The sequence below is a fragment of the Cervus canadensis genome, chromosome 6 (genome assembly GCF_019320065.1).
Source record: "Cervus canadensis isolate Bull #8, Minnesota chromosome 6, ASM1932006v1, whole genome shotgun sequence".
NCBI lineage: Eukaryota > Metazoa > Chordata > Mammalia > Artiodactyla > Cervidae > Cervus > Cervus canadensis.
The window spans coordinates 55,527,662-55,758,736 of record NC_057391.1 but is presented as its reverse complement, the minus strand read 5'-3'; the positions used below and the strand labels follow the sequence as shown (position 1 = coordinate 55,758,736).

Genomic DNA, 231,075 nt, shown 5'->3' with positions numbered 1-231,075 from the left:
TAAAGCCATTGAAGGATTTTAAGGAATAGTGGTGGTTTGGTCACTCAGTCATGTCCAACTCTTGTGACCCCATGGAGTGTAGCCTGCCAGGCTCCTCTGTCCATGGGATTTCCCAAGCAAGAATACTGGAGTAGGTTGCCATTTCCTTCTCCAGGGGATCTTTCCAACCCAGGGATCGAACCTGCATCTCCTGCATTGGCAGGCAGATTCTTATCACTGACCCACAATGGAGTAACATAAATAGCAGTAGAGGTAAAATGAATGTATTGAAGAGATATTTTGTAATTAGACCTAACCTATATTGCTAATGAATCAAACAGGGAAAGAAAAATCAAGAGGGATTCATAGGTTTGGGACTTGATTATCGAGTCTAGCACTGCCCAGTATAAACATAACACAAGGCAAATATGTAATTTTATAGTAGCCACATTGAAAAGGTTAAAAAAAATGATTAAAAATTAATACTTTTATTAGACTCAATATATCCAAAATAGTACTATTTCCTATGTGATCAATATTTAAAGGTACTAAATATTGTTAAATGTTTTGCATTCTTTCTGTTATCACTAAGTAAGTGTTCAAAATCTGGTATGTTTTTTACATTTATAGTATATCTCTAATTGATTTCATAAAATTTACAGTTGAAAAAGTAGATTCACATACTCAAATCATTCCAAACATTTCAAAAATTGTGCAATAATTGAATTATGTATAAGTTATTTTCATTTTAAAGATTAAAATCTTACTTCCTAAATTAGCCACATTTCAGCTGTTCCATAGCCACTTGTGGCTAGTCGCTACTACATTGGATAGGGTAGGTCTACTGGAATAAAGAATAGTAAAAAATGAGACCAAAAAAGTGTGGAACCAGCCTGGAAGGCCTTTGGTGTCATGTTGAAGGATTGGGATCTTACCCTAGAGAGAAAGGGAATAGTGGATAGTTTTAAGCTAGGAAGTAACACAGTATTTTGCTTAAGGCTAGAAAAAGGCCACTAGGTGACCAACTGATGACTCGGGGATCAAGAGCAAGCCTTCAGTAGAGTCCCCAATATTCCAAGACCTGACCTCAGTCTTTCAGAAGTCTGACTTTTGTCAGTGCACTGGAGCAGTGCTAAAAATGTGGGCCACAGGCTAGTGCCAATCGACAAACCCTTTGTTATTGATCCAAGACAAGGCATTTATAGAAATGAAGAGTAAGAATTTAGAAACTTAGAGCAATTAGTGTTACACTAACTTTACATCTGTGGTTGTAATAAAAATTGAGGATTTGTATTGTTGTATATGCCATTGTTTTCCTTTTTCCCTTTTCTAGTCACTTATTTTTGTATTTTATAAAAGTGTCTATGATCTTTCACAACAGACAAATTTTGAAGCACTGATCTAGAGACACTCAGCTGAAGGAGTCAGAATGACCAAGTAAGTTCCCAGGCAACTTATCTAAACTCAGTGACTTTTTCTTTTTTTTTTTTTTTACTTTATAGTGAGAACTATAATGGCTAAGAGGGCTCCCCAGGTAGCTCAGTGGGTAAAGAATCTGCCTGCAATGCAGGAGATGCAGGCAGATGCCAGTTTGATCCCTGGGTTGAGACGATCCCTGGAAAAGGGCATGGCATCCCACTCCAAGATTCTTGCCTGGAGAATCTTAAGGACAGAGGAGCCTGGCAGGCTGTAGTCCATAGCGTTGAAAAGAGTCGAACATGACTGAAGCAGCTGAGCATGCATGCACGCATAATGGCTAAGAGGGAAATAGATGTATGCTCAGCTGTTCCTGCCCTATCAAAATTGAAGACTACATGGAAATAACTAAATTTACAATGGCTACCATTTATTAATGATTCCTATTTACCAGCCATTGTGAAAAGCCTGTTAACATATTAATGTCTCACTTAACCTTCATAATAACTCTTAAAATAGCTATTATTAACCCCATTTTTCCAAAGAGGAAACTTAGTCTAAAATAGGTAAATAACTTGCCTAAAGTCACCAAGTTGGTAAATGTTAGAGACAGGGTTCTAATAAGATCTCTTTTCAAAGCTATTGTCTTTAATCACTTTTTTTGCCATTATAATCCAAGTATCTAGCAGATTCCCTGGCACAGATTGTTTTAGAGAGAATATGTGAAGTTGACTACATTACCTCCCAGAGAATCTTTAGTGAAATTGGGGCCAAAGTAAGGGGAGTTGCTGCTGCTGCTGCTGCTAAGCCGCTTCAGTCGTGTCCGACTCTGTGCGACCCCATAGACGGCAGCCCACCAGGCTCCCCCATCCCTGGGATTCTCCAAGCAAGAACACTGGAGTGGGGTGCCATTTCCTTCTCCAATGCGTGAAAGTGCAGTTGCTCAGTCGTGTCCGACTCTGTGTGACCCCATGAACTGCAGCCTACCAGGCTCCTCCATCCATGGGATTTTCCAGGCAAGAGTACTGGAGTGGGTTGCCATTGCCTTCTCCAGTAAGGGGAGTTAGTGGTATTCTAATAGTATCAGACAAATGCATTCATTTTTATAATACAAATATGTGTTTTGCTCCTATTCAGAATGTACTGACTCCCACAAATCAAAAAATAAAAAGACAACACAGTAGAAACTGGTAAGAGATTTAAACAGTCGCTTCACAAAAGAGGGCATCTAAATGGCCAGTAAACATATAAGGATGTTCAACTTCCATCACCAGGGAAATGCAAATTAAAATCATGAGGTACTGTTGCACACCCACAATAATGGTTAAAATGAAAAACACAGGCAATGTCAGTATGGGAACAAATGAAAATATACCTGTTGATGAGAATACATATTGGTATAGCCAATTTGGAAAATTCAAACTTCAAAAAAAAAAACACATGAAACCAAACGACATAGGGATTTAGGCTTAGGTAGTAAAATCTATAAAGAAAAGAAAGAAAATGATTAGCTTTGGGTGGGGGAGTAATGCCTGGGAGGGTATACAGGGGTGCTTCTAGGGTGCTAGCAATGTTCTGTTTCTTAACCTGAGTGAGGGTTGCAGATGTTCACTTTTTTATTGAGCTGTCTGTTTTGGGGTGAATGACTTCTCAACTACCAACCATTACCTTGCTGACTGAGTCAATCTTTCTGAGCCAAGCATTAAAATATGAAAGACAAGGTAGGTCTGATTTCTGGGGATGGCAACGGTGAAGGAGAGACAGATGCAAAAAAATACTGCAAAACATGAGGCAGTTTGAGAAGCTGAAAGAGGATGGCCATTAGAGTAAGAAGCCCCAAGTTCAGAATTTAACTGGTTTTTCAATCTAGGCTGTAAGCACTCTCTAGCTTTTGACCCGGGTATATCTCCTAACTTGCCTTAATTTCACTTTTCTCACCTGGGGCTGAAGGGAGTTTGATAAAATGGATGTTTTTGTTTTGTTTTTACCACTTTGTAAGCTATTAAAATGCCATATACAATTTTGCTAACATTTGATTCAGTGTGATCAGAAAAGGGAAGGAGTAAGGATGACTGAGATTTTGAGTCAGAGTGATGAAGGTTTTGGTGATAGCATGAACTAAATGATTTGGAAAAGATACTCTGTTTCTGTGTTTATGCCAGAACATCAAGGTGGAATTATCAAACAGATTTAGAACCTAAGTTTTGGTACTCTGAAAGAAAGGTCAGAATTGGTGAAAGAAACTAGATATTACCCACGTAAGGATAATAATTAAAGCCACAGGAGTGACTTCGTATTGTTGGAAGAGAATATAGAAAAACAGTACTGAGGACAGAAAAAGAAGTAAAGGAGGAAAGGAAATCAGCCTTTATTGAGCACCTACTGAACTGTATGCCCACTGCTCTACATTTATTATCTCATCTATTTCCCTCAAATTCCAAGATAATGAATGAAGCCTCCTTTGGCCAACTGACAGTGTAGACTCACAGTAAGGTAAAGAACCAGCATTTCAAACCAGCTTGACTCCAGCTTGTATGGTGCACTACACCACTGCTAGAGCCAAGTGTATCTCATAGAAGTCCTGGCAAAAATGTGAGTCAAGGAAGAATAAGCCCTGAGAAAAGACCATTGGATTTACATGATTTGTGACCAAGGAGTTTCTGGAACACAGAGCAGTGTCTGTACTCCATCTGTTGTGCTTCTGTGAGCATGGTTAATCCAGACAAACATTTGTGTTCTAGACCTCTGGCAATAAGAAAAAAAGTCAAGATGGTAACTGTGAAAATTAATGTAATGAAAACAAAGTCACTTATTAAAGCCTAGCTAGAGACTCTTTTGCCAAGTGCTTTAAATCATGCCGAAGCTTGAAAGAGAAATGGGAATAACTCAGACATGATTCAGTGTTGTTTGCTGCTTTGTTCATGTACTGCTGAGAACTATCTTGAATGTCACCAGTAGTATGAGTCCTTCACTTTGGAAAACACTGAGATGTTACATAATAATGTTCACTGTTTGGAGTGCACTTTCAGTCACCTGAAATTCTAAGGAAAAAGATTGAGATGGCTTTGCCAGCCAAGGACATTGTAACTTAGAATGAAAGGTAATTTTGCTGGTGATAAACACATGCCTTTTGGAAAGCAGCAATATCTCCTCAAAATTTAGAGTTAATTCACTGTATCTATGAGGAAAACTCTTCCCTACTAAGTTTATTAGAACTATTTACTCTTGGAATAGCATGTTAACATTGAAGAAAAAATAGTAAAAGAATGTTCCACCCCAATATAATTACTGGTTTCTTCCTGCATGTTTTTAGATTTGCAGATGAATAATGTGTGCATTTTTGGCAGAGACTGCTGTGGAATTTTTAATTGATTGCAGGAGCATGATGTCTTCTGTCTTTATTTACTCCCTCTTTCTGAATTCTACAGAAGACCATATATATTATTCTGCTCTTTGTACTTAAGACATCTTGGGCTTTTCCCTGAAAATGCATAAAATGCATACTCTTTTCTTAGCCCTGCAGATTATTTAACTAGTCATTATCCAATTGAAGGATGTGAGTTTCTAATTTTTCATATTCTAATTAGTGCTTGGATGAATATCTTTGTACATACATCTTTTCTTGTATACTTAAGCATGTCTCATCTCAGTTCCCAGAGTGGATTTACTCTGCATAGAGGCATCTTGGATTTTTAATTTTGATAGGTACTGATGTATTGCCTCCATGTACCAAATGTTTCTCCACAGAGCATTACCAAATTTTTGGATTTTTCCCTGTGAACTTTGGAAGGGTAGATTATTTCAAGTCCTACCTAATATTTTTCAGGGCCGATAACAGAATCATTTGGTTAAACTGGGGGAAATGAGATTTGGTTTACACAATCTGTTCAAGACACAAATTCTTTGCTGCAGCTCCTGCAGCTACACACCCACAACTAGTAGAAACATGGTTGCTTATGCAGTCAAAGCAGCCAGCAAAAACCTGGAAAAGTGCCAAGAATGACTACAAACAGCTCCACCTACACTTTTTTTTTTTTTTTTGCAAATTTGCAAGCCTAGCAGTATCTAAAAGATCCTTCAGCGTTTGGATTACAGAGAATCAACCTGATAAGAGGGAGGGAGTTATTCATTTCATGAAAAATTCCTCTAATATGATAGGAGCTGAAAATGATTTTTATTTCATTTTGCTTCAGTGCTGAAGTGGCACTGGGAGGGAGAAAGTAGAGCTATTAGGCTATAGGGTCCATCTGCACTGGGGCTTATATAAGACTGTGAAAGATTTCCAGGAATAATAAGCTCAGTTACTTAGAGCCACAGTAATTTAGGGAGGGGGAAAAAAATTCAATGTGGTGTGCTAGCTTACTGACTTTTCAAAAAAATTTTTTTTACATTTTTAAAAATTGAAGTATAGTTGATTGACAGTGTTTCAGGCATACAACAAAGTGATTCAGTTATATATGTTCTTTTTCAGATTCTTTTCCCTTATATGTTATTACAAGATATTGAATATAGTTCTCTGTCCTATATAGTAGGCCCTTATTGTTGGGACTTTTAAATATTTAACAAATTTGTAGGCTTGTTATGGACTGAATGTTTGGGCATCCTCTCCCCCTAAAATATTTGTAACTCCTAACACTTAATGTGATAGTATTTGGAGATTGTGCCTTTGTGAGATAATTGGTGTTAAATTATGTCCTGAGGGGGGCCCTTACAAAGGGATTAGCGGCCTTAGATTAATAGGAAGAAGATGTGAAAGAGCTGTTTTCCAGCTCGAGCTCAGAGACACAGAGGAAAGGCCATGTGAGGACCCAGTGAGGAGGCCATCTGCCAGCCAGGAAGAGAGGAACTGAAATGGCCAGCACCTTGATCTTGGACTTCCAGCCTCTAGAACTGTGAGGAATAAATTTGTGTTATTTAAACCACCCTGTCTGTGGTAGTTTGTTGTGGCAGCCAAAGTTGACTAAGGATTTCTTTTGTTATTCAGTAACTCATTCATGTCCGACTCTTTGTAACTCCATGGACTGCAGCATGCCAGGTTTCCCTGTCCCTCACAGTCTCCCAGAGTTTGCTCAAACTCATGTCCATTGAGTTGGTGATGCCATCCAACCATCTCAACCTCTGTTGTCCGCTTCTCCTCTTGCCTTCAGTCTTTCCCAGCATCAGGGTCTTTTCCAATCAGTTGGCTCTTTCCATCAGGTGGCCAAAATATTGGAGCTTCAGCTTTAGCATCAGTCCTTCCAATGAATATTCAGGATTGATTTCCTTTAGGATTGACAGGTTTGATCTCCTTGCAGTCCAAGGGACTCTCAAGAGTCTTCTCCAGCACCACAGTTCTGTATCTCTAGTTTTTCACAGATTCATGAAAGTCCATCCAAAAGAAAATTGTCGTAACTCTTAATAGTGTTCTGTCTTTCTTTAAATTGACTGCAAACAACACATTGTGTAGTTTTTGCAAAATTTGGAAACTGTTACGTCTTTAGGCATGACAGGTAACTATTGGGGAATTCTTCAAGTTATTTAATATACCCAAAGTTGCATCTCAGGAGTGACTTGCATCTCAGGAATGGCTTGGAATTTGGAATTGTTAGGTAGGAAGTTAGGCATGAGCAAGGAGGGGGTAGAAAAGGGTGCAAGCTGAGCTCTAAACCCCATCCCAGACATGCCCAGAAAAGCTCACAGATATGCTACAAAAATAACCACAGAGACTTTTCCAACTCCTGCACATGCACCCTAGGCACACAGTGAATACAAATTAACCATGGGGGCTTCTCGAACTCCCAACACATGCTAGCCCTAGGCACACAGTGGATACAAACTAACCACAGGGGCTTCCTCAAGTAACCTTAGGCAACTAGGGGCCCATGACTGGTTCATAAACATTGTCTACATACATACATCTGATTATAACAGACTGAATTATGGGAAGATGTAAACAACAAAGCCTGTTGTTATGTAGCTTGCAACTGTCAATGGGCCTTGAGCATATGCCCATTTGCATTCCCTTTCTTGATTTATGGCAGGTATAAGCCCTGTATTGCACAGGGCACAACCAAAAGGAGGAGACAGGAAGTAAGAAAAGGGTGATGCCAAGAGGGATCTTTGTAACTCCTTTGGGGCTGGCTTGTTCCCATGCCTTGGGAGTATCTGTTTAATAAAAGTATTGAAGTAGTATTAAAATAAAAAAAATAAAGTAACTGTCTACTTAAACTAAGTGAGCTGTAACTTCTCTGTTGGTTCAAGCCCTTTAGTCCATCATTCCCAATTTTTGTTGCAATGAACAAGGGAGAGAAATAAACCAACCTGACAACCATTCTGTCTCTCCAGTTGAAGTAAGAGGCATATAAATGCAGGTCTAAACTCATTCACTTGATGGACTGTAAGTAGTGGTACACATAGGTAATTGATTAGATATTTGATGATACCAGGAAAGCATACTACTTTTATTGAGCTTTGATGTTTTGTTATGATAATAGTAATATGTTTAAATTTTTTAAACCAGAATCTTTTAGACATACGATATCTGGGATTTGTTTCAAAATAATGTGGAGTTGCAACAGGGTGTAAATTATTGGCCATATCAAGGAAGTGATAGTGATCTAGGGAATGGTAATTGCAAAAGCTAGATGATGGATACAGGGTGTTCTTTGTATTCTTTTCTATGTCTATATATGTTGACATTTTCTGTACTAAAATATTGTTAAAATAATTTGTGATTATGTATAACTAGTGACTTATACCTGATGAAATTAACATATAAAGAATCATCTATTCAAATGTCTTCTGAAGCATGGAAATTTAAATCCTGGCCATTAGCATGAATTGAACTTCACTTACCATGCATTTATTCAGCAGCCACTAAATGCTTTCCTGTAGATTTTCCTCATTTAATTTCTGCAAAGTAGGTGTCACCCCATTTTACAAAGGAGGAAAATGCAGATTCTAGATAAGTAATACACAGGTAGAAAATAGCATAATTCGGATTTTTCCTTCATTTAGTCTGTCTCCCAAAATTCATGTTTTATTTCTGCTATACCATGCTGCTTCTCAGACATATCTGACCACCTTTTCCTCCATGCTGTTTTTCTTTTAGTAGTGAAAGCCTGGCACAACAGGTGGACAAACGTGTGGAAGATTTCTGGAGTCTTTGTCCTCTCCTTTCCTATTAAGGCAGCTGCTGCTGCTACGTCACATCAGTCGTGTCCGACTCTGTGCGACCCTACAGATGGCAGCCCACCAGGCTCCCGTCCCTGGGATTCTCCAGGCAAGAATACTGGAGTAGGTTGCCATTTCCTTCTCCAGTGCATGAAAATGAAAAGTGAAAGTGAAGTCACTCAGTTGTGTCCGACTCTTTGCGACCCCATAGACTGCAGCCTACCAGGCTCCTCCGTCCATGGGATTTCCCAGGCAAGAGTACTGGAGTGGGTGGCCATTGCCTTCTCCGTTAAGGCACCTAGAGGTCCCAAAAAAAGTGAAAGTGAAAAGTGAAAGTCGCTCAGACATGTCTGATTTTTCCAACCCCATGAACTATATAGTCCATGGAATTCTCCAGACCAGAATACTGGAATGGGTAGCCTTTCCCTTCTTCAGGAGATCTTCCCAACCCAGGAATTGAACCCAGGTCTCCTGTCTTGCAGGCGGATTCTTTACCAGCTGAGCCAGCAGGAAAGCCCTGAGTTCCAAAGCAGAAGTTACAAATTTACTGCACCTAAAGGAAACCATGAAACAATTGATAAAATTCTAGACCTAACTCACCAAACTTTTGTCCTCCAAGAGTTCATTTGACCATTATTGCATACATTTGTGTCAGTTACTGTTCAAACTGTACCCTCATCATACCAAACTGATACCCTCATCTCACTTTCAGAACATAAATTAAGAGCTCAACCTTGAGGACTTTATGCTAACTTGAGAGCATTATGCTAAGTGAAATAAGTCAGATAGAGACAAATTCTGTATGATTTCACTTAATATTTGGAATCTAAAATATCCAAACTCAGGGACTTCCCTGGTGGTCCTGTGGCTAAGACTCAACACAGGGGGCCCAGGTTCAATCCCTGATCAGGGAACTAGATCCCACATGCTGCAACTAAGACCCGGTGCAGCCAAACAAACAAATACATACATAAACACCAAACTCTTAGAAATAGAGTAGATTTGCAATTGCCAGGGGTGTACTGAGGGGCAGGGGTGTGGTGAAAGAAGAATGGGTAAAGGTGGTCAAAGTGTGCATCCTTCAGTTATAAGATAGATGAGCTCTGGGGAGCTAATGTACAGAATTGTGACTATGGTTAATTCCGTATTGTATAGTTGAAACTTACTAAGAGAATAGATTTTAAAAGTTCTCAAGGCAGGAAAAAAAATGGTAGCTGTAAGGTGATGAATGTGTTAACTAAACTTACTGTGGAAAACACTTTGCAATACAAACATATCAAATCATCATGCTGTGTGCCTTAAACTTAATGTTACACATCAGTTATATTGCAGTAAAGCTGGTGGGGGTGGACGTCTTAATCCTAACACAATTACCTCTCTCCTCCTCCCTCCCATATCCCCACTCCACCCTCAATCAGAAGCAGCACCTGCACAATTCAGGAAATGGACTGGGTACAAGATAGAAAACAGAGTAGCCTGTCCAGTCTCCCTTCGCTTTCTCCTTTCTCTTAGTAAGAACACACCAAGTTTGCAATATAAGGGAACTTGGGACAGCTCCCTAATTCCAAACCAGTTATTAACAGTGGACCTTTAAGAATACGTAATATAGAATGTGACACAGTTTAAAAGCCCCATCATAAAGTGTGTGGAGGAAAGAGACCAGATTTTATAAGCACTCCTGGTTAAAGCAAGAAAGACTTCAATCAAAGAAAGGCCTTATGTGGGATCTGGGTATTTACATTCTCTTTATTCTCCATCACCTACCCATCCTGCAAATAAAAATCACCATACTTAGGCAAATCTAGGCTTACCTATGCTTAAAATAACCCCATCTGACTAGCCTACAGAGTAGGTCATGTGGGATAGACTTTAAACTCCATGGTGTACTTTCCCTGCCCCTGGATTTCTGCAACTCTGGGCCAGAAAAACCTAAGATGACAGAGTAAGAGCACAAACTCCAGTTTTAAGAAAGCGAGGGTGGGATGTTTCGAGAGAACAGCATCGAAACATGTATATTATCTAGGGTGAAACAGATCACCAGCCCAGGCTGGATGCATGAGACAAGTGCTTGGGAAGACCCAGAGGAATCAGGTGGAGAGGGAGGTGGGAGGGGGGATCGGGATGGGGAATACATGTAAATCCATGGTTGATTCATGTCAATGTATGACAGAGAGCTGTCCTTTGACCAAGCAAGAATACTGAATCACAAGAGAAGATATAACATATTTGATTCTTAAAAAAAAAAAAAAAATAGATGCTTAAGAGTTGGAAAACTAAAAAATGAGGAATTGAGAATTTCAAGTAAGACTGAGAGAATACCTACAGATTATTTAAGGGCATAAACTCAAAAATGCCCCTGCCTAACCTATTGAAAAGGCTTTCAGTAGGATGAAAAGGTGAGAGCTGCCTTTTCCCCTGGCTAACACATCTCTCTGGCAGCAGAAAATTAATAGATGGGGTAAGGTATTATTTGGGACTTCCCAGGTAGCACTAGTGGTAAAGAACCCACCTGCCAATGCAGGAGACAGAAGAAATGTGAGTTTAATCCCTGAACTGGGAAGATCCCCTGGAGGAGGGCATGGCAATCCACTCCAATAATCTTGCCTCGAAAATCCCATGAGCAAAGGAGCCTGGCGGGCTACAGTCCACGGGGTCGCAATGAGTTGGACATGACTGAAGAGACTTAGTACACAGCACAAGATATATTTAGTAAAGAATTGAAGCCCTAGACAGCATATTAAAAAGCAGAGACATTACTTTGCCAACAAATGTCCCTCTAGTCAAGGCTATGGTTTTTCCAGTGGTCATGTATGGATGTGAGAGTTGGACTATAAAGAGGGCTGAGCGCCGAAGAATTGATGCTTTTGATGTTTTTATTTTTTTAATTTTTTTTCTTTTTTTAGAATTGATGCTTTTGAACTGTGGTGTTGGAGAAGACTCTTGAGAGTCCCTTGGACTGCAAGGAGATCCAACCAGTCCATCCTAAAGATCAATCCTGGGTGTTCATTGGAAGGACTGATGCTGAAGCTGAAACTCCAATACTTTGGCCACCTCATGCGAAGAGCTGACTCATTTGAAAAGACCCTGATGCTGGGAAGATTGAGGGCAGGAGGAGAAGAGTACAACAGAGGATGAGATGGTTGGATGGCATCACTGACTCGATGGACATGGGTTTGGGTGGACTCCGGAAGTTGGTGATGGACAGGGAGGCCTGGCGTGCTGCGGTTCATGGGGTTGCAAAGAGTCTGAACGACTGAGCGACTGAACTGAACTGAAACCCATACCTTGATTTAAATTTAGATATTTAGTTTTTCACATGTACTAAAAACTGATTTTTCCACCCTTCTGCCATCTGTACACGTGCACAAGATCTAGAAGAAAGTACTCAGGTATCCCTCTTCCCCTTGAGCTCTTCAAATGAAACTCGTTTTGCTTTTCCCCTCCCCAACTTTTTTATCTTTAGCAAGGTACCACCTTTTGTAAATAGTCCAGGCTCAAAACATTATCTTCATTTTTCTGATTTAGCTTTTATTTCATAATCCTAAACTTAATTCTGCAATCCAACTAGACTAGGAGGGAAATAAGGAAAATATAGAACCCAAAAACCTCCAGCACATGAATAGATGTTGAGTATTTTCAGATAGCACAGAGATTATAGGATGGAGTGAAGAGATGAAGTTGGTGGGATACACTCCTGAGCTATAGAAGGAATGGTACAGAAGCTAAAACACAAGTCATTTATTGAAGTTTTCTATTCGTGCATGCATGTTAAGTCACTTCAGTCATGTCTGACTCTTTGTGGCCCCATGGACTCTAGCCCGCCAGGCTCCTCTGTTCATGGGATTTTCTAGGCAAGAATACTGGAGTGGGTTGCCATGCCCTCTTCCAGGGGATATTTCCAACACAGAGATCAAACCTGTGTCTCTTACATCTCCTGCACTGGCTGGTGAGTTCTTTACGACTAGTGCCATTTGGGAAGCCCGAGTTGTCCACAGTCAGCATTAAAGAGCTTCTTGGTGGTTCTGCCATTCCTGGACCATGGCACTCCATGGCTTCCATGATATTCATGTCCTCTTCTACCTTGCCAAAGACCACAGGTTTGCCATCCAACCATTCAGTCTTGACAGTGCAGATGAAAACCCGGGAACACTTTGTGTCGGATCCAGTATTTGCCATGGACAAGATGCTAGGACCCATGTGCTTCGGTATGAGACTCTCATCATCATATTTCTCCCCACAGCTGGATTTGCCATAGTGCCATTATAATGTGTGAAGTCACCACCCTGGCACATAAAGCCCACAATCATTCACAATCATTTCACAATCTGTGAAAGCAGGAATCTTTTTAATGAAGTTCTTTCTCCCCAGTGCTCAGAGTATGAAAGTTTTCTGCTATCTTAGCAACTTTGTCTACAAACACCTTGAAAAATACATGGTCCGAGGGCTTACCATGCACAGAGCTATCAAAGAAAACAGCAGAGTTGACTGGCTGGGAGGTGGTAGTGTCTGCAAAGTCAAACTTTCTTCATTCTTTAGTGCAAACTGCTTGTCCTCTTGGAAAGGAACCTGTTTTGCATTTTTTACCTTTATCTTCACAAAGACTTCAACTCAAATGAGTCTTTACCATATTTCCTTAAGATGACTGAGTCTTGTGGCCCTCTTTGAATTTAACCTTTCCTGTCTGCCCTATCTTGCCTGACTTCCATTGTGATCTTCTTCAAATATTTTATCTTCTTCAAATATTGTTTTCATTTTGAGACTCCCCTGAGCATTACCCTACAGAGTGTCTAGGCCCTATCCAACCCTGGGTTTGAGCAGGCTTGTGGACAAGGATGATAGTGTGCGAAAATACTTAGCATCATCCCTGGCATATCGCAGGCACTGTTTACTTCTTTTTCTTTTTATCAAGTTAGTTTCTTTACTGTCCCAAAGACCACCAGTGATAGTCCAAGGCCTACCTTGAAGATATTGCAGATTTGGTTTCAGAACACCACAATAAAGTACATCACATGAGTTTTTTGGCTTTTCAGTGCCTATGAGTTATATTTACACTATCCTGTAGTCTATGAAGTGTGCAAAGCGTTGTATCTTAAAAATACATACCTTAATTTAAAAATATTTTATTACTAAAAAATTCTACCCATTGGGCTTCCCTGGTGGCTCAGTGGTAAATAATCCTCATTCCAATGCAGGAAACACAGGTTTGATCTCTGATCTGGGATGATCCCACATGCAGCAGAGCAACTAAGCCCGTGTGCCACAATTGTTGAGCCTGTGCTCTAGAGCCTGGGAACCAATACTAGCAAGCCCATGCACCACAACTACTGAAGTCCAGGCATTGTGGAGCCCATACTCCTCCACGAGAGAAGCCAACATAATGAGGAGCCCACGCACCACAATGAAGAGTAGCCCTCTGCTTGCCACAACTAGTGAAACGCCTGCACAGCAACAAAGGCCCAGTACTATATTTTAAAATGCTACCCATCATTTATGCCTTCAGTGAGTTGTATTAACATCAAAGATCACAAATAAAATGTGACCACCATAACAAATATAATGAAAGTTTGAAGTATTGCAAGGATACCAAAATGGGACACAGAGACATGAAATGAGCAAATACTGTGGCAAAAATGGCACCAGTGCACTTGTTTGATGCCACAAGCCTTCAATTTATAAAAAACGCAAGATATGTAAATTGCAGTAAAGCTCAATAAAATGAAATATATCTGTATTCTCCCTCCAAGAAGTGTATTCACTTCAACCTTCTGCCTCTCCAAATCTAGCAAATGTGAACAAATTCAAATTCTATGTTCAAACTTTAAAACTACCTTGAAGGTCACAGAAGTAGGAGCAAATGGAAAACCACAACTTGTTCTTGGCTAAGAAATTCAACATCATAAAAATAGTGTTATTTAACATGTCAAAAATACTAATAAGGTTCTAGGAGGAACAAAGGAAATGGGAGGAGGGGAGCTAGCAAGACTGATTCTAAAGCTCATATGGAAAAAATAAACAAGAGTGGCCAGAAAACTGGCAAAAAAGAGTGATAAAGGGAGATGAGCATCTGTTAGATATTAGACTATAAAGCCTCAGTAAGGGCACTAATCCATCCTCAGGACCCAAACACTTCCCAAACATACCAGCTCCAAATACAAATACATTGTGGATTAGGTTTCAACATAAGAATTTTGGGAGGACAAAAACTTCAGTCTGTAGCACCAAATGTCCATGGATAGGGAACTACAGAAGAAAAAAAAAGCAGTGATAGTATAATATAAACAATATATCATTAAGTTAAAAATTAAGGTGTAGAAAGTGTATATACTATGCTACCTTTTAATAAAAAGAGAAGCTATATAGATAAATATACATATCCACGAGGACAGCAATGCAAGTAGGACTTTTCAGTGTATACCTTTTGATACCGTTTTGTTTTTTAAACCATATCAGTTAAGTGTATTACCTTTTTTTAAAGAAGATAATGCCTTCCTAACTATAAACAGGATTTTAAAACTTAAGAGTTGGGAAGAGGTCTTCTCTGGTAGTTCAGCAATTAAGAATCTGACATCCAATGCAGGAGACGCAGGTTTGATCCTGCTCTAGGACCTGGGAGCCTCCACTACTGAGCCCACATGCTACAACTACTGAAGCCTGCACACCTAGAGCCCATGCTCTGCGATAAGAGAAGCCACCACAATGGTTGGGGAACAAAGACGCCACGTGCCACAGGGCAACTAAAGCCCTGCATCACAACTACTGAGCCCACACTCCGAAGCCCATGCTCTGCAACAGGAAAATCCATTGCAATGAGAAGCCCATGCACGGCAACAAAGAATAGCCACAGTTTGCTGCAACTAGAGGAAGTCCAGGCACAGCAGAGAAGATCCAGTGCAACCAAACATTAATTAATTAATTAAACTATTTTAAAACTACTAGGTATAAAATATCGAGGATATATTAAATAGCACAAGGGATTATATTCAATATCTTGTAATAATTTTAAATGGAGTATAATCTGTAAAAATACTAAACCACAGGTTTCCCTGGTGGCTCAGTGGTAGAGAATCCTCCCGCCAGTGCAGGGAACATGGGTTCAATCCCTGGTCTGGGAAGATATCACATGCTGCAGAGTAACTAAGCCCATGTGCCACCACTATTGAGCCTGTGCTCTATGGCTCGGGAGCTGAAACTCCTGAGCCCGTGTGCCACAGCCACTGACACCTACACACCTAGAACCCATACTCAGCAACGAGAGAAACCACCGCAATGAGAAGCCTGTGCATCACAACTGGAGGGTAGCCCCTACTCACTGCAACTAGAGAAAAGTCCATGCAGCAATGAAGACAGTGCACAGCCTAAATAAATAAAAAAATTTTTAAATGACTGAATCACTATGCTGATATCTCTGAAACTAATATAATAATGTAAATCAACTATACTTCAACAGGAACAAAAATGTTTAAGACCATGCTTTCTATGCAGGGGTCATGGGTTCAATGCCTGGTTGGGGAATTAAGATCACCACATGCCACATGCACAGCCAAATTTAGAAAAACAATTTCTTAAAAGAAAGACAGATACTATGTAATCTTTTTACATGTGGAGTCTTAAAAACTCACAGATACAGAGAACAGATTAGTGGTTGTCAGAGGCAAGCGGTGAAGGATGGGCAAAATGGATGAAGGAAGTCAAACAAACTTCCAGTTAGTTATAACATAAATAGGTAAGGGGAATGTAATGTACCGAAAGGCAAATATAGTTAATATTGTATTGCATATTGAAAGTTGTTAAGAGAGTAAATCTTAAAAACTCTTATTGCAAGGAAAAAATATTTTTAAACTATGTATGGTGATAGGTGTTAACTAGATTTATTTTAGTGATCATTTTGCAGTAAATACAAATAAAAAATCATTATGTTATCCATCTGAAACTAATATAATATTTAATGTCAATTATACCACAATTAAAAAAGATAAAACTTGGCAATTTTGTTTTTGTCCCTCAAAGATTTCCTCCATATAAAAATCTGATAAAAAGCCTGATTCTTGGTCCTGGCAGGTTATGCTCCCCTAGACTCAAGGATTTCTCCAGTGGTTTCTCTAGAAACCTTCTGAGTATATTACATGATGAAGTGGGAAAAGCTTATGCTTGATGTTCCCACATATTGTTGTTGTTCAGTTGCTGAGTCATATCCGACTCTTTGTGATCACATGGACTACATCACGAGGGCCTTCTCTTGTGGCTCAGGTGGTAAAGAATCTGCCTGCAATGCGGAAGACCTAGGTTCGATCCCTGGATTGGGAAGAGCCCCTGGAGAAGGGAAAGGCTACCGACTCCAGTATTCTGGCCTAGAGAATTCCATGGACTATATAGTTCATGGGGTCGCAAAGAGTCAAACACAACTGAGCAACTTTCACTTCACTACAGCATGTCAGTCTTCACCTTCTTCCACTATCGCCTGGAATTTGCTCAAGTTCGTGTCCATTGAGTCAGTGATGCTATCTAACCATCAGTCCCTTATACTACTGTCTTTCAAATTCTAGTTCTGTCAACAAGCAGCTCCATGATGTTGAATATTTCAAATCACTAAAGCATTCTGGTGGCTCAGACCTTAAAGAATCTGCCCACGATGCAGGAGACCCAGGTCCAATCCCTGGGTCAGGAAGATCCCCTGGAGAAGGGAATGGCTACCCACTCCAGTATCCTTGTCTGGAGAATTCCATGGACAGAGGAGCCTCGGTTTACCATCCATTGGGTCGCAAAGAGTCAGACATGACTGAGTGACTAACACTTTCTAACAAAGCACTCTGAGCCTTGTTCTCCTTATTTGTAAATTTAGAAATAATAATGTTCATCTCATAATGTTACAGTGATTTAGAGATAAGGCATGTGAAAATCCCTGGCATATGGTAACTGACCCAAACCCATCCCTCTTCTTATCCACAAGTGATTTACAAATTAATGAAGAAACAAGTGAACAGCTTCCCCAAGCACTAATATTTGCCTTATTTATAGAAACCTGTACTACCAGTTTCTAAACACAGGGGCAAACCAGGTCTTTTAGAAGTTTGCCTTGGCTTGTCTCTAGCACTTCAATTTTAGAACATTGTGCTCTTGAGGTGTGTCACACTATGTCCTGATTTTAAAGGCTAAATCTGGCTTTGTCAAGGATATTTGGTTTGTAAGGATCTCTCGTACAAGGTTCCATGAGGTCCTCAGGTATGACAAGGCAGAGTCTCTGCCCCTTACGTGATAACCATCTACAGAGAATATAAGATATTTAAATAAATAACAGTTACACAAGGCAGAAAGTAATGTATGTCTTAAGGACATAAGAGATGTACAGAGAAAATGCTATGGAGATTTAATAAGGAAAAATTACTTCCAACTGGAGATGAAAAAAAATGGGTTTCCTCAGTCTTTCATTAGACATTTGTCATAGATGTGTCTCTGCAAGGTATTAGGCTAAACACAGAATACAAAATTTAAATTATATCACACTTCTTCTGGGGGAACTAAGAACTAAGGGGGAAAGCCATAGAAAAAAACAATTGCAGTACTATGGGGTAGGGACTGTTTTATAAGAGGTATGTTCAATGTGCTTTGGAAGTAGAGATCAAGAGTGATTAACTCAGTGTACAGAGACTGAGGAAAAAATGATGTTTGAGCTGGTTCTTGATGGATAAGGAGGAGTTTACCAGAGAGAGAAGATTGGAAATGATATTTATTAAGACGTTGTCTTTTTATTTTGAAAAGTGGAAAGAATCTAAACATTCAGAAGTGGGGTAAATCCAGAATTGATCAACAAAGATCAGAAAATCAGAAGAAAGTATAAAGTGAAATAGCTTTTACTATGATATGTGAGTAGAAATTAATGAATTTGATCCAGTTACATCATGAGGAACGCTGGGCTGGAAGAAGCACAAACTGGAATCAAGATTGCCAGGAGAAATATCAATAACCTCAGATATGCAGATGACACCACCCTTATGGCAGACAGTGAAGAGGAACTAAAAAGCCTCTTGATGACAGTGAAAGAGGAGAGTGAAAAAGTTGACTTAAAGCTCAACATTCAGAAAACTAAGATCACGGCATCCAGTCCCATCACTTCATGGCAAATAGATGGGGAAACAGTGGAAACAGTGTCAGACTTTATTTTTTTGGGCTCCAAAATCACTGCAGATGGTGATTGCAGCCATGAAATTAAAAGACGCTTACTCCTTGGAAAGAAAGTTATGACCAACCTAGACAGCATATTAAAAAGCAGAGATGTTACTTTGCCAACAAAGGTCCATCTAGTCAAGGCTATGGTTTTTCCAGTGGTCATGTATGGATGTGAGAGTTGCACTGTGAAGAAAGCTGAATGCCAAAGAACTGATGCTTTTGAACTGTGGTGTTGGAGAAGACTCTTGAGAGTCCCTTGGACTGCAAGGAGACCCAACCAGTCCATCCTAAAGGAGATCAGTCCTGGGTGTTCATTGGAAGGACTGATGCTGAAGCTGAAACTCCAATACTTTGGCCACCTCATGCGAAGAGTTAACTCATTGGAAAAGACCCTGATGCTGGGAAAGATTGAGGGTGGGAGGAGAAGGGGACGACAGAGGATGAGATGGCTGGATGGCATCACCGCCTTGATGGACATGAGTTTGGGTAAACTCCAGGAGATGGTGATGGACAGGGAGGCCTGGCGCGCTGCGATTCATGGGGTCGCAAAGAGTCGGACACGACTGAGTGACTGAACTGAACTGAACTGATGATGGGATTAAAGACAGTGAGGAACACTATTAAAGATATTCAAATTGTCACAGATAAGGTTAAAACTTTGAATTAAGGATATTAAGTTTATAGTTTTATACAGGATAAGTTGGTTAAGGGTACACTAACAGCAAGGAGGGCAAGTAGGTGACTATTAAAATAGTTAGGTAAGAAGTAACAGAATCAGACTTCCCTGGTAGGCCAGCATGGGTTCACCTAAGCCAATGCAGGGGATGTGGGTTCAACCAAGCGCATGTGCCACAACTACTGAGCCCATATGCTGCAACTACTCAAGCCCGTACACCTAGATCTGTACTCCACAAAAGAAGCCATTGCAATGAAAACCCCACACACTGCAACTAAGAGTAGCCCCCATTAGTCTCAACTAGAGAAAGCCTGTGCACAGCAACAAAGACCCAGTGCAGCCAATAAATAAATAAAATATTAAAAAGTAACAATATCATGTAGAAAGTGGCAGGAGGAACAGAAGGGAGAGGCCAAATGACAGAAGTATTGCAGACATGGGGTGTAGTGATTGGCAACTTGAGTGCTTGAGAGGATGCTGTACCATTAACAGAAATAAGAAATGTTAAGGCTTGGGGGAAGTCAAAAGTGGACACACTAGTTTTGTGAATCTACAGAAGATCAGTTTCCGTAGAGCAATAGAAGCAACAGGTAAGATGGGACAAGTGGTTAAGGAGTAATTGGAAGTGAGAAAGTAGAGGCAGCAAACATGGCTACTTTATGTGAACTTTGGCAGGGAGGGAAAAGGGTGTATGAGGAGAGATATTGAGGGTTTTCATTGTATGATGCACTGGAGAGATTGAGCTTACTTGTAGATGGAAAGGGAAAATGAAAAGCAGACCAAAACTTGAAGACAAAAGAGAATGGGGTAAATGATAGAGTAAGGTCATGGTTTCAGAGGTATTAGTGAAGAAAAAGATATGAACTATTTGTGTGACAATAATTTCTAAGCATAAGAGATAAAAAATTTCAGTTTCTACTTCAGATGATCTCAGGTGATTTGCAGATAATTTTTTCCTGTATGGAAAATCTCACCCTGCTTTTTTTTCCCCCAGTCCCTTGGCAATGAAAGCAATTTCAGATTGGCCTGCAACATAGCCTACTTAGAAAGAGACACTGTTAAAGTAAAGTGGGAGTTCTGTCATTGTTTTCCCTAGTATTCCTGCTGCAGAGAACCGCTTGTTCAACCACCTCAGATTTGATATCACAATACTCTATGAATGGCTCTTTGAAAAAAGCTGTTCAATTTGGATAGATGTTGATTTTCACAACTTTACCAATTCAGACATTTTAAAAGCCTGGAGTAAAAGAATAAAGCTTCTAGAAGAAAACATAAAAGAATATTTCCATGACCTTAGAATAGGCAAAGACTTCTTAAACAGGACAAAAACACACTAACCATAAAGAAAGGGAAAATAAACTGGATACTATTTAACAATTGTTAAATTTTGTTTATCAAAAGACATCAATAAGACAAGAAAAAGACCAAAACACAGGGTGAAAGATGTCCTCAATATGTAATTAGACACATACTCAGAATACATAAATAATGTCTATAAATCAGTAAGAATAGCTAAAATGAAAACAGGAAATTTTCAAGTGTTGGATAAGGATTTGGAACAACTAGAACACTGATACATAGCTGGTTAGAGTATAAATTGGTACAACCACCTTGAAAAACAGTTTACTTGTATCTCATAAGCAAATCCAGGACCAAGCATCTACACAGCAGAAACAACTGTGTTTTACGCATATGTCCTACAGTAGAATGAATGAATAAATGTAGTATACTTATATAGTGTAATACTACTCAACAATGGGAATGAAAGAACCACAACTACACACAACAATATATATGAATTATACTACATACATCATAATGGGCTAGGAAGTCAGAGTTCATACTGTATGATTCCATTTGTATAGAGTTCAGAAACAGGCAAAGATAATCTAATTGGTTAGAAAAGAGGATAGTGGTTGTCCTGGTGTGTGTGATGGGGGAGCAATGTAGCAACTAGAAGGGGGAGCAAGAGAAATTTCTAAAGTGTGGATAACATTTTCTTTCTTGATCTGACAATAGTTATACAGGTGATTTCAACTTGTGAAATTCATTGAGATGTACAATTATGATTCATGCACTTTTCTGTGTATATGCTATACTTCAGAATTTATTTTTTAAGACAGAGGTTTCAAGTCTGTCAACCTTGTCCTCATGATAGGCTCAAATCAAGACATGATCAGGATTGTAATTTATTATTTTCTTTCCTATTTAATCTATTTATTAAAATTATGCACATTTCTCATTAGTTTCTGCCTTCCAAATCTCTAACTGGCAAGTTCTCCACATCTTGAAACCCTTTAATGATTTCCACACAAGAGACTATTACAGCAAGTTCTGTGCTTTTGTGGTCTGTGCTTTTGTGTTATAGAGAACAAAGTATCTCCCTTAAAATCCACAAATCTAATGAAATTGCTCAAAATAAACAAATGGGACCTAATTAAAATTAAAAGCTTCTGCACAACAAAAGAAACTATAAGCAAGGTGAAAAGACAGCCTTCAGAATGGGAGAAAATAATAGCAAATAAAATAACGGACAAACAATTAATCTCAAAAATATACAAGCAACTCCTGCAGCTCAATTCCAGGAAAATAAAAGACCCAATCAAAAAGTGGGCCAAAGAACTAAACAGACATTTCTCCAAAGAAGACATACAGATGGCTAACAAACACATGAAAAGATGCTCAACATCACTCATAATCAGAGAAATGCAAATCAAAACCACAATGAGGTACCACTTCACGCCAGTCAGAATGGCTGCTATCCAAAAGTCTACAAATAATAAATGCTGGAGACATTGTGGAGAAAAGGGAACCCTCTTACACTGTTGGTGGGAATGCAAACTAGTACAGCCACTATGGAGAACAGTGTGGAGATTCCTCAAAAAATTGGACATAGAACTGCCATATGACCCAGCAATCCCACTTCTGGGCATACACACTGAGGAAACCAAAATCGAAAGAGACACGTGTACCCCAGTGTTCATCGCAGCACTGTTTATAATAGCCAGGACATGGAAGCAACCTAGATGTCCATCAGCAGATGAATGGATAAGGAAGCTGTGGTACATATACACAATGAATGTTACCCAGCCATTAAAAAGAGTACATTTGAATCAGTTCTAATGAAGTGGATGAAACTGGAGCCTATTATACAGAGTGAAGTAAGCCAGAAAGAAAAATACCAATATAGTATACTAACACATATATATGGAATTTAGAAAGAAGGTAATGATAACTCTGTATGTGAGACAGCAAAAGAGACACAGATGTATTGAACAGTCTTGGGCTCTGTTGGAGAGGGGGAGGGCAGGACGATATGGGAGAATGGCACTGAAACATGTAAAATATCATATGTGAAACGAATCTCCAGTCCAGGTTTGATGCATGATACAGGGTGCTTGGGGCTGGTACAATGGGATGACCCAGAGGGATGGGATGGGGAGGGAGGTGGGCGGGGCGTTCAGGATGGGGAATACATGTACACTCATGGCAGATTCAAGTCAATGTATGGCAAAACCAATATAATATTGTAAAGTAAAATAAATAATTAATTTTAAAAAATAATGAAATTGCTCAAATAACCAAATGGGTAATAACAAACACTTAGTTTGATATTCACAACCATAAAATCCTTCCAGCACTACTACAGCTATGGTATCCTTGGTTTGGTCAGTTCTACTGATGCCTTTGTTGCCACATTCTAGTCTTCTAGTCTCCTTGAGAACATTTTGGGTGATAACACCAAGTTCAAAAAGCAATAATGATAGTGGAGGGGTGTTAAAGTCAGGAGTTCCTTGTTTATTAGTTATTCAACATTCTGAAGAGACCACTAACTATGCAAAAATACCTTCAATATGGACATCTAGGTATAGAGGAAAACAAAAAATGTTACCATGTTTGTAAAAAATAAAAACAAGCGTAATGTCATGGATTCCTGGGACTCTAAAAATACTACATTCCTGGTTCAGAGGGCATGCACATTTTGATTGGTATTGCATTTCACCAAAAATGTGATTTGGAAGAAATGACACTTTTAATAATATTCCATTTTCTAACCCAGGAACATGACGTATCTTTTCATTTATTTTCTTGTTTTTGGATGTAAAGTTTTAAAGATTTCTCATTTAGTCCCTACCCCATTTCTTACTATGTTAATTTCTAAATAAACATGAGCAATGACTTTGAAACTCCTGGGGACTCAGTGCTCCCAAGTGAGCAGAAAGGGAACCCATTTTCCTCTTTAAATTGTTTATCTCCTAGTATAATTCAGGAAGGAAAGACTTTCTACTCATAGTCTCAGATAAATCAGATAAATCTGTCTTTTTGTCTTGGCTGAGCCAAAGGGAAGAAGAGGAACACATGGTTGTGTTTCACCCTTTTTTGTTGTGGTGGTGAAAATCTGAATGTGTTATCTCTAATCAGCTAATTTTCCATTATTATTGCTCTTCTACAGAATTGCCATTAGGCCCAGGCAAAATAAATTATTAAAGAACATAGAAGTGTCTCTGACACTCAGGATGGTATAAAACCCTTAACAATCACTTGCACGATTAATTTCACTTGGTTTTCAAGGAAATATGTCACATTTGTTGCTCTGTCTCTGAAATAAAAGGCAACTATGTTTAAATGCCACAAAGCAGAGATTCTCAAATTTAACTCAAGACCCCTTTACATTCTTAAAAATTGAGGGCCCTAAAGAGCTTTTGTTTATGTGGATTAAATCTATTGACATTCACCATAATCAAAATTAAAACTGATAAAATTATCACTTAGAAATAATAATAACCCATTATGTGTTAATATAGATAACATATTTTTATGAAAAAATAACTATATTTTCCCAAACCAAAAAAATTTCATGAGAAGAGTGACACTGTTTTATGTTTTTGCAGATCTCTTCAATGCCTGGCTTAATAGAAGACAGATGGATTTTCATCTGCTTCTGCACTCAATTTGTTAGAAAATCACACATCATACAGCCTCTAGAAAATTCCATTGTACGTCTGTAAGGGAATGAAAGTGCAGATGATGTCTTAGCATTCTTAGGAAAGTAGTTTTGACTTTGTGAACCTCCCAAATGGAATTGGGAACTTCCTACAATCCCCAGACCACAATTTGAGATCCACTACCACAGAGGGTTGGCAACTTCACATGGTTCAACCTTACATAATCTTGTTCCTCAAAATATTCAGCACCCATAAGTCAGATAATTACTTACATTTCTTTAAATATGGTATGCACTGCTTCTTAATAATTTTTATACTTTTCATACTTTCAGTAATGTGTGGGTAGTATGACACATATATTCAACTTTCACCCAAATAAATTTCTGATTTCAGAAAATACGCTAGTAGAAAAGTGCTAAAGGATAAATGATACATATGAATACATGAATTTCCTGATAAATTCAGGAAAAAGAATGACTAATATAAAAACATTTTTTCATTTTATCACCACTCAAAGAAACCCAAATAAAGCAACAAACTGACAAACTCTTGGGGTTTTTTAATTGTAAAAGTATGAATTCATATCTTTCATCATCACATTTAATGTTATCAAGTTTTTTTTTTGTTTTTTGTTTTTTTTTTTTTGTTATCAAGTTTTTAAGAAAGTGCATGATAATGGGGTATGAACTAGTTCATATGAGCTCAGGGGTTCCTGATACCAAACTGTCTTTTATTGAGCTCATCTTGGGATTTGCCCTGCCCTTTGTCCCAGAAATGCCACTTCTGAAAATTATTCTAAGGAGATTTTCATGGATATATACTAATATTTATGTTACAAATCCATGAGGCTGTATATTTTTATATTCAATGCTTTTTATAATATTGTTTTGTTGTTGTTGTTTAGTCACTTAGTCATGTCCGACTCTTCGCAATCCTGTAGACTGTAGCCTGTCAGGCTCCTCTGTCCATGGGATTTCCCAGGCAAGAATAGTGGAATAGATTGCCATTTCCTTCTCCAGGAGATCTTCCTGACCCACGGATTGAATTTTGCATCTCCTGCATTGGCAGGCAAATTCTTTACCACTGAGCCACCAAGGAAGGAATAATCTAAGTGTTCAGCGGTAGAGTTAAATAAATTAGGAAGTTATTGAGTAATATTCTGCAGTCATTAAAACTGAATTTTAGAATTCAATAGTGGCAAAAAAAGTCTTCATGAAATATTAAGTGAAAAGGAGTATGACAAATCAGTGTGTATAGTATGACATAGTATTGTAAAATATATATGTACATTTGTAGAGAAAGGAGGTTAGAAGACAAGTGTGACATGTCCAAATTGCATGTTGAATTCTCCAGAGGGAACTTAGCAGGAGAGTTAGAGCAAAGGTCAGGTTCCTACTCCATTCACCTAGTGCTGCATCCTGGGCACAGGGCTGCCTACAGCCATGGCAAGGAGATACCTTTTTTCTGAATTGTTCAAAAACATCAGATGGACTATTGATAGCCTTGGGATTTCATCAATGTATAAGTATTACTTTTGTGGAAAAAAAATACAACTATTTTTTAAATATATGTTTTTACAAGCAGACAAGTGATGGTAGTTGAAGCTGGAGAATGTTCATTACACTGTTCTTTTTCTCCCCATGTTTGACATTTCCTTCAGTAAAAATATCTTTTCTGACACTCTTATGGACATAATACTTTATATAACTTGTTATTTGTTAAAATATTAATCCATAGCTCTTGTCATAACTGGAGCTTTTGGTCTCAAAATCTCTGACTTAATCCAATGCCTGAAGAGTCTCTAAAAGATTAACTTTAAAGCTTCTCAGCAAATACAAGCCACTGTTAATTTAACTTGCAATGTTTCAGCAAGATTAATAGTGACCTTTTAGACTCCCAAAAGCACTATACGTACCTCAAGTATCCACTTAAAATCTAAGCCTGTGGGGGTTTTCGATTTGAAAAAGATGAGTAGGTCTTGGTTGATAGTTCTGACCTGTGTCAGAAAAGTATTCAAAACTATACATGGGAACTCTGTCCTTTTTTCCCCTTTCTTTGAGTAAATAAAATAACCCTTAAGTTGATGAGCTGTTTACTTGACAATCATCAAAGCCTAAGTTGTCACTTGCTGAAATGTTTGCTTGAAATCTGGTCTTTCTAAGCTAATTATCCCTTGTGCTTCAATCAAAAGTCACAGGAAAGTTTTTCTCTTCTTACCAAATGTACTTATTTTGTGATCACGGTTCCATCCCTAACTGAAGTTGTTAACTTTAACTCAAATGAAAATTTTCTTTTTCACCTTGACCCTGCAAATTCAAGAGAGATCAAATCAAATTTTATCTGTAAGCCTTGGACACATATATTCAATTTCTTTAACTATCTATCTCTCTTTGGAGGTCTCTTAGTTACTTCAAATATACTTGTTGGTGGGGAGGGGGAAGGCAGGGCTGACTAAATTAAAATTTTTTATTTTTATTTTTTTGAAGTATAGTTGTTTTATAATACTATAATACCATATTAGTTTCAAGTGTACAGTAGAATGATTCAGTATTTTTACAGATTATATTAAGTGTTACTACAAGATAGCACATGTTCAAAAGTGATCCTCTTCTCCCCAGTGCAAGCCTGATTCTCTTGTAATGTTTCCCAGCTTTTTTTGGTAGGGGGAGCCTCATTGTGAGGCACAAAGGATTTTAGTTCCCTGATCAGGAATTGAACCTATGCCCTCTGCATTGGGAGTGTGGAGCCTTAACCACTGGACTGCCAGGGAAGTCACTCCTTATCTTAATAAATGGCTCCATCATCCACCCAGTGGAGGTTAGTGTCCTCAGCATCATCATTTTTTTCCCCACCTGATCTCTTCATATTTACTCTCACCTGCTTCAAACTATTCTTTCCCACTGTGGCAAATGAGATCATGTTTAAAACCCTTGAGAAGTTTTTCATGGCTTTTAGGATGAAAACAAAATCCTAAATCCAACACATGGTCTATAAGGCCCCAAATGATCTGGCCCCTTGTCTGCTCCAGCCACTCTCACATCCTATCAATTCTCCCAAAAAACCTGCACCTCCTTCCTACCTCAGGACTTCAAATATGATGTTTCCTCTATCTAGAAAGCTCTTTCTCCCTATATCCGATTGCACTTCTAATTAATTAGATGGCTAATTAGTCATCTGGAATGAACAGCGGTTAATCACGGCTAACATTTGGGGTGAGTAATTCTGTGCTAAGCACGTCTTAGGTACTAAATAATTTAACTCCCTGAGCCACCGTCTGAGGTGGGGCTCTGGGATTATAACTGAGGTGACGGTTATAATCAGGTGAAAGTTAGAGTGTTAGTCACTCAGTCATATCCCATTCTTTGTGACCCCATGGACCGTGCCTGCTGGGTTCCTTTGTCCGTGGAATTCTCCAGGCAAGAACACTGTAGTGGGTAGCCATTCCCTTCTCCAGGGCATCTTCTCAACCAGGGATTGAACCCAATTCTCCTGTACTACAGGCAGATTCTTTACCATCTGAGCCACCAAGGAATCCCTATAATCAGGGAGCGAGGGAAAGAAGGGAGGAAGAAAGAAAGAAAGGTGGAAGGGAGAAAAGGAGGGGGAAAGAAGAAAGGATTTTTTTTTTCATTTATTTTTATTAGTTGGAGGCTAATTACTTTACAATATTGTAGTGGTTTTTGTCATACATTGACATGAATCGCCATGGATTTACAAGTATTCCCCATCCCGATCCCCCCTCCCACCTCCCTCTCCACCCGATTCCCCTGGGACTTAGATCATGCATTTGTAGAGGCTAGCAAGTCCAAAATTCATAGGACAAGCTGGCAGGTAGTGATTCAGGTGAGTTATATAGCAGTTTTGAGTCTGAAGGCTGAAAACTTGGGCAGAATTTCTATGCTGAAGTTTGGAGGCAGAATTCCTTTTTTTAAAAATTGATTTATTTTAATTGGAGGCTAATTATTTTACAATATTGTAGTGGTTTTAATTTCTTTTCCAATCCTCAGACTTTTGCACTTAAGGCCTTCAACTGATGGGGTGAGGATGAGGCCCACCCATATTATGGAGTATAATCTACTTTACTTTAAATCAGCTGATTGTGTAAATGTTAATCACATCTGGACAAATCGTGACATCACTTATATGAAGAATCTAAAATAGGCAAACTCAGATTGGTTGCCAGGGGGTGGGTAGGGAAGGAAGCAAGAAGGTACAAGAGTAGCATGTACTCCTTTGATCAAAGGGTACAAAGTATTAGTTATGTAAGATAAATAAGTCCTAGAGATCTATTGTACAGCATAGACTCTATAGTTAACAATATTGTATTTTATACCTAAAAATGGACTGAGAGGGTAGACCTCATAATTGTTCTTACCACACACTTGAAAAAAACTAATAATAATAAAGAAGGCAAGAGGAACCTTTTAGATATAATGGGCATGTTTATATCACTATAGACTGTAGCAATAGTTTCACAGACATACACTTACCTACAAATTCATCAAATTATATACATTAAAAATGTACTGGTTTTGTTTTGTTGTTTTTTGTTTGTTTGGGGGTTTTGGGTTTTTTGGTTTTTTTGGCCATGTTGTGTGGCATGTGGGATCCTAGTTCCCTGACCAGGGATCCAACCCATGCCCCCTGCAATGGAAGCATGGAGTCTTAACCACTGGACTGCCACGGAAATCCCATATATGTACTGTTTTGTATTTCAATCATACCTCAATAAAGTAGTTCAAAAAATGTTCATCACATCTACAAAAATATCCATAATCTAGTTAACAAATAAAATTAAATGTCACAGTGGGGAAACATAAAAGCATAGTTGACTAGTGAGCTGTTTATGTATTTTTGTATCCAGAGACCTGTAAGGAGAACTGGGCTGAATAACTTAGAGCCAAGTAGTAGTTGAAGTTATGAAATGAATGAATGAAATTCCCTGCAGAGAGTAACAGTGAGATGGGGAGAGGGCTGAGGGTGGACCATAGGAGACATCACCATCTTAGAGGGGTGGACAGAGAAAGTGGTATCTTTGAAGGTGACTGAGAAAGAGCTACCCATGAAGCTGGAGAAGTCCCAAGAGACCATAAAGCCACAGAAATCAAGAGAGGTCAGAGTTATAATGGATGCTAGAGACAAGTCAAGGGAGGAAAGGGCTAAAATGTCTCGACTGGATCTTGCATTTAGGAAATCCCTGATGACCTTTAACAAGAAGAGTTACTCCTGAGAGAGAGGTGAAGAAAGAGAGACCCTGAACTTAAGCATTCTATTAAAAATGTGAAGGAACCTTGTATGGAAAAGGAAGGAGGGTAAGAGAGTGATGGTAAAGGAGAATACGGGATGGAAAAAGTTTGGGGGACACGTGTGTTTGAGATAGAGGAACATGTTCATGTTCAGAAAGGAAAGGCAATAAAAGAGAGAGACAGAAGTTACAAGGGTAAAAAGAGGGGGATGGTAATTCACAAAGCAGGGTTCCTGTGGAGGCATGAGGGGATGGGATGTAGAACAGACGTGGCCTAGGACTAAAAGTGGGATGAGTGGTGATATATAACAACTCTCAAGGAAGAGACAGCTCTCTGCATGTAGTAGAATAATAACAAATCCTTGAGTTGGAATGAACTTCAAAATATCTTTACCTTCAAGATGTCCCTTGTGTTTCAGTGCTGCCAATGCAGGAGGCAATGGTTCGACCTGGATTCCACATGCCGAGTGGCAACTAATCCTGTGCAGCCCAGCTACTGAGCCCACGCTCTAGAACCCACGAGCCACAGCTACTGAGCCCGTGCTCCACAACTACTGAAGCCTACGCACCTAGAGCCTGTTCTCTGCAACAAGAGCGGCCACCACAATGAGAAGTCCGTACACTAGAGCTAGAGAGTGACCCCTGCTCGCCGCAACTAAAGAAAGCCTGGTTACAGCAACCAAGACCCAGCACAGCCAATAATTAATTAATTAATTAAAAAATATGTCTTTAGCTTCAGTCAGGTAGTGCATTAATGTTTCCACTTATCTTCAGAACCACATTTTAAACATTTAGGTAATAAGATTGCTGACGTGTGCCTTCCAGAAAAAACAATACTGCCTAACACAGATCTGTGACAAAAACAGGCTATGCCTTATATTAACATTTTCCTGATTCCCTGTGAGAGAACCCACCACTGTTTGTAAGCTCCACTCTTTTGCTGTATTTAAATAAGATGCTATGAGACAAGTGCTCCGACCTGGTGCACTGGGAAGACCCAGAGGAATCGGGTGGAGAGGGAGGTGGGAGGGGGGATCGGGATGGGGAATACGTGTAACTCTATGGCTGATTCATATCAATGTATGACAAAACCCACTGAAATATTGTGAAGTAATTAGCCTCCAACTAATAAAAAAAAATAAAATAAAATAAAAATTAAAAAAAAAATAAGATGCTAGTAAAGGGGATCTGCTCTTACATTAGATATGAAGATGTTTACCTTGTTATTGATATGTATCATTTGTGAAAAATATTATTTTAATTAGAAATAATAACTCCTTTAAAACATTTTTATAGAACCATAGCTATAAACAAGGTTTCTATTTTGCCAAAAAGCTAAATCCCAGTAAAATGTCCTTAAGTCTGTTCCTGACACATAAATTCAGAGAAGTTATAAATGGAATTCAAGGTGCCCTTTAAAACTAAATGTGTACTATTGTGTGTGTACCTTCTACGTTCTAACAGGCCTTTCTAGCCTTTGAAATGCTATAGGTGGTGTGACTGCCCATCCAACTCAGCATTTTTGTAGGGATTAGAGGTTTGAGCTAGACTCTGACCCTCTCATCCTAAGACAAGGAGTTTTACCCAGCAGTTTGCAGGTTATCAGCTGTGGACTCTAATATGCTTCTAATCATGTGTAAGCAACAATTTTATAGTCTTCAAGTGAGCTTGATTGTTACCTGGCCCCCAAAGACTATAGCTTCTTGGAGTTTGTTTCCTATTTTTAGCCAGTTTCCACTGCCCCAATCTGCCTGCTAAATTATGCTTTGAATCAGACATTAGCCAGGGGTGGATGACTCTTTTAACAGAGGAAAGCTAAGCAGAGACACTTTCTTGATGCTATAAATTTTTCTGCACAAGATGCTGCTTTGGAAATAGCTGTTGTCAGCTGAGAAAACTCTGTTGTATATGTGAGACTTTGAACATCAGGGAATATGGCTAGAGCATGGGAATTACGGTAGGAGTAAAAACAGGCAAGGAAGCACTGAGGGAGAAACACAAGTTTTACCACTCTGTGGCCCACTGTTACTGGAATATTATAAAAATTTTGCACTCATGCTATTATGTGACTTACAAAGCAACAACAGCTGAGATGCATGATGACATGGGTTCCATTTCTTTAATATGTTTCCCTGACATCAATGAAATGATGTAGTGTTGAAGACATGCCTTTCAGTATGCCCAGATGGGATAAGAAAGCAGCTGTCAGTGTCTGGACATTAGCCCACCCTTGGCTCAGGGGCTCTGGCCTGGTCTGACTCTGAAACCTTGGTGCTCTGTCCTTGGACTTAGTGCTCAGTGCTGCATAACCCACTGGCTCCTGTATTAACCCAGGAATACCTCGCATGTTACTGCACATTTAGATGTGAACCTACTAAGTATAATAAACTAAGTAAATAGTTTACAAACAAAAAAATTAGGGAACTTGAGCACATGTATTTTCCCTTGTGCACTCAAGTATTCTCCTTTGTTAGGGAGGAGATCATATTTCATGGCAAACAGATGAGGAAAAAATGGAAACAGTGACAGACTTTATTTTCTTGGGCTCCAAAATAGCCTTGCACAGTGACTGCAGGCATGAAATCGAAAGACGCTTGCTCCTTGGAAGAAAAGCTTTGACAAACCTAGACAGCGTATTAAAAAGCAGTGACATCTCTTTGCCGACAAAGGTCCATCTAGTCAAAGTTTTTCCAGTAGTCCAGTATGGATGTGTGAGATGGACCATAAAGAAGGCTTAGCAGCAAAGAATTGATGTTTTCAAACTGTGGTGCTGGAGAAGACTCTTGAGAGTCCCTTGGATAGCAAGATCAAACCAGTCAACCCTAAAGGAACTCAATCTTGAATATTCATTGGAAGAACTGATGCTGAAGCTGAAGGTCCAACACTTTGGGCACCTGATGTGAAGAGTTGACTCACTAGAAAAGACCCTGCCTGATTCTGGGAAAGACTGAAAATAGGAGAAGGGGGCAATAGATGATGAGATTGTTGGATGGCATCACTGACTCAATGGACATGAGCCTGAGCAAACTCCAGGAGACAGTGAAGAACAGGGAATTATGGTATGCTATAGTCCATGGAGTCACAAAGAGTGGGATATGACTGAGCAACTGAATAGCAACATATATTCAAATTTCTCTGTAATGTCTCTAGGCTACCCAAAGCCTTCTATGAAACCTTGGTTCTCACATTACTCCCATCTTATCTTCACTTTCAAAATCCTATACAAATCTGTTTGTTCTCTGTTTAATTCTAACAGAAGGCTTCTTGATTTGTGAAACTAGTTTAATGCTAAGAAAGAAGGTTTTCTCAGAAATGCTACATTTTCATATGAAGTAATGAATAATGGTAACATTTCAGTTGCCATGATAAGTCAGAGGAGGGATTAAGAACGACCTTGTCTGGGGGACTTCCCTGGTGGTCCAGTGGTTAAGACTCTGCACTCCCAAAGGAGGGGGCATGGGTCTGATTTAGTTGGGGAAGTAAGGTCCTATATGCTACCTGGCACAGCAAAAAAGCAAGACAACAACAACAACAAAAGAAAACTTGTCTTACTATTTTAATTGTGAGAAACAATAGTGGAAAGAAAGCAACGTTATTTCAAAGGCAATACACATTGGTGAGTAGAGAACCACTGGCAGTTCCACAGCCTAATATGACCCACTGAAAGGATGCACACAGTTTGTGTATTGGGGGGTGGGTGGGGGAACTGGAATTCAGTCCTGTTGGAAGAGCAGGCCTAAAGTTCCTTTTACATGGCACTTTGCCAAAATATTGATAAAAATGTTAACTGATCCCATTAAATAATGAGGTGGGGTGTTGCTGATGGAGTTTATTGAAGGGTATTACTGCTGCTGCTGCTAAGTCGCTTCAGTTGTGTCCGACTCTGTGCAACCCCATAGACGGCAGCCCATCAGGCTCCCCCGTCCCCGGGATTCTCCAGGCAAACACTGGAGTGGATTGCCATTTCCTTCTCCAATGCATGAAAGTGAAAAGTGAAAGTGAATTCACTCAGTCGTGTCCAACTCTTAGCAACCCCATGGACTGCAGCCCAGCAGGCACCTCCGTCCATGGGATTTTCCAGGCAAGAGTACTGGAGTGGGCTGCCATTTCCTTCTCTGTGAAAGGTATTAAGCCACTCCTTAATTTTTCCTCCTAGGTGCTAGCTACCTCTACAGTCAGGTAGTATATTCATTGAGGACCAGTTATATGCCAAGCATTAGTTAAACCCTTGTTTAATATAAATATGGGATATTTTTTTCAAGTATCTGTATCCATGTGTTTATCCATTTTTCAAATATCCAGATTCCTTATGTTGATCCATGTTGAAACATAAGTTGGAACAGTGGGAATCATCTTTATAATCTGGTAATGACATTTAGCTGGAGAAGGCAATGGCAGCCCACTCCAGTTCTTGCCTGGAGAATCCCAGGGACAGTGGAGCCTGGTGGGCTGCCGTCTATGGGGTCACACAGAGTTGGACACAACTGAAACGACTTAGCAGCAGCAGCAGCAATGACATTTTGCACATTTATCCTAAACAGGATAAAAAAACATAAATCATTTGATCTTTTCCATACAGTCCAGTCATGAAGCAGTAGGAAAAAAAATCTACTTATGCATTTTTATCTTATTCCAAATCATCACACTCCTAGAAACAGATTTTTGAATAGGCTCATACAGTCACCCCATTTTTACCTATGAATATACTATACAAAGCATGCCTTCCCCATACTATACAAAAACAGGCAGAGACACTCACTCACTCTATAACATTCTGAAATATGCTCATCTCTCCATAGAGGTACTGCCTAATCACTGAGATATTTATGCCGTTCACAGCCCAATGAGACCCACTGAGAGGATGAATGTTCTGACTTTTTTTGCATATCTATATATTCATACCTCTGTAATTAAACTCTAACAGAATAACTGACATGGAAGAAAGATCAACCAGAATGGCATGCTGTTTTTACACATCTCTGCCACAAATAAGATCATTAAAAATGACTTGGGCATTGTACTTCTGCAGATTATAGAATGACATACTGATGGATTTAGAAGTCTAAAATATTGCAGAGAATAATGTATAAAGAATATCATCCTCTAGTTAACATTTTAAAAACCTTCCATAAGATTTCTCACAGACAGCTATTTCAAAAATAAATTCAGATTGAAGAGACTGTTTTCTCATTTCTTGAGGTAGACCCTGATGCTGGGAAAGACTGAAGGCAAGAGAAGGGGATGGCAGAGGATGAGATGGTTTGAAAGTATCATCAACTCAGTGGACATGAGTTTGAGCAAACTCCAGGAGATAGTGAAGCACAGGGAAGCCTGGCATGCTGCAGTCCATGGCATCACAAACAGGTGGACACGACTTGGTGACTGAACAACAACAAAGGTGGAGTTCACGACCCCCAGCATCAGCATCACTAGATATGGTGGTAGTGGTTTAGTTGCTAAATTGTGTCCAACTCTTGCAACCCCATGGACAGTGGCCTGCCAGGATCCTCTGTCCATGGGATTCTCCACTAGATATACATAGATTTTAATGTTTCAGCTAAACTGCATGGCATGTGGGATCTTAGTTCCCTGACCGGGGATTGAACCCGTGCCGTCTTCAGTGGAAGTGTCAAGTCTTAACTAGTGGACTGCCAGGGAAGTCCCTGCCGTAGATATTTTAAAATGGAAATTTGTTGTTGTTTCCTTATCTACTCAGTGTAAATGAGAAGTTGTTGCTTATGTAGCCTGCTGGATAACCTGGGTGCTCTCATTCTCTTTCTGCAGCCTAGCAACAAGCTAGCTCAGCAGGGTGTGCTGTGAGGCCTCAGACAGAAACTAGAATTGATAAGGAAAATTCCACAGGCTACTAGTCTCAAAAATCTTGTTTTTTAAGCCAATAAAATTGTAGCTGCATTAGAAAAGCTCAGTTTTCCAAATTGGCTGGGTGGTCCCTGCTCCCTCCCCACTCCTCCAAAAGTATGTGAGGAGGTAGGGAGTAGGGATTCCTCTTCTGGTACTTTTCCCAGGCCCAGGCACAACTCTCCATGGGCTGGCTAGCAGGTGGGGGACCCCAAGCATTTGGCTAACCCTGAGTCTATAAATTTTTGTTTTGGGTCTGCACTGTTATTGTGTTTATTCAAGCCATATATTGCTTGACAATACTGAAGTTTGAAAACCACTGGGCACGAATTATTTAATTATATTTACCTATAATCTGTAAGAAGTAAATACCTTTTCAAAAATCTCACCCTTACTCCCATAGACAACATTACATTATTATTTTTTCACAAACTTTAAACTTTTAATTTCGTATTGTGGTATAGCCAATTAACAATGTTGTGGTAGTTTCAGGTCTTTAGACAGTTGAGTTGTATAAATGTGAATAAATTCCAGAAAGACTTTTTGGAATTTTGGCTTAAAAAGTACCTTCTTTAAATTAAGTGTTTCCTTAAAATGTCACTATAGCTAAAGCTTAATACATTATTTTTTTTGTAAATATGTAGATAAGACTTAAGCATGTGGGTTGATTCTATGATCTCAACTAAGTACACTGATAGCTCAACCATTTCTGTGGTTATTGGATGGGATTCTCTTTCTGCCAGTTAGTATTAACATGACAAAAATGGCAGAGACAATTCTTAAGAAGTTTTATTAACTCTTTGATGACCTCAGTCAAGTAGGTGAAAATTTTTTGATAGGGTCAACAAACTGAAAACTCTATCTTGTTAGGATAAAACCATGTGTGTCACCGTTTGCAATATTGTATTCTGAGTATTCTATCTGCAAGGAAAATCTAATGGAAGCAGAAAGATACAGAAGACAACATTTCAATGGAGAAACACTGAAGAACATAATAACCAGGTTAAAATGTTTCTGTTTAGATAGAAAAACAAAGCCTGAAAGGAGAGACAACTTGTCTATAAAATCGTGAAGGGGTTAAAAAAAGGATGTATAGTTGCTCAATAAATCACGAAATCATAGAATCAGGATGTATCTCTAAAATTTTATTAAGTTTAGGCCAATTAAAGCATAACTTCACATAAAGCATAACCTCACATAAAAAAACAGAATTTGAGTCACCCTAAATGGTGACATAGTAAATTTTTTACAACTTCAGAGATGAAACAGTCTGGTAGAGTCTTAGTGAAGTGCAACAGTGGTAAAAATATGACCTTTGAAGCTGATATCTAGGAGAATAGTTAAGACTTGCCACCACTTTTCTGGTGACGCATCCCCTACAGACAAAATGTCTGATGAGCCATGCAACACCTCCAAGATGATGATCATTATGATTTTAGAAAATAAATACTATGAATAGAAAAGAATAAGAGATTAATAAAAAAAAATCACAGGACATGCATGCTTTGACTAAAAGACAATTGGGATGAACATCTGTGCATAATGTACATTTTATCATACATATGAAATCTACATTTTCTCATAAAATATTAACTTGTGGTTCACTTCTTATGTTATTTTGGGATAAGCATGTTTTATTGACCTACAAGGCCCATGTAAACCATGCTCTATTCTCTCCCCACCCCTCTGAGATCATCTCCTGTCAGGATCCAACTCACTCACTCTATTCCAGCCACACTGTCCTCCTTGCTGTCCCTCCTGCACGCTCACCTTTTCCTGCCTCACTGCCTTCACTGGTACTGCTCCCATTGCCTGGATGCTTTACCCCACAAGTATCCACTGCATGCTCCCTCTTTTCACTAAATGCTCTATGGAAATGTCACTTTGTCAGACAGCTCTTCCCTGACTATCTCATCAAAAATACCACTGTCTTTGCTGGCCCTTTACCCAATTCATTTTTCATTTTAGCACTTAACACCTAACACAGTATACATTTGACCTTTGAACAACATAGGGACCAAGAGCACCAAGCCTCTGCAGAATTGAAGAACTAAGTATAACTTATGGTCGAGCACTGAATCCCATTCCTCTGGATTTAGTTCACTTCCACAACCGCAGATTTGATCAACCTCAGATTGTGTACTACTGTAGTATTTATTACTGAAAAAAAATTCACATATAAGTGGACCTGGGCAGTTCAACCTTATGTTGTTCAAGGGTCAATTGTATGTGTATTTGCTTATCATATGTCTCACCTACCTGAATGTAAGTCAGCTCTGTGTTGAAGAGGGACTTTATAACCTAAGTCTAAAACAATCCCTGGGGCTTCTCTGGAGGTTCAGTGGTAAGGAAATCTACCTGTCAGTACAGGAGACACAGGTTCAATCTCTGATCTGGGAAGATCCCACAGGCCGCAGAGCAACTGGGCCTGTGCACAACTATTGCTTGTGCTCTAGGGCCTGGGCACCAAAACTAGTGAGCCCACATGCTGCAGCTACTGAAAACTGCATGCCCTAGAGCTTGTGCTCGGCAACAAGAGAAGCCACTGCAATGAGAAGCCTGCACATTGAAATGAGAGAAAAACTCCCACAGCAACGAAAACCCAGCACAGCCAAAAACAGAGAAACAAAAAAAGAAACACTATAAATAAAATAAAATAACCCATGGCATAGTACCTATAGTCAGTAGATAACTCTTGAATAGATGGAGGATTAGTCAGGTCCAGTACGTTTCGGACTGCTGCTTTTGCTAGATGGCCTGGGAATCAAAGCTATGGTTAAATACAGGCTATGTCTTCTAAACAGCTAGTGACAATTGTTTAGATCCTGGGCACCATAGATACTGCTGTCTGGTTTGTTACAGTACACATTTGAACAGGAGTTAGGGATTATAATTCCATTTAGTAAGCATAGTTTCATCTAGGTAACCCTGCTCCTTAGGAACTCTTGTTCCACTAACAGAAGTAAATAAATAAATAAATAAAAAGTCCAGAGCCTGTCCCCAGATTTCTTGGAGTTTCCCAGGAATGTTCTTGTTTCTTCCTGCTTTCACCAACTCAGTTCAGTTTTGGAATCATCTTGTCATCTTGTACATTGTTTCTCTCCCACTCCTGTTGACCCACATGTGGGAACTCAAGCAAATGACTTGCATTTTAGCAAACTTGACTGATGTTTTAGGGAAGTTGAGGAATTCTACCTACTGGGAGGGTGGGGTCAGGATTGGGAAGACTAAATCAGAGCAGCAAAAATAACTTTAGGTGGATGTTAAAGAGTCCTATTTTAAAAATCTTTCTGTCATCCCACCATAGGAGACTCTTTTCATTGGTTGTTTCATTCTTATGGGCATCTCCCTTTCTTCATCACCTTATATTATGAGGTCCTGTCTCCCAGATTGTCTTCAGCGAAATCCAAATTCTTCCTCTATCTTTGTTTGGTTCCTACTCCTGAACTCAACTCTGGATTATTAGCATACTCAAATTCATCAGAATGCTCAACAGATGCTCCCCCCTCCCACCCTGACCCCAAAAAACCAAACAACCAACAACCAATTTACTTTCTTAAGGTCCACTGTCAAAGGTATATGCAATTTTCTCCCTCAGTTATGAAAAATTTGCTAAGGCTTCCTAGTTAGTAGTCTCCAGTAATAAAGTATAGCTTATATTTTATCAATTTTAATCTTTTGGGAAAACAGTATATATCTTTGATATAAGAAGTACTGTATTTTTGCAGATATTTCACTGCAAAGGAAAGCAAATTAACATTAATGGAAAGACTGTGTGTTTGTGTATGCTCAGTCTTCCAGTGTCCAACTTTTTGTGATCTCATGGTCTATAGGCCACCAGGCTCCTCTGTCCATGGAATTTTCCAGGAAAGAATACTGGAGAGGGTTGCCATTTCCTCCTGCAGGGGATTTTCCTGACCAAGGCACCAAACTCAGATCTACTGCATCAACAAGCAGATTATTTACCACTGAGCCACCTGGGAAGCCCAATGGAAAGACTACTATGTGTGAAACACTATTGGACTAGTTGCTTTCATTTATTCATTACGAATTTATTGAACAACTATTTGGCACACCCTTGGTGGCTCAGAGGGTTAAAGCGTCTGCCTGCAATGCGGGAGACCTGGGTTCGATCTCTGGGTTGGGAAGATCCCCTGGAGAAGAAAATAGCAACCCACTCCAGTATTCTTGCCTGGAAAATCCCATGGACGGAGAAGCCTGGTGGGCTACAGCCCATGGTGTCGCAGAGTCGGACACGACTGAGCGACTTCACTTCACTTTACTTAACGCACTTAGTAGATAGACCTCACCTTCCAGCTTTTCCATCCATGAGACACTTGGATTGTCCCTGAGGACTTAAGTGACCATGGCCTATCACTCCATCCAAGCTACTTTATTTTACATATAACCGGAGCATTCAATCACCTATAAAGAATCACCTCACGACAAAGTTCGGATCGCTCGTTTTGTTTTTGTAAGACTGGGCTTTTTAACTGTGTATGCGCATATATAATATGCTTTAGAACCGTATCCATTCTTCTCTTACCAGAGGCGTGGCTTCGGAGAATGTTAAACTTTTGGTCAAAATTTGAGATTCACATCCCCTTTCTAGTCAGCCTTAAGCCTCCAACTTGGAGAAAAATAAGCATAGCGTTAAGGGCAGCCCTGCCTCCTCCGCTGCAAGGCCCAGGTTGAGAGTTAACACCACGGTGACAGAACTAAGTCTGAGAAATGCAGGGCGCGGGGGACTGGCGGACAAGCTCGCTCCAACTAAGCGTAGACTGAGCACTACTCAGACAGTCCAGCGAAACCGTCCTCCTCAGCCTTCCTCGGCCCTCAGGCGAAGCTCCCACAGGCAAAGATGGAACTGGGGAGGAGCAAATAGTCAAGGGCGCGCGCGCGCAACGTGACGTCAGATACGCGACGCGTCGCAACGCAGTGCAAATTGGGAATCGGGGATGAGCTGGGCTGGCTTCCGTCCGGATAGCGATTCTTCCTCGAGTTGGTGGGAGATGGGCCTTTGGCGAGGAGGCCGGCGTTAGTGAAGTGCGCCGGGCTCCAAGGTGAGTGTGGGGTTGGGTCCTGGCCTTTGATCCTTGGGAATCCGACCGCAGCGAAGCCCCTTACCTTACACCAGCTGCTGATCACCCGGGAGACAAGCTCTGTCCTCGGAGAGGGGTGGGACAGTCGGCTTTTGGAGGAAGGGCCCAACCTCGAGTCTTTCCTGCTGTCCACCTAGGGTTGCCCAGCGAGTTCCGCGTGGGCTCAGGTTTTCCGGGTTCAGAAGGTGGCCTTGACCATTCTTCCATCATCTTGGACAGTCAGACCGACTTTGACCTCCTTCCTCTTGCCTCCGTTCTCGGATTTACTTGCTGTCGAGCTTCATCCCCAGGCCTTAATACAACCTCTGAGTGTTTTTCAGTCCGTCTTCTGATCCAGTCAAACTTGCTTTTAGTGAAGTTCAAATATGCGTTTAAAGAAACTATGAGCGCATCAGATCTAAAACTGTGACTTCCCCAAATAAAAGCTTTTCTTTCCTAAAATGTGCCCTCTCTCCTGGAGTTGTGGGATAAGTTAATTTCACCTCCACTCCACCTTGGAAATTATTAGAACCCTGAGTTTATACATAAAGCTTCAGGTCACACTTCTTGGTTTATTTCTTCTCTCCAGTTCATTTTGTGACCTTGAAACAAGGCCGTTAATCACTAACAAAATATTTACCTGAAGACAGAGGTGTTGAAGAATCTAAGGAATTTAATACTTGTTAAGAGCCCTGAGGGTTTCAACTATAGGGGATGCCGAAATAAAGATTTTACTCTCTCTAAACCTGCAAGCATCCTAATTTTTGTATACTTTCTACTGCAGCCGTGATAAATGCCCAGTGGTCTTTGTTAGGGAAGTGTTCCACTTGTAGGCTTTTTCTGTGGCTTTGCTATGTAAGCAGATTTTGCATTTCAACAGATTCTGTTTAAGATTCATTGTTGAATGTCTTCCACGATGAATTTAGATCGTTTCTCATGATTCCAGAATACTGGTCTAATCTGTCTGAAAGGTTTTTGGTAGGTTGTGCTATGTTTCTAACGTTGAAATACGTATTCCATTTCTTGTGACACATTAGGTGCATCTTTTAAATTAGATAGTAAGGACACAACCTGTCACTAATGACATAAATACATACTAATTGCACATAGGTATGCATTGTAGTTTTTGAGAAAACAATGTATGAGAAAAACGAAAATACTTTAAGGATGTCTTTCTAGAATTTAATTTTTTAATATATTTACTTGAACTTTGTCAGTTGTTATGGTCTTTTATTAGTATGAACATAATAGGAAAGAACCAGGATGGTTTTTGTAAAGTGGAAGAGTCAGTACATCAGATTTTTTTCCATAAAATGTCTGGTATTTTATTATGAACATTATATTTTATTATGAACATGAAAATATTTTTATAGAGATGAAAGGGAAAAGGTGTTCATTAAATATGAGGTGCTAGTAAGTTAAACATTATTGAGTCTTTTTTGTTTTAATCTTGGTTATTGTCCCAGTTGCCTATTGCTACATAACACTTCACTCTAAAACAAAGTAGCTTAAAGCTACAGTTTATTATCTCATGTTTCTTGGGCCAACTGGATTCAGCTGGTTGCTTCCCAATGAAGGTTTCTTGTATTTGTAGTCCAATATCCAGCTAGGATTGGAGTCCTCTGAAAACTCAGCTGGGCAGAACATCCAGGATGGCTCATTCCCATGAATGGCAGTTGATGTTGGCTGAGAGTTCAGCTGAGATGTTGACTAGAGTGCCTGCAATATAGCCTCTTCATGTGTCTTGGACATAGCACAGCACAGAGGCTGAGTTCCAAGAGCAAGTGTTTGAAGGAAGTGGAAGCTTCTTTTAAAGCCTGGACCCAGAAATTGGCACAGCATTACTTCCAACATTCTCTATTCATTAGAGCAGTTAGAGTCCTCTCTCCACCAGATAATAAACTTTTGAATAAGTGCTGATAATAACTTGTGGCCATCTTTAGCGTACCATAATTTTGTTGACAAGGTTGTGTTAGACTAATATTTAGATATAATAGTAGATGCAGAGTAAGTTCCACTGCTGATTTTTTTTTTTAGCCGTCTCATGGCACATTTTAATTTTCGGAGCACTTTCTGTAAACATTTTTTCATTTGATACCCCTGAAAACTTTATAGAAGCAGATGGATTATTTCCATTTTGCAGATGAAAAGAAACTGAGCAATGGCACTGGTGGCACTGGAGGATTTAAGGAATTTGCCCAGAGTCATATGATAGTAAGTGGAAATGAAGTTAAGACTTGTAGTGCTTTCATAACACAGAATTTATTAGTAAATGATGAAATGTTATATTAAACTTATTTTGGAATTACATATTTATAACCATACTAATTCAAGTAACACAGTACTCATGTATAGTGAATAAAGTTAGTGCTGAGAGAGCTAAACTCTGTCTCTTTAACACATTACAGTTTAGTCTTTCATAATACTAAATTATCTGAAATGTACCAATAATGATGTGAACCTGCATGTCTTTTTTTAAATTGAAGTATAGTTCATTTATAATGTTTTAGGTGTGCAGTAAGTGATTCAGTCATATACGTATATATATACTTTTTCAGATTCTTTGGCATTACAGGATATTTAAAGATAGAGAGTATCTTTACTGTGTTATACAGTAGGTCCTCATTGTTTATTCATTTTACATATAGTAGTGTGTGTCTGTTAATTCCCAATTTATCCCTCCCTACTCCCTTTCCCCTTTGGTGACCATACGCTTGTTTTCTATGTCTATGAGTCTATTTCTGTTTTGTAAATAAGTTCATCTATATTATTATTTTAGATTCCACATGTAAGTGATATCATATATTTGTCCTGATGTCTTTCTAATGTCATGAAATGAAATTATTATACATTATAATATCAATTTCAAAACAAAAAGCTGTGGGTATAGGAATCCTGGAGGTTTTATTTTAGTTTTTTAATTATAAAATATTAAAAATAAAAATGATTTCTCATAATTTTTGGTAGGTTGGGAATGATATAACTTAAGATGTTGATTTCAGCTGAAAACCAATTGTCATCTTCAGACTGTTTTATTGCTTCTAGTAACATACTTATATCCATTCTTTGTGCTCATGGTTCTCTGTCTTGAGTGTATGTTAGAATTAACCTGAGGAGCTTTATAAAAATTCTTATGTTCCAATCTCACTCAGATTCTAATTGAACTATTTAGGAATGAACTCTGGGCATCAGTATTTTTTTTGAGTTCTGTGGGTGATTCTAATATACAGCTAGGGTTGCAAACCATAGCTTTTTTCCTGGTACTTACTAAGTACAGTTGGGTTCCCAGCTCATCCATTTGGCATCTGCTAAGAAAAATTGAAGAGATAAAGAGAGAGAAGAGATAAGAAATGGAGCAAGGTTACATATGTAGAAAGACACTATTTGTTGTGTAAAACAGTTACCCTTGTCTTTTTTCTAGGAATGATCCTTCTTAATAAAACCAAAAAATGTTTGGCATGGTATGTTAATGCCTATATTAGAGTACGTTGCTTTGTATTACCATTGTGTACTTATCTTTCATCTTAAGAGGTAGAAACTACATTAGGAGGTATATTCTTTGTATTCTCTCTGGCTCCCAGCCCTGCAGTTTATATTCTACATGTTTACCAAATTGAAGCCAGTTTTTAGTTACTCTTCAGAGCTAAGGCTAGTTATTTTACTGTTTTTCTTTATAGCAGTATAAAAACTTTGCAACTTTGGAATTCTCCAAGTTCAAGCCCTTCTGGTATCTTGTTAGCTGTAGAGAAACAAGATCTCATTTCCTTAGTGATTCATTCTCCTGATGTTAGTTACTAGTGTGAATGACGGTTTATGTTTTTAAAACTATTTTAGAAGTTTTAAAATATACATAAAAGTGAAGAGAATAGAATTATTTTAAACTATCCTAGATAACCTGTTATTTCAGTGTCAATACTTTGTTATCTCCCAGAACAATAGGGATTATGAAAGTTAATATTAATGCCGTAATAGTTGATTTAATATCTATTTGGTCTTTCTGTAAACTTGATATCTAATTATGAATTTACATCTCTATCAGGGCATCTTTTTTTAGATGTTATTTCTTTTTCATATACTTAACATGTTCACATTTTTTTTTGTAAATCAGTGGTTCTTATATGGGGTTAGTTTTGCCTCCCACCCCCTCATCCCGGACATTTGTCAGTCAGGAAGCATTTTCGGTTGTCACAACTGGAGAAATGTGGATAGTACCGGCATCTAGTGGGTAGAGGCCAGGGATGCTGCTACACCTCCTACAATGTGCAGGGCAGCCCCACAGCAAAGGATTATTCAGCCCAACATGTGAGTAGTGCCCAAGTTGAGAAATGCTGCTGTACACTGGTCAGTTTATATTCTTTTTTTTTGTTAATAGCACTACCATTGTTCCCACTTCTCAGGGTTTGAAAATGTGTGTGTATACACTTAAGACGGAGAAGGCAATGGCAACCCACTCCAGTACTCTTGCCTGGAAAATCCCATGGATGGAAGAGCCTGGTGGGTTGCAGTCCATGGGGTCACAAAGAGTCAGACACGACTGAGCGACTTCACTTTCACTTTTCATTTTCATGCATTGGAGAAGGAAATGGCAACCCACTCCAGTGTTCTTGCCTGGAGAATCCCAGGGACAGCGGAGCCTGGTGGGCTGCCGTCTATGGGATCGCACAGAGTCGGACACGACTGAAATAACTTAGCAGCAGCAGCAGCAGCATACACTTAAGAGAGAAAATACTGTTTCAGTCAAAGCATGTTTCTACCTTTTTAATGTTCTTTTTTCCATGGCCTGTTCTGTTTCCTTCAAATCTGTCTTACATATCCCCACTTTGACCTGCACAGAAGTACTATTTTCCTTTCAAGGAAGGTCTGGCTTCTTAGTGTGTGCTGAATTAAATATAGATAATTTTGGGTGGCTTCAAAAGTTCTCCATCATATAACTCTGTCACTTTACCTAATAGAATTTATCATTGCTAGCCAGCAGTTACTAAGGGTTGAATCTAAGGACTACTGAAATAGTTGTTAGAGATCTAGCATGTTAGAGTAATGACTTGTAAAGACGAGTAAGTGTGATCCCTTGATCTAATTGATTATTTCCTAATAATCCCTATTATATTCTTTATTTTTCTCACTACTTTCCTATACTGATTCCTCTCTTTGTGTCTTTGTTTGTGTTGATTTCCTCTCTGCATGCCCTCCTTTCTGACTCTATGCATAGCTAACTCCTATCCTTAGGGCAGGTGGCTGTCTTTCATCACAGCATCATGAGACTGCATGCTTATGAGGTATGAGTAACTTAAAGTGTATTCACACTTGTCATCTGGTCCAAATTCTGTACTGAAGGAATGATACAGATAACAAATAGTATAGGATTTAGGCCAAGAAATAAACTCCAGATCTGGGACCGTCAAGGATGGAAGAGGTGAAACTTAAGTTGTTGTGGTGGTTGTTGTTTTGGCCGCACATTGCGGCATGTGGGATCTTAGTTCCCTGAGGAGGGATCGAACTTGTGTCCCCTGCACTGGAAGTATAGAATCTTATCCACTGGACCTTCAGAGACTTCCCTTAAATTGGTTTTTGAAGGACGAAGGATCAGCACAAAAGAGTACAGTCTGGGCTGGAAGAAGCTCCCTGCTCGCCCCAAGTTACACTGAATTTTTCCCTCCTTTTTACTTCCTAGTGAATGGAGTTAATGTATTTGTGCAATTATACACACACACACACACACACACACACACACACATACATACACACATATATATATAAATGTATATTGTAGGAATTATTTCTTGGCTTATTATTTAGTGAGCGTTAGTTTGGTCTTGGTAACTAGACCAAGATGTCTTTGACCGGAAGCCCTGTGGTATTCTCTGCCCCCCTAGGGCAGTTACTCAAAGTAGCCAGTCTCTGTTGCAGGCTTGCAGCTTGTACTAGAATATAAATGAGTACACTGCTTTCCTCCTAAAGAAAGTCTTGCTACTATGAAAAATTCAGTGTGTTTAATTGGTTTACATTCTGTTATAAGCTTATTTTATCACAGACTGGTAACCAGCAATTCCTCAACCAGCACTGGTCTGTAGCCCACACTTGGAGTATAGCATTGCTCTGTAGGACTTCTTCACTTTTTCAGTTGTAACCTATAGTAAGAAATAAATACATTTCATGTTTCTACCCAGTGCTCTATAGGTGCATACACAGGTACGCATAGCCTAAGCTAAAATTTCATGAAACAATTCTTAACCTTACTATGTGTGACATGCTCTGATATTTTCTCTTTAGAATTTAGAGTTTGTTTGTTTTTTAATGATGATTGTGACCTTCTAAATTGATTTTTTAAAACACTGTGCTTGTCACTGGACACGCAGTAAATACTCAGAAAATACTATAAGTTTTGTTGTTTTTTAGCAGTGATTTAATTCTTGAAAGAGTTCAGCCCTCAAGTATTGCTTTGAAACAGATTATTTCATCAGTACTCACTTGTCTGGGCATTTTAATTGGAAGGGTGTTGAATGGATTATATGAAATTTAAGACAGTCAGATGATGTCGTGAATACTGTTGCTGTCTGAAGGCCAGAGATGGGGGAAGATGAGATGATGGATGGCCAATGAAGACAAACTTTGCTTTCCTTTCAGTCTTGCCAGCAACCTTGGCAGTAACTGGTGTGAAGCCGTGGTTCAGGTATCTTGACCAGTCTGCATGACCAGAAACCTCAGTAGTTACTTTTTTTATTTTTTAGTCTTTACTCTGTGGTTTAAGTCATCTAATCTCTAATTCTCTTTGGAAGGATCAGAAAGATGTCAAAAGGAAAGAGGGGGGTATATATGCCTTCCATTTTCTCCCTATTATCAACTCATTTTCAGTACTGCCTGGATTTCATTTTTGGAGCATTGCTGTTTGATTAAGCTGGAGTCCTTAATCTTTGTCAGGTTTACACCTCTTAAGCATTTTTTTTTTTTGTTTTAGAAGACCTTTTTTCTTACACATATTTATTTCATTTTTTTTGAAGTGTACATAGTTTTCTTGGGTTATATGTTGTATTTAGTTCTAGAGCTAAACAAGCAGATTTTAAAATTACTTGAGTTCTGTAGTTATTGAACATTCATTCCTATTGTAAGTATCAGTGGGTTTGTTTTTACTATTGCAGCCAAAGTAAGAAATTGTAAATCCATTCAGTTATTCTGGCCTTGAGTTATTTTATGTCATTCTGTTTTGAAATTTCTTTAATGGCAAAATGCAGCAGAATGACTTATCAAAAATAAAATTCATTAAAGTTTACATGCATTTAAGTTGGATTTGTATTCTTCTTTGCTTTCTCATTCAATTAGGGAAAAATACCCTTTACCTTGTGGTTTGACTTCTCCTGAAGTATATGTGATTGTAGAGGCTGAAATAGAAATTAAGGCAATGCTGGACGTGTTTTTAACACTAGGCATGTATTTGACAGTATAACTTATAACTTAATGAATGAAAATGGAAACAATTGTGATCCTCTGACATCATCAGAGAAAGTTGTTCTCTATCTCAGCTGTTCTCAAAAATCAAATAAGGACAGAAAAGATAACTTAAAAAAAGCACAACCTTTCTCCTAGAAATCCTCATTAAAAACTTTGATGACATCACAATCTTATCCCTGTACTTTGCCTCTGTGTGTCTAATCAGTTGTCAAGTTCTGTCAAGAATATGTCTCAGTCAAAGAGACACCTTTTTGGTGTCTCTGATGTTTATCTGCCTCCTCCGTCCCATCTCTGCTGCCCTAGTTCTGACCTTCATCATCTTTCCTTAGGATCATTATAATGGGTAACTAATGTCTTCCTTATCACTAGTCTTTTAAAGGCTAACCTTGGACTGTTTGGATCATGTAACTGTTCTTAGATCCTGCTTATGTCTCTCTTACCTTTAGAAAAAAAGTAAATGCTTTAATGTGACATTCACAGCCTTCCATTTATCTGTTTCTAGACTATTTTTCAAGCCTTCACTGACTAGCAAATCCTTGTTCATTCTGTATACTGTCTAGTTCCCAAAGATGTTCTTCACTTTTTTGACTTTTTCCTCATACTCTTTCTCATCTCTATCAAAAAGCCTTCTCTGCTTGATGTCTCCTAAGATCCCTCTGGTTATACTTGATCTTCTTAATTTTTTTAATTGTACATTATTTATACTTTATAGTTTGATACTTATGGTTACATGTTGTATTAACGCTGCCTACAACTTTCTCTTTCACATTAGTTTTTAAACTTTGTGAGGAAATGGATCGCATATAATTTTTGAGTTCCTGGGAGCAGTGTCTTCTGTGGTAGAATATCTGTGAATGTTTGAATTGAATTTAACTTTGAAATAGCTAGTGGTTTATTATTTTAAGTTGCCTAGGTAGCATATATAGTTTTTATATTCTTTGTCTTTCAAAGATCCAAGCTTTTAAGGTAATCATGAGAAACAGATTTGACTGAGACATATTCTCGACCTTCAACTTAGAAGGTTCAAATAAATGGCTCTCTTTCCCAACCAAGAAACTTGATTGTCAGGAATTGACAAAATAGACTACCTGACTTTTTGAATGTGTGTTCTGTGACTAGACCACTAATCCTTATGACCCAGAAATAGGACAGAGTTGGAAGAACAGATACTATCAGACTGGTGCCAAGTTACTCTGTCTGTGGCATTAAGCCTTATCTTAGGACACTTAGTGTTGCCAGTGAAAAATCATTGGGCTTTTTGGAAATTATATTTCAAGAGTTAGCCTGTATTCAGGGGAGCAAATGTTTCTTATGATTGAGGAAGCTTAAAATCCTAGCTGAGCTAGGTGGGGGCAGAAATGTCAGGATAAGTTCTGTTACCCTCAACTTTCTGTCCCCTCCTGTGCTTAGTTGCTCAGTCGTGTCCAACTCTTTGCGACTTTCTATGGACTGTCCCCCGCCAGGCTGCTCTGTCCATGGGGATTCTCCAGGCAGGAATACTAGAGTGGGTTGCCATGCCCTCCTCCAGGGGATCTTCCCAATCCAGGGATCAAATCCAGATCTCCTGTATTGCAGGCAGATTCTTTACCATCTGAGCCACCAGGGAAGCCCAAGAGTACTGGAGTGGGTAGCCTATCCCTTCTCCAGGGGGTCTTCCTGATGCAGGAATTGAACCGGAGTCTCCTACATTGCAGGCGATTCTTTACCAGCTGAGCTACCAGGGAAGCCCCTTCTGTCCTCTAGTCCTCCTGAACAGTCCAAGTGTCAGCATTCCTTGCCCTCTGTCACCTTCTGTTGTAGCATCACTAAGGCCTCATTTTTCCTTAAGCACCTTCCTGGAAACTTAGTTTCTTGGCGTTAGTGTGCTTTCCTTTAATCAAAAGTACTATTCCTCAACCATTGCTTATGTTTCAGAAGAAATTATGTTTCTGAAGCACTACTGTGTCCCATCATTTTCCTTTTCATTGACAGTTTTAAAAAGTCATCTGCTAGTCTGCTTTCACTTCTTTATTCCTTAACATCGTGCTCTTGCTCCCACTCACAACACCGTGCGGAAGCTGTGTCCAGTGATGTTACATATCAGACTCTATTCCAAATCTGTCTTATTTTTGTAATGAGTACTTACAAACATAAGTTTTACATTTGCTTCTTTAGCCCATAACTTCCTCACTTAGCTCTGTCTAGGTATTCCTTTCATATTTTAATACAGCTGGATGTTTTATTCATATTTGCATTGTTAATAGAATATTAATATAATTTCTTTCTTTACAATTTATAAATATGTTAAGTAAATTACATGTCATTTTATATGTTATAAAAGCCTGATAATAAAATAATCATCTGTACCAACTATTAGGGGCTTCCCAGGTGGCGCTAGTTGTAGAAGAACCAACCTGCCAGTTCAGGAGACATAAAAGACTCAGGTTCTATCCCTGGATTGGGAGGATCCCCTGGAGGAGGGCATGGCAACCCACTTCAGCATCCTTGCCTGGAGAATCTCATGGACAGAGGAGGCTGGTGGCTCATAGTCCATGAGGTCGCAAAGAGTCGGACTCGACTGAAGTGACTGAGCACAGCACACCAACTATTAGATGTAAAATGAGCTACAGGATGTATTATATAACACGGGAATACAGCCAATATTTTATAGTAACTATAAATGGAATATAACCTTTAAAAATTGTGAATCACTGTATTGTACACCTGTAGTATATAATATTGTAAATCAGTTGTACTTAAATAAATGCATAAGTAAAATGATCATCTGTGAGCATCTGTGAATGTACCACCCAACTTGAGAAATAAAACCTTACTTTACTGATAACCCTGAAGCTCTGTGTGTGTATTATAGTCTCTACATTTCCAGAAATAGAATTTTATGTTTATTGTTCCTACCTTTATTTATAGGTTTATCTGATTTTTATCCTTAAGCAATGTATTGCTAGTTGTTTTAAAACTTCATACAACTGTAGGAGAAGGCGAGGGTGGGATGTTCTGAGAGAATAGCATTGAAACAAGTATACTATCAAGGGTGAAACAGATCACCAGCCCAGGTTGGATGCATGAGACAAGTGCTCAAGGGCTGGTGCACTGGGAAGACCCAGAGGGATGGGATGGAGAGGGAGGTGGGAGGGGGGTTCAGGATGGGGAACACATGTAAATCCATGGCTGATTCATGTCAATGTATGGCAAAAACCACCACAATATTGTAAAGTAATTAGCCTCCAACTAATATAAATGGAAAAAAAAAAGGAACACTTGATTAAAAAAAAAAACTTCATACAAAAGGTGTCATGTTGTATGTATTCATGATTTTTCACTCAGCTTTAGGGGGATAAGCAGAGATTGAGGAGGTGTTAGTGGGTTAGGGAATGTTCTCCAGTTAAACTGTTTATCCTGGGAGGTCAGGGGCCATGTCTTATATATCCTTTGTGAATTTAACATGTAGCATTATGTTTTTTATGAGGTAAGACACTCAATGTTATCTGGAAATCCAAGGGATCCCTATCATATTCTTTATTGGATACTCTTTGCTGTTTTGGTGATGCATTGTTGATGAGTTAGATACCTAAGGAGAAGGATGTATTTAATGGTGATTAATCCATCTGGGAGTTATAGTGTGGTTCAGAGCTTTTTCTTCCCTATCACTGATAGGTTTAGACATAGAATTCACAGTGGGGGGAGGGGAGCAGAGTAGAAAATGTTTATGTATGAGATCTTTGTTTCTAAATGCATAGGTCTGAGACTACTAATTCAAGTGCTTGATTAAATCTGTGTTTGTAGATGCATAGAGATGGTATAGGTGGAAAAAAAATAAAAAATTATAACGATAATGGCTTGTAGAGAAAAAATAGCTAGGTTTGGTGAATAAGAGTGGATTAGTGGCACAGGGTTGGAAGGGATGAGTATTAAGAAATGAGAAAGCATTATTATTTAATATAAAATGTGACTAGAATTAAAGCAAATTGGGGTACTTTTGGAGTTTCACATAGGTGAGCAGAACCCTTTTCCCCCCTTAAGTTGTACCTTACTCAGCATCATAGGAGTCGGTGTTCATTGATGTCCATTCATCTAATACTAGTAAACTGATAGAATGAAGAGCATTAAGATTGTGGAAGTAAGTGATAGGAAAAAAGTTACCTCTTTTTTAATTGAAGTATAAACTGATCTACAGTTGTTGTGCCGATCTCTGCCGTACAGCCAAGTGACTCAGTTATACAGATATACTTTATACATTCTTTTTACATATTTTTCCATTATGGTTTATCACAGAATGTTGAATTTAGTTCCCTGTGCTATGCATTAGGACCTTGTTGTTTACCTATCAAAATGTAATACTTCGCACCCACCAACTCCAAACTCCTAGTCCAGCCCTCTCCCCCGACCCTCTCTACTGTGCCTTCCCCCCAACAAACGCAAGTCTGTTCTTTATGTCTGTGAGTCTGTTTCTGTTTTTTAGATAGGTTCCATTGTGCCATGTTTTAGATTCCACATATAAGTGATAGAATATGATATTTGTCTTTCTCTTTCTGACTGACTTCACTTAGTATAATAATCTCTAGTTGCATTCATGTTGCTACAAATGGCATTGTTTCATTCTTTTAATAGCTGAGTAGTATTCCATTGTATATATGTACTATATCTTCTTCATCCATTCATCTGTCGATGGATTTAGGATTATTTGTGTTCATTTTGTTTCAGGAAAGAACTCCTTTTAATGAAGTACACCATTCACTGCGGAAGTGGAAGAGTAGAGATTATTCATCATGCCTGCCGTGGCTTCAGTTCCTAAAGAACTCTACCTCAGTTCTTCACTAAAAGACCTCAATAAGAAGACAGAAGTTAAACCAGAGAAAATAAGCACTAAGAAGTATGTATACTTTGCTAGTTTGAGTCATATTTATGTATCATCCGCTATTATGAAGTGTTTGGTAAGCCAAAATGGTGTAAAGAAAGGAAACAATTACCTTTTTTCATGAAAGCAAAAATCCCCTTTGAATTTCTTTCTGTTCCTGAAAAAGAGATATTGAGTTAGGTCTTCTGTAAAAGCAAAGTGATATAAAATAACCTTATGAAACGTGGGGGATAGCTATTAACTTTTAATTCATTTCCATTTTATTAAATGAGTTAGAGAAGTTCTTAATTTTATCTTGGCAAAATATATACATATTCTGCTAATATGCATATTATCTGTTCTCTGGACAAATATATCACATCATAAGTTTAAGAGGTAAAGTCTGCAAGGATTCTGTAAACCTCATTCAGCCACAGTTAATGTCTTTGCAACAGTATAAACGTATTTAATTGAAGATCATTTTTATTCTTATATATCTCACATATAAAATATGGTTCTAGCATAGTCTTTCTTTGATTAAAAAAGAAGAAATATGTATTTTTTTATGCAGTATTCAGCACAGTATTTGTGCCAGTTTGACATGAACTTTTAACATAATGATATATTTTTTGTGTTTCTGTTTTTGAGAACATGTGATCTATGTTGAAGTCAACTCTATGTTGTAGTAGAGGCTAGAGATGATACCTTCCTGAATTTGCCCTGAGATAAAACATAGTAGAGATGGAGAAGTCTGGGTATTTTGATGTTTACTGGAAGTTATTTAGCTTAAAATGGGGTATCACTAAAATTGTAACTTATTGATAGTTTTATCTCTGGTAAAGGACAGGAGGCAGTAGAGGAACTTTTCTTCTGAATTTATTTTGACCAACAAAGGAGACAATTTGGACATATGTAACTATGTTATTACGGAGTTGAGAGAGTTTCAGAAAGAAAGGTGGGTCTTGGCAGCCTTACACCCTACACTTGAGGCAGTCAGATTTTAGAAATTGGGGGAAGACATGTGTTCTGTGACTGGAGATAAATATAAGGCTCTAAAAAATAATATATATGATTCTAAATGAACCTGTGAAGAGGCATCTTAAACCTGTGATTGCACTGGGACATCTTTATAAGTCATTTTCTAGAGGAAATAAACAAGATAGGAAGAAAATACCAATAAAACATGGATGAAGACAGAATAGTAAGAATTTTAAAGAAGGTCAGGAAAGAAAATTCTAGAATGAACTGATACTTTAAAGATTACTAAAGATAATATGGGCTTTCAAAAAGATTTTTGGGTGGGGAAGGGGTAGGAAGAATGAGAGAGTGACTGGCCTACTTCTTGAGCCAAGTTGGTGTTGATGGGGTGATAGAGAAAGTAGCTCTGTTAAACTCGCTTGGAATGATTTTCAAATAGGAAATAGTGGGAAGGATAAAACCACCTTGAAGCTTTCTTGGAGAGCTTCATCTAATCTTAAAATAGATAAATCATTTTTAGCAATGTCTGCTTTAGCTCTAGGACGACCCTGACCCCATAGGAAGTGGTATCTTGGAAAAACTTCCTAAATGTACCGCCACAACTCATATTCTTACAATGTCATAGTACCAGTCTAGCAGATGCTAGAATCCTTTTAGGATTTGTGGCTGGTTCATTGGACTCACAGAGGCATTGCAGCCATCTCAGCTGGATCTGGTACGTATGGGCTCATGAGATTTACATGCATCATAGTGAAAAGAAATTTGGAAAAACCTAAAGGCTATTGTACCCACTCCTAAACTCAGAGAATCTCCTTACTAAGCTTTGATGTGATTTACCTCTGTTCTAGGACTTCAATGCTGTCCTTGAGAGGGCATACACACTGACCGAGATGATTCTTGTGTAGGACTACCTCCGGTCTTAAAGACTGCTTCGGCCCCTGTCCCTCTCTGTGGTGTTCTAATTCCTTCACCTGACCAACTTCATCATTAATCCATGTCTCAGTCTTAGAGCATAGTTTGAAAAATATAGAAAACAGGATGCACTGCTTTGTAGAGATAAATTATTGATAAAGCATATTGTGTATAAGCATTGGTACTATAACTTGATTGGTGAAACTTTAGTCGTAAGTGAATGAATTCCTCTTGTAGAAATGTTTGTTTTATTAATTTGCTTTCTGAGGGCTGTTAAATCAGGAAAATGTCCTTAGAATGAATGCCATAGAATCCTCAAATTATTTTATTGGAGTGGAGTTTTAAGATGACATGTTTTTAGACTTTAAATCTCTTTTCCTTTTAGGCCCAGTGAATCATTCAGCTATTGTATAGAAGACTCTAAAAGATTAAACTCATGTCCCCTTTCCTGGTTCTAGTTTCTTGGGTGGGGAGAAATTTACATCATGGTTAATTAGAAAAGATTAAGGAGAATTGAATAGTATTTAACTTTAAAATACTAACTATTTTATCTCCGCTACTTCAGTATGAGTAGTGTACAGCTCTGTTCTTTAATTGTAGAGTATGACTATTATATGGATGCTGGAGGACTATTTGCCTCAGGATTACCTTTTGTAGTAAATCTTTTAAAACTAGTCTTAGATGCATTTTGAACAGTTTGGTGACATACAAACAATTTAGGAAATGTAAGTATTTAATTGTAGCATAAGGGAGATTTTCCTGTTGTATCCAAACTTATATCTAACTTTTTATCAATTCTGAAGTTGTGCAGTCTAAATTATGAAATGTATTGAGATTCTCTGTAGACTTTATACATGACTTTTTCCTCCCAGATGTCAAGTGTTTTAATTATTTTTTTCTCTAATTTTAAGTTATGTACAGAGTGCCCTGAAGATCTTCAAGACTGCAGAAGAAAGCAGATTAGATCGTGATGAGGAAAGGGCCTATGTGCTGTATATGAAATATGTGACTGTTTATAATCTTATTAAAAAAAGGCCTGATTTCAAGCAACAGCAGGTACCCTTTATTTCTAAGCTTTTATTTGCTAAGTTATTTTTACACGGTGGAGCTGTTGATCTCTAAAATTTTTAACTAACCCTGAAATTTAGCAGCAAATGCAAATTCTTCTGCAAGCAGAAAAAGCTAACTAAAGATTTACTTTAATTGTTTGCAAACTTATATGTGTGTGTGTGTGTGTGTGTGTGTGTGTATGTACATACTCACACTGTATATACATACTTCATTTGCTTTGGATTAGTACAAGTTTATAGCAACATACAGACTCATAGTTAGTTTTCTGTTGTAATTATTGCCAGGTCAAATGGAAGGATTCAGTTTATTCATGCATTAAATAAGAAAAATATGACTGTAATTGTACTTTCTCAAGAGTCAGGGTTTAGTCACTTGTTTTTATGTGATAGCTCTTACATTTAATTGACATCATAGCCATATTAAAGATCTCAGCTTGCAAAATTAATGTTGATCACTTCCATTTTTATATATTTATTTATTATTTTCAATCCTTTGAGCCAGGTGCCTTTCTTTTAATTTGCTGAAGCACCAGGAGGGATTGTGGGAGAGGTGTTAGTGGGTAAAGAGGATTTTTGCCTGGGATAAGTGTTGCTGGAGAAGGTGGTTGTGTTTTTATCACACCAGAAACAAACAAAAGAAGAAAATAGAAACTGGGTTAAAGAAATGGGAAGAATATTGTGTTGGTTCTTTTTGTGTGTGTGTGTGTGTGTGTGTGTGTTTGTGTTCATGGTTCTACCTTTACCTAGGAATGATCTTGCTACTAGAGAATAGTAGCAAAATCCTATTTATAGATTTCTTATCTGGTAGACAAGCCATTCTTGAATTAATATTGTGATTTTTTTTTTCTTTCTTTTTTATTTTCAATATTGTGATTTTTTACTTTGATTCACTTGTGGCAGAATTAGCTTGTCTCATTTAAATTGACTTACAGAAGCATAAAAAGAAAAGTTCTCTTACTCTTCAAAGTAACCTCTTTTTTTTGTCCACAGTAGTGGGACTGATAATTTCTTTTGGTTGTGGGTTATGGGATAATTTTACTATTTTCTTTAATGGTGACAAATGATTGCTGGTGTTTCTTCTTACCAGCAAAATTATGTTAGTAATCTTTACAGGGTTTTAGATCTAGCTTTGGAAAGGTAGCCCCCTGCATTTGGAGGTTCACCTTCCTGTCTACAGGTGGGTGGAATGGTCCTGCCCTTGGGCCATTCTTGGACATAATTACCTTCAGATAAAGATGGAACCCTATCTTGCACCCTCTTTGATCCTATCTTGCACCCAATTTGATGGTTTTTTACCATATCTGTTAAAAAGATACTGCTTAGAACCAGTATACAATTCATGTATTTAATACTTCCTGTCATCCCTGATGTTTTTCCTAACTCCACTGGAAGATTTCTGAAAATAACAATGATGTAGTGGACATTTTACTCAGAGGGTCTTTGAGTCATGTTGTTTCTGCTCAACGTAAAACTAAAGAAAAGCTACTCTGCTATATACATATGTATGAGTTATGAAGGACTACCACAACTAAAAGCTTTGCAGAAGCTGGATAAATAATAAAAAGAACCCAGTGCTGGAAGACCCTGGTGGCATCACAGAAACATCACAGGCTGGGTAGAACATGCCTGGGTTGGGATTGCACCCTCTCACTTTGGGCTCCTGAGCAGGTTCCTTCATCTTTGCTGAGCACCCCCAGCTCCTGTAGAGGGGAACCTCCTTGGTGGGTTGTGGCAAGAATCAGAGATAAGTCCTGTATTATTATTTCAGTCATACTGTAAGTATTCTCTAAATATGGGTGGGTGATTGAATGAATGGTGGCAGTTATTCTTATTACTATTGTAAACATGTTTTATGCATTAAAACATAAATCTGAATTCTGTCAGAAATATAAAAAAGATACTGCTTAAAAAGAAATGTAAAAGTATGTACTAAAGTAAATATTATTGAAAGATTTGAAGATTTGGAGAGCTTCGGTAGTTTTGGTGTCTGCTTTTTTGTCTTTTGTGGTAGAGCCAACTTTTTTATGTACTTACTTAACTTTTGCTTTATTTTTCTAACTTAGTGGTTACTTTTTTTTTCTTTGACAAGATTGGGAATGGTTATGTATTTACTTTTTTTTTTTTTAAAGCTTGAAGAGGTTGGAGTAAATTTTAATCAGTGAGAAATTTTTCCATTTCCACAGAGTATCTATTGCATTTCTGAAGAGGGTATCCATTAATAGTTGAAAGTGGCAGGACTTGTTCAGTTAGGAAGCTCCCTCCAAAGGCTCAAGTAACCCAAGCTTTTACTTCATATGCTGCAGATGTTCAGTTCTTGGTTTTCTGTAAACGGATTGTTTTTTTCCATTTGCTCTGTCTGGGGTACCACATCTGCTTCAGTCTTAGAACTGTTTTTTGTTTTATTTAGCTTAGCTTCTCTGGTGCAGTTTAAGTATGGGAAGTATTAATTTTAGTAACTACATATTTTCTGGTTTTCATCCTTTAAATCCAGAAGGGACAGAATGCAATGTGACTAGCCTTCTTCAGAAGCTTACATTTTTCACTGGTTTTACACAAACATTTAGAGAAAACTTGTTAATTTAGCAAGTTCACTAGTAGAAAACATGTTTATTATTTACTCATTGAAAAATATCAGTTTATGAACAATTTTTTAGGGTTATCTGAAAAAGAGGGAAGGCAGATATACTGAAAATAGTATAGCAAAGTCTAGATGCAGTTAGAATATTTTTATTCCTTTTAAATTTTTTAAAAATCTCCATGGTGATCTTGATAATTAATCCTAAATATCATTATTATTATTTTTAATCCTAAATATTATTATTGTAAACCATTTTGTTCGGGAATCATAAGAATTGCTTGAATTTGTGTGTTCAGGACTAGGTAAACCTAAGAGGCAAATGCTTTTAGTTGTATAAGTATTGGACTTTTTTTTTTTATTATTCTGCTAATTATCAATGCTATTGAAAATTGGAAAAATGTTATACTTACTTGAGCTGTGTTCCTTTAAGAGCACAGAGAGAGATAATTATTGACAAGAAACCTCATTGATAATAGAGGAATGTCTTCTGGGAGTTTGTAGCAGCCTTGCCCAAACATAATTTTTTCAGCATTTCAACAGTGTTAAGTCAGGCTTTTAAATGAGTTCATACCAAAAAATTAATAAAGCAAATCATAGTGTTTTTTTGGTTTTACTTTGTATTTTGTTTTTATCAGAAATGTTAAAATAATGATTATATTTTGTTTTCTCTTAAAGTAATACATCAATAGTCAGAACATTGTGATAATGGAAGTAATTCCACTTCTCTTCCACTACAATTTTTAGTTGATATAATATTGAATAAACTATACTTTCATTAAAATTACATAGTGAATGCCCTTTTATTTATTTAATCTAGAAGAATAAAATCAACTAAAATACAATCTACTTTTAGACTAGATAGACATATGATACTTGTTATCAACAAGTTTATCCTACTAGCTCTTCTATAACTTTTGAGTACAATACCATTTGTGGTGAATTGTGCTAGTAGGCTCTGTTTGCAAAGTCATAGTGATAAGCTGTGGTAAATTAGGTCCATTACTTAGTTAGCTGAGTCTCACTATACTACTGTCATGTCAAACCAACCATGATTTGAAAATATCTCTAATTGCAAGATCCAGTGAACGTCCCCTTAGGGAAGGGATTTTTTTTTAAACTTCATTATGCTTGTTAATAATTTATGTACTAAACCTGTGTGTGTGTGTGTGTGTGTGTTTTAACGTAGATATGTAGATTATATTATTGATGATTTATTTCCTGACATTTGATTTTTCATTATGGTTTTTCCTCAAGTGTAAAACTTGTTTTATGTCTAAAGTAATTTACCTCCAGTTGGGAGGTAGGTAGGTATAAAACATAGGTAGAAGGAAACATCTCAGTTTAAAACAAGGAAAACCCTATGCTATAGATTGGTATAGAATTTGCTTTACTGCTTCTGAGACTAAAAAAACTAGGTAACATATTTACAGTAGGAAAATACATATTGCTTCTAAAATATGTAGTTTGCTTTTTGGCACTTATTCATAAGCAATGAGAATAGTATTTACATTCCTTAAAGGTGTGTTACAAATTACTGGATTTTCCTTTAAGCATACTAATGATATGAAGAAATATTGAAACAACTGGAGAAGTCATGCACTAATGTAGGTTTAAAGTTTTAAAAAGGATTTTAGTCAGTCATAATATTTTTATCTAAACTTTTGTTTATATGCACAGCATGATTTTGTGTTTTTAGCATTAGTGCTGTGTACAGAAGCTAGTACTAACAGTATGAAGTTGTTTTCATATAATTTTAGGACTACTTTCATTCTATACTTGGACCTGCAAACATCAAAAAAGCTATTGAAGAAGCTGAAAGACTCTCTGAAAGCCTTAAACTCAGGTATGGACACTGTTATGAAATCTTTAGAAGAATGTATAGAAGATAAAAATAATGTTTAGAATTTGTTCATTTATATATGACCATGCATATAAATTCCAGTTCCTGGGGAAAAAGTCTTACTCATGTGTTACCATTAATATTCTTTACTGAAAATTTTAAATGTTTAGACTGATATATTGTTAAGATAAGCATTGGTGTATTAGATTATAACTCAAGTCCAATTTTTTCTAAGTTTCTGACAGGATTCTTAAGAAACACATAATTTTCTCATATGCTTCATGTCACAATGACATGTTGTAACACCATATGTTTCAGTTTTTAGTCATTAGTCACTCTTTAAATAACAAAATTAAAAGGGAACTATTTTTAATTCACTGTTTTTTCTCAGTGGATTTTTCAATACTTAGATCAATTAATAGGACCAACCTATTATAGTTAGACAGGTTTTCCCCTGCTATCTGAAAGTAAAGTGTTGTGTGAAAACATATCTAAGCTGAAATGGCAGAGGATGAAGAAGTAATACCTCAGGAGACGCCTTGTTACCAGATGCGCAGAACAAGTCATGGAGGCACAGCACGGATGCTCAGACACAGTGCAGGGCTGTAACAGTTTGGTGCTGAGATGCTCCTGCAGTTTGGAGCTTGGCAGTGCCAACTCTGCCCCGGGTGTACACTGCTTCTCTGACAGCTTGCTGAAAACAACTGCTAAACACTTGTTTTTCATTTTTCACCTTTTTTCTATAAGTGAAAATCATCTTCAGATTTGTTTCAGTTAGTAAAAACAGGTACTCATGTAAGTCTTTTGTAAAAGTGAAGTGGCATAAAGAAAACTTCGGAAAAGCAGGGATACTTGTATACATCATAGCCTTTACTGAGACATTATCTTTTCCAGCTAATGTGTTCCCTTGGTCCTTTCTGGAATTGCTCATCTTGGGGCTGAAATATGTTAAGGTGGATGAAATAATTTAGAATCACTATTCCCTTTCTCCTTTAGCCAGTTAATCAAACTAAGTAGAATTAGAGTTTCTTCTAATTTTGGGATTACCCATTATTGTTTACTCTTGGATTGCTTAAATTTCCCTAATCATACTATCAATAGCAATAATCATGTTCTTTATTCCTCTATCTTGGGGGCTTTAGGTTCTTTCACTTATTTATTGTATGTACTTTTGTATTTTGAGGTATTTTATAATAAGGCTTTATAGTTAGTTTTAGGATTTTAGGACTGTAAATCCTTTGAAAAGGAAATTGCAGCATATTTGAATCTTCAAGAATTGAAATTAGTGAGAGGGAAAGAGCAAAAAGAATATTAAAGAACTTCAACTTGAGAGCATAGAGTATCTTTTCAAGCTTTTAGAGCAATTTGAAATAAATCTACAGAGGGCAAATTTGTGATTTGTAACAGAGCACTGGCAGAGTTGAATTTCAGTTGAAAGAATACAGCCATAAAATAATCTCAAGGTGGGGAACTGGATATGTTTTACTTCCCACCATTATGCCAGTAAAAGACATCTTGACTTCTTTTTTCAACTAGATATGAAGAAGCTGAAGTTCGGAAAAAACTTGAAGAAAAGGACAGACAGGAGAAAGAGCAGCTGCAGAAACAGAAAAAGCAGGAAGCAGAAAGAGAGGATGATGGCACATCAGATAAAAGTTCTTTGGAAAAGGTACTGGATGCCAAAGACAAAACCCAAAAGGTATTTCAGGTTTATTCTGTGAGCTCGAAAGACTGGTTCTTTTTGTCAGATGATTTTCTTAAGAAGAATTGAAATACCACTATGTCTTTTCTTTTTAGGCAATAAGGATAATATTTAATGTGTTTTCATTAGAAATTGAATTAATTCTAGCTTTAGTTGATTCCAGATTTTTTTTTTCTGATGTTTCTACAGTAATATGTTGTGTGTATTCATTAGTTTTTAGCAGTCACTATAAACTTTACTAGAGTTGTGGAAAGGGCATTTGAACTGTGATTCAGTATATCTGAGTTCGGGTCCCATATCAAGTCTTGCTTAACTGTTCTGGGACTTAGTTTGGCCGATGGAGGTCTTAAAATAGATGATCTTTAAGTCTCTCCTTTGTAATAAATGTAATTTACATCAGGGAAAGATTTGGAACACTGTTTCTTTGGTATGAAACCTTTTTTCTATTCTTATTTTTCCCCCTTTACTTTTTTTCGTCTTTTCTCTGTCCCAGTTCCCCTTCCTCTTTGTCTCCTTCTGGTTCCATCTTGTTCAAAGATAACTTGTAGTCTTTTCAGCTGTGTCATTTGTTTGCCAGGAACCGTTAGTGATACCTGCCAGTTATCACTATAACTCCCTGCCTTTAACCTCCTCAGAACCTATTCTTTGTAAAATGTAATTCCTTAAGCACGTTTGAAATTCATGTAAAGATTTCTAATTTAATTTTTCCTAAGCGTTTTGTAGCTTTCACCTATCATTTGTATGTAGGTAATCACTGATTTCATTAAGAAGTAGTAGTTGAATTGCTTCTGACAGTGGGCTAGGCACTGTGTAAAAAGAAGTGAAGAAATCCAATCTTTTGATTTTAGGAACTGATAAGATAAATAGTACTGCTGTAGAGACATATTCATTTATAGGTCAAATGGCTAATAAAAAAAAAAAAGATTCCCAGAATTATATGAACGAACTTTTAAACTTTGATTTTGCTGCTTTTCCAACAGCAAGGCTATCTTTCGTTACTTTTACTTTTGTTTAGCCTTTTTATATTGAAAAGAGAATACAATTAAATTCTGTTAGCACAGCTTCAATAATCAACTAACGTTTGCCATGGTTTTTATCTGCCCCTCTTTCTTCAATCAAATTCTGGACGACATATCATGTTACTGCTAAATATTTTAGTATGCATCTCAAAGAAAGGAACATTTTTCTTAATAACTACTGTGCTGTTTTCCTGCCTCACAAAATTAACAATAATTCTCTGATATAAATTAAAGCCTAGTCTATATTTATATTTACCCACTTGTCTCATAATGATTTTTTAGAGTTGATCGGTTTGAATCAGGATCCAAACAAGGTCCGCTCATTGTCTTTTGGTCGCAGTGTTTCTTAAGTCTCTAAAGCATCCTGTACTTGAGTCTCCTTCTCATTTTTCATTTCTTGCATTTGGCTTTTTAATACTAGATCAGTTCTGTAAAATGAACCACATTATGGATTTATCTGATTACTTCCACCTGTGTCACATCACTTGTTCCTCTGTCTCCTGTATTTCCTGTAGGCTGGAAGTTCAACCTAAGAGCTCGATTAGATTGAGGTTCAGTTTTTTTTTTTTTTTTTGACAAGAATGCTTCATAGGTGATACTGTGTACTTTATATTATATCATATTAGGAGGCACATAATATACTTTTTTTTTTTTTTTTTTACTTTTAGTGCTGCAGAAATAGATCTATAAGTTCTTGTGGGTCCTTAGTTTTCCCATCTGCAAAATAAGTTAGTACTTTAGAGCAGGGGTCCACAGCCTCTGGGATCTAATGCCTGATGATCTGAGTGGAAGCTGACATAGTAATAATAGAAATGAAATGCACAAAGAATGTAACGCACTGGAATCATCCCAAAACCATCCACACCCTGGTCCATGGAAAGATTGTCTTCCACAAAACCAGTCCCCGGTGCCAAAAAGTTTGGGAACTACTGCCTTAGAGAATTATCCCATTTTATCTTGGTTAGGAAATACAAATTTATAAAATTTTGTATTAATTCATTTTCCTTTAAGTCTATACTGGAGGATGCTGAAGGGAATGGGATTTTTATTTCACTATAAGAAGTGCTGGCTTGTTAAGTTAAAGACTAAATTTCTCTAATAATCTGTGCTTTGAAATCATATTTTGCCTTTAACTGGAGAAGAGTTTGAGGAAATGACATATGAATGTGATATGTTACTAGTTGTTTTATCTGTTGTCAGAGTTGTCTGATAATGCCATTACTGTTTGTCTGTATTTTTATAAAATGCCAATACCCTGCACATTGCATTTCCTAGAATTTCCTTTCAGTTTCAAAGAAGTATTAAAGTTGAACTTTTTCTTTCTGTAAAAATTTTTGTTTCTATTAAAGTTGAAACTTTTTTTTCCCTGTGAAATAGATAAATGGTGAAAAGAGTGAAAAAAATGAGACTACAGAGAAAGGTAAGTGTGTTCAGAAAGAGGGAGTTTTTAGGTTATTATTGAGATCTTTTGATCTCGGATTTTACACAGTGAGATCTTAGCATTTCGTTTAATCTATACGTGAGCGTCTATCATTTTTCCTGACTTGTACAATAATACTGAAGATGCACTATAGTCTATATCTAGATATCATAGGGAATATTTTTGGTAATATGCGTTTGAAAACATCAAAATTACAGTCGGTACTTGTCATTTTTCTTTTTCCCCCAAGATGTACCTTAGCATAGTGGTTAAGAGCCTGGAGTCTCAGAAGTCAGACTTAACAGGTTTGAATACACTCTTCTGAGTTTCACTTTGAGCTTATTACTTCGCCTTTCTATTTCAGTCCCCTCCCCCCCCATACGATGGGGATAATAATTGCATCTATTTCTTAGAGTTATTGTAAGGACTGATTGAGTTAATACATGTGATACTCTTAGAACACAGTAAACTTCATATAAGTAACTGTTAGTACTTATGAGTCTAAGTGGTAGACTTAATTATTCAAAGCCTTTTTCATTCCCCTCAAAAAAAGTCTGAACCAGTAATTTGGATGTTATCCATAGGTGGTGTTGATGTGCCAGTAACAAGGGTGTGACCTAAACAATAAGACTTAGGCAGTTACCTAAGTTTTCCTCTCTCAGAAAAGATTTAACTTCAACAGTAATTGTAACACTAAAATTATCTATTTAAAATATTGCCATACAACAGTTTAGAAAGTAAAACTGAGTATAGTAAGGGACCTTCCTAAAAGCCGTTACCAATTCATTCTAAGATTAGTTTTTATCCACATGTTCTTTTGTATCTCACCCCGCTTAGATGTTACCCTTCTTGGTGGTTTGTTTTCACTCTTCAGACTGTTTTAATATCAAAGTGATCTTGGTGGTTAGAAAAGGAAGTAAGATGGTTATTAGCAACTGGGTATTTTAGCTTTGGAGGTAGCATGACTATATTCTTCACACAGGTGAAATAGTTCTGTACATATTTAAGCCTCCTGGTAGTACTTTTCAGTCTTTCACTTCAGGTGGTAGAACCTGGAAGGAAAATAGCAACATAGGGAATATTTATGTTGGCTAAATATTAAAGGGCTCAATATTAAATATTTTATGCTTGAGGAGCCCTGTGGTCCTTACATGAAAGCAGCCATAGACAATATGTAAACAAATGAGTGTAGCTGTGTTCCAGTGAAAACAGGTGACCATGGTTAACCAACCCCAGATGTGGGACACAGATAACAAACTTTTGGCTTATTATTCTAGGAAATCTACAAGGTTTTCAGATAGCCCCCAAAAGACCCTAAGGAGACTTTTAAACTAGAATATTTTCATGAGACACATATTATGAATATTTTATACAACAGCAGAGCCAACACCAGATGTAGTTGTAATATCACCAGCAAGTTTTGGTATTTAAGTCTTTATAAACAAAGCTTTGAACTAGTTTCTTGATAAATGTCAAAAGCAAATTGTGTATAAAGTTAGTTTAAAAGGTAATAAATAATGTGATACAACAGCAAGTATACAACACTTCCAGGAAAAACTATGCTTGTCATGTGGTCAGTGATATGATAGCACATGGAACTGGGTGTTTCTTGTCACTTATATTGTCTCTCTCAATTCCAAGGAGCAATCACAGCGAAGGAGCTATACACAATGATGATGGATAAAAACATCAGCTTGATTATAATGGATGCTCGAAGAATGCAGGATTATCTGGATTCCCATATTTCAGATTCTCTCAGTGTTCCCGAAGAAGCCATCAGTCCAGGGTGAGTCATTGTATGTATATTTAGATAAAATGGTAAACTGTGGACAGTAGTAAATGTTGCAACTTAGCATCCATGCTAAATGTGGCAGTCTTTTCTTTTCCTGTGGTCCTTTTCATTCTTTGTTCCTCAGTGGCACACCTTACCCTTTCTGTAGGGTAGTGTAAAAGACATTCCGGTTTGGCTATTTCTTCCTGTCTGTGGCATTAGGAGCCTTATTAGAAGAGGAATGAAACTGCTTTCATATGTCTTCTTTCCCCAGGTGTTTGTTGAGTAATTTCTCCTGTTTTTTATTTTTGAGCTTGTGAATCATATCTACAAAACTGACTAAATCATAAACTAGTTGAATTTTTTTATATTTTTAAGTTCCCCATACTATTACCTGTGGTAAGAGAGTACACAAATACTTTCTTGAAGAAGTAACAGGTTAGCTAAGTGATTAAGAAAAAAATATAGGTTCTAAAATCAGGCTGTGTTCAGACTGTATATTTCTGTCACTTACTAGCTACATTACTTCTAGCTAGTAATCTAACCTCTCTTAAGCCCATGTTTCCATCTGTGAAGCTGGGATAATAATAGTACCTATCTGAGAAGTTTTGAGAAGTTTAAATGACAGATTTTACATATGCATACATTTAGCACAGTGCCTGGCACTAGTAAGGACCTACTAATCTTTTTATTTCTTTTTTAATAAGACAGCCTTTAACCTGTAAAAGAATTTAAAGTTACTTGCATGAATATATTGTATATTAGAAACTATTATCATAATAGTGACAGAGCTAAAACTCCAGTTCCATGGCTGTTTTGATTATTATGAGTGTTAGAAAAATTATATAACTTCTCTAGCTCTTAGTTTATGAGACTGGATTAGTTAAAATCTATGGTATAACTTAAGGAATCTTAAAAAGATACATTTTTAGAGTTAGGTAATAAAATTTGCACATTGCCGAGGCTTATAATTGCTCAACCTGAAGAATAGAGTGCTTTGTAAATATGCTATTTAAAAATGAGATTAGAAAAAAAGACAAAGGGGGAAAAAAGAAAAAAAATTTTTAAGTAAAATAAGAATTTTTAAAAAAGGAAAAAAATGAGGTTAGAGTACATAGTCTAATCAAGTAGGTATGAATTTTTCCAGGATTTTAAAAGACAGAGTTATGACTAATCTTCCATGGTCCTACCTATACTAACAGAATGCTGCTGGCTTTTGTTGATTATCTGTTTCCCAAAATGCAAGAATTTGACTAATGTGAAACTCAAGGTGAGTTTAGGTTGAAGATTGAAGATCAATGAATTGCATACCAAGAAAATGATTACCTTTTAATTTCTGTTTCAGTCCTTCTGAATTAGTTAAAAGATGTTTCAGTTTGTTGCTAGCTTTCCTTTTTAGTATTTGTTAATATCCCCTTCTTGCCAGAGAGCAGGCCTCAGAGTTCTCTACAGGTAACAATATCTACAGCTATCTGATGGTGAATACCTGTATTACTAGTATTTTATATATATACAAAACCACTTTTATCCTAAGTATTTAGCCCAGTCAGTTTTCAAAAACTGAGTGCATCCATTTAGCTAGCGACCAAAAAACAGAACATTGCCATCACTCTAGGAGCCCTCCCTTACGCTACCTGTCTGTGGCTACCCATATCCCCCGTCCACCCAAGGGAGCCACCAACAGGTTTGTTTTGTAGTTTATATAAATGGAATTACACAGTCTAAAGTCTTTAATGTCTGGCTTCTTGTACTTGACCTTCTGTTCGTGAGAGTCATGTATATTATTGTGTGCGGTTGTAATTTGTTTATCCTCATTGCTGTATGGTTATCTATTATCTGAACATAGCATAATTCACTGATCTGTTTTATTTACTTTTAGGATTATCCTTTATTTATTGGACATGATGCTGTTTTTTCATGCATATAGGAACATACACTTTCCTGTTAAAAACAATTCAAGTAAAGGTTCACTTTCAATTAAATAGTTAAAACATTACATAGTAGACAAAGGAGAGCAGAGTTGCAGCAACTTGTGAAGGGGGTACGTGAAGGACTGAAGTTTGAGGAGTACTGACTTGATATTATTGCTTTCCAAACTAAAGTTCTGAAGAACACTAAGGAGTTTTTAGACGAAGTGTATTTAGGCAAATATATCCTTAGAGTCAGAAATTGTCCTTAAGAATATCATGTTTCAGTTTTCCTCCTTCTTTGTTGACCAAGCATCCTTTTAATCTCTAATCTTTGTATATCAAGTGAGACTTAACTATAAAACAGTATTTTATATTTCTTTTTTTCCCCTTATTTCCTAGAAGATATGGTAACCAACATTGTTATATAGGAACAAGTTTTTTTCCTCTTAAATTATCTAAACCATTTAGTTTTACTTAAAATACAAATTTTTGCCCAGTTTGCCAGTATCACCAGTTAAATACTGAAATGCCTAGGTGCTTTGCTAGGAATAATGTGGAATTCCTTACCTGGAGGTGCAAATCTGTATTATTCATTCCATCATTTCAGCAGATATTTACTGAGCACTCATGATGGGCTGTTACTGTGGTTCTAAGAGCTGAGGCTAAATCACTGGACAGAAATCTTTGCTTCATGGAGCTAATATTTTAACAGGGTGGTAGAATAGGTGAGACAGACAATAAACCTTAAAATGTACATCTGCCAGTGATAAGTGCTATGGAGATGATTGTGTTAAGTGTGTATGTTGGGGTGAGTATTAAACATTTTAATCCATGAAGGTTTCATGGAGAAGCTATCCCTCAGCTAACCTTGAGATAAGGGAAATGAGTGACGCAGTTACCTGAGGAAAGAGGGTTTCCAGGCAGAGGGGACAGTAGGAGCAGAGGTGCTTTAGGCAGGAGCATACGTGCCCAAACCAGGAGTTACAAGGCAGCGAAGAGTGGAATGGAGTTGAGCGGAATAAGTTAAGCAATGATAAGAATGTTCAAGTAATAGGAATAGAGGTAGGAGCCATGCCCTGGGCTCTTTAGGTAAGAATTTAAGCTTTTGTGTGAGCAAAGGAGGAAGTGCAGAACATGCTTTAGTGTAGCCTTGGTATCATTCACAGGTAATGATGTAGCAGGCAGCACAGCAGAACAGCTGAGAGTGTACACACGTGCTAGCGGCAACTGTAACCTGGATACTCAACCCCTTTGCGCCTCAGTTTCCCCATCTGTAAGGATAATAATGCCTATTTTATAGGAGTATAGTGAGGATCTAGGGAAGGTCAGTGAGAATAAAACATTTAGAATAGCACCTGGCACATAGTAAATGCTGTACGTGTTTGTTAAATAAGCATTTTGGTATTTGGTTACTTATTAATTATCTGTATAGGTATAACAACTGAAATATAAAAGTGTTACCCTTCTCCCCCATTATTTATATTTGACTGAGATGTACTCAGATGAGTTCCTATGTTTTCATTTTTTGCCCCCCACCCCTTTTTCTAATATTAAGGGTCAAGTGAGTCTGTTTCTTTCAGTCTCTAATAATTACTAAAATATATTTTAATATTATGCATTAGTGAAGCTGTTAAACATTTTAGGCTGTTCTTAACATATAGTCTGACCTTAGAAAGGAAACTGTCTTAAAGTTTGCTATGATATGGGGAGTTCCCTGGCGGTCCAGTGGTTAGGACTCTGCTCTTATTGCTAAGGGCTTTGGGTTCAGTCCCTAGTTGGGGAATTAAAATCCCAGAAGCCCCATGACATGGCCAAAAAAAAAAGAAAAACGTTTGCTATGGTATGATAAAGACTGTAGAACAAAACTCAGTGTCTTATAATAGTATATTAGGACCTCTTATCTACTTTCGCCCCAATACAAATGTTAATACATTTCAGAGTCACTGCTAGTTGGATTGAAGCAAACCTCCCAGATGATTCTAAAGACACATGGAAGAAGAGGGGGAGTGTGGATTATGTGGTCCTTCTTGACTGGTTTAGTTCTGCAAAAGATTTACAACTTGGGACAACTCTACGGAGTCTGAAAGATGCACTTTTCAAGGTTAGCAAGTTTCCTTGTTAGTTTACTGTAATTGCAAGCCTTCTCTGGTTGTTAGAAAGGTATGTGGACTAGTTGATTATCTTAAGGACATGAAGATCCATCATGCTTTGGTTGTAGACTTTTAAGAAATTCAGATTTAAAAGACTAGTTTTGCATCACCCAGTAACATTAAAATGATCTTAATAGTAGGATAATTAGAACTTTCAGAAATTAAATTATCTGGAAAATGCTGTTTTTGTTATGAAACATAAAGGAAGAAATCACTAAGGAAAAAAGACTGATAGATATGACAATAAAATAAAAACTTAGGTGTGAAAAAATGTACCGGATTTGAAGGCAGAAGGCAAAAATATTTGCAACAGATATGACACTGATTTAGAACACCTAAAATCTGAAGAGTTTTTGTAAATAAATAAGAAAATTACTTAAGATAAAATGTTGATGTAAGTAGTAGACACAGACATAAACCGAAGATATGAAAGTGACAAAAACATAAAAATATCAACATAACTAGTAATCAGAAATGCAAATTCAAACAGTTAATGTCACTGTCGTGAACAGATTAACAAAGATAAAAATAATACTCGGTTTAATATGTTAAGTTATTAAACAATTATAGCACTAAATGCTGGTGAGCATGTGGTAAGAAATAAAACTCAGTGTGCTGGTAGGAGGGTCAGTTGATGGAATGTTGTCCTCTAGGAGAGCAGTCTTAAAAGCCTTGAAACAATCATGCTTCAAAGTGGGAAATCACAGAATATACCCAGGTGTAGGCTGATATATGAAATTGCCAGTATTCACCTAGTTTTCACTAAAAAAAATGACAGTTTCATATAGGTAAGCCTAAGGTACCTGTAAGTTTAGTACATATAAAGATGATATAACAGATCAGTGAGGAAAAGATGGACTGAAATAACTGGTCTGAGGACAGCTGGATAGCCAGTAAGTAAAAGAAAGGATCTCTGCCTTATTTCTTAGACCACACTAGATTCCAAGTGGGTAAAAGGCATAAATATGTTGATTGAAACAATGAACTACCAGGAAAAACCATTGATAAATGTTTTTATTACCTTGATCCTGAACCAAAGAGGCTCATATATTTGACTGTACTGAAAATACCACAAATAAAAAGTCAGGGAAAATATTTGTAATAAGACAAAAACTTATTTTCCTTAATACTCAGAGTACATTCACTAAGAAAAATAGCAATCTGTAGAAGAATGGGCAAAAGATGAGATTAAGGTAAGGCATAAAGGGTTGATAAATGTATTGAAAGATGTTAAACTTCACATATAAGTGCTAATACAACTCATTTTATGTCCACCAGTTTGGTAAAAATTATAAGGACTTATAATGGGCATTCTCATATACTGATGGTAAATGTGTAAATTGGCATTGTCTTTAGAAGGGCAGTTTGATGGCATCTTTTAAGCTAATGGTTTTAGTAAATTATTGTACAGAAATACACAAACATAATTTTAAAAGTTCATTTCAAAGATTAGCAATATATATTAAAAGCCTTAAAATGTTCTTGGCCTACCCTCTCCACTTCTAGGAACTTTTCCTAATGGAGTCAATTAGGTATATGTATAGGATCTTTAGTAGCATTTTTTATAATTAAATAGGAAAAATAATAATTGTTGAAACAATTGATTCAGTTTTGGTGTGTGTGTGTATATATGTGTCTGTATAAAATAGAATATTATCTGGTCATTACAGATGATGATATAGCTCTTTATGGATAACAGATGATCATATAAAAGAAAAGCAGTGTAAGTTTCATTATTTTATTAAAAATGAAAAAGTATATATAGAAAACAGAATAAACTAAAATGTTGGAGTGTTATTTCTGGGTGATAAGGTTATATTATAGAAGGTTTTTATTGTATGTTAAGTTGTGTTCCTATTTTTCTTCTAAGATCATGGATTACTTGTGTGATTTTAAAAACCTGATCTAAAAAAAAAAACCTGATCTATCCATTTGTTTCATTAAATGCTGAATTTTGAATTCAGCTGTCTCTTTTTTGTAATCATTTACAAGAAATGGATCTTTTAAAAACAATTTAATATTCAGGTTTGTTGTGTTTTTAGCTGTCAAGAGACTGCTGCCATATTAATAAACATAGTATTTCCTTATTTTATAGTGGGAAAGTAAAGCTGTCCTGCACAAGGAACCTTTGGTTTTAGAAGGAGGCTATGAAAACTGGCTCCTTTGTTATCCACAGTATACAACAAATGCTAAAGTTACGCCACCCCCACGAGGCAAGAATGAAGAGGTGTCTGTCTCATGTATGTATGTGAAAATTTTTGTTTAAAATTGCTTTGGTAAAATTTAAAATTTTTTCTGTTCTCAGGCTAGTGTTCTTGGTTGTGTGTGCATTTGTCCTGTTAGATAGCAGTTTGCTTTTAGGCATAAAAAATACAAGATGTCCACAGTCTGAAAGTTAATGTTTATCAATTCATTAAGACTGTTGTGGTTGTCACTGCTTACTTTATGTTTAACTATGACATAGAACATGCATGAGACATGAAATACTGTTTGTGGGATTTGCTCTTCTTTCAAGAATATATTTATCTTTTGGGGATTTTAGTGGACTTTACTTACCCTTCACTGGAAGACTCAGTTCCTTCTAAACCTACTGCCCAGATGATACCTCCTATAGAAATCAGTGAAAATACAGAATTGATAAACAGTCAAAATGAGAGAATGGGACCACTGAATATATCAGCTCCAGTTGAACCAATTGCTGCTTCTAAATCTGATGTCTCACCCATAATTCAGCCAGTGCCTATTTTAAAGAATATTCCACAGGTAAGTGTTTGGTTTTCTTTTAACTTTATTATGTCTTTTCTTTTAATATTATATTAAGTATATAGTATAGAAATATGTATCTAGTGTATATATACCTTCAGTATTTTAGAAAGAAAAATAGTGAAAAAATCTGTATTCCTCTATTTTTGGTATATTGGTACATTTTTGCCATTAAAAGAAGCTTCATTGTAATTGTCTCACTGCCACAGCAATATCAGAACAGATAACTGAAAGGATTTTCAACCTAACTGGGTCCATTTAGTATAGGCAGTACTAATAGAAGACAGTTTAGCACAATGAACTTGAACAACACTTGCAGGTGTTTATTATAAATTTAATTCATAGTATTTTCCCAGATAGTTTGGCTTACAGATGATAGATATATGATGTCAGTATTTTGGTTTTGAAATAGTTCTTTAGTTTGATTGCCTTAGACTTTGACACATAAATAATAGGCATATTTTAACAATAATTGTTTAAAAGAGCTTACATAAAATATGTTATAATAAAAAATTATAACATCTTTCTTGTCACTAGATTTTACTTAAAGGAAGGTAAACTAATTCTTTCCTGTGCATTTTCCAGTAAGATTTTTTTTAGCATTTTAAATTTTTTTCTCAGATATTTAAATAATATTTCATATTTGAAGTAGGTAACATCTGGTTTGTGGAGCAGGCTCTGATTAGAAAATTTAGTCATTTTTTGGTGATATAAAATAAAGCCGTTCATTTCCTCATTCTTTAAGGCCTACTTTTAATATTTCTGATTAAATCTTAAGACTAATTTGAATAATTTTTTCTTAAAATGAAAATTTTAAGAAATTTTTAAAAGAGCTATGACATTGCACTTCCTTTCAATTTAATCAGCATGTTATTTAAACCATAATCCCTGTGTGACTTTCTGAGATATGTACAATTTATGAATTGTACCTTGATAAACATGTACTATTTAATACAATCAATAATATGTATCAATAAATAAGTACTGTTTAATAGTCACTGGAGCACACACACATCAAGAAGAGAAGTTCTGACTGAAAGTGGGTATCATCAGGGAGGTCTTCATGGAGGAGGTAGTATTTTTATCTGGGCTTTAGGAGTGGAGCAGGATTTAAGGGTGAAAGAAACAAGTGGAAAAATTGTATGACTAAAGGCACAAAGCATGTTCTGGGATTGGTAAGTAGTTCTGACAGGTTTGGGCACAGCTCTCGGACAGAGGTGAGTGTGATGATAGATAAGATTGGAAAAGTGGACAGAAGTCATCAAGAGAGACTTTGATCTCTCATGGAATTTTGTCCTGTAGATGAAAGAAAATCGCTAAAGAATTTTAAACTTGAAAGTAACACGGTCATAGCTATGCTTTTAAGATGAGTGGAAAATGTGGATGAAAACATTTATTTTGATCCCTGTTCACCTTTTATTGTTAACCTCATCCTCATAGTGTTTGTTCTGACTTTATTCACAAATAAATTTAGAAAAGGGTGGGGGAAAGGAAGGGTTTTTTTTTTTGAGTGAAGAGGCAAAAAGAGAAGAGCAGAGGAATGATTCCTTCTTGTGGTAGTGTTTTCTAATGGGAAAAACATACAGTTCATTTTGTAGGAACACTGTACAGGTTGTTACTGGCAGACATTCTCATTTTTATTTCCGTGAATGTCTCAAGAAATGATGTTAGGGTCATTTTTAACAATTTTGTAGGGTTAATATGTTGTTAAATTGAGGTAATTACTCAATTTTAATTAGTATCTTATCTCTTATGAAAGTTGTTCTGGAATATTTTATTCATGCTGTCTGCAACATTTTATTTACTGTCACGCACAGTCTCTACCCTCCTGGAGCTTATGTGCTAATAGAGAAGAAGATTTTAAACAATTACAGTTGTTTGATCAGAATCCCAGTACGTACTAAGAGGGAAAAGAATAGAGTATTATGAGAGCATATATCAAGAGGCTTAGCTGGTCCTCAGGGATCAGGGAAGTCTTTTCTAAGGGAGAGATATTTAAGCTAAAACTTAATGTTGTGGGCATTATCTAGCTGAACAGCTAGTATAAAGGCCTGACTTGGGAAGAAGCATGGCATCTTTGAGGAATTAAAGATAGGTGCAGGGTAAGTATGGCTGGTGTATCAAGTAGTATGAGATAAGATTGGGGAGATAGGCAGAAGGGAGACCACACAGGCATGGCAAGACTTTAGATGTAATCTAAGTACAATGAGTGGTTATTGAAAGTAAGATTTTAAGTCAGTGATCAGATTTATGTTTTAACATGATTACTCTGGTAACAGAATGGAGAAACAAATTTGAAATATCTGAAACTCTTGAGTTTTTTGATTTGAGCAACACATAGTGGGCACACCCATGTGTTTGTTGGGGGAAATCATGAATTCAGTTTTGGCCATATTAGGTTTGTGGTATATGTGAGATACTCATGTGACGACACTGAATAAGCAGTTGGGTATGTGGAAATGGAACTTCAGGGGTGCTCAGGTCTGGTTTTTTTATGTTATAGAATGAAATCTTCATACACGGAACATATCAGGGTATTGAAAGTGTGGAATCAAGAGGATGTAAGTGCTAAGTGCCTTATGAGAAATCTAGACATTAGGTCATTTACAAATAGATGTTTTGACAGATGTTGTCTCCAGAGAGTGATGGTTCTTTTTATCACAACTTGATATCAAGAACTGAGGTTATTGTGTTCCTGGATTTCAACAAAAGGATATTTTTCTCTGTATTTGTTGATACAGATTGATCGTACTAAGAAACCGGCAATCAAATTGCCTGAAGATTATAGAATAAAATCTGAAAGTACAGATCATGAGGAACAGTCTCCTCAGAGTGAAAAAGTTGTTCCTGATCGTTCCACAAAACCGGTATTTCCCCCTCCAACTGCCATGTTAACAGATGAAGAAAAAGCTCGTATTCATGCACAAACTGCTCTTCTAATGGAAAAAAACAAACAAGAAAAAGAACTTAGAGAAAGGCAGCAAGAGGAGCAAAAAGAGAGACTGAGGAGGGAAGAACAAGAACAAAAAGACAGAAAGGAACAAGAAGCTGAAGAAAATGAAATCACAGAGAAGCAACTAAAAGCAGAACAAATGGAGAGGAAAGAAAGTGAACAGGCCAGGAAAGAAGATAAAGAAACTTCAGCAAAGAGGGGCAGAGAAATAACAGGAATAAAAAGACAAAGTAAAAGTGAACATGAGACTACTGATGCCAAGAAATCTGTAGAAGATAGGGGGAAAAGGTGTCCAACCCCAGAAGTGCAGAAGAGATCAACAGGAGATGTGCCTCATGCCTCTGTGGCAGGAGATTCAAGTTCAGGCAAGGTAAGCAGAAACAGTACAAATTGCCAACTAAGTGTAAAGAAATGTACATAAAAAGTGACACCAGTAGCATTGCATAAACAGGGTAGACATTTCAACTGATTTTCTAGTAGATGATGGGTTTGTACTGATCCAATTACATTTGCTTACCTGCTCTGATTGGTTGGGACTGGAATTGCTTTTCACGCCTATGGAATGCAATATATTTTTGCTAATGGAGATAAATAGCTACAGTCTTCATTTTTATGCTTGATGTGTGATCATCAAAAGACTAGAGTGAAATATAATCTTCTGATCTCACAATGGAGGAATTAGGTGCCAAATATTTATATGATGAAGTTTGTGTCTGCTTAGAATACGGCCAGTTTATCTTTGTGTGTAATGGTTTTATTTGTCAAGTCTATGTCATTTGTTTGTTCGTTCATCTGATCAAAAATATTGGCAGTAATCCCATTAATGTTGCGTTTTCCTACCCTTGGCTGTTACTCTTCATTGATTTTCATAATTTTGGAGATTTTTTTTCTTTTCTTTTTGGCTGCCCCACACGACTTGCAGGATCTCAGTTCCCCAACCAGGGACTGAACCTGGGCTTCGGCAATGAAAGTGCCAAATCTTAACTGCTAGACACTACGGCGCTCCACTTTGTCTTTGTATTGGGATATAGCCAATTAGTAAACAGTGCTATGATGGTTTCAGTTGACTAGCAAAGGGATTCAGCCCTACCAGAAAAGATTTTTTTAACCTAATAATATCATGTGTGCTTTTCATGGACCTTTTTTTTTTTTTGGTCTATTATGCAATATGTACCTTTTCCTTTTGAACACTAAGTGTTTTGGGCTTTTTAAAATCCTACTTTGTTCTTATTTTTTTCCTTCCAGTTTTATTGAGATATAATTGACATACAGCACTATATAAGTTTAAGATGTACAATATAATGATTGTATCTTATGGAAATACAAAATTTAAAAGAGTAAAAAAATAAATTGTGGTAAGAACTCTTAGGATTTACTTTCTTAACAACTATCATATGTAACATACAGCAGCATTAATTAGTCATGTTGTACCTTATATCCCTGGTACGTACTTATAACTGGAAGTTCGTTCGACTGCCTTCCTCCAATTTCCTGTTCCTACCTTCCACCTCTGATAACCACAAGTCTGATCCTTTTTCCTATGTGTTTGTATTTTGAAGTATAAATGACTTACAATACTATGTTAGTTCCTGTTACACAACATAGCTATTTGGTGTTTCTCTACATTTCCAAATGATCACCATAGTAAGTCTAGTTATACTGTGTCATCATACAAGGATACACAGCTATTGACTATACTCCCACAATGTATATTTCATCCCTGTGACTCATTTATTTTGCAACTGAAAGTTTGTACCTCTTAATTTTCCTCATCTATTTCTTTTCCTCCCTGCCTGCCCCCCACCCCCCTTGCCTTTGGTAGTAATGACTTGTTTGTTCTCATATCTATAACTGTTTCTGTTTTGTCTTGTTCATTTGTTTTTTAGATTCTCCATATAAGTGAAATATATGACAAATATATTGACATATAAGACAAATATATATTTGTCTTTTGGGGCTGACTTTTTTCATTTAGCAGAATACCCTCTAGATCCATCCATGTTGTCACAAATGACAAAATTTCATTCTTTTTTATGGCTAATATTCCATTGTGTATAGATACTGTACATCATCTTTATCCATTCATCTATTTATGGGCATCTGGGTTACTTCCATATTTGGGGCTATTGTAAATAATGATGTAATGAACATAGGGGTACATATATCTTTTCTAATCAGTGTTTTTTGTTTCTTTGGATAAATAACCAGGAGTAGAATTGCTGGATCATATGGTAGTTCTATTTAAAATTTTTTTTTAACAATCTCCATACTGTTTTCCATAGTGACTGCACCAATTTACATTCCCATCAACAGTGTTGTACTAGGGTTCCTTTTTCTTCACATTTGCCAACACTTGTTATATGTTGTCTTTTTGATAATAGCCATTCTGATGGGTGTGAGGTGTTATCTCATTGTGGTTTTGATGCTTTTCCCTGGTGACCAGTGATGTTGACCATCTTTTCATGTGCCTGTTGGCCATCTGTCTTTAGAAAAATGTCTATTCAGATCCTGTGCCCATTTTTAAAAAATCAAATTTTTGTTTCTGTGATGCTGAGTTGTATGACTTCTTTGTATAATTTGGACATTAATCTCTTATCAGATATGTAGTTTGCAAATATCTTCTCCCATTCAGTAGGTGGCCTTTTCATTTTGTTGGTAGTTTCCTTCTCTGTGCAAAAAGCTTTTTAATTTGTGTAGTCCCATTTTTCTGTCTTTGCTTTTGTTACCTTTGCCTGAGAAGACACATGCCAAAAATTATTACTAAGACGAATGTCAGAGTGTTCCTCCATTGTTTTCTTCTAGAAGTTTTATGGTTTCAGGTTTTACATTTAAGTCTTTAACCCACTTTTAATTTATTTTTGTGTATGTATGAGAGAATAGTCTAGTTTGATTCTTTTGCATGTAGCTGTCCAGTTTTTCCAACACCATGTTTTAAAAATCTTTTTGGGTTTTTTGTTTGTTTTATATCTTCTCTCTTGGCTTTTTTGTTTTTGTTTGTTTTTGGCTGCTTCATGCAGCTTGCAGGATCTGTTTCCCGACCAGGGATTGAACCTGGGGCCATGGCAGTGAAAATGTTGAATCCTAACCACTGAACCACCAGGGAACTCCTGGTTTGTTTTTAAAATTAATAAAATGTCAGTGCTCTTTGCATGTTGAAATTTAGAATGCCTACTTATTTTGAATTATTTTGTTCAATAAAAAGAGATGTGGAAAAAATTATATGCTTGCCTGTATAGCTTAAAACTGTGATGCATCTTCAACACCATTCATTGAAGAGGTTGACTTTTCTTCATTGTATAATCCTCATTGTGTGGATATACCCCATTTGATGGACACTGGATTGCTTCTGCTTTGGGGCTATTATGATTAATAATTCTGTGAACATTTGCATCCAAGTCTTTGTGTGGAAATAAATTTTCTTATCTTTGGAGTTGACAGAAGTGAAATTGTCTTTGTGGTGGTTTTTTAGAGAAACTTTAAAAAGCCACCATCTTTATAGGCTGTGCACACACACTCCTCCCTCTTGCTGTGATAATTTTAGGACTTTAAGAAAACATGTATAGTTCTTCATCTTTTAAAAAATATTAAGGGCAGCCAACACAAGGTTTGTGGTTCTTTGCTAGGGCAAAATTTAATTTAAAAATCCTTTTCTTTTTCCTTCTCTTTTTAAAACTAGTCTCGAGAGCCTTTGACAAGAGCAAGAAGTGAAGAAATGGGGAGGGTTGTACCAGGACTGCCGTCAGGCTGGGCCAAGGTAAAACTCCAAATTAGCACAGAAAGAAATTACAAGGCGCTATTTTTTTTTTTAAACTTATGAACTTGTTTATTCTGCATCTTCTCTAATGCAGAGATGACTCTGTTTCTTCATTATAAAGGACGTAGCTCATTTCCCTAATTACAGCATGGTTAGACTTCTCGATAGCCAATTGGGTTTGCTGGCTGTAATATATGAACATCCTGGCATGTCATTTAAAAACAGTGTATCACTTTAAAACTTAAGGCTCTTTGAAAGTTTAATTATAGAAGTGATTATCACCATTTTATTCAAATTATTTTAATCCAAAAGTAAACTTAGTGGAATACTTTTGAGTTACTTGTTGTTCACTGAATGTTCATTGTTTTTTGACCTGTGCTTTTTTCCCCCCTGCTTAAGTTTCTTGATCCCATCACTGGAACTTTTCGTTATTATCATTCGCCTACCAACACTGTTCATATGTATCCACCGGAAATGGCTCCTTCATCCGCACCTCCTTCCACCCCTCCAACTCATAAAGCCAAGCCACAGATTCCTGCTGAGCGGGATAGGGAACCATCTAAACTGAAGCGCTCCTACTCCTCCCCAGATATCACCCAGGCCATTCAAGAGGAAGAGAAGAGGAGGCCAACAGTAACTCCAGCAGTTAATCGGGAAAACAAGTAAGTTTATCCTAACTTCTAGAAACAGAATCATTTGCTGTACTTGAAAACTTCTAAACATACCAATTTACTAATATCAGGGAAACATAAAATTCTGTGGATCGCTATCCCAGCCATTTTTGTTTACTATAGAGGAAAAAATAAATGGATTAAGTGTCCTTGGTTTTTCTGCCATGTGTCACAGACTAACTTAAACCTGTCAAAAAGGATTCTGTGATTTGTTCACTAATTCATACGTATTAATGTAGATATAAAAGTATGCACCTTGTTATATATTTTCAGACAGTGTGAGACTACATACATGTTTTTTACAAATTTGGTATGATCCCTAAATTTCCCTTTGAGGACTGTAATTTATAGGATTATTGAATATGTCTTCTTGTAGCTCTTAAATTCCAAACTTTAAAAAAGAAAAACTCAGTAACATGGGGGGCAAACAATATAATGTATTAAAATAATAAGCATTATAGTGTGTATCAGCTTCTAATCCTTATTCTGTTCCCTTTTCTTCATTGCATTTCTGTTCCTCTCTTCACCAGTGGTGATGAATAGCTTCATTTAGGTTTTCCCAAAACAATATCTCATTTAGATGTATTCCTGGCTTTATCTGTTATTGAATACTCTAATGCTCCTGGCTTATGATTGATAGGTTTATGATATAGTTTTCTAGTCTCTCTGTCACTTCTGATCATTAATTTTGGGGGATGTAGGGTAGATGGAGGTGAAAGTAAATAGGATTTTTTGATTTGTTAAATACACTCTCTTAATTGCTGAGGAATTCTAACTAGGCTGTCTTTTTGGCCTCTTCAGAATCATTTCCCCCAAAAGTAGTTAATATATTTTTCTCCTAAGATTCTACCCTGCCAGGTGGAAGCTTAACTGGAGGAGATTTTGTAAATTCTGTAAATCTATAGATTTCAGGGCTCACTATTAAAACTGGTAAGAATTTAATTCTTTCTTGACTCATCATTCTTATTAAAGTTTGTTAATTTGACAATTTAAAAAACTACAGCATACGTAGTTTGTATATTTTTAAATATATATTGAACAGAGTGCATACACCTGAGCCCTGTGTAAACAAAAACTGGTTGGGATATAATGTTTAATCTCTTCTCAGTATTCCTTTCAGAGGTGGAGATATACTTAGGATCAGTAATAAAGGAAAGACTTACCAGTTAGGAGTTTTCTTAATGTCCTTACAATTCTAAAAGTTACATATATAAATCAAATACAGTGCATGACAAAAGTCCTCATAGGCATTTGCTAGTTCAGTGCTGTCCAGTGGCCATGTTGGTAGACATGTTCTTTATCTGTTTTATCCAGTATGGTAGTGGCTATTTTGAATTGTGGCTAGTATAAGAGCTATAAAATTTTAAATTTATTGTGGCTAGTGGCTGCTACCATATTTGTCAGCACAGTTCTAGACTTCAGGTTATAGTCTAATAACTATAACCTCTGCCTCCTGTATGTGCTCCGCAGTTATTGGCATTCTGGTTGAATTCAACATTCGGTAATGCTAAACTTCCTGGGATCATTTAAAAACATTTCAAAGAGCCTTCTCTATCAGAACACTCTACCTGTTCATGAGAAACCAGAGAATCTACTGATATCTCAGGGTATCTGTAAGAAACATGTCTCATGTAAGAAGTTAAAGACCCTCATGGGAGGGTCACCAGTGTCACTTAGATACTAAATGTTCTCTAAGACTCAGTACCTTATGACCTAACTTAGTAACTATTTGCAGCATTACCATATACCATGGTACAGATGCTGGAGTTTGCTGCCCTTTGAGCTATGAACCTTCATGTCAGATGCCCTGCATTTTAAGATGTCATGTGCACTTTTTCTTCCTTAGGCCAACAAGCTATCCTAAAGCTGAGATCACAAGGCTTTCTGCTTCTCAAATTCGGAACCTCAATCCTGTTTTTGGAGGATCTGGACCAGCTCTCACTGGACTTCGTAATTTAGGAAATACTTGTTACATGAACTCAATACTACAGTGCCTGTGTAATACGCCACATCTGGCTGATTATTTCAACCGCAACTGTTACCAGGATGATATTAATAGGTAAAGAAATATCATACTTTTCTGCAATATCATATTAAGAGGGTGATCTAACCACACTTCCTTACCACCCAGCTCCAGAGATGTCAAATTAGGAAACAGCAATGTAGAGAACATTATTCTTAAGAAAAAGGTAAAGAAAAGGCTTCTCTGATTGGTGAAGGACAGACAGGAAAGGAACAGTGCAGGAAGGCAGAAGCTCACTGTCATAAATTGGAGCCTACTGGTAAGGAATAGGAGACCGTGGAGGGCTGGTGGCCAGAAAGAAGCAAGTTGGAGGGGTGTCATCAAAGTAAGATTCAGGTAAGTATTTGGTGATAAACCTATGAATAAGTATTTTAGTGTAGGGTCACATATTACAGTATGTGAATAGTTTAATGTTGCTATCAAGAACCTGCTATATCTTAGCTTTTTATAATGTTTTTTGTAACTTTATGTTTGCAAAGGTCAAATTTGTTGGGACATAAAGGTGAAGTGGCGGAAGAATTTGGCATAATCATGAAAGCCCTGTGGACAGGACAGTACCGGTACATCAGTCCAAAAGACTTTAAAATCACCATTGGGAAGATCAATGACCAGTTTGCAGGATACAGCCAGCAAGATTCACAAGAACTGCTTCTGTTCCTAATGGATGGTCTCCATGAAGATCTTAATAAAGTAAGAAATTGTATTTTTCTAAGTTGCGAAGGATGTTTAGGGTTGCTCAGTGTTGTACTCATTTTTATAGCAATTTAAAGTTACAGTTGTTGATTGTTCAGTGCTAATTTATTCAAATCTAGGGACTATGGCATGACACTTTAAAATTAAAATAAGTACATCTGATAGGTTTGCTATTTGAATGGAAGTATATACAATTTGTATTTACTTGTGAAAATGTTAACAGGCTGTAAATTGTGAGGAATTTATAAACATTGTAAATTTGTAAACACAGTTGTCAGAGATCCTGTGTTTGTGACCCATATGGCCAAATGATTCATGTGAAAAGTTACTATTCTTTGTATACAATGACTTCTTTTTAGCACCAAGCTCTCCCCTCTTTCAAATACTTTTGCTATCACCTTTCTTACCAGCGAACATAGACATATACATATAGACACATATATGTGTGTATGTATGTGTGTGAATATGAGTGTTGTTATGTGTCTGTATGTGTATATGTGTATGAAGATAGTGTGTATCCATCCATGAGACTAGGACCAAAAAAATGACGTCCAGTTGTAGCCCTAACTCCCAGCTGTATGTGGAATGTCTTCTCTTTTCAAAATCAGACTTTTCAGCTTTTTAAATATAAATTTATTAAGAAATTGAAACTAGTGACACCCTTTTGATAAAGTGGGTTTTGGTTTTTTGGGGAGATTCTTTTGATTAGAATTTTTTTGTAGCATCAAATTTTTTGATTAGAACTCCATTAATAGGTATTTCTAAATCTGCAAGATTTATATTGAATATACTTTCAATTTTATATTTAAATGTTGACTTTGAGATATTAATACAGAGTTTAAATCTTATTTTCAGGCTGATAATCGGAAGAGACATAAAGAAGAAAATAATGATCATCTTGATGACTTTAAAGCTGCAGAACATGCATGGCAGAAACACAAGCAGCTCAATGAATCTATCATTGTTGCACTTTTTCAGGGTCAATTCAAATCCACAGTACAGTGCCTCACCTGTCACAAAAAGTCTAGGACATTTGAGGCCTTCATGTATTTGTCTCTCCCACTAGCATCTACAAGTAAATGTACATTACAGGTAAATTAAGATTGAGAGAAAAAGATTTATTGAAGGAAAAAAATTTTTATATGCACAGAGTTGTACTTTACTTGGTAATTTATTTCTGCTCTTTATCCCTATAAACATTTTATAGGGTAAAACTCACCAAAAAAACTTTTAATTAGGCCTATGCAGATTAGAAGAAAGTGTGCGTTTTTAAAAGAAATTTTCCTTTTTAAAAAATATTTTCCTATTAAATATTCTTTTAGAATTGATCATGTTTTTCAAAGTCTGTATTGAAGTTTAATTTGGGAAACTGTATGTTGACTTTAATTCAGGTACACTTTTTATAAGAAATTGCTCTACATGAGGTATCAAATAAATATCCTGTTTTGCACACAACAGCAGTGTGATTTAGAGAGCTCGTTGACACTTTTAGTGTTAGCCTCTTGTTAGTCAGAACGTCCTGAGCCACCAGGTAGAAGCTGCCCCTTGACGCTCTCAGGACACGCGGACGTCTTCCCTGCTCCGTGGGCACAGCACCATCACCCTCCACACTTTGGCCCTATCACCTCCTCCCGTCTGCTTCCTCAGTAGATCCTAACTCTGGAGTTGGGGGGGTGGGGGTGGGGGTGGGAGAGCAGGAGCTGCTTTGTAAATAGTTTATTCCTCATGCCTGACAAAGTAACTTATTGAATAGATGCTCAGTAATAAAAAAATAAGTTAACAAGTATCTACTACTTATTTTTGCCTCCAGGATTGCCTTAGGTTATTTTCCAAAGAAGAAAAACTCACAGATAACAACAGGTTTTACTGCAGTCATTGCAGAGCTCGTCGGGATTCCCTAAAAAAGATAGAAATCTGGAAGCTGCCACCTGTGCTTTTAGTGCATCTGAAACGGTAAAAGGGACACATTTTTCTACCTGTTTAGTACTTTTTAGAGGAAAGATTTCTATGTATTTTACTTTAAACTTTATTGTGCTGTCTGCTTAGGATGTATAACAAAGAAAGATTATCAGGTTAGGGTACTTCTAGGGCAATTAGCGGAGAAGGCAGTGACACCCCACTCCAGTACTCCTGCCAGGAAAATCCCATGGACGGAGGGGCCTGGTGGGCTGCAGTCCATGGGGTCGCTAAAAGTCAGACCCAACTGAGCGACTTCACTTTCACGCATTGGAGAAGGAAATGGCAATGCACTCCAGTGTTCTTGCCTGGAGAATCCCAGGGACAGGGGAGCCTGGTGGGCTGCCGTCTATGGGATCACGCAGAGTCGAACACGACTGAATCGACTTAGCAGCAGCAGCAGCAGAGAAATTAGGCAGAAATGAAGAGGCTCTAGTTCACTTTAGTGTTTGCAATAACAGGGCAAAATGACAGCACTACTTTTTCATGTAACTCTGTCTTTAAAAATCACTGAAACTGGGGAGGGAGGGATAGATTGGGAGTTTGAGATTGACACAAACACACTGCTGTGTTTCAAACAGATAACCAACCTACTGTATAGCACAGGGAACACTGTTCAGTATTCTGTGATAACCTAAATAGGAAAAGAATTTGAAAAACAATAGCTACAAGTAAACTGAGTCACTCTGCTGTACACCTGAAACTAACACAACATTGTTAATCAATGATATTCCAAATATAAAATAAAAATCTTTCACAAATCGGTGAAACAAAATTATTTTCAAAATATTGGAGATTCTTAGCCAGTTATTTGTTAATTTCAACACTGATATATTCAGATTTCTTATGTAGATTTTCTACAAAAACTTATTACATTAGTTGTCCTTTTCTGCTTGTTGCAGATTGCAAAGGTATAGATAAACATTCTACAAATGATTACACATTTGTTAAGATTTTTAGTGCTGTGTATTATTCTTGGAGAATGTCTTAAAGTATAAATGGTTCAGAGTTCACTCTTTAAAAAATAATTTTGAAATAACCATATTACACCAACCAGTATTTTGGTGTTTAAAGAAGTAGTATGTGTTAGGATAATGGAATGCCATTATTTCAGTCACTAGGCTGTGTGCATGCAGTTTCTGGCTCTAGTTTTTTCAAGTTCAGTTCAGTTGCTCAGTTGTGTCCAACTCTTTGTGACCCCGTGAACCGCAGCACACCAGGCCTCCCTGTCCATCACCAACTCCCAGAGTTTACCCAAACTCATGTCCATCGATTCAACAATGCCATCCAACCATCTCATCCTCTGTCGTCCCCTTCTCCTCCTGTCCCCAATCCTTCCCAGCGTTAGGGTCTTTGCCAATGAGTCAGCTCTTCGCATCAGGTGGCCAAAGTACTGGAGTTTCAGCTTCAACATCAGCCCATCCAATGAACACCCAGGAATGATCTCCTTTAGGATGGACTGGTTGGATTTCAAACCAGAGTGGACTGGAGCCACTCTCTTCTGTTATTTCTCGGTACTTTGTGGTGATTAGCATTATAAATGGGGGTGTTAATAACTTAGCTTTGTCAAAGACTCATCTAATGGCTCTAGCTGGTCTAGGGATTAAGGCACCGAGGTGTGGCTCTGCCTCTATCACTCTTTTTACCTGGGGCAAGACATTTATGTGCCTCAGTTTCATTTGTAAAACAGAAATGAAACCAAGTATTTTTAGACAGGTCTCTCCACTATTAAAATTCTAAGTGTGTGTCTGAAAGAGATTTTATGTCTAAACATAAAAACTGTCTAAAACTCTGGATTGTTAATGAATTAATTGGGGTTCATTCTGATGTCTTTGGTCTGTCAGTATAACTGCTGTAATGTTTTGCTCTGCAGTTTTTCCTATGATGGCAGGTGGAAGCAAAAATTACAGACGTCTGTGGACTTTCCATTAGAAAATCTTGACTTGTCGCAGTATGTTATTGGCCCAAAGAACAATCTGAAGAAATACAACTTGTTTTCTGTTTCAGTAAGTATCTCATTGAACTACTTTTTCTTTCAAAGCAAACTAAAAAAAACAAGTTTCAGGTTGTTCCTTACCTCACAGGAAAGTAGGAATAACATTAAAGCTCTGAAATTATTGACATATTTTAAATAATTCAATTTGAATTGATTTTCTATCTTGTTTTGCACAGAATCACTACGGTGGGCTGGATGGTGGCCACTACACTGCCTATTGTAAAAATGCAGCAAGACAGCGGTGGTTTAAATTTGACGATCACGAGGTTTCTGATATTTCCATTTCTTCAGTGAAATCTTCAGCAGCTTATATCCTCTTTTATACGTCACTGGGACCACGAATAACTGATGTAGCCACATAAGGAAAAGTAGGTTTTAAGCTAGTTACCTTTTAACAGGCTGAGCAACACAACTCTTGGAATTGCTTATAAAGATTCTGGATAGGCATCGCTGACCATTTAAAGGACTTGTAGGACAATGAGAGCTGTGTTACTATACCATATACTTCTGGTCAGCGCTATTATCAAAAAACTGACCAAGAACATTTAACAAGTATTGCAGTAAGCATTCCTTACAGGTACCATTTATTTCAAAACAAGTTTTTTAGTTTGCTCCAAAGTTAAAATAATTAACTAGCTAAGCATTATTATTCTGCTGGTCTAAAAATCATTGTATCCTTTATTTTCCTATTCACTGTTATGGCCTTTTCACATTTCTAAATCCCAGCTTGATCTAATGAATACTCTAGAATGATGTAAAGCAGATAGGAATGTATGTGTATATATTTATTGCACACTTGCACATCAAATCAATGTACATAGTATAATATGTGGTCCTTTTGTGAAGTCTAGAACTCAGAGGATTGCTTCCCCGTCCCCCCCCCTTTGGCCTATTCTGAGTAACTGCAGTGCTTTCTTAGGGACATGACAGGGCAAAGCTATTTTTTGTTGGCTTTGGGCTGTATTTGTGCACTAAATCTTTATTCTAAAAAAATAAATGGAAACTTTTCTTTAATTTTTTAAATGAGAATTTTCATTTACACCTAATTAAAATCTTAATGAGAAAAACAATTAAAAACTCTGTAAGTGTTCTGTCTTTAATTTTATATTGTTAAACAAGGACAGCAGAATTATAATTTTTACACACCTTTATCCCAATACAGTGACTTACACTTACTCTGTTGTATCACTTGATTCCACTCTTCCTTCACCTTGACCATGAACTGCATATAGAAATCATGATTCTCTCAAGAATTGAAAGTCAAAGTAGGATATAAAACCTTAACACCCAGGCAGACTTACTCTATCAAGAGTAGTAGAGTTCTTAGGATTAAGGTAAAAAGATGACTGCAAAGTGAACTGAATTAAAAACCACATCTTTACAAACTGATGTATTAAAAGGGATAGAAGAGCATAGAGTTTATCATTTATCTCAGGGACTTGGTTGTTACAGGTAAAGTCAATATAAACACTCCATATAAAAATAAGATTCTAAAGGTGCTCCTGAAAGATGTCACCATTAGTGGATTCCCAGGAAGATGATGAAACAATCGGTTTTGAATTGTGAAATGGACGACTTTTCATGTTCTGCAGTTAGTCTGAGTGACATAGCTTCTTGACCAAATTATCAGAGCAATTAATATTTTCAAATCACATTCAAATCACAGAGCCACTTGAACAAAAGTTATTTTGGTTTAGCTCCATGAAGTATCTTTGGAAAATAATTTGTTGGATATATCTAATTATGAGATAATCTATGATAAAAATACACATTACTAAACACTGCATTTTGAAATATGCACACAGTACATAATCTGAGTGCTATAAAGGTCCCCATCTGTTAGTACTGCATCATTTTTTTGCTGCCTTTTTCATGGGCTGGGACCCATGTTTGTTACAGACTTACCATGTAAAAGGTTGCATAATATGCCAGAAACATTTAAAAATGTCAGTGAATGCAAGTAAGTTGCAAGAGTTTTAATGACAAAGCAAAACTTAAGTACCAGGTTCTCACTGATAGTTTTGCAATTTTCAGGAAACACCATTTTCTTAGCTCTTGCATTTTTGTCTAGGTATAGAAAAGGGCTGACAGCTGTAGAACAGGAGATATGCTGCAGCAGTTTGGACTGAAGTATCTGGAATCTCACTGACTCGTGTGTCATCAAAGCTGTACCAGGCCTGGGTCACTGAGTTCTTGCAGAAAGCAGTGTAGTGGCCACCATCCAGATCACCAAAATGGTTCTGGGGGAAAGAGGAACGTCAGACTTAGTGTTTACATTAAAATACTTAACTGTTACAGCCAAAGTAGGGCCACAAAATATTTTTAATAATTGTCCTTTATACTGGATTAAAAGGAAATGACAATTTTAAGTCAAATCATACATATATAGCCTGACTGCTCTATTTTTCATGTCACTGATATGGTTATACATTATGTTCATTGACTATTTAATAGAATATGTTATGAAACAGGATAGTATTTGACAGCAGCTAGTATTTATCAGTTAATACTGAGCACCTACCATCAGTTCAGTTCAGTTGCTCAGTCATGTCTGACTCTTGGCAACCCTGTGGACTGCAGCATGCCAGGCTTCCCTGTCCATCACCAACTCCTGGAGCTTATTCAAACTCATGTCCATTGAGTTGGTGATGCCATCCAACCATCTCATCCTCTGTCTTCCCCCTTCTCCTCCTGCCTTCAATCTTTCCTAGCATCAGGGTCTTTTCAAATCAGTTAGTTCTTTGCATCAGGTGACCAAAGTACTGGAGTTTCAGCTTCAACATCAGTCCTTCCAATGACTATTCAGGACTGATTTCCTTTAGGATGGACTGGTTGGATCTCCTTGCAGTCAAAGGGACTCTCAAGAGTCTTCTCCAACACCACAGTTCAAAAGCATCAGTTCTTTGACACTCGGCTTTCTTTATAGTCCAACTCTCACATCCATACATGACCACTGGAAAAACCATATTTTGACTAGATGAACCTTTGTTGGCAAAGTAATGTCTCTGGCTTTTTAATATGCTGTCTAGATTGGTCATAACTTTACTTTCAAGGAGCAAATGTCTTAATTTCACGGCTGCAGTCACCATCTGCAGTGATTTTGGAGCCCCCAAAAATAAAGTCTCTGTTTCCATTGTTTCCCCATCTACTTGCCATGAAGTGATGGGACTGGATGCCATGATCTTAAGTTTTCTGAACGTTGACCTTTAAGCCAATTTTTTCACTCTCCTCTTTCACTTTGAAGAGGCTCTTTAGTTCTTCACTTTCTGCCATGAGGGTGGTGTTAACTGCATACCTGTGGTTATTGATATTTCTCCCAGCAATCTTGATTCCAGCTTTCGCTTTATACAGCCCAGCATTTCATATGATGTACTCTGCATATAGGTTAAGTAAGCAGGGTGATAATATACAGCCTTGATATACTCCTTTCCCAATTTGGAACCAGTCTGTTTTTCCATGTCCAGTTCTAACTGTTGCTTCTTGACTTGCATACAGATTTCTCAGGAGGCAGGTCAGGTGGTCTGGTATTCCCATCTCTTGAAGAATTTTCCACAGTTTGTTGTGATCACACAGTCAAAGGATTTGGCGTAGTCAATAAAGCAGAAGTAAATGTTTTTCTGGAACTCTTGGTGCTTTTCAATGATCCAGTGGATGTTGGCAATTTGACCTTTGGTTCCTCTGCCTTTTCTAAATCCAGCTTGAACATGTGGAAATTCATGGTTCACATACTGTTGAAGCCTGGCTTGGATAATTTTGAGCATTACTTTGCTAGCATGTGAGGTGAGTGTAATTGTGCAGTAGTTTGAACATTCTTTGGCATTGCCTTTCTTTGGGATTGGAATGAAAGCTGACCTTTTCCAGTCCTGTGGCCAGGTTCCGGGTATCTCTTGGGAGTCAAGACTTGCCTGTTACTCCAAGAGATACCTGGTGTCAAGAGCACCTACCATACACAGACTATTTATTAAACATCAAAGGAAATTTTAAAATAATAATCTCTCCTAAATGAGTTTATAGTGTAATTTTGAAGACAGGCATTAGACGTGAAAAAAGACATTTAACATGGCAACAAGACATAAAAGGACTGCATACTGTGACCACACAATTTGAGGGAGGTGCACAGCAACAGCTCCCTCAGTCATCCAAGGCCCAAAGAAGAACCTGTTCCATTCGTCTTTCCAATCCCAGTAGAGGAATGTTTGAAACAAACGCACTGGAGAACCTCATTTCTCAGAAGTAGTATGGCATACAGCAGGAGTCAACAAACCATATTTGGCCACGGGTCGGAGCCAGCCCACTGCCTGTTTCTGTATGGCTCGTCAATTAAGAATGCATTTTGTATTTTTACATGGTTGAAAAAAGTAAAAAAAAAAAAAAAAACTATTTTGTGATGTGAAAGTTATATGAAATTCAAGTTTTTCAACATCCTTAAATAGTTTTATGGGAATACAGCCATGCTCACTTGTTTATAAGTGGCTGCTTTCACACTACAACAGTAAAGTTGAATAGTGACTAGATACATGGCCTGCAAAGCATAAAATATTTATTGTCTAGCTTTTTACAGAATAAGTTTGCTGATCCCTGGGGTAGGTGGAGGAAAATGGATTTTTCTAGTCAATTCTGACTATGAATTCAGCTTTAATACTACACAATGACCTTAAGGAAATTGTTTAACCTTTCTGAGCTTTAACTGCCCTATCTTTTAAGACTGGGTAACAACACCTTATCTTATATACAACTACTATTTCTTTGGTAGTGCAAGCACATAGGAGGTACTTTTTAAGTGTCCCCTTTGACCTTCATCTTCCTCACATCTCCCCTTACACATTAGAGAAATATCCCAAAGCTAACATTTAATTAAAAGATTCAGGCTCTGGTCCTGATGTTGGCCATGTGACCTTAAGCTGATACACTTAAATTTCCTTATTTATAAAATCGTGCCCAGAGACTTCCTGGTGGTCTAGTGGTTAAGACACTGTGCTCCCAATACAGGGGGGCCAGGTTCAATCAATCCCTGGTCAGGGAACTAGATCCCACATGCTCCAACAAAGATTGAAGATCCCCAGGTCACAATTAAGACCCAGCACAGCCAAATAAGTAGGATAAATACTTAAAATGTCCATAATACTGTGATGTAATTTGGTTGAGAAAAACAAAATGTCTGGTATGGATACAGATGATGAGTAATGTTCTAAAGTGACTAGACAGATCATGGGTAGAATATGTTCATTTTTTTTTTTAATCTTGTTGGGTTTATTAAAAGTTTATATTTTATTGGAAAAAATTTTTGAAGAGACAGCTTATGTATTGCTGATTTTTCTCCTGTTTTCCTATTCTGTTTCATTAATTTCTGCTATTATCAGTTTTGATGGCTTGCTATAAAAAACAAACAAAAAAACGAACATAGCAGTAGCAGGTGAAGCATCATTCTTGACTTCCGTTCCCAGTATTTTTGGCAAATAGCTAGCCTGAAAGCCTTAGTATGAAACTGTAAGGAATGCTGAATGAAACACGATAAATACCCATTGAAATATATGGCTAACTTTAAAGATGGTATAGTGAAAGTAATCTCAAGGGGCCAAGAATAGAGGAAATAAAAGATGAGTGTGATATATGGTTGATGCTGTGACTGTCTGGGAGTAAAGGCAGTTTCTGGACTCTGGAACCACTATGCTTGGGTTTTAAAGGCACTAGGGTTGGAGGTAAAGTCTTAAGTCCCTGCAAGGTGAGGCATTGGAATGAAATTCACACACATAGCCACAACCTCTTAAAAGAGATTAACCCTCAATAACAGAACAAATGGGACTTCCCTGGTGGTCCAGTGGTTAAAAATCCACCTTGTAATGCAGAGGATGCAAGTTAGATCCCTGGTGAGGGAACTAGGATCCTACATGCTGGAGGCCAACCAAGCCCGAAGGCTGCAACTACTAAGCCTGAGCTCTAGAGTCTGTGCACCACAACTACAGAGAAGCCCGTTGCTGCAACAAAAGATCCTGCAAGGCATGCTGCAACTAAGACCTGACACAGCTAAATAAATATTTATTTTAAAAAAAGAATAAATGACGGTGGGGGGGGGGGAATCTATCCTCCAGTGTTTAGCTTAGCTTAGGCCTCTGGGTACAAAGAAATTCCTAGAAATTTGTTACCACAGACCTGGCTTCTTTGGGGGATTCAAATTTAAACTGTTAATACCTGTGTGTGTCAGAATCCTGTGAATTTAATGTGAGGATGAGAATTATTTTGGGGTTGCTTGACAAAAGAAAAGAGAATTACCTTCTAGATTGATGGACCTTAATTCAGGCTGCACAGGATAACCACACATTAAGAAAAAAAAGCCAGTGATGCTTCACTGGTACAGTGAATATTCACAATTCAATATTACAGAACACACAAGAAAACAATTCACCATGAGTAAGAGAAGGCAATAAATAAGATTAAACTCCAAGCACTTTAGGTAATAGAGACTATACAGAAAGTATACAAACATTTAAGAACAGGAAGCAAACTCTGGAAACTTAAAAAGAACTTACAGAAATGATAAATACTTGAAATTAAAAATTTCAAGTGTTCGTAGTACATAGAATTGAAGAGAGAATGAATACATTATACAGATGAAACTGAGGAAATTCCCCTGAATGTAGTAGTGGCACGAAGTTGAAAGAGAACATTCAGTGTATACCTAGCAGACATGCTAGAGAATAGAGCACAGGAACAAGGCATTATTGAAAGTGACAATGACTAGAAATGATTAAGGAAAGACATGAATCTTCAAATTTAAAAAATATGGTGAACCAAGGATAGGTAAAAATAATACTGCAAGACAACAAACACAAAGTTTTAAAGGCAACAGGAAAAAAGGATTATCCACAAAAGAATAATATGATGGCAGAACTCCATGGCAGCCATATAAACCTGAAATAATAGTTTTAAAACAATAAAAAATAACTACATCCAGAATTTGCTCTCTAGTTAAAGCATTCAAGAATCAAAGTAAACAAAAGATTTTTTTCAGTCAGAGACTTAGACTTCAGGATAGCAGACTTGATGTAAAGTCCACTGAAGTATGTTCTACACAAGTAAAATTGAATACAAGTGGAAAAGTGATACATAAGACAGCCTGAGGACTTCCCTGGTGGTCCAGTGGTTAAGAATCAACCTGCCAATGCAGGGGATATGGGCTTGATCCCTGGTCTAGGAAAATTCCACATGCCTGTGGAGCAACTAATAAGCCCATGTGCCACAACTACTGAGAATGAATGCCAAAACTACTGGAGCCCGCATGCTCCAGAGCCTGTGCACTGCAACTATACCAGAGCCAATGAATCAAGAACCACTTAAGTCTGTGTGCTGCAACCACTGAAACCCATGCACCCTAGGGCCTGTGCTCTAAACAAGACAAATAACCACAAGGAGAAGCCTGCGCACCACAATTACAGAGTAGCTCCTGCTTGCTGCAACTAGGGAAAGACTGCAAGTAGCAGTGAAGACCCAGCCAAAAGTTAAAGAAAAGACAAAAAATTGATATATATATCTTTCAGTTATTAATTTTGTTAAAGCAGATAAGAACTTAGGAATATATACTTGAACAACACAACAAATTTTATTTAATGAACATATGGAACTCTGAACCTAATTTAAAAATTCTTTTCACACACACATAAAGCTAGTACAAAAAGCAAGTATCAACCCATACTATGAATGGATAATACTGGAGCATATTTTCTGATAAAAATGCAGTTAAGTTAGACATTAGAAATACAACTATATAAAATTATGTTTGGAATTTTTGAAATGTACCTCTAAATAACAATTTGATGGAAATCAAAGGAAGCTGAAGATGGGAAATAAAGACCAGAGGTCAATGAAATAGAACACAAAGAAATAATCAACAAAACCATAAGCTGGTTCTTTCAGATAACAAAACAGATAAACCACAGTGTTAAGGATAAACAAAGGGAGAAGTGAGAATTCAATTGTGTTGTTTAGTCCCTCAGTCGTGTCCAACCTTTTGCAACCCCATGAACTACAGCCCGCCAGGCTCCTGTGTCCATGGGATTTCCTAGGCAAGAATACTGGAGGGATTGCCATTTCCTTCTCCAAGAGATATTCCTGACCCAGGGACAGAATCTCCTGCAAGCCCCCTGAATTGCAGGCAGAATCTTCTTTATTGCTGAGCCACTTGTAAACAATTTTCTGCTAATAAATTTGAAAATGCCAAAAAAAAAAAAGAGGATTTTAAATATTCTTAAAACCATGTTAAAATAAAACAAAGCTTTTTTAAGTTAAAACACAGAAGTGTCTTCATGATCTTTGGGTAGAGCAAGCTATGGTATTTTCACACAATGGAATATGATACAGCAATGAAAATGAGTAAGCCACAATACATGCAATAATATGAATGAATGTTGCATAATTCTGAGTGAAAGAAGTCAGACACAAAAGAGTCCACACAATAGGATTTCATTTCTATAAAGCAGAAGAACTGGCAAAACCTGTCAGCAGCCAGTGGTCTCCTGGACTAGAAGGGGCCACACAGGCAGTTAGGGTACTGGTAATATTCTACTTGAACCATATTCTGGTTACACTGGTAGGTTATCTTTTTGCAATTTTACTGAGTTTTACATTCATGGTTTCCATTTTTAGAAAACAGACCTGTGGACATAGGGAGGGGAGGGTGGGACAAAGTGGAGATTAGGATTGACATATATACACTACCATGTATAAAATAGATAGCTAGTGGGAAGTTGCTGCATAGCACTGGGAGTTCAGCTTGGTGCTCTGTGATAACCTAGATGGGTGATGGGGGGGTGGTGGAAGGGAGCCCCGAGAAGGAGGGGATGTGTGTATACACGTAGCTGATTTACTTTGTTGTACAACAGAAACTAGCACCACACTGTAAAGCAATTCTACTCTAATAAAAAAAAATGAAGTAACAGAAACTCCTGGATAGACTCACCATGGCTAAAGCAAATTGATCAAATATTTCAAAATCTACTCACTAAGAACAAAAATTCCAGGACCAGATAGTTTTTTTGTTTAATTATACCAGACTTTCAAGAAACAAGTTAATTTTATCTTATACAGACTGTGCCAGAGAATAGAAAAGAATGGCAAACCTATTTTATGAGGCTAGAAACAGACAAAACAAAACAAAACAAAACAGAAACAAAACAAAAACAGAAAAGGACAGTATGAGAAAGAAAGTTACAGGTTAGTTTCTTGATTGTGAAAATAGGTATTAAAAATGTGAAAACAATTTTAGCAAAAAAAAATTAAGTAGAAAATGAATGTTGTTTGCTATGTTAATAAAGGAGAGATTCAGGTCAGTAATCTTCAAAATGTGATCTGGAAAAATAGTTTCATGTGTTAGCACATGACAATGCATTATACAAAGTTGTGAGAGCAAAATATTAGAAACAACCTAGATACAAAGAATTACTAAAAGCAGATAAAATGTATGCACTAAGGCTAATCTATCAATATGGATTAATATCACAAAAATAAAGCTGAGGAAAAAGTTATAGAAGGATATGTAAGTTAATTATACTAGATTTATAAAACATGCAAAACAGACTATATCACACATACATGTGTGACAAAAGTATGAAAGAATGCATGGGAATGTGCTGTGCTGTGCTAAGTCACTCAGTCGTGTCTGACTCTTTGCGACCCTATGGACTGTAGCCCGCCAGGCTCCTCTGTCCACGGGATTCTGTAGGCAAAAATACTGGAGTGGGTTGTCATACCCTTCTCCAGGGGACCTTCCCAACCCAGGAATTGAATCCATGTCTCTTACACCTGTGTTGGCTGGCAGGTTCTTACCACTAGCACCATCTGGGAAGCCCTGCATGGAAGTAATTCCTTCCAAATTCAGGACCGTGGTTACAACTGAGAAAGGAGCAACGTGGAGTTGTTAAAGACACACAGAGGCTTGACTTTTTCCTACAATATTCTAGTCTTAACATCTGTGTGTACATATTGTGTTTTCTTTGCCTGAACTATTTCATAATTTTAAAGTTTTCCTAAAAACCAATCATTTGGAGAGGGCTGAAGGGGGTAAATGCTGTTAGTGTATGATCACTATTTTCAAATATTTGAAGGATTGTCACATATAAGACATGTAAGATAAAAGAAGGACAGGGAAGCCTGGTGTGCTGCAGTCCATGGGGTTGCAAAGAGTCAGACACAGCTGAGTGGCTGAACACCACCACCACATATAAGAAATAAGAATGAGTTCTGCTTGGCTAACACATACGTACAAGCATTTGTTAACCAAAAAGTCACATAGGTGTTAGCTGTGCTGTGTTCAGTTGTGTCCAACTCTTGCGACCCTATGGACTGTACCCCGCCACACTCCTCTGTCCATGGCATTTTCCAGGCAAGAATACTAGAGTGGGTCACCATTTCCTTCTCTAGGGATCAAACCCACCCCTCTTGCATCTCCTGCACTGGCAAGTGAACTGTTTAGCGCTGCACCACCTGGGAAGCCCAAAGAGTTTGGGCCCAATGTAGAGAGACAAGTTAACAATCAGAGGCAGCATAACATAGTAGTGAGAGCAGGACAGCCTGCCTGGCTTCAGACCCTGGCTCTGCCCCTTGTAGGCACTAGATTGGAGCAGATTATTTAACCTCTGTTCCTGTTTCCCATTCTGTAAGATGGAGATGATAATAGTGCCCACGCCTCACAGGGCTACATAAGAATTAAATGATTGATTATTTATAAAGTGTTTGGAACACTATCTGGTACATAGCAAGCACTATATGTTTGTAAACTCAAACAAATCTGGCAGATAAAGAGCCTTCCTTGTAAAGCAGAGAGCTCTTTAAGGGTTTATTCGAAAGCTGGATAAATATCTGTTAAGGATGGTGTGGAGGCAATCCTTCCTTTTTGGGCCAGGGTTGAATACTTCTCAAACTTCAGTATGCATTCCAGTCACATGGGGATCTTGCTAAAATGCAAGTTTCCAGTCAGTAAATGTGGGGTGAAGCCTGATCTTTCTTATTTCTATCAGGTATTTCCTGGGGAATGACAGCTTGTGTAGCAGAGTTCTGGATGGCCTTTCCCCAGGACCATACACCACAGTTTCTAAGATGTTTAGTTCTTGTTTCTGATCAATCACCAATTTTCAGTAAATTCTAGGTATATTTCTTTCAAAATCAATTTTTACCCTTCAATTAACTAATAATTTAAACAAAGGATTAAGAATTTATAGGAAGCTTGGGTGACTTTTAATATAAACATGTACCTTTTCATACTGCAGATAATTATCATACAAGTTTTTATAAATTCTCCTTTTGAATTTTTTATTTAAAGCAGAAACAGTTATAATGAGAAGTTAAAACAGTAAAATACAGAGGTGGGGCAATTCCTATTATCATTTTGGAAGTCACATTAGAGTCTATTATGATAGAGAAGAAGCTGTCACTCTAGATTTCCAAATTGGCAAATTAGAGAAGGAAAACCATATTAAAGGGCAGGATAAATTAGAAGAAGAATGTCAAGGATTAACATAAAAAGGATAAAGTAAAGAAGGATCTTTTTAAAGTTTGAAGTATGGTTCTCAGTTGAGAGATGTTAAAGACCAGTTGAAACAATATTTTATATTAATTCAATGATAAGCTTAATAGCAAATTATGACTTCAGCCCACCAGAGGACTCTGGTGAATCACACTGGGATCGAGTGGGAGCCTTGCCCATCTGACACTGGACACAATTGGACCTCCAAGTTCAAGTGAAACCTGAATGTTCTGAAGAAGATAACACTGTGATCCAGAACAGAAACCCGGAGATGGCCTCATGCTTGGGGTGGGTTGATGCTCTGGGAAGTTGTAGAAGGTCTGGTCTGAATTATACTCCATGATTTCTTTCCTTAAGGGAATCCTCAGTGATGACAGTTGATTCAGAGCCAATGGAATCCCCAGAGTTTCTTCAGGACGGATGCTCACAGGTAGTGATTATGTTTGGGGGGCTTTCACCATAGAGAGGCTCATGATTATTCAACATAAAGCTACTGGAACCAACCTGTGCTGCCCGCTGCCCAGAGCACAGCTCACAAATGTCGCTAGATCTGAAATAGCCATGGAGTAGTGGGACGGTAAGGAGGAAGCGTAGAGGACATTGTATTCTTTCACTGCCCTACTGTTCAAGGTCAAAGCAGGCAGTTTCCAGGCTCTCTATTTTGTTTTTAAAAGAACAGTACAGGAGAAGTGAGGGTGAGATAAGAATAGTCATTCAAGCAAATAATTCTACAGTTTTCTTTAAACCTGTGTTACTTTATATAGTTTCAGCATTTTACTCACCACCACTGCACAGAGGTTATATTTAGGATATTTCCGAAAAATTGGACAAATGTAAGGAGTAAGGTCCAAGTTAGTGAGCGGGTAGTGAATATCTGTCCTCAGTTTCCTTTTCATTGTACCCAGAATGTCAAACCTGGAGAGATAAAATAAATGTGTGAGATAGTGAGTTTGTAAACCACTCATGAATGAAATCCACATACTTTCAGACGAGATCGGGTGCGTTCAGGGTGGTATGGCCGTAGACATCCACATACTTTCACAAGTTCATAGTTAAAATTAATTTCTTGCAAAGATTATTTGGTGCTGACCTTTACAAAAATTACTTTGTCTCATCTACATATATTTAGAATCTTCGCATCCACAAGCCTTGCCAAAACTGAAGCTGGAGTGGGCCAAGGGCCTGAGCCAAGGAATGAGAAGGATTAAAGTCAATCTAGCAGGAGGAAAAGAATGGAATTAAGGCCAGGATCAGCACTGGAGGAGTAGAAATCACACTGGTGACTTCCTGAAGTCTTCCCTCCAGCAGATGCTGTTCACCCTAACCAAGCTGACTCAGCCTTTTCTTATCTTGATTTCCGCACACATTGTCTTGGCAGTGTCCTGTTTTCCAGCTCTGAGGTTTTAACACATCTTTAATAAGATAAAACTTTGTGAAAATCTTGTCACATTTTCTAGGTGTTACATAGATCAGCAAATCTGAGGTCATATCAGAATCACCCCAAGAGCTTTGTAAAAAATACATTATGTTCATTTTGGAAAAATGGCTGATTTAGGTCTAGAGGAGGGAAATTACTGGATGAGCCTAACATATTCTTGTGCCAGAAAGTAAAGAATCTTGTTTGCAAAACCTAAAGGAATATCAAGGGGAAATGTCAAAAAGTGGCACCAACTAGTGAAGATTTTAGGGTATATGGATACTCATTATATACCTTTTCAACGTTTCTGTATACATGAAACTTTTAAAAATAAAAACTGAGCTGGGGGTTAAAAATTAAAATAGTGATGCTCAGATTCCACATCAGACTTATGGGATTAGAATCTCCAAGGGTGGAGCCAGGGAATCTATTTTTAAAAAGCACACAAAGTGAGTTCCAAAATGTCTATCAATAGTTAAAAAGATAAAGAAAACATGATGGAGTATTACACAGCTGTAAAAAGGAATGAAATTCTGGTACACATCACTACAAGGATATCTGACCTTGGAAACATTATACTAAGTGAAACAGGTCAGCAAAAAAGACAAATGTTGTGTGACTATACTTATGTTATACTTAAGTATCAGAATAGGCAAATTTACAGACAGAGAAAGCAGACTGGAGGTTCCCAGAGGCTAAAGGGAAGAGGAGCGAGGGGTGGTTAATGGTTCCAGAGTTTCTGTAGAGGGTGACGAAAAAGTTTTGGAAATACTGACTGATATACAACATTGTGAACTGTAATGAATGCCAGTGAAACTGTACACTTAAAATGGCCAAAATGGCAAATTTTATTATGTATATTTTACCACAGATTTTAAAAAATTAATATACCCAACACCATCTAATTGAACACTTAAATGGGTGAAATTGCATGGTATGTGAGTTACATGTTAAAACTGTTCCAAAAATCTGCTCACAAAATGTTAAAATCCATACCTTTTTAGGTGAAAGACAATTGTTTTTGGCGCTTTGGAAATGGTGGCCCTCACAGCTGTTTCTTGCTTGGTTTCACAAAAGGAACAGTGAATCTGGTTGTTCCAGGTCAATGTGTCTTGTTGAAAAAAACACTGGAGACAGTCCTATTTTGGAAAAAAGCATTTGATGACCAAACTGGATCCATCGCAATCTGGGCTCCTCCTGTCTGTATTAGAACTCTGAAAGAGCTGCAGAAACGTAATCCCCGGTGCTTTTCTCAAAGTCAAGGCCAAGAGACGCCAGCACCACAAGATGCAGCCTGGATAGAATCCAGCTGGCAAAGGAGGCGCTGCTTTCTCACTTAGTTGCTGCAATGGATCCAAATGTCCATCTCATTTCTAATCTCTGAATCATCATCTTACTATTTCTGATTTGTTTCAGAATAATACCAAATATGCAATTTCCACTAACAAGTCAGGCTTTTAAGTTATTTGTCTCATCACAAAAGTGATCTGGTGACTGAAAATGGCCGTATCCCAGTATCTGGGGGTGGCCCATAATAAAGACAGCAGAACAGAGAGAATCAGATCTCATGCCCACAGGACACATCATCAACCAGCCAAGCCCCCTGCTCTGCAAACCACTGGCCTAAAGAGGAAGTGAGCAAAGATTGCCAGTGCCTCATTTAGAGGCTTTGGAATTCATCTCCAGCAGGCTTTAGCAGTTTGATCTGAGAAAAAGTCCAGGTCTGAATAAGCAGTAGAATTCTTTTCTCTAATTCTTGTATGTGAAAAAAGTTTTAGCAACAGATGTACTTTCATAATTTTGGATGAAAAATATTAATGTGTGTTTTTCTGCAAGGAAAGTTATTGCTCCCTGCCTCTTAACAGCCACCTACCTTTTACTGACACCTCCCAACCCCCCAACCCCCCACCCACTCCCTGACCCTCCCCACTCCATTTACAGATTAACTTTTGGTATTACAATAAAGAAAATTCAAGAGGTAAACTAAGATACCATTCCATTCTATCTTCCCCCTCAAATTCCTCAGCTTTTGTCCAAATATAAGTGCTCAAGACTGAGTCAGATTCATTTCTATCTAGTTTCCAATCTGGACCTACAGAACTCTGGGTTGAAAAGGGACCATAGAATTTTTATAAGTTTAAATTTCCTGTATGCACCAAGCCATCTCAATAGATTGACTAAAGCCCACTTATCTATCTATTTTACAGTGTGGCTGTTTCACTGAGCGTCATCAGAGTTATAGCTGAATTCATAGTAACTTTTGGCTGTATGTCACTTTTCTACAAAACACTGTCATCATGGGCTTCCAATTTTTTTTAGTTATAAAGTGGCTCCCCTTATACTAGAAAATATAGGAAACAGTGCTGAGAAAATCCAGGGCTGGGGCAGAGAGAGACAAAAGAAGTTTCCAAGAGTAAGAATTCTTACCTGAAGAGAGCACTCGTATTCGGATGGAATGGGGAGGGAGATGACAGTGAAAACTTCGTTTTTGTAGGTGCAGTTCTCACACTTTAAACATATGATGCTATAACTGAGCTGCCCTTCAAACAGCCGGGTGATGATGGAGGACTCATTGGCGATCATCTTCCTGCAGCATCTTGGAATGGATTTTTTTTCATATGATTTTCTCTGGTGGTACTAATCAAGGGACAAATTCATGCCAAATCAACTACTGGTTGTTTTAATAGAATGACCTGATTTTTCTATCAGAATGCAATTCAGATAATAAATAGAATAAGATTTTAAGAGTATATAATAGGTATGATTTCTGATAATTCATTGATTTGCCTCTTTAAGTGAAGTTGAGGATGAGGACACCCTAACCCTGGTAAAACCCACGTCCATGGTGCCACAAGCTGACAGCCAATGATAATGTGGTATCAGGCTCTAGAGGCAGGTTTTCCTGGGAAGAGGGTAAGCTGCAAACTGGCTTCTGGTCATGCAAGTTTATCTAGCAGTAAGATAAAGAAATTGGATCTTTCCTTCAGTCCCTTCAGGTTATATTCTATAGCCTCCTACTGTTAGAAAAAAAAGTTTCTTAAAGAGCAAATGTTAAACTCCTAAGACAGCCCAATTGTGTTAGGCTTGTAGCCTGATGTGAATCTTGCTGATGCCCAGGAACAGCATTTCCGGGAGCATGTTCTGACTGTCCAATGATTCTACAGCCTTAGCGAAATGTTCTAAAGGCACTATGCTTTCAGTCGGTTCTGCTTTGGCAGCTTCTTTCATCACACCTCCTACCCGCATCTCCCACCGTTAATTCTACCTACCTTTTTCAGAGCTTCATGAAGTTCATTCAGGACATAAATCAAGAATTCCTGAGCATCTTGCTGTGTCTTTTTCATAAATACTGGGTAGAGGTTGCCAAGAGCTGACCGAAATATTTCTGGTGAGACACAGTCAGAGTCTCCAAGCCACATGTCTGTCATCACATATGCAAAGGCAGTGGCAACCTCACTGCAGTCCCTAAGAAGGAGGGGAGATGTTTCTGGCTGATCATGTGGCATCAGACCCCAAGCTTCATTCATTTCTTGGCTGACCTTCTCATTTTACTCACTCTAGAAACAGGACCTGGGGTGCTGCAGCCTCTACTAACTGGTTTAGCCCTTTCCAGAAGGTCCCTTCCCTAACCTCACCTTGGAGAACAGGGGTGGGGGCCAGGCCACAGGTCAGGCAAATGGTCTTACTTTTGAAGAGAGTTAATGTACTTTCCCGAGAGAAAGTATTCCACCAGTGGTGAGATGCTGCAGAGACACTGTAAGATGGCGTTCATGTAGCATGTGTTGCCCAGGTTCCGCAGGCCTGTCACCCCCTGGAAATGGGGCTGGTTCTCTTCAGCCTCGTTAACTGGGCACGGGTCATAGTGATCTGTGCACTCTGCACTGTGTTGGTGCCACGTGGAAAGAAAGGAAAGCATTTTGAAGAAACAAAATATGCACAAATGAAATCAGGCCCTCTCAGCCTCATGACACAAGAAAGAGTTCTTCATAAGACTTCTACCAAATACATTCCCTATCAAAGACTGAAGTATTTGGACTTGTAAAACTGTGCTACTTGGCTCAGGACTCTCTGAACAGTGAAAGTGAAGTCGCTCAGTTGTGTTAGACTCTTTGCGACCCCATGGACTGTAGTCTACCAGGCTCCTCCGTCCATGGGATTTTCCAGGCAAGAATACTGGAGTGGGTTGCCATTTCCTACTCCAGGAGATCTTCCCAAACTAGGGACTGAACCCAGGTTTCCCACATTGTCCGTCCATGGGACTTTCCAGGCAAGAATACTGGAGTGGGTTGCCATTTCCTACTCCAGGAGATCTTCCCAAACTAGGGACTGAGCCCAGGTTTCCCACACTGTAGGTAGATGCTTTACCATCTGAGCCACCAGGGAACTCTGGACTGTGCCTGAAGCCAAATAAACAGAGATAAAATTTCTTCCTAAAACCAAAGCTAGAGGACAGAAAATACTGCCCTTTCAGAGTCCTAGAATCTGCTAAAAATGCAGACTTTCTTTCTAAATACCATTTAGAGTATTTACATTTTTGCTGGACAAGTAATTTAATTATTATTACTAGTAATAATAATAATAGATAGCAGTTAATAACAATGATGGAGAAGGAAATGGCAACCCACTCCAGTATTCTTGCCTGAGAAATCCCATGGGCAGAAGAGCCTAGCAGGCTACAGTCCATGGGGTCACAGAGTTGGACACAACCAAGTGCATATGCAGAGTAAAAATGAAAGTGGAAGTGTCACTTTTGTGAGCCCAAGAACTGTAGGCTGCCAGGCTCCTCTGTCCATGGAATTCACCAGGGAAAAACACTGGAGTGGGTAGCCATTCCTTTCTCCAAGGGATCTTCCCGATCCAGGGACTGAACCTGGGTCTCCCACATTGCAGGCAGATTCTTTACTGTCTGAGCCACCAAGGAAGCCAGCTATCATGTATTAACTGGCACTATGTTAAGCATTTAACATGAACTTTCCTATTTAATTCTTGCAACAATTTTATGGGGTAGTACAGTTATTTTTGAATCCTGTTTTACAGGTGAGATATCCTGTGTAAATGCTCTAGTCATCTGCTCATGGTAATATACTAAGGCATGTGCAGTGACTTGTAGAGAGAAGGGATATTTATCTACCTACCCATCATCTGTCTGTCAAGTTATCTGGATTTACATATCAAATATTAGGAGTCTATATGTGTGTGTACACATATATATGCCATATATACATTCACGAGCATAACATACACATATTAATATACATATATTAAGAGCACATACATGGATATATGTATATAAATTATATATATATATATATGTGTGTGTATATATACATATAAACACACAAACATACATGGAGAAAAAGAGCACAAACTTTGCAAAAGAAAAATAGATCTTACTTTAAATTCTGACTCTGGCACTTACTAGTTACATGATCTGGGACTTTTATATATCTGTTTCTCATCTATAAAACAGGATAGTGTTACTTGGCTTACAGGACTGTTCTAAGGATTAGATTAAATGATGCAAGGCATAAAGCACAGATTACATAGTTAATAAATGGCAACTTAACCTAAAAACAATTTTTAAAGAAATGACTGATCCAGGATGTCCTTAACAGTAGCTATGGAATTCGTATGTCCATATGGATCAACCAGACCAGCACAGAAGAGAGTCCTTTCTCCACACAGAGCTGCCTTCTGTGACTGGGCTACTGCACCAGGCAGCCCAGTATCTTTGTCCCCTCGATTTTTCTCTCCACACTTAGTATCTCAAATTGGGTCTCCAGGAGACGGCTACCTCACCTCAGTACCTCTACTTACAATTCTGCCAGTTTGACAAGTTCTCTCTGTTACATGGATGGACATTTCCCTTTTATTTATCAGTATCATGGGAGGCCCTGGCCTGTCACTCTTTAGGAATAACTATTTGCTGGATATTAAATAACATCTTCCCTTCCATTTGGGGGACCTCCAACGAGTCAAACCTGGAAAAATCATTCAAAATGCGGCATGTACCTCCTGACCCCTTAAGCATGGCCTCCTCCTGCCACCCTAGCTAAGCTTATCTAAAAAACTATAGCAGACAGAAGCTCACAGGACATAGTAGATACTGAAGTCGTCTTCAGGGAAAGACCGCTGTGAAGCCATTTCATGAAACCACATTGGTCTTTCACTTCTATTTAGGAGCTGTGTCTAATCCTTTTAGCTTCATTTCTCCAAGCCTGTTCCTTGGGTTCTTTCTGTTTCTAATAAACAACTTGTATGTTCCTCTCTACTTTCAGTAGCTGCAAACTGATTTCATCTGTACTTCAGGAACATTCCAACTTGGATTTCCCATACATCATAATCCTTTACATTACACTTCAGGATTCTGCAATGTTGCCATTGATACTTGGCTGCTTTAAAATAATATATAGCTTTTGCCATAACTTGGCTGCTTTAAAACTTTCAAAGGTTAGATTTCAGAGAATTTACAGAACATATGACCCCTTTTCCTCCATCTTTCCAAGTGTTTATTGTATGTATATATTATACATTCCCACAAACACACATTCACAGAAGATTTGCCTTCACGTCAGTGGACACTATGGCAACCCTGCCCCCTTAGGGCACTCATCCACTTACCCAGTGACCACACCTCTTCTAGGCCTTTGAGGGACTGTTTCTCATGGTGGAAAAGGAGACAGCAGTTTTTGCTGCTTCCCAAAACATATAACATTAGGATAGACTAGAGTATTTCCCTTCATGGTCATCAACTAGAGTGCAAAAGAGGTTTATACCCACACACACACATCACACAAGTGCCACACAGGGCAAATAAAGTGTACATCATAGAAGAATTTATAAGCTGAGAAAGAGCAAAGCACACATGGTCTCCTGAACTCTCGTTTTCTTCATAGAGAACCATGCATAAGAAAGAACTTCCAAAAAAAAAAAAAGAAAGAAAGAACTTCCATAGAGAGGGAACCTCCTGCAAAGAACCCCCCACCTTATGCTGTGTCTACAGAGCTAATACCAACCTGTTCTTCCTCTAAAGCAAACTCAGAATCTGTAAGGAGTAGGTAAAGAAAGAGCCATTAGGGCCAATGCAATTCCTTTTTTCTCAACTCTACATCAAATAAAATGAATGAGATTACATTCTGTAATTCTGGGGCTTCCCAGGTGGCTCAGTGGTAAAGAACCCACATGCCAATGCAGGAGACACAAGAGACGTGGGTTTGATTTCTGGGTCGGGAAGATCCCCTGGAGGAAATGGCAACCCACTCCAGTATTCTTGCCTGGGAAATCTGATGGACAGAGGAGTCTGGAGATTGGACAGAGGAGTCCATGGGATTGCAAAGAGTTGGACACAACTGAGTGACTGAGAATCAGCATCAAGCATACAAATGGAAAAAGCTCTTAAAAAATGTCAATATCAGGAAAGAAAGAAGGCTGACAACTATTTCAGACTAAAAAGACACTAGAGAAACAAGACCAAATACTCAATCCTGAGTGGGATCCTGGATTAGGAAGAAAATTAGTATAAAAGGGTATTATTAGGACAATTGATAAAACCAGAATATGGATTACATATGAATAATTTTGTATTTTGTTAGATCTTCTGAATTTTATAACACTGTATTCTATTTATTAAAGAGAATGTCCTTGTTTTTAAGAACTACACCCTGAAAGATTAAGGGGCAAAGGGGCATGATTTAAGCAACCTGCTTTCAAATGGATCAGAAAAACACACACAGACGCAGAAACATGATGAAAGAAGGGAGAAGGCAGTGATAAGGCAAATATGAAGCAGATGCAGGCCAAATACCTGCAACTGGTGAATCTGAGTGAAGGTATACTACAGTTCATTGTACTCTTCTTACAGTTCTTCCATAAGCTTGAATTATCTCAAACTAAAGAGTTACAAAATTAAGAATGTAGTAGATATACTTGTCATTTGGATTTATCACCAAGATATATTACTGTTACGTCAAAAAGCAAGATGCTTAAGAGTTGCCTGTAGTATATCCAAATGGTTATATATCTATCTATATAGATATTTGTACATTAATATATATCTTTATATTTATGTTCAGGCTACACAAAGACATTAAGAATACATTAAGACATTAAGAATTCAAATGATGCCTGAATAAGTGATCCTGGCAACTAGAGAGGCTAACTCTTGCAGTTATTTGAACTTTGCAAATAACTTGGTCACCACAGTGGTGGTTCTGCATCTTGAATGCTATCATCCTGCTCCTTTTGTAGATGAATTTCTCCCAAGACCTTGTTTCTCCTAATCAATGTAGTCTGGTTAAAATTTCATTTTATATTTGATACTGGAAGATAAAAACAAACTTCATATTGATCTTGTATCCAGGAAGATTTCTAAACTTTAGTCTAATTTTTTATTAATATATAGGTTATTTGGATTTTTTCCTTTCAATTCTTACGCACTTTATTTTTTACCTTTCAAACTAGCTAGCACCTCTCGTAAAATGCTGAATAAAAGTGAGATAGTAGGTATCCATAGCTCATTCCTGAACTGAGGAAAAATATTAAATAATTCACCATTAAAAATAATACTTACTAAAGGCATAATTTGTTTTTTGAGAGTAGCAATCATGAATGGATTGTGAGTGTGATAAGGTTTTTCTGTATCTTTTGTGGTAATCATGAGATTCTATCTTCTTTATTCTGTTATGGTGGTTAATTATTGATGATGGTCATACATTAAACTCACTTTCTATTTCTTGGGCGTCCCTGGTGACTCAGATAGTAAAGAATCTTGCCTGCAATGAGGGAGACCTGGGTTTGATCCCTGGGTTGGGAAGATCCCCTGGAGGAGGGCATGACATTTCAGAGAAATCTATCTTATTTGTGACATAGTATCATCTTCATGAATTGCTGGGTTCTGTTTGCTAATCTTTTGTTCAAGATTTTTGTATCTACGTTCATTGAGTAAAAAACACCTACAGATTAGTATTCTTTACCATGTCACAAATTACCAAAAACTTAGTGGTTTAAAACAATACCTATTTATTATCTCAGTTTCTGTAGGTCAGAGTCCAGGCATGGCTTAGCTGGGATCACATATTGCAGTTTGTTGTCAAGTCTCCTTAGGATCCTTCAGCCTGAAACAGTTCTTATAAATCTCCTTGACTTTCAAGAATTTACACTTTTGAAGACTACTGGCCAGGTATTTTGAAGAATTTCCCTCAATATGGGTTTGTCTGATTTTCCTCATGATCGGATTCACTTCATGCATTTGTAACATACAAATGTCACAGAAGTGATAATGTGTTCTTACTGCCTCACATTAGATATTAGGTGCAACACAATTTTGATCTGTCCCAACACTGGCAATGTTAACTCTAAATCACTCAGATAAAGTGGGGCCTGCCAGGTTTCTCCATCAGTTACTTTTCCTTTTTTTTTTTGGCTGCACTGTGCAGCTTGTGGGATCTTAGGTCCCTGACCAGGGATTAAACCCGAACACTCAGCAGTTAAAGTGCAAAATCCTAACCACTGGACCATCAGGGAATTTCCACTTATTTCTCCTTTATGTAATCAGTGTTTTGTAGGGAAGACTTAAAACACTACAGGGGTTGCCAAATGGCAATTTTCTAATGCCATAATTCCAACTACATTCATCAGTTGGTCCTCTACTATAAAGAGAAGTTTTTCTCTTTTCCTTATTTATTTTTAAAAAGTTTTCATCTTTGTGGACTCATAAATTTATACTTTAAAATTCACTGGACTAGAATCTGTTATTATCATCATTTATTTTTGAAGTACAAAGTCTCAAGAGTAGCCAGCAGGAGGCCCTTCAAAATGTTTTCTGTACCCACTTGACTCTTTGAGCACCTTCTTACTTTTTAACACAGCAAGATCTTCCATACTTACCTTGTACTATCTCTGTACCAGTCCTGAAGTCAGCCATTTCTCAGAGAGCCCTGGTTCCTGTTAGAAGAGAATAGTATTTAGAAACCAGGATCTGGGAGCTAGGTGTACTCAAGCTACTGCAGTATCACAGGCTCCCATTATCCTCTCTTTGTTTCCTTATTTGATCAGCTTCCCTGCATGCAACTTATCTCCTGTTGCTGCTACTACTCCCGATCCCTATCCCATTACACTACACACAGACACCATCCTTACTTACTCTGCTTCTCTGATACCCAATGTCAAGTCACTGCTGCCCCACAATATGAAGCCTAGCTAGATTGGTCTCAACTATGCCTTTTTTTTCAGATCAAAGTGTGAATGAATAATGGAAGACAAGAAAGTTAACAAGGCTTTCCCTGTTATTTTCTGCTTCTCATTTTGATGGATTACTTTTGTGTCTCTTTTCTCAGATTGCTTTAAAATCACTAAACTGCTACAGAAACTTAAGTAGTATAGCTTTTTAACCTGAGAATGAGCATTCAAGTGTGGGGGTGGGATAAGGCTGTCGGCAACTGTAGCAATGCCTTAGTGGATTTTCCAAGAACAGTCTATAGAAAAGTATGGGAGTAGAATTGTGACACACTTGGATAGACTGCAGGTGTTCTGACAGAGGCCAGTAATGCCCACTCACATTGCGTCATGCGACGAGTCCAAAAAACACAGGTCTGTCCTGCAAATTGTGCCCTCCATGTCCTTGCAAAAGTCTGTGCCCACCTCAGGCTGAGGACATTTGAAGCAGATGTCCACACACATTCTCACACTACAGCCAGTGTAGACCCCTGTGTGCAGCATCCATCCTCACTGCAGTCCAGGACAGGGAGGGCCGCAGCAGGACCTCGGACACAGTGAGCTCACCCAGCTGGCCCTTACAAGGGTGTGCATACACCTGCCAAGTCCTCGGTGGTCGGGGGAGTCTCCCTTCCCAGACTGTGAGCTACTGTTACATCAAGACATGAACCAAGCGAAGAAGAGTGAAAGGATGGATTACGTTTTTTTAAACTTCCTCCTTTCTCCTCTCCCATTTTTCCTTTCTTCTAACTTTCTGGAAGCTGTACACTGTTTTTATGTTCTATGTTTCCTTTACATATTTCAACAAATATACAAGTAGCCCTTATTACCTTAATATGTTTGGATCCAAGGTTTGAATACCAAGGGATACTGTATTATCCCAAACTATTTAGATTTGAACCTGTGGATGGCTTGTAGTGAGTTTGTGTGAAAACTTAGTTTATCTAGTGTCTGAGATAATATAGTGAAAGTCAGTATAGCAAGGGTTACTCATACTTAAAATTATTTTTCAATGTCAAAAATTAAAATATATAACTTTACCCCAAAAGGTGAGATAAATACACTTTACTATACCTTCCCCTGAATACTCTTTATGTATTAAAAAATTTATTCTAACTTACTTAAAAAGATTAAGTCACAAACACTTCTCAGCAAGTATTTAAATCTGTATACTTCATAACCTTTTGCTCACCTCTGTATCTTTTATTTCATGTTTTCCTATTTCAATCCTATATTTCATTTTAAATGAAGTGTAGTTGACATATTAATTTCAGGTATATAACACAGTGATTTGTTTTTGGCCACACTGAGCAGCTTGTGGGATCTTAAGTTTCCTGCCCAAGGACTGAAGCAGGGACACAGCAGTGAAAGTTGCTAAGTCCTAACCACTGGACAGCCAGGGAATTCTGTGACCTGGTATTTTATAGATTATACTCTTCTATAAGTTATTATAAAATATTGGCTATATCCCTGTGCTATTACATCCTTGTATTTTATTTTACATCTAATAGTTTGTACCTCTTAATTCCCTTAACCAGTCTTGCCCTTTCCTCCATCCCTCTCTCCTCTGGTAACCAACTGCTAGTTTGTTCTCTGTATCTGTGAGTCTGTTTTGTTATATTTATTTATTTTTTAGTCCACATGTAAGTGAAAACATGCCGTATTTGTCCTTCTGTGACCAATGTCACTAAGAACAATACCTTCCAGGTCTATCCATGTTGTTGCAAATGGCAAAATTCCATCCTTTTTATGGTTGAGTAATATTCCATTGTATCATGTCATTTCCAAATAGTGACAGTTTTATTTCTTCCCTTCCAATTTGGATGCCTTTTCTTTTTCTTGTTTGATTGCTATGGCAAGGACTTCCAATATCATATTGAATAGAAATGCTGAGAGTAGGCATCCTACTCTTGTTCTTGATCTTAGAGGATGTTAGCTGTAGGTTTATTATAAATGGCTTTTATTATGTTGAAGTATGTTTCCTCTATGTCACCTTTGTTAAGAGTTTTAAATTATGAATGGATGTTGAATTTTCTCAAATTCTTTTTCTGCATCTATTGAGATGATCATGTGATTTTTAGTCTTGGTGTGATATACCACAATGACTGACTTGTGGATACTGAACCATTCTTGTATCCCTGGAATAAATTTCACTTGATCATGATTGATGTATGATTCTTTTTGTGTGTTGTTGAATTTCATTCACTATTATTTTGTTGAGGATTTTTGCATTTCTGTTTATTAGGGATATTGGCCTGTAATTTTCTTTAAAGTGTCTTTTGTTTTGGTACCAGGGTAATGCTGACCTCATAGGAGAAGTTTGAAGTGTTCTCTACTCTGCAATTTTTTTGATAGTTTTGAGGAAAGGTATTAACTCTTCTGTAAATGTTTGGTAGAATTCCTCTAGGAAGCTCTCTATTCCTGGACTTTTGTCAGAAGTTTTTTGGTTACTGATTCAATTTTAATACTAGAAATTGGTCTGTTCAAATTTTTTATATCCTTCTTGGTTTAGTCTTGGAAGATTGTATATTTTGAAAAGATTTATTCACTTTTTCCAGGCTGTCCAATTTGTTGGTATATAGCTATTAGTAGTATTCTCTTATGATTGTTTATGTACCTGGGATACTGGCTGCATTAATAACTTTTTTCATTTCTAATTTTATTTGGGCCCTCTCTCATTTTTCTTAATGAGTCTGGCTAAAGGTTTATTGATTTTGCTTATCTCCTCAAAAATTCAGCTCTTGGTTTCATTAATTTTTTTTTTTTTTTGCTATTTTATGTATTTCTACTCTGTATTTATTATTTCCTTCTTTCTGTTGACTTTGGGCTTTGCTTGTTCTAAATCAGGTCACTTATTTTTTTCTTATTTCTTTTTTGTACGTGAAGACATTTTATTATGATTTTACTATATATTAGTAATATACATAATTGTGGGCTTCCCTGGTGGCTCAGGGGTAAAGAATCTGCCTGCAATGCAGGAAACCTGGGTTTGATCCCTGGGTTGGGAAGATTCCCCAGAGGAGGGTAGGGAAACCCACTTCAGCATTCTTGTCTGGAGAATCCCATGGACAGAGGAGCTTGGTTGGCTACAGTAAACAGGCAAAGAGTTGGACACAACTGAAGCAAATGAGCGCGCACACACACACAGGCATACCCAACTGTATTTTCTCAAACGGCAAATGAGATTAAGGATAACATTTCCCTTTGGGTCCTGAAAACCTCAGTATCACCTGTCTTTTGGAGGATTAGGTTTCCTACATCTATGATTCTGTCCATGAGGATACCAATGGTGCTTAGTAGTAAAGAACATTTTGCTAAGTTGTTCTATCACGGGTCCTTGCTCGAAGTGTTCCCTTTTTTCTTCTAATTTGGTTTTCAGCACTAGATCATGTGTTTCTTCATCATTATGTACAGGATCTGGCTGGCGCATAGGTTTTGTGTGTTCATATGGGATGTCCATGGAAGGGTGATAGCATACTATTATCCTGCCATCAGATGTCACAGCAAGCTCTACTTTGCAATTATAGTCATCTGGAAGAGAAGACTATGTAGATTTATGACAAACACAATATAAGGTTCCATTTTGAACTGGAAAATAATGTTTCAAGCTAGTTCTGCTTGACATTGCCCATTATACTGCTGCCACTGCCGTGGAATCAAGATGCTTGTCAGATGATACGAAATGATTTGAAGAGAAACTGTTTTTAAAATCTGCTTCTTGACTACTGCTCACTGCAAGTCCACCATCTTGCCTCTGAGATTTTTCTTATGTCTTGAGTTAAGCGTGTATCAATATAACCTTCCTTCTTAGAACAGTTTTTGCTGCTTCGTATAGATTTTGGGAAGTTGTGTTTTTATTTTCATTTGTCTCAAGATATTTGTTTTCCCCTTCAATTTCTTAATCAACCCACTGGCTTCTTTCTTTTTTGGGGACAAGTTGTTTAGTCTCTGTATGCTTTTCCATTTTTCCTTCTCTTGATTTCTAGTATTATACTGTTGTAACTGGAAAAGAATCCTGATATAGTTTCAGTCTTCTTAAATTTACTGCTAATTGTTTTATGGCCTAGCATGTTATCTACTCTGGAGAAAGTTCCACGTGTACTTGAAAATAAGGTGTATTCTGCTGTTTTGGGGTGGAATACCTTGTACATATCTGTTAAGTTCTTCTGTTCTAACATGTCATTTAAGGCCAGTCTTTCCTTATTGATTTTTTGACTGGATGATTTATCCATTGATATAAATTAGGTGATACAGCCCCCTACTGTTACTGTATTACTGTCAATTTCTTTCTTGGTATCTGTTAGTATTTGCTTTACATACCTAGATGCTACTATATTAAGTGCAGACAGGTGCACATTTACAAATGTGCCTCTTCTTGTATTGATCCCTTTATCTTTTATTATAGGAAACAGACTTTGTTTTAAAGTCTACTTTGTCTAATTGGAGTACTGCTACCCTAGCTTTTTTTCTTCCCATTTGCATGGAACATTCTTTCCATATCTTCATTTTCAGTCTGTTTTTAGCTCTGAAGTGAGTTTTTTGTAGGCAGCATACACATGGGTCTTGTTCAGCATTTTAAAAATCCAATAAACCACTCTGCGTCTTTTGGAGTGTTTAGTCCATTTAAAGTGATTATTGATAAGTAAGTATTTACTGCCATTTTGTTACTTTTCTGGTTATCTTTGTGGTTCTTGTTTTTTTAGTCTCTTTGTGGTTTAATGATTTTTATTATGTTTGGCTTCCTCTTTTTAATTCTCACATATGTATTTTAGAGTTTTGATCTGTGCCTATCATGAATTTCATATATATTGATCTATACCTACTTTTTAAAAACTAAGTCATTTCAGTTCAAAACATTTTAAAATTCACTCCCCGTCACATTTTATGTTTACGATGTCATATTTTACATCTTTATGTTTATCCATTTACTGTTTATTGTGCTGTGCTGTGCTCTGTTGTTTCCAACTCCTTGTAACTCCATGGGCTGTAGCCCGCCAGGCTCCTCTGTCCACGGAATTCGCCAGGCAAGAATACTGGAGTGGATTGCCATGCCCTCCTCCAGGGGATCTTCCCAACCCAGGGATCAAACTCTGGTCTCCCGCATTGCAGGTGGATTCTTTTACTGTCTGAGCCACTAGAGAAGCTCACTTTATTGCAGTTTATTGTAGTTACAGTTTTTACAGTTTTGTGTTTTAATCCTCATATCAGCTTATTTCATTGGCAGATCCACTGGCTTTACTGTTACTTGCACTTGCCACTGAGATTTTTCCTTTCATGTATTTTATTTCTTATTATTAAGCTTTTTTTCTCTTAAAGAATAATATCCTGTTAACATTTCTTGTAAGGCCAGTTTAGTGATGATGAACTCATTGTTTTTGACTGTCAGAGATATTCTCTCCAAATCTGAATGATAATCTTGCTGGGTAGAGTATCCTAGGTTGTAGGTTATTTCCTTTCACCACTTTAAATATATCATGCTACTCTCTTCTGGTCTGCAATGTTTCTGCTGAAATATCAGTTGATAGCCTTACTGGGGATACCTCAGATGTGGCTCATTTTCTCTTGCTGCCTTTAACATTCTCTTTAATTCCTGCCATCCTCAGTTATGGTATTTCTTGATGTCTCTTTGGGTTCATCTTGTTTGGGACAGTCTGTTTACCGGACCTGGGTATCTTAGGTTTGGGAAGTTTTCAGTCGTAATTTCATGAAATACATTTTCGGCCCTTCCCTCTCTCCTTTCTCCTTCTGAGATCCCTATAATGTGAATGTTAGTACACTTGATGTTGTCCCAGAAGTCCCTTTAATTATCATTAAATTTTTGTTTTTTTGCTCTGATTGGGTGATTCCCACTGTTCTATATATTTCCAGGTCACTTGTGCATTTTTCTGTATCACCTAGTCTGCTATTAATGACTTCCAGTGTATAATTTTCATTTCAGCTATTTATTCTTCAGTTCTGGTTGTTTCCTTCTTTTATGTTCTAAGTCTTTGTTGAAGCTCTGAGTTCCTCCATTCATCTCGAGTTCAGTTCAGTTCAGTCGCTCAGTCGTGTCTGACTCTTCGCAACCCCATGGACTGCAGCACACCAGGCTTCCCTGTCCATCACCAAACCCGGAGCCTACTCAAACACATGTCCATCGTGTCGGCATGCCATCCAACCATCTCATCCTCTGTTCAATGAGCATTTTAATGACCATTTCTTCATACTCTTTATCAGGTAAATTACTTACCTTCATTTCATTAGTTTTTTTCCCCCCTGAGGTTTTATTTTGCTCTTTTGTTTGGAACATATTCCTTTGAATTCTCTGTTTTTCTCTGTCTCTATTAAATCAAACATTACCCATCCCAGTCTTCATGGTGTATCCTTGTGTGGGAGTAGCCCTATGTAGTGTGCGTGCCCAACTGCTTTAGTTGGAGAGCTGGACATGAAGTGAACAGGTGCCACATCTTCTCCTGGGGTGTATCAGCAATTGCCTCCTTGGGGGATGTAGGGTTGGGGTAGGAAGGGCTAGATTCAGAGCCAGCTGCAAGCAATGGCTTTTCCCTAGGTCAGTGGTGGTTGCTGCCATTATGTGGGCAAGTCCATGATCCAAGGAGCCCTGAGGGAGCTGGGCTTCTCCTAGGAGCAATGGCAGTCTGCCATTGGTGGTGGGGGAAGGGGAGGTATGGCCAGGGCTTGAGGGGAAATGTGGAACACTTCAAAATTTGTGCCATCCTTGGGCAGGAGCCACACCCTATATCATTCCAGCTCTAGAATATGCACTGCTGCAGCAAGAATTAGACCTTATTTTTCTGATTTTATCCTTAATATTTTCCAAGAAAACTGTACATTTTCTGAGAATGCCATTAAATAGCTTGGTAAAAACTCTTCCCTTTGTCTTCATATTGCTTTGTGTCTCCCAAATACTATAGGACAGGTGAAAATTTTCTAATGTCAATCTGATGTTTTCTTCCTTTGTATGCTTACTTTTGCTTACTTGCAGAGTAACCAAAACGCAATTAATTATGTAGTTTTCTCACTTATTTCCTCTCTTTTAATCTGGAATGCTTTATTAAATAGTCACTATATCTCATTCACTAATCTAGAAGATATTTATTGTAAATTTACTTTGTGCCAGTTGCTGTGCTGGGTATTTAATAGTGAATAAAATACACATCTCACGTTCATATAGTTCACCATCTATTAACTACTTATATTTATTCTCTGTGGCTCCAACTCCTCCCACAGAACAGTTATTCTGACTCTTGACACTTGTACTAGTATATGACCAAGCACTTTTATGGTTACTTTATTTGAATTTTCTTGATGTTTTAGTTTTACATTTGTTTTCTGACAACTTTTTTCCCTCCTCTCCCTCTTAAAAAGTCTTAAAGGGTAACCTAAAATGCTTCAAATGTTGAGATGAGTATGGAAAAAAATTACACTTTGAGCACATTATACACATACACATATCTTTAATGTGCTGTTATTTTGACTACACTAACAAAAGAATCTACAAGGTAAGTTCCTTTATAAAGAAAAAAATCATTCTCAGAATGTTCTTGATTCTCCATCATACCCTCTTCTCATTCTTGGAACTTCCAAGAAAGAAGGGTAGCATGAACAGACCTATTATTTGAGTAGTTTTGTTTGCTGAGTACATGGCTTTCCTGGGTGGCTCAGATAAAGAATCTGCCTGCCAATGAAGGAGATGCAGGTTCAGTCCCTGGGCTGGGAAGATCCCCTGGAGAAAGAAATAGCAACCCACTCCAGTATTCTTGCCTTGGGAATTCCATGGAGCCCGGTTTGCTACAGTCCTTGGGGTTGCAGAATCAGATATGACTTACTGACTGACCAGCAGCAGCAGTAACTCACTGAATCTTTACAATATGGGACAAACACTGTAAGAGAGGCTTGCTCAATCAGTTGGTTAATCATGAAGTAAGTGACAGAACAAGAATCCAAGTCTATCCAGCTTCATTTTGCGTGCATACACAGTAGCTCCAGAATTGAAAGGGATGTTGTAGGATATATCACTACTTCCTTTTTATAGCCAGAGAATATTCTTTTAGATATATCATATTTTATTAATCCACTCATCTAATGGACATGTGTGTTGTTTCCACTTTTTCGCTATTATCAGTAACTGCTATGAACATCCGTGTACAAGGCTTTGTGTAGATACTTCCATTTCTTTTGAGTATAAACACACACCAAAGATGAAAACTGCCTTGTCATATGAGCTATATTTTTATTGTTGTGCTTTTAGTTCTTTACACAAGTCCTTTATCAGATACATTACTTGCAAAATTTTTCTCCCACCTTAAGAGTTGTCTTTTCACTGCAGACTGTGTACTTCAAAGGACAAAATTTAAAAAATTTTGATGAATCTCAATTTGTCCATTTTTTCTTTCATTGCCTTTGCTGTTGGTGTCATATCTAAGAAACTATCATCTAATACAAAGTCACAAAAATTTACCCCTATGTTTTCATCTAAGAGTTTCAAGATTTAGGCTCTGAAGTTCAGGTTTGCAATCCATTTTAAGTTTACTTTTATATATGATGTGAGGTATGGGTTCAACTTCATTCTTTTGCATGTGGGTATCTAGTTGTCCCAAAACAATTTCATGAAAAGTCTGTTCTTCCCTCATCAAACTGCTCTGGCAACTTTGCTGAAAATCAATTAACCACAAATATCTGGACTCTTAATTCTATTTTATTAATCTATATGCCACAATACATTGTCTTCATTTATCTAGTTTTGTATGGGAAGGAATATTTTAATAGCCTTTTTAGATAGCCATGGATATTCACTGGAGTAGAAAACGGCAAACCACTCCAGTATTCTTGCCTGGAAAATTCCATGGACAGAGGAGCCTGGCGGGCTAGAGTCCATGGGGTCACAAAGAGTCAGCCATGACTGAACACATGGATATTCATATTTGAAACAATACCAAAATGGACAAACAGTGGTTTTCTAAAGGTCAGCTGCAGTGTAGAATCTGGAATTCTGTCAACTTCTCCCCTGCTAGAGTTTTACTCCCTTTTCCACTCATGGACCATTTTGTAATCCATGCAGAGAGCATCGGAGAATACTGATTGTTTCACAGATTATCCAAACATTAACACGTTTCTTTATACACTATAAAAAATAAATTGTTAAATCAGCACTGATTTTATTGGAAAAGTATCAGGATGTTGTCATGTTAACATGTTAAGAGGCAAGTTGTCCGAAACTGCAACTTTCTCTTGAAAGCTCCTATTTTATTTTATTTTTATTTATTTTTGAAAGCTCAAATTTTAGTAAGTACTGTCAGTCTTCTACCAAACACTCAAGTGTGAAGAACCCTGGTTTGTCTGTTATTCTTCCAAGCAGACATGTTCAATGAAAAACGTGATTAGTCCAGTTTGTAACTCACACAATTGCATAATTGCCTTTCCCTAAAACAATCATCACATTTCCTTATGAAGCAAAGTACTTTATGCCTATTTTTCATTTTGCCCCACAGAATATTAAAGGCATGTTTTAAGGTCAAAATTAATTAAAAATTAACTTATTCCTTCATCAGTGACATTTGAAATGAAATGGATTAAAAAAAAAAAACTGGCATGATGGTGAAGACTGTAACAAACAACTAGTTCAGTTTGGTGCTACTTCCTTGATTCATGCTAAGGTAAGCAGCATTTTTACCCATCAATGATTTTGCCACAATAATAAAACTTTGAACACACTGAAAAAGACAAATAATAACTTACAGTTATGAGAAGTTTTGACCTTGTAGGCCAAAGAAAGTGTCACAGGGAATATCAGGGGCTGTGGTCCACACTGAGAACCACTAATCTACTGAAGATATCTAGGCAATGACCACCCAAAAGACAGTAAGACCTGTGTTTCCTAGTGGAAGTACACACCACCACCAGTGAAGCATTCTCGTCAGAGAATCAATCTTGAATGTGACCAAGTCTCTATAGGTAACAACTAGTTTATGGACTAAATGGGAAACATAAAATGACAACTACGTAAATAATCAACAAAACCTTTTATGTGGGAAACTTTTTAGAACAAAAGAGCTGGTTCTTCAAAAAATAAACTGGAAGAAAAAAAAGAAAGTGAAAGCAGAAATCTATATCATTAAAAGAGGCTTTAAAGACAAATCAAGCAACTGCAATATATGAAGCTTATCTGAGTCCTGATTCAAGCAAACTATTTTAAAAAATTTGTTGAGAATGATTACATTCTCTGATATTAAGTAGCTGTTAAATTTTTAGATGTGAAGATACTATAGTTTTGGTATTTTAGAAATACATACTAAAACATTTAAAGTGAAAGTCAAGTTCCATAATTCAGGACTTCATAGAAATTCCAAGTAAAAAACAGGCAAGTGCTAACTGTGAGTTAGGACAGTGCATTAAAGAAAGTACCCTACTAAAAGGTGCTGTTTATTGTAAACTGGTATATGTATTGTAACTTTTCTGAAGAATAACCATACCCTCTCCCAGGCCCTCTCATATTCACTAAAGTAGAATCAAGGACCCCAAGAAGAAACTCTGCTTTGAGGAATTCCAATAAACCTAGAAGGAAAACATATTCTAGAGAGAATCAGAACCTTACCTGGAATTTTTTTCTAAGAAAAAGCTCACAGATCATCTAATGTTGAAAATATTCTGTGGTACTTCTTCAACACGTACTTATTTAGTACCTATATTTTGTTTGCTACAAGCTCCAGCAAGGCTCTAAGGGAAATACAAAAATAAGACATCTCTTAGTTGGTAACACAGACAATCTAATTTTGAGAGAGACACAACAGTGGTTGTACAGCTTTACTCTAATACGTAATTACTGAGTTTTTATGTAACTACATGATAATTGTGACAGATCTGAATATCTGGGTTCCTCAAAGACAGATGCCTTGTGTGAAAACTACCTAGGAAACAATCAGAACAGGTATGATAAATGAGGAGGATCACAAAAATCCCTGCTCATAGATACATCTCCTTCCTGCAAATAATTAATGTGATCTATCCTGTAAGTGATAACAGCTATTTATTGGGTGCTCTTGCCTTGACTGTCTGCTTAAATATATAAGATTTTATCATTTTGAATTATCTTCCTAGAGAAATTTTGATACTGTAGAAAAACATTTAAAAACTCATAATTTTATGGAATGTCTATCACAAAGCAGGCAGTATACAAGGTAGGGAAAGGGTGTTAAATGAGTGAAAAATTTTAGGGGTCTCTTTTCCTTTGTGAATTGTACAGTCTAATAGGGGTACAAAGACAGACAGTGACTATGAAAACAACATAGTTCAACCTAAAGGTGGAAAAGGAGGGTAATTTTATATTTTTGCTTACATTTAAAATTGTTTCTATATGTCCCAATACAATCAACATGCATTACTTTTAAAATAATAGTAGCTCACATATACCACCACACTGAGGAAGGCATATTATTAGAGAACACTTGCAGAAGATGTTTTATGAAGTAATTTGGTAAAGAGGTGGAGTTCTGTTCTGAGAAGGATGAGACTGAGAAGTATCAAAGAGATGAAAGCAAATGACACTTTTAGACCATGGAGTAATAATGATGAACTTGAGTAATCTAAAAACAACACTCGAGAAATGCAGTTTTCAGGTAAACTGTTACTTTCTAGAATTAGTCAAAAAAGTTAATGAATTGATTTGTTTCCGAAAAGTGACTAGGAATTGGTACAGAAATCATCAGTAGTCATTATACTTGAAAGTCAATATACCATGGGGCTGAAGAATGTAGATAAAAGCCTGTTTGGGTTCAAATCCTAGTGCTACTCCTTACTAAGTATAAGAATCTGAGAAAAGTTACTTTACTTAACGCCTATGTTATCAGCATAACAGGATAACAATAACACCTATTTCATAAGGTTGTTTTAAGGATTAAATGGGTTAATATATGTAAAGTATTTAGCGTAATATCAGATACATATTAACTACTAAATAAATGTTCAATTACTGTTATTATCATGTGGACATAATCAACAAAAAATTAAATATAAGTAAAGAACCCATATCCCTGTTTTTTGACATAACAAGAAACAGAACCAAAAATAAAGACACAGAAAGAAATCAAGATCATTTTAAACACTGTACAGGAGATCAAAAAGCACAGGTGTACAAGATGGTTCATTAAAAAAACAAATTGATATTATAAAAAAATTAACACTGAAAATACTATTTTTAAGAATGATTAAACTCAGTAAAACATCTGTAAACAAGAATAAATTTATTTAATTTCTTTTAAAGATTTAATGATATACAAAATGTATATAGTATATTTTTAATACATTTTCTCCCCCCCCATCAATATTAAACACTATTTGAACAGCTTATCTCTTTTTGCCTTGTCTGTATCTATGAGATACACTACTGAATACAAGTAAGATTTACACTGCTCCCTCCCAAATAAAAATTAAAATTAGTACCTAGGGGGAAAAAAAAAAAGAAAAAAAAAAATCAAAGCACAGAACTTTAGACAGATGAAAAGCTTTTCTTATTGTTGAGCATTCAACAATATCGGGGGCAGTTAAATTACATTTTATTGGCATAAAGTTGCACTGCAATCTCCCAACATCACATAATGATAATCCAATTCAATTTCTTAAGTACCACAAACAATATTCATGTTCAAATGTTCCTACACAATTTTAAATATATGCAAGAATTCATGTTTACATTCTGATTTGATATACTGGTCAATAAAATCTTTTGAGAAGTATGTAACTTCCAAGTTGTCACTATATATATATGATAGGAAAAAAGCACTGTAACTTTTCTTGCAAGGTAACTTCTCTTGAACAGTGAGTTAAATTTTTCCTTTGATATATTTAGGTTATAGCAATCTAACATGGCTTTCTTCTAGTTAACAATGACTTGAGAAAAAAATGTTTTAAAAAAAAATTATACTTTTGCACAATTTGGGCTCTATTTAACAAAAAACTGGCTCTATCTTTTAAATAGGAGCCTAACCCTGATTCATAAAGTCCCTCTTAGAAAACGGTTTTCAGCCTGGGCTTCCTATATCCCTGTAGATCTAGAATTATATAACAAGCCTTCTCTTTTCCCATGGCCAACAAGGATCTAGGTGGGCACTAGTGACATTATCACTGAACACACTAAAACACATTGAGGAAGACATCTGACTGCCATTTAACCAAAAGACTGGGTGACTTCTTCATTTCACTAGCTGAACGGCAGTAAACCAGCTGCCAATAAAATCTGCACAGACACCTAACTTTGGTTAATGGTATTGCACCACACAAAGAGAGGGTTATTACCCTCATCAGAACAAAGTCAAATGAAATTCTGTTAAAAAGAGCCCTTTAAAAGGTTATAAATACTAATTTTTCTTTACCTTTAAAATTTAACAGCTGCCAGCTGTATCATATAGGGAGTTCTTGACTGACTAGTTTAATCGAGCCAAAAGAATATTGACCTTTTAACTGTGCTAGATTCAGCACACACTTTGCTGTATTATCAAACAATTTCCTCCTAACAGAAAAGTGACACAGTAACATTTTTGTGAGGTGTAATCAAAACCAATGATTCAGTAATATTATAACATCAGACGAATAGAATTAGCTGATTCTGATTCTTTGGTGGAATTTCCAGGCTGAAGAGTCAAATCAGAAGGCTCATCCTGAGGAAATATTATTTTATCAGGTGTATAGTCATTCCTCTTCAGATCTATATTCACAACCCCCCCAAAAAAGAAAAGAAGAGTCAGTATTGCTTAGAAAAAGAAAATTAAGAACATTTCCTAAACCAATTTCCCTCTAAACATGCCAGATCTATTTTTTTACAATATTGTTATAAATTCAAAAGTCACAAAATTTATATGCATAAAAATGAAGTCATTCAATAAATAATTATGTTTTGACTATGAGTTAATAACTCATGTTAAGTATAGAAATATAGCACTGAACAAGGCAGATAAGGTCCCTGTTCTAATGGAGCTTATGTTCTTAAGGGTGAAGAAAAACAAACAGGAAAATAACAGAATTATAAGCAGTAACAAGTACCTTGAAGAAAACAGTGTGAAGAGGGTCAAGTGGGAGATGGTATATGGTGATTCTTTTAGACAGGGCTGGGCAGAAGAGTTGCAGGAGATAACATATGAGTAAAGACTTGAATATTGAGAAATACTGAGAATACTCATTGGAAGGACTGATGCTGAAGCTCCAATACTTTGGCCAACTGATACAAACAGCCAACTCAATGGAAAAAGACCCTGATGCTGGGAAAGATTGAAGGCAGAAGGAGAAGTGGGCAACAGAGGATGCGATGGTTGGATGGCATCACTGATGCAATGGATGTGAACTTGGGCAAACTCTGGGAGACAGTGAGGGACAGGGAAGCCTGGAGTCCTGCAGTCCATGGGGTTGCAAAGAGTCAGATGACTTGGCGACTGAACAGTAACATCGACTGAGAAACGACCTATCAAAGTCCCAGGAAGAGTACTCTATGCAGAGAGAAAGCTGATTACAGACTATAAAAAGGAAATAGACTTGGTGTGTTCCAAGAATGAAAAGAAGCAGCACATCTTGCAAGTAGGGAAAGACTAGGAAAAAATGAGGTCAAGCAACAGTTAATGACCAACAGTTGTCAAACTACAGCCTGTGGGCCAAATCTGGTCTGCCCTGTTTTTGTAAATAGTTTCACTGGAACGCAGTCATACAAATTTGTTTACAGATTGTCTATGGCCTTTTCTGTACTACAATGGGAGATCTGGATAGCTATGACACAAGTCACATGGCCCGCAAAGCCTAAAATACATACTTTTTTTTGCTTTTTTTCCCCTGGCTGCACCATGCAGCATGTGGGATCCTAGTTCCTCAACCAGGGACTGAATCCATGCCCCTTGCATTTAAAGTGTGGAGTCTTCACCACTGGACCACCAGGGAAATCCCTATTTCTTTTGCCTTTTACAGAAAAGTCTGCTGACCTCTGATTCAGGGGACACAGGCAAAGGTAAGTACAGATTACAGTAAAATCCACTGGAAGGTATCAAGCAGTCTTAAGGGAGGAATGTAACATAAGCAAATTTGTTTAAAATGACTGTTCCAACTGTCACATGAAGTCTTCTTAGGGGACAATGGGTAAGAATCTAGGAAACAAAATGGTGGCAATGATGATGAAGATAAACTGATAAATTCTAGGGAGATTTCAGAATTTGAGCAGACAGAATTTGACAGACTGATTATGAAAAGTGAGAGAAAAAAGGAACTGGCTAGCTTTTACATTTTGAGTCTGAGCAACTTGGTAACTATTAATGAGACCGGGAAGTAGAGTTTTGTGGGAAGGGAAATGAAAGTCAAGAATTCTGAAGTGAACATGTTACTTGAATCTGGACCCTTTATACAGAGTGAAGTATATCAGAAAGAGAAAAACAAATAGTGGATACGTATGGAATCTAGAAAAATGGTACTGATGAACTTATTTGCAAGGCAGCAACAGAGACACAGACAGACAACGGACTTGTGGACACAGCAGGGGAAGGACAGGGTGGGATGAATTGAGGAAGTAGCACTGACATATATAGACTACCATGTATAAAACAGATAGCTAGTGGGAAGTTGATATGTAACACAGGGAGCTCAGCTCAGTGCTCTGTGGCAACTGAGAAGGGTGGGATTGGGCACAGGTGGGAGGGAGGCTCAAAAGGGAAGGGATATATGTATACTTTTGGCTAATTCACGTTGTTGTATGGCAGAAAACAACACAACACTGTTAAGCAATTAACCTCCAATTTAAAAAAAAAAAAAGGTAATTCAAGTAGCAATGAAGGAAGGGGAATATAGAAATAGGAGCTCAGCAAAGAAGTTAGTCTTCAGTTAAATTTGGTACTAATAGCATGGGAACTGCATATATAGCTATGGGATAGGATGAACTTGACATTACAGACACATATGACAACGGTTGCAGAATAGAAAAACTTAATGGAGTAGTATCAAATTTATACTTTAAACCATAGCTGTCCATAAACCCTTCTACTTTTATTTCCATATAAAACCGAACTTACACTCACAGTTAGGCAAATATACTCCAATTAAAAAACAAGAGGTAACTAACACTCAGAATATAAACTGTTAATTTTAATTTCAGCAACAGTCTATGTTCAATGATCCAAATACACACTTACTACAGTATGAACAATTTTTGATAAACTTTAAATTCAGGACTTTGCATTAGGCCTTAAGGAATGCAAATTAATTTGCAGCTGAACTGTACACAAAGAACAATGGACAGAAACATAATTATAATTCTTCACAACTGTAGTGTTAACTAATGGTGTAACCATGGGCAAATCATGTAAACTCTGCAAAACAATGGATTTGGACTGGACTGCTTTTTATGTCCCTATCAAGCTGTGAAATCCTGCTTATAATGATAATTTAAAAAACAGATATGCTATTAAAAACTGCATTGTATTAAAAACCAAATAAAAATGAATTGGGGCTGCCTGTTAAATTCACCACTATATGTTCCACTTCTGGCTAAAATAGACTAAGCATATTCCATTCTCTCTCTCTTTCACTGATTACAATCTTTTACATGATATATAAAGCAACTACCTGAGATTTCTGAAAAGTGATAGCAGATATACAGGAAGGAAAATCTGAACTTGAAGAATGATCTATATGGTGGTGAATTTCCTGTTTTTTTTTCTTTTTTCGTCTCTTATTTTTAGGCTTAGACTTGAAGATAGCTCAATCACAGAAATGTACAGTGAATGTGGACAAAAAAGCTCCAAGGCTTTCCAGCCTGAGGATAAGGAAGGAGGACCTGTGGGATGGAAAATGTTGAGGGGAATGCTCTTTTTTTCTTTTTGCTCTTCTGCCCTTTACCTAAGACAAGCCCTAGTCAAGAAGAGGTATTCCTACAGTGGTGGAAGCAGGGAAAGCACCCACAACTCCAAGAGAAAAACCTCTCTGACCAGAAGAACTGAGAATAGGTACCTCTATGATCCAGAAAGTATTACTGTCAGCACCAGAAATGGGCTAAGTTACAGAAAGTGTATGATAGCACAGGAGGCCAAAATCCTGGCTTAGATTCTAGTCAGTGTACCAAAAAAAGAAAAAAAGAGGCCCTTGGGAATCACAAAGTATGGGAGAAATCATGGAGAAGAGGAAACTGGAGAGACACCCTCAATTTGTGCATGACACCCTGAGTGGCACATATGTAGAAAGACAGCACGGCACAGGCTCTGAGAACTAAACTATGCTGCAGACCTTTGGTCATGTCCAGACTTGACCCTGTTTGACACACGTGAGAGAAACCTGAATAACAATGCAAAGGTTTTAAAAACCAAACCGACACTGGACTCACAGCCACACAAAAGACAGACTGTGATTTGTGAACTGAATTTAACTGAAATGGTTGGATAATAACACCAAAAATCTCGAGGATTCAACAATTCAAAATTCTCCAGAGGATTTTTAATAAGATCTCAAATCTCCTAATATTCTAGATATCCTGGACATATTTTAAAATTACTAGAGATACAAAGAACAGAAACATTTAAAAGATTCTCAAAGAAAAGAAACCATGAGATGCCAATCCCAAGATAACCCAAATGGAAGAATTAAAGACTTTAGCTACTGTTATAACCATACTCCATGATGTAGGACAAAAGACTTGAAATGAAAGGAAAACAAGTTTTCAGAAGAGAAAACAGTCAGCACAAAAAGAACCAAAAGGAAATTATAGTTCTGAAAAATATAAGTGAAATATAAAATTCAGTGCAAACCTTAATAGCAGAAGAAAGAAAGAATGAGGAGTCAGTGAATGTGTATATTGATCAGTAGAAATTGTCTAATCTGAACAAAAGAGAAAAATTAATTTTTAAGTTAGTCCCCAGAGTCACAAGTTCGTGGGTGACAATTATCAAAAGGTCTAACATTCTTTTTATGAGAGTCCAGGAACAGATGAAAAGGTTGATGCAGAACACACATTTGATGAACTAATAACTAAAAACTCCCCAAATTTGACACAAGTCATCAATTTGCAAACTTAAGGAGCTTAGTAAAGTTGAAACAGGATAAACTCAGAAAAAGTTACAACTAGACATAAAATAGATCAAACTGCTCAAAACCAAAAATAAACAATAAATCTTGAAAGGAGATACATTATAATGATACATCATGTAAAAAGGAAGAATAGTTCAAATGACTGTGGAGTTTTCATCAGAAATTATAAAGGCCGGAAGATAGTAGAACATTTTTTAAGTGCTGACAGAAAAAGCATCAACCTAAAATTCCAGATCCAAGGAAAAAACCCTTTAGGAATGAAAGCAAAATACATTCTTAGGTAAGAGAAACTATGAGCAACCACTAAAAAAAAATAAACATAAAGATAAAAGAGAATACTAAAATAAAAGGGAGGGGGAACAACAACAAAATAAACCAGAGACATCAATCAGAAAACAATAAAACAGCAGATAAAAACCCAACCATACCAATAATTACATTAAACATAGAGGGTCTAAAACAGCAATTAAAAGATAGAAATTGTTAGATTTAAGAAAAACAGATTAAACCTAGGAACTAACTACTTTATGCTATCTATAAGAAAATCACTTTAAAAATAGTTAATATATACAGGTAAAAATAATAGGAAAAGATATCTAATGGAACCACCAATCAAAAGCTATGCTAATATCAGACAAAGTAAATTTTAGGACAAGGGAAATTACCATAGCATTACATAATGATAAAAATTAAATCACCAAGAAGTCTTAACTTCTTATATATAAAAATCTTTATATATACTGTAAATCAGCATATACCTAAGAGCAAAGCTTCAAAATATATGCAGGAAAAACTGACAAAACTGAAAGCAAAGCAGACAAATTCACAATTAGAGACCGCCTTTCTAAGTAATAAACAGAGTAAGTAGACAGAAAATCAGCAAGGATATAAAAAAGCAGTATAACACTATCAAAAAACTTTCTTTCATTAACATTAATCAAATACTTCATCCAACAAGAGAATATTCTCTTGAAGTATAACATTCATTTAGTAGAGACAGTATCTTTATAAGGTTTAAAATTTTTCTTTAAATTGAATTCATACAAAGAATGTTCTCTTATCATAATGGAATTAAGCAAGAAATCAGTTTACCAGGAAAAATTTACAAAAATGTGAGAACTAAAAAAGACATTTGTAAATAATCTATAGGACAAAGAGGAAATCTCAAGGGAAATAAGCTATATTTAAAAAATTAAAAACAAAAATAATACATATCCCTCTATAATTTTTAACACAAAATTTATGAAATGCAGCTAACATAATGCTTACAGGAAAACCTATAGCACTAAAATGTTTTGTTAGGGAAAGAAGTCTTAATAATCTAAATTTTTACCCTAACTAGAGAAAAACTAAACTAAATCCAGAGCAAGCAGAAAAATGGAAATAATAGAGAAAAAAAAAAATCAAAGAAACTGACAACAGATAATAGAATAAAACAATGAAAACAAAAACTGGTTCTTTTAAAGTACCAATAACACGGATACACTTTAGCCAGATTGAAAAAAAAAAAAAAGCATACAATACCATAATGAAAGAGAGGGTTCACCAGAATCACCACAGACATTAAAAAAAATAGTATCATTAACACTATGCCTGTAAATTTGCCAATTTAAATAAAGTCAAATACTGTACAATCTCATTTATATATGGAACCTAAGAAAACAAACTGACAGGAAGAGATGACGTGAGGTTACCAGAGTGGAAGGTGAGGTGGGGGAGAACTGGAAGCAGGCGGTCGTAAGGTACAAACTTTCAGTTACACAATAAATAAGCACTAGGGATGTAATCTAGAATACTATGACTATAGCTAACACTGATATATGATACACAGGAAAGTTGTTAAAGAGTAAATAAATACCAAGAGTCACCATGAGGAAAAATATTTTCTTTCTTTCTATTCTATGTATATGAAAAGATGAATGTTAGCTGAATCTATTGTGGTAAAATCACTTCACAGTTTATGTAAATCAAACCATCATGCTGTATGCCTTAAACTTATACAGGTGTATTATTAACTATTTCTCAAAACAAGTAAAATGGACCAATTCCCTTAAAGACACAAACTATTAAAACTCACTCAAAAAACCAGTATCTATCAAAAAAAAAAAATAAACCCTTAGTTAAAAAGTATCTGATGAAGAAAACTTCAGACAGATGGTTTTGCTAGATAATTCCATCAAATATTTGAAGTGGGGATAGTATCAATTCTATACAATATATTCCCCCAAACAGAAGATGTGTAAGTAATTCCAACTTATTTTTAAGGTATTATCCAAAAACAAAACAAGAATGACAGTACAAGGGGGAAAAAAAAATCTCATAGATCAACATTCTTCATGAACATAGATATAAAAATCATCAACAAAACATTAGAAAAGTGAATCCATATACAATTTGAACACACAAATGAACACCAAAAAAAGATAATATATCAAGATGAAGTGGAGTTTGTCCTGGGAATACAAGACTGGCTCAACATTTAAAAAGACAATCAGTGTTAATTCAGTGTAACATAACCAATTAAAGAAGAAAAACCAAATGATCAAACCAAAAATATAGATGCAGGAAAAAAACAGACTAATTCAATGTCCATTTAGGATAAGCATCTTCAAGAAGTAAGGTATGAAAGAGGATGTCTACTCTCACTACTGATATTGAACATTGTACTAGAATTCCTGGCCAGTGAAAAAAGTCAAGAAAAATAAATAAAAGGCATACAAATTGCAAAGGAAGTAACAAAACTGAATCTACTGTCTATATAGAATTTACAAACAAAAAGCAAAAACTAAACCAAATCAAAAAGCCTCATAGAACTGAGTTTAGCAAGAATGCAGGATACAAGGTCAATATACAAAAACAAATAATTTCTGAATCTGTTAACATGAACAATTTAAAAAATTACAGACAGTAGTAGTAACATGCTTACTATGTGCCTGGCACTGTTCCGGAAGTACTTCACAAATACCAACTCATTTAAACCTCAAACAAACAAAACCTACAAACCTCTAAGATGTAGATATTCTTTGAGGACCTGGAGTCTGGCTCCCAGGTCCAAGTTCTTCATTACTACATTACTGGTCAAAATGAGAGGAACTTTCAGAAATACAGGTCCAGGGCAAGTGCCAAGCACCTGAAATTTTGGAAAAGTTCCACAGGGGATGATGATGCATACCAAAGAGTGAGAATCACTGGTCTGTGAAATAACTTACAACTCAATAATAACTTGTAACTCTCAAGTATAAAGATGAAATTGCTATCATGAGAAACTGCATCTGCAATTCCTTGTTTCTGTCTCATGAAATACTCTTCCCAACTCTTTTCCAGGCCAACTTGAAAGTCTATGCATCCTTCAGTTTTAGGCAAATCTGTTAGTTCCATAGGTAGCATTCCTTGACTTTAAGTTTGTGTTAAGTGATCTGTTTACCTGGTCTGTTTTTTCTGCTTGATATTTATGATAGTCATATAATTCTCTGTTAATCTTTTAGTATTTAAGATCTGACTAAACTCCACTGAGAGCAGGGACCACATTTGCCTCATTCACTATCATATCGTCAAAATCTAACACAATTTCTAGCATCCACCAGACACATAATAAATATATACCAAGAGAATGAACTCTGTATTTCTGTAAGTAATGAAAGAAAGCACAGATTCATTTATGTTTCTGGCCTTATGAAGTTCTGCAGTAACTAACTCTGCTAACAATTTATATACTTTATACTGATTAAGAAAACGCCTACCTGGAAGTTTAAGTTTTCTACAGCAAGAATTACAGTGATGTTTTGCTCTGAAGTTTTTTATTGCATCTTCTCCTAGATTTGCTGGGCCAAAAACCATATCACAGGATCTGGGGAATTGATAGTTAAAAGAAAAAATCAGTTGATGCAAACAGAAATGTAGGATTTGAAATTATAAAAAGATCTTCATGAAATTATTAAAACTTATTACCTCTTTTCTTCTGCCTTTATCACAGATGGGTCAGTCAAACTTTCACCCACACCTTTATATGTATATACAAAAAAGACAATTCATATTATGTAATTGATATAAAATATTGATATATGCATAATAAAAAGGTCACAGGAGATTCTACAGTATCATCAACCATTACATAATGTTAAGCTATTCAAAAGAGTACAGTTTTTCTCTTTTGACCTCAACACTGCACTAGCAACAAGTACAGTTCCCGCGACATGAACAACAGTTAAATGTCAGAGTTGATAGGCAGACAACGAAAGTTCCTGATTGCACCAGTTTCTGATGCAACAAGGCCAAGTTTGCAAGTAAATATCTCCTTATTTACAATTTGCCCTTGTTTCACCTTAGTTAGCAAAAAATAATTAAGTACATGAAGACATGATCTATAAGCCATTTTAAAATATCTTGGATTTTTAAAAATCACAGACTAACATATGAATACCCCTGGCTCAAAAAAGATTCAGATTACATAAAGAATAAGATTGTGAACATTTTTCTTCACCTCCAGCCCTCTCCAGAGGTGTTAAAGGTGACATTAAATCTTTTCAGTCTTACCTATTCATTCACATAAAGAAAGAACAACTACTAATACTTGAACAATCATAAAATATTTTACCCATTAGAATGAAATCTAATAAAATGGTTAGAATTTCACAACAGAAAAATCTAGAATTAAAATATGATACTAATTTCTTCTCGGACTGGCAAGGATATTGAATACTGAACAGATGAAGAAGTGGGCACAGTGATGAGTGCTTGCATAGTGCTGAGTATGAATTCCTACAACCTTTTCGGAAAGTTAACATGGCAGACACTCTTAACATTGCATTCTCTAAACCTAAAAATAGGGTGACTATGTGACAATAGAGGATTTAAATCATGCTATGCTTTCATACTACAGCTGTTAAAAGGAATGACCCAAATTTAGCAGTAATAACCCAGAAGATGTTTATCATATACTGTTAGGTAGGAAGAAAAACAAGTGAAATACAAAGACATACTCATACACACACACACACATACAGCATGATTCCAGTTGGGAGAAAAATCACAACACAAAATGATTAAAGGAAAAAAAATTCGTGAATTTGTCTTCACAAAAGTACAGAAACAGTAAAGATGGGAGCATTCTGTTCTTTATACATTTCTATGTTGCTTGTTTGTAGTAATTATCTAAAATATTTTTATATAAAAATGGCTCCATAACATTAATTTTATAGAGAACATCAAAATTATCTTGCTTATTAAAAGTAACTGCCATCTCTTAATCAATATTCATAGTTTGGCCTCACTTCCTAGGCACACTTGAAAATGGATTGGCCCACCTAATAAAATATATCAGAGTTTTCACTATATACACACCACTTAATCATTTATATAAAATGAATTACTGAAAAAACAACAGCTATTTTTATACAATTTTCTTTCTTGAGTTAGTATTGAAATAACAACTGTTTGCTTGTCAATAAATCTTTTATTATTGTATCTATATAATGAAAGACGTCATCAAGTGATAAATATTCTGAACAACTGTTCTTAGGTGATTTGAATTCTGATCTATGTTAACAGTTGAAATTAAAGCTACTCTTTAGGAAATAAGCAAATCATTGCTCTTTCCCAGCCATAGGTTCTTCTTTTTTTTTAAATATATGAAAGAATCTGTTTACAAAGAGGCTACACTCAGTTTTTCCCTTCTAGGATACATGATGCTCCACCAACCAAGTGCTGGAATCTATTCCTTACCTCCAAAATCTGATCTGTCCTTACAGCTTACCTTGACCAGTAAAATGGGGCAGAAGGGATCTGGGCCCATTCTGTGCCTAACGAAAGAATTCCTGCTTTCTCTGGAGAAGCCAGCTATCACATAAAAAGTCTAATTACCCCAAACTACCATGCTATGAGGATGAGATGGCTGGATGGCATCACCGACTCGATGGACATGAGTTTGAGTAAACTCCGGGAGTTGGCGATGGACAGGGAGGCCTGGTGTGGGGTCTCAAAGAGTCGGACACAACTGAGCGACTGAACTGAACCACGCTATAAGCAAAGTCCAAGCTAGCGAGCCATGTAGAGAAATCACTGGGTGGAGAACTGAGGAATTCAGTTGTCTTGAACAGAGACTTAAAACATTTGGCTCCAGTCAAGCTGTCCAAACTAGTATCCAACCATTCAAACTCTCCAAGGGGACAGCAGAGATAATCCAGCCCCAACTTCTTGAACCAAAAAAGTGAAAGCAAATTTTTTTTTAATCCACTAAATATTTAGGTAGTTCAGTTGACAGTAATAGACAGCATGAACTCAGGAAACAATAAAGATTACTTATTATTGTTTTAAAGAAAGTCTTTATACTTTTAAAAAACTAAGGCTATAGATCTATGAGTAAAATAGGGGATTTCAATGTTTTTGCTTATTAAAACATCTGCACTGCCTAGATAACAATTAAGATAGTCAGACCCTATTCTTCAGGGCCCTGATAGCTATATACTCTGGCCGTTATTGACTTGCTTTTTTAACAGCTTTTACTGACCTAAGAGTTTCCATATCTATAGATAAGCAGATTTCTGTAGAGTGAATAGATAAGAACCTAATGCATAATTTCCTTTCAGCAATATTTTAATAAATTTACCTTGTAAATCAAGTACCAGTAACTCCCCTCTTGTATATTCATAAGTCCAGTGGCTAAAGGCCAGCATAATCTCTTCCAGTGTATTAGTTGGAATAATCTCATCACCATTATTGTTGTTGTATTTTCTAAATTCTCCAGTCATACATTCTTCCACAGCAAACCACTGTCCTGCTGAATGGCAATACAGCAGGAAAACTTCAAGGAACCTTATGAGAAAGTTATAGATATTACTAGTAGTTTTATTAATAAAATTCTAATCAATCTGTAAAATGGGTAAATAATGAAATTCAGCATCCATAATGAACGTCAAAAGAGAATGCTATCCACTAAAAGATCTCAGAAATTTGTAAAGATTTACCTTGGAGAATATGGTATGGATTTGGGTTTCATTTGGTTGAAGGCAAATGTGAGTTTCTGTGCTGCTCTCTGTTGTTGAATTTCCTACAGAACAGAAAAAAAGAAACCCTGTTCAACACTGACATTAAGACTTTATTAATTATACTTTAGCAGTGAAAACAAGGAACTCAAACAATGCTTCACTGTATACATTCACTAGCACTTACTCTAAGACAGAGATGCAGAACTGTATCTTCTTTATAAATACTTGACCATGTGTTAATCACTTCAGGAAGAAAAGATTTGATAATATAAAGATGTCCTGATTTGAGGATATCATGTTCTGACCAAGTACACTGTACTTTGACAGCTCTTCGTAAACCTCCTCCCATCTCCTCTTTACTTAAAAATTCTATTTTGGCACAGAGGCCCAGCTGTGACCAAGAAGACATGCTGTTATTCAGTATGCTGGGAGAACTCTCTTCCAAGCGATACACCGTGACAGGCTCACCTGCAAGATGAATGGACACACTTTAAGGTCAAAATATGACTCTAGAAAGCATGGAGCAAAAATTGGCAGGTATCTTTGGTTAAGATTAAGGAAGGAATAGAAGATGAGATGGACGAGGTTGTAGTTTGACAAAAATAAGTTTAAGGACAAGAAATATTCAGAAACCAAGATCTAATATCTCTAAGTTCACATGTATTTGGTAATGATAAGCATTTTTGAAATCATGAACATTTTGGAGAAAAATTTTTAGAAAGTAACTAGACTTCTAAGCATTTGTAAGCTAAACTTTCAGATAGGAGGTTAGACCTGTTCCACAAATCCTGTGATATAAATTTATCAGTGCTTTCATTACTAAACTATGACCAAGAGCTTTTCTGAATTAAAATACACCACTGCTTCTGGATATGTCAGAAATAAAGAAAAATCAATACATCTGATGCTTTCATCTATTTAAACATACCTGCTCTTGTAATCAGGCTTATTAAAACTTACATGAAGTTAACACTTTTTTTTTTTTTTTTAAAGTCAATACTTCTTAATGCAATTTCTCCTCTTTCTGTCACCACCTATGTTCTATATTACAGTTTAAACCCACATATTAATTAAGGGTTTATTTCTCCTTTTATTTTACTTCTTGGTTTTACCTCTTGGAGGCACAGGTGTAAATGGAATGCTCTGGGATAATCTCATCAAGTTATTTCTTTCCACAGCTGCATAAAAAAATGAGAGAGAAATAATGAAATCCCCCAAAGCTCAAAGCATTACTAAATTTTGTTTTTAATACTTATTATTACTAACCTGAGTAATAGTAATTTGTATCCATAACTGGCTTAAATGGAGAAGCAAGGCCTAAAACAGCAAATAAACAAATGAGACCCTTTTAAAAATAATAATACAGCATAAATTTTTGCTCAAGCATTCTCATTTAATCATTCCAAGCTGTGTGCAGGTAAGCTCTCTGCAATAAAAAAAGTGATAAATTATGTCCCTCATGTGCTTTATAACCATATTTTATTATGCCAGATAAGGCAGATTAGTGGTAACTGTGCACTCAAAAAGCATATGATAGTTCACACTCTCCTGTCATAAACTACATTCTTCCCTTATTTCCTACTCAAAAAGAGAAATGTCAGATCTTCGGGGTGTGGAGACATAGCCCTGTAACCATTTTAGCTGGTTGACCATGAGCAAATGTGAAATGTAACCAAAAAAACCCTTCCTCCATCTCTAGATATATTTGAGGATTTAACTTTTTTAAAATTTTATTTCTTTATTGAAGTATAGTTGACTTACAATGTTGTGTTAATTTCTGTGAGGACTTCACTTAGCTGTAGTGAGAAAGATGGAGACTACATTGAACCTACGTGTTAAGCTTCTAGAAATTTCTACAATATAAGTGCAAGAATAGGTTCTTTTTATTTACATTCTTACAGGAGAAGGAAATCAGTTAACAGTTATAACACTGTGTGATAAACTGTATAAAATATAGTGTGTGTATGCATATTCTCACACACACAGAGTATAGGACTGTAGCGGAGAGGTACCAAATGTCTCCTGGTTGAAGAAAGGTTGAAGAATGTCTCACAGAAAAGAGAAAGGGGAAAGCGAGTAGTCTGGAAGGTGTGGCATGGTCAGGGCAACATTTGCTATACTTGAGAAACAGAAACCTGTTTAATATGAATAGAACAGTGGTTTTCAACACCATCTATCTATCTACATACCTACATACAACACTATCTATCTACATACCTACCTACCAATCTATCTACCTATCCATATATCAGAATCACCTGTGTGGCTTTTCGAACATAGACTTACCCAAATCTCACTCCAAAATATTCTAACTCTTCAGGTATGTGTCGTCATACAAGTGATTTGGATTTATAACCCAGTATCTGGATATGCAACCAAGATCTTAAATTAATGAGCAAAAGTACAGGCATACCAATAGGAAGTAAAGCTACAGAAGCAGGGAACACCAAATTGTTAAAAGCCAAATAAGCAATGTTAAGAAAATACACCGGGGGCTTCCCTAGTGGCTCAGTGGTAAAGAATCTGCTTGCTAATGCAGGAGACATGGGTACCATGACCTGGGAAGATCCCACATGCCACGCAGCAACTAAGCCAGTATGCCGCAACTACTGAGCTGAGCTCTAGAGCCCAGAAACTTCAACCACTGAAGCCCACGCATCCTAAAGCCTGTGCTCCCCAAGAGAGGCCACAATGAGAAGCCCATGCACCACAATTAGAGAGTAGCCCCTGCTCTCTACAGCTAGAGAAGAGTCCATACGGCAACAAAGACCCAGCACAGCCAAAAATAAAATAAATAAAACTTTTAAAATACTTAAAATATGAAAAGATGCTGATTTTATCCAATGACAGTAGAAAAATGGAAAGCAGAGGAGTGACAAGATCAGATCTTTTTAAAAGAATCATTTTGGTGGTAGAATAGAAAAGAGACTGGAAAGGAGCCCAAATTGGCACAATTACTTTGAAACCCTATTTGGTAGTAACTATTGAATATGCCCTACCACCAGCAATTCCACTCCTGTGTACATACCCAACTGAAAATAAATACATCCCGTTTACCAAACAACATGAACAAGAATGCTAATGCAGCACTATGAATATTAGCCATATACTGGAAGCTACTGAAATACTCATCAAGTGGTAGAATCAATATATAAATTGAATATATTTATATAAGAAAATACTATATAGTAGTGAGACTGCACAAACCATCACTACATACAACAATGTTTATGAATCTCATAAGCATGTGTTACGACAAAAGTCAGACACCAAAGGAAGAGTACACACTGTAAGATTTCATTTATATACTTTATATATATACACACAAATATATATACATAAAATAAAGAAAAATAGATAAACATGTACATACACACAGATAAAAATCAATCTGTATTGTTTAAAGGGCAGAGGTTATAAGAAGATGATACAGTAGCTAAGATACTGACAACATGTATTTTGTGATCCGGGTGCTGATTACATGGGAATGCTCACTTAGTATATATTTTCTGTATATGCATCAATAAACCTAGCTGAACGAAAGAGTACCATTCAGTAACACAGGGAATATAAGGAAGCAGCAGCCTGGGCAGCAAGGATGAAGGGAAATGGGAAGACTGCAAAAAGATCATCATTCACATGGTGAGTTACCATATTTGTAAAACACATATAATAAAGAGGAATGAACGGAGGGAACAACTTTCTACTTCCTTGGCTTTTTTCAAATATGAAGCCTAATATTTCTTATCTAGGACAATGTTAGGATTTGCTAAAATAAAATACATCATATACAATCCTTAGCTTTTCACATTATATTTACTACACACTCACCATTTAAGGTTCCTTCTTCAGGCGGCCTTAAGGAAACACCAAAAAAATAAAGTAAGTTAAGTTACAGCTTTAGTTTTGGCTACCATAAAACTTTATTTTATGAAGTTATTATAAATTCTCAATATAACATTATTAAAATAATTCTGAGATTCAGATTCACTTTTGTTTGAATATTTGCCATTTCCCTTAAGTTAGCACCAAATTCACACACAGATATGTATAAACCCATTATCAATAACTCATACCTCTAATTCAAGCCTACATAAATATCAGTAGTAGTTTGGAGCCAAACTGAAGGTTGAGTACTAATAGAGTAATATATTCCACGACTCCTCTATTATGGAGGTTCACTCCACTACTTTTATACATTGCCTTGAAATGACTTTGCAAGACTATAAAAATTCAACAGAATTGATAGGCAAAGAACTGAAAGAATAGTAATTAGGCATCATTTTGCAAAACTCAACTGCTAAAGTTGAAAAAAATTTCTTTCCAATCTTGAACATAATTTATTTATAATAACATATATTGGTACCAAGTGGAGGTTCTATTAATCCCACAGATTACAGTACAGATTAGAAAGACAGGTATAGTGGAAAGGAGAGTGGAACGGAATAAAGAAAATGGATTAGAAGCTTCGTTCTCCCATTATACAGTTATGTGGCTTTGCTCAGGACTAAAGGACTAGATCAGGCCTGAAAGGTCCTATAGAGTAGAAGACCTTGGATATCTCTTTCTAGCTTTTACATTGATTCTGATGTTTGGTTTTCACCTTAATAACACAAATATTTTCTTACAGGAAACACTCTGACGGAGCATCAGCCCTTTCTTTACTATTGATAAAGCACTCTTTTCTTAGTACCCAAAGAGTACTGCCAATTCTACCTTTGTGGGTACTTCTCTGGATCAGTATTCTGTAATTCAGTGTTCTCTCATTAGCTGAATTAACATCAACTTTAGAAACCAAATCTGTACTTACACCCTACAGTTCTAGTTACAAAGGACATTTATTCTCTGAAGAGGTTTCATTATAAACAGGTCTTCCAAGAACCAGTCAGGACCAGGATATCTCAAAAATTTGACCAGCTGCATACCTATGTAACATCTGGTTTATTTTCTTCTCTTTATACTCTTATCTATGTCTGATACAGAGAAGGAAATAGGGTAAACACTGTATAATATATAATAATTTCCCTCAAATTGGCTTCCCTTCTTAAGCATGCTTCCTATGTCAAATAGGTATCAAAACAAGATTAATGTCCTCTGGAATCCTAAAATACTAATTTCCAGGCTGGGAAACACATAGATTATCTTTGATTCTTATGTTTAATCTGTACCGAATTTTTTACTTTTTGGGGATGACTACTTGCCAGATAGTCTTCTGTTTCTACTTTTGGTTCTGGATCACCACATCAGCTTTCTAGGGCATTCCCTGCATGCAGGCTTTCTAAGGTACACTGTGTGTTACTGCTTTAATTGCCTAAGTGCTTTCCAAATGCAGAAGACAAAGCTTGTTGATTGGAACAATGGGCAGAGAAATTAATTAAGGTGTCAAACTAGGTCTTTGCAATCAACTTGGAAACAGGACTAAATCATAAAATCATAATTCTATCATTATAAGGAAAATTTTAGTCAAGCTGTGACTACAATATGCCCATAATTATAGTATAATTATATAAAATCATAAATATATACATTGACTCATAATAAATGATTCCCCAATCTTCTCAATGTAAAGACAGGAGATCCCAAAATAAATAATCAACACTTGCAAGAAGTGTTAAAGAGATTATTATGCAAAGAGCAGAAAAAAGACAACATTCAGTAACTGGAGTACTTTTCACATGAACAGTGAGACAAGGCTTACTTACATTTCTCTATTCGATGGTCTATCTTGTAACCAGTCCTTTAGACAGAAACAAACACAAACGAAAAGTTAAAAGAAAAAGTCTTTAGACAAAGCGTAACTGTTTATCTCTGCTTTGTATCTTACAATATGTTTTATGAATAAATGGCTGAGAAGTTAATGTGAATTTTGTTTATACAACTGAGCCAATAGAATAAAAAATGGCTATAAAAGCTACCATAAGGCCATTTCACAAGGTAGAATAAAGAACTTTACAAGTGCTATCTCCTATAATTATAGTTGTCAGTTAACAATTTTCTCTTCTTAAAATACACATTTGTTTCTATGACTCTGAAAAAAAATGTGTTTGCTGCCAAAAGAAAAATACATCAAAGTATAAAGAAAAAAAATTAAAATCATGCAAACTGTGACAAATAAATCACTAGTAACAGGCATATTGTGTGTGTACGTGGTAGGTTTTATTCTGCTATTTTACATTTCTAAGTGTCAATTTATTTTTACTTCTCCAGTTTGGGACTCATGTTTCCTGAATTTGAATCATCATACATTTCATCATTTTGGAAAATTCTAAGTTGTTTATAATCTCTTCAAATTCTATCTAGTCTCTCAAGGTCAATTCATAGGTATTTTCCATATTTTTAATGTTTAACACATTTTCTACCTAATTATAACGTTATGTTACACTGTGGTTGAGTATTATTTCATTGTATACAGAGTGAAGCAAGTCAGAGAAAAAAAAGTATCGTGTATTAATGCATATATATGGAATCTAGAAAAATAGTATTGAAGAAATGGAGGTGCAGATGTCGAGAACAGACTTGTGGACACAGTGTGGGGATAAGAGGGTAGGATGAACTGAGAAAATAGCATTGACATATATACACTATAATGTATAAAACAGATAACCAGCAAGAAGGCGCTACACACAAGGAGCCCAGTCTGGCACTCTTGTGATAACTCACAGGGGTGGGATGTGGGTCAGGGAGGGAGCCTCAAGAAGCAGGGGAGATATACAGATAGAGATATATGTAAGTAATTATGACTGATTCATGTTGATGCATGGCAGAGACCACCATAACACTGTAGAGCAATTATTCTTCAATTTAAAAAAATTTTTTTAAAGCTACACATCATTTCAAATAAAATATCACCATGTTTTAGCTCTTCTCTAATAAATATGATTTTATGCTATGCATATGTTTAATTGAAATGTACAAACCGGTAGCAAAGCTGCTTTGGAATCGACTTCATGAGTTTCTTCTGTAGATGACCTTCTACTGCTACTTTCCACTAAAAGAAAATTTTAAAAAACAAAAAAGTTTTACAACTAAAACAAACTTTTAATACCAACTAACAAAACACAAGCATTTCAAGGCATAATATAAAATTTTCCAAGGATAAGTATCCTTTCCCTATCACTGCTAAACATAAGAATTACACGAAGCCCATGGGTCTCTTGACAGGATATCAAAATTATTCAGTTTTTCTGTGAATAGGCAACATGAAACAAAAGAGTATGAAAAAAAAACCTTGCTCTTTCTCTGCTTCCAAATTTCTTGTGTATCCTTCCAGATACTTTGTGTTTGTATATATACCCCTGCCTTTTTTTTATTTAAACATAAATGTTAATCATGTATCTTCAGACTTTTTTATTTTAAATTAATTTACAGACCTTTTTTTGTTGTTGGTTTTTAAAAATATTTATTTGGCTGTACCAGCTCTTAGTTGCAGCATGCAAACTCTTACTTGCAGCATGTGTGATCTAGCTCCCTGATCAGGGATCAAACCCAGGCCCCCTCAATCAGGAGCATGGAGTCCTAACCACTGGATCACCAGGGGAGTCCCTGTTGTTGGTTTTTAAACTTTAAGCTTGGAGATCTTTCAATATCAGTATACAGAAGATTCTTCTATTCCACTTGGATGCTACATTGAACTTCATACAAAGGACATACAACAATTTGTTTAACCAAACTACAGTTAATGGACATTTGGCCTGATTTCAAATTCTTGCCATAATCCTAGCTCTTGTCTTCTTTAGTGGGAGGTCAACAGATACTGCCTAAAACTGAAACATGAGGATGTAAAACTATAGACATTCTGAAAGTGAAAGTGAAGTCGCTCAGTCGTGTCTGACTCTTTGCGACCCCATGGACTGTAGCCTACCAGGCTCCTCCATCCATGTTCTCTAGGCAAGAAAACTGGAGTGGGTTGCCATTTCCTTCTCCAGGGCATCTTCCCGTCCCAGGGATCGAACCCAGGTCGCCCACATTGCAGGCAGACGCTTTAACCTCTGAGCCACCAGGGAAGCCCATAGACATTCTAATGTTAGTAATGATATCCAAGTTATCTGAAAATAAGAGTTTTATTTCTTCCCTCTCAATCCTTCTAATATTTATTTTTCTTCCTTTTTTCCCTGTGGCTAAAATGTTAAATAGAAATGATAAAAGCCAGAATCCTTGTTTCCCTTCTGGGGTTTTTAATATTTCATTATGAAGTGTGGTATCTGTGGTAAATTTTTGTTAAGATACCTTTTATTTAGATTAAGGAAACTCCATTCTAATTTGCTAGGAGTTTTTAATCATGACAGATGTTGAATTTCATCAAAGTCAGCCTTTCTGCAACTATTAAGATGATCAGATAATATTTTTCCTTTGATTTGTTATCAACATGCCTTAATTATATTTGAATATTAAACCAATTTGCACTCCTAGAGTAAACCTAACTTGAAGAGAAAGGAGAAATGATGGTGAGGGGGATATAGTAGTACTGCTTTTCTTAAGGAATCTTAAAAAGATTATATGTACCTAACTGAAAAGTTAGATAACAATAAACTTACATGCATATAATAATGATGACTATGACCAAAAAAAAAAGCATGATATGGAAACATCTCCAGGCCATTTGATTTTTAGATAAAAAATTAAAGGTGCAGGGCATGTATAGTATGCTACCTTTTGTGTTAAAAATCAGAGGTAGAAGAGACTTATTGTCGTATGATTATATAAGCATGAAACTCTAAAGGAAAAACAAACTAACAATAGTTACATATGGGGCTAAAGTGAGAAACTGACAACAATTTTCAAAGTGCTTGTGTGTATTTTACTTTTGAACCAATAAATATATTAGCTATTTTTAAAGATTACATCAGAAAAGCAAGTTGACTAAATGACTATACAGATTAAAACAGAGCAGATTCATTTGTAAAAGTTAAAATCAGCAGATTTGTAAAAAGTAAGTCTGCATTTTTTTCAGGACTAAACAATTGGTTAAAAAAGAAAAACTATTAGAATGTTAAGATTATGTTCTATCCAAGGTTGAGAACAACAATGATGGACCAGAATATTCATTTTCTGACTCCTGAAACATTCACTGCTCAGATGTGTGACATACATAAAATACCTTTTATTTAATGTAACTCACGTAGTCAAAACACTCACCTTGTTCTGAATGAAGAGGAATAGAAGTTTTGTGACACTCAGTAAATCCAGCATGAGAACTCACATGTTTCAAAGTGTTTTCAGAAGGAATATCATTCTGCACAGGGTACACATACACAATGTTAAAACAATTTTAACTAAATTTCATACCACTGTTCTAAGTAGTATAAGAGTCTCTGGATCTATTTAGCTCAATATACTTTAATCTACCTGGACTCCAAAGAGTATATTACAAGTTACAATTAGTTTCTTCAATATCAATCTCAAAAACTGCCATCAAAATAACCTACTTGCTTATCGTTCATAAATCTACCTGAATGAATCCTTTTCCATAGTAATACAAATTCATAAAAAAGTTGGGGAAAAAACAGGAAACAATTTGGAAAATAATAAAACATCAATTATCCTAAAAAAGAAAAAAACTACTATTTTACACTAAAATTAAAAGTGATAACAACAATTTGGAGGGTAAAGGAGTGGAGGGGAAATTTATCTGGGGGATTTTTGGTAGCTTTGTTATTGATTTGTATAAGCTATTTGTATACCAAATATTTATCTGATCATTATTTGTCAAATTTGTTTTTTTAAATTTATCTATCTATGCTTCATATTTTTAAGTACTCATCTCTCTACATCTTTCCCTTAATATTTGTTTAAAAAGCCTTCCTGACTTTGCTTTAATATTTATATTTTCTTAGGTTTTTTTATGATTTCAATTTTTATATTAAATCTGGAATTCATTGAGCTCATAAAGTGATATGAAACAGAAGTTTCCAAATTTCTACCCAGTTGTCCACTTTGTGTGTTTACTGACAAAGCATTCCTTTTCGCATTGATTTCTAATTTTACCCTTATTAAATTCTAATTTGTAGAAGAGTTATTTCAGAGTCATCAAAACGTTTCACTAAATATTCATGTTTCAACTGTAGCACCTGTATAGATATTTTAGTATCTAACAACTAATTCCCCCTCATTTTCTTCTTTATACCTATTCATTTTTCCAGATGAACTAATGAATTTCGTTAAACTAAAGAGGGTGAGCTGATATATTCATTTTGTTTCTTTTTAACTATAAACGGGTCACACTATTATGTACTTTAAAATATTTCCAAACCTCTACCACCCCTGAGAAACAATGGGTTTTAAAATGTTACTACCAAAATAAACTATTACTTTCATTAACAAATTTAACACATCTCAAGAAAATTAAACTTTTCTACCTTTGATGCTTCACAGTCTTCACATTACAGCTGATTTACTTAGCCAACAAAAAGTGTTAACCTTCCTTTGGTCACAAAGCAACTCTAATTTCCGTTTTGATTTTAGTTGCTTCTTTTGGAACCAGTTCTAGTTATTTTTTGTTTTGCTTAAGTACTTTCCTTGATATACTCTTTGATGCAGTGACACATCAATTTTATAGAACCATGTTGGACAGAAATTCCAGTATGGGACTGATGAGTGAACTTCAGGTATCTGTATAATTCTATACCTTAAAAGCAGAAACATATATTTGCATTTTTTCCTGGAGTGGATCTAAAGCTTTTATTAGATTTTCAAAGGGATGTAACCCACAAATGTTTAAGAACTCAAAGTCTCTGACCAACATGAGCTAGAACTCATTATTCTATTAGCATAGTTCTTTTTCTCTAAGTAGATTACTCAAAATTGTTAAACTGAAAACATAGCCACCACTTTTCCTGCCACTCACAGAAACTTATTTCTTTTTGTTTTTAGCAGGAAGCTATCTGCGCCCTTAAAAATTTTCAGCATACTTCGGCTTTAAGCTCATTTAATAGGGTCACTGTTAAAAGGTGCAATCTGTGGGGAAACCCTAACATTTACCGTTTCCCACTAGGAAATGTCCATTTATCTTAAATGATTTCTCAGATATAACAAGTACTTCATAACAGCAAAATGATGCCATCAGAGTGTGGTGATAAATTCTTTCAACTGCTGCTGTAACACCTTGTTAAAGATATATTAAGAGTTCAATGAAGTAAAAGTTAGAGAGTAAAAGTAACAGCCTAAGTCAGGGTAACTATTACTAACGATCAAGAGAAGCAGAAGTACTAAAAAAACATTTAGGAAGCAAAACCAGTTAAGACTTGGCTGTTGACTGGAAGGGAGAAGTAAGAATGCAAGTTTGCCCTGGTAAACTAGAATGCTGACATTATTAACAGAGGCAGGAAATACAGGAGAAAAAGAAATATGTCTGCTGAGCTTAAAGTATTTCAGATCATCATGATGATGGATGGTCTCTGCTAACTGTGTTTTTTCTGAAAAACATGTTTAATTCTATTTTGAACTAAACCCCCAACCAACCAAATAAACTGCACTGCTGTAAGGATTTACTTACAGATAACATTTGTTTTATCTTGTTTGATGTTTCTTTAAACCTCTGTAAATCCATGCTATCTCTGTGTCCTAAAAAGAAGGAGGGAGAAAGATTACCACAAAAAGTACTTGTTTATTTTGATCTATCAAAATAATGATTGCCTAGTCTATTCAAATATATGATTTATATTGTGTTTTAAGTAGTTTTGATGGCTCTGCAGTTTTCTGTAGCTTTCTTGATAGTGAAAATACTTATTAAAAGGTTGGAGAACATGAGCTGTTCAGTTTACAGTAATAGGATCCTAAGAGTCCTACAAGTGATCTGAAGTGAACTGCTCACAATTTAAAAGGAGGACAATCATTTGATTATCAGAGTGTGTGTGCGTGTCAGTCACTCAGTCGTGTCTGACTCTGCGACCCCATGGACTGTAATCTGCCAGCTCCTCTGTCCACGGAATTTCCAGGCAAGAACATTGAACTGTGTTGCATTCCCTTCTCCAGGGGATCTTCCCGACCCAGGGATCAAACACGGGTCTCCTGCACTGCAGGCAGATTTACCGTCTAAGTCACCAGGGAAGCTTTTGTCAATAAAAAAGCATTATATATTAAGATGTTTATTATACATATGACACATGCATATTACATATAAATACAGATATCAAACATAAGGATACCTGTGTATCTACACATATCCATCCCAGTGGCAATATATTAACAAATAGACTAAAATGTGTTTTTTAAAAATCAAATGGGATATATTTAATGTAGGAAGAATCATCTCTATAAACCACAGTGAACTCAGTCTAGCAGTAGAGATCAGCATGCTCAGTACCTAGATAAATCATGGGGTTGGCCCTAATGTGGAGACTTCACATAGATATAACACATTCTCTGAAAGATCTCTATACATGTTCCATGACTAGGTAAATTCCTAGGCTAGGAAGCCACATATAGTGTTAAAGACAAGGCTAAGAAGCCACCTGATGGAAAAATTCAAACCCAAAGAGACAGAGCACCTTCTTCAATCCTTGGAACACTCTGGTTATGTCCACAAACAACTCAAGTTGTTTTCTAAGAATTCTTTCTTAAATACTTTTATCTTTAATAATCTAAGAGGAAGGCTGTTAAAATACTACATTCTACGCATATCTGGGATCTGATTGGCTCTATAAAGCATCCTCTCTTCACCTTTTCCTTTCACACGTGGCATAATGTCAACATTTAGATAACAAACTATCATCAAAAATGAAACAAATAAAGCCTTAAACATACAAACCAAAATTTTAGTTATTTCTTTCTTCTTGCCTTAACTGCCAAGTTTTTGAGCAGCCCCCTTTCCACTGGTACTTCACTTTCTCTCCTCCCATTCACACTATATTTCACTATAATCTGGCTTCTCCCTCCATCACTTCCTTCACCAAAACAGTTTCACCAAGGTCACTGATATGTTATCACTGCCAAAAGATACATATTTCCAGTCCTGATTTTATTTGAGGTGAGGTCTAAGACTGAATCATTCCTTTCTGAAATGCTCTCCTCTGGGTATATAAATGGGTTGGCCATAAATACTCATTTTTCAAGCAGAATCTTAGCTTTCCCTATAGTCCTAATGTAAATATTAGTAATATAACCTTTCATTCTCAAAGGTGTACTAGTTTGAATGAAAAACTATACGTTCATTGTATTTATAAAACACTGTTCTTTGCCAGTCACTTTTAGCCTCCTCTTTCCCTTTGTATTTGAAACTTACAAATCACTCAAGTTCTTTCAATGAAAGTTGATTACTAAGAAACTATCCTCAAGTTTGAAAGACAGAATACAAATAAGTTTTCCACACAATCACTATTTAAGTTGCACCAAAGAGGTATGTGCTAATATAACTATTATTACAGCCCATTTCAACCTATTTCCCCTACTTCTGATTCCTTTAAAAACTTCAGGACTATACTCTACGAAGATTGTCCACTTGTCACACAGTTACATAATTTTATTAATTGGCAATTTATTTTTATTTCTATGGTGATAATCATAATTTAAAAAAATACTGTTGATGTACAAATATCAGTTTTCCCAAACTTACCTACAAATGCTCCAAATTCTATGTTATCTCCCTCTGCAGCTTTGGAACAAACAGTTTCTTGATCTTTGGTTACAGTTTCCAAGTGGCCTTTACAACTTGGCTGAGATGGTGTACTAACAAAAAATTTGGTTGGTGGGGATGATAGATGTGGTATACTGTTAGATGAATTGCCTGGTTTTTGATTTTTACTAAACATTTTTAAGGTTTCTACTCCATGTATTCTCTGTCGCAGCTCTGGAGGAGAGACAGCACTTGGGAATAAGGCACTGCAAGAGGAACCAGCCTCTGGAAAACTGAATTCTTTTCTCTGGGGTATTACAGGTAAATCCTGACCAAATATGTTACATTGGGAATCTTTTTCATCTTTCATAAAAATATTACAAAGAAAAGGATTATTACTTTCAAGACCACCTTGAGGAAGAGAGGAACTAAGTGTATTTACAACGCTGTGCTTTTTCCATACAGAAGGTCTTACAGGACCATCATCAATAAGGTTTTGAGCTAAGTGTTTGGAAATGCTCAATTCGCGTGTGATTTCATTGTGAACTTTGCTAGCTTCTGAAGCTTTCTGGGCAGTGAGTGTTTTTAATGTATCTACAGTCAGGGCTGAAAGATCCTGCAAATGACCAATTTGAGAATCTAATGATTGTAATGATCTTTTGATATAGTTGACACGATCTCCAACTTCTTTAACCTGAATGCACATCTGTTCCACTCTGTAATGGAAACACAGGCATTTTACAAATGTTAAAAATAAATGGTTTAGAAATTATTTCTGTAATCTTAATAAATGATATTGATAAAAAAACTTTACATGCACTCAAACAAGGTAAGATATAAAATCTTGTACAATTATTCATTTATAACAAGGCATACCTTATGTTTAAGAAAAAACCAGTGCTAATCCTACTGTAATAAAAATACAAGATTTCAAAACAGGCTTTTGTGCCACAGGCTATTTATTCCCACATCAGAGTAACACAAGAGTGTTCAACTACATATACATAGAATTACTATTACCATTACTGTAACTACACAAACACCATATACTTTTAGAATGTAGCAAAGCTAATGGAAAGAAACAAATGTTTTACATAATTAAAGACATAATAATTAAGACATAATTATTTTAAAACATAATTATTTAAAATAATTAAATAGTAATTTTTCTCCACCAACTAGTAAAGAATATTAACTCTTTTCTGCCTCCTGTAACAAGGGTCCAAAAATATTAAGAGACTGACTGACTTACATGAAGTAAACAATTGATCTGTCTCCCAATATATAATGTAAAACCATTACTAAACTTGTTTGACAAACACAAATCGCACAATGACCATGTTAAGAGAGACAAAACTAACAGAACACACTCTGACATAAAACCAGTTATAATTAAAGAGTTTCTGAACCTTTCAAAAGTGACACGAATTCTCTCTTCACTCCCAGAATGAAATTTGTCATCTTTTTCATTAAAATACATCTCAACACACTGCTCTTCAAAATCATGAAGCTTCTTTTGATCTTCTTCTGTTAAAAAAAGTTCTATGGAGGGAAAAGGAAAAAATAAACGAGGACATCAAGATAAACTTTACCTAAAGAGTTCGTAAGATTATGTAAATCATCTGCAACTGTTTCCTTACTAAAAAACTTACTGTTTCTGAAGCCACAGACAAGTCATTTCTACTTCTTTCTTCACTCACAGTGTGATGTCAGCAGAAGAGTTTCTGGTATTTCCTCCTGTTCTAATTTCCTTTTCCTGTGAAACACCCTTTCTCATCTATCTCTCTCACCTCTCCCTCACATACTCAGGTAGAACAATTTTAAAAATTGAAATGGTAGAACAAAAAGTCACTGTAAAATTTTAGGCAGAGTTTGACTACATCTCATGTAGTGTACAAAGTATACTAAAAGTGTTATTGTTTATGTAGCAGTCAAAATGGTTTATAGGACAACAAGTGTTATGGTTTATATTAGCATTTTAAGAAAACTAAATTGAGATGCCATATCAAAAAGCAAGTTTAATGCTAAATTTACTTTTACAGATAACCATATTGCACTTAAAAATATGTTATGCTTAAGCAAATCCAAAAGCCTTTACAATAACATAAATTAACCAATTAAGTCTTCTGAATAAAATTAATATTTAGCTTTCAGTATAATACTGGCATGTGATAAAAACATTTGCCTTAATATACTTTACTTACTTGGTCCATCCGAAGTCTTATCTTTTTTCCTTCTTTTACATATGCAGCAAAAAAGAGAAACTATATGGCTGAGAATGATAAGTGGTGGAGGCAGAACTGGTTTCTCATGATAAGCCATAATAAAATGATAACGTTGGTACTTCCATACAATATTGGAAATTGCCTTCACTTGCAAATACACATTGCTTAAATAACAAAGAATAAACAAACTTAGGTAAGCACATTTTAAAGTTTGAAGTACTAAAATTTTACTGTAATTATGTTCTAAACAAGGATTCAAAGGAGTATCCCAATATAAAAAAGACTAAAAGGCAAATGAGAAACTGGAAAAAACATATGCAGCAAAAACATAAACATATTGATATTGTTGAGGGTCTTAATTACAAACCAACTAAAAAATAGGCAGAAAGTATGATTTTAAGCTTTTAAAATGGTATATAAATGACAAAAACATAAGAAAATATTCAGTCTGAAGTAACACACTAACTGCAAATAAAAATAAGACTCTTAAGTGCTATAAAATAAGCAACCATCAAAAAGATAACACCTCCTATTAGCACAGATTTGGGGAAACAGGCAGATTTTGACTTACGTGCAAGAAGCCCAAAATATAAATACACTGAATAGTTCTACTTGCAGGAAAACACTCTAAGGAAATACATAAGGACTGATTAAAAAATTTAACCACAATGTGGTTTTGGGGAAGAAAAAATTATAAACAATCAGATGGAGCAATAAAAACATACTGGCTTAAAAATCATGGTCTATATCATGGAATACTAGGCAGCCATTAAAAAACTGGAGAGGGGTATTTATTAATGCAGGAAAAATTCATGTTCTGCTTACTTAAAAACAGTACACAAAACTATAAGAACATTGTTTTTGAAAGAAAAAAATGGTTCATATATGCTCATAAAAGATAAAGATGTACATCAAAATACTAAGAATGGGATTACTGAAGAATTTTCTATTTGCCTTTCTGTTTTGTGTATTGTACATGTATACCCTGACCATTGAGTAATAAATCCCAAATGTTAAATTTATAAAAGAATGGAATGCTGAAAGGTAGAGTCTCAAACTTAGAACTGATTTGATTTTGAAAAAGCATGCTTTATTTATAATTGTCAGAAATAATTCTTAGTAGTTTAAGTCTCAATATAATCATATTTAAAATTTTGAATAGTTCCTTCAAAAAGAAAACTGTGTATTAAATGATCTCATTACAATAAGCAGCTGAGTAAAATTCTTACTTGAAAAATGCAATGAGAAGATTGACCATAATGATATACTGTACAAAGAGGTAGACTGCTTGAAGAAATGGAGTCAACCATGTCCCAGGACCACAGATATGAGAGATAGTGGAATCATTTGCACAAACTTTAGAGAGAGAGAAAAAAGAATTAAAACACAGTAACTTAGCAGTTATCTGCTTCTAGTCAGTATTGGTATACATTTGTTTGAAGGAAGTTTTGATTATGTATAAATCTGTTTAACAGATTCTAGCAAAAGCTTCTGGGCAGGCAACCATATAAACACAGAAGAATTTTGTGAGGGATGCGGGTACTATTTTACCACTCTATTCCACACAAGGAAGTATATTTCCATATTATGTCTACCCTTCAAGGTAGGGTTTAGCCAGAGGAGCATTAAGGAGAATAAAATTCTGAGATTCAGCCACACATTCTATAAGAAAAATAACTGAACCATAAAAGAGTATGATTAAAAAAAAAAAAGAGTATGATAAACTCATAGTACATTTACAAACATGAAGACTACTGAGTTTAGTTTATCATGCCACAAAACAGGGTTGAAGGAATGGTTAGTGTCTCTCAGATACACAATGATTAGATTTTAATTCCTTGCTTTTTACTGCCTCCACCTGGAATGTTTCTGAAGCTATAACATACCCGGATTAAGGAGGGGAAGAGCTTTAATAGCCACCACAGAGTTATGAGGAGTAAGGTAAAATAAATTCAAGTACGGCAAGGATTAAAATTAAATAATCATCAATTAGTGACAAGTTTTATACAAATATTTATAATACACTTAGCACCTGGTACTTTCTAAGCATTTTACTTATTTAATTTGGCCTCATCTTGCAGCATACAAAATCTTAAGTTTCCCGACCAAGGATCGAACCTATCCCTCCTGCAGTGGAAGGACTGTCTTAACTGGACTGCCAGGAAAGTGCTTGTATGCATTTTAAAAATATACACCACTGAAATTCTCTTTATGGCTGTATCACTCCTTTCAAATAAATGGTTTTATGGGCAAACTGATGCATACTGTCCTTTCACTCTTAAAAAAATTTTCAAATCTATTTCTATTTTATTCAGATTAGTTTGATGAAGCAAATACCCAAGAAAGAAAATGCAGGAGACTAAAAAACTTTATCTAATGCTTTATAACTACACTAGAACCACATCAGAAAAAGAGCAGACAATAAAAACCTGGAAAAGAAACCAAAAAGGAAACCATTAAACACAAAATTTTATTAGGCTGGTAAAACCTGTTTTAATCAACGTCTGATAACAACTGGTGACCACTATGTTACCATCCTCTGTTCCAATCACCTATAAATAGGTGGGTAAAGAGCAACACAGGAATAGGAAGAGAGAGGAGTAAAGTAAGATGGAAGAGAAAGAGCAAGACAGAACACGAGCAAACTAACAAAAGTAAGATTCTGTAACTCAATGTGGAGGTCAGAAGAACATCCCTGAAAGTCTGCATTATCATCTATGTTCTCAAGTTGTCTTCTCGCTCAGCCACTCAGTTGTGTCCGACTCTTTGCAAAACCATGGACTGTAGCATGCCAGGATTCCCTGACCTTCACTACCTCCCGGAGTTGCTCAAACTCAAGTCCACTGAGTCAGTGATGCCATCCAACCATCTCATTCTGTCATCCCCTTCTCCTCCTGCCCTTAAACTTTCCCAGTATCAGGGTCTTTTACAATGAGTCAGCTCTTCGCATCAGGTGGCCAAAGTATTGGAGAATCAGCTTCAGCACCACTCCTTTCAATGAATATTCAGGGTTGATTTCCTTTAGAATTGACTGGTTTGAACTTCTTGCTGGCCAAGAGACTCTCAAGAGTCTTCTCCAGCACCACAATTTGAAAGCATCAATTCTTCAGGGCTCAGCCTTTCTTAGGGTCCAACTCTCATACCTGTACATCAGTACTGGAAAAACGATAGCTTTAACTACACGGACCTTTAACCTTTGTCTGCAAAATGATGTCTCTGCTTTTCAATTTGCTGTCTAGGTTCATTGTAGCTTTTCCTTCAAGAAGCAAGCATCTTTTAATTTCATGGCTACAGTCACCATCTGCAGCGATTTTGGAGCCCAAGAAAATAGCCTGTCACCATTCCCATTGTTTCCCCATATATTTGCCATGAAGTGATGGGACCGGATACCCTGATCTTATTTTTTGAATGTTGAGTTTTAAGCCAGCTTTTTCATTCTTCTCTTTCACCCTCAGCAAGAGGTTCTTCAGTTCCTCTTAGCTTTCTGTCATTAGGGTGGTGTCATCTGCATATCTGAAGTTATTGATGTTTTTCCCAGCAATCTTGATTCCAGCTTGTGCTTCATCCAGCCCAGCATTTCACATGATGTACTCTGCATATAAATTAAATAAGCTGGGTGATAATATACATCCTTGATGTATTCCTTTCCAAATCTTGAACCAGTCCATTGTTCCATGTCCAGTTCTAACTGTTCCTTCTTGACTTGCATACAGATTTCTCAGGAGGCAGGTAAGGTGGTCTGGTATTCCCATCTCTTTAAGAATTTTCCATTTTGTTGTGATCCACAGAGCCAAAGGGTTTAGCATAATCAAGACGTTTTTTTGGAATTCTGTTGCTTTTTCTATGACCCAACAGATGTTGGCAATTTGATCTCTAGTTTCTCTGCCTTTTCTAAATGCAGCTTGTACATCTGCAAGTTCTTGGTTCACATATTGTTGAAGCCTAGCTTGAAGGATTTGAGCATTACCTTGCAAGCATAAGTGCAACTGTGTGCTATTTTGAACTTTCTTTGGCAGGTGCCCATCTTTGGGACTAGAATGACTTCTAGTCTTGTGGCCACTGCCAAGTTTTCCAAATTTGCTGGCATACTGAGTGCAGCACTTTAACAGCATCATCTTTTAGGATTTGAACTAGCTCAGCTGGAATTTCATTACCTTCACTAGCTTTGTTCATAGTAATGCTTCCTAAGGCCCACTTGCCTCTTTAAAATAATAGAATAACCTTAAGCAGAGAATGTATTGAAAGGTGAATTTTAAAATTCCATAGTATATATTGATACAATCAACTAGTCAATTCCATTATGCTTGCCTTGTTTAGACATAGGTAACCTGAAGCCAATTTGAGGTAATGAGATAAAAATACAGGTTCAATAGGGAGCCTCTTGGAAATGGGACATTTTCCCCTGGAGAGAACTATGGAAAACAGTGTCTCTTTCCTCCTGCTGCTAATGAGAGAGTCTTACAATTATAAAGGAAACCCTTTTTGAATCAGACACTGATTACAGAGCACTGGGATGAAAAGGAACAGGTGTCCTTAACTATCAGTTAGCCAATCACAAAGACACTCTAGCACTTTCTGTTATGTAAGTTAATATATGTCCTTATTGTGTAAGCCAGTTTAGGCTAAATTCCATTATTTGCAACTAAAAAAAATTTTTAAATACTTTTTCAATTAATGTTTATGTTTCTTCTGAGATTAATTAATGTATTGTGGGAAGGCTAAGGTTTTAACACCTTAATTTGTGAAAATACACAGTATTACTATAATGCAATTCTGACTTTAACATAAGATAAATTCATACACATTAAATCCTTACCATCAATTTCATAGGCATAAACTTCACCAAAAATCATCCAGTATGGATGAAAAACTATATCTTTAGCAAGAGTCCAAGAAGGTGCTTCACGAGGATAAAGTATTGCCTTTCTGGGAACACCAAAACTAAGTAACACAAGAGCCATAATCACTACAATGTAGAACATATTGGCCACCTGTTAAAAAAATGAACACTGTTAAAATACATGGGGATTTATACACACAAATAATTCTTCATCTTAAAAAAGAATTTCTAGTATTCCAATAGATAATTTGAATCTTTGAGTTTCTTTTTATTCCTAGCAGTAGCATTCAGGAAATCTCATCACTATATAAACCTGAACATAAGAGATATTATAGAAAAACTGATCTGTGACATCAGGCAAGTCATAGGCATCTTCTATATATTGAACCATAACATAGGCTCAAACTGGAGTCTGCCTATCTCATGTTCATGAAGCCTTTTAAACAAGTATAGACATAATGAGCAGATGCAAGGAACCAATTTCCGTGAAAGTTCTTCCATCCTGAACTCTATCATGGTGCCTTGTCTCCTGGGCTGTGAAAACCTTCTAAGAGGTAAATACAACAACAAACTGAATTATCAGTATGTGTGTCTAAAAAAGAACTGATCCTCATATCTGGTTAACAAACCCTTTTGCAAGTCAGGTGGTGTGCAATTATTTAATTTCAACAAAATTAAAAAGAGCCTAACTGAGCTATCACACAATACATCATTAAAAAACAATTTTTATTGCTAAATCACAATGTGAATTTTGACATCATTACTCAGGAATTTAAATAATAAAGTGAAATGCAATAAGAAAACTTTAATTTCTATCCACTGATTTATGTGTACATGTATTCAGCACTTACATATAAAAAAGTGAATGTAGTCTCACTCTAGCAATATGTAGTAATATTCATCCACAGAAAATAATCTAAGGGGAAAATCCCATTCAAGAGACTACATGTATAATAAATCTGTATTTTAATCTACTATGAACTAACAATAATTGCAGTAATAAATCAACCTAAAGTAAGTTATTATAACATTTTCATATATGTTTTGAACAAGTATACAGTGAAAGTAGAAATGGAAGGTGAGACAGTAAATCTAGAATAGATGGAGAAATTATAAAACATTTACTTAAATATAATCATATAGTCTTGATCCTTTAGCTTTAAAATTGTTAGATCTGCTAACAAATTTACTTTTAAAATTAAGTCAGAGTCCCTATAATCTGTAATCAAAGAATCCTAATACATTCTCCCAAGATTCCATTTTTTTACTTATAAAATAGTTAAATAATATCTTAGTTGACCATTTAAGAGCACTACTAAGAGAATGTATGCTTTCAACAAACAAAATCTTGGGATAAAAGATTTTAAAAGGCAAATAATTCATCAAAACATTATTCATGGCATTTGCTACAATTTGAAATCCAAATATATATCTGTAATTAAAGAAAATGCCCAAATCAAAACCCAAACCTGAAATATTCTAAAATTATACAAGGTGTATTGGCTGATGATTCAGAGGTCTCTGGACTGCATACCTTTTCATGTAAAGCCTATTTGACAATCTTAACTCCCCTACTTTTCCTGGAACTACCACTACTTCATGAAACAATGCAAAATGATGAATAGTGAGTACTCCTTTAATGTAACAAATAGTAAACTAGTAATTTTTAACTAGGGAGAGCTGGATACACTCTCCTAGAGGGAAATAGTGTGAAAAAGCAAATGTAATAATAAAACTCTATATTCAAAAACCACAAAAATTTTGTTTTCATAATGCAAAGTAATGCAGATAATCCTGTACTGGATTACTCAGAAGGGTTACTTAGAAGATAAATATAATCTAGAAGACCAATCTTCCAAGATTAAGGAAAATGGTTTCAAAAATTCTAGGAACAGATTTTTATAAAGGGGATAGATATTTTAAAAGAATTGAGAAAAAGCATAATATATAAGCCCATTTGTGAAATTTAACACAAATAAACACATGTAGTCATATACATGTCTTTTTTCCCCTATACATGTCTTGAAGAATGGAAAGGTTTACATCAAATTGTTAACACTGAATATCTCTGGAGGGTAGTCTGTCTGCTCTTGCTAAAATTTTAAATAGTAATTTTAGAACAAGGAAAGAAGTTACTTTCACAAAAGCAACAGAAGCATAACAAAGTCTGTCTTTTACACCACTAAAATCTGAAAGCTATTTATGGCAAGAGTAAGCCCAACACATTTTAGATTTTTTCAGTTCAAAGCAAAAAAAAATTGCACATTAAATCTGACATCTATATTTAAAAAACAGAATCTGCCAATTGGTTAAGCCTATGAGCAAAAGCAAATAGTGGGCATATTATATCAGGAAAAGATCAGACGTGCTGGTTATAAATTTTAAAAACAGTCTGGATCAGTAAAGATAGGAAGAAAGAGTTATCTAAAGATATAAACCATGACAGTGTTTGCTTAGTGACCATTATCTTGCAAAGTACATTAATAAGGGACAAGGTTAGTGTGATGAGTTGGGAGTTGCACATGACAAATCCTTGCAAGACTTTTTCAGACTGACCCTCTGGTTAAAAATCATCGTAACAAACAACCTGACTTACCTGTTTTCAACATCCACACACTGAAAAGTAACTCCAAAATGATAAGGAAAGACAGAAAAATGTCACCGTACTTTCATGGTAAAGAAAAATCAAAATTTAGGGGAAAAACTCTTCAATGGTTTCCCTGTATTTTTCTTCTCTAAAGTCCTACTTTTCAACGTTCTATATACTCGAAGCTACGCCCTCTCTTCCATCCAATGTGCTAACAAACTGTACCTTACCATAAAAGAAGTTCCAGACAGGCTGCTCCTTTTTATTCCCATCTATCTCAAGCTTTTGAAGATTAGTTCACATTTCATTGCTTTATAAGAAAAACCTCCACAGACTTTTCTCTTTCCATGAATCCCTATATCCCCTTAACTTAATCAATCAACCACATTGATAGTTTACTAATATCTCTTATTTCCTAAAATCCCTTATGTAGGACAGGCTCCTCAAGCTAGATTTATGTAACTGTTAAAAATAATGACAGGACTCAAAAAGTCAAAAAAGAAAAATGTGATTTCACAAAGTTCAGGGACAATATCTTAATACCTTTGCACTGTCTTGCACAGCAGTGAGAATATAATAAACATTAAAAACTACTTGTTGAATTTTTACTGTTTTTTAAATCCATAATCTGCTAAGGATATAAAAATCAGGGAAAAAAATCTTAAGAACCAACCTTTTAAAGTACAATTAATGTTCACTATTTTTACATTGTTTTTTTCCTACTTGAAATGGCTTTATCCATCCAAACAACAATTATTTAGTTAAGGAGATTCTACAATGTGACAGGGACTATGATAAGTATTATAGATACAAAGGTGACTAACACCAAAGTTCCTACTCCAATGAATTTCAAGTCTAGAGGAGAATGTAAATAATCCAATAAAAACGTAGTTTAAAATAAAGTTAGACACAGATAAATATTCTGAAGGGAAGAACATGGGTGCCATAAAATTATACAGTTAATAAACTTCATCCAGTTGAAAAATACAAAAATTTCTCCTTGAAAAAAAAATGTTAGAGTCAAGATCTGAATAATAAAACTAATTACTCAAAAAACCTAAGGATATGAGTATAGATGAGGATGACCATTTTACACACACACACAAAAAGAGCTATTCTTGGTTCTCTGGAAGGGGCTCTGTTAAAGAAAAAAGACAAAAGGCATATATGACTAAAGCACAGGCAAGAGGTCAAAAATGGTAAGGGTAAAGTTCAGAAAGAAAGCAAGGAAATGTTACTACTGGTGGAAACTAGGTAAAGAGTACACAGAATTGCTCTGTCTTATTTCTTTACAACTGCATGTAAATCTGTAATTATTCAAAATTTAAAGGGAGGGAAGGAAGGGAGAGAGAGGAAGGAAGGAAGGAAACCAACAGTCAAACTGGGCAGGGCTTATGCGTTTCATTAAGTACACTGATTCTAGGAGTAATGGAAACCACCAAAAAAACATTTTTTAAGAATGAGAAGTAACATGTTCAGATTGGCATTTTGAAATATTACTCTAGCTATTATATAGATTGAAGACAGGCCAGAGTGCTTATGAGTAAACAGATTACTAGACTATTGCTGGTACCAGATTATGACAGATTGGATTAGTGTGGTGGCAGTAATGATGAAAATAAATTCATAGATTAGACCTGGAAAATTTATATTTTTTTCAAATAGTCCTAACACTTAAAAGTAGCATTTAAAAATTAAAGTATTTCAAGATAAAACAAATAAGATTTTGTAACCTTATCCTATCAAACAGTTTCTTCAAAAGTTAACATCCTAGGAAATGGTTTATTTCGAATATGAGGCAAATAAACATGAACTATCTATTCTCTGATTCAAGTAAAACTGTATTAGTAACATTTTTATGATTCTAAGAAAAAATACCAATAAACCCATGAGTATTATCAGACACCTCTCAACTTACCATTTTTCCAATCATCATTACATAAGGTCCTGCCTGTTGATTTACAGCTAGAAAATCTAGCAAACGCACATACCAAAATATTATGTTAAGACAGTAAATTAATCTTCCAGCCACAAAAACATGATTATCATATGCATTCTCAAAGTTCCATTTTGCTCCAAATCTTAGTCCAAATCCAATGAAGAAAGAAATTATGGCAATTGTATCACTGATATTGAAGTAATCACTAAACCACACTTTAATCTTCTGGCTTATTTTTCCAGCTTCAGACATAAAAATCTAAAGGTTAAAAAATAATAATAATCAATTTATTCCTATTAAAACATATACCAGAATTCAATTATAATAGCACATTAAATTTTATATATCTTTTAATATTTCAAAGTATTTTTGACTGTCTTGGTATTTGATCACCAAAAAAATTCAGTAAGATATCAGAGACATATTTCTTATCCTCATTTTCTATGTATAGGGGGAAGAAAGACCCACAGATAAATAACCTGTTCAACCAAGGTCATCCAATTAAGACACTGTAAATTCTGGATTAGAACAAAGATCCCTAGGCTTGGAATGTGAGATACTTTTGAAAAGTTGTTTTACTTTTCACTGAAACAACACCAGCACATTCAACCAGGATCTTCCAAAAGTGCCTTATTTGCAGAAAGTAAACAACTCAATGGTTTAAATTGCTATACTTAGCTCTTCTCTTTGATGTAAAATTTTTTAAAAAATTTTATGTGGGAAATGGTAATACATTTACAACTTCAAAATCACAGTGAATCATAAATATTGAAAAGTCTCCCATTCTTCTCCCCTAGCCAACTGATTCCCCTTCCCACTAGAGGCAACCACTTTTATTATTATCTAATGAATTCTTGCAGAGCTGTTTTATGAATATACATTTAAAATAATTCTTTGCAATTTGCTTTTACCATTTAACAACTTAATTTCTTTAAACATATTAGTAAAACAATATATTTCATAAATACAGTGGCCATGGCACTCAAAGAATTTAAAATGCATAGTAAGTTATTTAATAAGATAAAGTCCTACAATACCTAAGTGGGAGGGAAGTACAGTGCCTTCTATTTTTGCAATTTCATATATTCTCTAAACGTAAAAGCACAGAGACATGAAATAATTCTGATGTATTTAAATAAGTGTGTTATAAAACAACATATATGTAGGTATCAGTTTAAACAGAAAGTTGTAAAGAGATTTTTAGAACTTTTCTCCCCTGAAAGTCAGGGTATTAGAAAATTTACAATTTTACACTGAAAACTCTGATAGACACAGGGATCTAAATCTAAATGACAATTCAATGGGCAATATAGTACACTTTGCTCAGTCGCTCAAACTGACTCTTTGTGACTCCATGGGCTGTGTACCCCACCAAGCTCCTCTGTCCCTGGAATTTTCCAGGCAAGAATACTCGAGTAGGCTACCATTTCCTACTCCAGGGAATCTTCCCAACCCTGCACTGGCAGGAGAATTCTTTACCACTGTGCCACCTGGGAAGTCCACAGGATACTTTAGAGGAGTGTAAAATAATAAACTACTTATAATTTACCTACCTGATTGGCTAGTATATTTAAAACTTCTTGAGAGTGGCAAAGATCATAAATATGAATGTTGAAATAAAAATCAAATCTACTTTTTGAAACAATCACTATCTTTGTAATTAGGACAAAGTTAACAACATACTAATCTCTATTCTTTGATCATCACTTTTAGAATAGCAAAACCAAACATTGTACACTTTAATAACATCATCACCTACTGAAATTATGAATAACACCTACACATACCCATACACATAACCAAAACAAACAAAACACCCTCCAACTACAAACTAAGTTACTGGTAGGAAAAACTAAAGACATACCTCACGGACTTTCTCAACAGCATAGGTAAAAATATAAGCAATAACAATCCATTCTTGGACTGAAGGTAATCGTTCCATTTGTACAAGAACCACAAAGGTATAAAGCATCAGAAATCCTAAGTATGCCAGCTAGTAAAAAAAAAAAAAAGATACGAATAAAATTGATTATAAAATGTAACTTACTATGAACATTTCTAAACATACACACAAAGAGAGACTAAACTAGTCCCTGTGAAGTATCTCCCAGCTTTAATAATTAGAAAAGTTTCAGAGGGAACTCTTTTTCCATGCAGACATTGCATTTATCAACCAATCATTTATAAATGGTCCCCAAGGTACAAATGTATTATTCTAGACTTTAGTTAACTTTTTAGTACTTCCCACAGGAAGAATTTTATAATACCAGGTTTATGTTCTCAGCATAGTCCACATAATTTCACTTATAACTAAAGTACCATAACATTTTAAATTTACTATAAAACTTCATCACTGTCATTCAGAAAAGCATACTACCTGGCTCCTCCTTCTCTCAACCAAGTAGTACTCCTAAGAAAGACAACTGGTATTTTCTTAGCTTCTGGTCACAGAGGCTGAATCCCAAGAAATGGAAACAAAAATGAAAAACAGTCTTCCTAGGTAAAAGAACATCCCACCTTTCAGACTCTTATCAAGAAAAATTATAAGGAGATAGTAAGGAACAATGTAAAATAACTTTCAAAGAATCATTTCATTTAATTTCAGAGGAAAACCCAGATTCTTTGACCCCTGAACAATTGTGGCTGAGAATTTTCTCATCCCTTTCCTTGCCTCTACAAGTCTTAAAATAAGTCATATCCTTGATTTAAGCCATGGCAGGGAAGGGAAGTAAAATGCAATAAGTAAAGTAAAAAAGAAATTCCTATAGTCACATGAATTGTCCACTTTTAGTCATTCATACGAAACCTATGTTATTTCCATTAGTGGAGACAGAATTTGGGGATTATATTAGATAATTCAAATTTGTAATTTTAATACCAGAACAAGATGGAGCAAGAAATTTTTTAAACTGAGAAGGAAACGTACAGAATTAATCTTAGATTAATGGGCCTGTGTGTGGGTGACAAAGCAATGATCAAAGAAACAAATTCTCAAACGTTCATCTCAGCATAAAACCATTTGCCTACTTTGGCAACTCAAAAAAAGCCTGACAACAATGAAAATGAAACCCAAAAACATGACAAAAAAATCAAAAACAACTGAAAATTTTTCTTGGTAAGAGAAGTGAAAACTTAGTCACTCAGCCCCTGGATAAAGTAACCAATCTTATATGTTTCTCAGATAGAATCCATTATTCTATTGACATGTATGCTCTTTAAGCTGGTAGGAAAATCTGTCTTTCCACTGGCAAGGAAAAAACCAATTATGTGACAGATAACCTAATGTGCACTACAGTGAAAGAAAGAAGCTATTATACCACTGAAAAATAAAACTGTATGATCTAGATTACCTGTATCACCATGAACTAACACTGTAAAAAGGTTTACTTCTAAAATTGTAATATTATCTACAAAGTCCCAAAGCACAAGGAAATTATATTTGTATCATAAGTTATCAACTGGAAAATGGCTTTCTAGGGATCTAAGTTATATCAAGATTAGTATGCACTCTAAACCAAAGGTACCCTTAAAGCCTATCCTTTAAAACATTTTTCTGGCTCCAAGGAGACCTGGGCTCCATCCCGGTGGTGTAGGCAGTGCTGCTCTACCCTCAGTCACTCGGGGAGGGAGCGGGGGCACCCTGGAGGGAACAGCTGGGAGCAGAATGCACTGCCCCACCCCAAGGCAGGAAGGAGTCCTGGAGAGGGTGCCCCCAACTGGGTAGAGTGGTACCCATTGCAGCCACATTCCCAGCCAAACAATACCTAAACAGGAGAATCTGGAGCAGAGAAAGGTTTACTGAAGGGCCATGCTTGGTTCATATCCCCCAAAACCCAAACTCCTGAATCTCTCCTGACAAAGTACTGGAGAGGTTGGCCTTTTCAGCATTTCAAAGTCAGCTTTGAAAGTCTGGCTTGTGGTGTGATAGGAGCCAGTGAGGGAGAAGTACAGACCCCTTTGAAGGTATGCTCTCAAGATGTTGATGTGATTCCTCAATATGATATGGATGAGAAAACAACACAGAGCAGGAGGAAGAGGAGGAAATGGCAGCTTCTCGGGGACTGCTGACATTTAGGATGTGGCTACTGATTTCTCTCAAGAGGAGTGGGAATGCCTGGACTTTGATCACTGGGAATTACACAGGAACGTGATGTTAAGGAACTACTGGGACCTGGTCTCCTTGGGTCTTACTGTCAGCCAGACATGTGGTCACCTTTTGTGCACAAAAGAAGGATCTCTAGAATGTGAAGAGAATAGAGACAACAGCCCACATATCCAGCTCTGTCTTATTATGACACCCAGGTTCTGATGACCAAAAAAGTAGGCGTGGAAGATTTGTTTCAAAAAAATGCTACTGGGAAAACATGAAAGCTGTCAACTTGGAAATTTAAACTGTAATAAATTGTGTAATATCTTAAGCAAGAGCTCTGTTATTCAATACCACAGCATTTATAATGGAATGACAAGCAATCCTTGCAGTAAATCAGACAATAACTTTGACCAAGACTCATATCTTATGAAACATCAGGGCACTGAATTTTCAGAAAACCATTCTAAAAGTAATAAATATAAAAATGTCTTTTATCAAAGCTCAACATTACTACATGTAACAGGATTCATATGGAGAGAAGACTTACAAATGTAGTGAATGAGATAAAGGTTTTAATCAATCGTTCATACTACACAGGAACACAACAAGTGTAATAAATCTGGGTAAGTCTTTATAAAAAATCTAAGTAGACACAGGAAAATTCGCACTAGAGGAAAACTTTTAAATGTAAAGAATGTGGCATAGCCTTTATATGGTGCTCAGAACTTACTAGACATCAGATAATTCATACTGGGGAGAAACCATACATATGTTAAGAATATAGCAAAGCCTTTACCCAGTGCTCAAATCTTAAGCAGCATCAGATAATTCATACTGCAGAGAAGCCTCATGAAAGTACAGAATGTTGCAGAGTCTTTGATCAGCATCCGTATCTTATTCAGCATCAAAGAACTCATACTGGAAGAAACCTCACCAATGTAAAGAATGTGGCAAAGCCTTTAACTGGCTCACATAAAATCACAAAATTCATAGAAAAGGAGGAAAAAAAACATAGTAGGAAAAAACTGTACAAATGCAGAGAATGTGACAAAGCCTTTAAGCAAAGCTGTTACCTCACTCAAAATCACAGAAACCATACAAAAGTAGTAAATGATGAAAGACATTAGTCCTAAGTATATACTTCAGAAAACAGCCAAAGAGTTCATAGTGGAAAGAAACTTGAAAGATGAAGAAAATGTAAAAGTACTCAATCAAAAATCAAATCTAAATAAATATCAGCAAACACAGTAGAAAGCATTAAAGTCAATAACTTTTCTAGCACTGCTCTAAATGAGAATACTATAGAAAATAATCTAAAGTTAAAGCACCTGTAAAACTTATTTGTTGGTACTGATCACAGATATTGATCCAATTTATTGTTGGTATTGATGCTGAGACAGGTATAACTATTATTAGCATCTTTTTTATACTAGTATTATTTGAGGTTATTTGAAAGTAATATAACTCCCAAATTACATGATATGCCTTTCTTTCTAGTGTGAATGTAAATTCATGTGTTTGACTGTTGATGCCTCAGAGATAAAAGAAGTTATATATTAGGTGGCAATCATTTATTTTCACTACTCCATGTATGTTTAAAGACTATAAGGTAAAATGTATAATGAAAAGCTAAATGGAGATGACACTTGTTGTTGATTTAAATCATTCTTATAGACGACTATTAGTTAAGTGTTCAGGGACTTATTCTTTGTACTAAAGAAAGAGAATCACTCTAAATTTAAGTAGCTGTGTCCATTTGCTTTTAAAGATAAAAAGATGGTAGTTCATTAAAATCCTGATAAACATTCACTAAATCAACAGAAGTCATAAATATTTGTTGACATGTTTGAAACAAATACATCTTCATCGAAAACTAAGAAAAATATAGGTAACCCTTCCATAAGAGGTTATAAAATTACTGTATATCCACATTTACCAAATAACTAGCCTTTTTTCTATAAACCATAAAAATCACAATTCTCATATCAGTCTATTAGAAGAATTCTTCTGAATTTCTATAAACTATATTTTGAGAAAAGGATCACAGGTTAATTGTTAAAGGTTTACTAAGACCATGTGTGAATTTAATATGTATTAATAAAACTGAATGATTTTTAATGTGGTTAAAAAAAATCTATTTTGCTCATACTACTTTAAACCATACCGTGTTACTAATTCAGAAAGATATATACACCCCATGTTCATAGCAGCATATTTACAACTGCAAAGATATGGAATCAACCTAAGTGTCCATCAATGATGAATGGTCAAAGATGTAGTAAATATATACAATGGAATACTATTCAGCCATAAAAAAGAATGAAAATTTTGCCATTTGCAGCAACATGGACTTAGTATTATGTTAAATGAAATAAGTCAGACACAGAAAAACAAAAACTGCATATTACTTATATATGGGATCCAAAAAATACAACAAACCAGTGAATTTAACAAAAAAGCAGCAGACTCACAGCTACAGAGAACAAACTAGTGGTTACCAGTGGGCAGAGAGAACAGGAAGAGAGGGACAACATAAAGGCAGGGGAATACGAGGTACAAACCATTAGGTGTAAGATGAGCTACAAAAAAGGAAATATGCTACAAGCATATCCTGTACAACATGGGACATACAGCCAGTATTTTATAACTATACATGGATCATATTGTGAATTGGTATATTATACATTTGTAACATATACTACTGTACATCAATTATACTTCAATAAAAAGAAACCATACCGTGTTAAACCAGAATTTTACAATTGGTGCATGATAAAAGGCATAAAACTTTCGTGTGATTGGAAGCTTTTTTGATTTTATTTGTATCTCCATTTCATTCTTCCCTTCATTCTTGTCCAACAGTCTTACTTCTTTAAATACTTCCTAAAATAAAAATAACATTTATGGTATATTTTCTCACAATAAATTTACATTTACTTTAAATTTTTTTCCCTCCTTACCATGGGAATCTCTTCTGCTATGTTTTGAAAGTTGTTTTCACTGTCTTCCATTGTCATTTGATGAGCATCTTGAGATTGTGGAATATGAGACATTTCAGCCTTAGTTTTATATTCTAACATTAATATGGCAGGTGGAACTAAAATGCTTAGTATGACCTAAAAATTTTAGAAACAGATAAGTTCACATTTTAAAACTAATGACTTTCAAGAATATAATAAAAGCAATAAAAAGGTATAAAAATCCAGGTTATTAGTTAGCCATTTTGCCCCTGATAGTATAGAGGAAAAAAACACTTCACTTTTCACTTATATATAAAGAGGCCCAAGTTGAACTGCTTTAAGGAATAATAAAATATTTGAGTATTACAAGGGTACAGAAAAAATTCAATAATTATTATAGACTTGTCCCATTAAAAAATCAGATTACAATTTGTTCAGAGAATACATTTTTGTTATAAATAAAATTCAAGCCTTATGAAATTGCTATGTGCTTAATTTTACCCTAAATCTCTCTGCGAGTGTTCCATGTCATAACGTGATTTACTCAAGTTGTTTCCTATAAACAAAAAGGTTTATTTCTAAACTTCTATGTATTATTTGCAAAATCTTAAAAACACAAAGAAATTATAATTGTGTATCAGGGTTTTCTATGACAACTGTATATCAAGGTTAATCTTTCACCATTATTTTTAGTGTATGATTAGTATTTATTATCCACTTATAATGGTCTGTGATTAAACTACTTGCATGATCTCTGCCTTCCATATTTCCGTGCCTTATTTAAGACATAACAAAAAGGAAAGTTTAAAGCAAAATCTCTCACTATAATGAAACTGAGAGTACCAGTTAATATTTTACCCAAATTTTTAACCATAAAAACCAAGCAGATCTAATATACGTGAAGTAAAAATTAAAAGTAACAGATTATTAAGTTAGTAGATATGGGCCAGGATCTAGAATTTTACAATCTAGGAATCATCTTTTCATAAAACAGCAACTTTTTTTCATGGCTGCACAGGGCTATATAAATGCCAACACTCCCATTCCCATTTGTTGCAATCATGCATCTGGTTCAAACTGGGAAAATAATCATTATACACCACATCTGAAAAGAATTCAGAGTGAAGGGGGAAAAAAGAGGTCATTTAATGCCACTTACAATAAAATGCCAACACCACAACTCTTACTGCCCTTACATTTTACTCTACTGGTGGGCTAATTCCTGTTCTTTTTATCTAATCACATACTTAATATTTTTTTTTCACATACTTAATGTTAAATTATTTCGAAAGCATACCTTGTACCAGGAATTTTTCCTCATATTCAGCCTTCCCATCCACATATCAGATAACAACATCTGTGTACAGGTGTGGGCTACAAAAGGTCTAAGTCTTGAAGAAACTGCTAACTTAAGACAGGTAGAATTACTCCAATTTTTCAGTTCATAAGTGAGCAATTTCATAGCCATGGTTTCATCTTGTCTGAAGGATTGTTCCAGTAATTCAACTGCCAGTTGACCAAAATCACTATCAAAAGATAAAAGCCAAAACATATTCAAATTACCAAATTGCAGTTTTAAACCATTATCTTCAGGGTCATTCATAACGATGTTCCAATTTTTTAATATTTTCAGACACACTTGGGGAATTGTGAGGCATCAGAATAGCCCTATGTTTTCAGATATCTACTACCCTATGGAAATTACAAAGTATTAAAATATGTCACATCAGGAATGAGACTGAAAATGTGACTCCAGAGCACTTTCCCCTGGTCATAGAAATAAACGTACAGACTTACAGGAAACCAAAACTGACAATGTTCAGATGCTCTGTTCAAAAAGTCTCTATATAATATTTCAAATAGTAGAAAAGGTTGGTACCCAATAGAGAAAGGAGAAGGCAACGGCAGCTCACACCAGTACTCTTGCCTGGAGAGTCCCAGGGATGAGGGAGCCTGGTGGGCTGCCTATCTATGGGGTCGCAAAGAGTCAGACATGACTGAAGCGACTTAGCAGCAGCAGCAATAGAGAAAAAGAATGTCAATATGGCCTAGTATGAAAAATATCCTAATCTTAAATCCCTGGTGAGTTGATCATAGGATCTCTGTTTTAGCTATTTTCATAATAACTCCTATTTCTCCAAAGAGAGCCCATTTGGGGGAGGGAGGTCCTATTCTCTATTATAAAGCTTTCTATCAATACAAACTACCGTTCTAGCTTAATATTCCATTACTCCCCTAAGTAAACTGTAAAACTTCTGTGAATTGTTTCAGTCTTCTACACATGTAGCTCCACCATATGAAATGCCTTTCCAGTTGAACTGAATTTATTTCCTTAGAAAACAGCTTACTTTTCTTCCTTCTTTACCACTTCAAATGGAAGTTTACCAAATCTAATTGCTATTATGTAACAATTGCTAATTGTTATTATGTGCAACTAATTAGTAAACTGACTTCTGGCATTTCTTCTTTCTTGCTAAATATTTAACTCTTGAATTGTAAATGATATAATAACCTCTTTTTTACATGCCTAGGTCTCTGAATTTTTTTAAAAAAGACTTAAAGATTTAGAAGTGGATTTCTCCTAATTTTACCAATAAAATTATATATACACATACCCAATTAGTGCATGGCACTATAATCTCCACTTAAACTTTTGTATTTTTTAAATGTTTCAAATGATAAAATATAACTTACTTGGAATATTGTTTCAACTCTTCTGAAGTATCATCTACAAGGTCACTCTGCTTTGCTTCATATGCCATTGAACGATAGATCTTACAGGCAACTAATGCTTTAGCCATTGATTCTTCACCATGCTGCCATAAAAAACGGGCCATAACCTGCCTCTTCATGAGGCAAGCCCAAATTAATAGTTCATTAAGTGGATAAGGAAAGCGCTTGGTTTCTGGATCATCAATATCTACAATTTCATCTTTGGTTCTTTTCTTCTTTCCTTCTTCCACAGCTGTATCAATCTTCAAGAGGAAATAAATATTACAAGGCTCATTAAAATAAGCCCATATGACACTCATGTGAGAATAAATTTTATATATTTGATTTTTATTACAATTCAAATCCATTTTATAGAAATGTTATTCCGCAAAAATGTCTTTGTAGAAGTTTTCCAAGATGAGAGAAAGAGCCTCAGTATTTCCACCAACATCCGATAAAACACAGTTCTAATGAACGAAAAGATTGGTACCACTTTGTCTTGCCTACTGTTAATCAAGTAAATTTGGAATAAAAGAAGGCAGTTAGGCATTGACCAAAATATCTAAAAATTTTGATTATCATAGCTAAATATAAAAAACTTAATAGAATTATTACCTCATATTATTTTTTTGGTATATAGGAAAACTGAGGCTTTAATACTATATCTAAAAACAAAAGAGAATTCTTACTAAAACAAGTAATGTTTTTGTTTCATAATACCAAGTAACTTAAAAAGAGTAAAATCCAAAAGCCAGAACAGGTAATATTTAAACAAAAATACCTTTGGTCGGTAGGGCTGTGCTGTTTTAATGAAATGATTATGCCTAGTTTTTTCCTTTTTATCTGCTCTATTGCCAAAAGATTCCTGACTCTTTCGCAACTGAGGAGTACTGCTGGAGGTATTTCGGCCAGACCTCTGAAAGTAAAAGTTTATAAGTTTTTACAGATTTAAATACACTGTTATGCTATAAAAATTAAAAATCAATTTTTACATATACGTGTTTATATAAATGTGTGTACACACACCAATTAAAAAAAAAAAACCCAGCATGATTTCTCTAGGATTTCAATTACAAAATATTTCTAAGTACTCTTAGTTGAAAACCTTGATTTTAAGACAATTCTATCAATACTTTTACCATTCTGAGTTAATATTTATAAGCTCATTTTAAAGCATATCTATAGACTTCCCCCAAATATTACATACCCGATTATTTCCACCAAGACTATTATATATTAATCGAAAACGTTTCCGAGTGTAGGTGCATCTATAGGTTCCTCCCATAAGATATTCAATAACAAGTCCTATATCAATTAGAGTGATCTTATATCCTGGAGGAAGATTCCCCTGGAAACAAAACATTAGTTTTAAAGAGGCAAAATTAAAAAAAAAAAAAAAAAAGGCAAAATTGTATTTCTCAATGTTTCCAAGCCATGCCTAGCAACATGCCTATTATTCTCCAAAATAACAAATGTTTACTTGCTACAGGAAAGCTGGAGTTGCCAGCAGCTACCTTTACAGAAAAAAGTGACTTGCTTCTGTTTGCTTTTGTAAGAACAGCGATTCTGAAATTTGAGGTCCCAACAGTGTGGCTCAGGACAAGAGTATGACTTACAGTAGGAAGATAATTTGAGGGAGGAGGGAGAGGGGCTCAGGATGGGGAACACATGTACACCCATGGCGGATTCATGTCAATGTACGGCAAAACCAATACAATATTGTAAAGTAATTAGCCTCCAATTAAAATAAATAAGTTTATATTAAAAAAAGATAATTTGATCTCTCCACTGTACTAATACTTCACAAAGAGGCAAAGAAAGCTCTAAGTGCCAAGTTATTCCATCTCACCATGGCACATAAGTTGTACTTTCCTGCAAAAATAATGCTATAAATGTTTTCAGTTGGGACCATTAATACTTATTATTGTTTTTAAACCAAAATTACATTGTCTATATTATAGATTACACAAATTTGTATAGCGTTGACTAAAATTTAACTACCACTTACAACACTGTTCAGAGCAAAGCCATCTTTCTAGGGCATCAATTTACAAATTGGAACATAAGCCATTTTTCAGTTTGGAAAGACTGTCTCAGAAAGAAGTATTGGTGAATTTCATTAAATAATCTTAAAAGGATTTAATCATCAGTTAATTTATATATATTAACCAATTCTGCCCAACCATATTCAACATTCTTTCATCTCCCTAATTGTAATTTTATGAACTTAGTACTTTTTAAAATGTTTATACTTTTTACATTTTAGCTACATCTGTGAAGTTTCTAATTTCTAGACATCTATGTTCTTTAGGTCACCAATTTAAAAACTAATAAAAACATATTTTCACCTTAAATACAAGATTTTTGTTTTTATTTTATCTTAAGCAATCTCAAAATATGTTTTATGACTGAAGATGTCATGTATGAGGGATACTGTAGTTTTGTTTTTTTTTAAATCTGACAAATATCCTTAGTTATAAATTCACTTGAATAGGAAATATTTAAATTAGGAAAAATAGGGATTTCACTGGTGGTCCAGGGTTAAGAATCTGCCTTGCAATGCAGGGGATGTAGTTCAATCCCTCGTCAGGGAACTAAGATCCTTCATGCCACAGAGCAACTAAGTCCACGCTCCACAATTATAGTCCACTTGCCACACTGAAATATCTCTCACAGTGCAATGAAGATGCCACATGCTACAACTAAGACCCAACACAGCCAAATAAATAAAATAAATATTTTTAATAAAATTAAGGAAAATAATGTGTTACCTAAAAAAATAAGAAAATCAATTTTTCAAACTATACAAACAGCTCTTATAAAAATTTTTTTGAATCAGAATATACTCAGTTACTGCTAGTACTTTAGGATTTTTCACTTATGGAAGTAGAAAAATTGGGCTAATTACTATAGTCATCAATGTAAAAGTAGTTAACATAACAAATCTCATATGTGAGATTTCCAGAATTAACAACTATAGCTCTGCTAAACCACCTAAGTAAATCACAGTGCAAATGCGTTTAAGAAATCCCTGGATTGAAGGTCTCCCCAATTACTTAGGCTTTCTGGGTAGAATAAAAAAGCAGCTTTAATGACTTAAAAAAACAAAAATTAGTGTGAAATGTCCAGAATAGGAAAATCCATAGAGAGGGCAAGGAGATTAACAGTGGTATAGGGTGAAGTCAGAAGTAAGGAGTAAGGAACAGGAATGAGGAGAGACTGCTAATGGATATGAAGTTACTTTAGGGGACTACTGCAAATACTCTAAAACTGTGGTAAAGATGGCACTACCCTGAATACAGAAAAGTCACTGAACTATACACTTTAAGTGGATGAATTTTATGGTATGTGAAACACATTTCATTAAAACTATAAAGATAAGCATGTGGGGAAAAATGAATTAAAGTAAAACATTTTAAGTGAAGTTAAAAGTTCTATGAAATGTCCGTTTTATTAGATATGTTACACAACACAGAAAATGACACTTCTATCCAGTTTTCAACCATTTAATAGTACACTCACCCTTATCAGCAAGCAAAAAGTGAAGAATTTTGGAAAGAAAGCATTTTCATGAAGAAGCTTTAAAAATAATTCAATTAACTAAATACAAGTACTTTTTCATCAAGTGAAATAAAACTGTTGGACATCAATAGTTTAAATTGTTATAAATTTTAAAACTAAATGTTTAAAACTAGTAACTCACAGAGAATCCAGTAGAAGAGAAATATCAGCGTATCAAATTTAGTCACCACAGAATGGCTTTAGATCATACGACAGCGTTACATATGCAATTACTACCAATACTGAATATAAAAAGGGGAGCGTGAGAAAGGAGGAGAGATGGCAGCAATAGGCGGGGGTGGGGTGGAGTTGGGGGACGATGACGACAGACATAGGGAGAAAGAGAGAGAGCATTTTCAGCCTTTTTATCGGCAAATCTGCTATTGAAGATCACCAATCAGTGTTTCTTTCAATGCCTTTATTCAATGTCCTTTAAATATCCAGGGAACAAATTTCTTCTGAACACAGAGAAAGAAGATACATCCTATCAATGATCATCCTTTATGGACAAATGAGCATCATGAAGTTCATCATACTCTATCCTGGATGACCAGAAGCTCAGGTCTTAATTTCATAGACTTTATTTTTCTTGATTCCTAATATATTATGTTCTCTACACCTATATTGTCACAAATTTATCTCTTATTTTATTTTGATCTTAAAAAATGTGATCTTATTGCTGATTTTAAGATGTATAGAAATGTTTTTAGAAACAAATGAAGTATAAATGATTTTAAAATAACACTTTTCAGAAACAAAAATAATCTCTTACCTGCTTGACATCTCGAACAAGATGAAACAGCATTGGATTAGTTGGGCCTTGTTTCTTTAATGAGAAAAAAAATCAGAGCAAACTATTATTTTTCTTCTAAAATAACTTTTTTGTTACTTATAGGACTTTTGTTCTTACACAAATTACATTGTTTTTGTTATAGAAATTCTATTCATAAAATGGAACAAAGAAAAAGATATACCCATTTCACACTGTCATATTTACCTTAAACAGGATGTAAAATTTCTTATGTTCTTACATTTATTTATGCAAAAACACAAAAGCTTTTGTTTTCTAAAAGTCATGCAAACACTGCAAGCTTCACAATTATATGTTAAATTTAATTTATATTTCACTGATAGTAGAAGCATACATTCTCTTTCCTCTTGTTAAAATGTCCATCTCTGTTTCTGTCATTAATCGAGTCTCAGCAAAATATTAAATATTTTGGGTAAGAAACCTTTAACATTTATATATGCTGTATTTCCCCTATTATCTTAATTCTATTTAAATGAAATATTACAGTAGACTAAACACGTTTCATTTTTACGTAATCTTTTTTGGGGGGTATCCTATATTTTGAAAAAATACCCACTGTATCTCTCTCATCAAGACTGAGATAAAAGGGCCAAAAATATATTCTTCTAAACTTTTTAGAAATGTCCTCATCTATATAAAATTTACTGCAATTAATTCTCTGCAGCATAAATCAAGAGGCTTACTGTCAATACTTTAAATCTGATGTTTAAAAGAAATATCAAATGAAAATTTTCTCCCACCAAATTTTTCACATGAAAATTTTCTCTGTGTTATAGTTAAGTTTTATAAGGTTATTCGTAATCAATTCAATTTACTTTTCCATTTTTATACAAAGGGACCTTGATAACAAAAAGTTTGAGAACCACTGCTTTATCATGATATACATAATCCTGTAAATTTTAAATAATTTTATCAATAATTGATGCTGAAAGTTAACTATTATCTTAATAACTCTGAGTTACAGTATTAAAACATTACTTGCTTTGCTAATTGGATCAATTTTTATTTTTACTGTTTTATACTTGCTTTACATTTCAGGAATAAACCTTACTTCAGCACAATAATCCATTTAATACTACATCTGTTCGCTAGAGACAGTAGAATGCCAACGAAGTTCAATTTGACTGTGCTAGACACTATTAAAGGAAAAAAATAGGGGGGGAAAAGATATAATCCCTACTCAAAGGAAATTTACGGTCCACAGTAGAAGATACAATTGTACTTAACAAACTAAGACATCGGGGTTTACTATACCAATGCCTTGGCATTTGAAATAAGTTTAGACAAAGAATAAAATCCAGTAACTGGGTAAGTACTTTGGAAGAAAAATGCAGACCAGCACTGTGTAAATAGCAAATGCTTTCTAAAAAAGCTTATATTTGAGGGAAATAGTAGGTAGATGATGTAGTTGAAACAGCCACTCTATAGGAAGATGGGAGACAGGAATTGAAAGGCTGAGTGACAGAAATAGCTTGAGGCAAAATTTCAAAAGCCGGAGAGCTTTGAAAATTAGTCTAAAGGCTTGCATATTATTTTATACATATCGGGGAGCCATCAAAAGTTCTTAAACTGAGAAAACTATGATAAAATATGTGACCATAAGAATATTTGGGTTAAAGATTTGCAGATAGACAAGGAGATTAGATTATTGAAGTAGTAAAGGCTAGAAATGATTGAATAGTACAAAGACATTAAGAATGCAAAGGTAGAGATAAAGAGGTAGAAACTGATGAATAAAGGGAAACAGCTTAGCAGAGAAGTCAAAGTTAGCCAGCTAGGATTTGGTCATAGTACTCCTCAAGGTATAGTGCTATGGTAATGAAAAATCGTTAAGAAGAGTAGTCATTTACCTCCGAATGTTAGTCACATGAAATTTGAAACATAATGAGAAAAGCTTTGTAAAGGAGTAATTAGTTTTCAGGAGCTCTTTAAAAGAAAAAAATGAAAAACAGTATGTAAGCTAACAGTAGATACCACAAGGTCAAAATCATAAATAGAAACAAAAAGGAGACATGAAGAAAGCAATGTGTAATTTCTCCATTAGTCAAGGAAAAGAAATCTGGTGTTAACAAATGACCACCAAGAAACAGAAGAAATACAATGGCTCTATGATTTAGAAGTTGATCTTACAAGTTTTAAAAGGGGGGTGAGGTGAAAGAAAGGGCTGTTAACACTACAACTCTTTCCTTATGTAGCTATGGTAACAGAGGAGGTCTTCAGAAACAGGGAAAGGGCTTCAGACTGTCATAAACAATCTATACAAAGACTTGGTATAATGTTTTTCATGTAATCTAGCAAAATATTAAAGGTTTTACCAATAGGAATGCATATATTCAAGTAAAATGACACTTTTCAAAGATGATAAAACTTAGTCCACAAAGAAATTTAACATACACTTACAGTGTTGTAAAGTTCTTCCAGTCTAGGAATGGTAAGGAATTTATGCATGCTTACTCCATTTTCAATAAGAAGTTTTACAAATGCAACTCTATCCATTACAAGAGCATCAAGCATAGCTTGTTCCAAGGATCCAACCTAAAACAGCATCAAAATTAACAAATATGTTTCACACATTCTGATTATACAAAAAGTTCTAAATGCAGGTCCTTAGGATTTACACATATTTATTCCTGAACAGATTTAAAACAAAAAGATGCAAAATCGAGAAGGCTAGGACTTAAAACTATATAGGGAATAGAGAAACAGACCTATCTAGAGTAGTATTCCAAAAAGAACATTCTGCAGAAGATCAAGGGTTACAAGGAGGTGGAGGTATAAGAAAGAATCCATCATCAAGTAAATTTGGGGGAAAATACCTTAAAGCAATGATTTTTAGTGTTTAGGAAAGGTTTTTTTTAGAGGAATCATTTTAATAATTAGGGGCTACAACTACATTTAGTGGACAGGGTCAAAAGACACCAGAAATTATGCAGTATGCCAGATAATCTCACTTATATCTCACACAACTTTCTATTATCCTGTTAGATTCTAACAAATGAAAATCCAGTAACTGCTTTACATATAAATACAAAGTATTGTCACAGACTTTCTAAAAATACTACTGTATAAGTCAGACAAGATTATATTTAGTTTTCTTTAGAATTTTAACAGAAACCATTCACCATTAGAGAAAAATCACATCTCTGACAGCAACACAACATGCAGCACTGTAGTTTAATATAACACGTGTATCAGTATTTGTAGCACACCCCTGATGGCTCAGATGGTAAACAATCTGCCTGCAATGCAGGAGATCCAGGTTTGATCCCTGAGTCTAGAGGCGATAATGGCTACCCACTCCAGTATTCTTGCCTGGAGAATTCCGTGGACAGAGGAGCCTGGTGGGCTAAGGAGCCCAGAGGAGCCATGGGGTTGCAAACAATCAGATATGTCTGAGCGACTAACAATTTTTCAACACCTGTAATTGTTTACAGACTCTTTTAGAGACTTCAACAGACTCTAAATCAAATACCCTAAAATTAATGGAGACACAAATAGAGAAATTTCACTGAGAATCATTATAAAATCCATTAAAAATAATATTAGTATATTTAATACCTAATAATATCCCATTGCTTCTGCATATTTTTAAATATTTTGGTATCATATAATAAAAAAACTCTGTGATGAAAATCAATACCAAATTATTAGCTTTTTTCACCTGTTGTTTTTTAATCTTATTCTGATTCTGTCTTCAGAAATTTACTATACGGAGGGAGGAGGTGGGAGGGAGGCTCTAGACAGAGGGAGTATATGTGTACTTGTAGCTGATTCACACTACTATGGAACAGAAATCAACAACATTGTAAAGCAATTATCCTCCAATTAAAAATAAATTTTACAAAAAGTTTACAACTATACAACCTCTTTACAGCAGCTTCTAGTACTATTTCTTCATCCAATCTATCATTGATTTCTATTGTTTCACAAACAGTATGGTCTCCAAAATCTTTTTAAGTATACAGACTAAATATTAATTAATGCCTTATACATGATGGATGGAAGATATTTTATGTGATTTTTTTCACCATTCAGTTCTAACTCATAACAAGGAATATATTTTGACATTGCACTTAAAAACAAGGCACAACTTATAAGAATATAACACTTATTCATTTTCTTATATATTAACAGTCTGTAACTTTTCATAGCATGTTATTCCTATTTTAGCTTAATATTACTTCCTACTTTCTCTGATCACATACAAATCTAATTTGCTATCAACTTAATCTAACATTAACAATATTTGCTCTATTGAAATATGTTTCTACTATAAATCATTTTCATTTCCCTATCTTCAATATAATTAGGACATTATAGTATTTTTCAAAACAATTTGTGTAGTAGGTATTTACTGAATTTCTTTTCCACATAATAAAAAAAGGTATAACAAAGTTTTTGTTTTAAAAAAGAAGTATTCTATACAATTGGGTTTATAATTATTGACCTAGAACAGTAACAAAGCCTGCCAAAATTTTCACACCTGAGAAAAAAAGGCTTAGTTTAAAAAAAAGTCTGTTTGTAAAACAGAATTTGTTTACATACTCAATGCATACTGAACTCCTAACAACAGAGGAAAAAAAGTAAAACAATTGTCCTGCAGACTACGTTCAGGGTGAAGAAGCATAAAATCGGGACTTCCCAGGTGGTTCAGTGGTAAAGATTCTGCCTGCCATTGCAGGAGATGAGGGAAACATAGGTTTGATCCCTAAGTCAGGAAGATCCTTTGGAGAAGGGAATGGCAACTCACACTGGTATTCTTGCCTGGGAAATCCCAGGGATAGAGGAACCTGGAGGGTTTTAAGTCCATGGGGTCACAAAGAATCAGACAAGACTTAGTGATTAAGCATACAGCACAAGCATAAAATCAAACAGATGATACTATGTAGAACAAATCTTTGAGATAAAACAAATATAAAAAGAATGTAAAGGCTATGTTTAAGCCTTTATATCTGAGAAGATAAAACAACCCAATGACATTATTCAAGGGAATGAAAGGGTGGTTTACTGTTGGAGTTTAACCACAGCTGATTAACATCAGTTTCTTCCTCTATAGTTTTGTAAGCGGGGAAGCAACTAAATAATTTTCAGTTATTATAGAGAAAATATATTCCCATGATCAAAAAAATCAAATACCATAAAATGATATGAATGAAACTGTCTCTCCTTTGCTCCTCATCTCTGCAGATACATCCCACATTAACAGTTTCCAGTACAATTCCTGACCACACAGGACATATAGATATGTATGAATTTGCCACTTATAAACAGAATTTGCCACAATTAAGATCACACTATGCATACCGTCCTGCAATTTGCTGTTTACATTATGTATATAGAAAGGATCTAGCTCATCCTCTGTAAAGGCTAGATAGTGTTCCAAGATATGGATGAACATTTAATTTATCAAGTCTCCTACTGATTCAGACATTTAACAAAAATTTGTCAAGCACTTACTATACCATAGGCTGTGAAGACAGCAGTGAACAAAACTGAAAAAATATTCTTGCTTTCATAATTTACTTCCTAGGAGTACAGCAAAAAACAAACAAATAGCTTTAATGCATTATGGATCAGGTGATAAATACTACAAAAAATGGCAGAGAAAAACATACAAAATGATGTCAAAGGGGACTGCTATTAAAAAAGGGTGAACAGTAAAAGCTAACTGAGGAGGAGACATTTCATCTGAAGCCAGAAAAATAAGAAGTTGCCAGCCCAGGTAGGCATCTAGGGGAATAATGTTCCAAACAAAGGAAACAGCAAGTACAAAACAGAGAGAGCAGAAGCATTCTTGATATGTTCTAAGCACAACAGGGCCAACACGGCTACAAAACAGGGAGCAAAGGGAACAGTGCTAACAGGTAAGGTAAGAGCACAGACGATGAAAAGTAAAGACGATAAAAGTAAAGATGAAAAGTAAAGACAATGCTAAGCCTTACAAGATATCATAAGGACTCTGGATTGTGGTCTGGGTAAATACAGTATGATACACTGCAAAACAAGAGATGAGAATGAGGAAACCAAACAGGGTGCTACTAAAACAACACAACACAGAAGAAGGGTGATAGTTGATTGGACCAGGATGATAAAGGTGGAAAATACATGAAAGATTTACCACAGGAATTGTTTTAACAGAAAAGTTAAAAATTAAACTTTCTTGTCTCAGAAAGTGGGAAGCTGTTGTGCCATTTACCAAGATGGAGAAGACTGCAGAAGAAAGTGGTCTAAACATTCAAGAAAACACTATAGTGAGTTTTCTTGTACATAGAACACTTTCTCTTTTTCTTTTTATTTTAATCTTTTAATCAATTTCACCCATTTTGCCCACCACCCACATCTGCCTTTGGCAACTACCAATTTGGTTTCTGTATCCATGAGCTTTTTTTTTTTTAATTCCACATATAGTCCTTATCATAAGAGAGATCAGACAGTATTTGTCTTTCTCTGACTTATTTCACTTAGCATAATGCCCTCAGGGTCCATCCATGCTGCAAATGTTAAGATTCCATCTCTCTTTTACAACAGGGTAATATTCCTCTATACACACATACACACGATTTCTTAACCCTTTCATTTACTGATGGACACTTAAGAGTGTTTCCGTATTTTGACTGTTCAATCAGTGCTGCAATAAACATGAAAGTGCAGGTATCTTTTTGTTCTTTTTCTTCAGCTAAATACCCAGAAGTAAAATTACTGGATATGGTAGCTCAATTATTTAATTTTTTGAGGAACCTCCATCATGATATTTTTCATAGTAGCTGCAACAACTGTGCATAAGCATTTCCCTTTCTCCACATCCTCATCAACACAGGTTATTTATCTTCTTTTTAATAATAGCTACTCTAACAGGTGTGATGTGATAGTTCATTGTGGTTTTGATATGCATTCCCCTAATGATTAATAATGCTGAGGATCTTTTCATGAACATATTGGCTATTTGCATGCCTTCTTTGGAAAAATATCTATTCAGATTTTCTGTCCATTTTCAGTTGGGTTTTTAGGTTGATTTTTGTCTTTTGTTTTTGCTGTCCCTTATGTATTATGGATATTCCTCACTTATCAGATCTATGATTTGTAAATACGTTCTTCCACTGAGCAGGCTGCCTTTTCATTTTGTTGATGGCTTCTTTTGTTGTGCAGAAGATTTTTAGTTTGAGGTAGTCTTAGCTGTTTGGGCTTTTTTGGTTTTGTTTCTGGTGTGATTAAAAAAATCATCACTAAAATCTATGTCAAGGAGCTTACCACCTATGTATTCTTCTACAAGCTTTATGGTTTCAAGTCTTCTATTTAAGTCTTTGATACATTTTGAATTGATTTTTGTGTGGGGATAAGACAGTGGTCAAGTTTCAGTTTTTTCATGCAACTGTCTAGTTTTCCTAACACAAATAATTGAAAAACACTGTCCTTTCCTCTTTGTATAGTCTTGACTACTCTGACATAAATTAATTGACATAATATGTGCATGAGTTTATATCTGGGCTCTCTACTCTGCTCCATTGACCTATGTATCTATTTTTATGCCACCGTCATGTTTAAATTACTATAGCTTTGTGAAAAGCATGAAGTCAGGGAGTATAATGCCTTCAGCTTTATTCTTCTTTCTCAAGATTCTTTCAGCTATTTAGGATCTTCAGTGGTTCTATACAAATTTTAGAATTGCTTCTTCTATTTCTGTGAAAAATGCCATTGGAACTTCGATGGGGACTGCACAGAATCTACAGATTGCTTTAAGTAGTGCAGATATTTTAGCAATATTGATTTCTATCAATTAGCATGAAATATCCTTCCATTTCTGTATACGTTCTTCAATTCCTTTCATCAACATATTATAGTTTTTGGTATATACATTTTTCACTTCCATGGCTGAATTTATTCCTAGGTTATTTATTCTTTTTGATGCAACTGCAGATGAGATTTTCACACAATCAGTTCAGTCAGTTCAGTCGCTCAGTTGTGTCCAATTCTTTGTGACCCCATGAACTGTAGCATGCCAGGCTTACCTGTCCATCACCAACTCCCAGAGCCTACTCAAACTCATGTCCATTGAGTCAGTGACTCCATCCAACCATCTTATCCTCTGTCATCCCCTTCTTCTTCCATCTTCAATCCTTCCCAGCATGAGGGTCTTTTCCAATGAGTTGGTTCTTCACATCAGGTGGCCAAAGTATTGGAGTTTCAGCTTCAACATCAGTCCTTCCAATAAATATTAAGGACTGATTTCCTTTAGGATGGACTGGTTGAATCTCCTTGCAGTCCAAGGGACTCTCAAGAGTCTTCTCCAACACCACAGCTCAAAAGCATCAATTCTTCGGCACTCAGCTTTCTTTATAGGCACATCCATACATGACTACTGGAAAAACCATAGCTTTGACTAGACAGATCTTTGTTGGCAAAGTAATGTCTCTGCTTTTTAATATGCTGTCTAGGTTGGTCATAACTTTTCTTCCAAGGAGCAAGCGTCTTTTAATTTCATGGCTGCAGCCACCATCTGCAGTGATTTTGGAGCTCAAGAAAATAAAGTCTGTCACTGTTTCCATTGTTTCCCTATTTACTTGCCATGAAGTGATAGGACTGGAGGCCATAATCTTAGTTTTCTGAATGTTCAATTTTAAGACAACTTTTTCAGTCTCCTCTTTCAGTTTCATCAAGAGGCTCTCTAGCTCTTCTTTGCTTTCTGCCATAAGTGTGGTTTATTCTGCATTATCTGAGGTTATTGGTATTTCTCCTGGAAACCTTGATTCCAGCTTGTGCTTCATCTAGTCCAGCATTTCACACAATAGATTTATGCATATTGATTTTGTATCCTGCAACTTTGCTGAACTGACTAGTTCTAAGAGTTTTTTGGTGAAGTCTTTAGGGTTTTCTACATACAGTATAATGTCATCAGCAAAGAGTGACAATTTTACTTCTTTTCCAATTACATGCCTTTTGTTACATTTTCTTGCCTAACTGCTATAGTGAGGGCTTCCAACACTATGCTCAATAAAAGCAGCAAGTGTTTTATTCCTTATCTTAGAGGAAAAGCTTTCAAGTTTTCATCATTGAGTATGATGTTAGCTGTAGTTTTGTCACATATGTCTTTATTATATTGAAGTGCATTCTCTCCATACCTGCTCTGTTGAGTCTTTATCATAACCAGATGTAGAATTATGTGAAATACTTTTTCTGCATCTATTGAACTGATTACACTATTTTTATCATTATCTTTTTAAAAATAATTTAATTTATTTTTGGCTGTGCTGGGTCATCACTATTTGCATCGGCTTTTCTTTAGTTTTGGCGAGTGGGGGCTACTCTCTGGTTGCAGTTTGTGAGCTTCTCATTGTGGTGACTCCTCTTGTTGAAGAGCACAGGCTCTAGGGAACGTTGGGCTTCAGCAGCTGTGGCACATGGGCTCAGTAGTTATGGTTCCAAGCTCGAAGGTACAACTCCATAGTCGTGACGCATGGGTTTAGTTGTTCTAGAGCATGTGGGATCTTCCCAGGTCATAGATGGAACCTGTGTCTCTTGCACTGGCACTGAGCCACCAGGGAAGCCCTTACCACTGATTTTTTGTGATATATCATGCTGACTGATTTGTAGATGTCCACAATAAATCCCACCTGATTATGGAATGTTGTTGAATTCACTTTTCTAAGATCTTCTCTCAAAAGTTGTTGTCTGAGCAGCTGGGTTCCATCAGTCTGAATCTGGACGCTAAAACACTCCCCCTTAGGGACACTAAAAGGTACTGGCACATTCTCAACTACTGGGAGCGAATAAAAATAAAATATGTTGCTTGAAGAGGCAGAAAGGTTTAAGAGAGAACAAAAAAGCTGGGGCAAAGTTGACTGACAAGGTTCATCCCCTACACAAGACCACATCTTCAACACTAGAAGAGCTGGAGGATTTCCCTGGTGGTCCAGTGATTAAGACGCCATGCTTCCAGTGGCGTGGGTTTGATTCCTGGGTAGGGAACTAAGATCCTGCACACACCACATGACCAAAAAAAAAAAAAAAAAAAACCTCACACAATTGGAAGAGATGGTTATTTCATCTACTGTACAGAAACCAGAACAGAGTCAAGTAAAAATAGAGAACTATGTTCCAAGTGGAAGAGTAAGAAAAAACAATGAAATGGAGGTAAGTAATTTACCTGAGAAAGAGTTCAAATTATTATAAAGATGCTTACCAAACTGTGGAGAAGAATGAACAAAGCAAGAACTTCAATGAAGAGATGGAAAATCTAGGACCGTATCAACCAGAAGTCAAAGAACTGAAGAATAAAAGACTGAACTGAAAAATACACTAACAAGGTTCAACAGCAGACTAGAGGAAGCAGAAGAAAGGATCAGTCAACTTGGAGATAAAGCAGTAGAATTCACCCAATCAGAGTAGCAAAAAAAAATCTTTCAAAAAGTTAAGTTAGCTTAAGAAACTTATGGGACAGTATCAAATGGACTAACACATTTTAGGCTTCCCAGAAAAAGAGAGAGACAAAGGGGTAGAAATCATATTTGAAGAAATAATGACTGAAATGTCTCTAATCTCAGGAAGAAAACAGACATCCAGATACAGGAAGTTCAGAGAGTTCCAAATGAGGTGAACCTATAGAGACCTTCATAGAGATACATAACTGAAATGCCAAAAGTTAAAGACAAGGAGAGGATATTATAAGCAATAAGAGAAAAACAACTTGTAACACACAAGGGAATCTCCATAAGACTATCATAAGATTTTTCCGCAGAAACTCTGCACGCTAGATTAGAGTGGCATGATATATTCAAAGAACTGAAAGAAAAAACTTCCAATGAAGAATACTCTAGACTTGGCAAAAATTCTTAATCTGAACTGAAGGAGAGAAAGACTTTTCCAAACTAGCAAAAAATAAAAGGGTCTATCACCACTAAACCAGGCTTTCAAGAAATGTTAAAGGAGCTTCTTTTAAGCTGAAAAGAAAAGGTGGTACTTAGTAATAAGAAAACATATGAAAGAATAAATCTCAGTGGAAAGGTAAATATACAGTAATAGTGGTAAATTAATCACTTATGAAGTTAGAATAAAGGTAAAAGACAAAAGTAATAAAAAACAGCCACGATTACAGTAATTAGTTAAGAGAAACTCACACTAAAAAGATGTAAAATGTGACATGAAAAACAAAACAGGAAGGGTAGCATGAAAATGTTAAGATTTAGAATGGGATCAAAGAAGTGGTTATTAACATAAAACAAACTGTTAAGAGATATGTTATTATCTATAACTCTCATCATAACCACAAAGCAAAAACCTATAGTAAATATGCAAAAGATAAAGAGAAAGGAATATAAACATATCATTAAAGAAAGTCATCAAACTACAAAAGGAGAGCAAGAGGAAAAAAAAGAAAGGAACAGAGACGAATTACAAACACAACCAGAAAACCGTTAACAAAATGTCACAAAGTACATACTTAAAATAATTATTTTAAATGTAAATGGACTAAATTCAACAATTCAAAGAGTAGCTAAATGAATAAAAATGTAAGACCCTATCTACATGCTGTCTATAACAGACTCATTTTAGATGTAAAGACACGCAAACAGACTGAAAGTAAAGAAATGGAAAAGGATATTCCATGCAAATGGAAACCAAACAAAAGCTTACCTATATCAGACAGAGGAGAGTTTAAAAAAAGACTGTAATAAGAAACAATGATGGATGGTACATAATGTTAAAGTGGTCAATTCAACAAGAAGATAAAACATTTGTAAATATTTTTGTACCTAACATGGGAGCACCTAAATGCATAAAGCAAATAGTAACAGACTTAAAGGGAGAAACAGACAGCAATACAAAATAATAGTCACTTACATAAATGGACAGATCATTCAGATAGAAAATCAGTAAGAAATCATAAGCCTTAAATGACAAAATAGACCCAAGGATTTAAAACAGATAAACAGAAAGTTCCTTCCCAAAAGCAACAAATACACCTTCTTCTACAGTGTACACAGAAGATTTTATAGGACAGACAATGTTAAGCCACAAAACATGTCTTAGTAAGTTTAAGAAAACTGAAATCATATCAAGCATCTTTTCTGGCCACAATGGTATGAAACTAAAAAGTAATCGCACAAAGAAAACTGGAAAATTTTAAAATGTGTAAAGATCAAACAACATACTACTCAACGACAAATGGGTCAAAGAAAAATCAAAATAGAAATAAAAAAATACCTTGAGACAAAAATGAAAATATGACATAACAAAAATTTATGGTATACAGCAAAAGCAGTTCTAAAACAGAAGTTCATAGTGATAAAACAAAAAAAAGTCTCAAATAACATAACTTTATATTGCAAGAGACCAGAGCAGAAAAGAATAAATGATACTCAAAGTCAGCAGATGGAAGAAAGTAACAAAGATTAGACAGATATAAATGAAACATTGAAAAGACAACTATAATGAAACTAGAGCTAGTTCTTTGAAGATAAAATTGAAAGCACAAACATTTGGAACTTAAAAGCTTTTGTATAGCAAAGGAAACCATAAACAAAAACAAAAAAAGGAAAATATCTGCAAAAAAAGCAACTGTGCATGCATGCTCCATTGTCTCTGACTCTGTGACCCTATAGACTACCAAGCTCCTCTGTCTGGGGTTGCCATTTTCTCCTTCAGGAGATCCTCTCAACCCAGGGATGGAACCTGCATCTCCTGCATTGGCAGGCAGATTCTTTACCACTGTGTCACCTAAAAAGCCAAATATTAGGGAAATGTGCATCAAAACTACAATAAAGTACCCCCTCAACCAGTCAGAATGGCCATCATCAAGAAATCTACCAACAATAAATGCTGGAGACAGTGTGAAGAAAAGGGAACCCTCTTGCACTGTTGGTGGTAATGTAAACTGATACAGCCATGATGGAGAATAGTATGGAGGTTCCTTAAAAAACTGAAAATAGAACTACCATATGATCAGCAATACCACTATTGGGCATATACTGAGAGAAAAATCATAATTCAAACAGACATTTGTACCCCAATGTTGACTGCAGCATTATATGAAACAGCCAAGACATGGAAGCAACCTAAATGTCCATCGACAGATGAATGGATAAAGATGTGCTACATATATATGGTGAAGTATTACTCGGCCATAAAAAGGAATGAAACTAAAAAAAAAAAAAAAAAGGAATGAAACTGAGTCATCCGTAGTAATGTGAATCACTACAGTCGCTTCAGCATCAGTCCTTCCAATGAATATTCAGGACTGATCTCCTTTAGGATGGACTGGTTGGATCTCCTTGCAATCCAAGGGAGTTCTCAAGAGTCTTCTTCAACACCACAGTTCAAAAGCATCAATTCTTCGGCACTCAGCTTTCTTTATAGTCCAACCGTCACATCCATACATGACCACTGGAAAAACCATAGCCTTGACTAGATGGACCTCTGTTGGCAAAGCAATGTCTCTGCTTTTCAATATGCTGTCTAGGTTGGTCATCACTTTCCTTCCAAGCAGTAAGCGTCTTTTAATTTCTTGGCTGCAATCACCATCTGCAGTGATTTTGGAACCCAGAAAAATAAAGTCAGCCACTGTTTCCACGGTTTCCCCATCTATTTGCCATGAAATGATGGGACTGGATGCCATGATCTTAGTCTTCTAAATGTTGAACTTTACACCAACTTTTTCAGTCTCCTCTTTCACTTTCATCAAGAGGCTCTTTAGTTCTTCTTCACTTTCTACCATAAGCGTGGTGTCATCTGCATATCTGAGGTTATTGGTATTTTTCCCAACAATCTTGATTCCAGCTTATGCTTCCTCCAGCCCAGCGTTTCTCATGATGTACTCTGCATATAAGTTAAATAAGCAGGGTGACAATATACAGCCTTGACATACTCTTTTTCCTATTTGGAACCAGTCTGTTATTCCATGTCCAGTTCTAACTGTTGCTTCCTGACGTGCATATAGGTTTCTCAAGAGGCAGGTCAGATGGTCTGGTATTCTCATCTCTTTCAGAATTTTCCAGTTTATTGTGATCCACACAGTCAAAGGTTTTGGCATAGTCAATAAAGCAGAAATAGATGTTCATCTGGAACTCTCTTGCTTTTTCGATGATCTAGCGGATGTTGGCAATTTGATCTTTGGTTCCTCTGCCTTTTCTAAAACCAGCTTGAACATCTGGAAGCTCATGGTTCACGTATTGCTGAAGCCTGGCTTGGAGAATTTTAAGCATTGCTTTACTAGCGTGTGAGATGAGTGCAATTGTGTGGTAGTTTGAGCATTCTTTGGCATTGCCTTTCTTTGGGATTGGAATGAAAACTGACCTTTTCCAGTCCTGTGGCCACTGCTGAGTTTTCCAAATTTGCTGGCATATTCACAGCAGCACTTTCACAGCATCATCTTTCAGGATTTGAAATAGCTCAACTGGTATTCCATCACCTCCACTAGCTTTGTTCATAGTGATGCTTTCTAAGGCCCACTTGACTTCACATTCCAGGATGTCTGAATCTAGGTGAGTGATCACACCATCGTGATTATCTGGGTCATGAAGATCTTTTTTGTACAGTTATTCTGTGTATTCTTGCCACCTCTTCTTAATATCTTCTGCTTCTGTTAGGTCCCTACCTATATGTATATATACATTATATAAGGAATCTATAAAACTGGTACAGATGAACCTATTTGCAGGGCAGGAGTACAGGCACAAATGTAGAAAATAGACATGTGTGAATATAGAGGGAGAAGAGAAGGTGGGTCGAATTAGGAGTGTGGCACTGAAAAATATACATTACCATGTGTAAAAGAGATAGCTAGTGGGAAGTTGTTGTATAATATGGGGAGCTCAGCTTGGAGCTCTGTGATGACCTAGAGGGATGGGATGGGGGAAGTGGGAGAGAGGCTCAAGAAGGAGGGGATATATGTGTGCACATGGCTAATTCTCTTTGTTGTACAGTTTCCACTGACACAACAGTGTAAAGTAATTATAATTCCAATAAAAAAAGAAATTGACAAGCCTTTAGCTAGACTCAAGAAGAGAAACAGAGAGGACTCAAATAAATAAAAAATGAAAGAGATGTTACAAATGATACCAGAGATATAAAGGAACATAAGAGGTTAACATAAAAATTATATGCCAAAAAACTGGACAACCTAGAAGAAACAGATCAATTCCTAGAAGCATAAACTTACCAAAACTGAATCATGATGAAATAGAAATCGTGAACAGACTAATTAGGAATAAGGACCAGACAGCTTCACTGGTAAATTTTACCAAACATTCAAAGAATTAATACCAATCCTTCTCAAACTCTTCCAAATTTATCTTATGAGCCCAACATTACTCTGAGCCCAAAATCAGACAAGGATGCCACAAGAAAAGACAATTACAGGAAAACATTCCTGACAAACGTAAATGCAAGCTATAGAATTTTTAGAGATCTATATGAAAAAACACAGTTTTTATCAAGAGGCAAATGAAACTTACTAAATTCTAAATGGATCTGGATGCTGCAGAATGTTTAGTTACAGTAATTTTGCACTTTTGACTGACAGGTAAAATGTCAAGTTAGGTCACAGTTTCAGCAAATACTGTGTTATAATTTAGCTTAATTACATTGTTTATATACATTCTTTACATACCAGCCACTGCTGTCCATAAACAAATACATGATTTTTGGCGATGTCAACTCTATCCCATGCCAATGTAAGGATGAGCTGGTCAAATGCAGATGCATTAGTGCCTAATTGAACAAAGAAAACAGTTGACAAGTTCAATTAACTAATTTGAATTTTTTGGCAAGTACATTTTTGTGCAAATGTTTAATAGGATGAATTTATAGAAGTCAAACTGGGGGTACTCTTTTGCCCCCTTCTGATGCCTATGTCAGAAGCTTTCTCTATCTCCTTTATACTTTAATAAAACTTTATTACACAAAAGCTCTGAGCGATCCAGCCTCGTCTCTGGCCCCGGATTGAATTCACCTCCTCCGGAGGCCAAGAATCCTGCGTCTCATCGTTCAGCAACAACCTTTCATCTTGGGGGCTCGTCCGGGATCCTTCAGGACAAGATGGGAGCTAACAATTCCAGCCTCACTCCTTTGAACTGTATCCTGAAAAACTGGGATAGATTTGATCCCCAGGGCTTAAAGAAGACACACCTGGTCTTCCTAAGTGATACTGCATGGCCGCGGTACCCACTGGAGGACGGCGAACGGTGGCCAGCTGGAGGATGGGCCTGACAATCTATGTGAGCCTACTTCTGCTGACTCCAGAAATCCTGAGTCTGCCGTTTGATCCTCAAGACAATGCCTTCCTGTCCTGGGCTCACTCCTATGCTGCATTCCACAATCGGTCTAACTGCTGGGTCTGCGGAGCACTCCCCTCTTCATCAGTGGAAGGCGTCCCATGGTGGACATCTCCACTTCAAGGAAAGGACTTTCTCCAAGTCTGCAAATACCTTCAACAATCGCATGTGATACCTCTTCTTAAACTGATGACATCTAACAACCTTAAGATGGACTGATGTAACTATGGACATAATGTGACTTTTCATTTTGATTTTAACTTGGTTTAATGACTATTTTGCCTTACATTTGTAACCTGTATAATGGGGTTTTCTAACCATCTAAAAGCTTTTAATTTACAAATAGTTGTCCGAGCTCCTATGAGTGCCACAGCCTCCTCCAATATTACTTGGAGCCCCTGGATCAGACATCCTCACCATGAGGATTAGGAGAATATGTTGCCTCACCAATTTAGGGACAATGCCCCCTTGTCAGCTCGGAAGCAGTTATGAAATGAGAATGACTCCCCTTTTCCCTAGGCAACATAATTCTCCTAAAAGAAAAGTGGGGAATGAGAGAGTCATTTCCTAGGCAGGTTGATAAGAAGTCTAGGGGTCCCCAAGGAGAGAGAGGTCTGGGATATTCAAGGAGGAAGAAAGGACAAACTTTTTTACTTTTTTTCCTCTACATTCTTTAGGATTATATAACAATAATGTATCCTGCCTGAGGACAGTCTTTGGATTAAACCCTCTGGCTAATTCTGTTATCTTAAAACATAAATTATGGGAGTAGGTCTGGTCTTTACAAGGATGTATCCTGCCTGAGGACGATCTTTGGATTAAACCTTCTGGCCAACTCTGTTATCTTAAAATGTAAATTATGGGAGTAGGTCTGGTGAGGTCTTTACAACCTCCAGACATTCTTTGGATTCATTGAAGAGTATATAACTCCATTGCTAACACTAGCAAAGGGGGTACTCTTTTGCCCCCTTCTGATGCCTATGTCAGAAGCTTTCTCTATCTCCTTTATACTTTAATAAAACTTTATTACACACACACACCCACACAAAAAGAAGTCAAACTGCTGTGTAGAAGGATATATAAAGTTTTGGATACACTGCCAACATAAACTCCAGAAATGTTATACCATCCATCAGGAGTATACAAATACCCAGTAGGAGGATAAAAAGCTTCCCCCACCCAACCCCAATTAATAGGGTTTCTTTAACATCTTTCTATCATTTCCAAATTTCCGCTAATATCTATTACATAAATTCTGACTCATTTTTCCATGGATTATTCATCTGCTTATCACTAATTTTTAAAACCTTCTAGTGATCTTTCCACATTCCTACTCTTAGTTATCTCAACTATAAAATGAGGAAAACAGGAAATCTGACTCTTAGGGCTGTTGCAAGAGTAAACAACATAAACTACTAAAGCATAGTAGCTAGTTACAGAAAGAATATAGCAAATATTAGTGCTCTCTTTGTATTTTTTATACTTATGAAATCACATTCATTGACCTTTCCCTTTATGGTTTCTAGGCTTCCTATTACTTATGATCTTTATTCTTAGATGATGTAAACATGCTATATTTATTATAGTATTTTTAAAATGTTTGCTCTATTGGCAATTTATTATGGCCTAACATTTGCAAAATTCTTGTGAATGGTAAGACAACACCTCTTGCTCTGCTTCTGCTACCTCATTCCATACTGTCAGGTATTTAGATGGAACATTTTAGTTTCTAATTTTTGAAAAGATTTCGCACTATAAACTATTTATCATTTGGATGCCTTTGGAAAGATAATGAGAGAAAAACAGTTCAAGTGAATGTATAATAACCCCTCAGTCCTAGAAGATACAAGTTTTCTTTCCAAACTTTCCTTCCTAATAAAATTCACAAATTTAAGAATGCTATCTTTAATTTCCATCAACTAATACCTTATTACTTTTAAACACTTATTTTTCAGCCAATTAAAAATGTGACACATTTTATACATCCTTAACAAGATAACAGGCTTAATGGCATAAATCCTAGTTTGAACTTTTAAAAAAATTATATAATATAAAGACAAAAGCGAATTTACTGTCACAGAAAGTGAATGCTATGTCTTTTACAAAGAAAAATTACTGAAAGTTTTAATTCTCAAATTAAAAAACCTAACTTATATAAAAAGACTGTAAATGAAAGACCTAACAAATACATTTTAAACCTTACCTTTAAGCAGTGCAGTAAGTATTGCTACATCTATATCTTGATGTTCATCTGATCCAATGTGGAAAACAGTGATCTATTTAAAGATTAATCCATAATATTATACATTTACATTTTAAAAGCTAAGGCATAAAGCAAATAAATCACACACAAATCACAAAGTAATTTCAAACTACATGGCATTACAATTTTGGGGGGGTCGGAAATAATTTCATTATAATAAAAAACCCAGAAAATTAAGAATCTGTACCATTTACCAAATAAAATTCAAGTATTTTCAAACCTTTAACATTTTTCTAACTGAGAATTCTCCCTACAGTCCAGTGGTTAGGACTCCATGCTTTCATGGCCAAGGGCCTGGGTTCAATTCCTGGTTGGGAAACTAAGATCCCACAAGCCACAGGGGTGGCCAAAAATTAATTTTTTTTAAAGTATTACTCTAGTTTAGAGTGTGCTTTGAATGAAATAAAAAGGCTTATTCTGATGAAATCTACTTACGAGCTCCTTTCTTTTCATACATTCCATTAGTGTTTGAAATAAATGAACTGCTTCACTCTGGCCAAAGTTAAATGTTTTTTTGATAGTTGAAATAATATCAGGCTCTGCTGCATCAGGAAGATTCCTGAAATAAGAGGAAACACAACTTAATCCGCTGATTTCAAATTCCATAATTTGAAGAATCTCGTTATCATCAAGTACTGGTGGAGGGGCAAGACATTTAAAGATACTGTATTAAGTACTTGGAAAAAAAAATTAAATACTCGACCGTGAGCGAAATCTGCTTCATTGGACTCCCACTACAAATCACAAGGGTGAAAAACAGAAAATGGAGCGATTTTTCTCTGAATTATTTCCAACTTTTTTTTACAAGGCATGTGTTAACATTATCAGTACTCACATTCTATAAGATTTTGTATAATTTTAAGATATTATGATGTGTAAAGCAGTATTTCACCAAAATGTGTTAGATATCAGCACATTTGCATTTTTCTTTTTCTCAACGTGGAATATATTTACATGGCTCAAAAGTTTGATATAAAATATAAAAATGTGAAAATTCATAGTGGAAGTGTCCTTTTCACTGTCTTCCATCAGTCAGTTCCATCTCAACTGCTCTCAAGAAACACTATTACTTTGTGTAACTTTCCAGGATCTCTTTCCATACACACAATTATTATTCTGCTTTTCTCCCACATAAAAGGCACCATAATATACGTTACTGTACATGTTCCTTTTTCCACAACTATATTTTGTTAAATCTTCTCAAGTCTACTAAACAGATTAAAACCATACATAACTGCAAACTATTCCACTGTGCAAATGTACCATGTTATTTATCTAGTCCCCTTGATATATGCTCTATATTGTTCCAATCTTTTATTATTACAAACCATACTGTAATGCCTAACTTTATGTAAGTTACTTCACATGTGTACATTTGTAGGAAAATTACCAGAAATAAAACTATCAAGTCAAAAGATATGTGCCTCTGTATATTTAACAGATATTGCAAAACTGTCCACAAGAAAGACTGTTATATTTTAATTCATTCTAATAATGTGTCAGACAGGCCTTTTCCTCAACCCTTAGGAAGGTATTTTCAAGTTCATAAAATACCAAAATTAATTTAATATTCTAGAAGTCACAAGCCTCTTTATGCAAGGGTGCTCAGTTGTGTCCTACTCTTTACGACCCCATGGACGGTAGCCCATCAGGCTCCTCTATCCATGGAATTTTCCAGGCAAGAATACTGGAGTGGGTTGTCATTTCCTACTCCAGACCCAGGGATCAAACCTGCATGTCGTTCGTCTCCTGAACTGGCAGGCAGGTTCTTTACCACTCCACTACCTAGGAAGCCCCCACAGCCCTCTTTACGTGAAATTATTAAAAATATGTTGTAATCATACACTTACCCTCCTTCTTCTGTTTGCTTATGAATATATGCTAGTAGATCTGCAGCTCTGCCGGTTCCTTCACATACGACGACTGGAACAGGAGGACTTTCCTGAAGGTATTCTAAAACTGTGAGGATAACATTTGGCCCACCCTCAAATATAAGTGCCACCACAGGAACACCTTGACCAATTCCTTAAAAAAGTAAAAGGATTAATTATGATATCAGGCAAAATTCAATAATTTAATCTTATTTTTTTTCTCAATCAGAAACAATAAAAAGCCAAAATAAAATTTCTTAAAAGACTGTGTTGAATTAAAGTACTCAACATGACACTACTCTGATATAAATAAAATACTAAAAAAATTACACTGACTTTTAAGTCTGTTCTAAAATTCAATATATAACAAGGCACACACTGGAACATATATTCACTGAAAAGCAATAACTATTTTGCATATTTCACTACTTTAACTCTTGATTAGAAATTAAAACACCAAGTTGGTTTTCAGTTTGCTTTTAATATGGCATGAGTTGAACTTCCAATGTTTATTTTTAATCACTTTTTGATTCCAAATGTATTGAGCCATTAGTATAGAAATTAATGACAGAATCAGGATTACATAAACAGAACAGATTAATAAAATCCAAGACCTCCATAAGAGTAACAGAAAAAAAATTTAGTGAATACCTTGCTTAGTGAATACCTAGTGAAAAAATCCAAAATATAGGTATTTGCAAAGTTCTAAAACATTCCTAAGTTTTAGGAGATGCTATGACTCCATCATAATCTGAAAATACTATTCTGTAATTTTTGTACTTATATTTCACTTCATCACACAGCTCACTTTGGTGTCCTAAAATTATAAAATCTCTTCTTTTTGAAATAAAAATATAGATGTTGAACCAGAAAGCTTGACCATGGCTGGAAAAGAAGGTGTGTGTCAAGAATACTAACTTTTAAGACATATTTACCAAAGAGTGATACCTATTTGTGTTATCAACTTTAAGTAAAGTGATTCTTATTTCACAATAAAGTATGTTTTTCCTCTTCAGTCCTGAACTTCAAAGTCATGTACTGGAATACATCATACATTAAGAATATTTCTGAATTTCTTGAGATGCAAAGGGATTACAGTAGCAACAAAGCTTCCAATGAACTTTTGTGGCTTGGCCTTGATATTTGAGTATCCTGTTTAATCTCAAACTTCCTTTCCTAGGTCTTATTTTGTGTAAGGTCAGTTACTCTTTGTTGTTTTGTATGTCATCCTGCTACTAAGGAAATGAGGACTTAAAGAACATTCTACCTTTCATAGAATGCTGCTAGCAATTAATACAGCCCAAAATAATTTTAACAACAAATTTATAAATGCCCTTACTAGCATGAATTCTTTGCTGATTAACAGTTTTTTCAAGTTCTCTTCTAAGTCTGACTTCTGCTCCATACTTTCCAACAGTGCCATCATCCACCAATATGAAATGGGAATGCAGATTATTCAGAACATTCAATTTGCTCAGAGGGTTCAACAAAGTTTGGTAAGGAGCAACCACCTAAACAATAGCAAACATGAGAGTTAGTGGGTAGGATTAAATATAACATAAAGTAAAAACAAATTTTGAAATAACCTGTAAAGGCAAAAATACAAGATATAAAAAAGAATGTATCAAAAAGCATGAGCTTTTAAGCAGATGAAAATTATATTTTGGTTCTCACTGCAGAATATATATTTCATCATCCCATGCAAAGGAAACAGCAGCAAATAAGCAAATTAACAATGTTAAGAAACTCTCAGGTTATTAGGGAATAAAGTGCAATATATAAAGGACACTGAATAAAAGCAGTTAAATGTCATATTGCTACTTTTCCAGTCATAAGTAGAATCTTTAAAACTGATGTTAGAAATTTAATTGCATTTGAAAATGATCATTATAATTAATTCCTTTTTAATAATCTCTTGAAAAATTATCTACAACAATTTGCATGTCTTTAACCTACTTGAATAAAACACTAGCATTTGATTACTACTTTCACAGACAGGACAATTAATTCTTAACATCACGCAATCATTAAAAACTTAATTACACAGACTGGCATGATATGGAAAAGGTGTGAAATAGTTATACAAAAAAGGGCAGAAACCAAATGTACTAACACTATAATCACAACTGTTTAAATCTATGATGGTGTTTTCAAAAGGACTGTAGTATGATCACGAATATTTTAGGTTGACTTTGACTATTCTTGCTCTAATTTTGTTTCAACATAAGCTCAAATAAAAGAAATTTTAAAAAACACTCTTACATCTCTCCCAACAAGATCATTTCTGTTTTCAATCACTCCCCATGGAGCTATTCCAATAGTGCAAATCTTTCGAGATGATCTGGAAGCATGTTCTTTAAGGGCATCACCAACATGTTTTGCCACACCTGTTCATATAAAATTAAATTCACTTTATTTGAAAGTCTTTATTGTGTTCAGAACAATCCTGTTCTCAGTAACGTTACAACTGGTGCTAGTTTTTTTACATATACAAGATAAAAAGCAACGAACCAAAAGACAAACTTTCAAAAGAAAACACAAGGACGAAAAAGAAAAAGAAAAAAAAAAAACCCACAATGTCAAATCACTACAACTGCCTGAAACACACGTAAAACTAACTTTTACCATGTTGTTAGGCCTAGTCTCCTCTCTTAGATTCCTCATGTTAACTGTAGTTTTTGTTACTGCTCTATACATCATCTAAAAAAAAAGAAGAGTATGGCTCAGGACTATAAGCAAAACACACACACTCACAAAAAACTACAACAGTTTTCCAACTGAGTCAAAAATTGGGAGGAAAGTATACAGAAAAAGTAATTCAAAAGAGCACATAACTTCTCATTACCACTTGTTACGGACTAAACAGTATCCTCCCCAAAATTCCTATGTTGATATTCTAACCCCAGTACCTTAGAATGTGACGGTGTTTGGAAATAGATCCTCTATGTTATCGTGTGAAAATGAGCATGTTAGGGTAAGCCCTAATCCAATCTGGCTGGTGTCCTTGTAAGAAGGGAAAATTTGGACACAAAAAGAGACACCAGAGATGCACATGCAATGGGAAAGGCCACAAGAGGACGTAGTGAGAAAATGGCCATCTGTAAGTCAAGGAGGGCTGCATCAGGAGGAACCAAACTTGATAACATCTTGATCTTGGGTCTCCAGAACTATGAGAAAATAAATTTCTTTTGATTAAGCCTCCCAGTCTGTGGTATTTTAACAGCCCTAGCAATCAACGCATCACTTAGATTATTATAACACATTAGATCTCATTCCTCACATGGATTACTGAAATAGCATCTTCACTGTCCTTCCAATTGCTGCCTTGCCTGTTTATAGTCTATTTTTAAACTATCATTCAAGATATCTTTGCTCCTGTCAACTCTCTGTTTAAAACCTCCCCTTCTAATTCAGATTAAAAGTCAAAGTGCTTATAATGGCCTACAAGGCCTTATATAATGATCTGTCTGTTGCTCTGATATTTACCACAAACCCCATGTCAACCCCACCATCACCACTCACCTGTAACTTTCTGATCTCATCACCCAGCAGTCCTTGCTCATTCTACTCAAGCTACACTGGACCTTTCTTACTAGTTTTCCAATACTTTCCATTTCTTCTCCTTTAAATGCTCTGTCCCACATTATTCTTAATCTCATTTGCTTCATTTCTTCCACTTCTACTCAAAGTTACCTTCTGAACGAAGCTTCCTTGACCATCCCTCACTATCCCTCCTCTACATTTTTTTGTCTCCCAAAGCACTTATTGTTTAATTTATTATACATTTAGTTATCTCCTTGTTTTCTACATCTTTCCCACTAGAATATAAGCTCTATGAAGGCAAATATTTTGTGTAATGATATATTTTCAGTGGCTAGAAGAGTGCCACAATAAGGTTCAAAAACCAGTTGCTGTTAATGAAATAGATATTTGCAAACTAATAACTCTGTTTTACTTTGGATATTAAAATTAATTTGCCTTCCTTCTATCCAAACTGTATATGTGATAGGAAAGACTTAGAATATAAGATTATATTAAAAATTAATTTCAAAAGCTATTTTTTACCAATGTCTAGGCAATGAATTGCCATTCCTTTCTCAATTTACCAGCAGTCACAAAGTGACAAGAACAACACTTTGCTATACAGCAGGAGGTCAGCAAGCTTTTTATAAAGGACCAAATTTTAAGCATTTTAGGCTTTGCAAGACATACAGTCTAAGAACTATCCAGCTCTGCTTTTATAGCACAGAAGTATGATATAAAACGATACAAAAACAAATGTGGCTGTGTTCCAGTAAACCTTTATCTACAAAAACAAGGAGCAGGCTAGATTTGGTGCAGGGAACCATAGTTCGCAAACCCTTGTTCCAAAGCCCATTATTCTTGGGAATTCCCTGATGGTCCAGTGATTAGGATTTGGCACTTTCATCACAACGGCCCAGGCTGGGGAACTAAGATCCTGCAAGCCACAACACACAGCCAAAAATAAAGTCTTAATTAAAAAAAAAAAGGTAAATGATAAAGCATATTATTCTTTTAAAAGAACAAACAAAAACCAAATTCATTTTTCAGTTAGCATTTATCCTTAAGAACTATAGATTACTTAACAGAAGACTAGTATACATTTATACTGTGTTGACTTTTCAAATATTTGATATTATGAAAAATTTACAAACACATCAAATAAAAATTATACCAATTTTATTACTGTTTACCTGTGTTTACTCCTCCAGTTAAAATCCAGGCTCCGGTTGTAACTGCAGCTTTAATAAGACCCTTTCCAAGCAACTGCTTGATTCGTGGGTGAAGCTCAAACTTCTGCATGCCACCATGCACAGAGATAACAAGTTTGGGTAATTCCATTTGCCATTCTTTAAGCAGAAGTTGTAGAATGATTTCAGGTTTGGTGTCATATGATAGCCTCACATACTAACAAGAAAAGATTTTTAAAAAATAATTCATAAGTTTCATAATGCAGCATCATATGACTTAAGAAAAACTTTATTTGCATCAGATTATTGTAAAATAGATTTCATAGGCTACTTGTAATATATTTACATTCCTAAGAAAAAGCAATAACAAACAAACAATTTTAAAGTTGGAAAATCATTCTGTAAGAGCTATAGTGGCACTCTAATTTTCAAAGTTAATTAGGATGTAAATTTGTTACTCTTTCTGATTATATAAACCCAATTACCATTCATCTAGTTTACAAATTTATCCACAGTATTTCTTACCTTGTAAGAAGAAATAAAAAATATTCATATCAAAACTATAATACTCAGATGTTGGGGGGGGGGAAGCCACTTTTAACATTCTCTAATAAAGGTTCTTTCCAAAACAATATATTATCCATTCCTTTACAAACAGAGATCAAACACCAAGGAAAAATATCCCAAAATATCATAAATTATATAAAACTGAGAAGACTCCAGATTCTCTTAAGAATGATTTGTAATGAGATTTCTTCTGTAAGTCTTTAAGCATTAGCTTTAACTCATCATTATTCTTGGGTACATTAAGTAGTGCTTGGAAAATAATCTAAAGCTAATAAATTAAAAAAACAGATTATAGAACTTCCCTGGTGGTCCAGAGGTTGGGAGTCCACCTGCCAATGCAGGGGACACAGGTTTGATCCTTGGTCCAAGAGGATTTCACACGCTGTGAGGCAACTGAGCCTGTGTGCCACAACTACTGAGGCCATGCTCCGCAAAGAAGAGCAGCCCCTACTTGCAGCAACTAGAGAAAGCCCTCATGCAGCAATGAAGACCCATCACAGTCATAAATGAATAAATAAAATAAAATAAAAAGATTATGTTAGTAATAAATGAGGAATTCCATTTTCAACAATGATGGACTACATTGTTTTGGACCAACTCTGCCCCTGGGAACTAGAGAATCTAGATTAACAACCCCTGTTATTAAGACATCAGTAGGCTACCAAAGCTGTGACAACTTGTGGGGTCAGAATCCAAGAGAACAGAAAAACCTGGAGAGACAGGCCCACCATATGACACTGCTTAGCAAATCAAGTCAGGGAGGGAGTCAGGCACAGCAACTTAAAAGGTAAAATGTAGACAAGTCTAAATGAATCACAAATTATTATTGGGGGATTTAAAGATTTTTATTTATTTATATTTGGCTGTGCCAGGTCTTTGTTCTGCGTAGGCTTTCTCTAGTTGAAGCGAGTGGGGGCTACTCTTCACTGCAGTGCTCTGGGCTTCTCACTGTGGTACCTTCTTATGTTGCTGAGCACTGGCTCTAGGGCAAGTAGGCTTCAGTAGTTGTAGCATGTGGGTGCAGTACTTGTGGTTCCTGGGCTCTGAAGCACAGGCTCAATAGTTGTGGTACATGGGCTTAGTTGCTCCGTGGCATGTGGGATTTTCCAGGATCAGGAATCGAACCCATGTCTCCTGCATTGGCAAGCAGATTCTTTACCACTGATCCACCAAGGAGGACCAATTTGGGAGTTTTTAAAATACACACACACACACAAAAATAAAATTTACGCCAACAAAAGCACGTAAGTCATGAGGGAAATAAATGTAGTCCCAAGTATTCTAAAGGTTCTTGCATTGACCAGAAGTAGTAAAAGTACTAATCTGTAACAGTAACCAGTTAAAGATGTATTTTATAGTATTTATATAATAAATCTACAGAACAGAAAAATATATAAATAAGATGTTATAAAGAAGAAAAGCAACAATAAAAAATACATAACCCAAAAGACAAAAAAAAAAAACAAAGAGAAAGTGAAATAGTAAATGAAACTAAAAGAGGTTCAATGCACCAAGACATAATAATTCTATATTTGTGTGTACCGATACAAAGAACTTTAAAAGAAATGACTAAAACTAATTTTCTGACACACTATTATATAAACTGTCAGATAATAAACATACATTATTTAATTAACTGGCTTCCTCGGTAGCTCAAATCGTAAAGAATCTTCCTGCAATGCGGAATACCTGGGTTTGATCCCTGGGTCGGGAAGATCCCTTGGAGAAGGGCATAGCAACCCACTCTAGTATTCTTACCTGGAGAATTCCCTAGACAGAGTAGCCTGGTGGGCTCCAGTCCACAGAGTTGCAAAGAGTTGGAATTAATTAAAAGGTAAATGAAGTAAGACATTCCAATACACAACACACCTTAGCTCTGTAGGAATGAGAACCCCCTTGAAAATTTATGACTCCATAAGCATCCGTTGGGCTCTGTTCTGTATGTTTTTCCACAGACCACTCTTCTAATGTCTGATTAAAATGGTCACCCAATTTCACATCTGAGTATTTCATGGCAAGACTTGCAGTAAAACAAGCATGTTGCTTGACCAAGCGACCACAAAAACACCTAAGGGGAAAAAACAATATAACTTTTAAAAGACCTTTTAAAAAAATCAGTCAATGAAAAACTATATGAAAATAAAGAAACTTTTGAAGAATATGAAAATAATCTGACTTTCTGATTTTAGGATATCAGTAAGTTAATACGTTCACCACAGCATTAAAATACTATAAATACATTTGTATTTGATGATACAGGCTTCTATTAATAAACTTAGTTTGAGGCATCTACTTACTGGATGCCAAAACAGCATTGGAGATTGTATAAATGTTAGTGAACCTGAAGACAGATCAAAACAAGTGATCTAATTTGATAAATGGGAAAAAATTATTTTAATTAAACAAAAATAAAACAGGGCCTCAGGGACCTGCAAAAAATATCAAGCAACCTAATATACCCAGAGTCCCAGAGGGAGGAGAGACAGAGAAGGGGCAGACAAGGATTTTAAGAAACAGTGGCTAAAATTTGGTGAAAAACATGAACTTGCAGATATTTATTCAAGATTTATTCAAAAAGAAGGAAAAAGAGAACCATTCTCAGGCACATCACAGGCCTGCTGTTAAAAACCAAAATTATAGGAAAAAAATAGCCAGAGGGAAAAAAGACCCACTAGACACAGATGAACCACTGCACTAATGGCAGCCGACTTCCCACTAGAAACAAGAGCCAGAGGACAACAGCATGAGATCTTCAAATCACTGGGATGAGAAAACTCAAAATTTCATATTCAGTGAAAACATCCTTCAAAAATGAGTAAAATAAACATATTTTCAGATAACCCAGGCTGAGAAAACCCATCTCCAGTATACCAGCATTATACCAAAAGCTAAAGGAAGCTCTTCAGCCTGAGTGCAGATGCCAGATGGAATTACCCATCTAAAGGTAGGAATGAAAAGGCCTGGAAATGGTAAAACAATTCAATATACGTAAATGAACTCATTCTATGCACTTCTGCTCTTAGCCTGCCAACCGGAGACCTTCTCTCCTTTCTCTTACGTTCCTTCATCACATCTTACCATGCCTTAGTCGGTTAAAACTCCTGTCTAGTCAACAGGAGATCCTGGGTTTGAATCCCAGCGGTGCCTCTGGAGGCACTGGTTAAAGAACAATATTACTCTTTAATTAGTTGCCCGAATCGCTCCTTGGCCTTTTGGCTAAGATCAAGTGTAATTAGTTGCCCGAGTAAGAAACTTAGGTACCGTCCTCAAATCTTCCCTTTCCCCACACACCACCAATCCTACTGAGTTTATCTGATTGATCCCCCTTTTCAAATATGCCTATTTCTCTTCATCACCATAGGTAGTATCTTAATTCAGGCTCTTATTTTTTTCCAGAATTACTCTAAAATCTACCAAACTATTTTTTCCTCTCAATCCAATCTCCTCAAAATGCCAACTTCTTTTATTGAGGGGAAAAAGAAGAAAATCTAAGCATGTTACTTCCCTATGTAATATCCTTTTAACATTAAATAAAAACTGTGTGGCATAGTATACAAAAAGTTAAAATGATCTGGCCCTACTTATTTCTCAAGACTCAGATCTCTTCAATATCCATCTTATTAATACCTTCTACAGCTTTCAGTTTCCTAACATAACCATAATCTCTTTCACTGCCAGGCCTTTCCCACAAACTGTTCTCTCTGCCTTTAATCCCTTTCCTCAATCTTTACCCAGCTAATTCATATTCAACTTTAGCACTCTGCTCAGGCACCTACACTTGAGTTTCAAGAACTCTGCCTAATCCTTTACCTCTCAAGTGTGAGTTAAGTAACGCTCAGACATATGGCCTGTGAATTTTATCCCAGTGTATTCTGACTTTTTTAATACACTAGTTTTACTTTCCAAAATTTGTGCAATACCATTGTTATGAAACTTACCTGACAAGTTGCTGACAAATCTGACATCCTGGAAGGCATCTATAAAACAAGGTAAATCTATTACTTAGAGGGAAAATAATTTTTCTTCTCATTTAAACTAAACTATAATAATAATCCATTAATAAAAAGTACAAAATAAAGGAATATTACATATTTTTCAAGAGATATTTTAGGTCATTTGTACCTTTTTAAAAAACTCAGTTTTCATATTTTAAATACAATTAATTGTGTCATAAAACCCAGAAACCATATAAGACAGATTTAACTACATAAAAAAAAAACAAACATTTTTATGTGGCAAAAACACGTCACTAATAAAAGTCCAAAGATAAACTGAGAAAAAATATTTACAGAGAAAAGGTTAGCTTCCCTAATATTATATTTAATATATTAAATATAAATATAATATATAAAGCTTCCCTAATATATAAAAAATATATTAGCTTCCCTAATGTATATTTATCAAATCAATATAAAATGGGAAAATATATGAATAAATGTATGCGTGTGTGCTCAGTCACTCAATCGTGTACACTCTGCAACCCCTGGACTGTGGCCCACTAGGCTTCTCTGTCCATGGGATTTCCCAGGCAAGAATATTAGAGTGGGTTATCATTTCCTGTTCCAGGGGATCTTCCTGACCCAGGAATCGAACCAATGTCCCCTGCATTTCCTACATTGACAGGCAGACTCTTTACCACAGAGCCACCTAGGAAGTGCATATGAACAGATAATTCACAGTAAAAACATACATATGAAAAGATATTTGATTGGAAGAAAATCATTTAATCCTGTTAAGACAATATCTTGGTAAGAATACAGAAGAAAGTAGCCTTTTATCTGCTGGAAGGAGTACAAATGGAGGGCAATTTGGCAATACTCATCAAAATGAAAAATGTAGATTCTCAAACTCTAATTTCAGTACTTAAGAGTAAAGGTAAAAGTATCTATAGAATATGTGTAAAATAAAGTTATTCACTACAGAATACTTTTGTCTAATAGCAAAAAAGAAAAACAGGTTAGCTAAAATGTCCATCAATCAGGGAATATTAAAATTATGATCCAGATATATAATTAGTAAGGATGCAACAATTAAGAACAAAGAACAACATGACCTGGGAAATGTCATTGGTGCTCTCTGGTTAAAAAACATGATCTTATAACAAAACCCATCTTTAATAACTAGTATGAAGTTCAAATAAATCACAGAATAATGATTGAAAGAGACAATAAGGTTATCTATTTTAATGATCTAAAAAGCATTTACAGAAATTACCAAAAATTGGGGGACTATTAAAGAATACAAAAAATGTTTTCTTAATGGTGATCAAATAAATGCAAATTTAATATATAATTTTCTATTAATCACCTTCTTGAATATGATGCCTAACTTTAATCAATATTCAGGCATTCCCGTCACTACTGGTGACAATGTACATATTTGAAAGTTTTTTGGCATTACATATACTAAAGGGGAATAAAACTTGAAACACAAAAATAGTTTTATCCACTAAGATCTCCATTTTGACCTAATTTTAATTTAAAATAGGCTAAAAATTGAAAACAACTCAAGTGCCCAATAGTAGGATACGTATATGAACTGTATATACACCAACAGAGTATTAACTACTACTCTTAAAGGGATATTATGCAAAAATAAAATTACTATAACATTTTGTTTAAAAAAGATACAGTGTTTTACATATAAACTGAACTTAGCAATATTTTAAAACAAAAGCTATGCACTGAGTAAAGATTAAAAATAGGTGCAATAAATGTTATTAATAACGACTGTCTTCATGTTTTGATACTCTGAATATTGAGCCAACTTTCTGCATCTCAAGTTTGCAGAATTTATCATGCACATTTCTCTTATAATGAAAATTTGTATAAACAAGAGAGATACTCAAAATTTTTTGCCATTAATATAAAAAGAAATGTTGAATTTCAAACAAAAGGTTTATGTAATATACAAACAAAATATTCAGAAATTCCATTCAACAAATATTTCCGAGAATTCACTATGATGTCACAATAATAGGGACAGGTGCTATAACTTAATATACATCAGTTAATAAAAGACTGTGCTTCCCAGGTGGTTCAGTGGTAAAAGTACCTGCCCGCCAACGCAGGAAACACCAGTTCGATCCCTGGGTCAAGAAGATCCCCTGAAGAAGGAAATGGTAACCCACTAGTACTCCTGGCCTGGAAAATCCTATGGACAGAGAAGCCTGGCAGGCTACACTCCATAGGGCAGCAAAGAGTCAGACACGACTGAGTGACTGAACACATACATACTGTAACTTAAAATAGTTAATAAGAGGTTGTTTACTTGGCTGTATTTTCATAAGAGCCATATATCAAATGGAAGTGAAAGGTGTAGAGAAGATAACTGCATAGAAAACAAGGTTTAATAGGAGACAGAAACAGTAAGACGACTAAAAACCCCGGTAAACACCTTTTTCAATTAATTTGTCCTAAGTGCTTGTGAAGAAAAGTGCTTTGTAGTCCAGGAAGTAAGTATATCTTTGATGTACCCTTTTATGCTTTTGGCTATTTTTAGGTCTCAGAAAAAAGAAAAAATTTAGGAAAAATGTTTCTTCAATAAATACCTCAAGAGATCCTTTTTCTTGAATTCTAACTCATGTCCTTTACTTAAATTTTTTTTTCTATTATCAGTGCCATTTTTAAGACCAAAGGACAATCAGAGATGCCAACAAATTTCTGGTGATGGGTTTTCCAATAGGTATTCATCTATAGCTACATATTGGCAAACAAAAACAGCAACCATTAGGTTCTTACTGTTTTCTTCAGCATAAACTATAGTGTTGGGTACTCAATAGATGCCCCTTAAACAGATACATAAACTTTTTAAGTTCTCAGTATCAATAAATCAAATTTTTAAAAAAGACACTTAACTGTTTGATCTTTGTAATACACTAGTATGATATGGGGGACGATCAGGGAAGGAAGAACACTCTGAATGAGAGGTTTCGTGTTGTGAAATGTCATTAAGAACTGCAGAATGCTATCTTGTTAATACTATCTCCTCCTAATCCTAAAAGATTAACAGTAAACACAAAAATTAACAGTAACTGCTGCTGCTAAGTCACTTCAGTCGTGTCCGACTCTGTGCAACCCCATAGACGGCAGCCCACCAGGCCCCTCTGTCCCTGGGATTCTCCAGGCAAGAACACTGGAGTGGGTTGCCATTTCCTTCTCCAATGCATGCATGCATGCTAAGTTGCTTCAGTCGTGTCCGACTCTTTGAGACCCTATGGACAGCAGCCCACCAGGCTCCTCTGTCCAGGGGATTCTCTAGGCAAGAATACTGAAGTGGGTTGCCATTTCCTTCACCCAACAGTAACTACAAATAATTAATAATTTTAGTTTTTAATAAATAAATAGCAATTCAATTTACATCTAAATTTCTAGAAGAATTCAGAATAAAGAGAAGTATACTTACCTGTGAGGGTCTTTGGAACTTGGTATGATATATACACATTCCCTCTTGGTCAAAGTGCTTTCTATCCAGGATTTCTGGGACTAAAACAGAAAGTTTAAAAGATTGTTTATAAATTAACCAATTAATATTACAAAGAAAAATTTAATAAGAAATACATAAAAAATAATTCCAGTTTTAGTTCACTAAGTATTTATTACATATAACATGTTTATTGATGACAGCACAACTAAAATATGAGAATCATTCCATTTAAATCCACTGAGATTGAGATTACTAATCAACAGTACTATGCAGATACTAAATCAACAGTGCTATGCAGAATTAAAAACCTCAAGAGGGGCTGGTATGATACTGGGAAATGGATCATTTTACAGCCAATTAAAAGTGACTGTCAGAGACTTGCCAAGCATTCCCATGGCTAAGACTTTGTGCTTCGACTGAAGGGGACGCAAGTTGGGTCCCCTGAGTCCTGGTCTGGGAGCTAAGATCCCACAGGTCGCATGACACAGCCAAAAAAAACCCCTAGATATATTCTGTTCTATTTCTAAGATAAAGACCTAAAGCACAGGGGCATGGAATGGCTAATGGCACAGGCACCGAAAAACGCATCAAGCAAATTCTAATCAAAAGAAAAATAATACTAGAAAAGAGATGCTAAACATCAATAGGAATAGTACAGGTTACTCCATGATTTCAAATGTCTGATTCACCAGATTGTTACAACAATCTTAAATGAATATAGTCCTAAATGAACAGTCCTAAAATGAATATAGCACAAAAATTAATAGGGAGAATAAGACAAATCTAGGATCACAGTGGAAGATTAACATATTTCCTTCAATTACTGTAAATCTGAAACAATTTCAAGCTTAAATGGTTTTTTAAAATTACTGTTTATACCACTACTTAAGTTTCTGCCTGGATCCCTAGCCTCTGTATCCTACTACTGGTGACTGATTAGAAAGAGATGGGGCATTATATATTGAAAAAGGTGAAACTCCACAAATTAGGACTGAGTAGATTAAAGATCTTGAGCTTCATCCTCTATATAACATATATATTAGATATATAGAAAATATTAAACATTATATCTCTAATATGTCTATAGATATTATTATATATTAAATATAGATATTAGCATGCTATCAAAATCTCTTTTCCCTTCTCTATCTGCCTCTTTCTTACCAGGACAATACAAAAAGGAAGAGCCTATATTCCATAATGAAACCTCTACAGTTCAGTGGCTAGGTAGAGGAGTTTCCACTGCAGAGGAGTTGGAGAAATAAGATCCCATAAGCCAACCGGCAGAGAAGGCAATGGCAACCCACTCCAGTATTCTTGCCTGGAGAATCCCAGGGACAGAGGAGCCTGGTGGGCTGCCATCTATGGGGTCACACAGAGTTGGACAGGACTGAAGCGATTTAGCAGCAGCAGCAGCAGCAGCAAGCCAACCAGGGGGCCAAATCAAAAACAACAAAAAAGGAAGCCCCTAGGACAAGAGATATTCTAGACAGAATTATGATGGTGGAGTTTGCAGGTTCCTCTCAAATCCTTTAGATATTCTAATCATAAACCTTAGTATATCCTTTAATCTAATTCTGGTTGCAAAATTCTGTCTCTCCATTCAAAATGTCCATTTTCTAGGTCAATGATTAAATAGGTTAGGTCTAGGTTAAAGAGATTCACTTAAGTAGGAGCAAATTATACCATGATCCCCTAGTTAAAAAAAAATCACAGGATGGGGACTTCCCTGGTGGTCCAATGGTTAAGAATCCACCTGCCAATGCAGGGGACATGGGTTTAATTCATGATCTGGGAAGATCCCACATGCTATAGAGCAATTAAGCCAGTGTGCCACAACTATTGAGCCTATGGTCTAGAGCTCGGCAGCTCCAACCACTGAAGCCCGTGTGCCTAGAGCCCATTGTGCAATGAGAAGTCATGCAATTCAAAGAAGAGTAGCCCCCACTTGCCAAAACTAGAGAAAGCCTGCACACAGTGAGTGAAGACCCAGTACAATCAAAAGTAAATAAATAAATTTTTTAAAACTCACAGAATGCCCTCTAGAACCCATGACCCTTCATCAGCAAAATGTCCTACACTCTAAAGCTCATTTAGCACAGTCCCTCCACCACCTTCTTTTTCTAACTAAAGTCTGGTATTCCTTTGAAGAATCTGCTTTACCTACATACCTCTCATGGGGGAAAAAAAATAGAACTCTCTTCAGTTTTACTGTACTAGGAATACACCTGGCAAACCAAATCCTGATTCAATCCAATTCCCCATTTATTCCATAACTGCCTATGTTAATATGACTACAGGAAAAACAAACAAAACACCCTTTGATTTCACTTTAAAACCTCAAACATCCCTTAATGATGCCCAATAGTCACACCACATTTCCCTGATCCATTTTCTCATTTTCCTGTACAATTTCACACTATGTCCTCCTCTCCTCAAACCTCCAACCCTCATTCACCACTCGTATTCTCAACCGATGACCTACTTCCCATTTCACTCAGAAAATTGAAGCAACAAAACTTCTGTCACATCTGCCCACCAAAGAGGCTTACACTATTTAAGATATGCAATCACCATCCCCTCTACGGCCTTATGCAACTACAGAACAATGGAACCAACCGCAGGATCACAGTGAGAGCACTGTCCTGACAACCAAAAGATCTGGCCATGTCAGTTAGATTGCTGATATAGTACTGTTATCCTAAACCCTCCTCCCACTCCAGAACCATAGTACACTGAAGGCAGACAGCACATCTGGACCGGAAGACATTTATTCAAGTGACTTCTGTTTGTAACTTTAAAAATAATCATTTGGTAGGCTGTTCTAATACATGATGATATGAGGTTGAATTTTTACTAAAACTAACCTACTGCTTTAAACTCATGAAATTTTTATTACGCTCCTCTTCTATTAAAACTCGCAGGGGGCTTCCCTGGTGGCTCAGTGGTAAAGAATCTGCCTGCCAGTGCCAAAGACACAGGTTCGCTCCATGGTCTGGAAGATCCCATGTGCCATGGAGCAACTAAGCCGGTGCGCCACTACTGAGCCTGCGCTCGAGAGCCCGGGTGCCGCAAATGCTGAGCCCACGTGCTGCACCTACTGAAGCCCGTGTGCCCTAGAGCCTGTGCTCTGCAACAAGAGAAGCCACTGCAACGAGAAGCCCGCAACTAGAGAGCAGCCCCTGCTCGCCACAACTAAAGAAAAGCCTTCTCTGCAACAAAGATGCAGCACAGCCAAAAATAAATAATTTTTTTTTTTTTTTTAATGCAGGGACTTCCTGGTGGTCCAATGGCTAAAGACTCTGTGTCCCAATGTAGGGGGCCTGGGTTCAATCACTGGCCAGGAAAACTAGATTTCACATGTTGCAACCGAAGATTCTGAGTGCTGCAACCAAGATCTGGCATGGCCAAATTAATAAATAAAATTTTAAATTATAAAAATGGGTTTATATTAACTACAATACTGTAATTTATCTTTTAAAGGGTTGCTTCTCTCTTTTAGAAAAACTGGAACTGTTCTGGGGTGGAGGACAACAGCTCAGTGATTGTACTTACTGCTATATTTTTACTGGTTGTTAAAGCAAGACAAAAGATTTGTTTGGAATTTCTCTCTGTGAGCTTCTTCGCAAACAAAAAGGCAGCTCAGTCCCATGATACAGTAATGAAGTCCATCAAAATCAGATTCTAGAACTAAAACATTTAACATGCAAATAACACACTAAAACAGTGGCAATATACAAGCATGAGAAGCACTCAGATTGCTTCAGTATGAACTATATGTTTTTTTAAAAACTAAATTATTTGCAATTCATGAGCATAGGCCTAAAGCCTACAGCATGAATGAAAGATGGGTGAAAAGTGAACACAACATGAGCAAATTTATTAATTAACAATACAGTGGACCTTTTTAAGGAGTTTTGTCAAAGGACAATTACTTGACAAAAGAGGAAAACATCTTAGGGAGAACTTGAAAATATATGGCTTAGATAAAGGTTAAGAAATGCAATCTTGTACAATTTACACCCCCCTTTTCCCCCCTCCTCTTTTTCTTGATTGGATAATTAGGCAGAAAACTAGGAAGAACAGAGTAGACTTAAACACTATCAGTCAGTTTTACCTGATGGAACTTACAGAATACTCCATTCACAATAGTGGGCTTTCCAAGTGGCACTAGTGGTAACAAACCTGCCTGCCAACACAGTAGACGTAAGAGACGCTGGTTCAGGAAGAGCCCCTGAACGAGGACACAGCCACCCACCCCAGTATTCTGGCATGGGGTCGCAAAGAGTTGGACACGACTGAGCGACCTGCACTTAAGAGAAGTATGGCTATACTCTATATGGGCAATCGGCAATTTTTTTTCTATTAAGAGCCAAATGGTAAATATTTTAGGCTTTTTGGACCACTTACTGCCTCTATCACATACTGTTTTATTTTTCAACCACTAAAAAATATAAGAACCATGCTGAGCTCAGGCCTTGGCCAGAACAGGCGTTGGCCAGATTTGCCATATATGGCATAATTTGCAAACCCATGCTCTAAATCTCACAAAAGCTCCCCACAAAAAAGTCTCACAATTCCACTGAGTCAATTCAATCTAACAAGTATACGCCATGTCCTTCAGATCCTTCCCCTGCATTGTTTCTTGGATATTATTAGTGTCCCTTCTACCAGGCCTACAATCCCAGTAGGCCCTTGTATTAAGAGTTGTTTTCTAAAGAGAGGAAAAACGAGATGGGGCTAAAGAGTTTTAGATGTACATGAACAAAGTTTTTTTTTCCTGCAGGAATTTCAATAGAAAAGGCATTAAATAAGTCATATGATGTAAACACAAAATCTAAACATTAATGAGGAAAAAAAAAAAATCTAGTGTTCGAGTACATATACCTAGCTTTTTTCCCCCAGAAATGGTCACTTTCAATCACCAACAACCTACAACACTTGAGTCCCTTCATTTGGGGCTTCCCTGGTGGCTCAGGGAAAGAATCTGCCTGCAATGCAGGAGACATGGGTTCGATGCCTGTGTTAGGAAGATCCCCTGAAGAAGAGAATGGCTAACCACTCCAGTATTCTTGCCTGGAGAATGCCATAGACAGAGGAGCCTGGCGGGCTACAGACCATGAGGTGGCAAAGAGTGGGACACAACTGAACAACTAACACTTTCACTTTCAGTACTCATTTGTCTATTATGATAAAATATAAAACTACCCAAACAGGAACACTGTTAAATTTCAGAACCTAGTACAAATGTACTCATAGTTAGTTTCATTTTATCATTCTTGTTAAAAATAATAAATAGCCACTACTATCTCTTCACAACTTCAAATCTTTCATAGTAGTCTCTAACTGACAAATCCATCCAAAACTTTAGCAAACCCTCTAAGTCACTTAAATAGTGTCACTCTGATGCTCACAAATTTTTATCAAATTTTGTACCTACAGAGACATACAAAAACATTTCCACACTTCAAGACTATCACAGCTTCCCCTACCTTCATTATTCACCAAGTTTATTTCAAGGGTTTACCACCTCTCCTGTTTGTGTAAACACCAAATGTAAATATATTCTCCCCATACACACCAGTTTTGTCATTTATGGCATTCATTGACTATATTAGGGATTGGCTTCCTATGCCTGACAGTGACATATCCCAGCTGATAATGGCAAATCATTCCCAATAATAGGTTTCTACAGTTTTTGAAATTCTGAGCTTCTGCTCTACCATCAAGTATCCAATAAAATGTGCCCTGGATTATAAATACATATAAAAATTCCTAATTTTATACTTCTTTTGCTAGACTGCATTACTGTATTTTACCAAAAGATGGCACACTACAAACACAAATTTGAAAATTCCTAAACATATGTTCTAGGTAAAGTAAAAACAAACTAAGACCACAGAATGTTAGCAAAGAGGGAAACGTCATCTTCAGTGGTAAAAGAGATCAGATTCTAGAGTTCAGAATAACCTGTTCACTGTTGGTTGTTTTTTTGTTTTGTTTTTTTCATTTTTGGTTATTGTATTAATGCAACCTTAAGTGTCTGAACTTCTATTTCCTCACCCATGGAACATAATAACATATCTATCTCACAAAGTTGCTCTGAAGATTATAGTCCATATTTTTAGCAAAATGCCCCCCACACAGTCATATCTCAACAATGCTTCAAAATTCAATTATAAATTCTTCTTATCTGTCTCCTAGCAATAAGGGGCATATATGCTACAAATAAGTCTACTAACCACATCCTACTCTTCAAACAAATCAGTACCAGCACATCTTTCTTGACTATATACTGATAGTGAAAATTGAGGGGGTGGGGGGAAGGACTGCTTTAAAAGTTCTACTTCAAGGTAACATTGAAAATCAGTCAGTCTATTTTTACAACTAAATACACTCAACAATTCTATATATTAATACTAGAAAGGAGCCTCCAGCTATGGAGGTTCTATTGGACTAATGCTCCCAAGATAATAACCATAAACTCTGGATAAAGTAAATATTAAAAAAGAAAAACTACTTAGTACTACTGAACAGGCAACTAAAAGCAGTAAGGAATCAGATGAAGTTTGTACTCAGGATAAAAGAACAGTACTGAGCGAGTTTCCTATTTTATGGCTAAGAGAGGCCCCACCACATACCTACTAAGTAGCTAAAACGCCAATAGAAATTCCATAATTTTACTGGCTTGAAGAACCAGAATACAAACTTCGAGGTGACAACAGCAGCTGGAAAGTGATGGGGAAAGTCCTGCATAGGACAGAGTCACAAAAAAAGGGAACCCTAAGTGCTGCATATTAACACTGCTGAAATCTAGCTGACCCATGAAACATGCATACATGGGGCAGATTCCAAGCAGGTCAGTTAGGAATAGAGAAACTAACTGAATAGATATTTTTATTGCCCACTGAAGGAGTCAGAGTTTGGAATTAGTACAGTCAGGTTAATCAACTACTATCCTAATGTGTTCTGACTGCCATACAAATACCGTAAGACTTAACTTTGGTTTCAACAACCTAAATTCATTTTCTCCAAGTTCTAGACACTGGAATCCAAGATCAAGGGGCCAGTAAGGTCTGCATCTCAGAGCCCCCTCCCCGGACTGCAGACAGCTGTCTTCACTGTGTCCTCACAAGGCGGGGATAGGGAGCAAGCTCTCTGGTCTCTTTGTATAATGACCCCACCATCATGACCTCCTATAATTCTAACTCCTTTCCCAAAGCTCCGTCTTTAAATAACATCAACACTGAATTTTGGGAAGACACAAACATTCAATCGGTAGCTACTTTAAAAGAGAAAATCAATAATCTTCAGAGGACTAAAACAGAACTCACAATCTCTCCAAGATAACATTCACAACATCTATGATATAATCAAAATTACTAGATATAAGAAGAAAGAGGAAAATGTGACCCATATTCAAAAGAAAAGTCAGTCAAATTAAAAGGAAGTTTGCCTACTAATAAACCGCAACAGCTTTAAAAAGTTAAATGACACTACAGATCTAGAAATTCTGAGTTCTGTGGTAATTTTGTACGCTGGACAACATGTCCGTCAGCAAAGGCATAATGACAAAGAAAACTTAAGGCTAGCTTGAAGCAAAACGTTGAAAATGGCTGGCATTCTTTTATTTCCTCTGCAAGAGATCTGGCACTCAAACAGGCCCCTACTCTATAGAGTTCTGCTCTTACGCTTAAAAGGCTGCCAATCACTTAACTAATTAGGTATTATTGATAATTCAGATGTGAACTCTCCCAACAGGTTTTAAAGACACTGCTGAAAAGCTTCTGTGGAGTAATAAATAGTTGGTAAAGTTTTACACATTAAAAAATAAAACTTTGTTGTTTTCAATATAAAAAGTTTTTAAAAAAATTGTTTTTGTCATTTTAGTGACTACTTTTCTAGTCTGCTCCAATAAATTGTTAAGACTTTTGCCAAAAATAAATAAAAAGAAGCAGATTCATACCATGACTATGTTTGCAAAGAGAGTCCAACTTCTACATTTAATCTTATTTTCTGTTGGTTTTGCTGCCCTGCTGACCTCATGGAGATTGCTACCCTGCCTGCTTACTGCTCCAGTACTGCCCCAATTTAAAGGATAGAAAATGTCTGATAAAGTTAAGTATGAGCAATTGCCACTGTGCCATTCCATGGAGTCCAACATATTAAATAATTGAAGATCAGACATTGAGTCTAAAAAGTGACCAACTTTAATTTAGCTCAAACAGCAGTAATTTATTTCTCAGGTATTCTAAATAAAGTCTTACTCAGAACAATTTATCATTCTACCATAAAGAATTTTTATTAAAATGAAAAGGAATCAAAACTTATTGCTTTATGAGAAAAAGGATGATAAATATGTTGGCAAAAATTTTAATTTCTTATACAAAGACAAGAAATTTGATGTAGACACCTAAGATTACTAAAAAATCCAAATAAATACATTGACAAAAAACACAAACAGTACAATGGAATAAATCACTTGGAAACAGAAACTTGCACTTAAGAAAACTTGGTGAGTGCTAGAGACAGCAATGGAGAAGGAAATGGCAACCCACTCCAATGTTCTTGCCTGGAGAATCCCAGGGACGGGGAGAGCTTGGTGGGCTGCCATCTATGGGGTCGCACAGAGTCGGATACGACTAAAGCGACTTAGCGGCAGCAGCAGAGACAGCAAGGGGCTTCCCTGACGGCTCAGAGGGTAAAGCGTCTGCCTGCATTTCAGGAGACCTGGGTTTGATCCCTGGGTTGGGAAGATCCCCTGGAGGAGGAAACGGCAATCCACTCCAGTATTCTTGCCTGGAAAATCCCATGGACAGAGAAGTCTGGTAGGTTACAGTCCATGGGGTTGCAAAGAGTTGGACACGACTGAGCAACTTCAGAGAGAGCAATACAAATCAGGAGACAGTATGATTATTATACGTATACAAACCATTACACTAGAATCCAAAATGAATACTAGATGGGTTAAGTCATAATGTTATAAAGCAAAACTTTACAACTTCTACCAAAAATAAATAAATATCTTTATGACTTCAAGATAAGAGAAAGTTCAGGCTATAAAGAAAATACTGATAACTTATTACACTAAAAACCAATATACATCAACAACCTAAAAATAAGTAAATAGTCCACCATTAACAAAATAAAAACTTAAAAAGCTAGAGACTGGAGAAGATATTTGTAGCTCATAAAGCAAAAAACAAACAACAAAAAAAATACTGCCCAGACTACATACAGAACTTCTACAAGTAAATAAAGAAGAAAAATAGAATTCATTAGAAAACTGAGCAAAGGGAAATCACCAGAAGGAAAGTAACCATAGCCAAAAACTTTTAAACTGAAATGACACACAACATCATTGGTGGCCAGGGACATGCAAATTAGAACAATGAGGAACTACTTTACATTCATGGGTCGGGCAAAACAGAAGAACCTAAGCAATTAAATGTTGGCAAAGATGTTGGAAAAAAGAAAGGGAATTTTTACACAGTTCTAGAGGGAGTGGAAACTGCACAACTACTTTAGTCAACACTCCAGCAATACCTACAAAGTTGAAGATGCACCTACCCTGTGACCCAGCAATTCTATTTATATACTTCCTAGAAAAATTCTCATGATATATACAAGAATGTTACATCACTAATAAAAAACCAAAAACAACCTAAATGCCCAATAATAGTAAAATGGATAACACACAGTATATTTCTACAATGGAATAATATACAGCAGCTCAAAGGGATAAACTAAACCTTACATGTATCAATATGACTTAATCTCCAAAACCTAATTTCATTAAAATGAAAAAAAAAAAAAAGGAAAAAACCAATAAGCTATAAGGATATATTGTGCAGCACAGGGACTTTATTCTGTATTTTATAATAACTTTAAATGGAGTATAATCTACAAAAATATTGAATTACTATGTTGTATACCTGAAACTAGTACAGTATTTTAAATTAACTATACTTCAATAAAAAACCAAGATCCATAAAAAGATGTACATAATTCTATATATATCAAACTTAGGAACACCAAAGGACCACAACATAGTATATATACTCTGTGTAGCAACACTACAAAGCATCCAAAGGCACACTCCAGTAAGCTTGCCTGGAGAATTCCACGGACAGAGGAGCCTGGTGGGCGCCAGCCAGTCCATGAGGTCACAAAGAGTCAGGCACAACTTTAACACTTTCACTTTTTCAAAGCACTTAGAACAATAACAGCTAAATGCTAATGTTAGTCCCTTAGTCGAGTCCGACTCTTTGTGACACCAAGGACTGTAGCCCGCCAGGCATCTCTGTCTATGGGATTCTCTAGCCAAGAATACTGGAGTGGGTTGCCATTTTCTTCTCCAAAATGCTAATATGCTAATACATGTTAGCTAATATTGTGAAAATTTGTCTAAAGCCTATCACACACTTTTTTTAGTCAGGAGTACTTTCTGGGTAGAGTATCTTCCAGGTATTCAAAATATGAAAGAAAGTGAAAGTGGCTCATTTGTGTCCAACTCCTTGCGATCCCATGGACTATACAGTCCATGGAATACTCCAGGCCACAATACCGGAGTGGGTAGCCTTTTCCTTCTCCAGGGGATCTTCCCAACCCAGGGATCAAACCTAGGTCTCCCACACAGCAGGCAGATTCTTTACCAGTTAAGCTACAAGGGAAGCCCAAGAATACTGGAGTGGGTAGCCTATCTCTTTTTCAAAGGATCTTTCCAACCCAGGAATCAAACCAGGGTCTCCTGCATTGCAGGCAGATTATTTACTAACTGAGCTACCAGGGAAGTCCATCCAGGTACTGGGTATGGTAAAATACTCAAAAACAAGGAAGACCTGGTTCACATACTAAAGGGTAATTTACAGTTCTATTTTTCTACTCTAGTGAATGCTTCTCCAGTCTCCTCCTTGCAGTATTGCAGTAACAGTCTGTTTGCCAGACAACTTCTATCATTCCTAGTGTACTACAAACTGTCAGAGGAAAGTAGGTAACTAAGCCTATTAAATTTCACTTTGCACGTATTTTTCAACCAGTGAACTCTGGGCTCAAGGTTGCCATATTTCTGATAATGGCTTGGCTCAAAATCTTTTTTTCCCTCCTATGAGGAGTTGGGTTTCCAGAAGTGTGGTAGCCGGGATAGTTGAGGTGTTACGAACATGTTTTCATGACGCAAAGAAGGACAAACAGGGTTTCACAGACTTTAATCCGAGTGCTGCTCCTGGGGTCAGGTAGAAAAAAGATTATCATCTGCCTTTCACAGGCACAGTAACAGTGATGCTCATAAAAGAGCGTGACTTGGCAAAAACTGCTTCAGTGAACAGGCATGTCTATCAGTTTCAAAGAACTGCTTACCTCCATATCTAAAATTTCTTTAACAGGGTTCTAAAGCCTTTAAATGGTCAGGAAGCTAAATACATGTTCCCCCAAAAGATTCTGAATAATTTTCTAAATCCAAGGTGAACCAAACCAAAGGGTGAACAAAATATCTAAATGTATGAACTTAAACCAAATTAAACCAATTGTTTTTATAAAGATAAACTAGAAGACATCCAATTCTCCAAGTCACACTTTTTACTCAAATTCAAACTAATCTAATAATTCGCAAAGCACATTAAAAAAGTGACACACATCTAAGTTTTTTTTAATATTAACTCACATAAATGACTCAGTTCAAATTCCCATAGATAGCCAAATGCTGCTCATATTCTAAACAAATCTCAACCACTCTGAAGTTTGTCTCCAGGCACCAAACTTAAAACAGGCATTTAAAAAGCTGTTACCCACCCCCCAAAAAACTGTACAATTTAATCACATGCTGAAAGGCTCCGCCCACATCCCCGCCAAAAAGGAGAAAGAGAAATCCAGAATGAAATAACTAAGCAATGGCAATAATCATCAATTGCTATTATGTGAACATATGATGGGAAACTTCACGATTAAAAGATCAGGCAGCTGACAACAGCAACCCACTAGATAATCTGTTACACCCAAAAGAGAAAAATCGCCACATAGTATGTGCCTATTAATGTAATTCAATACAAAGTACTTCACTATCTGTTAAGTAGTCTTACCAAACATCAAACAAGAATCTAAGAGTCTTAAGATTAACCACGAGTTCACAGGAAATACAGAGGAGAAAGGAACATGCTACATGATGCCACACGGATACATGCAACAAAATCCCAACTGTGAGAAATTCTGCAGGGCAAATGAAATGCATCCCCCCCCCCCACCCCATTAAATGGTAAATCACAAGACTGGAAAAAAGCAGTGGGCAGGGGGATACAGAGACTGAGAATTATTTATCAAACCAAATGCTGTGTAGCCTTTTTTGGATCCTGATTCAAACACATCAATTGGGGGAAAAAATGAGAATTAAGGCAATATGCTGAATATTGAATGATATTAAAGAATTACTAATTTTGAGCGTGCTAATAGTACTGTAAGCGAGTCCCAGGAAGTGCAGTGGTAAAGAACCCGCCTGCCAATGCAGGAGACGTAAGAGACTCAGGTTCGATCCCTGGGTTGGGAAGATACCTGCAAATAGGAAATGGCAACCCACTCCAGTATCCCTGCCTGCAAAAACCCAAGGACAAGGAGCCTAGTGGGACACAGGCCACGGGGAAGCTGAGAATCGAACATGACTGAGCACCACAGTGCTGTGGATTTACAGACAAACATCATAAGATATTTACAGACAGAACAAGTCTGGGATTTGTTTTTAAATTATCCAGTTGATGGAGACTGAGAGAGTTAACAGAAGAAACAATATTCACATGTTTCAAACTGTTGAAATGGGTCATGGGTATATGGTGATTCATTTTACTATTACACCTTTATATGTTTCAAATCTCCCACATTTGAATGTTAAAGAAAGAGAGAATGTCAGAGCGCTGTATCAAAAATATCTATGACTGGCAAAACTCTCAAAATTAAATTTTAAGAGGTTTTTGCATCAAGAGATCTTCATTTAAAAATCAAAATCAAAAATACACATTTTAAGTACTGCCTTTAAACATTACATTTTGCACGTATTAAAGTAATGACTTCACCTATTTCACGTTTTCATTTTATGTCTGGTTCTTACTACTGACATTTGCCAATACACGCAAACACCCTTCCCCGAAGGAACCAAGGTCTGAATATTCTAACCCCTACTAAACACCTCAGTTGGTTCCTTCTTTCCCTTTTATTTCAAGTCCTAAATATTTTGCTCAGTCTTGCTAAAGACTTCTTATGATCTCTGTTTTTAATTTAAACACACAGCAATTCACCTTCCATACTGTTCCTTCAGTGGATCCTTATCTCCAGAAGAAAATCAAGACTTCTCTTCCCGACATACACTGCTCTCAGAAAACTGGTCCCTCTCTATCTTCATAACACTCTCACCAGTACACTGTATCATCTCATACTCTACTCATTCTAAACTATGTACAGTACTTGTATAATAGATCTCAGATGAACTATCGATGCTTCTTCTCTTCTAATGCTCAGTTCCCTTAAACTAAAACCACCAATTCTACATCTCTTCTACTTCCAGGTTAATTAATTACTATTGCCTCTTCCCAGGTGGCCCTAGTCGTAAAGAACCCATCAGCCAATGCAGATGTAAGAGACACTGGTTCGATCGCTGGGTAAGGAAGATCCTCTGGATGAGGGCATGCCTGGAGAAACCCACGGAAAGAGGAGTCTGGCAGGCTACAGTCCAGGGGGTTATAAAAAGTTGGACACAACTGAAACAACTTAGCACACATGGTACAAGACTCACCTTTACTATCAGCTCCTTTGCAAGCCTACCCAGACTTTCTTTTCTGCCTGATTACCCTATACTTTCACAGTAATCTACGCAATAATCAAATCAGTCAATCCTAAGGGAAATCAGTCCTGAATATTAATTGGAAGGACTGATGCTGAAGTTGAACCTCCAATACTTTGGCCTCCTGATGTGAAGAACTGACTCACTGGAAAAGATCCCGATGCTAGAAAAAACTGAAGGCAGGAGGAGAAGGGGACGACAGGATGAGATGGTTGGATGGCATCACCGACTAAATGGACATGAGTTTGAGCACGCTCTGGAAGTTGGTGATTGACAGGGAAGCCTGGTATGTCACAGTCCATGGGACAGCAAGGGTCAGACATGATTGAAGGACTTAACTGAACTTTCTTGCTTTTTTGTGTATTTATATTGCCCTTCAAGACAGAGTATCATAGAATCTGCAACACAGTAGACACTTTATTTGTTTTGTGAAGTATACATCTTCCTTTGACAACAGACAGGTAGTTAGTTCTTATATAAACAACCAGAATGTAAGTGGTTTGAAAGTAGGAAACTTGTCTATCACATCTCTGCCACTCCAGTGCTTGTGCGTGCTGCGTGCTAAGTCATTTCAAGTCAAGTCTGGCTCTTTGTACTCAGAACATAGTAAATACTAAGCGTTAACCAAATGAATAAAACAAATACTTCTAATAGCCATAGTTTTTTATTTTATAAGAAATTTTATTCCACGCCAGTTTAACCTGTATTTCTTGGTATATTTCTGTTTTTTTGTCATTTGGCTGATTAGTTTTAAAGCAGTGCAGAACATTCTTGTACACTTTCTCTTAGTGTCAAAGAAGAAAATGACTACCAGAAACAGATGTCTTAAACAGATTTTACAGTAGGAATTATAACCTCACATACTTAGGGAAACTTTCAGGTCACAATGTTGACTTTAAAGTTCAGGAGGCTCAACAAATTATCATTATTGGAAACCCTCAGTCTTGGGTTATCCTAAGGTTTCACTATAATTGGAAATTGTAGGGAAAAATCACAGGACTCAACAGCAGTCAGGACCCAAGCAACATAAAAAGTAAAACCAGATTCTTCTTGTCAAATTTTAAAGTGAGACTTTCTCCCTGTAGAAACAACAATGTTGTGTACAAACATGTTGTCTGGGAGAGTGCATTTGCTATATACACATAAAAGACAGGACATAAGTGGAAACACAGCAAACACAAGAAAAACTCAGACCACATCTTAAATTCTGAAAGCTGCATTTCAATGTATGTAAACAGCAAAACATTAAGAGGTTGGACTTAAGAACAGTACCTGAGGTAAGACTAAGAAATTGACTTTCACTAGAAAATCACTAGAAATAAAGTCATTTGGTTGCTTTAACAAAACAGTAGGAAGCAATGGTTTTGAAGATGATGAATCATCTTCATTTTCTAATATATCTAAATTTTTTCTAAATACTTAAAAGGTATGTTCAATATATGCTCTTTACCATCTAAGAAAATGAGACACATCACTGAAGAGTCAGTATTAATGCTTTGCTGTTTTGTTTTTTTTAAAAATAAAAACCACTTTGACTCAACTCCCCCCCCCCCACCAAAAAAAAAATAGCTCCCCTTAAAATCCACTTATTAAAGTTTAGTGTTGGTAGATGAACTTAAATCCTTCTTTTAAAAATTATGAAAAAGGGTAAAATGACGTTTTTATTGACTTTTTACATTTACCCAAAAAGGTGGAAAACAATGGAAAGATGTACTATTTAGTCAAAGTATAACTATATTCGTGGTTTCAGTTTTGTATGGCACTTGAATTAAGTTTCTAGAGAAAAGTATACCTGCCAGACTCCAGCAGAGGGAGAGTTGTTCGCCTGAAGCTTATCTAGTTCAAGTACTGACCAGGAACACCTACCCGCTCTTTCAAGTTCCTGATCTTTTTGTAAGAAATTTTCTAATTTATTCCCGGCCTTAACAAAAACTTCTATCAAAAAGCTGCAATGCGCCGCATCCGTCTCTGCACACGACCAACCCTTCTCTACGGCAACGGAGGAGGTGGTTCGACACGAACCCAGACAACGCATCGCCTCACGTACCTACAGCAGCGCCCCAATAAAACACTTATTGTCGTTTTAGTTGGTCAGTCGTGTCGCAGTCTTTGCGACCCTATAAACTGTAGCCCGCCAAGCTCGTCTGTTCATGGGATTCCCCAGGCAAGAATACTTGAGTGGGTTGCCATTTCCTCCTCCAGAGGATCTTCCCGACCCCAAGGATCGAACCCGCGTCTCCTGCGTTGGCAAGCGGATTCTTTACCACTGAGCCACCTGGGAAGCCCATTAAAACCCTTAATTCTTGCTAAAGAAAATTCCAAATCAGAGCTAGCGTCAATATCGTCAAATCCCTCCTCTTTGGCTCTAAAGGAAAGTGTACCTGTGGAGTACACGCTGCGCAGCAAACAAGGCACAGCTCCAAACCCGTATCCTCTAGCCCTTTTTTGTTCCCTCTCAGCCCGCCCTCCCCTTCCTTGCGGAACTTGAGCAGAGCATTTGGCTCCCTTATCAGCCAGCAACAAGCGCCAGGAGGAACGCGCTCCCGGGAGATGCGGAGCTTGGAGGCTGAGCGCTGCGTCTGGCGCGCTGCGGCCGCTCAGCTCCGCCAGGTCCTCCCCGGCTCGCGCCTCTGCCGCCTCGAGGGGCCCTCCGCGGAGCCCGGGCTCCGCTCAGGGGATTCCCGCGACAAGCTGTGCCGCCAGATTTGCTACCTGCTTCCTGCCCCTCACCCGAGAAAAGAACCGCACTCCCGTCCCGTCAAGGCAAGTCCGGAAGGCTCAAGGCAAATCCGAGATCCTTCGCCCCAGGAAGAGCGGCCCCGCGCACACACTTGCCAGCCGAATCCTCCCGCTTCCCTGATCGCAACCCCGGGGCCATTCCCCCACCAGGGCCTGAGTGGGTCCAGTACCATTCTCCTCACGGGGCGGACTCCGGAAGGGCAGCAACTCCACCTCCTCCTCCTCCGCGGCCTGTAGCCATCTATCGGGAAGCGTCTCCGGAGGCGGCAGCAGAGGCCGCCGGACAAGGACAGCCCAGGGAAACCTTCTCAGAACTAACTCAGCTCCGGCGCTAGCAGCAGAAACCGAGTCTTTCATAATTGTGCGACCAACTCCTCCGGGTGACTGGCCACAGGGACGCGCCCGCGCCCGCCTCCGCCGGCGACGGGGCTGGAGACAGACCACGTGAGGGGCGCGTCGTGTGCGTCGCCGCCCGCGGGCCGGGTCACGTGGAGGGCGCGCGCTCCCTCGCTTCCAGGCCGCGTCTCAGCGCGCCGCGCGCGCACGCGCCGGGCACGAGCACCCTGCCCCCACTGCCCCGTGTTAGCCCAGTTGGGTAGCTTGTTCTCCCCAGGTCTGCGTGGGCTACGCGGGCCGGACTTCCACAAGCGTTTGTCTCGGCTTGGGGAGTGGAACTTGAAGCGATAGTTGAGGGTTAAGGTTTCAGACCTCTGTGACCCTGGAGGGAGTTGCGACATGGTCTCATCTCTGCTCACTCGGCCTGGCCTCTGCATTCTGAGCAGCTTTCACTAGCCCCTTGGCTGTGCTTCAGTGAGGGTGGAGGCCTTAGAAGTTACCCTCTCTTAGTCCAAAATGCAAAATTGTCTTACCCCAAATCATGTTCTTCCTCTAGCTTCCTCTGTTTCTGCCAGCAAAAATTCTTCTGTCTTTAACTGTGGGCACTAGCCTTTCCTTCCTCAGAAATCACCCACAGGCACGCATACACCACACCCCTAAACCAAAGACTGCAGGTTTTCTGTCTTTTTTTTGCTCTTGCACCAGCCCAGGTTTGACAATTAGGGATGATTTACTAATGTTGCTTTTCATACTCCAGAAAAGCGTCAGGAATTCCTCTGTCTGATCCTGTGTGATCTGATTCTGTGTTAAATCTTTTAAAACCTGCTTTCTTGAGGAATAATTGACCCACAATAACCTATGCGTAGTTAAATATACAATTTGACGAGTGTTGACATATTGATATATCTAGGATATCATCACACTCAAGACTGTGAACTATTCATTACCCCCAAATTTCCTTCCACTCTTTTTAATTCCTCCATCTTGTCCCTCCCCATCACTGCTTCTTAAGTGAAAGGCAGTCTGTCGTGTGTTTGCGACCCCGTGAACTATACAGTCCTTGGAATTCTCCAGGCCAGAATACTGGAATGGGTAGCCTTTCCCTTTCTGCAGGGGATCTTCCCGAACCAGGAATGGAACCGGGGTCTCCTGTATTGCAGGCGGATTCTTCATCAGCTGAGCCACTGGGGAAGCCCTCTTAACAACTACTAATCTGCTTTCAGTTACTATTGATCAGCTTGCACATTCTAGTGCTCAGTCGCTAAATTGTGTCCAACTATTTGTGAGCCCACCAGGCTCTTTTGCCCATGGGATTCTCCAGGCAGTAATACTGAAGTGGATTGCCGTGCCCTCGTCCAGGGGATCTTACTCACCCACGGATCGAAGCTTGCATCTCTTGTATCTCTGGTGTTAGCATGCAGGTTCTTTACCACTTGGGCTTCCCTTGTAGCTCAGCTGGTAAAGAATCTGCCTGCAATGCGGGAGACCCGGGTTTGATCCCTGGGTTGGGACGATCCCCTGGAGAAGGGAAAGTCTACACACTGCAGTATTCTGGCATGGAGTATTCCATGCACTGTATAGTCCATTGGGTCTCAAAGAGCCGGACACGACTGAGCGACTTTCACTTCTTTACCGGTAGCGCCACCTTCTCCGGTAAGAAGAAGTGAGCCCTTCTCCGGTATAGAGTTTTATGTAATGAAGTTATGCCCTATGTACTTTTGAGGGACAAGGGGAATCTGGCTTCTTTCAGCCAGCATAGCTATAACTTTAAATTCACTGAAGTAGAATATTCTTTTCCTAAATATTTTTAAAAATTTATTTATTTCTTTGACTGTACCAGGTCTTAGTTGTGGCATGTGGAAACTTAAGTTGCAGTATGCAGGATCTTTAGTTGCGGCATGTGAACTGTTAGTTGCAGTGTGTGATCTGTTAGTTGCAGCACGTGAGATCTAGTTCCCCAAAGAAGGATGGAACTTGGGCACCCCTGCATTGGGACCTTGGAGTCTTAGCCACTGGACCACCAGGGAAGTCCCTGAAGTAGGCACTTCTCTTCAACAAAATTGATTCACCCGTTGTTTTTCCTAACAGGCTTTCGCTATACTTGTGAACAAGCTTTAAGTACAGATGTACCCTGGAGATATTTCAAGTTCCATTCCAGATTGCTGCAATAAAGTGAATATTGCAATAAACTGTGTCATGCAATTTTTTTGGTATCCAGAGCATATAAAAGATGCATTTACCCTATACTATGATCTATTAAGTATACAGTAGCATTATGTCTTTAAAAAGCCCATACTTTAATTTAAAAATACTTTATTCCTTAAAAAATATTAAGCATCTGACAATCTGACAACAGTGTTGCCACAAATCTTCAATTTGTTAAAAAAAAAAAACAAACCAGTATTTTTTAAGTGCAATAAAACAAGGTATGCCTTATCTTGCAGAAAAAGAAAGTACAAAGTGTTAGTTGCTCAGTTGTATCTGACTCTTTGCTACCCCATGGTCTGTCCATGGGATTCTCTAGGCAAGAACACTGGAGTGGTTGCCATTCCCTTCTCCAGGGGATCTTTCTGACCCAGGAATGGATTCGAAGTCTCCTGCATTGCAGGCAGATTCTTCACCATCTGAGATACCTTATTGTGTGGGACCAAAGTTAAAAAATGTTTTAAAACGTGTCATATCCTTGCTACTAGATCATCAGCCTCTTGGGGAAGGGATCTAAATGTTTATCATCTAGATCTCAGCAGGGCCTATATACTTCCTGCCTTTAGGGAGTTTATAATCTGAAAAGTGGAAACAAAGCAGAAGATAAAAAAAAAAAAAGAATGCTTTGTTCTCCTTGGTCTTTGTGTCTCTGGCCTTTTTGTACACCAAAGTCCCTTTGCTTAGCTGGTGTAGAAAGTTTGGCTAAGACTGTGCTCCCAATGCAGGGGGCCCAGGTTCAATCCTGGTCAGGAAACTAGATCCCACATGCTGACCATGCCACCACTAAAGATCCTGAGTGCCACAATGAAGATCAAAGACCCTGCATACCACAACTAAGACCTGGCCCAGCCAAATAAAAATTTTTTTTTTTAAACGAAATAAGAATAGCCCCCATGATACTTGATCTCCAAAACTTTTTGGTAAATTGGAACGTTTAGTTTAGAGTTAGAACTTTTGCCTTCCATACCAGTAACAATGAATATTGCCCACGATCAAGCCATCAGCCACTACCACTTTGTGCTCTGAGGGGAATTCAGAATAGAGAGACAGTTAAGATGCAGATCAAAGGAATTACTTCAATGAGCCCAGACTCTTGCATCTTCCCATACATAGGATCATTAACTTAAGATGTCTGTTTTTGTAATTAGCAGTAATATTTTGACATTCAGTTACTTATTTTTTTCCAGCAAAAACTCCAATATAACCTGACTCCTCCTTACCTTTTTGGAACAGTTTCTCAGAGCTGTCAAAGAGGCTGTTTCCAGGCTATAGTACTCAGTAATGTCCTCAAATAAAACCTAATTCTCAACTTTTATGTTGTGCTTTCCTTTTTTTCTAGCCGATACCTTAATTGAACTACTGAAAATAAATTCCATAGTTTATAGGTGATCAGACAGCCCTGAAGTTCACATATGCTGACCTTCAGTGAGCTGTCAATTCTGCTGGATGAATTTATTCATTCCAAAGAGAGTGTTGAATTCCTAAGACTATATCAAGAACAGTCCTATTCAATGTTCAGTGCTGAACAAGATGGAGAAATGCAATATTTCAGAAAAAGTTCATTAAATGCTCTCTTCTCTCACTTCTTTCTCACGGAGGCTTTGTTTCCATTTTGGTCAATGGCATCTGTATTTTCCACTCTCACTGGATCACATACTCATTCTCCTCTCTACCTTTGCCCAGTTATTTGCAACAATTAAACATTTACTACTATACTCTATTTAAAACATCAAGTGAAGTTCATGAAATATAAAAAGATGTAAAGGTTTGGTATTGTACCAACTCTTGGGTTTTTAGCTTTCGGTCTAGTGCATACATTCTCAACCTCAGAGGGGATGACATCACCTCCTTCAAGGTAGTGAAAATTGCTTCTTGGGAGAGTGGTGAAAAATATTACTTTATATGTGTGTGTATATATATATACACATACATATCTAGTACAGATATACACACAGTACATAAAGAAACATTAACATTTCATGAAGGGAGCGTGGAATTAGGAAAAACATGGCTAAAATGACTCCATAGAGGAGTGATCATGAAAAAAAGGATGAGAAACACTGGTCTAGTGGGACTAGAGATGGATACAAGCCCAACTCATACTAAAGATAAATGTTTTAGTAGCTGTGTTAGTCAACCTCCCATAGGACCCTCAATGTTCCTCATTTCCTGGTATTCTCACTCTTGTGTAGTTTCCTCCCACAATGAATAGGGCTGACCTGTGTAATCAATGAGATACTGTGAAAATGGCAATGTGTGACTTCTAAGCTTGACCATAAGAGACATTTTGGCTTCCCCCAACTCTTTTAGATCACTAATTCCGGGGGAAACCAGCTACCATGTCATGAAGACACTCAGGCAGCCTCTTAAGTGGTACCATGTGGCAAGGACTGAGACCTCCCAACAACCAATACCACTTACTGGCAAAAAATGTGGAGCTGCAGGAATGGAAAATAGTACTGACACTTTGGAAGATAGTATGACAAAAACTAAATGTGCTCTTTTGATAGGATCCAGCAATTGTGATCTTTGGTACCAAATGAGGTAAAAACTTTTGTCCACGTAAAAATATGCAAATAGTTGTTAATAACAGGCTTATTCATGATTGCCAAATAATCAGAGCAATCGAGATGTGTTTCATTAAATGGATAGAGAAACTAACTGTGGTACATTTACACGGTAGAATATTATTCTGTGATAAAAGAAATGAATTATCATGCCATGAAAAGACATGGAGGAAACAAATATTTTTTAAGCGAAAGAAGCCAATCTGAAAGGCTACAAACTGTATGATTCCAATTCCATGTCATTCTGGAAAAGGCAAAATTAGGGAAATGTTTAAAAGTTAATAATTGCCAGAGGTTTGAAAGGAGAGAAGGAGGGATGTATAGATGGAGGACAGGGCATGTTTAAGCAATGAACTAGTCTGTATGATAGTGTAATGTGGATACATGTCATTATCCATTTGTCAAAACCCGTAGAATATACAACACAGAGTGAATCCCAATGTAAATAATGAGCTTTAATTAATAATAAGGTATCAATATTGGCTTATCAATTGTGACTAATGTACAACACTAATGCAAAGTGTTAATAGTAGGGGGAACTTGGGGGAGGGGGAGGGTTTTGAAAAGGATGTAAGAGAACTCTCAATACTTTCTCACTCAATTTTTCTATAATTGTAAAACTACTCTAAAGATAAAATGTATTATTTTTTAAAAAATCATATGGGGAAAGTAGAATAGAAACACAAGTCAAGGACAGAAAACTAATAACATAAAATTTCCGATTTGGGAGACTTCCCTGACAGTCCAGTGTGTAAACTCCATACTTCCAATGCAAGAGGCATGGGTGCAATTTCTGGTCGGGCAAATAAGATTCCACACGCTGCATGCAAGACCAAAAAAAAATTTTTTTTTCTAATTTTGAAGAAGAGTTTACTTTTCTTAAGTGAATGGTGATGAGTATCAAATAATATTTAAAATCCAAGTGATAGCTTATATTTAAAAGTTTATAAATTTTAAATATTTTGTTAATTACATTTATTGCAAATATTTTAAATTATGATAAAATCCATGAGTTACATAGTGCTTTTTTACACTGAAACATATTTTATTGAGATATAATTGACATGTAATATTTTATTTCAGGAGTACAACATAATGATTTAATATATGTATATGTTACAAAATGTTCACCACAATAAGTATAGTTAACCCATCCATCCCTAGTAGCTTTTCAAATTTATTTTAAGTGATATGCAAACAAAAATATCTGAAGACCATCATTTCAAAGCTCTTTCATTGTTTTGGAAGGAAACAGAAAGGAAGCCATTCTGTTTTAGACTTCTAGTTTCATAAGTACATTAAAAAAATTAAAAACTGAGAGAAAAGAAATAGATTATATAGCTCCCAAACTGTAAAGAGGAGAAATGGATTGAAACAAAAACAAAAGCTCAGTCAATCTAAATAATTTCAATGATTAGCCCACAATTTCTTCTTTGTTTTTATAATTTAAATTTGTTAACAAATATATACAATATTTGGTGTTCCATTTACATTTAGAAACTTTCAGAAGCACATTTTGTTGATTTAAACTCATCAACAGCTGCAGTAAGGATATGGCAACTGTAAAGCAACTATTTTAAACATTAACAGATTCTTTGTGGCTTTTGGGTATTTAATAGTAAAGAGGCTTAATTTTAACCTAGAAAAAAATATTTTTGGAATGCTGTAAGTTTATTGTAAGTTACATCTAAAGCGACCAATAAGTAGTAAAGCTTATAAATGATGACTATCTCTGACACTAGCCAGGTTTTATGATTTCCTACAATTATTTTAAACATATTTCACCTTGACATAGACACAAATAAGTATAGAGGTTTATATGCAGTTAAGTAAAAGTAAGCTCCTTAGTAAAACAATTGGACAGCATCAGGAGTCCTTACTTCTGGACATTGAATAGTAAGCATTT

The 231,075-nt window shown here is 36.4% G+C and overlaps 3 protein-coding genes and 2 pseudogenes across 6 annotated transcripts; 1 reads left to right on the top strand and 4 right to left on the bottom strand.

The window, feature by feature from the left end:
• Window positions 1–12,508: 12,508 nt before the first annotated feature.
• LOC122444301 lies at window positions 12,509–14,708 on the bottom strand (annotated as a pseudogene).
• Window positions 14,709–40,090: 25,382 nt separating this feature from the next.
• Window positions 40,091–88,037, top strand: USP8 (ubiquitin specific peptidase 8). 3 transcript variants are annotated; one of them, XM_043472003.1, is made up of 20 exons: window positions 40,378–40,500; window positions 42,662–42,732; window positions 52,666–52,834; window positions 55,600–55,744; window positions 60,094–60,179; window positions 61,713–61,875; window positions 64,275–64,317; window positions 65,959–66,103; window positions 69,937–70,099; window positions 72,244–72,388; window positions 72,691–72,911; window positions 75,653–76,234; window positions 79,541–79,618; window positions 80,018–80,280; window positions 82,136–82,348; window positions 82,792–83,002; window positions 83,861–84,097; window positions 84,816–84,958; window positions 86,835–86,967; window positions 87,134–88,037. In XM_043472003.1, the coding sequence occupies exons 3-20, from the start codon at window positions 52,731–52,733 to the stop codon at window positions 87,317–87,319; spliced, it is 3,261 nt and encodes a 1,086-aa protein (XP_043327938.1). In that variant the 5' UTR covers window positions 40,378–40,500; window positions 42,662–42,732; window positions 52,666–52,730; the 3' UTR covers window positions 87,320–88,037. The 3 variants fall into 3 exon arrangements, with proteins under 3 accessions (XP_043327939.1, XP_043327937.1, XP_043327938.1); XM_043472004.1 differs by lacking the exon at window positions 42,662–42,732 and having other exon boundaries at window positions 40,091–40,500; window positions 61,713–61,845; XM_043472002.1 differs by lacking the exon at window positions 42,662–42,732 and having other exon boundaries at window positions 40,091–40,500.
• Window positions 88,038–88,138: 101 nt separating this feature from the next.
• USP50 (ubiquitin specific peptidase 50) lies at window positions 88,139–122,175 on the bottom strand. 2 transcript variants are annotated; one of them, XM_043472006.1, is made up of 8 exons: window positions 120,693–122,175; window positions 109,775–109,831; window positions 103,159–103,770; window positions 102,317–102,526; window positions 100,886–101,028; window positions 99,255–99,387; window positions 98,977–99,128; window positions 89,008–89,197 (listed from the first exon to the last, which is right to left on the bottom strand). In XM_043472006.1, the coding sequence occupies exons 3-8, from the start codon at window positions 103,414–103,416 to the stop codon at window positions 89,140–89,142; spliced, it is 954 nt and encodes a 317-aa protein (XP_043327941.1). In that variant the 5' UTR covers window positions 103,417–103,770; window positions 109,775–109,831; window positions 120,693–122,175; the 3' UTR covers window positions 89,008–89,139. The 2 variants fall into 2 exon arrangements, with proteins under 2 accessions (XP_043327940.1, XP_043327941.1); XM_043472005.1 differs by lacking the exons at window positions 98,977–99,128; window positions 109,775–109,831; window positions 120,693–122,175 and adding an exon at window positions 105,981–106,188 and having other exon boundaries at window positions 88,139–89,197; window positions 103,159–103,354; window positions 103,576–103,770.
• LOC122444299 lies at window positions 113,237–116,456 on the bottom strand (annotated as a pseudogene).
• Window positions 122,176–122,318: 143 nt separating the features above from the next.
• TRPM7 (transient receptor potential cation channel subfamily M member 7) lies at window positions 122,319–224,517 on the bottom strand. The gene is made up of 39 exons (XM_043472001.1): window positions 224,232–224,517; window positions 207,480–207,559; window positions 204,014–204,052; window positions 201,945–202,143; window positions 199,512–199,725; window positions 197,059–197,183; window positions 196,136–196,307; window positions 194,776–194,950; window positions 193,361–193,484; window positions 192,866–192,938; window positions 189,999–190,099; window positions 176,798–176,932; window positions 174,359–174,412; window positions 171,233–171,373; window positions 170,807–170,941; window positions 170,008–170,288; window positions 168,611–168,839; window positions 167,314–167,469; window positions 167,093–167,236; window positions 162,128–162,256; window positions 160,243–160,521; window positions 155,714–155,888; window positions 152,127–152,253; window positions 150,877–151,061; window positions 150,082–150,214; window positions 148,673–149,388; window positions 146,615–146,682; window positions 144,259–144,355; window positions 142,041–142,111; window positions 140,826–140,860; window positions 138,955–138,980; window positions 136,390–136,440; window positions 136,236–136,301; window positions 135,308–135,591; window positions 135,103–135,185; window positions 134,745–134,950; window positions 132,089–132,140; window positions 131,881–131,987; window positions 122,319–123,797 (listed from the first exon to the last, which is right to left on the bottom strand). Exons 1-39 carry the CDS (start codon window positions 224,232–224,234, stop codon window positions 123,667–123,669), a joined length of 5,601 nt encoding a protein of 1,866 aa, XP_043327936.1. The 5' UTR covers window positions 224,235–224,517; the 3' UTR covers window positions 122,319–123,666.
• Window positions 224,518–231,075: the final 6,558 nt, after the last annotated feature.

Bases quoted from the DNA above. Each gene is read 5' to 3' on its own strand.
- USP50 (XM_043472005.1), bottom strand. From the start codon at position 106,048: ATGTGGTTTCATGAAATGGCTTCACAGCGGTCTTTCCCTGAAGACGAC. The intron at 102,527-103,158 runs GTAGGTAGAATT...TCCCTTGATTAG, and splicing joins TTCATGAAGCTCTGAAAAAG to TACCACCAGAGAAAATCATA. The intron at 99,388-100,885 runs GTATGGATTTTA...TTATCTCTCCAG, and splicing joins ATTGTCTTTCACCTAAAAAG to GTTTGACATTCTGGGTACAA.
- USP8 (XM_043472002.1), top strand. From the start codon at position 52,731: ATGCCTGCCGTGGCTTCAGTTCCTAAAGAACTCTACCTCAGTTCTTCA. The intron at 83,003-83,860 runs GTAAGAAATTGT...TCTTATTTTCAG, and splicing joins TCCATGAAGATCTTAATAAA to GCTGATAATCGGAAGAGACA. The intron at 84,959-86,834 runs GTAAAAGGGACA...TTTGCTCTGCAG, and splicing joins CTTTTAGTGCATCTGAAACG to TTTTTCCTATGATGGCAGGT.
- TRPM7 (XM_043472001.1), bottom strand. The intron at 202,144-204,013 runs GTAAGTTTCATA...TTTTCCCCTTAG, and splicing joins ATTTGTCAGCAACTTGTCAG to GTGTTTTTGTGGTCGCTTGG. The intron at 135,186-135,307 runs GTAAGTGCTAGT...TCTGTTCTGTAG, and splicing joins TTCTGCATCTCTGTCTTAGA to GAAATTCAACAACAGAGAGC.